This window comes from Cryptomeria japonica, chromosome 5, assembly GCF_030272615.1.
Source record: "Cryptomeria japonica chromosome 5, Sugi_1.0, whole genome shotgun sequence".
Lineage (NCBI taxonomy): Eukaryota > Viridiplantae > Streptophyta > Pinopsida > Cupressales > Cupressaceae > Cryptomeria > Cryptomeria japonica.
Window position 1 is genome coordinate 431,230,579 of NC_081409.1, and position 288,358 is coordinate 431,518,936.

General features: G+C 43.0%; 1 pseudogene; it reads right to left on the reverse strand.

Annotated features, from left to right (window-relative positions):
• Positions 1-161,260: 161,260 nt before the first annotated feature.
• On the reverse strand, positions 161,261-162,913 carry LOC131061029 (ATP synthase subunit alpha, mitochondrial-like; annotated as a pseudogene).
• Positions 162,914-288,358: the final 125,445 nt, after the last annotated feature.

Here is a 288,358-nt window from a genome sequence, read left to right on the forward strand (position 1 = left end):
TAGCGTATCAGGGAGTGCAGACTTTGAGCTGTGGAGTTACACTGCTACAGGTATGGGCATTTGAGCACATAGCCATATGTTGACCGATTATAGAGAGATAGGTAGTACCACATCGACCATATGTGTATTGCTATGGTGGAGCACTAAGACAAGGTCCTTTTGGATACATATTATATTGGCGACATGAGCTAGACAGACTGAGAGAGTTCACATGGAGGCCATATCGTGATTGCCCGGGATGGTTAGATGATAGTGAGGAGTTACCATATTGTAGATAGGAGAGGTACCTGATTGGGCAACCAGTGAATCACTAGAGAGTGATTGAGATGTACCTACTAGAGAGAGTCAGACAACAGTTTGGAGAGAGGCAGGATGTACCTAGGAGGACTGCACACTTTGCTCGATCTCACAGAGAGACGAGTCAGTGGGGGAGTATGCTTCAGCCACACATAGCATATACTAATTTCAAACAGCTATAGCAGAGATAGTGGGATTGGAGATCAGATGTAGCGGATGTCGGGACGACAGAGGAGTATGAGAGATGGTTTGCACGACGACGGCCAGTACCATTGACAGATCCGGATATTCCAGTACCTAGGCGACAGGAGGACTTCCCACTCGCTGGAGAGGAGGAGGGAGATGATGAGGATGAGGAGGATGAGGGTGGTGATGAGGATGAGGAGGATGATGAGGATGGAGATGAGGATGGGGATGACGAGGATGAGCCAGATTCAGGCGAGCAGGAGGCATTGCAGGATATACCCATAGAGCCAGAGATAGCTAGGACAGAGGAGATGGAGATGTGCAGGGCTACCATAGCGAGTTAGCAGGATCACATTGCGACTTTAGAGAGAGAGCATGAGCAGTTCAGAGCGGAGATAGCCAGACTCACAACAACTCGAGATACAGCAGTAGCTCAGGCACAACGAGAAGAACAGAGAGTCACTGAGTACATTGGGTCGATTCGGGATGCCAGTACACAGGAGATGGCACAGATGCTAGTAGAGACCAGAGAGGAGATACGCCATTGGAGGACACTATATGAGAGTGCAGTTCCACCAGAGTAGAGAGCAGCTTCATATCAGGCACGATCAAGGACAGAGAGCAGGGCATGCTCTCAGAGGTCATTGAGCAGCATGGGGGTGAGTGGACCTATGAGACCACCACAGCCAGGACCGGGAGGGACATCATCAGCGAGACATGGCAGGGATGAGGAGGACAGAGGGAGAACCCAGTGACAGAGGCATGTGCTCCTGATGATAGGGACAGATGCATATGTAGTTTGATATTATGTAGTCAGCCTGCGGGCCATACTTAGGACAGACAGTCCAATTTTGTACTCCGATATTATTGTGACATATGATATGATATGCATCGATATGATGGGATGCAATATGTTATGACTTATGTTATTTTCCATGTATGGATGACTTATGCACTGTTGATGTATGATTGTGGAACATGTATGGATGTATTTTTTTAATGTGTTTTTGATGCATTGATAATATGAAATGGATAAAATGCTTGACGTGATGCTCGATGTAATGCAAATGTACTAACCAAATGGATGCAGGATGCAGTATGTATGTTTTGTTGAGATCAGAGCACTAGACCAAACTGACTATCCGAACAAATGGAAGAAATGTTAGAAAGAATAAAATGAGACAGAGGACAGTTAGAGACGAAGAAAAACTTGCTTTCAGTAATGCACTTTGTAGGTGAGAACCTTTATTTTAATGTAGCAAAATGGATGCGTAGCATCATGGCATGGAAGGCCAGAGCTAAAATGCAACCCTTTTTGCAAAAGACAGACACATCATTGACAAACAACAAGCACAACCAAAAAGAAAAGGATCATGATCCATCCCGGTCACTCTAAATCACTCAGTGACATCATCAAGCAACATAGGAACATGATCGAAGCCAAAGATAAATCAATAAAAAGATAAGATGCACAAATTCCAACAAATCAAACAAACATCTTGATCTTCATTGTCATAAGTTGAAAGTGCTAATAGGATGATCATGTTGTCTAGTTTTAGGACATGTAGTACCCCGTCTAAGATAGGACACAGTCTGGTTTCGAGTATACCACACCCTGTATAAGACCCATGATAGTGTGCCAAGGACGAATGATTTTGAGGTTGATTGATATGACAATTCTGATCAGTTTGAATGTCTAGTTTGATTGAAAAAGTTCATCTGTTTATGCATGATTTCATTAAAGTGCAGCGTTGGATTGCGAGTCGTTGGATGTATACTTAGTGAGCTGTCTATGCGTAGAGGGATTATTTATGTTTTGTTTTGCTTTTCGAGATTTTACAATTTTTTTCTTCATTTTTTCAGGACTTTATTTGATTTTTTTTGGATTATTTCAGGACGTTATTTCAATATTTTTGGAATTATTTCAAGACATTTTTCAATTTTTTTTTGGAATTATTTCAGGACATTTTTCGATTTTTTTGGAATTATTTCAGGACATTTTTTAATTTTTTTGGAATTATTTCAGGACATTTTTTGATTTTTTTGGAATTATTTCAAGACATTTTTCAATTTTTTTTGAATTATTTCAAGACATTTCTCAATTTTTTTGGAATTATTTCAGGACATTTTTCAATTTTTTTGATTTATTTTCCCCCAATGTCTAGCAAGGCAAGGAATATGACAGGTGAATAAATAGGCTTTCTGAAATGTTGGTGGATAGAGGGAAGACAAAGGCCTTTTATTATGGAGACAATAAGGATGCAATTTTCAAGGGCTATTGCATGATGGGACAAGAGACTGGATATGACAATGTAAAGCAGGAACATGGCATGAGGGACATGTCAAGAGGTTTTTGAAACTATGTTTAAATTTTGCGTCCTTAAGTCAGATCAAGATCAAGGGACAGAAAAAGAGTGTATGGATAGTGATAAGATATGGATAGGATAAGCAAGACCAAGAATAGGCTAAGGGACATGGACTGAAGTTCGGGATAGGTTAAGGGATAGTGGCAGAATGTTGCACTAAGCTAGGGAATATGGATGAAAGGTTATAATAAGCAAATGGATAAAGACCAAAAGCTATGATAGACTAAAAGCTGCAAACAAGATGCATGATGCTCATGATGATCCTCAGCCTTGTCAAGATCAAAGGTGGAAAGAGGAAATGGACATGAGGGACAATAGGATATGAAGGGTAATGACAGGGGTAGGATAGGATAATGAAGGGCAATAGGATATGAAGGAGTATGATAGGGGTTTGATAGGATAGTGAAGGGCAATAAGTTATGAAGGAGGAAACCTGCCCCCAAGTGTGGTGTGCAAGAAGTTCATCGATTACGCATGACATCTGTTTGCCAGGTTTTCATCACGGTACTTTCCCAAGGCACCTGTTTGCTAGGTTTTCACCAGTGGACGAATTATTTTTGCTTTACTTTTTTTTTTTTCTTTTTTTTCTTTTTTTTTTTCACTTTTTTTTTTGTATTTTGACTTTTTCAATAGAAGGTGGACACATGATAGGGGATGGAAGAAGGACTCAAGCGTCTTTTTGTTGGATAGTATCCTTGAAAAGAAAATGGACCATGACCTTTAAAAGTATGCTCAAAGATGTTGGTAGGATAAGGACATGGAAAAAGAGATGAAACTAAGGCAAGGATTTATGTAAAGGATTGGACCAGAGGGATGGAAGGATGGAAAATATGCATTGGATAATGGATAGGGTATTGGAAGAATTGGGCTTCAGTGGATGGAAATGTTGGCAAGATTGACATTGGCACACACCTTGAGGGGTGATGGACTGATGGAGGAAAGATGTATTTTGGATATTGAGATTTTGACGAAGGAAAGGCTATGGATTTTGAGACATAAGGGCCCAAAATGGATGAAGAAGGTGATGGAGGAACAAATTTGAGAGGGTTGGATGGAGGAATAGCAATTTTGGATGCCAAGTTGGATGTTTCTTTAGGCTTTTGTGCTTCAAGGAGTTGCTTAGGGATCCACATAGTTTTTGACTTTTCATGCTTTTGTGGTTCCTTGGAGTGCATTGCTTGCACAAGGGATTTAGGAACCCATATATATTTTGACTTTGCTTTATTTTTCTTAGTGGGCCTTTGTGGCCTTTTGGATATTTCTTTTTCTTTATAGATCATATTGTTCTTTTTTTTGACATGTCAATTATATTCGACATGTTGATCCTTGAATACATGTGGATTTTTAGACTTATGACTTTGATACTTAGCATCCAAATTGCTTGGAGGGGGAAATGAATGCATGGATGGATATGAATGAAATGGACTTATTTTGGATTGATGAAAGGTTCTCAAAGATGTGTGCCTTTGTTGACCTTGCATAGAGGATGAAGGGATATAAGGACCTAAGATGGATGGAAGGTATTAAGGGGAAGGGATATGTTTTGATTTTGATGGAGGGATACCAACGTCTTGAGAGTGAGTTGTGTAGACATGACCCTGAAGATATTCTTTGATATGGAGAGATTCTTTCTCATGAAGTTCTACTCCTTTGCCTTTATGAATATCTTGACTTGTAGGATACTCTTTTCTTTGGGAAGAAGATGCGAGTCCATTATGAGGTGGATATGATATGAGAGAAATAATGAGATCTTGAAGCGGATTGGATTGCACCAAAGTGGAAGAACCCATTATGCATGTCAAGGGTTCATGAACATCTTGCACTAACACATTAGAATCATGAGGGGGATTAGGATCATGAGGGGGACTAGGATTGTGTTGTGGACATGGTTCAATGACAGGCTCTTCAAGAGATGGAATGGGAGAAATAATGGGATCATCACAATAAATATGATCTTGGAGTGTATATGGAGCATTAAGACAAGGAGATGGAGGAACAAGTGGATCTTGTGGAGGATTTAAAGGAATAATTTGATCTTGACAAGGAGGAAGATCATTGGAATCCTCTTTAAAGGTGCTTTGCTCTTGACTTTCAATGGGATCATCATAAAGGATGGAAAGGATATCTTGATCTTTCTCAGGAAGTGGAATGTCAATGGGATTTGAGAGGACATTGTGTTCATGAAATGGAAGGGGATCATTTGGGATTTGATGGATTGGGATATCTTGATCTTGCTCGGGGAATGGAGTTTCAATAGGACTTTGGATAGGATGGACAAGAATAGAGGAATCATTGTGAGTGTCTGGGAAGATGGGGTCTTGGTCAACAATTGGATGGGATGATAAGGTTTTAGGATCTTGATCTTGATCTTCTTTAGGACTCATTTCTTCATGCTCTAATTTATCCTCTTGACATGGGGTTAGACTTTGGATATGCATGGAGGATTTTGACAAGGAACCAATGTTTTGGCATGAAGGAAATGCACTATGAACATTTGTGATGGATTCTGGCAAGGAATCAATGCTTGAACATGAGGAAGAGGGACTTCGAATGGGCTCCTCTAAAATAGGTAATGGAAATAAAGTGCATGGTGGCATTGGGTCTTGTATTTCTGAAACATGACAAGGATGTGCATCATGAATTGGATTATCTTGGCAATCAATTATGGATAGCTCTGGGATAATTGCATCCTTGGGTGTATTATTTGATGAGGACAACATGGAAGGTTCTTGGGAAACTTCTAAAGGTATAGGGATAGATGCCACTGGAGAGTCAATTTGCTTGCAAGGGGATGAGGCATTGCTAGACATAGTTGTATTATCTTGATCTTCCTCAAAGAACTCACTTGGTAATTTCCTTAAGAGCCTTGCAATAAAGCCACCTTTCTTTCAAGGTTTTGACATAGTTGTATCTAGAATTTGAACTTGTTTTTGGTTTGATGTCATGTTTTGATATTGGACTTGGTTCAATTGTTCTGATATGTTTGAAACTTGGCTTGGTGTGTGCTGCAACCTTTGTTTTTGAATGTTTGGTTGTGGTTGTTGACATTGATATGTTGATTGAACCTGTTGATATTCCACCATTGGTTGAACCATTTGTTGACATTGTATAGTTGGTTGGACATATTGTTGAAATTGGACCATTGATTGTGTTGGTTGTATATGTTGAACAATTGGTTGAACCATTGGTTGTATTGGTTGAAAATCTGATTGATAGTAAACACCTTCTTGTTCTTGTTGTGGAGGCACATAATGTTGAAATTGATGTTGTCTCTTTTCTTTAAATTGTTTCATCATCTCTATTTGGGAGAGGAGAGCTGGTATGTCTGATCGTTCAAGAAGAGATCTTACATCAATTGGCTCAATATTTGGATTTCAACCTAGAAATTTTTGAAACACTTTGGACATTTGTGATCTATTCTTCTCAATGTTTTTCACTCTTTGTTCCAAAATCTCTTGTTCTTGAGCTAGTTTCTCCTCTAGTTTTTGTATTTGGACATTTACATCATCATGATAAGTTTGATCCAAGTTCTGAGACATGTAGAGATTGGATTGACATGATTGATTGCTCAATTGTGATGACATGGCTTTGTAAGAAGGTTGAGACCTCATTTCAACAAACATGTCACTATGCAAATGCAACTAATGGGATTGACAAATGCAACCTAAAGGACGAAAATGCAACTTAATGATTTTGTTGTTTTTCAAGATTTTGACAAACTCATGAATGCAATTCTAAAAATGCGACCCTTAGGAAATTAAAATGATGTCTAGACCTCAAAGGACAAAAGGACCAAGTGACAATAGGACAAAATGACAATGTCTCCCCTATATGCTTGGATACTAAGCTAGGTTTGACCAAATGACATTGATGACAAAAAGAGAAAAGGTTTGATAAGGTCAAGACTTCCTAACAATGACTTAGGGTTTTATCAAAGATTTGGATTACTCAAGTATGACAAAACCTAGTTTTGACGCTATATGCTAAGGGACAATTAGTATGCAAGTGACCCTAATATGATATGATAATGACTTAAGCTTAATGAAGAGACCTAAAGTATGCAAATATGAATGTATGACAATGGTATGACTTTAATGCAAGAGGACACATGCAAATGGATGACCCTTATGCAAAGGAGTATGACCTAGATGAAACTTAACCTTGGTAGTTGACAATGACTTTGCAAAATGGACAACTAGGATGAACCTAGATCTAAGTGACACGAATGTTGAGACAAGACTTTGAAAAATGTTTGACAACCATGCTTGAAGGTGTTTTGAACTTTGTTGGATGAAATGATCTTGTGTTTAATCTTGTTTTCAATCAATTTGTCTTGTTTTTGAAATGAGATACAATTCAACTTTTGACAAGCAAAGAATACAAGATATTTCAACTTAGACTCAAGACAATCATGCTCATTCCCACATTTCTTATGGTAGGCAAGGACATTAGGTACTTGAGAGGTAGACTTGTTATGGGATTCAAGGAGAATACATAGATGCTTGACCCCACGGGCTCCCCTCCACGACACTCACTTCTCAGGGCAGCCAAGCATCAGTCCCCATGGAAATCTCCCCATGGCGAACTTAGTATCTCTTCCAAGTATCTGAACTTGTCCTTCTCAAGCAACTAGAAGGGTTTTTGGCCTCTAAATACAAGGTGTTTAGTAAGGATTTTTATTAAGTGTTACTCCTTGATGTCATGCAAGCGTGATTGAGAAATTAAGCCCACCAAGATACCAAACAAATGTAGTCACACAAGCATGATTTAGACCATGAGGTCCTACTTAGATGTTGATATGAGAAAGAGTCCAAGGGTCATCACTTCCCAAGTAACTACAATTCCCACGTAACCCTTCCTTCAAAGCTTTCGCCCATCAGGTATTTGTTTATAGTGAGTTAGAATGCCAAGGTATTCTAGCCATACTCACTTTGGGTCATTCCCTTCTCACGATTATCACTTGCTTGCAAAAGCAAATGGTCGGGAAGGTAGGCCCTCTAAAGGTGACACAAAATCAAAGACATGAGCATGGTATCGAAGATCTGGATTTCTGATCACCCTAAGAAGGATGAGAGCATACTCTCCTACTCCAATGTCAAACTCAACAATCAAATCAAACATAGATTCATTCCATCCTATTTAGAAATCACTAGGTGCCTAAAAATTAATTGCAAACACAAAGTTTAGTTGTAGTCCAAGGCAACCTGCAAAAACCCAAGTCAGAAGTTTGATATGCTTAGTCTTTGACTATCGAACCTGCACAAAATGTGTTAGTAGTTTCATTTATTGTCTTTTTCATGCGTATGCCAAGGTTCTCCATAGAGAATCAGTACCAACAAAACCAAAAAAAGCAGAAACAGAATGCAAAAGAAAACAATTTTCAAGTAAAAACACTGTCTTTTACCTTTGTTTCTGAACTTTACACAGTCGCAGAATGCATGACACAGGCACAGAATGTCTGACACAGGCGCAGAATGCTTGACATAGGCGCAGAAGTTCCCAGAAAACACTGCACTACCCTGTTTCTTGAGTTTTCGACCTGCAAATCAACTCAAAAGCACTCAAAAACACAATTAAGGGGTTAGATGGTTAGTTTCACGTCCGGTTCACCAATTAATGTAGCTAGGAAATCGGAAATCATCAAAGCATATAAGAAAACACTAATCTAGCTCAATCACGAAAGCACAATTGCAATGATCAATCCTAACACACTCAATAAAGACATGAAAATGAAACATTCAAAACTAAAAGACTATGCAAACCAAATGTAGATCTGAAATGCTTCCTTCATGCGGCTCCATTGTCCTTCTTTCTTCTCCAAATAGCCTTTGTTTGTGGATCTCACCTTCAAGTGCACACACATGAGATGAAAGCAAGTAAATAAGATATTGGCACAAGAGTACTTGAAGCGTGATTGATTAGAAATTCGATAATCTGATTATTCTCATTGGTTAGGGATTTGATTGAAGAAATTCATCCAATTTATAAACAAATTGGAGAGATGGATCAAATTAGCATGATTCAATTCAAATAGAAATTGCAAATCAAAAATGTCAATTATGACAATTTATGACAAATTATGCAATTTCTATGCAAAATTTGATTGATTGATAATTCATGACAATTTATGACAAATTTCTATGTCAAGAATTGATTGATTGTCAATTATGACAAATTATGACAAATTGCTATGTCATTCCCATGAATTTGGGAGAGAAATAGGAGTAAATGAAATTAAGAATTTAGAAAATTAGAAAATTAGAAAAAGAGGAATTAAGAAATTAGGAATTAAGAAATTGATGAAAATTAGAAATCTAGTCAATTAATTAATAATTTTTCATTTATTAATTAACTCACAAAGAAGGAGTTTAGAAATTGATGAAAGATTAGGAAATTAGGTAAATCAATTAATAATTTTTCATTTATTAATTAATTCACAAAAAGAGGAATGATTAGCCAATTAAATGAACATTTAATTGCGATGAGAAGACTTAGGATAAATAAATAATTTATTAATCCTAAAGGGAGAAATGACAAACAAGGTTAAATGATTAAATCACGAAACCCTAGAAGATGAATTAGGTCTTGATGAAAGATAATTGACTCGATCATGATTCTGATTAACAAAGGACCAATGTGATAAATGATTTGATTGATAAATGCACCAATTGACGAGGAACAATGACAAATTGATCCAAATTGACATAATTGAGACAGACAACGTTCGATGGCAAATTAATCGCAAAATGACAAAATTGACAAAAGGACAAGGATCGATGACAAAATAGATTGCAAGACGACAACATTGATGATAAATTGATCAAAAGACAAGAATCGATGACAAAATATATTGCATGATGACAAGATTGAAAATGACCACGATCAATGACAAATCGATCGCAAAATGACAAGATTGAAAATGATAAGGATTGATGACAAATCGATCACTAGATGATAAGATTCATAAGAGGACAAAACCCTAATTAGGATTGACGATGTCCAAAATGATGACAAATGAGCACGCACATTGATGCAATAGGATAAGATCAATCAAAATCATGACTAGAGAGTGTTGTCGACAAGACCAAATTTGAGAGCGAGACAAATGAAGAATGTAGAAGAATGACTCGATGCTCACAAATGATAAAGACCAAGTGCGTGACATAGGAGAAATGTTAATGCAACGCAAAAACCCTAAAATAAGGCAATGCACAAATGTTAATGTATGAATCCGCAAGCGTTGACCATTTTTAGGTGTCTACACATACTACGGAGGATAACATACACTGAATATTTTAGCAGCATAGATATGCAAATCAATTTTGAGATTCTCTCTTTCCCTCTAAACTAGTGCTATTCACTAAATGGGAAAACGACATTACACATTCAAACTTTCAGAAGAGATCTCTTGCATTTGAAACATCTAAAAAATACCTGGAGATTTGTGGCTGTAAGACTTGTAGATCTGGAGATTTACTTCACACTTTAGCACTGTCTTTTACATCAGAGTCGCCACCTCTTGCACAGAGGATATTTTGAACAGTAGAATGCCACTCAACACTTATTCAATTCTCTGTTACTCCTTTGATCTCGCTGCAATCAATGCTCTTCCAGGCTTCTTAACACTGGTATGAACCATAGAGTCACCACCCAATAAGGAATTGGGAAAAATTCACATATAGCTGAAAGAACTTCTCACAACTTTCAACCATGCATTTACTATTACTCCTTCATAAAATATGATATGAAAGACATATCACTCTGCAGATCTAGAACAAGGAACACTTTCTAACTCATAAATTCACTTTCAACTGTGCATACACAATGGACAAACTGGCTGGATATGAAATTGATAGGACTAGGAATACATTCAACCTCTAACCATATCAATCAAACATTTATATCCATTTACTCCCCCGCAGAGTTGCCATTTTTGTTGTTCACCAAAAATGATAACCCAAGACACCTATAAATCTATCTATGAGATAGCCAATCTTAATCAATGAAACACCTCGGGGATTGGACAACATAACATAGGATCCTAATGATCCTCCTACACTTCAGGTTCTGCTAGACCTAGGGGGGGATACCCTTTTGATGCATTGAATACAATAATCACAAACATAAGACTGCATCAACAATGAGCAGACAAACCATTCCACAAGCTCACCAAATTAGGTAACAGGTATAAATGGGCTGGATCTTATACAAATAATAGGTGAAATAGAGCTTTGGAAGGATAGAACATTAACCCCTAAACATAAAGGGAAATAGATTTATCTTTTAAAATGTATATCTGAGACCATTCCCAAATCTGTCAAAGACTAGTGCCTTGTTCATTGGGCAGCAGAGTCACTCACAGAACTACAAATATGAATCATAGATGCAAGTTTGTTTTCCTTAAACAAGATATTCATGCATCAATACCTTATATTAATGCACTATTTGATTCATTCACAAATTCATCAGATCTGGATACATATTTCATTATTTATGACTGACTATAGAATTTAAACTCTTCATTGAAGAATGCCTACAAACAATCATACAATCTCCTTGAGATGACAAATTTCATCCTCCTTGAGGATTGAATTCATAATAATAAAAAAATAAATATCACAGAGACAATCTTGTGGGAAATTACTCATGCCTGACACCAGTAAGACCTGCAATTAAAACCATATTTACAACACTGCACTGCAATCTCTATACCCTGAAACCAAACAGAAGCATTTACAAACTTGGGTCAAGATCTTCAGAAAATGGAAGCCATCAAATCTGGAGCATTTTCCAAATTTCTGGAACCCTTACAACTGAGAAGAATTGGGAATAAAAGGGAGAGGGAACCAAATCAAATCTGCAACTGAATTGCCAAGTGTCTCCTCTCTAACTGAATTTTGTTCCCATGGAAACTACCTCCAAAATATCCCACATTTTTCAAAATTAACCTCATAATCAGATTCCTCACTTCGAGAGCTTTCCGGCGATATATAATACTTTATATTTTGGCCAAAATTTAGACCCTGGGCGAATTAATTCCCATTTGTGCTCAGTCATTTAAATATTTCGAATTTTAATATAGTCAGAACTATATCATTTATTCATTTTAATTTTGATTTTTGCCTCCATTTGTGCACTGACGCCTTGCCATGTGGCGGCCTCTGATTGGTCGATGGGGTTGACTGGATGCCACCTGGGATGACACCTCATCACTACCACGTCATCTACTTCGTCACTGCTACTTGGCCGCCACATCATCACCACTGGACTGCCACCTATGCGCCAATTGTGTGCCACATCACTGCCACCTCACCAGGACCCACCTGCTAGACATCTGACTATACCCGCCACCTGGCTTTCGCAACTTCACGGGGTGTAACTCGCGTGCATCTTCCTTTCGCGAAATAGCGCGCACCATTGATCCATCTCGAACCTGCTCACTAGTTAACCCGACCTTCCTCTGCAAAATTTCACCTATTTGCCTCTGGAAGTGTGCCTATGTGGGGTCCACCTGTCATCGCCCAGTCACCTCCTCCATCGCCTTGGGATCCGTGCTCATGTGTGGGCCCACCTTGGGTGCCCATGAGCACTATTTATCAAAAGCCTTTTATGGCTTGACATTATATTTGTGTGGAGCCTTGCTTTTAAACATTAAAATTTTCCATTCCCCAGCCAATGTGGGATATTGTACTTATGCCTGGGACTGTGCATTTTGAAGCTTTTTCTTGAGTTTTAATGGTGTTTTCTGTTCATTTGCTTTAAAATTTATTGCCTCCCAATAGCCACGCTATCTGCAATTTGATTTGAAGTTTCAATAACCTGTTGGATTAGCTTCTACATCTGTTGTTGCATTTGTCTATTTCATTTACCACACTGGAGAGAGGAGGACCCCTGCTACAACATTTGCTTGAAAGATTCTAAAAACCCTTCCACCAACCATCACGTGAGAGAGGGAAAGAGTTTTTTTGCAACGTTTTATGCATGCTCACGCAGAGGGAGAGGATGAGCCTTTGGGCTTGCAGAAATTTGTTTAAAACTTTATTCATATTCCCCTCACTCCCCACGCAGAAGCTACATCTACAATTTGCATTTGGTAATTGTTTTAAGCTGCCTCTCCTAACTCCATGTAAGGGCTGAAATTTTCCTTGCACAATTTCTGCACCTACATAAATCTGAAAACCTCCATGTGATCTTTATGCCAATGTGCATTTGCTTGTTCTGAAAACTCAAAAATGGCCACTCTAGTAGTAGAGAGGACTATGCAGAGGAGAGAAAACATCTGCAGATTTGTTTTTTAAATGCCTTGGTCAACCATGTGAGAGGCCAATTCTTCCATAGCACATAGGGATTTATTAATACATTGAAGGAACTGAGCTTGTGCAACGATTGTATCACTGTCCTTTGACAGATGAATAGCTCCATTTGTGTTTTGAAGGTCTATGATCTATACTATTCATTGACTATATATTGATTGTGTTCATCTTTGATTGTGCCTTAGACTCTTGTAGAGGCTCTCTCAAATGATCCTTGCTGCTCTATTATTGTCATATTGCTGCAACAATGCCCAATAATATCTTTACTCTGTCACATACTTGCTTGGGAGTATCCGCGGTTTCTTTTGTTAACTGCCAATTTGCAATTTGATTTAGTAAATGTGCCTCTTTATTGCGATTGCACGGGATATTAATTTTATCATCATCACTCTTCTAACATTCCTCATAATCAAAACCCACATTTAGATACTCTGAAAATCTTTTATTAAACAAAGTCGCCAACAAAATCAATCCGCGAGCATGAGCCAGGTCGGGCCCCACAGTGGGTCTGACTAAAAAAAATTTCAATTTCAAGAAACTGGCCTTTGAAATGCTTCACGGACCTCAAACATACCTCTAGAAATGATCGGCATCATTTTCGGATCATTAATCCGCATTTTACAACCTTCAGGCAATTACGCCACAATTTTCGCATTTAATCGCGAAGACGTAATTTTCAAACCTGTCAAAACACCTTTCTGGAGCTCGCCATCTGACAGGCGTGTACTCTGATATACAAGGATGACTTCTACCAAATGGTTTCTCAAGATGAGTTCCGAGCGAAGAGATATTAATTTCCAAAAACGGCCAACTGGCTTTGTCGACACTGCCGACCTGACGAAGTCAATGTCCTTGCAACACATGACGCCTTTCTCAAAAATATCAAATGACCTCCGTAGTCCCTCAAATTTGGAACACAAGTACTTTTAAGTACATATTAAATCTTTGAATTCTCAGTTCGATCACCAGACTGACAGGATACAAATGACGCGCTCACAAAAATGGCTACATTAACTAATATAACACTGGAGTGCGGATAACTGAATTTGATGGCAAAATTAGCTCTTTTGAAAACTGATCAGACGGATTGGTAGAGCCTTGAAATTTGAAACGTAGCTCATCATTTATACCAACATCAGCCTAGAACAAGCATTATGGCATGACGCTTACTGAGGCAACTTTTACACTTATGCGAAACAGGGCTCCGACTAGCTGTTGAAACAGGGACTTGCCAAAACATAGAAACTGCAAATGGATTTGGCTTCAAAAACTGAGCAAATGGATTCGTTAAGACTTGAAATTTTGTGATCTCACTCACATTTATTCATAGAATTGAATCCACTTTGAATTTCTCCATGACGATCAACAGGGTAAAAAATGTAATCCCTCAAAGTAGGCTACTCAATAAAATCTGCATTTGTGCGTAAAATGCACTTCCAGCTCACCCCTCAAAATGGGTACCTCATAAACTTATCCAAATTTAATTATGAAAGTTTCACATCACTGAAAAGGCCAAATGAAAGGTGTGGGACATGAATCCCGAGCCTTACCCCCTAAAAATCAACTGGCTCCATTTTACCCTCTCGCAAACTATACCATTCAAACTGACTCATTTGGGTACTTTTCTGACATGTAGAGAAAAGTTTTTGAACTGGGCCTCTCAACTTTGATTCAATTTTAAATAGTCCCAACAGGTGCTATCCAAACTTAAAGTAAAGGCTTTCATGCTCCGGGGGGCCTAGCCTACGAATGCAGGCGAGTCGAGGTCAGGGTATGGAAGTAAGGCACCCATTAGCAGGACACCTTGCTAGAAGATGACACTTCGATGGGACTTAACTATTGCCTCCTGAGTGGGGGGTGAATTATAGGCCCCGAGGGAGTTCCAGTTGGAAACTCATCAGATTGAGTTCCATAGCCCCTACTAGATCCAGAAGCAACAGTAGCCCTACTATTCTAAAGGGGTTTCAGTTGATCCAGTCGAAGAAACAGATTCACCAACACCTTGATAAGCTTCTATTCCTGTTTTAGAGCTAGTAGCATCAAGAATATTTGAGGGGCGCTGGCACGAGTGTCATAGCCCACCTCATATCTAGTGCGTCTCGCAGATCTAGTTGAAGCAGCACTAGAAGCATAGGCACTTTATCTAGTTTACTTAGAACCAATTGAGAAAGAACCCACTTACCCTATAGTAACCCTAACCCCCCTATGGAGGACCTCATCCTTCCTACGACGCAAGCACATCTTACGCCAGGACTAGTAACCCCCCCTCTGGACATAGTTCCTCTTGTGGTAGTCACTCCTCTTTAACTGCCCAAGTTTGAGCCCATATTACCCTTTTCCAAATCCTCCACAAGGACAGTACGTGCCACCAGGTCCTCCACAAGAACAATACGCACCACAAGGTCCTCCACAAGGATAGTTCGCTTCAACACCCACCTTTCCGCCATCCCAGGTCAATATGGTCCAACCCTCTCTTTCCCTGCAAGGTTAGGTCTTTGCTCAGCAAAATAAACCTAACCCACCCAACCCCAATCCTAAGCTTTCTCCGTTGCTTGTGCCCCAACCAAATAAATAATTATTTTTGCGAGTAAGCTTTCTATTAGTAAGGAATTACCTAGTAAGGAATTACCTTTCTGTGTCTTCGCTGCTTGGTTAGTGGTCTCCGCTACCTGGTAGCTTGGTTAGTAAGAAAAGTGTAGTTCTTTCCTTGCTTTCCTTTCTGTGTCTCCGCAATTATTGATTGAATAGGTTATCCCCAACCCCCTAAGCTTTCTCCGCTACTTGTATTTGTTGCTGGGAACTATAACTAGAACTCTTTGAATCTCTCTCTTCTATGAACCAGAGCCAATGGATTGCATTCCATTGATTATGTATTGGGCATGGTACGGCTAGTCTTGCTTGCTGGTATGGTTGGATGGGCAACACCACCATTGAATTAGTTCATTTCCCATATATCAGGGCGTGGTACGGCTGGTCTTCCTTGCTTTGGTGCTGGTCCTACTTAGTGGGCAAAAGGCTACCCACTCACTGAATAGGCAGGCTTGCATTAAAGGAAAGGAAGGCGAGAACAATGCGGCTTATCAAGGAATTTGCAGACGTTCTATGGCCACTTCCGCCCCCTTCATTAGGGATTGGTCATTTATCTTTATATCGCTTTTTTATCTACAAACGTAGTGGTTTTTGGGTATTCCCGAAGTGAAACAAAAGCCTTTTCTAGTTAATGGCATCAGCTTGCTTTCCCAACTGTTGGGCCCTACCATTCTATAGGTAGTCAGTATATAGTTGATGGGGCCAGAAACATTTGACCGAGTGGAGGCCTTAGCAGTGAAGATAGAAGTACCGACATTTGAACCAAAGCTAGTCGATTGGGCATTGGCATTGGGTAATTTACTCACCACTAGATCCTTCAGCTTGATTAATATCGACCGAGTGACGGGCTCCCTACCATTCTATAGGCTAGCAAGTTGATTAATTAACCCTACTATTCTAAAGGGCATCAGGAAGGTCCATATCACTAGAAAAAGATGATCCGGTCAATCGGGTGGAAGCTGCGGGGATGGCATATGAGGAGGTAGTAAGGCCGTAGTTTACCTTTCACCTTTTGATCGAGTCGATTACCTCTAGTGGTCAAGTTTTAAGCGGTAGATACATAGGCGGCTTCGATTGGGTCTCATTAGCAGAGGTAGGAGCTACGAGGGAAGCAGGAGCACTGGGAGCAGAGTTGGGGAAGGCAATAGAGCAAGCGGTAATTGATCCTGATTCGGTTGATCTTGTTGAAGCACCCGTTGATTCAGAACTTGTTGATCAAGTGAAAGAACAAGCACTTCGCCTAGCATCGGGGTGGGTTGGAGGACATTATGATAGCCAGAAGCATCAGAGTTTATTGTTCGGAAGGGAAAAAGGAAACTGAGTGATAAGGAATGGAATAGTCACGGTTCGTCTCGCTGTATTCCCCCTTGTTTGAGAGTAACCATCCCGCCCTAGGAGGGGAGGCGATCCAAATCCGGTTGATTATGTAGTAGCGGATTATCTAGGTGCACATTCAGTGGATCGAGATCGATACCTATCAACAGAGGAGAAGTAAGCACCTCACCCAACACCCCTTCCAGAGCCTGAACCCGTTAAACCGCCGAAACCATCATAAGTCTAGACAGTAGCCTTAGTGGCGGATCCAGCCATATATGAAGTTGGACCCGTTCCATGACTAGCTATAGAGCCATAGGTTCTAGTTTCTCGGGTTCACCCAGGGAACCTTCAACTAATATACCGACTACCATCAGAATTGTAGGAGCCCGGGTTGGGGGGATCTTAGTTCCACCCAACCCGGCAAATAGAATTGAACCCTCTTTATTACTATGGCCCCCACCCCCCCAAAAAAAGAAGTCGTTATCTACCGACTACCTATAGAATGGTAGGGGCCTGTCCATCCCATCTTTGGTTTGACCAGACTGAGAATGGAGAAGCCAAGTTGTTGTGCTTCGTCAGCTCGTGTCATGAGATCAACGAAAATGAGTTCATGGACCTTGACCGATATGTGCATGCGTCTTGCGCCCTATCCTATATATGGCTGGCTGGGAACTAATCGAAGCCCGGTTCCACATATGTAGCAATGAACTACCATCCCTATTATATAGAGAGAGATGAGGGATCCACCGAAAAGAAAGAGATGGGGAGCAGATGCTTGGCTTTGTCCCGTACACTCATTATCAAGAGGGTTGAGCCGTGTATGGAGCGGTTTCATTCAGATATGCCAAACACCAAAGTAAAGGTCCCTATCAGACAAAAGAGCTCCCTCCTTCGGACCCTCTCTATCTCGCTTAGGTCTACTGTCGCTCACTTTACTTGCCTATATAGACATAATATGACTCGCTGTACCATTCTATTATGTGTAGATAAAGAACTATACTCCCTATCTATTAATGAGGGAGAGAGCATTACGATGTAATGTCCTGGGGGGTGGGGACCATTCGAACATATAGATAAATTAGGTGGTAAGACCAGGCCCTGAAGGCCAGAAGCTCAAGCGGTAGGTAAGCCCCATTCTAATGATAGGATGACATAAATAAGAGAGAGTCTAGCATGTCATGTCCCTAGGATAAGGGGGGGGGGGCGGTAATATTAAGCCAAGGCCTTAATTCACCCATCCACTATGCTTAGGACCAACTGCAAGTGTCTATCCCTCCCTTTGAAGGAAAGGTTTACCTTTCACTTACTGCCATATCAGGTCAACATCATGATTTAAGTCTCCCCAGCCCTAGGTTTCATAGCAACCTAGCATTTCGTATACAGGCCCTGGTGACCGACTTATATAAAGTACTTTGGGCGGGGGATTCACTACTCCAACCAAGACACTAGACTATGTTCTCCCTCGACTGATGTCCTAGTAAGAACCCTCCCTAATATGAATATATTGGTCCAAGATCTCACATAAGATGACTTATTCAACTTGGCATTTCATGATCAGTGGCAGCGTTGAACTGTGCCCAATCAAGCCTCAGATTAGATCTACCCAATATATGATCCCGTATCTTAGTTCGCTCAAGTAGGGTCTATTCGCTGTCACTCACTGGGTTATAGATAGAGAGGTGGGGCCTGATTGATCAAGTGAGCTGGAGGAAGTAGCTACGTAGATCGAATGGAAATGCAGTTCAATGGGCCGGATCTTTGGGTAGCACAGTGCCAATCATTGATCTTAAATCAGATGAGTTGGGTCTAAAGATGCAGTTACTAAAGTGCCCCTCAAACCATTCAAAATAAAAACCAATTTAAGTCAAACCTTAAAGTTGAGAGAGAAAATTATCTACCGCATCATAAAGGTATAGGTGATTCCCCCCCAACTGAGCCAGATGCCCACCCAGATGCGCCTATATAATGCGTATGTGTTATTCTATAGTGAGTCTTCCACTATAGTCAGTCGGGAACTGAGGAGGTAGAGGCGTGTTGTAATTGTGGGCCCAAGGATAGAACCTCTGGGTCTTTGTATCGCACATCTAATGGGAGGGATAATTCAGAGCTTCAAGTTTGAAACAAGACTGACACACAGGAAGAACACTCAGAATGACAACCTCTTTCAATAAAAAGGGGTAGCGCTAATCTTTGGAAATAATAGAGAGGGTCAAAGGCTGATCACTGCTACCTTATACAAGATAGGTTTACCCAACGGAACATACAGTAGGTTCGAGCCCTAGCCTATCACTATAGAGTTTACCCCCCGATTCCTAGGCCCTTACTCTCCCACTTCCTGGAAAATGAATTCTGGCATCGATGAGCTTTATATAATACCGGGGCCCCTGAACCTCTTAAGATCATAGAGATACTTTCGCATGTCCCAGATCAAATGGCACTCACCATTCCTAGTGCGGGGTAACCTATAATAGAAATACATAATCTAAATACTTGGGGGTCATTCCTCTCTCTCTAGAATCCAGTGAGCACTTTAAAGACTAAAGGACTAACGGGAGATGAATGAATGGGAAAGGGTGACACATTAGATTAAACACGTAATATGACTGAAGCAGTTGGATGGGTTGTTAGGGTCTACTAGTTGTAACCTGGGTTCCTTTGATGGTCACCTGGTTTATGAGCTTTTCCACAAGGGTTAATGAGGCACGCTTGGTTTGTTTCATGAGGCAAGGGAAAATAGGAGGATAGGGGAATAGAGACAAAAAATAGATGTGATCGGATGTGTCTTTGCCCACCATCATAGACAGATAAAAAGGTAACTAGAGGTGAGAGCAGGAACATGAAAGGTATCTGACCAAGTTGACACCATTGATCTAGATACGGAGCCAGTAGGGGAGGCAAAAACAACAAGAACAGCTAAAGAAAAGGTAACATCAAATCCAAAGGCAGATTCAAATCCAGCCATTGGCGATTTAGTGGCCTGAGTTGATGAACCTTATCCCACGCCCCCACCCATGGTAGGAGAGAAGGAAGCACTAGTAAAAGAAGCAGTCCCAATTTGGCATGGATTTAGTTCCCATTCCAGAGCTAGTTGGATCAGAACCATCAATTGAAGAAGCACTAGTAGCGGAGGTAGAGGCAAAGAATACAGTAGCAAAATCACCTAGAGTAAAGGCAGAGCCTCTAGTTCCATTTCTAGTAGCATTTCAAGATCGAGATAAAAACCCAGCAACCAAGACAGAGACAAAAGAGGCAAAGGTAGTTTACCTTGCAGCATCTCTTCTAGAGAAATAACCACAGCCTGTTTACCAAGAGAACCCATCTTCAACCACAGATCCAGGGGCAGGTAGAACCCATGGCATACCTTAGCAAATGCTAGTGTCACTCCTGCCTTTCCCATTGCACCCGCCTCTGCAGCTAGGTAATCACCTAGCACAATTACTGATTCAAGGTCAATGGGCTTTCGAACTGGCTCTGCTAACATCTTACTCGTAACTGCCTCCGCTGGTGCTTTTGCTCGGTCCACTGAGTCAACAGGTACTTTCACTCGACCAACTGAATATGAATCAAGAACCACACCTAGATATGTGCCTGGAATTGGATCTACTGTAGTTTCCACCCCAACTGTATCCATGCATGAATCTGCACCTCGAACTAAGTCAACGTGTGAAAGTACTCCCCCTTTTTGCTTTGCTTTTTAATTTTCTAAATCTCAATCTGTTGCCTCTCCTCCTACTGATGGTGGTGAATCTACTTGCTTTGAAATTGATAGAGATGCACCTGAGCTAAAGCCATGGAAGTGAGAGAAAAAAGGAAATTGGAACTCCATAGCCCTAAGTCCAAGCAGCTATCCCCTTCATCCAAGTAAGTTCATATAGATAAGTACCATGGTGATTGGGATTTTTCTAAATCCTTTCATCATTCATATGTAGGATTACTGGCAACACACCTTCCTCAAAACCTGTAACATCCCAGTCATCTTGCTAAGCATTGGGGTTGAAGTCCCCATTGCATTTAAGCATGAATGCTACTATTCGAGATTGGTCTTCATCATGAAATGGGATGGGCATTGTCCTATAGGAGAACTCATCGTAGATCGAGTGGCTGCAACAATCTTATTTAGTGCCCTTCATCTCCATGCAGCAAAGATGCGAGCAGGAAGAAACCTACCATTACCCCACCTTCAAGCCCCTGTCTTCCCTATGGTAGTGTATCACAGCATGACCAGTTGCCTCTTTCCTTCACCATACCCCGAGTGCACCCTCTCTCTAGCTTCTCCCAGGAATTCAGATCATCGAGAGTACCCAATCAAACCGGGATCATTCCCAAGTAAGAGGAAGATGCCCATTCAGACAAACCTAGGATGACGAGCCATTAGAAACCATGGTCATGCAGTAGAACCCACGACCACTCATATCATCGCCCTCTCTGCCTCTGTAACCCCTTTAGAAAAGGAGAATAAGAGGAGGTTTTTATTACCTTTTAACGAGCAGCAAAGGTAGCCACTGGTGTACACTTTGTTACATAAGTCATAGCAAGGCCATTTTGACAGCCTGGAGAAAGGGAAACTAAGCCATGGACCTATTTGATATAGTTCTAGGTTGACTTCATGAGGTAAAAGTCAAAATAGCCACTAAGGAGATGGGGGGTTTACTTTATATCCCTATCCCTAGATATTCCTTTGAGCTTGCCAGGATAAGTGAATGGTCCTGCCAGAGATAGTGTCACTGGAAGGAGCGATACATAGCAGTAGTAGTACAGTAATAGCCAAGGTTGCAGTTGAAGTTGTGAGCCATGGCTTTTCTACTTGTCCCGGCAGGGGCTTGAGACGAAAGGTTTCCTACAGGTATTTGCATGAAATCACTAGGACTCCAGGCCGACCCGCAAGCCACTGATTCTTGTTGGGCACCCGATAAGAGAACCACTATGATTGGGGTGGGCTAGGACACTGAGGAGCATGAGAAAGCATCCTTTGAGGCCATCCCCAAAAGTGAAGTAAACCGTGATCACTGGAGCCGAGGGGCGCTACCACGACTGACCAAACCCGCTCGACTCTTCGTTGTGATAGCTATCCGTTGTTCTAGATGTCATATGACTATTTTGGATTTCACCTCTATCCATCTGTGTATGCCTATCCCAGGCATGTAACTCAAAGTGTTGTGCTCAAATTCTGTCCGGCTTCCCTCCCCTTCATGAATGAGCTGCCTTCAACTGGGGCTGGGGTGTGTCCCTGCTACTATTGGGATTATCTCTGCTACGGTTCTGTTCCTATAGTTATTGGGCCCCCTCACTTCAAGGGACTTCCAGTGTAGCTTATCTCTAGCTTCCATGTTCCTAACAGCCTCCTGGTATGCGGCACATATAGGGACATGTATTGACCAACACTCTACTATCACCAATCGGGATACCACCCTAGATCGGATATGCACATCCGGATGGCTGTTAGTATCTCGATCCCATGCGCTCATCTCTGTAGTAGATCGCTTTCTTGTACTTAAGGAGTAGCTCCATCTCGCTTCGATGTTATTAGCACACTCCTGGCAGTTGAATTGGTTGAGGTAGCCGTCCGTGTATCCTGTGCTTGGGGCAGTTGGGTGCTCTAATAGTGAGACCTTATGTATAGTTGCTATCGTGATGTATATCCATCTCTAAAAGATCTGTGCTGAGAAGGATCAAAGCCGAATAAGTAGGCTCTACTCCCATCCCATCCCAGGGGCTACAACCTGTGACCTATAGTTGCTGGGGCTAGAGCATGTGACCTTCCTTCTGCTGGCCGGGAACAAGGCCTTGGTTGGGCAATGAACCTTCAAGCTCGAGGTGGTTAGGTGTCAGCATGCAAATCTCTATATGTTTGTTCATTTTCCATCCCGACTTTACCAACTATGAAAGGAAAGCCCCTGACATGCACATAAATATATAATAGTAGTGGAATCATATTTAATTTCAGAATTTGAGACACAATCAATGACATCATATATGATGCTGATGCATTGCATTTCAATCATATCATATATGGTATAAACTTCCCCCTCCGGCTCGTTTCCTAAGAATTGATGGGTGAGCAACTAAGATTGAATGTTTTGTTAGGTGCTTGCCGTTTGGTCCAAGAAAATGTATGAATTGCAGAGTTGTTGTGCAAGATAGAATGCATCGCTGATTTCGTGCTTGCCTGGAAGAAGAGTGAGTTCCGTCTCTTAGCAACTGTGGATCAATGAGCAGGAACCCGTGTCCAAGCTACTCATGGCAATCAGCATTCTCACCTTGAAATGTTGAGCTGCTACATGGATTTCGATGGTGGCCCTCGACCATAGGACCTTTAGAACCAGTCCACCTTTAGGCTGACATAACATCAATCCGATAGGCTGCACTCAACTAACCAGAAAGGAGGGACACATAGCATGTCACGGGATCGAAGGACCGAGAGAGTGCAACAGAAAAAAATTGATTTCCGATCGATCTGATTTCTTTATTTGGGAATAATAGAAAAGGAAGTAATCTATGGAGGTCAGAGGTAGGTTCAAGCTAACATTAGTCATCTCGTGAGCATAATGGTATACCTTACCTTGACTGTACAATCGATATAGGATTCAGCCATTTAAGCAAGCAGACAGTTCGGGTTCCAAGTCGGGAATAGCCCAGATCGTAAGCTAAGGTCCCTAAGCAACGCTACGCAGTGATAAGGGTACTTAATGGAAGTCAAGTAATTGAGTGATGAGAACCCTATAATTCATCTTTAACCTTCATATATGTATGTGGGCTCCCACTAGGGAAGTGGTTAACCATATAATATAGGGGCCTAGCTTCGCTCTAGTCTATCTATTTGTTTGTTCATTCTCGCATAATCCATTCCATTTGTGGATGATGGGGGAATAGAACCAGAGCATATTTCCTTGTGCTTGCCTTGGGGATCTTGTATTCTTATGGCAACTGAAATAACCTGGCTCACAAACTCACTCGAAGGGGGATGAAGCATATAGCATTGTTTTGAGCATTGTTCCATTCTCTGGATCCTTTCCCATCCTAGTTGTCGAGCCTGACTTTACACTTTTACTTCTACCCTGTTCTATCTGGTTCCTTCTAGACGATCCCTTTTCCCCAACCCTTCATTCTTTTCTGCTCGCTATCCATCTTATCCACACTCAAACTACTAAGAGATGAACAACTAATTAAGAGGTGCACATTTTGATGAGCCAGAGCACTACTAAACCCGAATGCAGAGGGAGTAAGAGGAAGTAGGAATGCGGCTCATCATAGAGATCTATTCCCGGTTAAACCATTTCTTTAGATCAAAAGCTAAGCTACTGTTCTCAAACCATAGGTGTATAAGTGGTTTTGAGTCAAATAATCTGAAATCGGGCCCGCCATCGGATGTTGGGTTGTTGTTGAATAAGGTTTTCACATCCCCAACACACCCATACTCGCAGGGATTGGGTATTCTTGTTTACCAAAGGAAGATACTTACAGGTTACCTTGTTTAGCATTCTTGTCATCTTATTCTCCTACCCACCCCAATAAAATATATTAGGAGGGAAAAAGCACACTTCCCTTAGAAAAACCTTCTCCCTCCCCATTTAGTGGATGGGGCTCACCCGAATGAATGAATATATTAGTGGGGCTTCAACACAACACTTCACTTCCCATGGGGATGGATTCCCATGAACATCCCGTAGAACTTCATAAATAATGATCAGATGTGTGCAACCATATTCATCATAAGAATACTGATTGATTGGGATTATACACGCATTCCACCTCCAATCACCCCATTCAGTGCATGGCTATATATTTCCACCCCACCCCTTTATAGGCATATGGGCACGGGCGGCTCCACTTTTTTATCCTGTATCTCCCAGGCTTCTAGGGTGGGATCACCCGAAGTGGCCTTGCCCCCGGAACCTTCCCTCTCCGGTCCCGAAGGGGGTTGTTCGGATTGATTAATAGTTGGATTAACTTTAGGTGTTGGATCTGGATCCCAGGTCCAATTATTGAAGCCGCTGGCCGGCCAATAAGGCGGGGCAAAAAAAAGTATTAAGTGCCATTGTCGGACCCATACATCTGGCATAAACCACTATGAACACTTTTGCATAATTAGGTATGGAAGGAAAAGCTAATAACATCATGGAGTCAATATGCACAGCTAGGAACCGGGGGTGATTGGGGGTGCGTAATTGCATTGGGAATTCTTTTTCCAATTGTTTGGGATTGCTCCCTTCCTTGGTAATGCCTGACCAAATTAAAGGTGCCCTTTTATTGGAGCAGACTATGGGATAGAGTACACTACCAAAACCGCCAGCCACCCAACAAGACATTGTCTTCCAAGCCCTGGAGAGGCGGTGGCATGAACTATATGATGGACAAACCCTAGAATAAGTAAGGGTACTTTCCAATAATATAATAGTAGGGCAGGTAGATTAATTCCAACTTTCCTACTTTCCAATAATATAATAGTAGGGCTTCCTCCCACTTCTCTCTCCTCTTCCCACCCCAACTAGGGAAGGAAGTTTCTAAGTAGGGTGGGTAGGGGAAGGATGGAAGGGAGAGCTATCTAGGGGTAGGGGGTGGGCATGTGTAGTATAGAATCTTTTGCCCTACCTTGATAGGGGTGGGGCCCCCCCTCAGATTCAATTGTGGGTGGGAAATTTCCCGGGGTGCGTGGGAGGCCCCATCTATCTCCCCCCACCCCCTTGAGAATAGTAGGGGCCTATAGAATGGTAGGGCCAACTGCTCTATACTCTACCCTCTAGTTCCCACCCACCCTGCATGCCCCTTAGAATAGTAGGGCTAGCCCCTGCCCAATTTTATGGCCCCTACATAGGCCCCCCCTCAGATTCAATTGTGGGTGGGAACTTAGGAGGAGATGGCCTAGCGAGCTGATTCCTTGAGAAGAGTAGGGGACTCACCTGCCCAATTATATGGTACTAATTAAGTAAGTATTCTAGCAACTAGAATGCCTTGACTGGAGGGTCGATTCAATTGTGGGAGGAGGCTATGGGGGTCTATTAATTAACTGAAGCCCCTTAGGGGCCATAGAATAGTAGGGTCATTGATTCTATACGTAACATGCCCCCGCCCCCCCGCTAACTTAGACATGTTTCATAAAGAAGAGAGATGTGGTTCGGTTAGCTTTTCTTTGTCCCAACTTGAGTACCTTTCTCAAAGTGCGGGGGGCCAACTCTGCCCCAGAACCTTTCAATGCTCCAATCAATACTACAAGGGCGAGAAAGCTTTCAATGCTGCCTCTACTCGGTAACTATCCTTCATGCCGCTCTTTCATTACTTCCGAACTCTCCCACCCACTCATGTGACGTATCGACTCTTGACTGCCCTATGATTCTCTGATTTTGGGTGGTCTCTAGTTGAAAATGTGCCCTACTCTTCTTGTTGACCACATCTCGATTCTATATGTAACATGCCCACAATATTAATCTACCCCCCACCCCTTCTATTTTGCAACCCCCCTACCTTATCAACTAGAACTCCCACCCACCCTGGGCATGTTACATATAGAATTGAGCAATAATAGAATAATAGGGCGAATAGTAGGGGCCTACTGTCGAGCCATCTCTCCATTTCTCAAAAGTCTGGCTCCGTAGACTGTGAAAGCGACCAAATGATATTTCCCTCCCCTCCCAATGCATCAAATTGGCTGGATCATATGACTGACAAAGCGACCCAACTACGTTCGAATAGTAGGGGACCTCCCACCCTGCCTTCTATTCCCACCCTGCATGCCCCGGCTAATGTTGCCAGGGCCCTATAGTTGGATCGATTCCTTCCTCGCCACCACTTGCGGTTGGGCCTACCTTCTCCTTTTGTTCAATTAGAAACACTCAGGGCGGCCCCTCTCTATTCTATATAGGCCCTGCCTACCCTCTCTCTTCAAAAAGGCCCTACCTACCAACTCAAACAAACACTCTACACAGACAAACAAAGACAAAGACATAGAAAAACAACTAGACCCCACCTGGCACTATTACGTACAAGAGAGAAATGAGAACTAACAAAACAGAGCAAAGTAACAAGGGTAACACACAACCTTTCCTACCTAAATAAAATGAACAAAGCACTTCTTCAAGAACATCCTTCATCTGAAATACCTTCCTACCTCCAACCCCACCAGGGCTTCGCCCACTGCCCCGGCGCTATCGGGCACAACCTATAAGCCCTGGGGTGGGCGCGATAGCATAGGTCGGTGGGGTTTGCCCTAGAAGATGAAGCTTTCTAAATGAAAGGAAAGGCCCTTAAAATAGTAGGGCAGACTAGTGGGTAGGAGGGCCAACATCATAATACTTCGGCTCAGAGTTCCATAGTCTAGTAAATCGCCAACGAGGCGAGGCTAGAATTCTCCTTGATTCCCAAGGAGAAGAAAGAGAGCACACCTGTGCAGCCCACTCTCCTCCCTCTCAAGTCGAGAGAGGGGTGAGGTATGCCAATGTGTGCTCTCTCTCTTCTACTCAGGGATGAAAGAGAGACCTCCTGCTCCTGTGTACTCTGCTCCTCAACCCTATATCTCTATCTCTCGACAATTCTAGTTTAGTTTAGTTAGGCAACTACTCTTGTAGGAGAGCTCGACCTACCTATCCTATATATAGATGAGGGGAGGGTAGCAGTCGTTTGTTTAGTGCATGGGAGAGGTTGAGTCCAGTATTAGGTTGAGTTACTGTTACACTACTGTTAAGTGAGTATGGTTTCCTACCTAAAGTAAATAAAGTGTCGAGTCCACGGTGTCGAGTTACTATTCTTTTACACTCACACAACACGTGTTGTGTTGTTACCTTACCTTTAGGTGGGTGATGTCCCCTTTATGACACCCTCGTCCTTAACTTTAGCTTTAGTTTAGGTAGGTGATGGTGATCCCTCATCCGTCCGATCAACCTTTACTTTCCTTTCCCTCGCCAATATAAAGGTAGGGGGCCGATAGGTGATGGAATTGAATTCTATTCATTACTTATTGATGTGATGTGATGGGCCCTCGTCCTTTACTTTAGCTTTAGCAAAACTTTAGGTAGGCCTTGACTTTAGGTAGGTGATGGTGATCCCTCGTCCGTCCCCCTGTCATGTCATAAAAACACCCAACCCAAGGTGTGCCTTCGGCACCGACCATATTGGCCTTAGGTGGGGTCTTGGGCCCCACTATAGATAGGTTGTTTGTTTTTATTAAGGATACTTTAGCTTTACTTTCCTTTAGGTAGGCCTTTACTGATGGTAGGTGGGTGATGGTGATCCCTCATCCGTCCGATCAACCTTTACTTTAGGTTAGGTGGGTGATGGTGCCACCCCAACCCCACCGACTGGGGCTTTGCCCGCTACCCTAAAGGAATATATGGTCGGTAGCGAAGCTTGGTCCGTGGGGTTGGTGCCTTAGGTGGAGTAAGGGACAATTATTCTTCTTCATTGTGATGGTGACACAACCTAACCTTTAGGTACTTGGTTTTCCCTCGCACCGGAGGGAGTAAAAGAAGAATGAAATTCATGAATCTGACAACCGGAAGATAATTTGAGGACAACCTAACCTTTAGCCCGAATGAATAATGGCTAGTCATATTCGTGATCCCTTTAGAATAGTAGGGGTTGTGGGCATGTTACGTATAGAATCTGGTGCACTGGTCAACTATCGAAACTGAACCCCAGCTGAATTGTAGGGCCACCCGGAGAGGAGAAGGATGGATTCGTCTTTGAGAAGGATAGATTCATCTCTCGAGAAGGATAGATTCGTCTCTTGATTCATCTCTTGAGAAGGATGGATTCATCTCTCCGCCTCGACGATTCATCTCTTGAGAAGGATAAGAGAACTCTATTCCCCCCACCCATCCCTATATTATTCCACTCACCTTGGGATGGGTGGGGGTTATTTAGATAGAAAGGTGAGGCTCTTCTTTGAATGCCAGCCCTCCCAATAATCATTATTCTATATTAATAAATTCATAAAGAGAACCATAGAAAGTTGGGGGCCTGATAAGGCTTCAATGGTTTAGTAGTTGAAGTGATCAAATAGTGTCAACTGTGTTGTTCCGCCCCCTGTCAATAGTAGGGCGACTAATGGTGCTATTATATAGAACAGGTAAGCCGCCAATAAGGCTATTTAGATAGAATGGGCTCCCCATCTATTCCGCAGTGTCCGCAGACACAAGAGAGAAGCCCTTCTTCAGCATACCTTCTTTGCTTGGTTCATATCCAAGTGACCCCCCCTACTATTTGTAAGGGCCTTGAACTAGTAGTTGTTTTCCCAGTCTGTATAATAGTCTTTTCTCCTCCTGTTATAGCCCCATATCCAGTAGTATAGTAAAAATCATCAGAAGCCTAAAGGTATCTAGTTGCCCTTTCAAATTCTATGGCCACTTTCCATTCAAGAGCAAGACCCATATCGTGAAAGGTGCATATCCAGATGCAGGGACAAAGGTATAGGAAAGGGTAGAGGTAGTAGGAATAAAGGCGGCATCCCCTTCGGTTCTGGGACCATAGCCAGTTTCATATCCAATTCCAGAGCCAGAGAAAGCAATAGCAGGGGCACTCCCACACTATGCCCCCCACCCATCCCCTATGGACAACAGCCAAAGCGGTAGTAGTTTTGACTACTAAGGTAGCACATAACCAAGGTGTCCATGGAAGTGGCAGAAGCATAAGCTATAGTGATAGAGGGGGCAGATATATTGGATCGAGATAGGAACCCAGCATGGGCCCTACTATTCTAAAGGGGGGTGGGGGGGGAAGAGATTTGCTCAGCAGTGAAAGTGGAGGCAAGAGAAATAGGAAATAGGAAGAGGAGACAATAGTACAACCAATAGCTGTGGGGGCAGGGGCTCCTTAAGCAACAAAGCCATACAATTAATTTACCATGAACCATAGGAAGACGGGGATGGGCCCATGCCCCCCACAATTGAATCTACCTCCAACTAGAATGACGAGGAGGGAAATTACTACTATAATTGGCTAATTAATTAAGGGGGCCAACACACGAAGGATATAGGATAAGTCCAGGTTGGGTGGGGCTTGATAGTTCCCTGAGCAGAGGTCATAGCAGAATAAAGGATGGCATCAGAAGTAAAGGCTAAGGCATCAGAGGTAGAGGTGGAAGCATAGATAGTGGTTGCAGATTTAGTTACTGGTCTACTTTACTAAGTTCCAGTTCCCACTACGAAGATAGAAAAGGTATCAGTTCCATGGCCAACTGACCTACTTCATTTATCCAATTTATGAAGTGAACCTAGTGCCAGTTATAGTTCGAGACTCAGTATATTTAGACCTACCTATTAGCTGGAGATCGAGTTGACCTAGTCAAATAAAGATATGAATTTAGGCTGGCCTGGCCCCCTTAGAATAGTAGGGGCTCCTCCTAAGTTCCCACCCCAACTTCTATATCCTCCACCATAGCCCTCCTGGTGTAGAGGAAGATTAGTTTAGGGGCCCACCCTGGAGTATATAACAGATCTGTGTTTTCACCTCTTATAGTTTGATTACTTTCTTGCTTACTAGAATCTATCTAAACAATCCCTTTACTATAATCTATCTATCTAGGAAACGAAACTAGCGCAACTATATACGGATGGTCTATAAAGTGGCGTGAGCGATATAGAGTTCCGACCTAAGGAGGAAACTAGAGTTTCCCACCCACCCGATTGACTAGTAGGCAGTTGAAACAAGATGGTGGCGGGGCTATTACTTTCAAATAGAACCCAGGGCAATAACTATTCCCTCCTAAATTCTGCCTAATTAATAAGCTTGCTAGAATTGAGTCGAGTAGTCAAAATAAACCCCCTAGAATTGTAGGGGGACCTCCAATGGCATCAGCTTGCTAGAGTAACAATTATAGTTGCTAGCCCTACCCCTAGCCCCCTTCCTCAACCTTTTAAGCTGGATGGCCTACTATCACCCACTGGAATGCCCAACTTAGAATAGTAGGGGTACAGATTATTAATAGGTTGGGGTTGGGGGCCTATACATCCATATCCATCTACTCCTATCTCTACTCAATCTACTATGGGGTGGGGGGTGGGGGCGGAAGAGGATCATCCATCTATTATCTACGTAATATCTATCAGTCATCAGTCGTATCATGACTACTATAATGGATGATGTAGCCTAGCCCTTTATGTCTCATCTCAATGGGGTAGTTGAGCCCTCTCCTCTCCAAATGTAGACCATCTATCTGGGGTGACTCCCTATAGTCCTAGATCTAGTTTGCATTGGGACCCTGGCCGACGGGACTATCTATATGCCATGCTAGATTAGATAGGCCCCGCCAATTAATCTACCTCAACTAGAATCTCCCTCCCATAGAATAGTAGGGTGAGATACCCCGATAGAATTTTAGGGCTCGAATCAGTTCATTCAAGTTGCCTACTATTCTAAAGGAATTAGCTTGCTAGGAATGAATGTTAGAAGACAAATAGTAGGGGCTTCAAAATGGCATCAGTAAATAACTAGACCCCTGCACTTGATAGTTGCTAGAATCGCCCATAGAATTGGTAAATGGCATTAACCTGCTTCCCAACCGGCTCGAATGCCACTTTCTCTTAGGATTAATAAACTTGCCTTCCAATGGATTAATTCACTTGTGAGAGTAAGGATAGCAAGTGGCATTAATCCTAAGGGAACCCATTTGTGAATAGTAGGGGGCTAGAGTAACAATTATAGTTGCTATAGTAAGATAATAAAGTTGGGTGGGGGCCCCCTACCTTGCATGCTTATCCTAGCCCCCTACTATTCTAAAGGGCCCCCGTGGGAGGTTGGGGTGGGTGGGTGGGAGGAGATGGGGCTTATTAATTGACTGATTAATTGAGTGGGTGGAAAGTGACTTGATAGGAGCCCCTCCCCCCCAATTATAGTTGTTGTTCGCCCTCTATTCTATATAGAGAGTGAGATCACCAAGACCAGGCTTCATCGACAGATGGATTGTGTCCCCCCAGTAGAGTGGTGCCCCTGTGGTTGATAGAGAGAGGGCCAGATCCCATTTCCATTGCCATGGCCATAGGTTCAGGCTCAATGAGATTAGAACTCGCACTGTTGCTCCTCATTTCCCCATAGATCTATTCTATAGGCGGCCCCCCCTCTAGATATCTTCCATTGTAGTAGGGTTGCCATGCACATGTGAATCATCAAAGTACATGAGTAGATATGTATATAAAGTGAGCAGAGGGTTGAAAGTCCCTCGATCCTTAGGAGCCCAATCTGGGGAGCCCTATATATCTATCTGGGGACGTCGGTGAGAAAGGCCGGAACTGAACTCGACCCCCTCTATTATGAAATCTAAATAGGGCTCCTCCATTGGGCCCCCTTGTTATCTCTAGATTTGGATGCAGGGGCCCCAACTGCTATAGATGCCCATGAAGAGTATGTCCTACTATTATAAGGCGCAGAGAAGATAGGGAAAGAGCTAGATTCTGAATCCCCATTTTGATCCGAATAGCTAATGAGTGAATCGAACCATGAGCTAGAAAGGCCATTCTCTCATAATTCAAATCGAACTATTGGAAGAGTACATTGAGGATTGGTACTGGGTGGACCCCCAGGGAAGACGGAAGAGATTGAAGAGGATGATAGGATGTCGGGCCTTGGACGGCCCTATCTCCCTATCTTGCATTTGGATGTTCATCATTGTTCTGCAAAGGTTCCGCCCCATCGCAACTATGGATAGAGGGCTACTAATGTGATGGAGGGCAATATAGATAGATAGGGGAACTCTAATCCAATCCAATCTCACTATCTCCCCCCACCCACCCCTAGGCCATCTACGATCGCCTCAACTGACCCAACTCTCTATCTAGACTATTACGTAATACGAATGATTTGATCCGATAGAGGAACTTGGCGCCGCCTATACCTCTCCTCCCACCCACCAACTAAACAACTATAATGGAGGGGGGGGCACTCCATCTATCGATAGTTTAGAGGATAGGGGCACCCCCTACCCTATCTAGTTATGGGGGGGCATCCTTTGTATCTTAGTATAGTCTTGACCAATAATAGAACTGGGAGGGCTAGATCTGATCTCTATAGATGGGGATGGGGCTATCAATCTATGGGCGAGAGAGGTCTTCATGATCATCCATCATCCATCTATTCTCTATGTAATATGAAATCTGAGCTAGGAGAGCCTCTCTCTCTCTCTCTATATGGCCGTTGGCCCCTCCCTATCCATATGTAGAACAGCTGGGAGAGCAAGAGAGGGTAACCATCCATCTGTCCCCTGGAGAGTGGAGAGAGGTGGGCTCAACTCAACTGATTGATATCAGTCATCTCATCATGTTACGTATCTAGTAGAGAGTCTGGACTGCATCACTATAGCACCCTATATCTAATCTTCTTATCCATATAGAGTTGGGAGTCGGCACAATTGAGAGAAAAGAGGTGTGCCCACCTTGTTTCATCTCATCTATACATCTAGAGGGGGATGGGATGCTTGGGCATATAATAAATATAGATGGATGGGCCCTACTCGGGCTCCCACAGAACTATCTATGGTCAGGAGAAGTTGCATGCTCCGAAAAAGGCCTACCCTACATAGTGCCTATCGTATCCTGTCGAGGGGCACATTTATGCTCTCTCTCGACGGCCTACTATAAACCAGCTATGGTATGGATTGGAGAGATATAGGGATGGGGGAGTGCAGACAATCAATTCAATATATAGCTGCGCTCGCCCACCAACCCCATCTATAGAGATCTGGTCGCCATATGGATTATGAATGCTGCACCTATGATCGAGGGAGAGTGCGGGGAGTCAAGCCCATTCGTCATCTCTCTCATCCGAGCTTTGATGTGATGAATTGGGTGGGGGGGGCCCTACTATTCTATGGAGATAGATAAGCTAAAGCTCAGAACACAGAATGAGATAGCCTCTATCTATATAGTTGTTCCTGCTTGCTCGGGAGAGATGTATATAGCAATAAATATGGTTGGAGTTCTGGTCATGCCCCATATCCCATATCATATGATAGGGTCACCCTCCCCCCCGTAGAGATAGAGGGGGTTGAGCACAACATCACATCATCCATCAGTCGGTCTCCCTACCCTATAGTAGAGTAGATGCAGTGGATTGAAGTGAACCCGTTGATCGGCTGCGGGAAGATAAGAGAGGTTATCTATCGGTCACCATCTCTGGGGGAACTATACCCCCCACCTTGCTTTATCTTCCACATGAACACCCGAAACTATAGTTTCCCACCTTGAAGAGCCCCCGCCCAATTCTATGGGGCTAATTAATCAACCCTTCTATTCTAAGGATCCACTTGCGAGAAAGTGAACCCTAGTCAAGTAAATAGTAGGGGGGGCTAGAATCAAGTCGAGTCTTGACTGTAGTACCGGCCCCCTACAATTCTATGGGGGCATAACCGGGCGAGCCTATAGAATAATGGGTATTAATAAACCCCTAGTAAATTAATGTACGCCTGCTAGAAGAACCTCCTCCACCCACCCCAATGGCATCAGCTTGTGAGAGTACGGCCCCAGTTATGCCCCTAGCTGAATTGGGCGGGGAAGGGAATCGGTCAATCCCTACCCCTACTATTATAAGGGTAAGGGGTGCCCATTGAATTGGGCAGGGGCCCTTTAAAACCATAGAACTATAGCGGCTAGGGGGTAGGGGGGGATAGAAAGCAGTAAATAACTATACCCCTACACTCGATAGTTGCTAGAATCGAGCTAGAATAAGCTAGAATAACACTCGATAGTTGGTGGGAGTTCTAGTTGTTTCTGCCATTAATCAGTGCCCTACTGTTCACAAGGATATGGCTCCCAGCCTCCTCCCACCCACCCCTAGGGAATCAGCCTGCTATTTGAAGCTAGAATAAGCTAGAATAAGGAGGAAAGGAGGAGATAGATAGCTCCAGGATGATTTAGGTAGTTTCATAGTTCAATTTGGATCCCAACCCCTTTCCCTCTACTATAGCTATCCAAAACTAAAACTCTAGTATCTAACCTCTTCCTTATTCATACCACCACTTTATCGATCTACTCCCACCCTGTGACTGCTATAGATCCCACTCACCCAGTAGGCACAGGTGACTCATTTGATTCTTCCTTCACAAATATGAGTCCAATTCCAGTGAGCCCCTACTATTCTATGGGGCATTCCAGTGGGTACTGGCTGGATCCTTTAGAAAAAGAGAGGGAATAGAACCCCCCTGCAGGGGAACTATGATTCCTACCCCCACCCGACAATGATATATAACCCTCCCGGGGGGGGTGGGAGGGCTGCTCTCGATATTGGCTGGAGGATATAAGATAAGTCCACCCCCCCCCCACCCACCCAAATCAATAATTGTAGATTAGTAGTGGGGCTCGATAGTTCCCCGGGGTGGGCCCCTCTATCTATCTATTTGTAGTTACAACACTCGACCATCGGGCTCTTGGCGAGACTCGACTGCAACAATAGTAGTCGGGGCTCCCCCAACCTGGGTGGGTGGGAATAAGCCCATCCCCACACATGAGACTCAACTACTATAGTAGGGTGGGAGGGAGCCCTAAACCCCTCGCCCATCCCCACACATGCCCTAGTTTTCCCCCCCTACCCCCCCCCCCTAATAATAATAATAATTATTATTATTATTAACCTGCTAGAGTAAGCCATTATTTGGCAGGGTGAGAAAGCAACTATAGTTGGGGCAGCAGGGTGGGTGAACTTGAGTGGGTGTGCATGAGGTAACTTTATATATTCCCACCCACCCCCCTACCATTCTATAGGTAGTCGGTGTCTCCCCAACTATTTTAAAGGTGTTGAGGAGAGGATGAAGCAGTTGATCTCAATCCAAATGCAGTTGATCCAGCCCTACTATTCTAAAGCGATCCAACACTAGGTATAGATACATATCTAGTAGTACCAGTTATGAATCCATAGCAAGCACCACCAGTGGTAGCATATCTAGTACCAAATCCAATACCATAACACCTAGTTGACCTTGAACCTGTTGAAGCACCACTTGTAGAAGCACCGACCCGCACCAATAGCGAAGTAAGCATATCCATAAGCAGCAGTTGACTCTGAGGCAACTGTTTACATTGATACACCAGGCAAAGATCTAGCAGCATATATATATATATATATATTTATATCTAGTAGCATATATATATATATAAAATAATTTTTATATCCAGCAGCATATATATATATAAAATAATTTATATATAAATTATTTTATATATATATATGCTGCTGGATATAAATTATTATATATATATATATATGCTGCTGGATCTTTGCCTAGTGTATCAATGTAAACAGTTGCCTCAGAGTCAACTGCTGCTTATGGATATGCTTACTTCGCTATTGGTGCGGGTCGGTGCTTCTACAAGTGGTGCTTCAATAGGTTCAAGGTCAACTAGGTGTTATGGTATTGGATTTGGTACTGGATATATATATATATATATATAGACCTGTAGCATATATACCAGTAGCTACTAAGCCCCTACTATTCTAAGGCCGGGTCCAGATCCAATGGTGAAACCAGTAGAATAAGCACCAATAGCAAAGACATAGGCATAGGTTGCAGAGTAAGCCATACTAGTAGCAGCATCTTAGCTAGCATCTCATCTAGACACATATCCAGTAGCTATAGTTGCTTACCTTGATCCAGTTGCTTGGCTTGAACCAGGTGAACTAGTAGTAGTGCCAGCATAGGTTGAACTAGAGTGGGGACATAGACATATACAGATACAGATCGAGGTCCAGATCATGACCTTCATGATCTAGACCCATATCCATAAGCATCTTCTCGCATCTGAGCCATTACCAGTAGCTTTGATCGCAACTATAGCCAATAGCTACGTTGGCATAGGTAAGGGCAGTAGCAGTAGATTCAGCATAAGTAGATCCTGCCCCTACCATTCTATAGGCAATCCAATAGAGTCAATAGAGTTAGTAGATCTAGTTGAGGTTTTTTTCTATAGTCGGTTCAGTACCAGTAGAAGCACCAATAGAACCCTTTAGAAAACTATAGAAAGGGGGGGCACCCCCTTTAGAATAGTAGGGGCCTATAGAATGGTAGGGGTAGCTAAGATAGAAGCACCATCGGTAGTAGTGGAAGGGATGGCTAGAGAAGCATTGGTAGCCCTCGACATTATATGGGACTTGGTTGAACCAGCTGATCTGGCTTATCCACCATTGGTAGATCCAGCAACACCACCTATTGATTTGGTTGATCCAGTGCCAATAACACCTACACTAGTAACTAATCAAGATCAAGACCCATAGTGACTAATGGATCCACCAACAATAGCCATCTCTTCCAGGATGGATTAAGTAGCAGGAGTTTATCGTCGCAAGAGAAAAAGCAAAGCCAGTGTCTTAACCAAGTCTAGATCGATACCTAGCATCGGTCATGGAGACAAAGCCATCATACATAAGCAACACCCATAGCTTGATTTGATTTGGAAGCTCCGGATCGATACCCATAAGCAGAAGAAGCTTTGGTAGCACCAGCTGATTAAGTAGATTCTAGTGACTTGGTTTAACCAGGCGTTGATCCATAACTATATCCTGCAGAGGCATAGGTACCTAGAGCATAGTCATAGATAGCTTCAAAAGTAGTTACCTTTACATTGACTTAGTACTCACCCAAAGACGCCGATACGGTAGTTTAACTAGTTGATCCATCACTAGCTCTAGGTAAAGGTCCTCTCGTCATTGATGCTTGAATTCGTAATGCTCATGACTCAGATGCTCGTAGTTCCAGATGCTGGTATAGATACTAGTGGTCCAGATACAGATGCTAGTGATCCAGATACTAATACCCATGGTTCAGCTACTCATGATGCTGGTATAAATACTAGTGATCATGGTAGAGATGCATATAGAGATACTTATAGAGTGAATGATTTGGAATAATTGAGTGATAGAGATAGTTCTGGATAATAGAAAACTATCTCCCTTTTTATTAATCAGTTAATTAATGCGCCAAATTACTATACCCCCCCACCCACCCCATTATAGTTGTTGAATAGTTATCTACCTTTGCATTGGCAATAACCATAGAAGCCCTCTGAACCTTCAATATACATGCCCTCTGAACCGGCAATAGCCATGGGAACCCTCTGAACCGGCAATATAGTGGAAGCCCGGGGGGCATGTTACATATAGAATATAGATGGTCGGGTTCCCCGATAGTGATAGAGAAGTTTCGTTTCAATCGTCTGCTAGATTATATACGTAACATGCCAATGGCACATCCACCCACCCCAATAATGAATGGGACACTTTTGGGGGTGGGCTTTAGGGAGGATGGACTTCGACGTTGTCCATGATCCCCTTCAAATAGTAGGGGATCAATGGAAACTAGAGTTTAGTGGTGACGAACTCTTTTCGTAAACTCAACTAGACTGAACCAAACTAGACCAAACCGAACTAGACTAAACCAGACTTAACTGAACTAGACCCCTTAGAATAGTAGGGCAAACCAGACTAAACTAGACTAAACTAGCATATAGTTTAGTTGACCAAACCAGACTAAACTAAACTAAACTAACCGTGACCATGTCATATACTATGAAGGGATGGATTGAATTGTTCTAGTCCATGACTATAGTTTCCCACTGGTTCTCCCAAAAACTCAACTATAGTTGTTGCCCAACTAGAGTTCATGGTACCTACGACTCCGGATGTGAATGATGATCTTGTAGTGTGGGACTCTAGTTGAATGGAGGAATGCAACTATAGTCTCCATATCTGGGTCAGGGCCCAGAAATGATAGTTGGGGTAAGGCCCTATCAGGCTCGAGAAAGCCCTATTGAAGAAAGGGGAGAGGGTGGGAGAGGAATGGTCCAAAGGGAATCGATCTTAAGGACTCAGGAGAGGATTTCCCTTGATCGGAGCTTTCAAACTGGGAGATAGCCCCTACACTTGACCTAGTCAACCGATAGCATGCACTCGACCTGAACTCCTTTGAGGACTATAGTTCACTCAACCAGAGTTCAGTTGTCCTAATCAGCCTTTCCCCTATCCTTTATAGTGTCCCCTAGTTTCTAGTAGGGCCCTTTCTATTCTATAGGGCCCTATAGTATAGGAGGGCACAGAGAGTAAATATGGAACAACTCTAATAGTTGTGGGGGCTCTATAGTTATTATAGTAGGGCCCATGGGGAGCCTACCGCTACCGCTACCTCTATAGCCATGGCCATGGGCCAGATATCTAGGCCCACTTCTACCCCCCATGGCTATAAGGGTTGCGGTAGGGCAGATACAAGCTTGGTTCCCACCGAAGGAAGGATCCAAGCTTCCAGCCACATACCTACCTTTAGGACTATCCCCCGGCTACTAGTATAGTTGAGAGGATGGGGTAGACAGATACAAACTTTGGGCCCATCGAAGGAAGCAGCGAAGCAACTATGTAGGCAGGGTGCCATATATATATATATATATATATATATATATATATATATATATATATATATATATATATATATATATATATATATATATATATATATATATATATATATATATATATATATATATATATATATATATAGGGGGTCCCTGTTTCCTCCCAGGGTGGGTGGATTATAGTTGGGAGCTATTGTTGTTGGGGGGTCCCCATTTCCTCCCAGGGTCATTCTCTCAAGGGGCTCCTCCGGCCCACGCTAATCAACATTATTAAGTATTTTATTTGAAGGATGGGAAGGAATGGGGGGGAAACCCCAACTATCTACTAGCTATTGTGGTCTTGAATAGATTAGGTTCCCTGATGATATAGTGTTGCATCCGGCATGAGCTCGAAGAGCTATCTCCTCGAATAAATAGTCAGCTCGAACAGTCACACCTATAGCTAAAGAGCTAGCTCTCTCCCCATAGATGTTCCAGGTCGAACCCATCCACCCCTACTGCTTGCTCCAGTCACTTGAGTCACTACTCCCCGAATAGTCTACTTACTCAAACAACTGGAGAAGCAAAGCCAGTACCATCTCCACCCATCCACTATAGTACACCTCTAGATAGATGGAAACCTAGTAGTATGAGGGCAAGGTTGAACTCCCCCCCTCATACTACTACTGGACCAACCTGCTTCAATTGGAGAGGGGAAATACTGACACTATGAAATGGACTGTATCTTCCAAGCTCCCCAACCTACCACCCTCTCTCGACTTAACAACATCTTTCCTCTAATAACTGCTTGAATGCCGGTCTCTTGATTTGATCGTTGGTGATTGCAGATCGGTGTGGTAGGTCAGTAACTTGTTGAAGTCGGATCGTAGTTAAAGCTTCATACCACAAAACAGCTGAGCAGGGCATTTGTCCTCTCCCATCCCACCAATTCATTAGGGTGGGAAGGGTTGGCATTCACCTTTGACCATAACATGGGCCCATCTCTCTCTATTTCTTAGTAGGGCTCACGCGTATTTAGAGTATTGGATCTTGGCACCATAACGCTTTAAGGACGTAGGAATACTAGGACTCCAGCTAAACCCATGGCCCACACTACAAAGACCTTACGAGTGGTCAAGACTGGACATCAAAAGGATAGTTATGGGTTATCATCCTTCCAGTGTCCACTCTTGGGGTATCTTAGCCAATGCTTAGCTGTACCTTCCCTCCACAAGCACTCTAATTCATGGTGGAGTGGGCATTTCTAGTGGGAATGGGTAAACGCTTGCGCCCCGACAAGGGCAGTGGATTGTATTATCCTGTTCAAGTTCCCATCCCATATATGGATCTTGACTGCAGAGCCCCTATCTATATATGGGGTGGGGCACTTGCACCTCATGACTTGCAATCATAGCTCGGATTGGAGTGATTCAATCTAGATGTTACATATATAGATCTAGCCGCGATTAGATCTAGCTGCGAGTCTATAGCTGTATATAGTTGGGTCAGGTTGGATATATGCAATTAGCTCGGGCTCCCTTTTGAGCTCCCATTTCAACATGCACTCGCCTCTCCATCTTGGCATGATAACGATAATATATAGGCAAGCCTTGATAGTTGCTCCCCTAGCTATTTATGATCGGCAGGAGCAATAGCGATGAGGTTTGCCAACCAAAGAAAGGTGATAGGCGGCTAGGGAATAAATCAATGATAGATTGATCTGCCGCTTACTCCACCAAGTTGACAATAAGTAGAGTTTACCAACGGTTGACTGGAGTTTATCTTGGAGAATCTGATTTTACTATGGTATACCAGAGCTTCCACGAACCTCCCTATGCGATACGATAAGTGAATATCTAGGTGAGGGTTCCCACTAGACCAATGTAGGGTGTGGCTACTCACCCATACTTAGTAACATCTCTTTCCTCCCAGTCGAGACCGACCCATCCACCGCTTCAATACATGGAGTGGAGCCTATCGAAATAGTAGGGGCCGCTTTAACACATGGGAAATAAGATGCGTGAAAAAGGAGCATTAAGGGCATGTTATTTGAAGCACCTAATTGCTTGGAATATCTATATCCATCTAGCTCTAGAGAAGAAGCTGGAGTATGGAGCGAATCAGCTAGATATAGGGGAAAATAGGTGGGTCTTTATTATATCTCCATTCCCATATTTGCATGTCTCACCTAGCCCTGGATAGATATAGGAACAAGGTTTGCGCTCGGGGCCATATAGTTCCCAAGTGGGGGGGGGTGACCGATGGTTCTTTTCCCTCGACCGATAGATAGGTTCTTGCAGAGCCCCTGGGGGCTCCATCGCTAGGTTTGTTCATTTACCTCATCCCTCGACCAATAGCAGCTCCTTGTTAACCCAAGTGGGAGAGACCTATTGATCCCTCGATCGATAGGTTGTTTAGAAAGCGTAGCCTATCCGAACTATGGGGCTTGACCAATACGGGGATATCCCCTCGCCGATAGGAGCTCCACCGATAGAGAGATAGGTCCGATAGGAGCTCGACCGATAGGCAGATAGGTTATTTTCCCTCAACCGATAGGGAGATTGTGTCTTTTCCCTCTCCCTGACCGATAGGGAGATAGTCTCTTTTCCCTCTCCTTGACCAATAGTACCATTGATTGAGGGCTCGACCACCATGAGAGGACCTTTAGGGAGAGCCTAGCTACTATAGTTGGGTCATATCATGTATAGAATGGATGGATGGCTCAACCTACCTATCCTATCGGACCTGGCACGCTACTTGCTTGCACTAATAGATGCTGGTGCTTTCTATATGACCATTTCCTATGGATGAAGGAGTAGAAGAAAGCCCTACTATCTATAGGGGTGACGTTTGGAGTTGTAATGATCCTTGTTTTAACGAAGCATGGTTTCAAGCTCCGAAAACACATATCTTTCGAAATCATAAAGAAGCCTCCTTCCCTAGCCCTATCAAAATTGAGGCCCATTCCAAGCTACACTTATCCTCCCAACACCAATGGTAGATACTGAACTACCCCCCGAAGCCACCTGCATTCTAGATACAACTGGTACGCTGGCTAACTGCATTCCAATGTAGCATCGACCCTATTGACTGGGCCCTACCATCTAGAGGGGCGACCGGGGGAGCACCCATTATAGAGTAGGGCCCCCCTGTAGGGTGGGGGGGGACTCGATAGCTATAGTGATGGGTAGCCCTACCCCCCCACCCCATTATAGCTAGAGTAGGGGCCACTATAGAGGTAGGGGCGGTACTTGACCTGGAGAGGATTCTATCTCCATCTCCCTGTCGATCTCTTTAAATAGAAGCACCGACACATGCCACCCCCCCTACTATTTGTATCTATAGTATACGTTAGATTCGTGCATGGTTGAGATGGCCTTTGAGGTGAGTCTCATTATGACGTAATAAGATAGATAGATCCATGCGGGTGAGTCATATTCCCGGATCCATGCAGGCAGGTTAGTCAATTCGATTGTTGCTTAAAGGTGAGTCGTATTATGTATACAATTGAATTATGAATGCGAGTCTATTATGGATGGTCCATAGGTGTTGAATAGACTCGGTTCAGTAGGTGTCCCTTATTCACCCACTTTTCAGAGCTAGTGAATGAATGAACAGTGAACATAAGCGAACCTATGCGCTCGACCAAGAGAGCCCCCCCTACTATAGATAGGCTTTTATGGGGCAGTGAGCCCCTCTGAGCGAACACACCTAACCCGTCACCCTTAGAATAGTAGGGGCAACCACATTGATAGCAGCCCCCTCCTTTCTATGGCTATTATGACTATTACAAAGCCCCTACCCTCCTACTATCCCGGCTTGAGTCCCCCCCACCCCCCATTATAGTTCTAGTAGGGCTAGCAAGCTTATTAATGGCAGCCCCTTTAGATAGTAGGAGAAAGGGAAGTGGTAGCAACAACTGGCATGAATCTATCCATCTCATCGCCACCATTTAGACACTTCGATATGATCTCACGAAAGCCATCACCAAGTGCCTCAACCTCAGTGGGGGTGGATAAAATCCGACGATGACTAACCAACAAACACGATCCAATATGCCTGCAAAAAAGACTACCCAATGGTTCTGATGGAAGACACTGCACACGCCATGTTCAACTTACTAAACGATCTAGCTAGAACCAGAATAGAAGAACGAATCCATGACCCCCCTCCCTCGGCTAATAGTTAGGTATTTCTAAGAAACATGCATGGTTGCCGAACCAAACAAGTCTATATTTATGTTCCTTCTATTAGTGAGCACTCAATAAATAGTAAACACTCCGTTTCTTCATCCCGAACCTTGGCTAGATCTCCTATTAGTTCGCCCTATATAGAAAGGAGGGGCTCACTGCACCAAGTGAATCCGAACTGCATCAAAATCCCAGTGAACCCATGTTGGGATCCCAGCCGGGCCATATCATAGAGTTTATCGACGCACACATAGAAGAGCTTCAAGCAACAAGATCCATCACGATCTAGCTAGAGCCAGATCAGTCATATTATGTGCTCACCACAGAGATCAAGGGAGCACTCCACATGAGTCAGAAATGAAATGAATCATGCAGCCAGATCCATCGATTCGGTAGTCTAAATAAGAAAGAAGGGTCATCTCTTATCAGGAAGGGACTGGAGATAGTTCTTGGTTCCAGTAAGCCCCTCCTTTATATATAGGGGTGGAGTTGTTGTTTGTGGCCGGAGTTTCCGACTAGTAAATCTACGCACTAAATGAATTGGTTACCAAGCGGGTGGCCTACGACCTCTGTGTGGGGCCTGATGCCCTCCTAAATGGCACAATTGTTAGTTCAAGATCAAACAACACAAAACACACAAGATGTTAGAGTTAGTCAATCAAAAACCAAAACAAATGAAGGCATTCCAAGAGAGATACTAAAAACACATGCTAATGAATCTAACTAAAGAAGTAAAGACAAAGAGACATCTCCAACTATCTCTTAGCATGAGATTAGCTCCTTCTCCCTTGTTCCTCTCCTCTCCAAGTTCCAAAATAGTGTAGCTCTCAGCAGCTTTTTGCACTATGGATGCTTATGGAGGATTGAGATTGTAGAATAGCTCCCAAACATGAAATGAAAAGCTATTTTAATGCTAAAATGATGTGTTTTAACCAAAAGACAATATTTAGTTATGCTATGCTAAATGCTCTCTAAAATGGCTATATTCTAAATGCATACAAGTTTTCAGGATCTGGATTATGAAGGAATGGGCTCTATTTATAGGAAAAATGGAGCAATGAATGGCCAGGATTGAATGGTTTAATCAAGGGTCAAGCTTGAAAGTTGGGGATCCATGTGCACAATTGGCACCAATAAAATAATGACAAGTGTCAACACAGGATTGGGTTGAAAGAAGAGGTTGGAGGCATTAAAGGCCTGAGAAGACCTCATATTTATCTAAAGGCTAAGGGTCAAGCCTAAATTAGGATTACCCACTGGATTAGGAGTTAATCCAAGGATAAACCCTTGTGCAAATGATTAAGAGATAATCATGGTCAAAGTATTAAATGCTTGATGAGACCTTTGTGGTTGGGTAGAGGTTGAGTCAAACAAATGTTTTAACCATGTGGGAGGGTTGAATTAACCATTAATGGTTATTGGAGACTTTGGGGAATTAAGTGGTTGAAAGTTGGAAGCTTTTAATGGTTTTCAAAGACTTTGGGGTCTTTGAGAAGTGACTCCATTTTGCTTAGGAATGTGACAATAATTAGGGGATGGATTAGGCTAATTAGGAAGGGGTTAGAAGAATCTAGAAGGGGATTAGATTTTGTAAGTGGATTTGGTGGGTGAGGGAAAATAGGATTTTATTAAAATAAAAATTCATTTATTTCAATAATGTGTGCAAGTTGCATTTGTAGGAAAATGCAAGTGGGGGGGGTTTTAAAATGATTTAAATAAATGTTAATTTATTTAAAAGAGGAAAAGGGGGATTTAATTAAATAAATTGATTTTATTTATTTAATTGATTTGAATTGGATTTAATGAATTAATTAAAATAAATTGAATAATTTATTTAATTAATAGAAGAATGTTTGGGGATGAATTAATTAAATATTAATTTAATTAATTGATGGTTAGTGGATTTTTAATCAAATAAATACGAAATATTCATTTAATTAAAATGGACCGATTTATGTGACTACATTTGCCCCTCTTTGAGACGGTGCAGTTTATCGCATCGTTTCAAAGAAAGAAAAACTGGTGTGAAGAAATGCCCCATAAAATGTAAATTTAATGGGTGGTATGCCCCCTCGAGAGATGGGCCGAATTTTTTTTTTTTTTGAAAAATCGGGGGCGATCTCTCGAAAAAGAATGAAAAGTGGAGGGGATGTAGAATAGAAGAAATTAGAACTAATGATGAAAGAATAAGAGAAAATGGAGTGAATATGAAGAAACAACAAGCCAGTGAGTACCCTGAGGTCATGCAAGAGATACATAGCAGATGTAGTGTGGGGTTTGGATTGATGCTATACAATTGATCAAAATTGGTTGAACAATCTGGTGCAATCAGTTTAATTGCCCCGGTCAAGTCAAAGCGTGACAGTTGATGTCAGTTGGTCGCTTGGACATGATAAAGTCTGAGTAAGTGAATCAAAGTGACCTGATGTGACTTAGACAATTGATGTAATTGCCCGATGAAGTCAAGGTATATGAAGAAAAATACTCGTTGAGACGTAGACAATTGATGTAATTGTCCGTTGGATTGTGTTTGATTGGTTGATCAATTGATAGTGTGTGCGTGTGATGGATGGTTGTGGGGAATCATGGCAGCCCCGTTGAGACTAGGTCATTGTGATAAATGCCTGATGTAGTCTAGGATTACCATAATCGATTACCTGTTGAGACCCGAAGATACTTGATCAGAGTATCTGTTGATAGTCTAGGTGTGTGGGAGTCGATGTATCTGTGTAGACAGAGTAACTGGCTTAATTTTGTGGATGAGTGAGGATAGGAAACACAATCCCTCCTATTTAGAGATTGATGGTGATGAACGTGGCTTGATTGGGTTGATTGAGAAATGATGTAAGGTATGTGATGCTGATTATCGAGATGGGGAGGGTGAGGGGGGGTGGGTTCGATGTTAGATAGAAGAAAGGGAAAACCTATGACTCATTCCTATGGAAGAAGAGGAAAATAGAGTATGCATTATTATGACTATGTATGCATGATATGTAGCTATTATGAATGTATGGATGGGTGGAATGCAACGAAATGCAATATATACAGATGAGATGAGATGACGATCCATAGTGCTCTATTTTCATCATTGAGCTTTAAAATGTTGGAAGAGAATACAAGCATCTTGACATAATGATTCAAGATGACCTGAGTATTCCTTTCATGGATTTTATATAGCAAGTTAATACAAGCAACTTGATATAATGGATCAAGTTGACTGAGTATTGCTTGCGGAACAGACAAGGATTATCTCCGTTCATGCATGACTTGGATCGTCCTCCTTGATCTTAGGCTGATCATATCCTGAGACAAGTGCATACCGTACTAAGAGATAACACCTTTATCCAGTTTGGATGAGGTAGGAGGAACCAAAGGAAGAGCATTGTACCTGCAAACAAACAATATATACATAAAGAATAAAGAATAAGGATCCTTGGTAATGGTTCATGTCCATATGGTCGAGGTATACGCTGTAGTCAGCAAGCTGTAGTGATCTATGACTGCATTTGGCATAAGATCACGTAGCTTAGTGAACTTCCCACATAGACACCATTAGTACATGCCCCAGTACTTCATCGGAAATAATGTGCAAATGATACAAAACAATGCTGAAAAGATCCCGATACTGATAAACAAACGATTGTACTCACAAATCAACCAAGTATTTGATAGCTTAACATAATTTTCTTGTCAAAGAAAACGTCACTTTTGTCTTTGTTTTGGTAAGGAAGGATGCATCCTTGTTTGAAAGACAGGTTTGGATTGTTGATGTCGATTGTGTTGGTTTGATTGATAAGTGGTCAGTGTGTGAGTAGTTGTCAATGTTTATTTTGTATCTGATCGGATAAATATGTACAAGGTGTTGCCATGTTTTTGTGTGATTTTCGATGGGTTTTTCGATGTTTTTGGATTTTGTGTAATAGTTTTTGAATGTTTTTGGATTTTGTGAGTCATTTTTGAATGTTTTTGATATTTTGCGAGACATTTTTGAAAGTTTTTGTATTTTGTGAGACATTTTTGAATGTTTTTGTATTTTGCGAGACATTTTTGAATGTTTTTGTATTTTGCGAGACATTTTTGAATGTTTTTGCCAATGAATCACCAATAATGTAGAATCCACTTCCATCATCTATATTGTAAGGGCATTGCCCCCAAGTTGGACATGATTTATGAAAAAGCGGGATGCCAGACGCATGAAGTACTTTCTTGGATAACAGATCAAATAACAAGCCATGGTTAGATGGATGGATGTGTGTATGTATGAATGTGATCGCAACGAGCCTGAAAGATACTAGAGCCATTGCCTTTACGAGTGGCGCCTGTTTGCCAGGTTTTCGCCATCGTACTTACCCAAGGTGCCACTGGAGTGGTTGTTCACCGTTTGGATGCATGATTTTTCTTTACTTTTTTTTGAATGTTTTTGTATTTTCTTTAGGACATTTTCTGAATGTTTTTGATATTTTCTAATATGTAGGGGAGCCTGATGCTCTGTATACCTTAGGTATAAAACCTTTTGAGGTGCATGCTATTGATTGGATCTTCGAGCGGTTCTCCTTCTGGTGTAGCCAACTGATATGCCCCGGACCCGAATACAGTAGTGACAACATATGGGCCCAACCAGTTTGATTCAAACTTGCCTTGATGTTCTCTGTTTGGTTGGTTGCGAGGATTTTCTCGAAGAACAAGATCACCTACCTCAAATGTACGAGATCTAACTCGGTGATTGTAACTTCTACTCATGCGCTGCTGATAGGCTTTGAGGTGATTGTATGCAGCTTGTCTTTTCTCATCAAGTAACTCTAAGTCCTGAAGGCGTGAGACTCTGTATGCTTCATCATCGATGAGATTATGCAAGGAAACTCGTAATGATGGTATCTCAACCTCAATAGGTAAGATAGCTTCTGCACCATAGACCAATGAATAAGGAGTTGCACCTGTAGGGGTTCAAATGCTAGTTCGATATGCCCATAATGCTGGATTCAATTGAACATGCCAATCACGACCGGCATCATTGACTGTCTTCTTTAGGATTCTCAATATGTTTTTATTGGATGCTTCGGCCTGACCATTGCCTTGTGGGTAATAGGGAGTGGAAAAGCGGTGTTGGATATGAAATTTCTCACAAAGTTCACGGACATCCTGATTTTTGAAAGGGAGACCGTTATCTGTGACAATGGACATGGGCACACCATACCGGCAGATGATGTAATTGAGGATGAATGAGGCGATCTGCTTGCCGGTGACTTGGGTAAGTGGAACAGCTTCGATCCACTTGGTGAAATATTCGGTGGCGGTAATAATGAATTTATGGCCATTGGATGAAGATGGATGAATCTTACCCACAAGGTCAAGGCCCCATTGACAAAAAGGCCATGGTGTCGTGATTGGTTGCAGTTCCTGTGCTGGTGCATGTATCAGGTCACCGTGAACTTGACATTTCTTGCATTTCCTGACAAAGTAGTAGGAATCCTTTTCCATAGATGGCCAATAGTATCCAGCTCGCAGGATCTTCTTGGCTAGTGATGGACCACTTGAATGAGTCCCGCAAATCCCTTCATGTACCTCTTCCAAAGCCTTTGTTATCTCATCTTGTTCCAGACATCGAAGGAGAGTACCATCAAGACTACGTCGGTATAGGGTTTCGGCAATAATGGTATATCGAGCAGTTTGGCGAATGAAGGTTTTTCGTTGGTTATTTGATTGGTTGGGAGGAAGGGTGTGATCGTGAAGATAGGTGCAGAACTCACCGTACCATGGGGATTCGGAACCAACAAGGCGACATATTATTTCAGATTCGGGGATATCATAAGCGGGAATCCAAAGCTGTTCTACCAAGAACTCGTAGCGTGTTGAATTCTGTGGAAGATCTAAGAGAGATGCGATAGTAGCCATAGCATCAGCAGCTCGATTCTGATCTCTTGGTATCTGCTCAAAAGTGATAGTAGTAAATGATGTCTTTAGAGTGTCCACCATTTGCTTGTATGGCATGAGTTTATCATCCTTGGTCTGATACTCATCTGTTGCTTGTCGAATGACCAGTTGTGAATCGCCATATACTTGAAGTTCTTTTAATTTCCATTGTATGGCTAGCCTGAGTCCTGTGATCAAAGCCTCATATTCTGCTATGTTGTTTGTGCATGGAAATGTGAGCCTGTAAGACTTCGGGATGCTATCACCTTGAGGTGTGATAAACAGAATGCCTGCCGCCGAGCTGTGCCTAGTGTATGAACCATCAAAATATAGTTTCCATGACTGTGCTTCTGTAATCATGAATATCTCTTCATCTGGAAAATTGGAAATGAGGGGATGATCACCTATGAGAGGTGCATCGGCCAACTGATCTGCAATGACCTGCCCTTTGATAGCTTTACGGTCCACATACTCGATGTCGAATTCACTTAGAATCATTACCCATTTGGCCAAACGACCTGTCAATGCTGCTTTGCTGAGTAAGTACTTGAGTGGATCAATCTTTGCAATGAGTTGCACCTTGTGTGTCAATAGATAGTGCCTCAGTTTAGTGGCTGCCAGGATTACTGCTAGGCAAGCTCGCTCAATAGGTGTGTAATTGAGTTTATAGCCAACCAGTGTGCGAGAGATGTAGTAAATAGCACACTCTTTTCCTTCTGCATTATGTTGTGCCAGTAGTACACCCAATGCTGTACTTGTTGCTGAAATATAGAGTAATAATGGTCTACTTGGATCTGGTGGCATCAACAATGGTGGATTCATGAGATAGTCTTTAAGTGCCTGAAATGCTTGTTGGCATCTGTCATCCCATTGAAAGCGTATGTTCTTGTGTAGCAGGTGTGTGAAGGGGTGACACTTATCAGCCAATTGTGCAATGAATCTTCGGATGGATTGAAGCCGTCCTTGTAATGTCCTTAGCTGACTGATATTCCGTGGAGGTGGCATGTCCATGATTGCTTTAACCTTTGCTGGATCGACCTCAATGCCTTTGCTTGAGACAATGTATCCTAGAAGTTTCCCGGAGGTTACTCCAAAGACACATTTCTTTGGGTTGAGTCGAACATGATATTGTTCCAGTCTATCAAAGATTTGATCTAAGATATGGAGATGTCCTTCTCTTGTGAGTGATTTTGCTAGTAAGTCATCCACATAATCTTCCATCATAGTATGCATCATGTCATGGAAGATGGTGGTCATTGCTCTTTGATAGGTCGCTCCTGCATTCTTTAGACCAAAAGGCATTACATTCCAGCAGTATGTGCCCCATGGACATGTGAAGGCTGTCTTATGTTGATCTTCTGGTGCGATCTTTATTTGATTGTATCCTGAAAAGCCATCCATGAGTGAAAGCATGGCATGTCCTGCTGTCAAATCTACTATGATGTCAATATTTGGAAGGGGGAAGTCATCCTTAGGACATGCCTTATTCAGATCTCTGAAGTCTGTACAAATGCGGATGCCCCCTTTTGGTTTGCCGACTGGCACAATATTGGAGATCCATTCTGCATAATCAATTGGTCTAATGAAACCAACATCCAGGAGTTTCTTGAGTTCTGTTTTGACTAGCACTGCAATCTGGGGATGCATCTTACGAAGCTTCTGCTTGATAGGTTTGGCTCCTTTTGCTACTCTGAGATGATGCATGACTAAATCAGGATCAAGCCCAGGCATGTCTGCATATGACCATGCAAAGTTGATCTGACGTTGTTGGAAGAACTCTATAAATTGAGGCTGTTCCTCTGGAGTGAGAAGAGATGCCAGATGTATGATATGAGGGTTTTCAGGAGTCCCCACATTGTATTCTTTGGTCTCCTCAATGAGAATCGTCGATCGTTCCTGTTGTGTACTAGCAGGGAGAATGTCAAACCCTTCATCCTCAGGTGCCTCAGAGAGGTTTTCACCATTGGATACGCTCTTTTTTTTTACTTTTGTCGGATCAAACAGTGCCACAGTGTGGTTTTCACTGGAAGATCCATGTTTTATTGTTATATTTTTGCAGCTGAAGGGTTTGGCATCCGCCCCGAAGTATGCTGCGCTATTAAGTTGAATGGCGAATCCAGCTTTGTGATCCCCGCTTGGTAGATTATCCCTTAATTCCAAAAAGTCAATGATAGCCTCATCGTTTTGGAAGAGGTCAAGACATGGAGGATTTGATTGGTTCCATTCGATGAGTTCAGGGTGGATAATGGGCATTACTTCATCGATTAGATTAAGTTCGTTAGAGGTATCAGTGAGGGTTAAGACAGTGTGGTGAAGGTCGTTGATGGTACTCTCCCTGTCAGAATCAGGCGTAGGATGAGACGTAGGGTCTATGGAAGATGTTTCCAGCTCAGGTACCCAAGTGGTCTTTATCTGTGCTTCTCCGTAAACAGGAATGTCTTTGCGTGGCGGAGGTGGTGATGTGTCTTCCTCATCTGAAGTGTTAAGTTGTACAGAATCAAATTCCCACTCATGTGAGTCGGTCTCTGAATCACTTTCCAGCATCCAATTGCTATACCATACTGGGATGTCTTTGGAGTTGAACACGACAGGCGTGATTGGTTTATGTACTTTTGTGGTGATCGATGCTGCAGGAACTGTGATGGGGTTTAAAGGATTTGTTATTGGAAGTATTGGTAATGGTGACTCAGTGGCTTCTGCTAGAACTACTGGCGCCATAGATGTTGCTGCGGGTTCTGATACAGTTGTTGCTATAGATGGTGTTGCTGATGGGATTACTGGTTCGTTTGGTGGGATGTTTGGCACTGGTGATGGTTGCGGTGGGGTTGTGAGTCTCGATGGGGCAGTGGGGATAGTGTTTGATGGTGCTTTGAGTATGAAAGGTGTCCTCTTTGCAGTAGGTGGGCAATATGGTTTGCTAGGTTTTCCTTTAAATCTGAGTTTAGGAAGGACTTCTTTTTCAAAGCCTAGGCCTGTATTACCTTTGGGCTTGAACTCTGGCAACAGCGGTTCTTGTCGTCCTTGTTTGCAGGATCCCAAAGCACTTTGACCATCATACCCCATTCTTTGCATAATGAGGAGGCCTTTGCCATACTGTTCTGTAGGAAGCGTAACTCGCGGTTTATCAGTGGTAACGGGGTCTTTATAGATCCAGTCTGCTAGGTCCTCATCTTGTGTTTCTTCCTCTTGACTCTTTCCAAGGACGAAAGGCGTTAAAGCACATGCGGGCGTGACTATGGATTGTTGGAGCAACTGCTGGGGTTTACCATGCATTCTAGGAGAAGTGGGCATTTGTCCCACACAAAAGAGCTGACTCAAGTTATATTCCCCGGGACCTTCCTCTGTGACTTTCATCTTAAGCTTTTCTTGCTTGGGTATAGGAGTGTTTGAACTGGCAAGAGAGGCGGGATTTACATATGATGTGGAGGAAATGGCTTCCCTATTATTAGGAACTGTAATCTCTGGTTGATGGCTGATATTATGGCAAAATGCAAAGGGATTTGCATCGCCCAGGATTGTGATCTCTGCACCATTATGTGGGAACTTGATACATTGATGGTAGGTAGATGGAACGGCTTGCATGGCATGTATCCAAGGTCTCCCTAATAATAGATTATATGGCAGAGGAAGGTCCAGAACCTGACAAATTATGTGCTTTACCACGGGGCCCACTCGGATTGGTAGTACCACAGCTCCTTTGGATGAACGCTCTGCATCATCATAAGCCTTGATGGTGATCTTCTTGCGAGGATCCACTGATTCTACTCCATAGCCCAATGCTGTGACCAACTGTAGTGTGCAAATGTTTAGGCCTGCTCCATTATCAATCAAGACTCGCTTGATCCTGTGTTGGTTGACAAAGCCTTCAATGTGGAGTGAGGCATTATGAGGTTGCTGGAAGGAAGAGTTATCACTTTCAGAAAAAGTGAGACAAGGTGATGACTTTAGACTTCCAACCATGGCTTGAAATTGGTCCGTATTCAGGTTTGCAGGGACTGACGCCTCTTGGAGTGCTTGATCAAAGATTGTTTTATGAGAGGGTGACAGACGTAAAAGCTCCAAGATGGATATAAGCGCAGGGGTTTTGTCTAATTGTTCCACAAGATTGTACTGCTTTGGGATGGAGGTAGTGCCTTGTGGAGCTGCCTTTATGGTGACCTTGCCACGACGTGTAACAACATTGCAATTTGAGGTGGGATTTTTGAAGGTGATAGTTGCAATTTGTTCACTGGCATCATACAGGTGATTGACAGTGTAATTATACGCAGCTTGTGTATAATCAGTGGTATCAGGACCTCGTCTGGACGTGGAAGGACCCCTTTGATCTTGCGATGGAAGTGGATTCTTGAACATCTGATGATCATTATTGGTCATTTTTGGGTCATGCCCTTCAATTTCAATTTCTCCTCGATCAATAAGATCTTGAATGAGATCTTTCAATCGATGACAATTACTTGTCTTGTGTCCTCTTCCTTGATGGAATTCACAATGTTCAGTATCTCTCCACCATGCCGGTTTGACCTGAGGCTCATAGTTTGATAGCTTAGGTAGAGTGATCAAATTCTGAGAAATGAGTTGTCGCATCACTGTTTCAATGGGTTCCCCTAAGGGAGTGTATGTGCGTTTTTGTTTTTGTGGACGAGGTCTTGGTTCATCCTGAGATGTGATGCGACCTTGATTAGGAAGGACATTTGTGTTATTTTGAGGTGGAGGATTTTGTCCTGCAAACCGAACCACAGGTTGTGCATTTTGGACAGTCCGAGCATCCACAACCCCATCATTGACGATATTCTTATTCTTGTTCCAGAAGTTCGGTTTATCGCTATTGAAGCGCGGGCGAGGACCATCTTTGGGTTCATTAAAGATTTTGATGAGTCCTTTTTTGATGAGTGCCCTTTCACATTTTATACCTTTGGTGATCATATCGTTAAAAGAATCTGTGTCTTTGACATCCAGGTGAAATTCCATTTCTTCGTTTAAGTTGGAAATGAAAATTTCCACTAGTTCTCGTTCAGGTAACTGAAGAGAACGTCTGCTAGACATTTGGCACCATCATTGCAGGAATACTGAGAATAATTCACCTGGTTTTTGTTTGGTGTTGCATAGATCAGCCATGGTGATGTCGCGTTCAATATTATAAGAGTAATGAGATAGGAACTTCTGGATGAGTTCCTCAAATGTTCTAATGCCACCTGGTAGTCGAGAAAACCATGATGTGGTTGTTCCTCCCAAGCTTTGGGGAAAAAGGCGCATTAGGTATGTGTCCTCATAAGCCACTTCAAGACAAGCGGAATGAAATTCTCGGACATGATCGCGGGGATCTCCCTTTCCTCTATATTTTTCAAATTTTGGTGTTTCGAACCCGCGTGGAAAAGGTGGCATATAAAGATTCCTATCAAACGGATAGGGACAGATGTCGTTAAGTGAGAATTGATTGGTCTTAACACCACTATGAAGTTGCTGGGCGAGATTCTCAACTTGTTGCCGCAACATCTCTATTTCATTAGGAGGAGGAGGTGGTGGGTTACCTTGAGGGATGTTATATCTGATGTGATCTCTACGCCTTTCCTCCTCATGGTGACTTTGTCTTTCTGATGCTTGTCTTAATTGGGCAAGATCAAAGTCTGAGGGGAGTTTGGCTCCTTCTTGAGCCAGTCTTAAGAAGTGAGCATCCGCATTGCTCCTTAGTATTTCATCGAATAATCTGTTAAAATGAGGGTTATGCTGAACCCTTTCGATTGTTGAAGGAGTGGGTGTACTTGAGTTTTCATCATTCCCAGTTCCTCCAAGTGCTTCTTGAAATTCATTGAGGTTGTCCTCTTCTTCCTCAATTTCCATTTCTCGTTGCCTTGATCGTGATCGGGTTTGAGCCATTTTGTTTGCAAGTTTGTTTTGAAGTTGATTGAAGACGATGATGAGTGGTGATGAAATGCAAGATTGATTGGTTGGTGATTTGTGTTGTATGGGGATCTCTAGCACTTTCAAGGTAGATATAACCGAAATTCCTTTCTTTGAATTGCTTGTTTGTTTGATAAGTTTGGATGTGATAAGGTGTAGAGAAATCTGAGATGTGTTACAGATTTTGACTACCTAGCAATGAGAGGATTCACTCATGAACTAGTTTTAACCTGCGTAGATGTGTCTCTTAGGATGAGCTTATCCTAGATGTAGAAACAATCTAAAAGTGATGTGATGTGTTTTGATTTCAAGCAATATCTAAAAAGGGATCTTGGGACAAGAACCTCTGAATGTTTTGAGAGTTTTGGGATGAATTGATGATGAAGTGATGATGTATGAGTGGGATGATGGATGAAAATGTTTTCCACTTTCAATAAAAACTTTGTGTCACAAATGGGACAAACTCTTCTTCTTCCCTTTCAGGGGTTGGTGGCACTTCTCGAGCTGTGTTGTAGGTGATACAGATGTTTGGGAAGAAGTTGGGATTAATCTTTCCTCCTTGATTTTTGTGATAACTCAGAGCTCTATATTGCATAAAAGCTCTGTGGTTCAATGATTCTGAATCAAACTCGTTTGTTTTACCTTGAAGATAGAGACGCATGCGATGTAGAAAGACTCTATGTGAGACAAAGATTTGTCTATTGAGATAGAAGAATTTCCTCCTTTTGATTAAAGCCTTTGAGCTTAGTGGTCTCTTTTTCAAGGTGATACTCTGATGACACTTCTTCTTTCGCAAGATGTGAAGAATGGTCATAAATTTTTGACTCTTTGTTTGTTTGCACTTTGTTTTTGGTATTTTTGTTTGTTTTTGAGAAATGTTGGATGAATACTATGTTTTTGGGATTGATTTTTTGATTTTTCTTTGACAAGAAAACAAAGCAAGCACACAAACACAAGATTGTAGCCTCAAAGGCACAAATGAGTATGGGTCTAGATCAACCCAATTCTTGGATTTGTTTTTGACCCTTCCTTTAGATGTATTTTAAGGTGTATTTCCAAAGCCTGAAGTCGGCTCAATTCGTACTAGGTCTGTAAAATGAACACACTTCAAACACTCTTTATCCCTAAGGTCAAATGGCCAGTTGTGATAAATTTAGCCCACATCTTGATATTTCTTCGACTTTGGTACTACATACCTTATGAATCCCGCCGTGGCAGGTAAGGATGTGATATACTAAGTCTTGCACGAGCATAACAAATAGATGATCCCTATGATGGGGGAGTCACCACTTTTATCAAGCCACAAGTGACCTTTCAAAAAGCTATGTTTCTACTCAAGGAAATATGTATGGTGAGTATCTTGGGAGCAAAACCTTCTATGCTCTTGCACTAAATTATACCTCAAATATCCTCAATCAATAGAACAGGTGGGCTACTACTTAAAGGTGTTTAGTCATGTTCGATGGCTTTGGACATAAGTTCATTCTGCAGTGACTCACTTAAGAGCCTTGTAACTGGTGGTGGGGCCCATTTGTCCTTTCGGCCAGTTACACTGTAGGAACAGCTATACCCAAGGCTACAGCTTTCGCTCTCACCTAATTTCTATAGCGGCTCGAAGGATTTACCGCTCGAGGTCGTTCCCAAGAGTATTGATCCCTTGGCAGGCCTCTCTTAAAAAGATAAAATTTGAGCGTTACTAACACTTTTCTCTTGCACCTAGGACCACGAGAGCCAAGGGAGAGGATAGTGTGTGTTAGAAGTAGGTCCACTCGACTGACTTTTGTGCACAAGCGTGCCAAATACGTAAAACACTTGTTCCTTTTAATCCAGCATTTGCAAATGTGATCTAACTATTTGGAGATGTTGCTCCAACAGCCATGGTGTTCTTTTTTTTAACTTCAAAGCAATATGTTTTGTAATCTAGAAGTTGAAAGTCCTGGTCAACTTAATGAAAAACATGATTGCATGAAGGAAAATTTGTTTTTGCCAAAAATAAAGACAAGTGGATTGTTCTTTTTACTGCACCAAAAATTTGAAGTGTGGATTGTGATTTTTTTAAGTCCCAATTGATGCAAGAAAGAAAGTTTGTTTTGTTGATTTTAAGCACCAAAACAAAATGTATCCCTAACTAGAAAACAATGAAACTATTTTTTTGTGTTTTTAAGTTCTTTTTAAGCACTAAATGAATTTTTTTTTTGTGATTTTTGTTGTGTTGTTAACCTGCACAAAGAAAAGAAACAAGTTAATAAAATCAATGCTCAAAGGGGGGCTTCCACAAGCCTAATTTTTGATTTTTCGGTTACAAATTTTACAAATCCTGATCCTAAAATGCCCTGAAATTTGACTAAGTCTGAAATTTGGAGGATCTTCCAAAAACTAGATTTTGCATTTCAACTCCTAGAGGTCTGAAACCCCTCTCAAACATCCTGAAAGTATATATGGAATATAACTTAAAGTATAAGAAAGAGAAAAGATAAGAGGAAATGTCACTTATACTTAAATGTTATATTCCATTCCATATATATTCTACCTCCTACAAGCCTAAAAAAATTTTTTTATTGGTTACAAGGCCTTTTTTTATAACGTTCTGTTGCAATAGCGCTAGTCTGTGTTTTTGCAGAAGCGCTGATCCATGCAATAGCGCTAGTCTGCATGAGCAGAAGCGCTAATTTAAACGGTAGCGCTGAAAGAAGAGAAAAATCCGAGAAGACAAAAGCGCTAGAAGTGTGTCAATAGCGCTGAAACTGTAACAATAGCGCTGAAACATTTTCAATAACTTTAGTGTCAATAGCGCTAAAAGAAATTTTTCAATAGCGCTAAAACGCATTCAATAGCGCCGAAGCACGACCTGTGTGGCAGTTTCAACAAGAAAAATGTTAATTTCAAAAAAAATCGATCAGAAGGTTGCGTGTTCGATTCACGTCGGGTTCACCAAATGATGCCCTCCTAAATGGCACAAGATTAGTCCAAGATCAATCAACACAAAACACACAAAACATTAGTGTTAGTCAATCGAAAACTAATCTAAAAAGGCATACCAAAAGAGAGACTAAAAGCATGCAAGCATATTTAACTATCAAAGCAAACATGATGAGGCATCTCCAAATACCTCCTAACATACTCTTAGTTCCTTCTCCCTTGTTCCTCTCCTCTCCAAGTTCTAAAATAGTGTAGCTCTCAGCAGCTTTTTGCACTATGGATGCTTATGGAGGATTGAGATTGTAGAATAGCTCTAAACATGAAATGAAAAGCTATTTTAATGCTAAAATGATGTGTTTTAACCAAAAGACAATATTTAATTATGCTATGCTAAATGCTCTCTAAAATGGCTATATTCTAAATGCATACAAGTTTTCAGGATCTGGATTATGAAGGAATGGGCTCTATTTATAGGAAAAATGGAGCAATGAATGGCCAGGATTGAATGGTTTAATTAAGGGTCAAGCTTGAAAGTTGGGGATCCATGTGCACAATTGGCACCAATAAAATAATGACAAGTGTCAACACAGGATTGGGTTGAAAGAAGAGGTTGGAGGCATTAAAGGCCTGAGAAGACCTCATGGTTATCTAAAGGCTAAGGGTCAAGCCTAAATTAGGATTACCCACTGGATTAGGAGTTAATCCAAGGATAAACCCTTGTGCAAATGATTAAGAGATAATCATGGTCAAAGTATTAAATGCTTGATGAGACCTTTGTGGTTGGGTAGAGGTTGAGTCAAACAAATGTTTTAACCATGTGGGAGGGTTGAATTAACCATTAATGGTTATTGGAGACTTTGGGGAATTAAGTGGTTGAAAGTTGGAAGCTTTTAATGGTTTTCAAAGACTTTGGGGTCTTTGAGAAGTGACTCCATTTTGCTTAGGAATGTGACAATAATTAGGGGATGGATTAGGCTAATTAGGAAGGGGTTAGAAGAATCTAGAAGGGGATTAGATTTTGTAAGTGGATTTGGTGGGTGAGGGAAAATAGGATTTTATTAAAATAAAAATTCATTTATTTCAATAATGTGTGCAAGTTGCATTTGTAGGAAAATGCAAGTGGGGGGGGTTTTAAAATGATTTAAATAAATGTTAATTTATTTAAAAGAGGAAAAGGGGGATTTAATTAAATAAATTGATTTTATTTATTTAATTGATTTGAATTGGATTTAATGAATTAATTAAAATAAATTGAATAATTTATTTAATTAATAGAAGAATGTTTGGGGATGAATTAATTAAATATTAATTTTATTAATTGATGGTTAGTGGATTTTTAATCAAATAAATACGAAATATTCATTTAATTAAAATGGACCGATTTATGTGACTACAGGGCCTATAGAATTGTAGGGGGGTGGGGGGCTAATTACACACTTCACTTCTGTAACATGATAACAAAGTGTCCTGAGCATAGACACAGCTATGATCGACTAACCACCATTCTGGTTAGATCAATCAGAGACCAAGACAATGGGGAGGAAAGTATAGTCCCAGCCATTTCAAAGCTGTATGCGAGTTTAAGACAATGGGCAACATTGATCTAGTTTTATTACGTGGGTGGAGAAAGGGGCGTGTGCTTCGATCTAGAATGGTGGAGCCAGTGAATCCACCCAATCCAATACAGTCTAGTTAGCGAGCCCGCCCCATCTATAGCCCCTACTATAGAAAGTGGAAAGGGGTTTTTGGGGGGTGCCAGCTAAGAATGAAGTGCCTTATTGAAATAGTACAGAGTGAACCAAAATGAAATGGGGTATTTATCTCGCTGATCCTAGGAACCCTTTATACAGTAGGGGGGTGCAGTGAGCGGTTGCAAACTAATAGTGATCACATTTCATCTCTAGAACGAGCGAATCATAGTTGAGGGGTGCACCTCTATGATTCTTTGGTGGGATAGGTGAGAATGCCTTACCGGCGCTTCACAGCAGATACCTTTTCCTTGTTCCGGTTTAAACTGCCCCTATTGATTTGAGAGCCAAACGAATGAGTATCTAATTGGTTAATTTGCTATCATTGCTTGCCTTAGTGCGAGGGATGTGGTACGAATACTTGCTCACTGTACTCTGAAATGTCATCACTAGATAGGGTGGATAGGCCCAACCCAATACCAATCGGCCGATAATACCAATACCTTCGGGTGTTCATAGGGAATAGTTGCGATGGGTGGTGGACGCATCCGGCTAGATCACTTCATGCATATCATATGTACACCTGATATGAGGTCTTGTACGCATGCTCCGTGTCTAGATAGTCTAGATCTTCACTTGTAAGGGGTCCAAGATTTCTAAGCTCTATGCTATTGGGGGACTCAGCAAGGGTCTTACCACCATTGACTATGTGTAAGTCTCTCGAGTACTCCGGGATGATCTTACGCACCGAGGATTTGTGCTTGTGGGCAGGGGTGAATATAGCGGACTAGTGGATCTGGTAGTCGACAATCATTCGGACTTGATAGAAGTTGTCACGACACCTATAGTGGGATAGGGGACTTATCTCAACGCCCACGAACTGATTGATGATGTCTTCATCACCGACGTTCATCAAGCAAGCCACGTGGGTCGGCCAGGCTCTTCTCTGGCTAATGTTACCTTGATCTTGAAGCCTTTGGAGTATCTTTCTCACAAGTGCCTTGTTCTGGGTTTTGTTGGATTCCTGATGGGCTGATTTGCCCGTTGTTAGTTCACTGCCACTCATTGCACTTCGTGAATGAGATTGACCGATAGGGCCCCCCCTACTATCTATAGGCTAGCAAGAGAGCACTCGACCGGTAGGGCATTTATGCTCTCGATCGATAGGTCAAGGCACCCCTATTGAAAGAAAGCCCCCCTACTATCTATACACCATCGGGAGAGCACTCGTCCAATATAACTATCCAAACTATAACTAGAGTAGGGGGGTGGGGGGGTGCTCTTGATCGCCTCTAAGGTTGGGCCTCCCTCCTTTATATAGTAGGGCCCTTTCTATAGCTACCATAGAATAGTAGGGGGCCCCCCCACAACTATTAAGCCCTCCCACCCAACTATCTGAACTATCCATATCCAACTTGTCTATAGTGGGGGGCGACACCCCTTCTATAGATAGGGCGATAGGTCGAGGAGGGAGAGGGCTGACGACCGGGCCTGACATGGATCGATGCCTGACTCACTGTTAGTTGAACAGTCGAGTGAGCTGCTCACTGCGATGACAAAGTCATTGGATCGGGATACTCCTCCCTAGGTCCTCCAACTTGGAATGGATGGCAGAGCATAGGTGGGAAGCTATGAGATGGATACAGTGGTTCGCCCTCTGACACTTCTCTAGCTCTCGCCAAGAATTAGAATTGGGCCTTTGGGCGATCGAGTGCCGACTATAGAGAGTCGCCCCTTCCTGAATGACTGTACCAGGGAATTCTACCGTACTCTGTGCGGCTGTGGTTGTGAATCTTGATGAAGAGCTATTCAGACCAGATTACAGGAAGTGGGTGATACATCTCAGGAGCTCTACGGTACCCACGATTCCCAGTGAGAAGTCATCGGCATATCACGCGTAATGAATCCTAATTCCTTCAGGCCCCCCACTATCCATAGAATAGTAGCGGCCCCCCACACAACTATTAAGCCCTCCAACCCAACTATCCAAACTATCCATAGCCACCCTACCTCCATATTATGGAGGGGGGCCATCTATAGCCCGCGTGGGTTGGGGATATTGTGGGGGCTCTCGACCGCCCCCACCCCCAATGCAATATAGGGGTAGGGGGCCTCCGCCTCTACCTCTCAAGATAGGGGTAGGGGGGGTGGGTTGGGTTTAGCTGGGTCGAGGAGATCGAGGGCAACTATCTAAACTATCCAGATCTAACCTGCCTCTCCTCCTCCCACCCACCTCGGGGGGTGGCCCCCCAGGGCGATAGGGAGAGGGGTGAGCGATAGAGAACCACTCGATTGATTTCTCAATCGAGGGCCCCCTATGGGGCACTCGACCGAACAATAGGGGTGGGAATTAGGAAGAAGATAAAGGGCCTCTCAACTATAGTTCTTATTAATTAGCCTGCTAGAATAAGGAAGCAGGGTGGGAACTATAGGCGGATTATAGTGGGTGAACGGAGCATAATTAAAAAGTAGTGAATCACTCTTCTGCTGCAGAAATCAAGGGCCTTTAGGGACACTATCCACCCTATCCATAGTAGGGGGCACCCCCCACCTCTCTAAAATAGCTATAGATAGGGCGATAGATCGAGGGATCCCTATTGAAAGAAAGGCGCCCCCTCTGGGGCCCCTACTATCTTTAGGCCAGCGGGAGAGCACTCGATCGACAGGTCGAGGGCAACTATCCAAACTATCCACCCCCCCACTATAGAAAGGGCTATATAAGGGGGGGGTTGGGGGTGGCACCCCTTCTATAGATAGGGCGATAGGACAAGGAGGTTGAGGAGTGAGCGTAGAAAATTGCTCTCCCTGTTGGTCGAGGTCCTTCAGACCCTTGTCCTCCCAAGCCCCAAGATTAGGATAGGGGGGAGAGGGTCAGATGAGCGGTTTGCCATTGCTCACTCCCACTTGCAAAAATGCGAGTACCTCATGTCATCGGTTGAGTTCCCGGTCGAGGGCCTTACATCAATTGAGTGCATATCGGTCATCGGGATGGTCACTAGGAACTAATTTGGTGATTTGAACAATCAAAATTTCATGCTTCTGTTGGATCCTCTCTATCTCCTGATCGAGTTTGTGGAGGTAGATGTTGCCCACTAGGGCCGAGAGTAGGACGAAGGACGGGCGGTGACCTATCCCTCTCTCCCTATCGGTTGAGGGTCCTCGATCTCCTCTCCCTACCAGTTGAGAGCCCCCCCCACTATAGAAAGGGTGGATAGGGGCCCTCCCCCTCATCATCCTCGACCACAATATAGGGGTAGGGGGCCTCCACCTCTGCCTCTCAAGATAGGGGTAGGGGTGGGGGTGGGGGTGGGGGTGGGGGTAGGGGTGGGAAGGCGAGTGCTCTCCCGCTGGCCTATAGATAGTAGGGGCCCCACCCCCACTATAGATAGGTTGGATAGGGGTCCTCATTTATGGATTGGGTGAAAGAACAAACTATTCTTTCCTACCCCCCCATTGATCTCTTCCTTCAAGATTGGGATGAGTCGATGTCGGTTGATGGTGTGGAAACACTTGCTGATGCCGAATTCCAAGAACCAATTTGAATAGCCCCACTATTTTCTAATCTATATTAGGGCTGAGTGGTAGCTTCGACCCGGGCAAAAGTGTGATGTGTCCATAAACTCAGGATCGTAAATGGATTTGGGTACCACTCTCATCGCCCTTTTCATTATCTTCTCTATCAGTACTACTATTGTGAGTGGTCGAAACTTACCATTTGGAGTCGTCATGAGAGTGAGTGATTTGGAAAGGGGAGAGAGCAAGGCTCGTTTTTTGCTCCGACCTAACTATCTGCCCTACTATAGATAGTTTGGGCCATAGCCAGCCCCCATACTCTAGTGTCGAGGCCCGGGTGCGGGGGAAATAGTGGGGTACCAGCCGCCAGGGCCCTACGGGGAGAAGATGAAATGCCCTAGTGGGAATGGGGACTAATGAATGAAGAAAGGGGTGCGTGCTATGATCTCAGCCACTCTCCACTATCAGCTATGATCTCAACGTAACAATATTGAGCAGCCCGCCTAAGATCCCCATGAACACTACCATTCTTCTGCAGGGTGATAACTATGCCCCCCACCCTGCATGCCCCTTAGAATAGTAGGGATAGCCCCCTACTATACTATTCTAAAGGGCTCGTAAAGGGCTCCCTAAAATTCTATGGGGACGATGGGTGGGAATTCTAGCTAAGTGCCAGGCCCTATAGGTAGTAGGGGGGTCGAAGGATGAGGGAAACCCAATTCGGAGGCAGAGTAAGAGTGCCCTTTCTCGCAGGGATAGCTACACTACCAGTGCTCCCCTCTACTCAGGATGCCTCCTCTTCAGAACACTCCTAATGGACAAACCCCCAAGCACAAGCGAACCCCTTTCCAAGGATGCTTCGGCACCGAGGATACCCCGACCAAGACAGAGATAACCATTAATTCCCCCCCACCTAAACTATTCCCTCCCCCCCACCCCTTTCTGCTATGGGGGGGCCCCTAAAATTCTATGGTAGCGGGGTGGGTGGGGGGAGCAATAGAACCCCCCACCGTGCTGCTCCACACACACCCCCCACCCTAGGTGGGTGGAAAGTGATGTGGGGGCCTAGGTTGTATTACGTATATTGATGCTCTGCAAAAAGGATTAGAAAATATGTTTGATGGCAACACACACAAGAGCACAAGAAACAAACATTAGTGTTAGCAACAAAATATTATCCTAAACAGGCATATCAAGAGAGATATTAAGCATGAAATAGAAAACATATAAACATAGAATAAAATAGCTAATCAAGATGCTCATAGTTGCTCCTCCCTTGTTCCTCTCCTCTCCAAGTCCCAAATGAGTGTAGCTCTCAGCTTTTAACACTAGCCATGGATGCCATATGGAGATTCAAGATGGTTGAATATGATAAGCAAATGCTATGCAAGTGTAGATAGTGATGCTATGAGAAAGCCCTATGCTAATGCCAGTATAACAACAATACTCTAATGCTTCCTCTTTGCTTGAGGAGAAGGGTTCTATTTATAGAAGAAATGGGGAAATCAAGGGTTAAGATTGAGTAATCTTAACAAGGGTTAGGATTGAAAGATATTCAATCCATGTGAGACTTTCAACCCAATCCCATGTTGACAAGTGTCACCATGAGGAGGCTTGAGAGGAGAGATAAGGAGCATTAAATGCTTGAGGGGACATGATGGTTACCCTAGTCAAAGAAATAAATACTTTGAAGAGACACATGGGTTACATGAGGATTAAGTTAGGAGTCAAAGTCCTTAACCATGGGTGCAAGTGGAATTAACCATTAATGGTCATGTAAGAGCCATAAGTGGTTTGGAAGACTTTAGAGGTTAATTTGTTGAACACACAAAACATTAATTGCTTTTCAAAGACTTTGGAGTCTTTGAGAAGTGACTCCAATTTGCTTAGGAATGTGACAATATTTAGGGGATGGATTAGGTTAATTAGGAAAGGTTTAGAAGAATCTAGAAGGGGTTTAGGTATGCAAGTGGATTTTGTAGGAAAATGCAAGTGGGAGGAATTTTGGTATTTTCAATTAAAATAAAATCATTTATTTCAATTAAATGGTGTAATTTGCATTTGGGTAAATATTCAAATAAATATTAATTTATTTAAATGAGAAAAAGCTTCCATTAAAGGCTTGAAGACTTTAAGGAAAACCATTAAAGTCTTAAGAAGACTTTAGAAGGAAGCCATCAAGTTTGAAAACTTTAAAGCCATCAAGTTTTGAAGACTTTAAGGGAAACCATTAAAGGTTTCAAGTGGGTGAGGATAAATAGGATTTTAAATAAATAATTTATTTAAAATAGTTGTGCAACTTGCATTTGTAGGAAAATGCAAGTGGGTGGAGGATAAAGGTGATTTAAATAAATGATTTATTTAAAATAGTTGTGCAACTTGCATTTGTAGGAAAATGCAAGTGGGTAGAGGATAAAGGTGATTTAAATAAATGTTAATTTATTTAAATGTGAGAGGTGGGATTTTGGGGGATTTAAATAAATATTAATTTATTTAAATGTGAGAGAATATTTAATTAAATAAATATGATTTATTTATTTAATTAATGGTCTGAATTTGGTTAAGTGAATTAAATCAAATAAATTGAATAATTTATTTAATTAATAGGAGAAGAGGGTTAAGATGAATTAATTAAATATTAATTTAATTAATTATTAATTGATGGTTAAATAATCAAATAAATACTAAATATTCATTTTAATTAAGTGGACATATTTATGTGACTACATATATAATCCGACATCGATCGCCATAAGAGTTACTATAGGGCAGCATCCCATCCTGCATCATTATTAGTCGATCTCGGCCCTTCTATCTCGATTGGCAGGTTGCCCTTTTTAGCCATAGCATATAGGGTGGAGGATCGATTCCTTGCTAGCAGAATGAATGGAAACTGGTGGGGGCCACTCTCTCGATTCTATCTATATGTAACATGCCCACCCCCTAGGGTAGGGGGCGGGTGGGGCTATTCGGGCATGAGTTTCAGATGGCGGTTGGTTCGGCGGTACCCTCTAATCGGGTGGGAGAGCAACTAGAATTCCTCCTAGTAAAGCCCCTCAACCTCTTTTGTCCTCCCACCTGGGAACCTATGGTTGAGGGTGGGTGGGAATAGGGTCCCCAAGTTCCAGAGGAGACGTTGGGCCAAAAACCAGCCGGAAAGGGAATAGTTGGTTCCCGAGGGCCCCTACTATTCGACGCCGGGTAGTTGTGGGTGGGTGGCTCTCCTCCTCCCACCCACCCCAAGAGGGATACCTTTAGATAATGTGCCTTGTTGTCAGGAAACTGGTCAGTTCCTCTCGTATGTAATAACGATTGGTTCCAATGACCAAGCCCAAAGTCACTTGGACTCTAAAGCCTCGGGGACCGGTATATTAGGAGGGAGTAGGGCGGGGCCCCTACTATCTATAGCTTTAGGCATAGGAAGAGGGGACCCCCTACTATCTATAGGTGTAGTGGGAAAGGAGGCTTGGACATGATCATGAGCTGGTCTTTTCAGACCACACTGGGACTGAGACAGGCCCAGCTTTCTTCATCCAAGCTAACGAGTGTAGTTTAGCCCTCGCCCGATCAAGCTAATGAAGCCCATCTTTCTCGGCATTTCATTCTCATTATATAGATTACTATTCCCCTCCAATAAGAGAGGGACAAGGAGAATAAGTCACCGGAACCCCTGGCCTATTTTAAGGGCTCCCACCTTTTAACCCTATGATTCTATGGGCTGATGCATCGAGGTTGGAAAGAAGCCATATCGGAAAGAGCAGAACTGGCAATTAGCTCTCCAAATGGAGAAGTCGTCGAACCGGCCTTCTCCCATTCAAGTTCATGGTTGACCAGTAACTAGTAGTGAGAAAGGGAAAAGGTGATTGATAAAGAGCGATGGGTGAGAGCAAGAGATTGGAAGTTGAGGAGTCCCTCAAGTTCTTGAGGAGTCGAGCCATCGATATCAATATCGATATTGCCAGCCCCTGTATGGTATGCAGCTCCCTCTCGACCTGATGCATCTCGATCGATAGCGGCGGCCCCTCTTTTCTATTATTGATGGATAAGAAGTGGGACCAACCAGATCCTTCATCTTCATATACAGATTAACAACTCGATTTCACCGATTCAGAGTTCTATTTCCATTGGCTGCTGTTGCATCGATCTGATCTCAATTGCCACCTTAGCCAAAAAAAGGCATCAAATCTATAAGGAGCCTCTATCTATCTCTCCCACTAGTCATTAATACCTATATGATGATGTCTTTGAAGCCACAACATCACTAGTATCCATTCGGTAGTAGACAGTAGAGATATACGAATACACAACAGCTTCTTTCTAAGGTCGAGGCTTTCATTCGAGCGAGGGAATGTATCCGTTCACATATGAATAATCCAAATAGAAGAGTACTACTGATCTGCAATGATTCATTAGCTACTACATATACCAAATCGGTGGTACTCCTTCTATGTGCTAGGTGAGATGGCACTGAATAGACCCAGGCTAGAATGCATGCTATTTGAGACATGCTAATCCCTTTTCTGCATGTGTCTCATCGGTTGAAGAGAAGTACCTAAACCACCACCCTAGGGAACTCACATTCATGCCACTAGTACTATCGCTACTCCCACCTCTTATGATGCACTGGGATTCGATCCCCGAAGATAGGGGCGAGAAGGAAGGGATCAGATCAAAGCATAGGGACTTCCTATGGAACCTACTTATTCCCACCCTGCTGCTCGATTCGATTCACCAAGTGATAGCCTACCCGGTCCACTAGGAAGATGTTGATCGGTGAGATAGTAATCATGATTCCTTCTCTACTGCTATCTTAGTCGACCAAAAGGAGCATCGAAGAACCATGGACTCCTTCTTTGGAGAGATCCCGAACTACTACTTGAACCGCCCGCCCAACCCGAACTTGGAACTGTTCGTGCCGCTTCAATAGATGGGTCTTCTACCCCCACCATAGATGGTCCTGCTACCAGTGCTGGTGTTGATGTTATACCCCTGGCTCCTGCTACTGGGGCTGCCCCTTGCCCTGGAGGGGCAAGTGAGGACTTGCAGGCGGTGGTCTCCGGCCAAGGTAGCTATCGGGCTGGGTGGGGTTTGATATTGCCGGAACTATAGATTCCCAACTATCCTATAATTGGCCCAACCCTGGGCCCCTACTATTCTAAGGCCCTACTATTCTAAAGGGGTGGGAGGAGCCCCACTACTAACACTAAGTGGGAAAGGTAGGGAATGGGAGGCCCACCTATTCTATAGTTTGAGTTTTGGTAGGAAGTCGGGCCCCTACCTATTTTTGTTGGGGTGGGCAATATAACCCCCTGCCCATCCCCACACATGCCCCCCACCCCATACCATTCTATAGGTGGGGTGGGTGGGAGGAAGGCCCCTACTATTCTAAGGTAGAGGATAGATGGGAGACTCTGTTCTTTTTTAGGAGAGGGACTTGAGCCAAAGGATCATCGGTTGGTCCATCTGACCATTGCTCAATCATCCGGACCGCACACCGTGAATAAGTGGTATCGATGCTAATCCATATATAATACACTTCTCACCAAAAGGCGAAAGGCCATGGGGTGTCCATGATCCTAACCTAGAATTTACTTCACTATTTCGATCACTGGTCATCTAACCTTGATACCGATTGATCTCAACAATTAATATTGGTATCACCTTAAACCAGAGCCCATAAAATTGTAGGGCACATTCCACTACTTTCAGTGTCCGGAGTGGAGTCCTCATGTGATTCACTAAGTATCCACTATCTAGGTGCTTAGTTGACTTCTATTTTGGTCAACTTTACTTTATGGTCACCTACATCTGGAACACTGGTTCCAATGCAGTGTGGGCAAGTCATTTCTGACTTTGCAACCATAACTCCATTGTGGAGCTAGATTGCATCCATTAGGAGATGTAATTTCCTAAGGTAGGCTTGTATGAGCACTACATGTTGACCTTCACTAATAGGTAACATACTGGGGTTGTTTTAGTTTCAACCCATATTTGGGTATAACACCAGATCTGGAGTCGGGGCCAATAATGGTATGTAAACCTTAGACCCCATGTGCGGGACTCTAATTCCTGCCCGGGGAATCATTTAATTGATGAGCTCTGGGGTTGGGAGGAAGGGCCGAGAAGAAGGGTGGGTGGGCAAGCTAAAGGCACCACGTGACCAGAGAGTTATGAACACTCTCAGAATCATCGAGGAGCTTTCAACTAAATATTATTAATTGAAATGTTGCCATTCGCTCTAAGTCTCAGTTGGAAATGTTGGAACATTTCCGATCATGGCTGTCCTTTCTCATGAGAGTTCTGCTCGTGATCTCCCATGGTCTTGCCAAAGAATGGTGGGGGTATTTCTATTTCTAAGTGGCCCATAGAATAGTAGGGCACTGAGACGGGCAGTTGCATACTGGAAAGACTTTGAAGATGGTCGCTCTCGTGAAGTTTCTCAGTGGTGACCGTGTCCCAATGTCGGTGGTAAGAAAGCAATCTCTTTAACACACTCGAGAATACCTTGATGTATCCCAGCTGTTCATAGGAAGGTTCTTCGGCCGGTTCATCGAGAGGCGGTTACTAATAGCATGATAGTACTTTAGTATTTTATCAGTGTATAAGCTATTAGTCCTAACTGTCCGATCGATTCAGTTCCATTTTGGAGGGATCTTCCTAGCTATCCGAGAAGTTCCACTTAAATCGATAGAAAGGATTTCTTTAATGGTTGGAGAAAGCATTGTTCCTACCATGTTTATAATAGTTCATGTCTGTATGGACTCTGGATGATTTAATTCACCCAGTCGGGGCTTTGGCCAGTACTCCGGGCCCCCAGTCCATTAGAGGGAAGAGCTATGTCACTTGTTCATGTACAGTGACTTCATATCGTGAACCCCTTCTTTTCTCTCGATTGTTCCAATACTGAGGTTGATTATTGTTGTTTTTGGCTTGTTGACAACATGATTGCATGGGAAAATGAACTATGCTTGAAACCAAACAGTGAACCAGAGGCGGGGACCTCATGGTCGTATTGTTGGTCGAGAAACCCTGGTCTGGGTCATTGCCATTGAAAATGCATTCATGCAATCGGTCCTTCGGTTGAGATAGAGGTGGTCATGGGCTTGGATACCTCCCTCAGGATGGTGCCTATAATCAAATGCGGCCCATTGAACTTAAATTCAAAGCAGGGTGCACAGATATGGAGGCAGCAACTGATCGCTTTCCATTGATACTGTAGGAAAAGATGTTGGATTTGTTACTCACTCTATTAGTTGGAAAGATCTGGAGGGGTGTAGTTGAATTTAGGTACTTTTAATGGTTGGAGAAACCCCTTCTATTCTAGGGTCAACATATGGGAGCACATGGCTCTTGGGCTATCTTCTCTCTATGCCATCACCTGTTGGTCCAATGGTGTGCTTCTATGTTTTATCCAAGTCGCTATCCATTAGAAGGTGAATGGTTCTTTGGGAATTATGGATTACTTGGTGATGACATTATGATCGCTGACCCTCTGGTCTACAATCACTATGTTGAAACCAATCTATCTCCGGCCCCTACTATTTCTATAGGCTATAGTTGACCACCCTGCATCCCGAATCATAGTTCCCAACCTCTAGCAAGCTAATGCCATGTTGGCAACTTGGAGTTAAATTTGTTCGCTCCAAATTCCTTGTTTCATCACATGGGTGTGAGTTTACCAAATGGATAATTATCCATGGGCTCCACACTGATGTCTCACCTCCGCTTGGATCCTATACTCCAAGTTAAAACCTAATGAGGCCATTGCCTATGGGGTTCAATGGAGACTGAAAGGGTTGTCTTCCAATTGCTTGGAGCCGATTTCCATACTCTTGGAAAAATAGAGAGGGGTAAGCTTCGTAAGAATTGGCTTATGGTCAAATACAGAGTCCTCTGTCCTACTGGGAACAAACCCAACCCTATGGACCTATGGTTCCATATGGTTATGGGGGCCCACCCGGGGGTGGGTGGGGGTGAGATAGACTTGTAGCTTGTCTTCTAAAGATTCATGATTGCCAATAGATAGTAGGGGGATCTCCCAATAGAGAGTAGGGTGCCATTTGGAAGCAGCTATATTAGATCCCTCGAATAAGGAAGGTTGATGTTTGTGTGTTCGTGTAAAAGCATTCAACAACTATGGAAGGGGGGTGGGGGAATGATGTTTAGTGCCGGGCAATGAATCACGGTTTGAGACGCGACATGATACAAGGTAGCCGAGGAGTTGTTTTGGAATCAATCAATGGACGGCTATTCAGGTATTCTCATTTCCCACCATAGCATCAGTGCTTTGCTACCTATGCCATTGCTGCTTGCTTCGGTTGTGAGGGGCAGTGAGGCGAATAGGAATTAGAGCAGGGCATTCAATACAAATCTTATTGATCCATCCCTGGAAGGTTGAGCCTCTCATCTCCCATCCCTCTATCCCTAGTCGATCGAGCGCATTTGATAAACTCTGCAGACCCATCCATTTAGCATGACCTAGAAGACGACGATTGAATGATTTTGGCTTCTCATCCACCCACTGCTTCTGGACATATAGATTCTGATCCATATCTAGTTTCATCCATTCGACCATATCTAGTTCCATTCATCCGAGATTGGGACTCAAAACAAAAAAAGATAGGGCTGAATTGAATGTGCCGCTGTGGGAAGAGGTCACCTCACCAATCTTGTGGATTGAAGCCTAGGTTGTTCTCCTTGTGTATCGCCATCCAATCTCAACTCTGTGAAAAGCTGGGGAGATGGCTTAGCCCTCTACGGCACATTCAAAGCAAATGAAGGCTCTAGAATGATGGCATGCATTAAGGTTCATTCTCCTCTATCGATGGATGGCCAGGGTTGGGTGGGAATAGAAGGGGTAGCCGATCCAAGCTTTCAAATGATCTTTCTTGGGCAGCAGGGTGGGAAATAGAACTACCCGGCTTCTGGTTCTGGATCATAGCTAGTGGGATGGGTAAGAGGAGAAGTGGATCCTTGGATGCCTATCCCTATTGTTTGGGGCGGATGATCATGGAAAGCTAGCAATTGATTCCAAGGGTGGGTGGCAATAGGGTCCTTGGTGATCACCTCAGCTCTCATGGGCTAGCTGTAGCATCTGTGCTCACCCCTCAATCGATGCAGTATAGCTCATATTGTGATCCATTCCTTGGTACCGGCTAAGTTATAACTCCTCGGTTGGAAGGCTAAGGGCTAAGGCTAGAGGTGGGGGATAAGAAGGGAAGGTATGTAGGGCAAGAGTCGAGTATCAATTCTGATGCTCCTTTCTCTACCCACCATGAATGGGGTGGGGCTGCCATTATGGAAGCAAGGTGGCCCCTACTATTCTAAGGGCTGAAGGATAAAGGTCATCATGCTCATCATCACAGATTCAATGAGCCTAGGACTCAGGACAGAAGCTTGTAGGGTAGAAGGATGAGGAAGGATTTGGGGATGGAAGAATCATGTCGGAAATAGATTAAATGCCCCTGAACAACCGCTTGCCCTACTATTCTAAGGGCCCCTACTATTTTTAGGGTATCTGTATTATATATGTAATACAACATATGGAACTAGTTCCCACGGGGCACCTTCTATTCCCACCCAACCCCGATTCAGTGCGAATTGGTGAAGAGAGTGGACCGAGCACCCCGGGCAGTTGGCCCTACTATCTATAGTTCTCCAGGTCAAGTGCACCCTTAGTGCCAGTGGGGGCTATCTCCCAATCATTACTGATGGGCATCAATGCTATCTCTCCCAGTCGAGCCCCCTCTCTGTAATGGCAGTGACCAGCCCCCAGGGGTTGGTTGAGCCCGCTACTATGGATAGGGGTCACCCTATCTATAGCCCCTACTAGACTATATCAAGGGGGGCCCCCATGGGAAGGGGTGGGGGGGTGCTATCCATGGAGCAGCTTTCTTCCTTATGGGCACTTCCCCTACTATATAGAACTGGGGAAATCAAGGATTATTCCTCTTTGTAGCTTGTGCTTTTCTCTCCACGCTATCCAGCCCTATCTAAAAGAATGCCACCCGTGCGAGTAGTTGCATTCCCATTCCCTTGGGGCTTGCTCTCTGACTGTACTAGGCAATTTGAAGATCCCACATTAAACATCGGAAATAGTTGTTGGTTATCTTGCTCCTCTCATTTCTGACTTTGTAGTCAGCCCCATACCTATATAACTCAGAAGAACCACATAGATCTGGAGTGGAAAGATTCGACCCAAGTTATAATCTAGTAGGGGTGTACCACGCACAATCAATGCTCTGCCAATCAAGTATACTCCAGACGTAGTGCTATGGGCGGAGGGGGGGGGGGCTTGGGGTGGGTGGGAGGAGGAGAGGTATAGCGGGGTAGTAGGGAACAAATGTGATGACCACCTCAGGGCTAGGGAGCTCCTCTCCAGTCGAGTGCGATCAATTCATGCACTTTCTTTGGTTTGGTCGAGTGCTCTCCCTCTATCTAATTGGTAAGATGCTCTCCCCCTATCGTCGCCCTATCTATAGACCCTACTAATATAGAAAGGAGAGCCCCCCCCTTTCTATAGTTTGCTAGGAAGGGGTTGGGGGGTGCTCGTATCCATGCTTACATCGGTTGAGTGTTCCTCTTTCTCTCACCTAGCTGGGGGGGGGGATGGGGTACAAAAGAGCTTGACCCGGGCCTCTACCTTTTAATAAGTAAGGCGAGGTCATTTATGCATAGAGGAGATTGAGGACCGAGAATCGAATAGATGCATCCATGCGAGTCTCATTATGCATATGATATGCCCTACTATGACTATAGTAGTGGGGCCCCTACCTATATAACTTTGGCGATTCATTTGTTCAGTCCTGTCCATCCGGTTGATTTGGTGTTGATCGACTTTATAGCCGCCCCCCCCTAGTCGATGAATGCTGATTGACCCCTATCCAAACCATCCATTGGATGTTGATGCTAATGCTGATGCCGACACCGATACCAATGCTGATCGGGGCCCCTACCTTTGTGGGAGTATGCCCATGTAGATCTATGACATGCCCCCTCTACTCTCTTCTATTGGTTTGGAGATCGGCACCACTCCTAACCCAGCCCAGGGAATCTATATGGCACCACAGAAGCAGATCCATGAAGGCTGGTCTCCCGCACCCCGTAGGGCCTTTTGGTCATGGTCATTAAATATCCATGCTGTTAGTCATGCCGGTCAGGTATCTATGCTGTTTTATGCTATTGGTACCTATGGTTCTAGCTTCCCGACTCAATCATGAAGGCCTTCATCAGCACCACAGAATGGGATCTATCTATCTGGCACCGTACTCGCTTAGTCCTATCTATAGCCCCTACTATATCAAGGGGTGCCGAGGGTGGGGGGGGGGGGGGGTTGGCTGGTTCATCTCTAAGGGAACGGGCTTTGGGAAAGACCTCTCAATAAATGACATTAACAACAGTTTAAATCGCCTTTCCATCTATAGTTGGGTGAACCTCTAAGCTGGTTGACATAAATGACCAAAGCACCCAAGAACACTTCTTTCTTTCAGTCAGGTGACACCGCTAAGGTCATGGGGAAGAATGCTCCTTGTCAGTAGATTGTGAACATAATTATTCCTTGGCCCCTACCTATATAGCGGCTCCGATCATGACCAACAGCATAATAGCTTAGATACAGGAGTTGGTATTTTCCATCCAACAACATCAATATTTCCACTAGTACTGGTACAACAATAGTATCCTATCTGTATCACACAACATCAAATAAATGTATCCATGCATGCTCCATCATATCATTTATATGATGCATCCATGTTACTAATCACCTTCTTTTATGGTATCGATCACAACAACCTTTTAATTCCCATCCGACTTTAGTGCAATAGTAGGGACCCTATCCGGATGGTATTTCCTCTGCCCCCCAGCAGGCTCAACCACCCTGTATCGGCCAACAATCAATGTGGCTCGACCAACCCCCCACTATAGATAGGGCATCTATATTGGCCAATTTGAAGGCTTTCTAACACTCCATCTATGCCCTATGGATATTAGGGCTCCTCCCATTAGATAAATAGGGGTTCAAGGACCCCTCTCAAGGGAACTAGGAGTCGAGGTAGCTGCTCCCATTCAATAATTTGTGCCAGCTAGTCCGGCCCAATAAGAGAATCTGTTGAGGAAGGAGGGTATGGAGGGACCTCTGGTTTAAATGCCCAAAGGAAGGAATGGAACTATTCACTGATCCAAGGTGGGTGGGAATAAGAAGTTGGCGAGACTTGACTTACAGGTTAGGGCAAATCTTCTGAATTTATTTCAATTAAGAAATTCCTTTATTTTAGCAGATTTAAATGCCCTACAATTCTATGGTGGGGGTGGGAATGTCAGGAGGTAGAACCCTTCAAAGAGTAGGGGGGGTGGGAATTATAAGGCAGGCAGGCTGCCCCGAGGCTAAGATATTTGGAGGTGGATAGACCCCGGTCTGCAGGCCTTCCTACCTGATCTATGGCGGGCAGACGGAAAGGCACGAGAAGGATATGGGCGAGGTGACACTAATCTAATCAGTGGGATCTACAATTCCCAGGGTGGGGGGGAATTGTGGCTGTGCCAGCTTTCCATATGGTGGAATCATCGATTGGGTGGAACTAAAGTCTAACTACGCGGGAACAACTACATGGGGGGACAAGCCCAATCATGGGCCATTTCTCATCCTTCTAATCAACTGGTCTAGTAACATGGGCATCTCCTCACTCAATTAAGGTAGGAAAGCTTACTCACTGATATGAGACGGGATATCATTCATTCGTTAAACTATAGTGGGCTGGGCATGCAGGGACATACAGACCATTCTACTATAGACAGATAGACAGAAGGGAGATATGGATGGATGGATAGAGGGATACACAGATGGACAGATAGAGAATACTCCTTTGGAAAGAGAGGGATTTAAGAGAGGAGAGCTATATCTGGGTGGAGGGGGGGGGGAATTCTAGTTATTTCTAGGCATTTCTGTAATACAGATCCTTGATCCACCTTACGAGACCTGCTGCTAACTAATTTTCATCATCTGATTGCTCCACTGAGCCCACCCTAACCTTCATCCTCCCTCCCACCCTCGAGGTAGTGGTGGTGGTTTTACCCTATGGGTATGGTGAAAAAAGCCTCCCCACTAGATGAGTTATTGTAGTGAACCATACCGACAGGTAGTAATTTCAGTAGCATACACGGGAAAGGAAGGCCCCAATCCTTTTAAGTCCCCTACTATTCGAAGGCCCTACTATTCTAAGGTGCCCCCAAGACACACTTTTTTATTCCACTAACCCAGCGTGCATTTCTATAGGTGGTGGAGTCAAAATTTCTAAGTAGTTGAAAGCCAGTTCATTATATCCTCTCTGTGTATTCGTAGCATTTGGTTAAGGCAAAGAACTTCGAATTCAATCGAGGAAGAACCCTTCCCTCTCAATGCCTAGGCGAGTCCCAAGTATCATCAAGAACAATTTGAGTTATTATCAGGTGTCAATTGTAGGATTTCTGTTACTAGATTGATTTATCCCATTTCCACTACTTTCATCTTGCTTTTCCGCCTATTGGCCCTATAGTTCCCTTAGGGGGGGACTACTTTACCTCCCACCCATCCCCAAGTTGGGTGGGACGAGAAGGACCCGTAGGGGTTCTATAGTGGTAGCAGCTAGTCCCAAGCGTTATTCTAGCGGGCTAATTAATTACTAAGGGTGGGGGGGACTTGATAGCTTTCTATAGTGGTAGCTAGTTGGGGAAATGCAATAGAGAAATAGTTCTCTCGAGTAGGAGGGAATAAACCCAAAATGGAGCAAGCAGATCAGTTTCAATAGTAGGTAGCTAGCCCCTACCTCTATAGTGGGTAGGCGGTCGATCTTATTAGTTCTGGTTTGTTAAAGCCAAGGCATTTGGAACACTCCAGTCCAGCCCACCACTAGAAAGGGAGGGATTTCTCAGTCCGTCTAGAAAGATAAGGGAACGGTGAAGTGGGATTAGCTGGGTCAATTTTTTGGGAGATAAAGGTGGGTGTGGATGTTTCAATGTCTGTCCCCCAAGGGATGAAGGAGGGGTCGAGACCCATAGGAACTAGTGGGATTAGATGAAGGTAGGCGGAATGAATGAGTACCAGGTTGGCCATCGATTGAAGATGTTGAACCCATTGACTGGAATCGATGAAGAACCTAGGAGCTCTCATCTTTCAAAAACTTTTTAAATAGATCCTGCTTCTAATGAGAGGAAGGATTCAGCCAGCTGGTGGTAAGTAGTTCATCCGCTACTCATAAGGAAAGGACATATAGGGGTGTTACGTACTGCTTGGCCTTTTCCTTGGGAATATGGAGGGTAGGGCCCTGTTACAGGAATGAAGAAAGAGGGAAAGGGGTTCCACCCACCTACATAAGTGTTATTAATGGAGGTGCACCCACCCCTACTGACTATTTTCTATTTCCAACCATATTTGGAGCTTCCTCGCATTCTCAATCCGTTACATCTTCCATGCTTTCTCAAAATTGGAATAGATAGGAATTGTTTGACTCACCTTGTCTTGCTCGAATGAATGACCTTGGGGTTCAGAAATGGATTAGTGAGAAAGAACTATCTAGAGTAGGGGCTTTGCGATGCCTACTAGTCTAAAGGGGCGATGGAAGAATGAGTTTACTAGCCTCCTTGCACCAGTCACCCTTCAAATAATAGGGGCCGTTGCTCTTGCTCCAAGCCCTATAGGAGAAAGGGAGGTCAGACCTTTCTTGAATGAAATGAAAGGGTGGATGCGAGATGGTATATCCCAAGCCTTTCTCTCATTAGTATGGATCTAGCTGGGTCTCCATATTATTGGTACTACTCCTTCGAGGTGTTTAATTATTGGGGTAATTAATTAACCCCATAGAAGTAGGGCTCACCCGTGTTTATATTGTCCCACCATTATTTGTTAAGGGGGTAAGGGTTTCTAGATGCTTGTGAGATTACTGGCTAAGTACCCTTTGTCGATTTGGTTACCTGATCAACCAACTATAGAAAGAAGGGGGTTGCCGTGGTTGCCAACTCTAGTTAGGGGGTGGGTCCATCTCTAGAGGTTGGTTCTGGTGAGGAGTGAAACCTCGGGCTTGTAGCCCAGGTAGGTCCTTGGCTTTGAGCAACTATAGAACCCCTATGGGTCCTTCTCATCCCAACTACTCCTCCCAGGTGGGGGGGGTAGTTCACCTACCGAGAGTAGAGAGTAGTAGGTCAGAAACGTCGACTGATCAAGCCCTATAGATTGTAGGGGCCCCCCATAGAATAGTAGGGGAATTCCCTGGAGCTAGGTTATTCTAGTAGGCTAATTAATAAGGGTGGGGGGGGATGGATTATAGGGCCCGGTAACTATAGTGGGTGGCTTTGGGGACCCGGCCCACTAACTATATAAAGGATAGGGCTCGACTAGAAAGGATAGGGGCGGCGGACTATAGTTGTCATGGATAGGTCCATCTAGCTACCCGACCCCCTACCTCTATAGCGGAGATGGGGTGACCCAACCAATGTTACTTAGGTGGCCTCCGCGACTATAGATGGCCATCTATTATAGTAGTGATGCAAGCCCCCTATGGTAACCCCGTAGTCCCAAAAGACGAAGGGGTGGGGCAATAAAGTGCTAAAGTTGGGTCCTGAACTAACTAATTAGAACCGGCAGCCTACCTCCCTCTAGCCAATCTAGCCAAGGGAGGGGCCCTATGTTCGGGCCCAGCCCTATCCAGGATATAGAGGTAGGGGGGGCTGTGGGCCAAACCCAAACATAAGAGGTTCCTTGAGATAGAATGGATAGGGCAGTCCCTTTCTGGATGGACTTAACCTCAGAACATGATAAAGAAGATCCAGAGGGCCCCACTTTTGGCTTCTAAGGGGGATAGGGCCTCACAAGACAAGGTAGACCAGGAGGGGGCCCTACTATTATCTCTAGCTCGGCCCCTCCCAGTCTAAACTACTCTTACTACTCCGATCCACCATCTATTATAGACATGATACAATTGATGATTTATAGTCATCGTATCACTCTAGTTGAGAAAGGTGGGGTGACCCAACCAAGAATCACTCTATTCTAGACTTGTTGATCGATCCCCCATAGTGGCTAGGTCAATATATTGGATGAGAAAGGGCAAAGCAAAAGCGGCGGTTTGCCCAGAGGGGGTGGCCCGATGCTGTGCTTAATTAATGGATACAACTAGTACATCGTAGGTTGGTTGACCCGCCTCGATCCGTATGGGCTTCATTTTCAAGGGCAAAATCTGAGATGGGCCCCTATAGATCCATATGGCATGAGATCTATGTAGATAATGCACGCTGCAAACTATCTTGAGTAAGGGGGTTCGGGGCACCTTCATCTCTTTCTTCTCATTGGTTTGAGTCGAGAAGCGGATAAAAGTGGTTCTCATTTAATTAGATGAATTCAATAACTATAGAACCCTCGCAATAATGGGCGAAATCTTTGACGAGAAAGATGACTATAGTTCATTTTACTAATGACCTTTGCCGAAGATAGGACTCGGGGAAGGACCCCCGCCTATCCAGTAGGATCTAACCTATTATTGTGGGCATGGCACTCACTGGTCTAGCGTGATAGCACTGATGGTACTGCATTGGGGATTTAATAATTCATCAAAGTGATGAGACCGGCCAGGCCAGGCTGGAGCGGGACGTTCTGTGAATTAGAGAGTAACTAGAATATGAAGAATAAAAACATGACAAAGAAGCACTTGAATAGGCACTCTTAAGACTATATAATGGGAGAGAGCATGCACTCGACCAATCGAGCACTGAGCAAGAGTCGAGTCCCCTGTCCTCCCAAGCGGGGCATTCTTCCTATCTATCTTAAGAGCTTTTTGCCACTCCCGCCCCTTCAAACAGAGTTAGTTCGTATCGATATTAGCTTTAGTAATAACGATTCATAGACTGAATCCGCAATATGAATGATAGGGCTCTGGTCAAGTCGAGTGCGAGCGGAAGTGCCCAAACTAGGGGGCACTCGACCTTTCTTTAGGCACTTATTCAAGTAAGGAGGTGCAATGTCCAACTATTTAATCTCATTAAAGCACGTGCTTTTCATTATTACTAAATAATATGATTGACTCGGGTCAAATTACATATCTAATAGTAAAGGAATGAAGTGCTCTACCTTTTCAAAGCCATAAGCATGTGCGAGAAATGGATGGTCAAATCAAAAAGGGGATTTTGTCATGACTTTTCAGGTTGCAGGGACTTTAAAGTGGCTGGATCGAATCCAAATCAATAGGAAAGAAAAACCCGGGTTTTCAGTAAGCCGCACTCTAGGGTTTTGCTTGGGGGTTTTGGCCGGGTAGGCCCCTAGTTAGTTCACTGGAACTCATTGGTTCGAATAGAGACCATGGGATACTCGTAGGGGTCCCATATCTTTGTGCTCTGGTACTCGCAAGTGACCTCGTAATAGAATACTTTTCCAATTCAAACTGCTTCAAAAAGCCCTTTATTCCATTGTTCTCCAGACGGAGTCATGGCATAATCAGGTGCACTCCAGAAGAAACAACTCTTCAAACACTTTCTATTATAAAGCACCCAGTAGGGCACCAACACAATATCGCATTGCTGGATCGAGTATCGCATGTTCTATCGACGCCCGATCCTCCAAAACCAATTTTCTAGATGTGTGACCCCTTTCGGAATAGAATCAGAATTGTGTAAATGTTTTCATCATACCCAAAGTGCAGTGAATGATGGCTGCCAGTTCGGCATTTATCGCACTTTAGAGGGGAGCTAGCTCTGCTCTCTGACTCTTATCAACTAGCTCTTGCTGAGAACGAGTAGGTAGCTGCCCTATTCCTCTCGTTCATTTCTCGCTGCCTAATAATGAAACCCCCAAGGAGGCAAAAGTTTTGACCAATGAAGCACCTCTCTCTCCTTATGATAGCCCCGTATCATAAACAAGCAGGTACTTTAAAACAAAATGAGATCTAGATGGTTGAGCAAATTGAAGCTATTTCTAGGCCCAATATAGAGGCAGGGCTTCCACAGAATTAGTTAATCTCCCTTCATAGCAAAACATTGAATGGTAAAGCAGAGCTGAATGAACCTTCAAGTAGTAGATACCTTTTTCTCATTCATTCAGAAGCAGGCCCTACTATTCTATGGGGGATTCGCAGTGAGAGATCCTGAGCGAAGAGATCTGATAATAGGGGGGTTGCCTGTATCAGCGAGATTCGATGGCAACCCCCGATATCTCCACTCAAGAGTGGATTACCAGAGATAAAGAAGTGAATACCCTACTATCTTAGCTGGGGGTTAAGCATTTATTTCTTCAAGTTGTTTTTCATTGGTCGAGTGCTTATCGCCTTAGTGCCCGTGGGGGGGGGTATCTCCTGAAATTAAGGTCACTTGCCGGGAGATACGATCATGGGTCTTATTTGTTTTGTGGCTAGATCGACTCCGTTTCTTCGCATGTTGAGATGGAGCTTAGGCTCGATCATTTGGATTGGTTCTTGAATGCCCTATCATCTCTATCTAGATTGGTCAAGGGATGGGTCATACAGGGCGCCCACTATAGGAAGGTAGGGGGGCCCAAGTCAGTCCATTAATCTTTTCATGGGGTTTTTTATGAGGCACCAAAATGCATTCTCAACAGCTATGGGTCCCGTATGCTAGAACATGATCCCACAATCCTCATAATCTGGTACACCTAGAGGACTTAAATGATTCTTATAGAGGTGGTTCACTGAAATGATGGATGCTTCAGAATTATGAAGAGAATAACTAGGATAAATAGGGGAGAACTGAACTAACTCCATACTAGTTCATTTGGGCTCACTAACCGCCCTATAGATAGTAGGGGCAGACTTCAGAATACTCCATACTGCCATACAATAACTAGACCTACCATACAATAATTGGACTACTAAATCGTGCATACTGGTTACTCCATACTGCTTCCATACGATCATACAGTAACTAGACCCATAGGCTGGTTGACTGACCTAATTCGATTCTACCATGTCATCGGCCTAACCGGATATATTAGTCAGCCTGGTTTACTCTGATCACTAAGACTTCTCCCACTGTCCCTGAACGGAGAGCAATTGGAATGGATTCATTCAATTGCTAGATATAGAGGAGGTAGGGCTGGCCCAATTCCAACAAGAAGGGCTTTCTTATTAGGTAGGTGCCCCTATCGCCTATCTATAGTAGGGCTAAGGTTGGGCCGTATGAATGAGAAAGGCTCAATCAATAGGCCTATCTATACTAGGGGATCCGATGGGAAGGAAGAAGAATAAGTAAGTGCACCAGAGCTCCCCCATTCCAGCAACTCTTATTTATCCCATTCTAATTCGAATGCATACATTAGGTTGAGTACTCATCCAACTTTATTGATTGAATCCAGCCAGCCATAGTATCGATCACCCCATTTGGGGGCAAAGCCACCCACCTCCACCCCCACCCCCACCCCCACCACCATGGCCCCCCCTACCATTCCCCCCCACCTGAGGGTAGGGGTAGGGCATAATCCCAATGTGGAGCGGCTACCTGAACCTCGAGTTGTGCATTGGCTAAGCTACCCACCCCCACCACCATGACTATATAGGTAGGGGGTAGGGGGTAGGGGCTGGACATTTGCTTGGGTTAGCTCTTAATCAACGGGGGTGGGTGGCCTCTACTATTCTGACGGGTACAACTCTGCAATCTCAATTTCTTGCCTTCACCACCCTGTACATGAATAGTAGGCCCAGAATGAATGAATTCAATTTTGGATGCCCTTACCTAACCTACCTTACCTTCTCTACCTTCCCCACCCAACCTAACCAACTCCACCTAACCTACCCAACCGATGGGTAGGTGTACCTATGGGCCTCCCACCCTCTTATTGATTCTATACATAACATGGGATGCGGCTTACCCCTACTAGAACCCCTTTCAGGCCCTTAGTCTCCTCCTCCTGGTGGGGCTGGTTTTAGTTAGTGGTTTGTGGTTGAACAGGTATGATCTAGACAACCACATTCTTGTTAAATGGCAGTCAATTTATTGTTGTGCCGGTTGGAGATCCTGTTCCATTTCTGAGTGACTTTCTGGCCATTCGAGTTGGATGAATAGATAGGTCATCACATCTTGAGGCAATGTGGTGCACTTCCATCCCACCTAGGGCCATATAGGGCATAAGGGCCAAGTGTTTGAATCCCTCTCGGATCCCATCTATTCAATTGTTTCTCCATTCCTGGGTGATACTACCATTGCTATTCCCATTGATTCCACTTCTTGCCGCCCTTTTAGATATAGTTTGCCTGCAGGCAGGCAGGCAGGCACTTCACCCAAAACTGTTGAGTGGGATCAGTTCATGTCAAAAAGTACTAGATCACCGCCCCTATCCATAGTTATTGGGATGGCTTTATCACCCTGCTTCCATAATGGCAAGAGGGGAACCACCGCCACTACCATTTAGAGTTTTTTCTTTGCCTTTTTTCTTGGGAGAGTGGAAATGCAGGATGAGGTGCACCTAGGAAAGCAGAGAGAGTCAGAGTAATCTTCTTTTTTGCTAGTTGTTCAAATGAGAAGAGGCAAGAAGGTTGGACCCGAACAAGCCTCTTCTATACATCACATGCATGGGTGGTATCAAAAAAATAGAAGAGAGAAAGGTAGGAACTCCCAACCAACCATGTTACATATAGAATCGCCATCAAGAAAGGTAGGGCATGTGCCCCACTACAAGAACAAATAGACTCTCCATAGAATTGTAGGGGGCTCCTATAGTTGCTGATTCGATTGCCCTGTCCCTACTAGAAGAATGAGATCCTTCTTCCTAGTAGGCCTTCTGTAAGTTGAGTCAAGCCAATTACTCTATCCCACGTGGGTGAAAGGGGTAGAGGAGATGGATGAGAAGGTCTCGATGGGGAAAGCGAGAACTTGTCGAAAGGGGTGATACGAGATTCGATGCCAGCTCTTATCCGCCTTCCGAAAAGAGGGGTTGGGGTGAAGGAGCTATCCTGATTGAGTCCATACACTACTAATTATGCTTGATCGTAATGGTTGGCAGTATCAGACCCATCCAACAATCCTCTCCCACCCTATTCACAGGGATTCAATCAGCCGAAGGAAGACCTTGCTACTTTTTTAGATAGAGAAAGGCATGCATATTTTATTGCTTTGATGTTTCATTCTTGTTGTGGTTTGTTTCTCTACTACACATGCCATGATACCTAGTTGTGGCAACCCTTCCTTCATTTCATTTTCATCTGCCCACCCATCCCAATAACTATGGATAGGGATGGGCATGTGTAGTCTATAATCACTTCCTTCATTGTGGTGGGTGTGTTGTTTCCGGTGGGCCCTATCTTTGCTCATCTTCTTCGACTAGAACTTTTAATTCTAGATGATAGAACTAGTTCTAGGGTTGGTCCAGTGCCCTTTTATCTATAGGGGTACACCCCATTTAGAATAATAGGGATAGGTAGGTCCTGAGCTGAATAAGTTTCATAGCTAAGATATTATGCTCACCCACAGGCAAAGAGATAGATGTTACTCCGCCCAGCCTCCCAACCCACCTCTAAGCATATTCTCTTTTCCACCTTTCCCAACCCCTATTGGAAAGAAAGATATGCAATCATTCATTCTAAGCCAACCCTGAGGGTCCTAAGCACTCAACCTGGGGGAGGGAATTAAGAAACTCCATGGTTCCTCATCATTCTGGGGTGGCTGAAAGACTCACGATAGCAGGGGGGAAGTGGCCTAGCCTAGCGTAGGAATAAGGAAAAGCAGGAGAGGAGGTGGGGAGAACCCTGGAAAGGATAAAAAATAGGACCATAACCATGGACTATAAAAGGTTGGGCGGGCGAGTTGAATGAAATGTAGGTCTCCCCTCTCCCCTTTCTATAGCGGTAATCGAAATGATTTTCATTTTCCCACGTGGATGAAACAGAGATACCTACAATGATAGATCTGGATTGATGTGGATAGTGATAATGGATCTTACATAGAGATGGTCCCCGACATCACTAACACGAGCTACTGCGGATTGGGTTGTTGGCGTGCATGTGAGCATATGTCAATGATCACTTGATGATCATGCATAAAGGGAATAACAAGGGAAGGGTCATTATTGGTGACCAAACTCGGCAGGGAACAAGTTTCTATATTCTCATAGCTTGGCCCACTTTGATCACCCTTATCTCACCTGGTGCCAGTAAGGGAGGGGAAGCCCCATCGGATTCATGCACATAGAGCTACCCTCATTCTGGTCCAATCGGTTGGTTGGGAGACCTCTATGCTTCACCAAGAACTTCATTCTTGCAAGGCAAGAATAGAACCAAGCGAGAATGTGGTGGGAGCGATTGGTGTTAGTTACTCATTCAGGAGATATGAGGGAAGAAAGGAAGCACCGAATCATTTCCCATCATTTCCTTTGGTTCCATAGGGGCAATCCTTGGTCTAACCTGATTATTTAGGCCTAACAACTTTGAGAGTAGATGGTAATGATTCAGCCCATTCCTCTACATTAAGAAAAAGCTACTTTTTACCCATTTCTTCTCCGGACAAACAGAAAACCCGGGCAACCCCGATGGAGTTGAGCATATATCCCACCCAAATACTCCTTGAATAAGTAGGTGGTCCCACCCAAACTTAGATGGTGGGAATTTGATGCTTGATTTGTAGTCCTTTCTCTGATCCCTGATTCGTTGTCTTTTCTTTGAGACCATGTTCTCAGGAATCAGGAAACTATGTCCTAATGTCCCTGCCTGGGAACTATGATGGGCTTACGCCCCCTAACTCGCTATTAGGGTTGAGGGGGCTGAATAAAAAGCCTTTAGAATGGGCATTTTTGGTTTTCGAACCAATCTCTGGTTTGCGCCATATCCACGAATAGTAGGTCGCTTCCAAATAGGATTAAATAGTCCCACCGTCCACTCTTTCTGATTTGGATCTAACCAATCCATTTCTTAGCCCGGTCACCACATATCCAAACACACTATGGTAATCTGCAACTTCTATCCTGTGACTCACTTTATTCACCTCATTTGATTCTACCTCCATGGAATGAGTAGAGTATTTACGCCCTTATACTCCCACCCACGGGCTTTATAGGAGCTATCTTTTCTCTCTGACCGAACAAAGTCCATTGATGGGATTTGAATCATGATTATGTTGCAATTTGCAAAAGTGATCATGTAGCAACTCATCCTTGAGGGTCTTAATCACTCAACTCTAATAACCCATGAGTTTCGCAGGTGGCTAAATACCCTTCCCTGCGATAGTGTTGAAAGGCACTAGCCGACAAGTAAGGAAGCAGAAGAACCTGGAAGGGAGAAAGTGTGAGAACCTACCTGGAACTGGAGAAGGAGGAAAAGCATGGGATTTTGAAGGAGTTGAAGCAGAATAAGCCCTAGCCCCTATTTACTTATTTTGTTCTCACAGGGAAAAAGAGCTAGCCAAAATAGTTTAGTTCTGGGCACGGGGATAGGGCCCGAGGTGAGATATAGAGGGTCCACTTGTCGATACAAGGTATGTCTTCTTTAGCTATTAGAAGGGAGGGCCCTTGTATGAATAGGCTAGTGTGTTTCTAGAATCCCAGTGCGTGCAGCACTCAACCGAGTTTTCTCCAGTGAGTGCCTCCCCCACCTTCCCCTACCATTCCCCCCCACCCCGGGCTACCCGACACTATAGCTATTATAGAGGGGTGGGGGGGGGCCTACTCTATAATGGGGATCACTATCACTGGTTCGGATTCGGACACCCACCCCACTAGTTTGGACACCTGCATCACTGTACCTCGATCTAGCCATAGTAGAGTGGGGGGCATCACCTCGATCTAGTATTGAGTAGTACACCCTATCCACCACTATAATTCCCAACCACTCATCTTGGGGGGGGTAAAGTTTTGGTGAATATACCATTCTTTGACCATCCAGTTCCACTTTGATCCGCTTTCTCTTCTGAGCTTCCCTTTATTACCACTGAAAGATTTGTTTAATTTGGGTGGATACGACTTATTGCATTCTCGAATGGTGTCTAGAGCTGAGCCGGGGAGGAAGGAACTTGGATGGATGATGTCAGAATATCTGGAGCTCCCCACACTCCAATTCTATCAAGTGAAAGCAATGAGTTTAGTGAGCTACTTCCCACAGTGCCGAAAGATGGAGGAAACCGGGAGAGGATCGAGCATTCACATGAGTCGAGCTAAGGGGTTCGGTTAGAGCTATTTCAAAGAATCAATCCATCTCGCCTCTTATAAGATATAGCCTTCATAGGCCTTCCTCACCTTTATGGTCTATATGGTAGGCCAAACCCTGGAGATCGATGCCTTTGGAAGCAAGCAAGTAGCTTTGTACGTTCCACCCAGTACATGCAAACATTCGATCCAGAGGCCCAGAGAGGGACGTCGACTTTATCGATCAAGTGAAAGCCCACCCCAATCTATATCGTGATTTCATGATGTTTGTTTATTAATCATCCTTCCTTTGAGTGGGGTCTGATGGTGGCCTTCACCTTCCTTGATTGGATGCACTTGATTGGATTTGAATGCAGCTGGTTGATTGTTCATTCCAGCCTTAGGGATTGATGTTCCAGTTTCTTCGGTTTCACCGTTCCATCTAGAAATAAAGAAAGAAGGATAGAAAGATAGATAAATAGGTGTGGGAGAGGTGGTTGTGCTCTCATATATATATATATATGTATTGAGAGTTGGGGTTTCAAGTGATAGCTCGAGTTTATGTTTCTTGGAAAGAAAGCTGAGAGGGGATGCCTAAATAAACTAAGAGGCACTCAATTGTTTATAATAGTATTAATGAATGGAGGCACATGCAAACATCTAGTTCTGGTGGTTTAGTTTGACTCCTCAACTTGCTTTCTTTCTGTTTGTCCTTCTTTATCTTCCACCCACCCAGGTGGATGGTAATATGGGGATGGGTGGGTGGTAATAGCTTTCTTTGAGCACCTGGATCCTTTCTTTCGATCTTGGCTTGTGAGAACGGTGGAGGCCCCCTAAGGTCAACTCGATTCCTTCTCTTTGGTCTTTCTATCTTTCTTGATTTTGGTTAGGGATGGTGCTAACACCACCAGTTCCAGTTTTGGAGCTTAAACTCGATCAATGGAACTATGGGTGAGAGCTCAACTGAGAGGAGTACAATTTGGTTGGGAGAAAAGGATGGATGCAAAACCAGAACTCATAGGTATCTGCCCACATTCGAACAGAGTGAACCCGAGCTGATCCACTCTTAAGACTGCTTGTTATGGTGACTCGAGTTCTTAATACCATAATAAGATGCGGTGGCCTTCACCTTCCTTTCTTGGGTTTATTGGAAAGAATATTGTAAGTTCAGCAGGAACAAGCGGGACTTCTGAAAGAAAGACATTTGGAACAGAGGCAAGCGAAGAAAGCTCCAATGAAAACAAAGGTGATCACCTATCAGACCTAGCTCACTCTACCCCCCATAACGATAGTTGAGGATCAGGCCAGCATGTTATCTAATTATTCACAACTGAACCCCTTTGCTCCCCACCATTCATATGAGCTTCCCTCTCTTCTGGCTTCAGCTATCCCACCTCCACTCTACCGCCTGGTTGGGTCACAATTCCAAGATTCATTGTGAGAAAGGTTGACTTCTCTTTGTCTCCTCACCTCTCCTTCAAAATCTATTGGGCAGATGGGGGCAACCGGGCCCGTACACCCCTCAATACCAAGACTCAAGGCACATTCTGTAATTCTTCCCTTTGTTCTTCATTCTTCCCGAGAAGGGGTAGTGATATGATTGGTTTCAGTGGCTAAAGGGTTCAGTCATTCCTCCCTTTCCTTCATGGCTTTTCAGGCCTTAACAAGTAGATCAAAAATGAGAAAAGTGTGAAACCACTGATCGATACGAGCAAGTATTGATGGAACGCAGAAACTAGAGAAACTGGGAATCAATCGACGAATAAAACCCTCTCCACCTGTGGGTTCTGCCAGAAATCAAGAGAAAAGAGGGGCCTAACTATCTCCCCCTAGGTGGGGAGGCTATAGTTAGGTGGGAGGAGATAGGCTAGCCAAACAACCCTTTACCCGCATGCAGATAAAGATCCATTCTTTCTGATAAAGAAAGGAAGGCGATTCCCTCTGCTTTTGCCATTTTTCTATACACGTATTATCGCTCGACAATATATAAAGGGTGGAATCATAACTGGAATCAATAGCTTTTGAAGTAGTGTTCATTGATAGCTTTTCCTGGCACTTTGGTTGCTAACTCCACCTCTATGGCTTTAAGCATTGGATCAAGACCCTCATGGCCATCATGATCGGATCCACTCGACTCAAAGGAACTATGCCGAAAAGTAACTCTTAGTCAGTGAATTAATGAGCTGGGTATGATGCAACATCTTTCAACATGGACCCAGACCCGTAATCATGAAACCCAGCTAAGGGGGGGGCAATAGACTACTTTCTGAGATTGGGTCTTTCTTATTAATGGTATATGGTAAGAAAGCTCGTAGGATCGGGAACAACATTCTCTGTGGGGATGGGTGGGGGGTAAAGTTCAATGCACCACCTTTATCGGAAGGAAGGCCCTTCTCGACTCTTGAGACTGTAAGTTGAGGAGACAGAGGGAAGAATGAGAGTCCAACCCCTTGGGAAGAGGTGGATAGAGTCACTTGACCGAAACAAGTATTTGGTTCGAATCTTGCTCATCACAATGGAACATTCTAGTTCATCGATTCATTAAAGCAACCCCAAACGAATGAACATCGATTGAAAGCAGAGAATTTTGATCCCACACCAGCGAAGCAAACAAACAAATGACATCCCTAGCTAGCTTCAGTCTTGATCTTCCCACCTTCCCGCCTACTGAAAATGGTATGACATTCATAAGAGTTTGTGGCCAGAGCAGAGGGATGAGAAAACCAAAAGTGGGGATCGAACCAACCCTTAGCTTAGCTACTAAACTCGTCATATTAAATAGTATTAACAACTGAACTTGTCGATAAATCTGCATCTCCTTCAATATGAATACTAACCAACAGAGCCAACAGTGAAGGGACTCGACCTTGAAAGAGCCCATAGCCCAGTGGGAATGAGAATGAGTCATATTAGTACTGGTGTTGGTTGGTTCAGGTGGGAATATTCTATACATAACATGCATTCAAATATAACCCCCCATGCTTCATCGCCCTCTTATTCCCACCCACCCATGTTGGACATCTAGAATCCACCTTGCCATGACATGATGAATAAGAGATTGATCCTTGACACCCCTACTATTCTTAAGGGTGAGATCGATTGACAGATCATCGAATTGCCCTTAAGAATAGTTGAATTGTTGTTGGCATGTTACATATATAATCTAGCCCCGGAACTAAGATCGGGTGGGTGGGAACCAACTATAGCCCCCCCACCCTTTTGGCATGTGACATATAGAACTCGACGATCCATCTCAATGGCCCAGATAATGTTGAGGGCGATGGATAGATAGATACAGATTAGGATAGACGGATAAAGATTAGGATAGAAGGAACTCAACAATCCGTCTCTTCCGCGTTTCGACGATCCGTCGATCAAATGAAATTGTTATTCATGCACGAGTGTTCCTACTTCTAAGTGCCTTTGGGATGGTGCTTAATTGGGGCTGGTATTTTGACTTACTATGGGTGTGTTTTTGACAAGCTCTTTAGGTGGCTATAGATGCCTTTTTTATAGGCGAATTGGTGGGATATAGGCAGTCCAGCACCTCACTTTCTTTCTGATGATGAGGGGTCTAAGGGAGCAATATGAAGCTACTTACTATGTTTATGGCTTTGATGCTGGTGAGTCTACTCACTATGAATCCACAACTGACGAATCTAGAATAGGATATGCTGCTAGTGGGAATGCTGGTCAAAGTGATGGTAGGAATGCTGGAACTGGCACATAAAAGTCAACAACAAGATCAACGGGTTCTGGAATTAGCTAATATGGATATGCATCTTGATCTGTCTCTTCTGGTGGATCCATTTCTTGTGGTTCCCAGTAATCAATGAGCTTTCAAATTGGAAGGAATGCAACGGACTAGAAAACTGCTACTATCCAAAAATCTTTTTTTTATGTGCCTCTACCTTCATAGTAGGTTCTGCATCTGTATCTACATATGGTGGAACTAGAATAAGAACTGTAGGATATCAAACTGATAGCTCTGCATCTGAATCTATAACTACTATAGCCCCTACATCTAGGTCTAACACTGATGGTGGCTTTGTATATGGTTAAATGAGACCAACTTGCATATTGACTAGCTGTCCAAAGTAAAAAGCTGGTTCTTTGATTCGATCTGCATCTTTATATCAATCTGCTACAAGGTCCACTGGGTGGTCAATCGGCAATGTCTTTCGCTCTACCGCTTATGTTACTTAAATTCTTGGTGCTGCTACCTCCACCTATGCCTTTAGTGCTTAAACATCTGCTGCTAATAACTATGGTTTTATTGCTAATGGATAAACTAATTCCATACCAACTTAGCTTCCTACCACCCACCCTTTTATATTCTATATATTTTTAGTTTTTTTAACGTAGATAATAGACTCGATTTCGGCTTGACTTAGGGGAAAGCACGACCCTTTCTTGCTTATTCAGTAAGGCTTCTCGCCCTATTCTTATTGATGGCAAACATTATCTTGGCATAATGTTTTTGAATGATGATTGGCGTAAGAATAAGAGTAAGGTGGAGCAAGAGTAAGGCATGTGCAAAGTGCATGGTGAGAGAGTAAGTGCCTTACGATATGAGAAGGCTCTGGTTCTGAGTTGAGGGGAGTTGGCTCTCCTGACTGAATGATGACCAGTGATATCTCTTACTAACTCTCTCTACAATACAGGTACGGGAGACTACCTGACTCTACAACCTTACGAGACAATACCAGGTATCACTACCACGCTCCCACTATCACGCTCCATCCACTAGTGCCCGTATGAGAGGATATTTCTCCAAGTGCTTGTCTCGTTAGTTCCTTGTCTTCCTTTTCAGTGCTTGCCTCATCAACTGCCTATAATAAGTCTCTATACTTCGACTATAGTATAGCTATAGTACGGGGATCAATAGTAGGTATCAATTGTGGGTTCCATAGGTCAGAATTGCCTTATACATAGGTGAACGGGTTTGCCTCATCAACTGCCCTTACTCTCCAATAGCAGGAATGAAGACTGCACTATAGTAAGGACTTACCAACTATAGACATCATTCTTTAAGAGCCTTAGGCTCCACCGGACCCTACAAATGAATTGGAGACTTGCCTTCCTTTGATTGCCTTCTTACTTTCCATCTTTCACACTGCGGGAGGAGACTTGCCTTCCTTCTTTCTCGAGTCCTTCCCTTCTTACTTACCTTCTTTCACACTATGGGAGCAGGTTCACCTACTTTCTTCTACATAAACGAGACCTACATTCTTCCATCAAGCAAGGCATTCTTCCATGAAGCAAGGAACTATTCATGAGGGGAAAGGAACTATTCATGAGCATGAGCTAGTGGGGATCACTACCAGGGATCACTAGCGATCACTAGGGGGAGACTAACCTTACAATGGTTATTGTGGGTTCCATAGATCCTCCAATAGTAGGAAGGGGAATGAGAAGGAAAGAATTCATTCATTCTCTCCAATAGGGGGGGAACAAGAAGGAAAGCATTCATTTGTTAACTAAAAAGTAACACTCGCTGGGTTGGAAGCACTTCTTTCATTGGCAGTAACGTAGGGGTTCGCAGTAAGGAACGCAAACGAAAATGAAAGCTTTCATTGGTTCTCTCTGGGAACCAGTGGTTCTCTACAATAGGGGAATGACAAGGAAAGCTTTCCTACCTCGTTACCAAAGGAAGGAACAGACAACGTGAAGCGAGATACACTGTTAACATTGTACTAAGTTAGCCAAGTGATAGGTCTAGTGGGGATAGTAGGTATAATATACTACCATAGATACTACTAGGGGAATGACAAGGAAAGCATTCATTGGGGATTACTAGTTCCTTGGGTCTATAGACACCTAGATACGTCTCACCCCCCCCCAATGGTTTCGGAGACTGCCCATTAGGAAAACTGCCTCATTCCTTAGGCTCAACAAGGAACCAGATTCATCCAGCCCTTACGTAGGGTGAGCCAGAGACCAGGCCTGCCAGATTGCCTAATCTATGTGGCACAGTGCTAGGCTCGCCTACCTTCCATAATAGTATAGATAGTAGCAATAGTATAGATAGTAAGGTGACAGTTAGGAACGAGATTGATACAACGGTTCTACCTCGCCTACCTTGGGTTTACCCCCCTATACTAAGCAATAGCTTTCTTGATATTATATATGTAATTACCCCATTCTGAGCCTCGGGAGATCCCTAGTAGTGGGCCTCGATAATAGTATAGATTGTAAGGATGGCCTTGCCGCACCTACATCGCCCCCCAAAAGATAAAAAGAGATAAGGAAGTGTTAGCCTTTATACAATAGGGTCAATGAGAGCCCGAGACCGCGAGATCCTTCATCTTGGGGCTCAACTGGGAACCAGATTCATCCAATAGGGTCAGCGCCTTAAGTTACCAGGACTGCGTAAGTAAGCATAACTAGCCTAGAATATATAGAGTATAGTAGTCCCCTTAGTGTCCGTGCCTCCATGAGACCGTTATCCTTTATCCAATAGGGTCAGCCAGAGCCCAGGACCGTAGGAATAGACTGCCTTATTCACTGCCTTAACCACTTCAGGAACAAACTGCAGGAACAGACTCCCCTTCTTATACTATATATATACACACTTCTATACATGATCTTGGGGGAGATCCCCCAACCCCCCCGATACAGCCTTCTCATTCATTCGTCTGTTACCTATTAGATTATATAGGAGGGCCTAGTAGACTGCCCTTCATATGCCTATAGATATATTATAAGATATAATAGAGGCTTTAACAAGCCCATATTATGGATCGCACATGGTGAAACAAATGCAATATTCGACATTTATCTTCAGCAAAATGGGCCGTCATTGTTCTCTATTCTCGTCTTCATCAGACGAAAGGGCTCGACCTAACTAGAGAAAGGGGGGGCTGCATCTAAGGACCTAGACCTATCTATAGTACCAGGACTCTACACCTTCTGCATCTAGGTATGGACTCAACTGATAGATAGGGAGAGCCAATCAATGTGACCTTTTCATTAGTAGGTTGACTCGACTCTGCTTTCAATTGGGGAGAGGGGAGAGCCTATTAATGTGACCAATAGGGAGATTATACTTCTTTCACTTGGGAAACTAGCTTCTCCTATTGCTCTTGGATATCAATCTTGAACCACTATGAGGTCCACTCGGTCTCCAACTGGATTATTTTCTATTGGATCTCCACCAAGTATGTGCTTTTAATCTCCTTAAAAAGATCCCAATCAATAGTCCCGAGGGTCCTACCCACACCTACTGTACTGATGTGTGGTGTCATCTGACTAAATACATGATTCTGGTGTCTTCCATCTACACTCCTAGAAATGCGGAGCTGGGGTTGGAGAACCTAGGATGCCTAAAGCATAGTAGAAGCATGAAGAAGCCTGTAGCAAACCGAACAGAGCAACCAACTTGGGAACATAACACTACTCAAATTATTAGTGGTGCTCTGCCTTTTCCTCTACTTGTGATACCTAGGCCTTTGCCCTCTTCTATCCTATGTATTCTTTAGGCACCTCATTAGGGAATCTAGCTACTGTATAGAGATATTATGCGACACATTTTGGTAGGTAGGTGGGATGGATTCTCGACCTTTTTGCAGCCCACTTCGGGTCGTTTCAATCTAGATAGATTAGTAATTAGGATTGCCTGAGTGAGCTACCATGAGTGGTTAGGTGTGCCATTAGCAATGATTAGGTGTGTGGAAGGGGTGATTGTTGTGTATCTTGGGGGATTGGGATAGACAGGTGGATGGCGGGTCCGAGCCAGATTTCAACCTGTAGGATGTGCAGCGAGATGGGTTTACTTTTTGATTTACAATACTACCTTTTTATGCCCAGTCCACCACTCATAAAGTAGAAGTTTATGATGAGCCACAACTCTCAAAAATAGGGGTCTGGGGGCTACACAGGTTGTCACTCTAATACTGAGTTACTTTGAGGAGGGAATACTTTAAGTTGATTAGCACAACAAAAGAAAGGCACTGGGCTTGATTCCACTCTGGTCTTACTCATACATAGAGTTCCCTTGTAGTTTTGTTGTTCGCTATCCAACCGGGTCTCTGGGATCAATCCTTGACTACTAATATGGGTGCAAAGGTGTTATGTTATATGTACGGATTCTGTTATATGTATGGATTATGAACACAATTTCGTGTGCCAAATAAACGAGATGTCCAGCTTTAATCATTTCTATAACACCTCTATTGCCTCCCTATGAATCTAGAAAAAGAAACTTACATGAATCACTATCTACTGGTGTTTTCCCCATTGTCGATTCCAGGTCAACTTAAACCTATTATCCATATAGAGTTTAGCCAACTAGGGAAGGAAGTTTCTAAGTAGGGCGGGTAGGGGAAGGATGGAAGGGAGAGCTATCTGGGGGTAGGGGATGGGCATGTGTAGTATAGAATCAAGATGCTTTGGGAGGGAATGGGGAGGGCTGCACCGAGATGGCCCCCTAGAATTTATAGTTGGTTGCCCCCTCCTCCTACCCGCTTATGTATTGAATGTTCAATCCCCCTCTAGTTCAGAGGAGATAGCAACTCAGAAGATGTTGAATAGTAGGGCCTTTATCTCTATACATCACATGGGTGGGTGGGCCCCTACTATTCTATGGCCCCCGTATGGCAATTGGAACTCAATCTCAATCTCAAATTATGGAGTTGGAACCCGCAACAGGAATAGTTGAGGGATAGTTATTATGGAGTTCCCATCCTTGCAGAACCATGCCCTACTATTTGAAGGCAAGTAACTTTCCCTGCCCCAAGATGGAGGAACTAATCAACTACTCCTACCGAGTCGAGGGTGAAGGATGGAGCCCTACTATTCTAAGCGAGGCCCCTACAATTCTATGGTGGATAGTAGAATTCTCTGAGACTGATGTTAGCTCTCATGGGTCTTTCTAATAAACTAATTTCTTCCAGATGGATGGTCCCTTACCCCCAACAATGCTGAAGGATGGGCTATGATTCCCTGGGCTGAGAATAGATAGTTGGCACCCCCAGATGGAAATAGATTCTATACTGAACTCGATGTAAGTCATTGATTTTCTACTTCACTCCTTTCCGCCCCCCTGTTCTCCCTCCTCCCCCTCTAGTGCCGTCGAGAGGCGCTTTCCCCCTCCAGTTAACTCGAAGCACTAGCTCCATTGATGGAGCGACCCCTAGACCCCCCTGCATGGAGGTAGATTATTGTAGGTGTTTGCCTCGACCAACTATCTCTTCCTACCCACCCTTATTCTAGCAGGCTGATTAATTAACCCTATAGTTTCTTTGGCTGCTCGATATCGATGTGCCAAATTATATAGAGGGGGGGGGGGTAGGGTGGGCCCTTGGGTTGGGTTGGGGATTATAGTGGTGGGTGGGAGAACCTACTATTATATGCGGGGCCCCCTATCAATTCTATGGGGCAACCTCTAGCAGGCTAATGCCATTAAGGCTACCCCTACCCCCTACCCCTGATGCCTAAGTGGGCATGTTACATATAGAATCTTGCCCCAGCCTATGAATAGTAGGGGCTAAAAACAACTATGAGTTATCTATGATCCCCCTACCATTCTAGCTGGTGCAACAATAATAGAATAGTAGGGGCTTTCCAATCGTGCCTATAGATAGTAGGGGGCCCTATCCTCGGGGGTATGTTACGTCTAGAATCGATAATAATCTCAAAAGGGGGAATTCATAGTAGGGGCCCTGCCCCAATAGAATACCGACCCGATATCTCACCCTTTAATAGTAGGGGGCCATAGAAAACTAAACCATATTAGCAACCGGCAACCGGGGGTCACCCACTTTATTAATCAGTGCCCCCCACCCTCCCACTATAGTTGGAGGGAGATATAGTTTCTATAGTTTTCTATGGATAAGCTTGCTAGACCTTGGCGAATAGTAGGGGCCCTTACAATAGTAGGGATTGACTGATTCATTAAGCCCCTACCATTCTATAGTTAGTCAGTATATAGTAGTAAAGTAAACACCCGTTCCTATTGTCCTAAATTCCTGCCCTAAAACTGCCAGGTAGTTGAGATAGATTGGTTACGGATCCAGATATGGAACTGGAATGGGATATGCCTTCACCCATGCCACTGGTTTGAAAACTCAACAAGCATTTGTATTTGGGTCTGTGAATGGAAAAGGAATAGGCTCTGACTCTAGTCATGGACCTGAATTAGGAATAGGCTTTGGATCCATAGGCCTTGGATATTCTATCGGTTACTCTGGAATAAGCTCTTCAATGATTTATGGTTCGACCCAAGTAGGCAACCGGATCTAGATCCAGAGGCTATGGTTTTCCAATGAAGTCTTCCTCTACCTCTGATATCTCTATCACAACTTCCGTCCCATCTCTAGAGCTAGCATCCATTGCTTAAGTCAATCCAGTAACCTTTATGAGAAGCTGTAGCTTTATCAGTTGTACCTATTTATGATGATCTAGAAGTGACAGAGAGAGCAGTAGAGCAAGTGGATACCCAGTAATGGAGCCAGCGGACTGGCCATCATAGGACCCAACTCCACTTAGAACTTATTTAAGCTATGCCCACCCCATATATGGATCACTATTTAAAGGAAAACCCTCCTTTGCTAGAATTCTTGGGGGCCCCCAATTAATTGGGGGTGGGTGGGAGCCCCTACTATTCTATGGGGACTCTCCTTAAAGATAGTGAAGGTTATGGGCCCCTCGAGAGGGTTCTCCTTTAAATAGTTGCTAGGGGGGTCGCCCTTCATCCTTTGGTTTGGGGCCAGTTGAGATGTTGTTAATTAGATTATATACGTAACATGCCATAGTAAGGCCCCATAGAATAGTGGGGCCAACCTCGGTTACAACCTCCCAATCGACAACAAGAATCTACCTCCCCTTTAGAAGAGTAGGGCCCTCCCACAATTAATCTACAATTATTTATTTTTGAAGGGGTGGGGGGGGCCCACCCACCCCTATGCCCCCTCAAATTGATTATTTGGGGGGCATGCCCTACAATTCTATGGGCTCCCACCCTTCTCTTAGATGCCTATATTGGGGCATTTATCTTCTATTATATATATATAGAGGTTCAAAAGTTAGAGCCCTCTTGATTCTATAGGCCCCAGTGAATGCCGGAGACCAACCATTCCATCAATAGAACTTATTGATTGATTTCCCCCACCAATTCAATATATATTGCCTCCCACCCAACCCGCGGGATAGAAGAGATAGGGCGGGGGGAATAGATAGGGCTCCCAAAGACTTGCCTTTGGGATCTGGCCTCTACCAAGAAAGATCTATAGGGTAGGGCACCTCCTGCCTCACATAAGCACGAAGAAACTTTCTCGATTGTAGGGTGCAGAAATGGACTTTGATCTGGGGGCCGGTACTGTTTATCTTGAATAGAATAGTGCCGGGCAGAGACCTAGACATTCGGCAAGAACAACAATGCTAGGCCCCAGCTAGGAATAGATAGGGCCTACCAGAACTATAGAGTCGAGCCCAGGCTGCCTTCTCTAGTCTCTTTACCCGGGACCGGACCTCCAACCAGATAGAATAGTGTCAGGCCAACTACTATAATTGAAACCACCACAATGATAGTAGATGTGGCTTGATGCTAGACAACCAACATAAGGAGAAGATCCTTGATAGAATATAAATGGGCGGCACTGACAAGAAAGATCTATAGGGGATCTCAGGATATTCCATGTCTATAGTAATGAGCAACATCTGAACAAGCAGTGCACAAGTAAACAATGAGCAACATCCGGGCAGGTAGATCATTCACTTTGTTATAGCACCCTCCCTCGGCGCGGGCTTCAACAATAGATAGAGCCCCCCCTACTATAGATAGGCACAGGCTCCAAGAGATAGACTCCAAGGATCCAATAGATAGAGGGTGCCTTCTCCATTCAAGCAACAAACAGATGAATGGTTGAGGGGCTATCCAATCAAGGGGTCATCTCCGCAAGCAGTGGATTTATCTCTCTGGGAGATTGGCTTTTGTCTCTTCAGATGTCCTCCCAGCTATGCTATAATAGGACAGGGTCGCCTGGGGGATAACCTGGGAGATTAGGTTTTATCAACTATAGGGAGAGAGGGGCCCTCCTACCCAACTCTAATTGGAGGGTGGGGGACCACTTCCCGAAATGGCTATTGATTGGGAGAGGGGAATAGAATGCAGCTAGGAAGAACATCAACTGGGATGAGACTGGAAGGACATCAACTAGGTTTTGGTCGAATGCATTCCAGTGACAGAATGATGGCGAATCCGGTATGCTTTAGTCCACTCAAGGCCGAGTGAGGAGAAACAGCCAAGACTTCACTTCAGCTTAGATTAATCCATCTAGAGGTGTTCACTTCACCTTAGATCAATCTGGGAGCCTAAAGAAACAACAGGCACTTCAGCTTAGCTTACCTATCTAATCCTACTCTTTTCCCAATCCTCACATGACTCGATGACCCCCCATTATAGACTAGGGTCTCCCCCCCCTACTAAAGAAAGGATAGAAAGGAGCGGCTCAAAGAGATAGAGTGACCGGGTTGAGTTCTACGTAGGTTGAGGTCATTTATGCACCCCTACAATGGATGGGGGTCCTCTCCCTAATGGTCATTTATGCATTCTAGTTTGGGTAGGGCACCTCAATCAAATGCCCTACTATTCTATTCTTATCATACTCAAAATGGCCTGAGTTTGATTCGTAATATGTTCGTTCGGCTTCATGTTACGTATAGAATCTTGAGCTCTAAAACTCACGACTAGAGGGTGGTCTTTGAAGCAGAGTAGAGTAATTGGTCAACTCATCAGGCTCATGACCTGAAGACTGCAGGTTCGAATCCTGCCCCTGCAAAGAAAGTTACGGGGCCGGCAAGTTATGGATGGAGTTATGCCCACCCCCGTCTCCTCCCACCCACCCCAACCTCCTATGGGGCCTCCCTACTATTTCTAAGGGGATAGGGGGTAAGGGGTGCGGAACTAGAACTATTCTCAAGGGGGGGTTAGTTGTGGGGGGGAACTATTATTGTTCTCCCACCCACCACAACTGTAGGGGCCCCCCACCCTGCAGGGGTGGGAGAATCTAATTTGCTCTTGTCAAGCCCCGCTACAAAGTAGCTTTTGGGGTAGGCGAGTTAATGAGTTGGAGAGCACTCGGCCCCTGCACTCCTCTCTAAATTAAGGCGAGGAAAAGCCCCTACCCCAATAATCGTTAAGGGGTGGCATCAGATGAATAGGTGTGGATGATCACGTATCCATCCATGAGGCCAATCCTCATCTGAATGGAGTTGGGGTGAGGGGAGACCTCATCATCACGGCAATGAGGGTGAGGTTTGACTCCAACTAGAGAATAGAAGGGCATCCCTTAGGGCACTACGGCAAGATGTGACACACTCGATCCCATTTTGACCTCGATGCATCAGTGAAAGCATCTTGTGCCATATGTACTGTGGAAGCGGGAGACATGGTCAAAGCTCGGAAAAACTAACAAGCGAACTTCGCGGGCCCCCCACCCACCACCCCTTTAGAATAGTTGGCATTTCTCGATCGATGGGGCAGCCCCTACTATTCTATGGATTAACCTGCTAGAATAACCCTATAATTCTATGGGTAGGGCTTGATTAGAGCCCGCTAAATAGTTATAGAATCGAGCAGCATGGTGGGTGGCTCGAGAGTTGCAGGGGGTAATAGGATTGGGCCATAAGCCTTCTTTTCCGGTCGAACCAATTCCTCTTTTTTGGGTAGAGGGGAACTGGATGAAAGGACCTGTGGCCAGAGCACTTCTATGGTATAGCTCTCTATGCAGGGTGGGGAAGACCAGACTCCAACTAGCTAGAAGGTAGTACTTAACTCTAATTGATTCAGGTTGAGAAGTGGGTTGGGGCATGGCATAGGTGGGAGCTCCACATCAGTGCATCAGTGCATCGACAGAGTCAGGCTCTAGCAAGGTACTCCTACTCCCACTCTGCCACTAGGGGATCCTCTGTCTCCACCTCTCTTCCCGCTACACTGCTAGGAATAGTAAACATCTGGCTTTGGGTCTCTATACAGGGGGGATGCTACGTACTCTGGCTGCAATGGCCCCTGAATGAGCATGGGTCGATCATGGACATGGAATGGGATCTGGATCTACTACTCACGCCTCTATAGGTGGTTCTGGGTTTAGCCAACTCTTTCTTAGTCAAGGAAAACATGATAAACAACTGGATCGACTGCGTATCAATCTGTTACCGGCTTAGATGCTTTTGTGGAATGTGCAAGAAGAAAGTAGGAACAGCCTGGAATGTACCAAAACCCGGAACAAGGCCCCTACGACCCCCTTAATTAATGTATGCCAATTCTTTCCCCATAGAATTGTAGGGCCCTTCCCCACCCAATTCTATGGGGGCATAACCAGGGGGAGGGAGATTATTGTGGGAGGAGGTAAGATGCCCAGATAGACCCTACTATAGATATGTACAAAAAGCCAGAATAGCCTAATAAATTTGCTAAAGGAGGTAGAGTTGCCCGTAGGGGCATTTGAAGGAGAAGGGGATAAAAGTGGGTGGGCATAGTAGCGAGCGAGCCCTATCCCTTTAGAATAGTAGGGCTCCCCACTCTTAACATAATGAACTTGGGAATGGGAGTTGGGGAAAGGAAGCACTTGGTAGGAGCTAGATCACTTTGTCATTTCGATTGTGAAATCGTGCCCTTCAAATAGTAGGGGATCACTTGCCCTACTCCCTCTATATGGAAAAGAAAGGGGACTGTAGACACCTAAAAATGGTCAATGCTTGTGGAGTCATACTTTAACATTTGCGCATTGCCATATTTTAGGGTTTTTTGCATCGCATTAACATTTCTTCTATGTTGCATACTTGGTCTTTATCATTTGCAAGCATTGAGTCCTTCTTCTGCATTCCTCATTTTTATCACTTTTGAATTAGGGTTTTTTCCTCTTATCAATCTTGTTGTTTTGAGATTGATTTGTCATTGATCCTCATCCTTGTCAATCTCATCAATTTTGCGATCGATTTGTCATCGATCCTTGTCCTCTTCAATCATGTCAATTGGCACATATCAATTTGGTCTCTTTATCAATATTGGTCAATTTGTCAACCAATTTCAATTGTTTATCAATCAAATCATTTATCAAGTCAGAATCATGATTAAATCGACCCTACATCAATTATCTTTTGTCAAGACCTAATCTTCTAGGGTTTTATGATTTATTCATTTAATCTTGTTTGTCATTTTCCCTCTAGGTTAAATAATTTATTTATTTATCCTAAGTCTTCTTGTCACAATTAAATATTTATTTAATTGGCTAATTATTTCCCTCTCTTTTTGTGAATTAATTAATGAATGAAAAATTGTTAATTAATTCACTTATTTTCCTAATTTCCACCTCATTTTCTAATTTGCTAAATTCAATTTCCACCTAATCAATTTCTCTTTAGTCTCTCCCTATTTTTGTGCTTCAGTGGAAGCATGAATTTCTCATGTGTCATACTGTTGGCATAGCAAGATGTCATAAAGCTTTTAGTCCTCTACCCTTTGCATTGGTAATATGTCATAATTCATGACATAGGTGTCATAACCTTCTTCTTTCCACTCAATTGTGCCATTTTTGAAATCAATTGCCTCTAATATCAAAGTCATGCTAATATTGTCTTTTCTCCAATTTATCTATAAATTGGATGAATTTCTTCAATCAAAGATCCCCAATTGATCGCATTTTTAAGGCCCATGATCCCTGGTCGAATCAATCACGCTTCTAGTATTCTTGCGCTACTTGTCAATCTTGCTTTCACATTAGGTTTACGCACTTGAAGGTGAGATCCACAAACAAAAGCTATTTGAAGGAGAAAGAAGGACAATGGAGCCACATGAAGGAGACATTCAAGTTTGCAATGGTTTGCGTTTGAATTGATGTCTTGTTTTCATGTCTTTATTGAGTGTTTTTAGGATTGTTATCACTGCATTTTAGTTTTTGTGATTGAAATAATCTAATTTGCTACTTGCTTTAATGATTTCTAGATTCCTATCTACATTAATTGGTGAACCTGATGTGAAAATAACCCCCTAACCATTCTTTTGAGTTGATTTGTAGGTGAAAAACCCAAGAAACAGGGTATTGCAGGGCTTTCTGGGCACTTCTGTGCCTGTGTAGGAGAGTTCTACGCCTGTGTCAAGCAATCTGCGCCTGTGTCAAGGACTTCTGTGCCTGTGTCAAAGGGATATACACCTGTGTTATTGCATTCTGTGCCTGTGTTACTGAGTTTTGCGCCTGTGTGAGACATTCTGCACCTGTCTAAGGCCAGAAATAGAGGTAAATTGCTTTGTTTTGACTTGCAAATTGCTTTGTTTTGCATTCTGTTTCTGCTTTTTGGTTTTTGGTACCGATTCTCTATGCAGCACCTTGGCATTATGTGTGACAAAGACTAAGAATGAAACTACTAACAAATCTTATGTAGGACGCGGTCAAAGACTTCTATTAAAAACATCTTGCATGTGATTTTTAAAGTAGTTGCACATTATTTTCCTAAAGGTTAATGAACACCATGTATGCTTTGATTGCTTTTAGTTTGATTGCATGTTTTAACCCTTAGAATTTGGCTTGCCTCCTGATTTGCCTGGCACTTCACACAGGCATTGGTGAGAGGGAATGACCCTAAGTGGTGACGGGCTAAAGCCAAGCTCTTCCGAACCACTCTAAATAACTGTGGATGCAATGAAAGTTGTAGACAACGGGTGCTGGAACGGTATTGCAACGATTTATTCGCCAAATCAATACCCACCCAAATGGATGCCTTTACTAGAAGCTCTTGTTTAGATTCCAAAAACCTTCTATCTGTTGGCTCAGGCATTGTGATAAGCGCATGCCGAAGACACCTCTCATGTACTCCTTGGTTAGAGATAGCAAGTTCTTGGGAAGTGATGCCCCTTGAACTCGAAGCTTGGTATGCCTGAGAAGTGAGTGCACTATAAGGGGGAGCCAGTGCTACCAAGCGTCTAGCTATCCGGCTAAGTGTTGTATTTTATGGTTAGAGGATTCAACAGATATTTCCCTTGCCATCCGTAAGATTTGTTGTAAATGTGCTTAATTGTTTTGAGTCAAAGTCAAACAAACATTCTGTTTTCTGTGATTGTCAAAGGTTAAATTAAAAACAAGCCTTCAAAAAAAGTGCTCATAATCAACTTGGATTTTCAAAATCAACAACATTCAACTCAAACAAAGGTCCAAGTTTGGCTAAGTATTCATCCAACATTTGAACATGGTCATCAACACATTAAATGTCTTTGTTTCAACATTCATGTCACTTTAGGCTAGGTTTTGCATAGTCCCACTTAGGTCCTAAGGCATATTGTCATCTCCTTCCATTTTAGTACTTTTCATTGCAAGCGTCCTCATTTTGCACTTAGGTCCAAGATCATTTTCCCCTAAGTTTGCATTTCATTGTCATATCCAAGACTAGATTTCCATTTAGGTTGCATAGGTTGCATTTCGCATATTCCAAGTCATCGGTCTTTGCATTTTCTTATCATTACATTGTCATATCATATCCTTAGATCATTTTCATATCATATCCCAAGCCATTATCATAATCATTTCTTTCTTGCACGTAGTCTCAAAAACTAGGTTTTGTCATACTTGAGTAATCCAAATCTTTGAATAAACCCTAAGTCATTGTTAGGAAGTCTAGACCTTATCAAACCTTTTCTCTTTATGTCATTATTGTCATTTGGTCAAACCTAGCTTAGTATCCAAGCATATAGGGGAGACATTGTCATTTCGTCCTTTTGTCACTTGGTCCTTTTGTCCTTTGAGGTCTAGACATCATTTCAATTTCCTAAGGGTCTCTTTTTAGATTTGCATTTCAAAAGTTTGTCAAAATCTTGAAAAACAACCAAAAACATAGATTGCATTCTTGCCATAGATTGCATTTTCATCTATTTAGTTTGCATTTAGTTGCATATCATACATTATCCTTGAAAAATTCCAAAAATATTGCATTTGCATAAGTGACATGCCTGTTGAAACGAGGTCAAAATCTAAAAAGATGGGCGAACCAACGTATCAACCCATTGACAACATATCAAATTCACAGTTTCAAACTAGTCAAATAGTGCAAATTGAAGGTTCATCAAGCACATCTTTACCACCATATGGAATGGTTCAACTTGGACCACCTCCATTATATGAACCAGTGTTTGTACCCATGAAACTAGGACATGGGAGTGTTCCACCAACACCAAGAGGAAATGCACCTTTTGATTGGAATCAACCAAACCTGCAACATGAAATTCAAACATTATATGATGAACAAACTCTTTCCCAAGGATTTGGTTCAAATCAAGGCATTCAACAAGAAACAAATCCAAATATTTTACCAGATTCTTCATCAGATTCTGATGCTTTTGATGATTTTGATATGTTCCTTCAAGATCCAAAGTTGACAAAAAAGATGGATAAATTCTTGAACAAGGTCTTTAAGATGTTCCCACAAAAATATCTTGACATGATGAGTAATGTGACCTCCTCAAGTGAGCAAATCAATGTGCAAAAACAACAAGGCGGTGAGTTGTTAAGTTTCTCCCCGCATCCAAATGAAGAACATGTGCAATAAGAAACTCAACCTACCTTGATGAGTAAACGTGCTTCAAAGGCATTGACAGTGACTATTCCTCAAAAGTCACCATTTGAGACAATAAATAATCCATTATTTAACACAACACCTATAACACAAGATCAAACAAAGACCACACAAATATTGACAATTGTCCCTCAACAAGAAGTGGTTCCTCACATGCATAAAATTGGATCAAAATCTAAGATGCAAGAAAGCTTCAAGATTGGAATGCCTGATCTCACCAATGTCCAAAACAATTCCACAATGAAACAAAGTTCCTATGTCCCATTAAGCTCAATATATTTGCCAAACACTCAAGTACCTGTTATGCAGACTATTGTGACAAAATCGTCGATAATGGCGACACAAAGAGCTACAGATAGTGGTTTGCACCAACAACAAATGTTGCAACAACTGAGTAATACACAAAAGGTACAATCGAATGTGCAAACAAACAATGTACAAAAACAACAATATCACATTTGATAACAAGTTGTAGCGCCTTCTGCACCATTACAAGTTAATTCAAACTTGCAACCACCACAATGGATTGGACAAACAACACAGCAAGTTATTGCAAGTGCTATACCCCATCTAAAGGAGAGACAACAAAAACCTCCCAAACAAATTTTTTTGCAAATGATGGCATTTACATCAAGACAACAACAATTGGCACAAAGTCAGCAAATTTCAATTCGTCAGCATCAACAACAACATGTGCCTCAATATGTGCCAAGACAAACAAATTATCATACTTCACAACCGCAATTGACGCCTGTGCAATATCAACAACACCCTCAATTGCAATATCAACCTAGGCTACAAATGATGATTTCACCACAAGAAGCACAACAACAGGGTAAATATCAAGGCACGACACAACTACAACAACAAGAGCTGTATCAAGAACTTTATACAAATCCCTTGTACTATTTGGAAATGCAAGATTTAATGCCATCAAAGGCTTCTCTTTTAGAGAGTCCCATTCAAATTCCATCCCCTTCATGCCAAATCATTGATTCCTTGTCAGAATCCTCCATGCATATCCAAAGTCCAACCCCATGTCAAGAGGATAATTTAGAGCATGAAGAAACGTGTCTTGAAATAGATGAAGATCAAGATCTGGAAACCTTATCATCCCATCCAATTGTTGACCAAGATCCCATTTCCCCAGACACTCATGACAATTCCCCTATTCTTATCCATCCTATCCAAAGTCCTATTGACACTCCATTCCCTAAGCAAGATCAAGATATCCCAATCCATCCAATCCCAAATGATCCTCTTCCATTTCATGAACACAATGTCCTTTCAAATCCCATTGACATTCCACTTCCTGAGAAAGATCAAGATATCCTTTCAATCCTTTATGATGATCCCATTGAAAGTCAAGAGAAAAGCACCTTTAAAGAGGATTACAATGATCTTCCTCCTTGTCAAGATCAAATTATTCCTTTAAATCCTCCACAAGATCCTTTTGTTCCTCCATCTCCTTGTCTTAATGCTCCATATACACTCCAAGATCACATTTCTTTTGATGATCCCATTATTTCTCCCATTCCATCTCTTGAAGAGCCTATCATTGAACCATGTCCACTACATGATCCTAATTGCCCTCATGATCCTAATCCTCTTCATGATTCTAACATCATAGTGCAAGATGTTCATGACCCCTCGACATGCACAATCGGTTCTTCCACTTTGGTACAATCTGATCCACTTCAAGATCTCATTATTTCTCTCATATCATATCCATCTCCTAATGGACTCGCGTCTTCTTCTAAAAGAAAAGAGTATCCTACAAGTCAAGATATTCATAAAGGCAAAGGGGTAGACATTCATCAGAAAGAACTCCTCCATATCAAAGAAGATCTTAAGGGTCATGTCTACACAACTCACTCTCAAGACGTTGGTATCCCTTCAAAATCCAAGCATACACCTTCCCCATCATACTTTCCATCCATCTTAGGTCCTTATATCCCTTCATCCTCTATGCAAGGTTAGCAAAGGCACACATCTTTGAGAACCTTCCAGTCATCCAAAAGAACTCCACTTCATTCCTATCTGTAAAGCGAAAAATCACGATCGAACCCTAGTTGGTCTCCCCTCTTCCGACTCCGAGGAGAGAGAAGGGAGGTTCGCTAGGATTCGATGGTTTTTCACTTAGGGGAGAGACTTTACATTCAAAAGAGGGGTTGAAACTCATAAGATCCAATCCCACACAATGTAAGATTGGATGCTAAATGAATTTCAAGGGTTAGGAAAGCAAGGCTACCCTCTTTTGTAAAGAATGTTGTTAAGGAAATTAAGCTAGGAATGCATAGAAAGTCATAAAGATTCGCTTATAAACTAAGTTCGGGTTATAGGATGAAGCTGCGGACCTGGAATTAGTAGTAAAATGTCGATACGGCGCTGTCCTGCAAATTTGAGCAAAAGTTGTCAGGACGATGGCGCCCGGCGCCACGGTCCTCCGAAAAATCTGTGAAACGAAGGGGGATCTGTTCGTCTCTACACAAGGATTCCAGATCTTCAATTTCAGTCACGTACCTGCAACCTACACACAGAAAAGCAAAGATGATTGGGGGGTTAGGCATTAGGGGTTTGCCTTTAGGTCAAACCCCGGTTTTGGAATTAACCAAGAAATGAGCAAGAGCTGTAAATGTAAATGACTGTAAAACAAGTACTAATACCTTGTTCTAAGGATGTTTGTATCCTTATGTGCGAAGGTTTAGATGTCGTATGTTGTATGTTGTATGTAGCATGTAGTATGTGATCTCCTCTTCAATGGTTGAATCCTTGTCTTGAATGCAACACTTAGCCTTGAATGGAGACTTGAAATGATCAATTGCTTGAAGGAATGCTTGAATGCTTGAATGCTTGAGTATAATTTCCATGCTTTTGTACACATATCCTCTTCATGCCAAATGAGAGAGAAAAATGTAGTTTATATACTTGTCAATTAGGGCTGATAGACTGATTTTCCTGACCTTAGGCTGACCAGGAAAGTTAATTTCCAAATTGCAAACAAAAAGACCCGAGACCCCTTAGGAGACCGGGCCCAAAATAGGACCCAGGGACCAGGGCGCTGGGCGCCCTGGTCCTGAAGGACCAGGGCACTGGGCACTCTGGTCCCACCTCCCGGGACAGCAGGGTGCAAGGAGGTTCAGACCAGGGTGCTTGAAAAATGCAGTTTTTAGTGTCGTGAGCAAGTTTCAGGGTCTCCATTCAGGTTGCGTGTTGTGTCACCATCGTGAAGACCGAAATGCAGTCGAAATTGCAAGTGTCGCAATTTTAGGACGCTACATTTAGCCCCCACTTTAGCGGGAGTATGTATGCTCATACTTTCGGTAAAGTACAAGGAAACAACATTGAAAGACTTTCACCATGTCAAGGAGGCAAGATACACCAAGCCCCCAGTGGACTAAGGATCTTACGACTTCGATTGACAAAATAAAAGGGAAGATCATGAGGAAGAACCATGACTGTCAGTAGTAAGGCTCCCTCACTATGAGTCATGCAAGAAAGATATCAAAAATTTTCAAGGCAAGGCTAAATTTGCCAAGAAATTTTCAAGTATCTTGAAAAGATATGAACGGGATGTATGCCCCCCTACGTTAAAGCGATCGCACACGCCTCACCGGGGGTGATTGCTTTAAGGTAGTGATAAATATAAGAATGAGAAAGGAAAGGAGCACATTATCGCAAGGATTTAGCCCCCAAGTGTGAGATAAGCCCAAGGATAATAGACACAAAACACAAAGCACAAGGTGACTTCGCTTTCCTCGGGGTCAGTATGCTGTATGATAAGTCATGTATATATATCATATGTATGTATGCATAATTTTTCTTCATTCCCCAATCAAGGAAGGTCACCTAGAAGAAGGGAACACATGTGTCTTTTGAGTCAACATGAGAGAGATCGAGAGATCTCAATGCTTTGCATCGTCCTCAAGTAGACAACACCAAGGACAACAAATAGAAGAATGAGAATAACATATAGAAGAAGTAACAAAAGAGAGGAGGAGAAAATCTGCTATGCTAATGTAACTAGTCTAGCACGTCATCTACCCCCTGATCTTGCTGATCAATGTTTCGGGAAGGCAGGGAACACGCTAGAGGAGGAACATCCAACATAGCAGATGGAGCTATCACAAGATCCAAACAAGGGCTATGTTCATGTTCCGAGCCACATTGTTCTTGTCTAGGAGCTAGGATAAGTGCTTTAGAAAATTCATTAGATAAATGGTTATCAACATCAACAAGTTCATATTCACTATCAGAAGCAAGAGGAGTAACATTTTCATCATGAATAACATTTTCATCTATATCATCATCAAGATTTATAAAAATAGGATCTTTAACTCGCACCGGATCAAGACCATCATGCGTCTTATGTTTAGGAGATTTAGGCTCAATGTCCGGCTGAGGAGAAAATGGAATAATGCTTGTTGAAGGTGTTTTTGGAGATTGTAAAGTTTGAGCTCTAAGACGACGCTTTCACCGGCATTCACATGCAGAACGATTTCGTCTAGTCTTAGTAAGAAGTGGAGAAGACTGAGGAGGAGGAATGTTCTCATCCTTAGCACTTGGGTGTTTAGGTTGTGGTCTCTTAGGCTGGATAATAGGAGAAGAAGAAGGTCTCTTCTCTTTATAAAAAGAAGGAGGAGGAACTGCTCCATATAAAGGAGGAATTTTTGGTTTAGGGAGAAGACCAAGTCCATCATGATGAGGAGGTATAGGTCTACTCTTAGGAAGTTTATTAGGTATAGACATAGTCACATCCATAGGGATGGGTTGAGAATCTTCTTGAGGAAAGACATTAGTTTTATCTTTCAAAGGAAGAACTTCCTTCTCAAGAATGATAGGAATATCAAGTTTAGGTGCTCTAGGTTCACTTAGAGATAGGATCATATCTGTTTTCCACTTTTGATAAGATTTGAAAAGATGATCACTTCATGGAGGAAGAGATTGGAATTGTTTAGGCCAAAAGTAATCAATAGGAACACTAGAGGTTCTTTCAGTTGGTTTAAAGAGACTATGATTGATAGTAACAACTTCACCATTATGGGGAAATTTCAAACACTTATGAATAGGAGAAGCAATAGCTTTCATGGAAGATAGCCAAGGATAGCCGAGCTTCACACGAAATTGTTCGGAAGATGGAATAATAGCAAAGTTCACATCAAGAGATTTGTTATGGACCTCAATAGGCAATGTAATAGAACCAATTGCAGGAGAAGAAAATGCATCAAATAATTTCACAATCACATCTGTTTTGTCATATATCACTTGATTCAATTACAAAGTAAAAAGAAATTCTTCAGTAATAACATTAACCATGCATGAAGGATCAATAAGCACTCCACGGCAAGGTGTATTCTTAACTTTTGCAACTATGTATAAAAGACCATCAGGTGCCCTAATGGTTTCACTGGATTCAAATGTGATAGAAGGTTCTTTAGGGATTTCTTGCTGCTCTACAAAGTTAATCACATTCGGAGTCATAGACACAAGACCATCAGATGAGAGAGAGGAATCATTAGCCTCAATTGCATTAGAGGTATGAGAAGGCAATGGATCAGTGAAAATCTGAAGATTTTGGTTAGGAGGAGCTACAGATGTGTTGCCTTTATTATTCACTCCAGAAACAGAGATAGTATTGTTATCAATCAAATCTTGAATTTTACCCTTTAAAGAAAAACATTTTTCAGTATCATGCCCAGGCTGACGATGAAATTGACAAAAAGCTTTGTTATCAAAATAAGGTGAAGTAATCTTTGAAGGATCAATTTGTCTTATAGGAGGAAGAGTAAGCACATTTTGTTCCAATAACTTATTCATAATACTATGCAATGATTCATTCAAAGGAGTATAATTTCTTTCTTTCTTGAAAAATTTAGAAATAGGAGGCACACCTGATGCTGCATTCACATTGTTGTTGATGATGTTTTCATTGAATTTGATGGAATCTATGTTCGGTTTAAACTTCCCAAATGGTCATTGACTGCTATCACCCTTATCACTCAGAGCCATAGGATGTGATTGTTCCATTTGACTCACAGTCAGTTGATAATTGTGAAGAGTTGCACACAACTGTTGGAAAGAAGTAAACTCAGAAAACAGAAGTTTGTCTCGAATATCTTTTTGTAAATTAGAAATAAAGATTCTTTGAATATCATTGTCAGGCACTGGAAAAGAAATTTGAGCATACAAATGCTTATATCTACCAATGAAATCAGTCACTTTTTCTTTAACACCTTGTTTACAATGCATTAAATCAATCAAAGTAACTTTAGGACTTATATTGTTTTGAAATTGTTGAATGAAAGCATTTGCAAGTTGTTCGAAAGAAATAATAGAATAAGAAGGCAACGAGCAATACCATTGTAGGGCTTTGTCTCTTAATGTTCTAGTGAATAGTTTTGCAAGCAACCTTTGGTCATAAGCAAAATCAGTACAAATTGTTTGAAAAGTCCTAACATGTGTTAGAGGATCTCCTTTACCATTATAAAGTTCCAAATGCGGGATTTCAACATGTTTAGGAGGGATAGCTCGAACAATGTCAAGAGAAAGTGGGCTCGCAACGTCAAATGTGGGCACACTAAACTTAGATTGATTCATAGAGGCAATTTGTTGCTGTAAAGAAGAGACAGTTTGTGCAAGATTGTTAATGGTCGCTTCGGTCGAAGAGTTCATATTGGATGTGTTAGATTGAGATGGAGGTGTTATGTTATTGAAAGAAGGTAGAGAGTAAGGTGGTGGGACCCTATGATAATTAGTCATAGGAGATGATTGGATAGGAGGAACACTACAAGGAGGAATGGAATGATTAAATGAATTGCCCCCTTGCGTCATGTTCATTTGTGGAGATGTAATAGGAACACTCATTGAAGGGATGAATGAAGAAATTAGATTGAATGAAGGAAGAGGGTTAATTGAAGAAGAAGGGTTGCCCCCATGACTAGTAATTACAGGAGAAATGTCTTGTATAGAAGTAGCCATGATGTTTGATGTAAAGGTAGGTATACTAGCAATAGGAGTTGTCAAAGGAATAGAATGATTGACTTGTGTAGGAGGTTGTGTATAACCCAAATTTTCAGCACAACTCTTCATAGGCATCACATTCGAATTCACAATGTGTGAAATACCACGCAAAATATCAATTCCATTCTTATCACTTTGAAGCATACATTTTAGACCCTCAATTAAAGGAAGAGCTTGACTATCAGGGTATTCTTGAGACATCCATTGTCGAAAATCATCAAATTGGTTATCCAATTTCGAAAGTTGTTCTTTAGAAACCTCATGGAGAGCTTCTTCATCATTAGGAGGATTAGAGGAATTACCCATGTCCTCGTTAAAAAGGCTATTCAAATTAGGTTCCATCTCCTCAGTAGTTAAACCTTGGAAAGACTTAATTCTACGGCTTCGTCTAACGGGAATAGTGTAAGTAGGGCTTATTGTTGTAAAACTCATGCACTAGAAAGAGAGAGAAGATTTTGAATTTAGAGGTAGCAATTTTCAGTAAAATCAGCCAATCTTCTGGATTTAAGTTGTTAAATGCAATCACAACAGTCTCCCGAAATTTCGGAAAAAATGTCCGGGACCGTGGCGCTCGGAGTGCAACACGGTCCTTGCAACTTTTTTTGAAATTTGCAGGGATGAAAGGTATGATGATTTTAGAGCTAATCTGAAAAAATTGAGTGATTTTACAATCTGTAGATAGGCCAAATTAAAGTTGTAATCTCAAAATTGAACCCTACCAAGATTGTCAAAAAATGCAAAAATTTGAAAAGAGAGGGAAACTGAAATTTTGAATTTTGTGATTTTAGAGGGAATGTCAAGAGCAATGTAAATTTTGAAATTAAAAATTGACTCAATTTCACGCAAAATTCAATTTTGAAAGCGGAAATCAAAGTTGTTGTAATTAAGCACTTAATTTCAAAAGTCACAAAATGCAAGAATTTGAATAAAGCACTGAAATTTTTAATGAATGATAACACACTTTTCAGATTTAGGAGAGTAAGAAAACAATTTTGACACAAAATTTCAATTTCAATGATTTTTAAATGTTTAGAAGCCTTAATCCAAGCAATCACAAGACCAACTTTGACTGTTATTTTGAAGGTGTTAAAATTGATAAAATCAGCCAAAATTCTGGATTTTAGCAGGAAAATACAGTAAGACCTCGCTCCCGAAATTTCGGAAAAAATGTCGGGGACGATGGCCCTCGGCACCATGGTCCTCGCAACTTTTTTCCAAATTTTTAGGGATGAAAGATATTGTGATTTTATTGCGGAATCCAAAGTTACAGCTGATTTGGAGATGTTTTGATCAGTGAAATTGTCGGACAAAGGTTGAATCAAGAGGGTTTCAAAAATTAGGGTTTTGACACTTAACCACTTAATTTTCAGAATTAAAGCACAAATATGAATTAAAAATTTGTAATAGAAGGGCAGATCTGAAACAGGCATTAACATTTAGACATTTCGCAGGTTCAATTACAAAAAAGAAAATTTAGGGTTTTTATGCAATCACCTCTAAAATTTTGCAAAAGATCAAACATGGAAATGTAATCAAATTTTTTTTTTCAGATCTAAGCATGAAAAATTAGAAAGGATGTTCACGTCGGGTTCACCAAAATGTAAAGCGGAAAATCACAATCGAACCCTAGTTGGTCTCCCCTCTTTCGACTCCGAGGAGAGAGAAGGGAGGTTCGCTAGGATTGGATGGTTTTTCACTTCGGGGAGAGACTTTACATTCAAAAGAGGGGTTGAAACTCATAAGATCCAATCCCACACAATGTAAGATTGGATGCTAAATGAATTTCAAGGGTTAGGAAAGCAAGGCTACCCTCTTTTGTAAAGAATGTTGTTAAGGAAATTAAGCTAGGAATGCATAGAAAGTATAAAGATTCGCTTATAAACTGAGTTCGGGTTATAGGATGAAGCTACAGACCTGGAATTAGTAGTAAAATGTCGATACGGTGCTGTCCTGCAAATTTGAGCAAAAGTTGTCCGGACGATGGCGCCCGACGCCACGGTCCTCCGAAAAATCCGCGAAACGAAGGGGGATCTGTTCGTCTCTGCACAAGGATTCCAGATCTTCAATTTCAGCCGCGTACCTGCAACCTACACACAGAAAAGTGAAGACGATTGGGGGGTTAGGGATTAGGGGTTTGCCTTTAGGTCAAACCCCGGTTTTGGAATTAACCAAGAAATGAGCAAGAGCTGTAAATGTAAATGACTGTAAAACAAGTACTAATACCTTGTTCTAAGGATGTTTGTATCCTTATGTGCGAAGGTTTAGATGTTGTATGTTGTATGTTGTATGTAGCATGTAGTATGTGATCTCCTCTTCAATGGTTGAATCCTTGTCTTGAATGCAACACTTAGCCTTGAATGGAGATTTGAAATGATCAATTGCTTGAAGGAATGCTTGAATGCTTGAATGCTTGAGTATAATTTCCACGCTTTTGTACACATATCCTCTTCATGCCAAATGAGAGAGAAAAATGTAGTTTATATACTTGTCAATTAGGGCTGATAGACTGATTTTCCCGACCTTAGGCCGACCAGGAAAGTTAATTTCCAAATTGCAAACAAAAAGACCTGAGACCCCTTAGGAGACTGGGCCCAAAATAGGACTCAGGGACCAAGGCGCTGGGCGCCATGGTCCTGGGGACCAAGGTGCTAGGCACCCTGGTCCATAAGGACCAGGGCACTGGGTGCTCTGGTCTGACCTCCCGGGACAGTAGGGTACAAGGAGGTTCAGGCCAGGGTGCTTGAAAAATGCAGTTTTCAGTGTCGTGAGCAAGTTTCAGGGTCTCCATTCAGGTTGCATGTTGCATCGCCATCGTGAAGACCGAAATGCAGTTGAAATTGCAAGTGTCACAATTTTAGGACGCTACACTATCCATCCATGTATTCCTTTCCCCCTCCAAGCAATTTGGATGCCAAGTGTAAACGTCATAAGTCTAGAAATCCACATGTATTCAAGGATCAACATGTCCAATCTAATCAACATGTCAAAGCAAAGAAAAATATGAGCCAAAAAGAAAAGGAAAAATCCAAAAGGTCACAAAGGCCCACTGAGAAAAATAAACAAAAGTCAAAATATATATGGGTTCCTAAATCCCTTGTGCAAGCAATGCACTTCAAGGAACCACAAAAGCATGAAAAATCAAAAACCAGGTGGGTTCCTAAGCAACTTCTTGAAGCACAAAAAGAAAAATCCAACTTGGCATCCAAAATTGCTATTCCTCCATCCAAACCTCTCAAATCTATTCCTCCACCACCTTCTTCATCCATTTTGGGCACTTATGTCCCAAAATCCATAGCCATTCCTTCATCAAAATCTCAATATCCAAAATACATTTTTCCTCCATCAGTCCATCACCCCTCAAGGTGTGTGCCAATGTCAATCTTGCCAACATTTCTATCCACTCAAGCACAATTCTTCTAATACCCTATCCATTATCCACTGCATAGTTTCCATCCTTCGATCCCTTTGATCTCATCCTTTGCATAAATCCTTGCCTTAGTTTCATCTCATATTCCATATCCTTATCCTACCAACGTCTTTGAGCATACTTTTAAAGGTCATGGTCCATTTTTTTTTTCAAGGCTACTATCCAAACAAAAAGACGCTTGAGTCCTTCTTCCATCCCCTATCATGTGTCCATCTTCTATTGAAAAAGTAAAAAAAAAAAAATTGAAAAAAAAGAAAAAAAAAAGAAAGAAAAAGTAAAGCAAAAATAATTCGTCCACTGGTGAAAACCTGGCAAACAGGTGCCTTGGGCAAGTACCGTGATGAAAACTTGGCAAACAGGCGTCATGCGTAATTTATGAACTTCTTGCACACCACATTTGGGGGCAGGTTTCCTCCTTCATATCCTATCGAACCCTTGTCATTACCCTTCATATCCTATTGTCCCTCATGTCCAGTTTCCCTTTCCACCTTTTGATCTTGATAAGGCTGAAGATCATCATGACCATCATGCATCTTGTTTGTAGCTTTCCATCTATCATAGCTTTTGGTCTTTATCCATTTTCTTATTACAACCTTTCATCCATATTCCCTAGCTTATTGCAACTTTCTGCCACTATCCCTTAACCTATCCCAACCTTCAGTCCATGTCCCTTAGCCTATTCTTGGTCTTGCTTATCCTATCCATATCTTATCACTATCCATACACTCTTTTTCTGTCCCTTGATCTTGATCTGACATAAGGACACAAAATTTAAACATGGTTTCAAAAACCTCTTGACATGTCCCTCATGCCATGTCACTACTTTACATTGTCATATTTAGTCTCTTGTCCCATCATGCAATAGCCCTTGAAAATTGCATCTGTGTTGTCTCCATAATAAAAGGCCTTTGTCTTCCCTCTATCCACCATCATTTCGGCAAGCCTATTTATTCACCTGTCATATTCCTTGCCTTGCTAGACACTGGGGGCAAAATCATAAAAATTGAAAAATGTCTTTAAAAAAAAATCATAAAAATTGAAAAATGTCCTGCAAAAATCGTAAAAAATTGAATAATGTCTTGAAATAATGCAAAAAAATTGAATAATGTCCTGAAAAAAATCCAAAAAAAAAAAAAAAAACTGTCTTGACATAAGACCCTAAAAAATCAAATAAAGTCCTGAAAAAAAATGAACACAAAAAAATTGTAAAAACTCGACAAGCAAAACAAAATATATATATCCTCTTGGAACATAAGACAAATCATTGAGTATCCATCCAATGACACATAGTCACACATTGTGCTTTAATGAAATCATGCATAAATAGATGAACTTTTTCAATCAAACCAGACATTCAAACTGATCACAATTGTCATATCAATCAATCAACATCAATATGATTTGTCCTTCTCACTACTATCATGGGTCTTATACAAGGTGTGGTATACTCAAAACCAGACTGTGTCCTGTCTTAGACGGGGTACCACATGTCTTGAAACTAGACAACATGATCGTCCTATCAACACTTTCAACTTTTGATAATGAAGATCAAGATGTTTGTTTGACTTGTTGGAATTAGCAAGTCTTATTATTTATTTATTTATCTTCAATCATGTTCCTATGTTTCTTGATGATGTCACTGAGTGATTTAGAGTGACCGGTATGGTTCATGGTCCCTTTCATTTTTGTTGTTGTGATTGCTGTTTGTCTGCGATGTGTCTGTCTTTTGCAAAAAGGGTTGCATTTTAGCTCTGGCCTTCAATGCCATGATGCTACGCATCCATTTTGCTACATTAAAATAAAGGTTCTCACCTATAAAGTGCATTATTGAAAGCAAGTTTTTTTTCATCTCTAACTGTCCTTTGTTTCATTTCTTCTTACTAACATTTCTTCTGTCAGTTTGGATAGTCAATTCAATCTCATTTTCTGATCTCCACACACAAATGCTGCATCCTGCATCCATTAGGTTAGTACATTTGCATTATATCAAACATCACATCAAGCATTTTATCCATTTCATATTATAAATGCATCAAAAATACATAAAAATACATTCATACATCAACAGTGCATAAGTCATCCATACATGGAAAATAACATAAGTCATAACACATTGCATCCCATCATATCGATGCATATCATATCATATATCCAAATAATATCGGAGTACAAAATTGGAATGTCTGTCCTAAGTATAGCCCATAGGCTGACTACATAATGTCAAACTACATCTATCTCTATCCTAAGGAGCATGTGCCTCTGTCACTGGGTGCTCCCTCTATCCTCCTCATCCCTGCCATGTCTCATGGATGATGTCCCTCCTAGTCCTAGCTATGGTGGCCTCATAGGTCCACTCACCCCAATGCTGCTCACTGACCTCCGAGAGCGTGCCCTACTCTCTATCCTCGATCATGCCCGATATGATGCTTCTCTCTACTCTGGTGGAACAACACTCTCATATAGTGTCCTCTAATGGTGTATCTCCTCTTCGGTCTCTACCAACATCTATGCCATCTCCCATGCACTGGCATCCCTAATCAACCCAATATACTCAGTGACTCTTTGTTCTTCTTGTTGTGCCTGAGCTATTGCTATATCTCGAGCCGTTGTAAGTTTGGCTATCTCCACTCTGAACTGATCCTGCTCTGTCCTCAAGATGGCATTTTGTCTCTCTAATGTTGCAATGTGATCATGCTGACTCGCTATGGTAGCCCTGCACATCTCCATCTGCTCTATCCTAGCTATCTCTGGCTCTATGGGTATATCCTGCAATGACTCCTGCTCGGCTGAATCTGGCTCATAATCATCATCCCCCTCATCATCTCTGTCCTCATCATCCCCCTCACCCTCATCACTTCCCTCATCCCCCTCATCCTCATCTCCATCCTCATCATCCCCCTCATCCTCATCATCTCCCTCCTCCTCTCCTGCGAGTGGGAAGTCCGCCTGTCTCCTCGATACAAAAATATCAGGATCGATTAATGGCACTGGCCGTCATCATGCAAACCATCTCTCATACTCCTCTGTCATCCTAGCGTCCACCACATCTGATCTCCAATCCCACTGTCTCCACTGTAGTTGTGTGAAATTGGAATAGGCTATGTGTGGTTGAATCATCCTCCCCCACTGACTCATCTCTCTGTGAGATCGGGCAGAGTGTGCAGTCCCTCTAGGTACATCCTACCTCTCTCCAAACTATCATCTGACTCTCTCTAGCAGGTACATCTCAATCACTCTTTGGTGATTCACCGGTCGCCCAATCAGGTACCTCTCCTGCCTATAATACGATAGCTCATCACTATCATCTGACCATCTAGGGAAATCAAGATATGGCCTCCATGTGAACTCTCTCAATCTGTCTAGCTCATGTCGCCAATACAATATGTATCCAAAAGGACCCTGTCTCAGTGCTCCCCCATAGCAGTACACATATGGTCAGTGTGGTAATACCTGTCTCTCTGCAATCAGTCGACATATGGCTATGTGCTCAAATGCCCATACCTGTAACAGTGTGACTCCATAGCTCAATGTCTGAACTCCCTGATATGCTATCTGATGCAACTAAAAATATAGCATAGCAAGTACACATGGTCCCCATGCGTACACAGTCCCCTCTATCGCCATCCACTCTAGCACTCTTCCCCATCCAATAGCGAATCCATGTCCTCATCTGTCTCTTGCTAATAGACATGCTATAACCACTGCTATCACCACATATCACCGATCATACTCTGATGCCATTGTCTCCCAGCCAATCTCCCTCTCTACGATATCTAGATCATCTGCGTCACACTCAAATAATCTGCACAATGCGTCTCTCCCTGTCACTGGGTCATACTCTATCATCTCCCCATGAATCGAAATGTGGAGGATACACCATACGTCCTCTAGTGTCACAGTCACCTCTCCAGTCACCAGATGGAATGAGGAGGTCTCCGAATGCCATCGCTCTGCCAATGTAGTTAGTAGTCCTATGTTTGCCCTAATCTCGGGCATGAATGTGATATAGTATATTCTAGCTAGTGTGTCTCTATCTGTGCTCCTGAGTCTGTGTCGTAACATGAAGCAGTCAAGATGGTTCTCCCACGTAATCAGGGGATACTGTCGACTCTGCATCACAATCGGGGCACATTTTGTCAGTTTTAGGGTTTTCTCCTACGGGCTGCATTTCCCTGTTTCATGTCCAAATCAGGGGTTTTTTCATTTATTTTGACCTATCCTATTCTTCTCCCCCCTTTTCAAATCGTTTGCATGCTATTTTTGGCCAAATTAGGGTTCCCCATGCACAACTGCGCCTGTGTGCTAAGTCCTGCACCTGTGTAGCAACAACCTGCACCTGTGTACCCTACACAAGCGCAGGTTACCTTACACAAGCACAGGATGTGCTCACACAGGCGTAGAAGTCAGTTTCTGCATTCCCTGTGGGCCTCGCAATGTCCCGCAAGTGATCAAAATTCATAAAATTGACAATATGGGTTTTTGAGATACATACCACTGCTCCCGCGTCATCCAGTCATCTATAGGTGTGTACACGTTCTTCGAGGTGATCTGCCATTGGAATTTTCACCATCTCTCTGCAAGTGTCTATTTCCAAAGCAACAAATCCTCTTCTTGGGCTAGTGCAAATGAGCAATTTTCACTCTCTTTGTCTCATTTATAGATCTTTGTCAATGCATAGATGGATGTGCACTCTCTCCATCTCATGTCAGTCATGGTCTTTTGCACCTTCAATTACTTGTCATTCATATATCCAATCTCCAATTTTCAGTCTGTTTGCTCCTATCATGTTCTATCATTCTTATCGATCAATTGGCCTCTTTTCTGGATTTTTCCGGCCAATTCCTCGAGGGGGCATGCATATGTCATTATTATTGTTTGGGGAATTTTCATTATTGTTCTTTGAAACAATGCTTAAAATTTCATTGTCTCAAAGAGGGGCAAAATGTAGACACCTAAAAATGGTCAACGCTTGCGGAGTCATACTTTAACATTTGCACATTGCCTTATTTTAGTGTTTTTGCGTTGCATTAACATTTCTTCTATGTTGCGTACTTGGTCTTTATCATTTGTGAGCATCGAGTCCTTCTTCTGCATTCCTCATTTTTATCGCTTTTGAATTAAGGTTTTGTCCTCTTATCAATCTTGTCGTTTTGAGATCGATTTGTCATCGATCCTTGCCCTTGTCAATCTCGTCAATTTTGCGATCAATTTGTCATCAATCCTTGTCCTCTTCAATCATGTCAATTGGCGCATATCAATTTGGTCTCTTTATCAATATTGGTCAATTTGTCAACCAATTTCAATTATTTATCAATCAAATCATTTATCAAGTCAGAATCATGATTAAATCGACCCTACATCAATTATCTTTTGTCAAGACCCAATCTTCTAGGGTTTTATGATTTATTCATTTAATCTTGTTTGTCATTTTCCCTCTAGGTTAAATAATTTATTTATTTATCCTAAGTCTTCTTGTCACAATTAAATATCTATTTAATTGGCTAATTAATTCCCTCTCTTTTTGTGAATTAATTAATGAATGAAAAATTGTTAATTAATTCACTTATTTTCCTAATTTCCACCTCATTTTCTAATTTGCTAAATTCAATTTTCACCTAATCAATTTCTCTCTAGTCTCTCCCTATTTTTGTGCTTCGGTGGAAGCATGAATTTCTCATGCATCATACTATTGGCATAGCAAGATGTCATAAAGCTTTTAGTCCTCTAACCTTTTCATTGGCAATATGTCATAATTCATGACATAGAAGGTGTCATAACCTTCTTCTTTCCACTCAATTGTGCCATTTTTGAAATCAATTGCCTCTAATATCAAAGTCATGCTAATCTTGTCTTTTCTCCAATTTATCTATAAATTGGATGAATTTCTTCAATCAAAGATCCCCAATTGATCGCATTTTAAAGGCCCCTGATCCCTGGTCGAATCAATCATGCTTCTAGTATTCTTGTGCTACTTGTCAATCTTGCTTTCACATTAGGTTTACGCACTTGAAGGTGAGATCCACAAACAAAAGCTATTTGAAGGAGAAAGAAGGATAATGGACCCACATGAAGGAGACATTCAAGTTTGCAATGGTTTGTGTTTGAATTGATGTGTTGTTTTCATGTCTTTATTGAGTGTTTTTAGGATTGTTATCACTGCATTTTAGTTTTCATGATTGAACTAGTCTAATTTGCTACTTGCTTTGATGATTTCCAGATTCCTATCTACAGGGATAATATTGGAAACGATAGGCAGGGACTATGGAGACGTAAACTATGGGCTTTGACTAAAGCAATAAACTATGGACAAGCAGTAGAAGCGAGCAGAGAACTATCCCCCTCCCACCCCCTCGGGGGGAGGAACATCGTAGAGACACCAAAATTTTTATTGCCCTTCCTTCTATCATTGTCAATCAGACGGTTCATACAGTCGGATAGATAATATTAAAGCCATCCCAACCTTGCCCCAATACACATCACTCACCAATGCCAATCCCAAGCAAACATAGGGGAGGGACCCACATCAGTAAGGGTGGAGCACGCACCAATCAAAGATAATAAACACAATGAACACACACAAAAATTGATTGATGCCATTGTTATTGCGAACCCACAAATTATATCTGCCCACCCATAAGCATATCAGCAAGGATCGGCGGGGTATTAGTTCCATGCCCAGGTTACCTAGCAGTTAGGGTAGTAATAGACCCAACATCTCCACCAATTCTACTTATTAATCCTAGTGTATAAGCCACAGATAGAACAGGAGTGCAGGTGGCTCAGCGACAGAAGCAGTGACTTTGTTTATGGAGAAGCAAGAGTTCTTTCAGCATAGGCAGCAGATTGAGATTGAGATCTAGTTCAGGAAGAGCGCTAAGTTGTGGGTCTCCAACCAATGAGCTTAGCCACCACCATCATATGACCGAAAGATGAAGCTTAGCTGCCCATAGAATAGTAGGGAGATGCAATACATGTAGTTGGTTCATCGTCCCTATATGCTAGATGAGGAGGGGCTCTAGGTCCATCGCTAATGGCAACTGTAGCTTATTCTCTCTATGCCCATAGAATTTGAGGGGTGAGTCATAAGTGGGGATGGGTGGGAGGCCCTATCTACCTATCTGCCCATAGAATTTGAGGGCCTAAAAAACTCGGTGAAAGTCTATATATAACCTTCCCCCACCACTTGATCCCACTGCAGAAGTGGGGGTAGGGGCCTTTTCATTGGAGCTAAAGGCCAGAAGGCCCTACTATCTATACTGGCATCAGGATATCACAATGGGATCTTTACCAGAGCCAGTATAGATAGTAGGGCGGTCAGCAGTATATAATTGGTGAGATCATCTTTGACTCATCCTCCAAGAGCCAATATCCATCTATCTCTCTAGTTATGTTATGCCCCTTTAGAATAGTAGGGAAGCCTTGATGTGGAGAGAAGGTGGATGGGATAATAAACCAAAAGGATACATGAGGGATGAGTCATAACTGTTAGTAGGGGAGAAGGCAAGTGCCTAACACAATCGATCCATTGGGAAATCTGCTTATGTACAACATTAATGGCATGACTTTGTGATGGCCCTACTATTCTAAGGGCACTCCGCCCCTACTATTCAGCTAGGTGCATGCCCATGTATCGATCCCTATAGAATAGTAGGGGTCCCATGAACTTGAGAGCTCGCCCTTTTTAGGCCAAAGCTGGCAAACTGTAATGGGAAAACGCTGAAATCAGTCACCACCCTGGAGTCATGCCATCAGAGCATTTGCTCTCATAGCATCATAGCCTTTATACTATAGTAGGCAAACTAACCACCTTACCATACCAATCACAATCCCACCTATCCAGGAGAAATCCAAATGTTATTTTCTCCAACTAAGCAAATTTGTGTTGCGATTGATTACATCAACGAAGCAGCAGATCCTACCACCTACCCGAGCAAATCTCAGTCAATCAAACTGATCACATGCCACATCTCGTACACATGTCCAAGCCCAATAACCATGCTAGCCGTTTGTCACACTCCCATCGGGATGAATTGCACCTAACCATCCCAATCTCAATTCCACCTATCCAGTAGCACCTTCTTCACCTGGTAACGACCCACCCCTACTATTCTAAGGGAGCACCTGCCCTTATAATAATAGTTAGGGGGGCCCCTAACTATTTTTGTTGTAGTTTTATAGGTTTCCAACTTCAAGATGCATTGGGAGGGATTACATCCACTTGATCAAATCCCGTTCATATCGGCAAAGGATCAGAACATCATGGCGTAGACAAGACCCATTCTTTAGACAGGTTGGATCCCCGAGAACCAATACCCCCTGGCTTTGGCACGACCATTTCAAATTATGCCATATATTTTCTTTCCCTTACTATTTAATGGGGAGCCCTACTATTCTATGGGCAGGTGGGTGCCAGGAATTCGATAGGAGAAGCTAGCCATCAGCAGCTATCAGCACCACTGTTCATCGGCCCTCCCTCGAGAAGCAGATAGAGAAGGTTACGTCCCACCCATCATTTATTTCTATTCCCTGTCGGCCCCCTACATAGGTAGATAAAGCCTCCTCCTTGTTTGAAGGCCATCCTCTTTTATATTATTGTGTCTATCCAACCATAGAATAGTAGGGTCTTTCAATCGACCATAACAGCTGCCCTCTTGTTCTCTCAATTGTGGATTGAGTAGGGGACGAGGAGAGCTGGGTTCATCACCCAACAATAGAGAAGAAGGGCTTCATCTCAGTAGGGAGAGGTCATGATGAATGGATGGATGCTCAGCTTGATCCAGCCCCTTCTCTCTATCTCATAGGGATGGTCTGCTTGGGTAGGCGAGAACAGATTGAAATTGATTATGGTGGTATAGGTTGGGGATGAGGGGATTCCAGAGCAAGATGATCGGTTCTTTATATTTCCTCCCACCCCCCTACCATTCTATAGGCCCCATTAGAATAGTAGGGCAATTGGAGGGGGGGCCGGTTCTATTCTCTCTGAGGTGGGATCGGATGGGAGATCAAATCTTATAGTTGGCTAATCAATGGATGGACTGCCCGATGATCACTTATCGATGCCCCCTTACAAATAATAGGGCCCCTGCAGGCAGGAGGAGATGAAACATTTGTATCGAATGTCGAGGATTACTACTCTACCCAGGCGGGGAGACAAGGGGAGGATGGCATGGAAGAGTGGGTGGATGGCCTGCCCTACCAACTCTATATCTCGATCAATCGATAGTGAGAAGATAGCTATTTCATCAGCTCATGGCCCTACTCTCATGTCTTCCACTACTGAGATCGGGGATGGATTTCTTACTTGTTCCAGTTCTACTGCCCTACTATTATAAAGGGGGGGTGGGTGGGAGGAGTTCATCAGGGTGAGTGGGGGGCAATGGCTATATCCACCCACCCTGCAGCACAGTGGGGGCATCTGTCTTAAATTGGAGGCCGAATCGCCTATCTTCTATAGTAGGGGGGAGGTTGGGAATGATCAGCCCTTGATCCCTTGGTGAATAGTAGGGCCTTAGTGTGAATAGTAGGGCCCCATGAACCATAGGAGGATATCAAAGCGGTTTGGAGAGAACTATTCGGCCCTTTCTTTGCAGCATATTATCATGATGGGATGTCGGGTCTGCTGGGAATTACCATAGTCATGATGCGTGAAGTCCTTGCCATAGTGATGCCATGCCATAGCCCCCCTCTAGTGCGAATGGGCAATGATGGGATGTCGGGTCTGCTGGGCCGCCATCCTCTGCAATCATAGTTTTGTGATGGGATCAGGATGGATTGGTTAGGATAAGGGGGGATAGAGACAATATAGACAAATGCAGGCCCTGACCTGAACAACCGACCGAGCCCTGCCCTAACTCATACCTGACCCTTACTTATTTATTGAGCCCTGCCCTTGAAGGATATCTATCCCCTATGGGAATTGAACCCATGTCTTCGACATGAAAATACGATGTCCTAACCACTAGACGAAAGGGACCGGCATGATAATATATTTTAGGGTGGGCCCCTTCTACATGCACATAGAATTCGCCCTTTCAATAGTAGGCACTCATAAACTGGAGTGGCCCCGACCGAACTAATGGGTATAGATTCTATCACACCGAACCCCTATCCTTCCTATAGGGAATCAGGATCTATCATACTGATGCCCTATCCAAACCGCCAACCTTTGAATGCATCTTTAAGTAAGTTCACAGCACAGATCCTAACTGAGACGGCCCCACATATAATAGTAGGCATCTTCTCAGCTATCTCCTCCTAATGGTATCAGCCTACTAGAGTAACGGCCCACCCCCTTCGCTTCTAGTAGGGTGCACCAGATTATATACATCATATGCCTACCCACTATGAATGAAGATGGTGATTCTAGATCCTATACGTCACATGCCTACCCCCTACCCCCTACCCCTACAATAATATAGAAGGGGGCCAATAGAGCCCAGCCGAATTGCACTATCTCCTCCCACCTGGTTGGCATGTTACGTATAGAATCTTCCACCTTGTCTTTTCTCTTGGTACGCAACTAGAATTGCTAGAATAAACCACCCATAGATAGCAACTAATCTACTGAAGTGGGGGTTGAGGGTTCTAGGCAAACCCTCAGAAAGTGATGGGGGCCTTTTTAGCACCATGGCCTAGATCTCCAACTGATGAAATGAAAACTATGTTGGATCGATCGACAACTACTCTGATGGAACCCTATGTCGGATTGATCGATAACTACTCTAATTGGGATAGATGGGTATAGACTAATTCACCAGTATGTTCTCTCTGAGCATCCTTGTTTGGAATGGGGACGAGGTCCCATAAAAGGCCAATCGCCTCTATTTTGGTACTGATAACATATGCTACCTTCCTTTCACTGACTGCTCCCCCTAAGGGATGATGGGAGGAATGGATTGCGGTACCTCCCGAGAAGACCACCATATTGCTCGTGGGCCAATTGGATTTACATGCTCCCCTACTCCATAGGAGGCTAAAATGAGTGCTCCCTCCCTCTAACGCCATGAACTACTAGCATTGCTACCCCCTTTGGTGTTGCATCAGAAGTTGGAGTAGGTTTTTGAAGAGTCAGTTGCCCACATGATCGGAGAGTGGATCTTCGTAGGGTGGGGAGAAGGACTGGATGAGAGTGATTCAGCCATATTTTGTCAAAAAGCAAATTCTTGAGCTTCCTCATTGAAGAAATCACTAGACCAGAACTTTGGTTTGGGACAATGGGTACGTTTCAAAAAAAACCAAAGCCCTCAAATTCTATGGGCTGGGGAGAATTGGTAGGGTAATGGGAAGTTGACCTTGGATAGGAGGTTGATCCAGCTGCCCCAATTAGAGTGCTAGATTGCATCACCCTTATCTATGTGTGGGCCCCTATCTATCTATCTATCTGATAAGCTATATGGAATCATCAAACCCATCGAATAGGAGTTGTCGTCCGACGTAGATATTGGCGACACTAAATTTGAGGGGCCAAATGATGAAATAGGCTTTTCTCATACTCGCCACAAGCTGATTAATTACGACAATGACTTGAACGCATTTGAGGGTGTAAGCATTCCAAAATAATGTGCTTATTAGCGAAAGTCCCTCCCAGATGCCTCGACATGAGATATGAGTGTGATGAGAATGTATGGCCTTAGATGGGAAGGTCTTTTTCCTTTTCCTATTGTTCCCGTTGCCTCAGTTGCTCTCACCATTGCTGCCATCGTATCACCCATTGCTCCTATGGCATCATCATAAATTGTGTAATTGTACAAATTGGTTTCACCAACTGCCTGGTTTCCATTTGTATGCTGTGAGGCCTCCAAGTTGTTGTGATGCTATCGCTCCCCTCTCATGGAATCGGTAGGCATGTCAGGGGCCTATGTAGCACAATGCTAGAGATGACGCATAATGGAGATAAAGCAAGGTCAAGCTGGCTGAGAGAGTGCGTTCTTGATACAAGCATGTGTTGGAGCATGTGATGAGGCCCGGCTAGAATCATGAATGAAGAAATGGAGTTTTGAAGGAAGAAGAATCGATCATTTGATAGCCATGCAATAAGGTTGCCGACTATAATTATGAAGTAGTCTGAATTGAAGATTAGTCACTAGATTGAGTGGAGGTGGAGCTGGGACTCACTAGACTAAAGTGTGGACCTCAGTGTGCCTTATTTCCATCCCTTGTCCCTCCTTTGCCCAATCTCTATATCAATGCACCCCCCAAGCCCCTCTCTATATATGGTTCTGGCGGGGTGTGTTTTCTGCATGTCACTCCGACTACTGCCCAATGATGTTAGGCCCCCCACCCCTATTGAAGTTGGGGCCCTACTATTCACGAGGGGTTGGGTGGGAAGCGTGGGAATGGATTGCGTCTGCAGGGCTCCCTGGATTGGATTCCCATAGTAGAGGATTGTGGGAGGGAGTTCCTCGTGCCAACTATAGTTGAATAGTTTAACAGGGTAAGTGCAGCGAAGCAATAATCCCCCCACTGGGTATGTTTGATGGGGGGCAGGCGCTGATTCCTCCACATGCACCGCTTATTTCTCTTTTCTCGACCACATCATTTAAATGGAGATGAAGGATGTGGGTAGAGAAAGGATGTGGGAGTGGAATGGAGGATGTATTGTCGGTAGCTTGGGATCATTTGTGCAAAGATGTCTTCATCATCGTGGCTAGGATGGTATTCAAATTATGCACCGGATCGACTTGTGCTTTTTCCTGGCCTTTCTATCTATCGCTGGAGGGTGGTATTTTGGCAGATCATCTTCTCAATGTGCACGGAATCGTCTTGCATGGATTGAGCGTATAATCATCTTGCAAGTCTTGTGAAAGGACTAGCTGAGTAGGGTAAGTAGATGAATCCCCCCTCCCCATGCTCTCTCTGCGCTCCCCCTGCTCTATCTAGTTGCTTGAAAACAAGGAGTGGTTGGCTGTAACTAGTTCCTGTGGAACTAGCTAGTAGATGTAGTTGTGGGAGGGGGGGAGTTTTTTATATCTAATACGTAACACAATAATATATTTGACGGGGGGGGGAGATAAATGCATGATACAGTGGGGGTAGAAGTCACTATTGGTGTGGAGTGAGGTTTAGGTTTGGTGGGGCCCGCCAAATCGCCATCGAACGCACCCAGAGTTTTTTTTTCTGATCTCTAATAATGATGATGGATGGCCCTACTATCTATAGGCGATCAATCAATGTTGGATTATAGGATCATAGGGGATTCGAACCCCCAACCCAGGTTATATCTGGCGAGGAATTGATCCTCCACCCTATATGCTATGGCTAAAAAGGGCAACCTGCCAATCGAGATAGAAGGGCCACCAACAACTAGAATCATCGAACTCACCCAGCAGACTAGATCAGTGGCATAATGATGATGGATGGCCCTACTATCGCAGCTGGGGATCGATCGATGTCAGATTTCTTATAGACGTAATACGACCGATGACGAATTGCCTTAAATTGGAGCACCACTATAGATAGATCCCACCCACCCGTAATCAATGTGTGTGGGGCCCCGCCCAATTTTGATGGAAGAATAGTAGGGTCCCCACCCAATTTTGATGGCTTATTGCCATAGTAGGGAGCTTGCTACCCCTTCGACATAGTAGGGGGGGCATAGTTATGAAGTGGGAGGGAATTTGAGCGAACGTGCCCTGGTATCTCCTCCTCCCACCCACCCTGGGGGCCCGGGTGGAAGGAGATTATAGGGTGGGGGGGCCCCCCCGGGAGGTAGATAACATTGAGTTCCCCTGGGCACGAATGTTATGTATAGAATCTTCCAAGAATATGCAAGGAGGGTTTTTTCAGAACTATTCTTTATAACTATTCTAGAAGAGCTTGAGATTCTATACATCCCAGAGAATAGTAGGGGGCCCAATTCTATACGTAACATGCCCCACTATAATAGATGGATGATCTTATTGCTTGCTATAGTAGGGCTCAAATGGGTAAAGGGATTCATCACGGATACGGTCCAATCTAACGTTGCCTACTGCGGAATGCATCAGATGGATGCCCGATTAGGCCCCTCTATCTCCATCTAGCAAACAACTGATATGGATATATGTTCATTCGATATTAGATGTCATTTGGACATATGTTCGGTCATAGCCGTTTCTCGACTACATATAGTCGAGGGCCCTATAACTATAACTATAACTATAACTATAACTATAACTATAACTATAACTATAACTATAACTGGAATTAGGGAATTTCTAGAGTTATATAGTTAGGCTCTCGACCGATAGTTCTAAACCCCATATCTAATCATGGTGACCCAACCTGGACTAAACAATGCGGTGCGGCTTCTACCTCCCACCCCTGCTCAATTGACTAAAGAGTAATAGTAACCACACCCATTAGAATAGTAGGGCCCCACCCAACAACAACTATTAAGCACTGGGGTTATAGCTGACCCCAACTAGAGTTATGGCTAGAACCCCAGGGAATAGTTATTGTGGGGGGTTATGTTGACTCCCTCCCCCCTGAGGTCATGGTTGCTCCCCTAGTCTTCATGGCTAAGTTAGATTAGAATAGAATTTTGAGGGACTAGAGGGGTGAGTTTCACTATGTCCCCCCACTCTATTCCATGAGCATGAGAAGGATCCGATTCCCCGATGTCTCCATCGCACTCCCACCAGCATCACCGGGGTTGACCGAGTGCCAATTGCCCAGGGATATAGGTAGGGGGCTATAAACTGGGTGGGAGGGTGATGGTTTCCATTTCTAGGACCAGCGTCTATCTCTGTAGCCGATGCTCCATCCCATTCTAATGCCATTTCTCCAATCCAATTCTGACGGGAATGTTAATGATTGCCACTGCAAATGCCGAGCGGGGTTGGGGGGGGGGCTACAATTCTATGGTAGGGGATGGGTGGGCCCCTACTATTCTAAGGTAGCTGGTAAGTAAAGTCAACTGCCCCTTGATAGATTATTCGGTAGGGAGGGAAGTGTCTCTTACTCTAGTAGGCTGATTAATTGATGTGGGGAATTCTGGATAGTTCCTTACTCTAGCAGGCTAATTAATTGGGGTGGGTGGGAAGCAATAGTTTCGGGCAACTAGAATTCCTTATTATAGCTTAGGATTAATTAACTTGCCTTCCTTACTCTAGCAAGTTAATTAATCCTAAGGGAAGTGGGCTAATTAATTGACTAATTAATAAGGAATGGCTAGTTTCCCTCCCAGAACGGCTAGTTTCCCTCCTGGGTGTTCATGGGGGGCATAGTTATTGTTGGACCAAAGAATAGTAGGGCAATTCAACGACCCAACATCAGAATAGTAGGTGCCCACCCAAATGCACCAATCAACTACTCAAAAACTGGAGCCGGTCACTCATGTTACGTCTAGAATAGACAACTGATGTGAATAGATAGATAGATGATGAGAAAGAGCATTGGCCTATATCTATAGTTGGGCTCAAGATAGGGCATCCTCTCACCATCCATTATATACATGATATGACTTCCCCTGAAGACTATAGATATAGGGCAGTTCCTCGATAGACAAGGCCAAGCAGGGTGTAATATGTCTGCATGTGACCAACCACCTTTAGGCTATAGCGAGATGGAAACTCATTGTTTGATCACATCCAATAAGTATTGACTTACATAGCTCCCTATAACAATGAATCCTTTGTCGTCCTTACAGACAAGTTCACTGCACTTCCCATGTTTTGGAAGATGACAACACTAGACAAAAATACCAAAAGCCTAATTCAAGTGTGAATGGGAGGGAGGTAACTTAAGCTATTGAAAGGTGGGCCCCTACTATTCTATAGGGTTGGCACATTCCAGTGCCGAGATCATACCCATTGAAGATCAATAACATGTTCGAGTAGCACCTACATTATTGATCCCCTCTTTTCCAAACTATTATTGTTTATCGGAATGCCCTACTATTTTAAGGCATTCATTTGGTTCATATGACTGGTGAAGCAACCCAACGACATAGAATAGTAGGGGTCCAAACTAACCCTATCGGCATGCCCTACTATTATAAAGGGCATTCGTCTGGTTCATATGACTAGTGAAGCGACCCCCCTGAAGGCCAGGGAATAATAGAATGACTAGAGGCCGACACAATAATCTATTTGAGGGTACCATTTTGACACCAAACTTCATCTGGGCCAATTTCTAAACAATTATAGAAAGGGTGACAAATTATCCTACTATAATGACTATTCTATTCTTTCCAATTTCTAAACAATTATAGATGCGCTCCCCAAACCCTTGGTTTAGCAATTGAGCTTGTTATGGAGCATGGAAGATCTGGAGTTGGTGATTTCCATGCCTTTGCACCACAACTGGATACTAGAATAGTCGGAATCGATTGGAATGATAACATCATTAAAGCCACTATTTGCAGTCTTTGAGAAAATTCCGCTTTATCTGTAGGGGAATGGGCCCCTACTATTCTAAGGGGGTGGGAGGGATTCTAACTAGAATTCCCATAACCTGGTAGCCTGCCACTATAGTTAGCCATTCGATCAGTTCATGCGAGTTAATTAATTAGCTTGCTAGCATAACCCCCTAGCCTCCTCCTCCCACGCACCCCTTTGGTTGGGAATCAGCTTGCTGGAAGGGAGGGCCCCTACTATTCTAAGGTAGGGTGAATAGTAGGGGGGTGGGCATGTTACGTATAGAATCAAGGTAGGGGAGAGGGCCAAAACTAACAACTATCATAGCAGAGCCCTATTTAGAACTTTGGGTGGGACTACCAAATGAATTATCCCACCCTGTTGTTGGTGAATTAATGGCCATAAAGAAATATTTTGATTTTTGAGTCAGGCGGCAGTAGCATTTTGAGGATGAGAGATAGTGGGGATAGTAGGGAAGGGAATTCAACACTCAACAAGGCCCTACCCTGATTCTATATGTAACATGCCCAACTATAGATAGTAGGGCCTTCCCTTCTCAAATGCTTAGAAAGGTTGGCTCTACCCCAAGCAAGTCAACCATCAGCTGCTCACCTCAAATTCTAAGCCCCCCACCCTTCCCAATTGAAAATATCATCCAAACTAGGAACTATGATTCCCTCCCACCCCCTTTTCCGAAGTAGGCATTTTTTCGATTGAACCTACCCAGCCGGAGCTTAATTAATAAGCTTGCTAGCCCTTTAGAATGGTAGGGGTTTTCATAGGGAATCTATAGTTCTAGGAATAGTTGTGGGTGGGAGAACTGAGTGTGCATGAGGGCCCCTACTATTCTAAGGGGAGCAGAGAAAGATGCCGGAAGGTGTTAACTCAACCGGAAGAGGCTTGGGCTCCAACTGGTGCTATTGATGCATTGCCCTCATCCATTTTTGTTCCATCAGAGGGTGGAGAAATCAATGCCCTACTATTTGAAGGGCCATCCGAGAGTGGGTGCCTACGGGGGCTAGACTTGTTTTTGCCCATCCATAAGGCCCCTACTATTCTATGGGATTAGGACCTTAGAATAGTAGGAGTTTCTCCATCTAGGCAAGGAGAATAACAAATGTGAGAGGCAAGGCCACCCCATGCTATAACTGTTCACTCATCAGGCCTTGAGCAGTGAAGGATGGAGAGCAAGTTCCCGGTTGGATTGTTCATTCAAATGGTTGATATTAGTTTAACTGGATGTTTGGACCTTAGTAACTTCCCCAACCAACTGCTAACCTCAGTATTAGAGAGCTCACCTCAGTAAGTAGGAATAGAGCCTTAACCAACAATAATATAATAATAGGGGCCTCAACCAACTGCTAACCTCAGTATCAGAGTCAAGATAGAGCTATTGGAGAATTCAATGAAGGAAGGGTGTGAGATAGGAATGAAGGTCAAGTATCCTAAACAATCTCTTCTCGCCCATCTTGTCAAGTCAATCCATCCAGGGGGTGCTCCACCTCCATAGGCTCTTTCAAACTAGTATACTCGGCTAGAAGGATGTGCCACCGAGGGTGAGGGAAGGAAAGCACCCCTTGCAGGAGGGAGGGAACCCAGGTTATTGTCGGAAGGAAGGTAGGACAGACTAGAGAACAAAGAGTGGATGGACAATAGAAACAAGAAAGAAATGATGGTGAGGGCAAGGAGTCCCCAGGCTGGAGTTGTCGATTTGATAGAACTAATCTACCGCCCATACTTTAGTGGCTCCTATTCTACTCCTCCCACAGGGTGAAGTGAAGGATGGACTAGATATAGTAGTTCCCTTCCCCAGGGGTGAAGGATGGAGAGCTAGTTAGAGGTTGTGAGCCCCCTACTATTCTATGGGGCCGTTGGAAGCTATGGCACGATATAACGTATGCAATATCAACAAGGGTGGATACCTTAACTACTCCATGTGAAGGCCTGGGGTGTAGTCTCGATTGAACCAGTTGAGCATCTTCATCTTTACAATCAACTATAGTGACCTATCCTCACCCCCAATCCACTGATCTACCCTATAAATTCTATGGCCCTCCCCATCTCCCACCTATAGCTGTTACTTCCTTCCGAACTCCCTTAGAATAGTAGGTCCTGTCGACATCCATCGATTAGGTTTATTGGGGCCCGCCAATTAATCTACCTCCCTGAAGGGGGGGTCGATGGACCCTAACCAATGGACAGCATGCACCACCTCCTAATCAGAAGGAAGGCACGCGCTTTATAGAGAATGAAGCCCTATAGAATTTAAAGGCATTAGTTAAGAAAGTGAACAAATGGAAGCTCATCGATCTAGTCGTTGTTGAGCTATAGTGACCTTACCAGAAGCCCTGGTGAATAGTAGGCGTTAGGACCCTACTATTCTAAGGGGTTGAACAAGGCATGCTCCATAATAGCTAGTCAATGGTAATAGCCCCAGCTTCACCCCAACAATAGAATAGTAGGGCTTGATTCTATACGTAACATGAATAATATAATAATAGCCCCCCCCCCCACTATCTATCCTCCACCTGGCCCCCCCTGGGAGGTAGATTGTTGTAGGGGCCAACCCTTAATTAATCAGTGCCCTACTATTTTATGGATGCGACCCCCATAGCCTCCAGGTGGTTGCTTTAGAATCATAGTTCCCCTAGGGAATCTGCCTAAATGGCATTAACCTGCTAGCAAATATAGAAAGGGGGGTTAGATTAATTGCAAGGCAAGATGCTTGCTATCTCAAAGCTAGAATAAGCTAGAATAGGAGGGGCCCACACTCTAGAGAATTTGAGGGAATCAGCCCGCTAGAATAACCTGCTAATGAAATCAAGATATATAACCCTCCTCCTATGGGCGAATCAGCAACTATAATAGCTGGGGGGGCTTATTCTAGCAGGCAAATTAATTACGAGGGATTGCCCGTTGGGGTGGGTGGGAGGAGATGGGGCGGGAGATATATAGTTGGAGGTCCCCAAGGTGGGAATCGCCCTACTCTTATAAGGGGTCCGACCATTGTCATTTAGTATAGAAAGAATGGCATGAGAGTCTCCCAACAAGCAAGCATTTGTTTTATATAAAAAGGAAAATGAGGTGGAGCATTCAAACATCAGTAGTATTGGACAACTATAGTTTAGTTTCCAACTCTAACAGTTTCAATAAGAGCTATTGGGTGTCCATAGTATCTGAGGAAAGCTGGTGTTAGCCCGAATTTGGTGACCCCAAACCACCCATCATAATAAGATAAATGGGCAATCCAGTTTTTGAAAGAACATCTTCTCTTCTGGACCGATCCACCAAACATGATGTTCACGTTACCCAACTTGGCGGCTATTATGGCTTGTTGCGAGCCCTACACCCACTATTCAGAAGATGCGGCTACACCATTTTTTGGTGAGAATATAGAATTTCCTACTGGCTTATTGTTGCAAGGTAGTGGGCCCCAGCCCAATGGTATGTGGGTGCAATTAGCATGCTTCTCAGTTGAACCTTTCCCCCTCTTGGGGGGTAGAATGGGAACAACCAAGGACTCGAATAAACAAATAGTGATAAAGAGCGCAACAATAAGCAGCAACTATAGATCCTCCCCAACCCGGTAGTAGAAATAAATAGTTCATTTGGATCCTGCCCACCCCTCCTTCTCCTATCGATTCGATTATGGGTAGATAAGCCAGTATCACTTCGTGAAATTTCTCCTCCCCATGCACCACCCCGGCAACCCAAATTAATATCCGTCACATCCCTCATCAAGGGGGTCGTCTATTGTTTAGCCGGTTGTTGCCTTAGGTAGGGGCCCTCAGCTTCCAGGTTCAGTATCTCATTATTGGATGGATGGCACTGTAGACACCTAAAAATGGTCAACGCTTGTGGAATCATACTTTAACATTTGCGCATTGCCTCATTTTAGGTTTTTGCGTTGTATTAACATTTCTCCTATGTTATGCACTTGGTCTTTATCATTTGCGAGCATCAAGTCATTCTTCTACATTCTTCATTCATCTCGCTCTCAAATTTGGTCTTGTCGACAACAATCTCCAGTCATGATTTTGATCGATTTTATCCTATCGCATCAATGTGCATGCTCATTTGTCATCATTTTGGACATTGTCAATCCTAATTAGGGTTTTGTCATGTTGTCAATCTATCTTGTCATTTTGCGATCGATTTGTCATCGATCGTTATCATTTTCAATGTTGTCGTTTTGCGTTATCATTTTCAATCTTGTCATTTTGTGATCAATTTGTCATCGATTGTCATCCTTCTCAATCATGTTAATTTGGATCAATTTGTCATTATTCCTCATAAATTGACACATTTATCAATCAAATCATTTATCAATTCAAAATCATGATTGAATCAACATCAATTTTATATCAAGACCTAATTGTCATTCTTCCATTCCTAATTCATCTTTTAGGGTTTCGTGATTTAATCATTTAACCTTGTTTGTCATTTCTCTCTCTAGGATTAAATAATTTATTTTATTTATCCTAAGTCTTCTTGTCACAATTAAATGTTCATTTAATTGGCTAATTATTCCTCTTTGTGAATTAATTAATAAATGAAAAATTATTAATTAATTTACCTAATTTCTAATTTTCATCAATTTCTTAATTCCTAATTTTCTTAATTCCTCTTTTTCTAATTTTCTAATTTTCTAAATTCTTAATTTCAATTTCCTCCTATTTTTCTCCTAATTTCATGGGAATGACATAGCAATTTGTCATAATTTGTCATAATTGACAATCAATCAATTCTTGCATAGCAATTTGTCATAAATTGTCATAAATCCTTGCATAGCAATTTGTCATACATGTCATAATTTTGCTATTCTTGATTTGAATTTCCATTCGAATCATTATCATGCTAATTTGTTCATCTCTCCAATTTGTCTATAAATTGGATGAATTTCTTCAATCAAATCCCTAATCAGAATGAGAATAATCAGATTATCGAATTTCTAATCAATCACGCTTCGAGTACTCTTGAGCAATAATCTTATCTACTTGCTTTCAATCATGATCATGCACTAGTAGGTGAGATCCACAACAAAACTATTTGGAGAAGAAAGAAGGACAATGGAGCCGCATGAAGGAAGCATTCAGATCTGCATATGGTTTGCATAATCTTCATTTTTGAATGTTTTGTCTTTATGTCTTTATTGAGTGTTTTAGGATAAATCATTACATTTAAGCTTTCGTGATTGAGCTTGATTAGTATGTTTATACTTGCATGTGATGATTTCTGATTTCCTATCTACATTAATTGGTGAACCCGATGTGAACTAACCCTCTAATCATGTCTTGAGTGCCTTTTGAGATGATTTGCAGGCCAAAAACCCAAAAATAGGGTAGTGCAAGGTTTTCTGGGGACTTCTGCGCCTGTGTGAGACAATCTGCGCCTGTGTAAGGTACACAGGTGCATCTTTATGAGTTTTGCGCCTATGTCAATGCATTTTGCGCTTGTGTAAAAAAGAAAAAAAAGAAAAAACTACGCTTGTGTAAGGAATCTTATGCTTGTGTAATCCTGCGCCTGTGTCATGAGTTCTGCGCATGTGTCATGAGTTCTGCGCCTGTGTAAAGTCCAGAAATAGAGGTAAAAATGCAGTGTTTTGCTTAAAATTTGTTTTGTTTTGCATTTTGTTTTCTACTTTTTGGTTTTTGGTACTAATTCTCTGTGCATCACCTTGGTATACGCATGGCAAAGACAACAAATGAAACTACTAACACGTTTTATGCAGGTTCGATAGTCAAAGAGTAAACACCTCAAACTTCTAACGTGGGTTTTGCAGGTTGCCTTGGAGAAACAACTAAACTTGGTGTTTGTCATTAATGTTATAGGCACCTAGTATGATTTCTAAATAGGTTGGAATGAACATGTTTTTGCTTTGATTGTTGGGTGTGACATTGGAGTAGGAGAGTATGCTCTCATCCTTCTTAGGGTGATCAGAAATCCAGATCTTCGATACCATGCTCGTTGTGTTGATTGTGTGTCACCTTTAGAGGGCCTGCCTTCCCGACCATTTGCTTTTGCAAGCAAGTGATAATCGTGAGAAGGGAATGACCTAAAGTGAGTATGGCTAGAATACCTTGGCATTCTAACTCACTATAAAAAAATACTTGATGGGTGAAAGCTTTGAAGGAAGGGTTACATGGGAATTGCAGTTACTTGGGAAGTGATGACCCTTGAACTCTTTCTCATATCAACATCTAAGTAGGACCTCACGGTCTAAATCATGCTTGCGTGACTACATTTGTTTGGTATCTTGGTGGGTTTAATGTCTCAATCACGCTTGCATGACATCAAGGAGTAACGCTTAACAGAAATCCTTACTAAACACCTTGTTTTTAGAGGCCAAAAACCCTTCTAGTTGCTTGACAAGGACAAGTTCGGATACTTGGAAGAGATACTAAGTTCGCCATGGGGAGATTTCCATGGGGACTGATGCTTGGCTGCCCTGAGAAGTGAGTGTCGTGGAGGGGAGCCCGTGGGGTCAAGCATCTATGTATTCTCCTTGAATCCCATAATAAGTCTACCTCTCAAGTACCTAATGTCCTTGCCTACCATAAGAAATGTGTTCATGAGCATGATTGTCTTGAGTCTAAGTTGAAATATCTTGTCTTCTTTGTTTGTCAAAAGTTGAATTGTATCTCATTTCAAGAACAAGGCAAATTGATTCAAAACAAGGTTAAACATAAGAACATTTCATTCAAAAAGGTTCAAAACACATCTTCAAACATGGTTGTTCAAAATCTTGTCTCAACATTCATGTCACTTAGATCTAGGTTCATCCTAGGTGTCCATTGTGCAAAGTCATTGTTGACTATCAAGGTTAAGTTTCACCTAGGTCATACTCCTTTGCATATCAATAAGGGTCATCCATTTTGCATGTGTCCTCTTGCATTAGAGTCATACCATTGTCATACATTCATATTTGCATACCCTAGATCTCTTCATTAAGCTTGAATCATTATCATATCATATTAGGGTCACTTACATAGTAATTGTCCCTTTGCATATAGTGTCAAAAACTAGGTTTTGTCATACTTGAGTAATCCAAATCTTTGATAAATCCTAAGTCATTGTTAGGAAGTCTAGAACTTATCAAACCTTTTGTCTTTTTGTCATCAATGTCATTTCATCAAACCTAGCTTAGTATCCAAGCATATAGGGGAGACATTGTCATTTTGTCCTTTTGTCATTTGGTCCTTTTGTCCTTCAAGGTCTAGACATCATTTCAATTTCCTAAGGGTCTCTTTTTAGATTTGCATTCCAAAAAGTTTGTCAAAATCTTGAAATACAACCAAAAACATAGATTGCATTCTTTCCATAGGTTGCATTTTCATCTATTTAGTTGCATATCATACATTATCCTTGAAAAATTCAAAAAATATTGCAATGCATAGTGACATGTCTATTGAAACAAGGTTCCAAGCACCAATGATGCAACAAAGTTTGACATATCAACCGACAATGCAATCAAATTTTAATCCAAGGCAATCACAATTCTATCCAACCCAACAACAAAGTGACATTGATCAAACTTTTTATGATGAAACAAGTCTCCAAATACAAAAACTAGAGGAGAAGCTAGCTCAAGAAGAGGAGATATTGGAAAAAAGAGTGAAAAACATTGAGAATAATAGATCACAAATGTCCAAAATGTTTCGACAATTTCCAGGTCAAAATCTAAAGATTGAGCCAATTGATGTAAGATCTCTTCTTGAATGATCAGACATACCAGCTCTCCTCTCCCAAATAGAGATGATGAAACAATTTCAAGAAAAGAGCCAACAAAAATTTCAACATTATGTGCCTCCACAACAAGAACAAGAAGGTGTTTACTATCAATCAGATTTTCAACCAATACAACCAATGGTTCAACCAATTGTTCAACATATACAACCAACACAATCAATGGTCCAATTTCAACAATATGTCCAACCAACTATACAATGTCAACAAATAGTTCAACCAATGGTGGAATATCAACAAGTTCAATCAACATATCAATGTCAATAACCACAATCACAAATTCAAAAACAAAGGTTGCAGCACACACCAACCCAAGTTTCAAACATGTCAGAACAATTGAACCAAGTCCAATATCAAAACATGACATCAAACCAAGACCAAATTTTTGCCAAACAAGTTCAAATTCTAGATACAACTATGTCAAAACCTAAAAAGAAAGGTGGCTTTATTGCAATGCTCTTAACGAAGCTACCAAGTGAGTTCTTTGAGGAAGATCAAAATAATACACTTATGTCTAGCAATGCCTCATCCCTCCGCAAACAAATTGACTCCCCAGTGGCATCTATCCCTATACCTCTAGAAGTTTCACAAGAACCTTCCATATTGTCCTCATCAAACAATACACCCAAGGATGAAATTACCCAAGGGCTATCCATAATTGATTGCAATGATAATCCAATTCATGATGCACATCCTTGTCATGTTTCAGAAATACAAGACCCAATGCCACCATGCACTTTATTGCCATTACCTATTTTAGAGGAGCCCATTCAAAGTCCCTCTTCCTCATGTTCAAGCATTAATTCCTTGCCAGAATCCATCACAAATGTTCAAAGTGCATTTCCTTCATCCCAAAACATTGATCCCTTGTCAGAATCCTCCGTGCATATCCAAAGTCCAACCCCATGTCAAGAGGATAATTTAGAGCATGAAGAAACGTGTCTTAAAACAGATCAAGATCAAACCTTATCATCCCATCCAATTGTTGACCAAGACTCCATGTTCCCAGACACTCACGATGATTCCCCTATTCTTGTCCATCCTATCCAAAGTCCTATTGACACTCCATTCCTCGAGCAAGATCAAGATATCCCAGTTCATCCAATCCCAAACGATCCCCTTCCATTTCATGAAAAAAATGTCCTTTCAAATCCCATTGACATTCAAGATATCCCTTCCATCCTTTCCGATGATCCCATTGAAAGTCAAGAGAAAAACACCTTTAAAGAGGATTCCAATGATCTTCCTCCTTTTCAAGATCAAATTATTCCTTTAAATCCTCCACAAGATCCTTTTGTTCCTCCATCTCCTTGTCTTAATGCTCCATATACACTCCAAGATCGCATTTCTTTTGATGATCCCATTATTTTTCCCATTCCATCTCTTGAAGAGCCTGTCATTGAACCATGTCCACTACACAATCCTAGTCCCCCTCATGATCCTAATCCCCCTCTTTATTCTAACGTGTCAGTGCAAGATGTTCATGAACCCTCGACATGCATAATGGGTTCTTCCACTTTGGTGCAATCCGATCCACTTCAAGATCTCATTATTTCTCTCATATCATATCCACTTCATAATGGACTCGCGTCTTCTTCCCAAAGAAAAGAGTATCCTACAAGTCAAGATATTCATAAAGGCAAAGGAGTAGACCTTCATGAGAAAGAACCCCTCCATATCAAAGAAGATCTTCAGGGTCATGTCTACACAGCTCACTCTCAAGACATTGGTATCCCTCCTTCAAAATCAAAACATACACCTTCCCCATCATACCTTCCATCCATCTTAGGTCCTTATATCCCTTCATCCTTTATGAAAGGTCAGCAAAGGCACACATCCTTGAGTAAATTTCATCAATCCAAAATAACTCCATTTCATTCATATCCATCCATGCATTCCTTTCCCCCTCCAAGCAATTTGGATGCCAAGTATAAAAGTCATAAGTCTAGAAATCCACATGTATTCAAGGATCAACATGTCCAATATAATCGACATGTCAAAACAAAGCACAATATGATCTATAAAGAAAAAGAAATATCCAAAAGGCCACAAAGGCCCACTGAGAAAAATAAAGCAAAGTCAAAATTTATATGGGTTCCTAAATCCCTTGTGCAAGCAATGCACTCCAAGGAACCACAAAAACATGAAAAATCAAAAACCATGTGGATCCCTAAGCAACTCCTTGAAGCACAAAATCCTAAAGAAACATCCAACTTGGCATCCAAAATTGCTATTCCTCCATCCAAACCTCTCAAATTTGTTCCTCCATCACCTTCTTCATCCATTTTGGGCCCTTATGTCCCAAAATCCCAAGCTATTCCTCCATCCAAATCTCAATATCCAAAATACATTTTTCCTCCATTAGTCCATGACCCCTCATGGTGTGTGCCAATGTCGATCTTGCCTTCATTTCCATCCACTGAAGCCCAATTCTTCCAATACCCTATTTGTTATCCAATGCATATTTTCCATCCTTCGATCCCTCTGGTCCAATCCTTTGCATAAATCCTTGCCTTAGTTTCATCTCATTTTCCATGTCCTCATCCTACCAATGTCTTTGAGCATACTTTTAAAGGTCATGGTCCATTTATTTCAAGGCAACTATCCAAACAAAAAAGACGCTTGAGTCCTTCTTCCATCCCCTATCATGTGTCCATCTTCTATTGAAAAAGTCAAAATACCAAAAAAAAAAAAGTGAAAAAAAAAGACAAAAGATAAAAAAGTAAAGAAAAAATAATTTGTCCACTGGTGAAAACCTGGCAAACAGGCGCCTTGGGCAAGTACCATGATGAAAACCTGGCAAACAGGCATCATGTGTAATCTATCAACTTCTTGCAAACCACACTTGGGGGCAGGTTTCCTCCTATCATATCCTTTTGTCCTTCATTGTTCCATTATCCTATCGAACCCCTGTCATTACCCTCCATTATCCTATTGTCCCTCATGTCCATTTCCTCTTTCCACCTTTGATCTTGACAAGGCTGAGGATCATCATGAGCATCATGCATCTTGTTTGCAGCTTTTAGTCCATCATAGCTTTTGGTCTTTATCCATTTGCTTATTATAACCTTTCATCCATATTCCCTGTCTTATTGCAACTTTCTGCCACTATCCCTTAGCCAATCCCGACCTTCAGTCCATGTCCCTTATCCATTCTTGGTCTTGCTTATCCTATCCATATCTTATCACTATCCATACACTCTTTTTCATTCCTTGATCTTGATCTGACATAAGGACGCAAAATTTAAACATGGTTTCAACAACCTCTTGACATGTCCCTCATGCCATGTTCCTGATTTACATTGTCATATCCAGTTTGTTGTCCCATCATGTAATAGCCCTTGAAAATTACATCTACATTGTCTCCATAATAAAAGGCCTTTGTCTTCCCTCTATCCACCAACATTTTAGAAAGCCTATTTATTCACCTGTCATATTCCTTGCCTTGCTAGACACTGGGGGCAAAAATCATGAAAAAAAATTTCAAAAAAAATTGGAAAACATCCTGAAATAATTCAAAAAAATTGGAAAATGTCCTGAAAAAAATTTAAAAAAAAAAAATTGGAAAATGTCCTGAAATTTTTTTTAAAAAAATTGGAAAATGTCCTGAAAAAAATCTCTTAAAAAAATGAAAAATGTCTTGAAATAATCCCAAAAAAATCAAAAAATGTCCTTAAAAAAATCATAAAAAAATTGAAAAATGTCCTGAAATAATTCAAACAAATTGAAATAATGTCCTGAAATAATCCAAAAAAAATTGAATAAAGTCCTAAAAAAACAAAAAAAAAAAATAAAATTGTAAAATCTCGAAAAACAAGCATTTTTGCAATAAATGATCCCTTTGTGCATAGACAAATCGCTAAGCATACATCCAATGACTCGCAATCATACACTGTGCTTTACTGAAATCATGCGTTAACAGATGAACTCTTTCAATCAAACCAAACATTCAAACTGATCAAAAAGTGTCATATCAATCAACCTCAAAATCATTTGTCCTTGTCTCTAATATCATGGGTCTTATACAGGGTGTGGTATACTCGAAACCAGACCGTGTCCTATCTTAGACGAGGTACCGCATGTCCTGAAACCAGACAGCATGATCGTCCTATCAACGCTTTCAACTTTTGACAATGAAGATCAAGATGTTTTTTTGATTTGTTGGAATTTGTGCATCTTATCTTTTTATTGATTTATCTTTGTAGACACCTAAAAAGGGTCAACGCTTGCGGAGTCATACTTTAACATTTGCGCATTGCCTCATTTTAGGTTTTTGCGTCGCATTAACATTTCTCCTATGTCACGTACCTAGTCTTTATCATTTGTGAGCATCGAGTCCTTCTTCTACATTCTTCATCTGTCTCGCTTTCGAATTTGGTCTTGTTGACAAAAAGCTTCAATCATGATTTTGGTCGATCTTTGTCCTTGTCAATCTTGTCATATTGCGATCGATTTGTCATCGATCCTTGTCCTTTTCAAATCATGTCAATTTGGTCAATTTGTCATTGATTTTTGTCAGCCAATCTCAATCAAATCATTTATCAACACTGGTCATTTATCAATTCAAAATCATGATCGATGTCAATTATCTTTCATCAAGACCTAATTCATCTTCTAGGGTTTCGTGATTTCATCATTTAACCTGGTTTGTCATTTCTTCCTCTAGGATTAATAAATTATTTATTTATCCTAATTTTTCTTGTCACAATTAAATGTTAATTTAATTGGCTAATTATTCCTCTTTGTGAATTAATTAATAAATGACAAATTATTAATTAATTTACCTAATTTCCTAATTTCATCATTTCTTAATTTCCTAATTTCATCATTTCTTAATTTCTAAATTCCTAATTTCCACCTATTTTCTAATTTCCTAATTGCAATTTCCACCTAATTAACTTGTCTCTAGTTCTCCCTATTTTTGTGCTTCGTGCGTCATACTCTTGACATAGCAAGATGTCATAAGGTTCTAGTTCTCTAAGCTTTGCATTGGCAATATGTCATAATTCATGACATAGAAGGTGTCATAACCTTCTTCTTTCCACTCAATTTTCCCATTTTGAAATCAATTGCCTCTAATATCCATTTCATGCTAATTTGATCTTTTTCTCCAATTTATCTATAAATTGGATGAATTTCTTCAATCAAGCCCCTTGATTCTTAATCTTTAATCAGACTATCGAATTTCTAGTACTCTTGATCAAAAAAATCTTGTCTACTTGCTTTCAATCATGTATGTGCACTTGTAGGTGAGATCCACAATCAAACCATTTGAAGAGGAAAGAAAAACAATGGAGCCACATGAAGGAGCATTCAAATCACATCTTTGGTTTGCATAATCTTTGCTTTTGAATGTTTTTACTTTATGTCTCTATTGAGTGTTGTTTAGGATAGATTCATTACATTCTAGCTTTTTGTGATTGAACTAATGATTAATGAATATTTTCTCTTGTTTGTGATGATTTCCTATTTCCTATGCTACATTAATTGGTGAAACCGACGTGAACACTAACCATCTAACCCTTTAACTGTGTTTTTGAGTGCTTTCAAGTTGATTTTGCAGGCCAAAAACCCAAAAACAGGGTCGTGCAGGGTTTTATGGAGACTTCTGCGCCTGTGTGAAGCAACTTGCGCTTGTGTTAAGCATTCTACACTTGTGTTGAAGACATTCTACGCTTGTGTCATGACTTCTGTGCCTGTGTCATGACTTCTGCGCCTGTGTAAAGTCTAGAACAGGGGTAAAAATGCAGTGTTTTACTTGAAATTTGTTTAGTTTTTGCATTCTGTTTTCTGTGCTTTGGATTTTGGTACTAATTATCTATGTAGAATCTTGGCATATGCATGGCAAAGACAATAAATCAAACTACTAACATGTGTTATGCAGAATCGATAGTCAAAGACAACAAATCAAACCTCTAACTTGGGTTTTGCAGGTTGCCTTGGAGAAACAACCAAACTTTGTGTTTGTGATTTTTAATTAGGCACTTAGTGATTTCTAAATAGGTTGGAATGAACATGTTTGTGCTTTGATTGTTGAGTGTGAAATTGGAGTAGGAGAGTATGCTCTCATCCTTCTTAGGGTGATCAGAAATCCAGATCTTTGATACCATGCTCATGTCTTTGATTGAGTGTCTCCTTTAGAGGGCCTGCCTTCCCGACCACTTTTCTTTTGCAAGAAAGTGATAATCATGAGAAGGGAATGACCCAAATTGAGTACGGCTAGAATTCCTTGGCATTCTAACTCACTATAAAAAAATACCTGATGGGCGAAAGCTTTGAAGGAAGTGTTACGTGGGAATTGCAGTTACTTGGGAAGTGATGACCCTTGAACTCTTTCTCATATCAACATCTAAGTAGGGCCTCTTGGTCTAAATCGTGCTTGTGCAACTACATTTGTTTGGTATCTTGATGGGCTTAATGTCTCAATCACGCTTGCATGACATCAAGGAGTAACACTTAACAGAAATCCTGACTAAACACCTTGTTTTTAGAGGCCAAAAACCCTTCTAGTTGCTTGAGAAGGACAAGTTTGGATACTTGGAAGAGATACTAAGTTCACCATGGGGAGATTTCCATGGGGACTGATGCTTGGCTGCCCTGAGAAGTGACTACCGTGGAGGGGAGCCCGTGGGGTCAAGCATCTATGTATTCTCCTTGAATCCCATAATGAGTCTACCTCTCAAGTACCTAATGTCCTTGCCTACCATAAGAAACGTGGGAATGAGCATGATTGTCTTGAGTCTATGTTAAAATATCTTGTCTTCTTTACTTGTCAAAAGTTGAATTGCATCTCATTTCAAGAACAAGACAAATTGATTCAAAACAAGGCTAAACACAAGAGCATTTCATCCAACAAAGTTCAAAACATCTTCAAACATGGTTGTCAAACATTGTTCAAAATCTTGTCTCAACATTCATGTCACTTGCATTTAGGTTCATCCTAGGTTGCATTTTGCAAAAATTCATTGTCAAGTACCAAGGTTAGGTGTCACCTAAGTCATACTCCTTTGCATATCAATAAGAGTCATCCATTTGCATGTGTCCTTTTGCATTAAAGTCATACCATTGTCATACATTCATATTTGCATACCCTAGGTCTCTTCATTAAGTTTAGGTCATTATCATATCATATTAAGGTCATTTGCATAGTAATTGTCCCTTTGCATATAGTGTCAAAACTATGTTTTGTCATACTTGAGTAATGCAAATCTTTGGATAAACCCTAAGTTATTGTTAGGAAGTCTAGACCTTATCAAACCTTTTGTCCTTTTATCATCAATGTCATTTCGTCAAACCTAGCTTAGTATCCAAGCATATAGGGGAGACATTGTCATCTTGTCCTTTGTCACTTAAGTCCTTTTGTCCTTTGAGGTCTAGACATAATTTCAATTTCCTAAGGGTCTTTTTTAGATTTGCATTCCAAAAAGTTTGTCAAAATATTGAAAAACAACAAAAACATAGGTTGCATTCTTGCCATAGATTGCATTTTTGTCTATTTAGTTTGCATTTAGTTGCATACCATACATTGTCCTTGAAAAATTCCAAAAAATATATTGCATTTGCATAGTGACATGTCTATAGAAACAAGGTTCCAAGCACCAATGATGCAACAAAGTTTAACATATCAACCGACAATGCCATCGAATTTTAATCCAAGGCAATCACAATTCTATCCAACCCAACAACAAGGCAATATTGGTCTAACTTTTCATGATGATGTAAATGTCCAAATACAAAAACTAGAGGAGAAACTAGCTCAAGAAAATGAGATATTGGAACAAAAAGTGAAAAATATTGCGAAGAATAGATCACAAGTGTCCAAAATGTTTCAAAAATTTCCAGGTCGAAATCCAAATATTGAGCCAATTGATGTAAGATCTCTTCTTGAGCGATCAGACATACCAGCTCTCCTCTCCCAAATAGAGATGATGAAACAATTTCAAGAAAAGAGACAACAACAATTTCAACATTATGTGCCTCCACAACAAGAACAAGAAGGTGTTTACTATCAATCAGATTTTCAACCATCACAACCAATTGATCAACATTTCCAACAGACACAACCAATGGTCCAACATTTACAACCAACACAACCAATGGTCCAATTTCAACAATATGTCCAACCAACTATGCAATGTCAACAAATGGTTCAACCAATGGTGGAATATCAACAAGTTCAATCAACATATCAATGCCAACAACTACAATCACAAATTCAAAAACAAAACTTGCAACATGCACCAAGCCAAATTTTGAACATGTCAAACCAATTTGATCAACATCTAGTTCGAAATCAAGACATGACATCAGACCAGAACCAACTCCTTTCCAAACAAGTTCAAATTCCAGATACAACCATGTCAAAACCTCGAAAGAAAGGTGGCTTTATTGCAATGATCTTAAGGAAACTACCAAGTGAGTTCTATGAGGAAGATCAAGATAATATAATTATGTCTAGCAATGCCTCATCCCCCCGCAAACAAATTGACTCTCCAGTGGCATCTATCCCTACACCTTTAGAAGTTTCACAAGAACCTTCCATGTTGTCCTCATCAAACAATACACCCAAGGATGCAATTATCCAAGGGCTATCCATAATTGATTGCCACAATAATCCAGTTCATGATGCACATCCTTGTCATGTTTCAGAAATACAAGACCCAATGCCACCATGCACTTTATTGCCATTACCTGTTTTAGAGGACCCCATTCGAAGTCCCTCTTCCTCATGTTCAAGCATTGAGTCCTTGCCCGAATCCATCACAAATGTTCAAAGTGCATCCCCTTCATGCCAAATCAGTGATTCCTTGTCAGAATCCTCCATGCATATCAAAAGTCCAACCCCATGTCAAGAGGATAATTTAGAGCATGAAGAAACATGTCTTAAAACAGATCAAGATCAAGATCCTGAAACCTTATCATCCCATCCAATTGTTGACCAAGATCTCATCTTCCCAGACACTCATGATGATTCCCCTATTCTTGTCCATCCTATCCAAAGTCCTATTGACACTCCATTCCATGAGCAAGATCAAGATATCTTAGTCCATCCAATCCCAAATGATCCCCTTCCATTTCATGAAAAAAATGTCCTTTCAAATCCCATTGACATTCAAGATATCCCTTCCATCCTTTCTGATGATCCCATTAAAAGTCCAGAGCAAAGAAACATTAAAGAGGATTCCAATGATCTTCCTCCTTGTCAAGATCAAATTATTCCTTCAGATCCTCCACAAGATCCTTTTGTTCCTCCATCTCCTTGTCTTAATCCTCCATATACACTCCAAGATCACATTTCTTTTGATGATCCCATTATTTCTCCCATTCCATCTCTTGAAGAGCCTGTCATTGAACCATGTGCACTACACAATCCTAGTCCACTACATGATCCTAATCCCCCTCATGATTCTAACGTGTCAGTGCAAGATGTTCATGAACCCTCAACATGCACAATGGGTTCTTCCACTTTGGTGCAATCTAATCCACTTCAAGATCTCATTATTTCTCTCATATCATATCCACCTCATAATGGACTCGCGTCTTCTTCCCAAAGAAAAGAGTATCCTACAAGTCAAGATATTCATAAAGGTAAAGGAGTAGATCTCCATAAGCAAGAATCCCTTCATATCAAAGAAGATCTTAATGGTCATGTCTGCACAACTCACTCTCAAGACGTTGGTATCCCTCCATCAACATCAAAACATACACATTCCCCATCATACTTTCCATCCATCTTAGGTCCTTATATCCCTTCGTCCTCTATGCAAGGTCAGCAAAGGCACACATCCTTGAGTAAATTTCATCCATCCAAAATAAGTCCACTTCATTCCTATCCACACCGACATTCATTCCCTCTTCCAAGAAATTTGGATGCCAAGTATAAAAGTCATAAGTCTAAAACTCCACATGTATTCAAGGATCAACATGTCCAATATAATCGACATGTCAAAACAAAGAACAATATGATCTATAAAGAAAAAGAAATATCCAAAAGGCCGTAAGGCCCACTGGTCAAAATAAAGCAAAGTCAAAATTTATATGGGTTCCTAAATCCCTTGTGCAAGCAATGCACTCCAAGGAACCACAAAAACATGAAAAATCAAAAACCATGTGGATCCCTAAGCAACTCCTTGAAGCACAAAATCCTAAAGAAACATCCAACTTGGCATCCAAAATTGCTATTCCTCCATCCAAACCTCTCAAATTTGTTCCTCCATCACCTTCTTCATCCATTTTGGGCCCTTATGTCCCAAAATCCCAAGCTATTCCTCCATCCAAATCTCAATATCCAAAATAAATTTTTCCTCCATTAGTCCATGACCCCTCATGGTGTGTGCCAATGTCGATCTTGCCTTCATTTCCGTCCACTGAAGCCCAATTCTTCCAATACCCTATCTGTTATCCAATGCATATTTTCCATCCTTCGATCCCTCTGGTCCAATCCTTTGCATAAATCCTTGCCTTAGTTTCATCTCATTTTCCATGTCCTCATCCTACCAATGCCTTTGAGCATGCTTTTAAAGGTCATGGTCCATTTATTTCAAGGCAACTATCCAAACAAAAAAGACGCTTGAGTCCTTCTTCCATCCCCTATCATGTGTCCATCTTCTATTGAAAAAGTCAAAATACCCAAAAAAATAAAGTGAAAAAAAAAGACAAAAGATAAAAAAGTAAAGAAAAAATAATTCGTCCACTAGTGAAAACCTGGCAAACAGGCGCCTTGGGCAAGTACCATGATGCAAACCTGGCAAACAGGCATCATGTGTAATCTATCAACTTCTTGCACACCACACTTGGGGGTAGGTTTCCTCCTATCATATCCTTTTGTCCTTCATTGTTCCATTATCCTATCGAACCCCTGTCATTACCCTCCATTATATGGGTTCCTAAATCCCTTGTGCAAGCAATGCACTCCAAAGAACCACAAAAGCATGAAAAATCAAAAACCATGTGGATCCCCAAGAAGCTCCTTGAAGCACAAAAAGAACAACCCAAATTGGCATCTAAAATTGTAGTTCCTCCATCCAAACCTTCCAAGTCTATTCCTCCATCACCTTCTTCATCCATTTTGGGCCCTTATGTCCCAAAATCCCAAGTTATTCCTCCGTCAAAATCTCAATATATGAAATACGTCTTTCCTCCATCAGTCCATCACCCCTCAAGGTGTGTGCCAATGTCGATCTTGCCTTCATTTCCATCCACTAAAGCCCAATTCTTCCAATACCCTATCCATTATCCTATGCATATTTTCCATCTTTCGATCCCTCTGGTCCAATCCTTTGCATAAATCCTCGCCTTAGTTTCATCTCTTTTTCTATGTCCTTATCCTACCAACATCTTTGAGCATACTTTTAAAGGTCATGGTCCATTTTTTTTCAAGGCTACTATCCAAACAAAAAGACGCTTGAGTCCTTCTTCCATCCCCTATCATGTGTCCATCTTCTATTTAAAATTTCAAAATACAAAAAAAAAGTGAGAAAAAAGAAAAAAGAAAAAAGTAAAGAAAAATAATTCATCCACTGGTGAAAACCTGGCAAACAGGCGCCTTGGGCAATTACCATGATGAAAACTTGGCAAATAGGCGTCATGCGTAATCTATGAACTTCTTGCACACCACACTTGGGGGTAGGTTTTATCCTATCATATCCTATTACCCTTCGTTATCCTATCGAACCCATGTCATTATCCTTCATATCATATTGTCCGTCATGTCCATTTCCTCTTTCCACCTTTGATCTTGACAAGGCTGAGGATCTTCATGAGCATCACACATCTTGTTTGCAGCTTTCAGTCCATCATAGCTTTTGGTATTTATCCATTTGCTTATTACAACCTTTCATCCATATTCCCTATCTTATTGCAACCTTCAGTCCATGTCCCTTATCCATTCTTGGTCTTGCTTATCCTATCCATATCTTATCACTATCCATACATTCATTCCATCCTATTTCATTCCTTGATCTTGATCTAACATAAGGACACAAAATTTAAACATGGTTTCAAAAACCTCTTGACATGTCCCTCATGCCATGTTCCTGCTTTACATTGTCATATCCAGTCTCTTGTCCCATCACACAATAGCCCTTCAAAATTGCATCTGTATTGTCTCCATGATAAAAGGCCTTTGTCTTCCCTCTATCCACCATCATTTCAGAAAGCCTATTTATTCACTTGTCATATTCCTTGCCTTGCTAGACACTGGGGGCAAAATCCATAAAAATTGAAAAATGTCCTGAAAAAAATCATAAAAATTGAAAATGTCCTGAAATAATACAAACAAATTGAAAAATGTCCTGAAATAATTCAAAAAAAATTGAAAAATGTCCTGAGAAAAGATCATAAAAATCAAATAATGTCTTGAAAAAATTCAAAAAACTTGAAAAATGTCTTGAAATAAAATCCCTAAAAATTAAAAAAAAAAATAAAATTGTAAATCTCAAAAAAGAAAGACAAAAATATCTTCTTTGTGCACCGACAGATTGCTGAGCATACATCCAATGACAATCCATTTCACATTGTGCTTTAAATGAAATCATGCATTAACAGGTAAACTTTTTCGATCAAAATCAAACATTCAAACTGATCAAAACTGTCATATCAATCAAATATCGGCATCAAAATCATTTGTCCTTGTTCCTACTATCATGGGTCTTATACAGGGTGTGGTATACTCGAAACTAGACTATGTCCTGTCTTAGACAGGGTACCGCATTTCCTGAAACCAGACAACATGATCATCCTATCAGCACTTTCAACTTTTGACAATGAAGATCAAGATGTTTGTTTGATTTGTTTGAATTTGTGTATCTTATCTTTTTATTGATTTGTCTTCGATCATGTTCCTATGTTACTCGATGATGTCACTGAGTGATTTAGAGTGACCGGGATGGCTCATGGTCTTTGTCTTTTATGATTGTCATTTGTCTATGATGTGTCTGTCTTTTGCAAAAAGGGTTGCATTTCAGCTCTAGCCTTCAATGCCATGATGCTTCACATCCATTTTGCTACATAAAAATAAAGGTTCTCACCTACAAAGTGCATTACTGAAAGCAAGTTTTTCATCATCTCTAACTGTCCTCTGTCTCATTTCTTCTTACTAACACTTCTTCCGTCAGTTTGGATAGTCAGTTTGGTCTAGTGCTCTGATCTCCACACACATATGCTGCATCCTGCATTCATTGGTTAGTACATTTGCATTATCTCAAGCATTACATCGGGCATCACATCAAGCATTTTATCCATTTCATATGCACCAAAAATACATAAAAATACATCCATACATGTTCATAAATAGTGCATAAGTTATCCATACATGCAAATAACATAAGTCATAACATATTGCATCCAATCATATCGGAGTACAAAATTGGACTGTCTGTCCTAAGTATGGCCCGCAGGCTGACTATATAATGTCAAACTACATAATGTCCACTATCTATCATAAGGAGCACGTGCCTCTGTCACTGGGTTCTCCCTTTATCCTCCTCATCCTTACCATGTCTCAAGTCCTGCTAATGTATCTCTATCCGTGCTTCTGAGTCTATGTCGTAACATGAAGCAGTCAGGTCTGTTCTCCCGTGTGATCAACGGATACTGTCGACTCTGCATCACAATTGGGGCACATTTTGTCAGTTTTAGGGTTTGCTCCTACAGGTTGCATTTCCTCAATTTCATGTCCACCTTAGGGTGTTTTTCATCTATTCTGACCTATCCTACCCTTATCCCCCCTTTTCGGATCATTTGCATGTTGTTTTGGACCAAAATTGAGTTCCCAATGCACAACTGTGCTTGTGTCAAGGAACCTATGCTTGTGTCATGTAACCTGCACTTGTGTCATCTAACTTGCACTTGTGTACCCTTACACAAGCGTAGAAGACCTCACACAAGCACAGAAGACCTTACACAAGCGCAGAAGACCCTACACAAGCGCAGAAGTTAGTTTCTGCATCCCTTGTGGGCCCCGCAATGTCCCACAAGCAATCAAAATTCATGAAATTGAAAACATGGGTTTTTGAGATCCATACCGCTGCTCCCACATCGTTTGGTCATTTGTACATGCGTACACATTCTCTGAGGTGATCTGCCATTGGAATGTTCGCCATCTCTCTACAAGTGTCCTTTTCCAGAGCAACAAATCCTCTTCTTGGGCTAGTGCAAATGAGCAAATTTCACTCTCTTTGCTTCATTTATAGATCTTTGTCAGTACATAGATGGACGTGCACTCTCTCCATCTCATGTTGGTCATGGTCTTTTGTGTCTTTAATTGCTTGTTCTTCGTGCATCCGGTCTTTGATTGTCAGTCCGTTCGATCCTATCATTTTTATCGATCAATTGGCCTCTTTTTTTGGATATTTACGGCCAATTCCTTGAGGGGGCATGCATATGTCATTGTCATTGTCTGGGGCATTTTCATTATTGTTCTTTGAAACAATTCTTAAAATCGCATTGTCTCAAAGAGGGGCAAAATGTAGACACCTAAAAAGGGTCAACGCTTGCGGAGTCATACTTTAACATTTGCGCATTGCCTCATTTTAGGTTTTTGCATCGCATTAACATTTCTCCTATGTCACGCACTTGGTCTTTATCATTTGTGAGCATCGAGTCCTTCTTCTACATTCTTCATCTGTCTCGCTTTCGAATTTGGTCTTGTCGACAACAAGCTTCAATCATGATTTTGGTCGATCTTTGTCCTTGTCAATCTTGTCATATTGCGATCGATTCGTCATCGATCCTTGTCCTTTTCAAATCATGTCAATTTGGTCAATTTGTCATTGATTTTTGTCAGCCAATCTCAATCAAATCATTTATCAACACTGGTCATTTATCAATTCAAAATCATGATCGATGTCAATTATCTTTCATCAAGACCTAATTCATCTTCTAGGGTTTCGTGATTTCATCATTTAACCTGGTTTGTCATTTCTTCCTCTAGGATTAATAAATTATTTATTTATCCTAATTTTTCTTGTCACAATTAAATGTTAATTTAATTGGCTAATTATTCCTCTTTGAGAATTAATTAATAAATGACAAATTATTAATTAATTTACCTATTTTCCTAATTTCATCATTTCTTAATTTCTAAATTCCTAATTTCCACCTATTTTCTAATTTCCTAATTGCAATTTCCACCTAATTAACTTGTCTCTAGTTCTCCCTATTTTTGTGCTTCATGCATCATACTCTTGACATAGCAAGATGTCAAAAGGTTCTAGTTCTCTAAGCTTTGCATTAGCAATATGTCATAATTCATGACATAGAAGGTGTCATAACCTTCTTCTTTCCACTCAATTTTCCCATTTTGAAATCAATTGCCTCTAATATCCATTTCATGCTAATTTGATCTTTTTCTCCAATTTATCTATAAATTGGATGAATTTCTTCAATCAAGCCCCTTGATTCTTAATCCTTAATCAGACTATCGAATTTCTAGTACTCTTGATCAAAAAAATCTTGTCTACTTGCTTTCAATCATGTATGTGCACTTGTAGGTGAGATCCACAATCAATCCATTTGAAGAGGAAAGAAGAACAATGGAGCTGCATGAAGGAGCATTCAAATCACATCTTTGGTTTGCATAATCTTTGCTTTTGAATGTTTTTACTTTATGTCTCTATTGAGTGTTGTTTAGGATAGATTCATTACATTCTAGCTTTTTGTGATTGAACTAATGATTAATGAATATTTTCTCTTGTTTGTGATGATTTCCTATTTCCTATGCTACAATCTTCAATCATGTTCCTATGTTGCTCGATGATGTCACTGAGTGATTTAGAGTGACTGGGATGGTTCATGGTCCTTTTCTTTTGGTTGTGATTGTTGTTTGTCTGCGATGTGTCTGTCTTATGCAAAGGGATTGCATTATCGCTCTGGCCTTCATTGCCATGTAGCGCCGCATCCATTTTGCCATATCAAATAAAGGTTGTCACCTACTTCTGTGCATTGGTGAAAGCAATTATTTCTTCATCTCTACTTGTCCTCTATCTAATTTTTGCTTACTAACATTTCTTCGGTCAGTCTTGGCAGTACATTTGATCCTATCATTTTCTATCATTCTTATCGATCAATTGGCCTCTTTTCTGCATGTTTCCGGCCAATTCCTCGAGGGGGCATGCATATGTCATTGTTATTGTCTGGGGCATTTTCATATGTCATTGTCAGCGTTCGGGGCATTTTCATTATCGTTCTTTGAAACAACGCTTAAAATCGCATTGTCTCAAAGAGGGGCAAAATGTAGACACCTAAAAATGGTCAACGCTTGCGGAATCATACTTTAACATTTGTGCATTGCCTCATTTTAGAATTTTTGCGTCGCATTAACATTTCTCCTATGTTACGCACTTGGTCTTTATCATTTGCGAGCATCGAGTCATTCTTCTACATTCTTCATTCGTCTCACTCTTAAATTTGGTCTTGTCGACAACAATCTCCAGTCATGATTTTGATCGATTTTATCTTGTCGCATCAATGTGCGTGCTCATTTGTCATCATTTTGGACGTTGTCAATCCTAATTAGGGTTTTGTCCTCTTGTCAATCTATCTTGTCATTTTGCGATCGATTTGTCATCGATCATTATCATTTTCAATGTTGTCATTTTCAATCTTGTCATTTTGTGATCAATTTGTCATCGATCGTCATCCTTCTCAATCGTGTTAATTTGGATCAATTTATCATTATTCCTCATAAATTGACACATTTATCAATCAAATCATTTATCAATTCAAAATCATGATCGAATCGACATCAATTTTATATCAAGACCTAATTGTCGTTCTTCCATTCCTAATTCATCTTTTAGGGTTTCGTGATTTAATCATTTAACCTTGTTTGTCATTTCTCTCTCTAGGATTAAATAATTTATTTTATTTATCCTAAGTCTTCTTGTCACAATTAAATGTTCATTTAATTGGCTAATTATTCCTCTTTGTGAATTAATTAATAAATGAAAAATTATTAATTAATTTACCTAATTTCTAATTTTCATCAATTTCTTAATTCCTAATTTTCTTAATTCCTCTTTTTCTAATTTTCTAATTTTCTAAATTCTTAATTTCAATTTCCTCCTATTTTTCTCCTAATTTCATGGGAATGATATAGCAATTTGTCATAATTTGTCATAATTGACAATCAATCAATTCTTGCATAGCAATTTGTTATAAATTGTCATAAATTGTCATAAATCCTTGCATAGCAATTTGTCATACATGTCATAATTTTGCTATTCTTGATTTGAATTTCCATTCGAATCATTATCATGCTAATTTGTTCATCTCTCCAATTTGTCTATAAATTGGATGAATTTCTTCAATCAAATCCCTAATTAGAATGAGAATAATCAGATTATCGAATTTCTAATCAATCACGCTTCAAGTACTCTTGAGCAATAATCTTATCTACTTGCTTTCAATCATGATCATGCACTAGTAGGTGAGATCCACAACAAAACTATTTGGAGAAGAAAGAAGGACAATGGAGCCGCATGAAGGAAGCATTCAGATCTGCATATGGTTTGCATAATCTTCATTTTTGAATGTTTTGTCTTTATTTCTTTATTGAGTGTTTTAGGATAGATCATTACATTTAAGCTTTCGTGATTAAGCTTGATTAGTATGTTTATACTTGCATGTGATGATTTCCGATTTCCTAGCTATAGGCACAAAAAGGAGGAAGATCAGTATTGGATGGATGGCTGGATAGAAGGAAGGATAGAAGGAGAGTTCTGAAAGGAATAGATTTATTTCCTGGGTTGTGGATCGTAGTTGGGGGAGGAATTCAAGCATTCATGTCAATTCGAATGGGCGAGAGGGAGAAGTAGCAGTGGTATATGAACAAAAATCCATAGATTCGATGAACAGCAGATAGGATATTAAAGCTTTATAGGCTAGTGGGGACAGACAACCAACTCTTATTTATGAGGCAGGGGAGGGGAGTCATAGTCGGGTAAGGACGGACCCCTACCATATAATTTTAGGGCCCCCTACGGGCTAGCGATCTGATTAATTAACTGGCCCTACTATTCTAAAGGCTTCTCAATGGCTTGCTTTAAAATCTATAAATTGGTTTTGGGGTGGGTGGGATGCCCCTACTATTCTAAGGGAGGGCTCGATTCTATAACTATTTTAGCAGGAAGAGGGCCCTTACTCTAGCAGGTTAATGTTTACTGGGGGTTTATTAATGAACGCCCCAATGAACTCCTCCTACCCACCCACCCCAACCTTCGTAGGGCCCCTAGGAAACTATAGAAAGGGGGGGCCTGCCCAACTATAGTCCCTCCTAACTTGGGAGGAGTAAAGTTGGGATGGTTCATCAGACCCCTCAAATTATATGGTAGTCTTCTGGTAGATAACTATTCGCCCCTCGCTCTCCTCCCGGGTGGGTTATGGCCCCCTACTATTCTAGAGAAAGGCCCTTAGAAGAGTAGGGCCCACCCAACCTGCATAGTCGGGGGGGTTAATGGCATCAGCCTGCTAGCCTTAGAATAGTAGGGGGCGGGAGGGAATAGTTATTGGTGGGTGGCCCTACTATTCTATGTGTGGTAGCAGGGTGATAATTTATTTAGCAGGAGCTTGTTCCATCGGCCCCATGCCTATAGATTGGGATGATCGATTCGGATGGTGGTACAAGCCTTATGCCCATCCGGAAAGGTTGCCCAGATAGGAGAGATAGCCTCCACATGATGAAATGTTGTCAAGAAATAGATAGGTAGCTTCTAATTTGCCCCTATAATTTTATGGTAGTTCCAGGTTGGGTGGGCCCCTCTCCTATCTATCCAAGTTGACTCGATAAACTATAAACTTTTGAGAGCGATGCTCGACCGATAGGCAAGCTCTTAAGCCTTAGCAGCTAGAGAGAGCTTTGATGTGAATGACTCCACCATAGACGGGTTGGGGGGGAATGGTAGGGCGAAGGTGGGATGGGGCCCCCTCTGGCACTCTAGTTGGGAGACTCAACCGAACTTGATGAATAATATTTTTATTTAACTTCTAGCGCATGAGGGCTAGGCTCTCTAAATGGGTTAAGGGGTGAGTGGGCCGATTAGTCACTTTTCCAGCTATATCCAACAGGGAAAAGAGCCCCTACTATTCTATGGGCAAAAGAGCCCCCATTGTAATTCTAGCTTGGGAGTCGACTATATAAAAAAAGTAGCCCTATGGCTAAAGACTATAGGGAAATCGAACCCCAACCCCACTATTATAGGAAGGGGGGGCTTTCTCATCTACCTAAATGGGAAATCTAACTATCCTCCTCTGCCCCCTCCCTTGAGGGACTATGAGGGAAGGGGGGGTGCAGGCAATAAGACAAACCCAACTATTCTTTCATCCCAACCTTCAATTTTAATACGTAACATACCCCCCGCCCTTGAGTTAAGGTGTTATTCTCATATGCCTGGGGGCTTGCTCCCTAACTTAGCTTCCTTCCTAGAGTTCCAACTCCTTCGTGTTTCCCCCGACACCATCCGTCGAGAATAAATCCAATCGCCCCCAGTGCCCAAAAAAATATAGTAAAGGGCCTCAACAATTATCACCCTTTGCTTCATTAGAATAATCAACAATTATTACCCTGCTTCCCTTAGAATAGTAGGGGCCACCCAGAATAATGGTAGTGTGCATTCATGGGGCCCCTATAATAATAGACCTCCTGACCCTTCAAATAGTAGGGGCTATTGAACCCTCCCAGTAATAGCTGTGGGAGCCCTCCTGGCAATAGCCATTGAACCCTCTTCACCAAGGGGGCATGTTACATCTATAATTTGTTGGCACCCCCTGGTGTAGAGGAAGTTTAGTTGGGGTAGAATAGTTATTTATTTGGGGGGTGGGGGGTGTGGGCATGTGTAGTATAGAATCAAGACAAACTATCTATAGTTGGGGTGGGTGGGATGCTAATGTTGGTCTAAACCAATTCGACAGACTCTCTAGACAGAAGCTAACCTACAAGGAAGCAACGTTGACCTGCTTACCTATTGATTGAATGGTTGTCCATCCATTCAAAATCTAGTTCAATCGGTAGAACCCCTATTCCCATCCAATGGTTCTCCACCCTCCTCTGCGGATTGGAAAAAAAAATTCTTAGGTCACCTCCTCTCCCTATAATAGAGTTTTAATACGGAGAGGATTTCAATGAAAGACTCGTTCCATTGACTTTTGGCCAACTCCAAGCTTATCTCCAAGGAGGCAATTTTGGCCAAGCCAAACTGCATCCGCTCCTTACAGAGAGGATCGCTCTAGCTTATTGATTGGAACCGGGCCTGGTATTCCACTATTCTGCATTGGGAGTCCATAATACTTGAGACATTCTAGGATAGTTGGTGCCATACACCATCTCCGGTGAAGTCTATGTGTGCATCGAATAGATCCTCGTGAGAATGATCTACCCCCTCCGTCGGCACTTTCTACCTCCACTAGTCCCTTCATAGCCAAACTTCCCCCTCTACTGCTGGTGTTGGATTAACGAGATGATTTGATTGGGAAGATGAAGCTTGATTCTAACCAGTGGTGAAAAAATCAGCAATAGGATCATCTTCCCAACCGTCGTTCCCCTGGGCCTCCGCGTTAATTAAAGGGGAGCCAAAGCCAAGTTCTGTCACTACCCAAGACATAAATAAGGTTCCCCCTAGTCATGCTAGGGGGATAAACCATGATGGAACTTTACCGCACAACTTGCACTGAATGATTAGACCATGTAAAATTCTGGCGTAGATAAACGTATCGAGCAGAACTAGGATTTGTTTTTCAATAGGAGGTGGTGGATATTGTAGTTGTTTCGGAACTTCTGTGAGCCTAGCACCTTTATTTGATAGTGCTTGAGTCGCAGCATCAAGGTATGACCCGGATTGAGCAAAGGCGACCACTTCATGGTATTGCGCCGATTCAGGTTTTAAACTACCGCGTACTTGTTTCATACCTTTCAACTGAGCGGCACCCAATGTGACTGACAGGTAAGCCAACATTAATAGCTGGTCTAATTCCATGATGGAAGAGCTCTATTTCCAAACAAATCTATCCATCTATAATGGGGATCACATTGGTAGGGATATAGGCCGACACGTCTCTAGCTTGTGTTTCGATTACAGGTAACGCGGTCAAGCTACCCGCACCTATCTAGTCTGATCGTTTTGTAGCTCTTTCCAATAGATGAGAGTGCGAATAGAAAACATCCCCTGGGAAAGCCTCACGGCCTAGTGGGCGGCGAAGCGATAATGACATTTGTCAATACGCCATCTCTTGTTTACTCGGATCATCATAGATGATTAATGCGTGCATTCCATTATCACGAGAATATTCTCCCATGGCACTCCTAGAATATGGGGCCAAAAATTGCGGAGGAGTAGGATCCAAAGTGGTGGCTGCATTGATTATGGAATACTCCAATGCATCCACTTTTGAGAGAATGTGAACCAATTGGGCCACAGTCGAGCATTTTTGCCCAATCACTACATGGATGCGATACACACTATCAGAGGTGCCCGAACTACGGTGGGAGCGCTTCTGGTTTGATATGATATCAATAGCTATAGTAGTTTTCCCAATTTGCTGGTCTCTAAAGATCAGTTCTCGTTGACCACGGCCTATAGGAACCAGGCTATCCACCACTTTTAACCCTATTTGTAGGGGTTCGTGCATGGATTTATGTTTGATAATCCCTGGGGCTTTTGCTTCGACACGTCTTCGTTCGGCGGTGCCCTCATCGACCTGTAGTGCCCCTTTTCCATCAATAGGTACTCCCAACGCATCCACCACATGAGCTAGTAGGGCCTTTCCCATGGGGACATCCACAATAGATCCAGTCCGCTTGACCAAATCTCCTTCTTTTATGGCAACATCGTTACCAGATATGATGATACCTACATTCTCATTCTCAAGATTCAACGCTATTCCTTTCACACTGCTGGCAAATTCAACCATTTCCCCAGCTTGAATCTCATTCAATCCATAGACACATGCAATCCCATCTCCAACTAAGACCACTCGACCGATCTCATCAACCTTTAGATTGGTCCTATAGTTGGTAATTTTGTTTTCTGATGGAGTAGTGAGTTCCGTGTTCTGTTCTAATAGTTTCAAAAAAATACAAGGCAATAAAATCTAGCAAGGAAGGCCGACACCGAAAGTACTGTAACTGGCTAACTCCCTTCCCGCACAATAGATTGATGCTCAAGTGGATAGACCATCCACCCAGTGCCGCTACCCACTTCTACCAAGGCTAGGAATGGCGATGGTGAAGGCGGCGATGACCGGGAGGGAATGTTATGCAATTGTGGAAATGCCATGTTGGGTGCCCCTATAGGAATTGAAATGAACAAATTCCCAAGTCATCAATACAATTAATAAACATTTCAGGAATGGGGAACTAGGAGTTGGTTCTAAAAAGTTAGGGGCGGCGCCACGTTAGTTGAGAAGGAAGGCGAGCTTTTAACTAATGACTTCTTGTAGCTATGGTTCCAAAAGAAGAGTTGATACATATGCGTGAAGACCCCAGAGCTCGAGATTCTATGCATAACATGCCAACTATCATCCACCTGCCATAGAATAGTAGGGGCCCACCCCGACCTACCAGAATAGTAGGGGCTACATTATAGGCATGTTACGTATAGAATCGAGAAGGCCCATAGAATTGGGCAGGGCCCCATAGAATAGTAGGGCCTAGATTGAGCCTAAAGAAACCAAGAGGGATTGATTCAACTTTGAGGCAACCTCATTCCCCACCCTAACCGGTTCCCTCCTCGAACCCAGGTCATTTATGCATTAACGCCTTATGGGGGCTCCTAGACCCCCGTAGCCTAACGTAGCCTTGATAGCCCCTCAATTCCGGAGTGATAAATCCTCCATTGCTAATCACTTCTTATTCTCACCCCTTTCCCAAACCCTCCCTGCCCACCTTTCAATCGAATTGAGAGAGGCAGGCCCTAGCTAATACAAGTAGTGACTAGCTTCGCCCCTACCGGTGTAAAGGATAGATGATCTCATCTCGGGCCGGTGCTATCTTCACTTCATCCGGGAACGAAACAATAAGAATAAGAATGTGTTGTCTATGGATCAAATAATCCGATTGCCAGGGTGGGTTAGGGGAGATTGGCAATGTTTAATTTCTCAATAAACCCCAAAAAATTCCCCTTAGAATCATAGGGCCCACCCCATTGGTCCAACTGAACCCTGCATTCGACCTTCGCTTTAATCTTCTTAGATGTAAACTAGGTCTTGGGTGAAGAAACTGCCTCCTTTACTTATACTTAAACTATCGTGGGTTAGACTGCTCGCCTCGGATCCATATTCAGGACTGGAACAAGTTCTTGATTGGGAGGGGATGCTCCTGGTTCTGCCTTAGCTACTGTTGGTGAATATGCTGGGGTCATTCACAAGTTTTGGCATGGGCAAGGATGTTGGGTGATGAAACGGTAGCTTCTGCATTCACCCTTGCCCATACAGATACTGCCACCTTCGCTTCTGCAGGCACAGGATCTAGGACTGGAATAGGGGAAACTAGTGCTGATGACACCCTTGTCCTTGGTTCAGATGCTGCTGAATCCGCTGGTTCTGGAACTACACTACATATGGGTATGAAACTGGAGCTACAGGCTATGACTTTGCTACTGTTACTGATGGTGTTGGATCAACCGCTGGGTCAAATGCATCATTAACTGAATCTGCTCGGACTATTACTTACCCAGTGAGGAAGTAGCTCCATTATCTAGGGCGCTTTGAGATAAGTTTTATTCACCACACCCCACTCCCAAGTCACGCTTAGATAAACCCCGTAGGGGCTAGATCCAGCCAAAGAAGGTCCACTTCCTAAGTGCCTATTCCACCTGGCTTCAAAAATAGAATAGGTTTGGGGCCTCCAACCCAACAAATCTTTCTCGCCAATACCCCCCACCCAACTCGGGCCAGATTATATACATAACATGCCCACGGGCCTATTGTTTAGGGCTCTCTTAGTCAGGGAGAAAGCCTTCCAAAGTTCAACAATGCACCCCATAGGGCAATTCCTGGGTGGGAGGCCCCTACTATTCTATGGCTAGTTGATGGGTGGGGGGTTATGTTCTGCGCACCTCACACATAAAGATAACAATATCTCTCTCTGCGAGCTAGCCACTATAGATAGTAGGGCCTCTTTTTTCCACCTTGTTTAGTGTCGTGTTGTTGGTAATAGGCTATAATAAAAATATGTTTACTAAATAAAATGTGGGTATCCCTGCCTATCGATGTTTCCCTCCCCTACCCAATATGCAATGATTCCTGCCCATTATGTGTCTTTCGACTCCTACTACTATGTATGTTTCCCTTCTTATCCTGCCATGTGTATTGCTCTTGCTATGCTCTTGCTATGTGTCTTGTGCCATCATGTGTTTTCTCCCTACCATATGTAGTAGTTTCACCCCAGTCCCCTACCAATGTTGTACTTCCTGCCCATCGATGTGCTTCTTTCTATTCCTACCATGTATCCTCTTGATGGTGTAGAGTTGTGGCAATTGAGGTGCTTTACTCTAGTGGGTTGTTGGTTTTTGTGTGCTTTGCATCATTGATTGTTGTATTTGTATTCCTTTCCTTCCTTGATTTCAATGACTCCTTTTGTCTACTCTCACTTGACAAATTGGACAACAGGCTTTGGGCTATACTGCCTTATCAAACCAATGCCCTTATAAATAGTAGGGATGGCCTTCTCGAGTTGATGCCTATGGGCACTCCCACCTGACTGAGGTTGATGCTATAAACCTAGGGGTAGGGGGGCAGAGGCACGTAGGGGCCTATAGGGTGGGAGGCCCCTACTATTCTAAGGGCGGCCCCTGCCAAATAGGTGGCAGCCTAAGGGTGGGTGGGAAACTATAGGAAAGGGAATTGCTAGTTGGAAAGGGTGGGAGGAAGATAAAGTAGTAGGTGGGAGGAATAGTGCTATCGGGAGTAACCAGGAATTGCCTTACTCTAGTAGGCCCATATAATTTAAGGGGCCCTTAAAATAGTAGGGGGGGTGGGTGGGAGGAAGAAGCGCTAGGGGCGTTAATTACAGTTCTAGTGGCTTATTTTCCAGCATCAGTCGCTCCTGAGACAAAATGAAGGGGATCTCTAGATCAGATACATCTGGCCACTAGTTTTCTCATGGGAAAAAATGAAGGGGAGTATTGACCCTCTTGTGCCTGAGAACTGCCCCTACCAGCTATTAACTGGCATTGGCCGACTCAACTGTCGTATTCTCAGGCCTGGTCAGAGAAATAGAATAAGTACTACCTAGTACTTTTCTTCCCCTCCTTCTTCTCTGAATTGCCCCCCAAATATATCCGCCCCCCCCACCAACTAGATCCTCAACATGGGAGGGAGAATAATGGCTAGCATTTTGTTACCACTTGAAATGTCCAAAATAGCATTGATGCTTAACCCATAGTTTATGAATTCGACATAGATGTTAAGTTCCCAGCATTATGATTTCTCTATCCTAGTTAAGCCCCCACTTCTGAATGAGACTATGATGGTCTTGTCCCAGATTCTGAATTGGGCCATGATGTCCCACCCCAGCTTTCACCCTACTATTTGAAGGGAACTTTCCTAGACATTACTATTGAAGAAAAGGAGGATAGAACTGCCCCCTTTCCTATGCGCGAGGCTTTCTAAACGAGAAGGGAAGGGCGCAGCTCTGTGAGAAGGTGCCTCCCAATCCTCAAAGAATGCTTTTGTTCCCCTACAATATCCGTATCTGGGCTGGGGAGATAGATTACCACCAGAGCGAGGGGGGAAGTCGTGAACTCTCCCTATATACAACCTGGTCTGTCGTGCCATCGCCCCTCTTGGGCGAATCTCTCTATTCTCAAAGTTGGACCTACGCACTCATAAGTACCTATCCATCCACAGCGCACTCCATGGTTGTGGGTGGTGGCTGCTCCAGACCCATTAATCTGTGCCCTCCAGCTTCAGCGTATCAAGAAGCATGACGAAGTAGCCCTACTAACTAACTAATAGATGTGATCTTTATTCTTTTCCCGGTCCAACAAGGGGGATCATGAGAAGGTTCCTCTCTATTGATCAAGCTTCGGACCACCCAGCTCCACCTTTGGAAGAGTGCCCTACCCGACCATAAGCATGCATACTTTGAAGGGGGATCGACCTGGCATTATTCTGGGTTTATCAAGCAAAAAAAACCCCTTCCCCCTACCATTCTAAAGGGCTAGCAGGCTAATTAATTAACAATAACTTTTCCCTTTTCATGGCACTTAAGGTGTCCTTACCTTACCTTAGTGCCAATGGGGGTGGGGGTGGTTGCGCCGCTTGAATGAGCTATTTGAAAGGGCGGCGGCTTATAGTAGTGACTTACTCGACATTCCCTTCGAGCTGTACAAGGGCAAGGGATTACCACAAGGCTCACTAACCCCGGTCCATCGGGATACCTATTCTTCCCTGTCAGTTCAAAACCTGGCCTCTCCATCTAGAATCTACCAGTAGGTACCTACTGGAATGGTTTGGTATGGTAGTCCCTTCATGTGTTGGGCCTCGGGGCACAATCTTCAAGATGCAGATAGTGAGCAGGTGGAGCTGCCCCGCACATCCATGTGGTTCATTTTTGTATTATGAGCTCCATCCCCACAACCTTCATCCTCCCCCCCCCGAGTGGGCTAGCTATCCCTTCTCCATCCAGTCTGCTAGCCTGTTGCCCTTTAGATCCATAGATCATGGACGGGATGGTATCTACCCATGGTCATTCCCCCCCTTGTCCCCCCGTCATTAGTCTTCCCCTCCCTTTAAGACCAGACTATAGCCCTAATCAATCCTTGAGTCTTCTGCTTCTATCTCATCCCCCTTCTCGCTAGTTAGTCAGCTACTCCTCTTACATCCCCTTTTTTAATAGAGAGAGCAACCCAATTCACTGCCTTCCTCTATGCCTATTCATTATGAATGTCTATCCATTTTGGCAACAAACACGGGCACCAAATCCCAACATCAGACCTTGTCATTTAAAGCATCGCTCTCCTATCCCCTCCCCTCCCTATTGGTTTAGATAAGCATTCAACCGATCATATTACATATAGAATATCAGTCAAGTGTCCACCTATTGTTTCTAGACGGCATCCCCTTTAAAATGTTTTCAATTAAAGGTCGAGTGTCAAAATTAGGCGGCCATCCCTGGAAAAACCAGTCGAGACTCTCTCCTCTGGACCCTATCCTAATCTTTTTGAGGTCGAGCTCTCTCTCTCTCTCTCTCTCCTCGATGCCTCGGCCATAGTGATATTCCGTAGATAACCTCAAATGTCATATTATATACGGAATATCAAGATGCATCCATGTTACGTATAATAGATGAATAGAGATATAGTAGAGTGTAAATGCGCTCTCTTTTCTGGGGTGGGTGATTGAGAAAGCGGCAAGATTCAATGTCAATCAAGTGGCGGCTAATATATTGAAAAGGTCAGGCCATGCTCTCTCTCTCCTCTCCCTGGCTATTTGAAAGGCTAAAGGCCTTTAAAGGGTGGGAGCTTTTTGAGAGGGTTTTTCAATCTAGCTATAGCCACAAGGAAAATGCCTTAATCCGATCTATAGAGTGAAGAAGGGGTTCCTTTGGAGAGCTCCCATAGCTAGTGGCCGGCATGCGGGTTCAAGAAGATCTAAAGCTTCCTTCCCAGAGAGGCTCCTAAAGTTTCCACAGTGTTGTAGAGTTCAAAGATGGTGACAACGTCTTATACTATAAAGGTCGGTCCCTATGCCCGGAGTGGACCAAGAGACGAGCTCTAGAGTTGTTCAACATGATGCGCTTCAAAAAGTGGGGTGGGAATAGCTGGAGGAGCAATCATCCCATCCTCCAATGAACAGTAATTGATGGGTCCAATCAGTAATTCCTCTTACTGATGGAAGCCATTGGGATAGACATGCTCTTTCATCGTCCCTAGCAGAGGCATTGGAGATACTGGCAGGGAAGACATTGGAGGAGATATTTAGCATTATGTGGGAGAGGGAGATACTGGACATGTGGAGAGAGATACCGGACATGTGGAAGAGGGAGATGGAGATACTGGACATGTGGGAGGGGGAGCTGTCAGACATCATGTGGAAAGAGATACTGGAATGTGGGAGGAGGAGATACCAGACATCATCATGCAGGAGAGGGAGAAATGGGAGGAGATACTGGACATCATCATCACGTGGAAGAAAGGGAATGTAGGTGGCAGATAGAGAATGTGTGGTTGATCGGCTAACCCCGGGCGGGGCCCCATTACAACTCCTCCATGACTACCACCCTTTAGACTCGAGTGCCCTATATTACTCGGGACCACTGCCTATAAGCTTGAGTCCGAGAGGGTCTCACCTCAACCAGTTCAACAGCGAGATCCACTGGATGACTAACTGGTTCAACAATAGTATTCCTACCCTACTGGGGAAGCAGGGTGGGAATAATAGATGACATGGCGAGATCCCATCCATGCCTTTCCCACTACAAGTGGAGGAGGAGGGAGAGGAATGAATGCTCGACCAAGGGATGGGAGAAGACGGGGAGTCGGATATGAAGAGAAAGGCATATGGTCTGGGTATGGGATCAAAAGGGGGAATAGTTTAGGGTGAGAAAGGGTAGCTGTGACGGCAACAGATCTATCTCCTGTTCCTCCAGCCATGATGGCTTGAGATGTCCCGAAGCTTCCATTTCTTTTCGGGGAAATAGATCTCCTATCCCCTCATCGGCTGCTCATTCCCTTGATGACCACATGGTGGACCTGAATCCGTGGTTAGGACATCATCTCCGGTATCCATCAATAGATGATGAGAGGGGGGCGACAGGAAAGCTGGATCGAAAAGTATGTGTAGATCTTATCTCCATGCAAGAGTATAGGTGCAGGAGAGAATGCATCAACAGGTAGTTCCGGTCTATGTGCAAGAGGGAATGATGCATCAGCATTCCATCATCATCTTCTATGGTTTGTTGGGTAGACCATCACCATCTTCTATTGCCACCATCTTCCACTAGTATGGTTCTGGTGCAGTGATAGACTCAACGTTTGATGGGGAGGGAGACGTGGGCCACTCGACCAACTTTTATCCCTCAACCCACCCTTCAAGACAATCGACTAGTGGGAGAGGAGGAGGTTTACCTGCTTGACCAGTGGGAGAGGAGCGACAAGCCAGAGGGTTTGGAGCAGAAGCCACTTGACAAGACAAGCCACTCGACCAACTTTTATCCCTCAACCCACCCTTCGGAGCTTGGTCCCTACCTCTTCAATAATCGGAGTTTGGTAATCAAAGAGATCTCAGTAATCAGAGTGATTGATTCCAGTGATGGGGAGATCCATGTGGGAAGATGGGTGATTGGAGTGGTTGGGCATGCCAATAGGGAAGATCAGTAATCGGAGTGGTAGGGTGGGAGGGACAGGGGTGCATAGGCAGTAGTCGATTAAATTTAAGTAGCTGCACCCATCACGTTTATCAGACCCCATGGCAGTAGTCATCAATTTAATCTCACCCAACACCGCCGCATGTCGGGTTTATTAGAGTATTGACAGCTAGGAAGGAGGGGGGATTATTCCTAGATCTGACAAACTATGGAATGGGGGTTTGAACAAGCACCCGTAGGGACAGTTCAGATCAAACAACATTTGATGACTTTTAATAAAGGGCCTTTGAACTATAATAAGACGGGTCGTGGCTTGATCCATCATAAACAACTCCCGTCTTCGTTGACCAAACTGAGTATATATGGCACTTCAACCCCCCCTGCATTTATTATGTTGTTATTAATCTTTAAGCATGTCAATTTGATTTAATTCTAAATGCCCTACTATTATAATAAGCGGTGATTCGAAGCTATCATAATGAGGACTATAGTTGGAATCGGTTCTGTAAAGCAATGGCATTTAGCGGTGGTGAATAGCTCTGATTCCTTTATATAAATAGGTTGGGATTCCCTTGATATCATTTAAGGGGGCCTTACTTAAAAAAGAATAATAGGGGAACCTTTCTCCTCTGTTATTACAGGTTCTACTAGATTTTGCCCTACTCTTAATATGGTTCAAACACACATCACATGCTGACAAGGTTTATATAGACGGATTAAGAAGGGGTACGAAGATTGGTTGCCCTACCCCTACCCCTACAATTGGCAATTGGCAATTGGTAGCAAACTCAATAATAATATCCACCTGCCATTGATGGGCGGGCTTTTATATAGAATTCGGGGGCAGGCGAAACACCATTTCTTACTACGGTTCCTATTGAAGCATTTCGAGCCAACAATAATCGCCCTACTATTATTATTTGTGCCTGAAAGGGAAATACTCAATTTAGCATATACATGGGAGCAAATAAAAGAAGTTGCCCCTATTATTAGAAAGGCTTTCCCATTGTTAGTAAGCCTTACTATTCAATCTATCCCGAAGGGGAATCATCGAAATAGTTATTATATAGTGCCAGGTCGCCCTACTATTATTATTATTATTTGGTAGTTGAAACATCTGAAATTAGAGATAGCAGGCCCAATAGCGAGAGCAACCACCTTAGGAAGCTTGCAATCAATAGTTGAACCATTACCTTTTTCTATCAATCGTATCTATGGGGCCTAGCGAGTGTAGGCGGCATCAGATCAACATGTTATTCCTTAGCGTCCCACTAATAGAGCGAGCAACCTTTCTCATTGGAAATGATAGGCAGTTCTTATTACTATTTAAGGGAATCATAACCAAGTGGAGTCTACAAAATCCCATCGCCCTCTTTGTTATTATTTGCTGGTGAACCCAGAAGAAACGGAGATGCAAGTAAGTGAAGGTAGGCCCAGGCATTAGAATCTCAGTTTCGTTACTCCAATCCTCCCTCTAAACCAACTTAGTATATCAGTAAGCATTTTCAACCAATAGCTAGCCCTACTATTATGAATTTTAAATAAGCTAAAAGATAGAGGGGCATTGACCTTTCTGAATGGGTGGGGGATAGAGGCCCACCCAGTGAAATTCTTTTCCCCTTGCCAGCCTTCTCTCCTTCAGTAGTTAAGTAGAGCCCTATTTATGGACTCGAGTATTATTTATGCTTAGTTGGCAAGGAGGTTTAGTTCCATCTATCTTGCCTTAAATAATAAGAATAATAATAGTGCTTTCTATTATGGGGCGAGAGTCAATCTAGGATCTGAGGTTATGCCATCTAGCATGCGTTTTTATATAGAATAATTCGTTGGGCAAGAACGATTTGTAAATCATAGGTTGGGGTGTGGGTTATTATATTACACTTGAAAACCCCCTTGTTCATTTAGAATAGTGTTTGCCCGGCTTTTTATTGATGGGAGTGTAATATAATATGAGGCGAGATGGAGGAATTGTATTATCTCATTCTCTCGTGTTCACCCAAACTCCTACCCAACACCCCAACTGCCAAACAAAATACAGATCTTCTCTTCCCAACAGATTATGATTTGATTCAATAAATCGTATTAACTAGGGTTTGTCACTGCGCCGCATGATCCCATACGTAATATGGTAAGAAGAATAAATGTAATATGAATTGAGTTCTTTGATGCTGGCCACCCACCACCTTGCAGTTGGCCAGGAGATCGAGTGCCCCTACTATTCTATGGGCCGTGGTGGGTCAACACAAGCTGGGGATATGGTTGCATTTTGCCTCGAAAGTTGAAACGCCTCTGCCCCCTACTATTTTAAGGCTTTCCCTATCTTCATGAAGAAAATTTAAGAAATGTCTTAATAGCTTTAATCCTTGAAAGGGATCAAGACCCAACACTAGTAGCAGCCCTACTATTTTAAGGGTAACCAGTTGACTAAACAGTCGATTATGCAGATGTTTACCGAGTGAAAGGAGCACCCCTATCAGTTGACCAAGTGAAACATCGAGACCCTTTTTTTCCAGCAAGACTAGAGACAGTTAGAGATCGAGATGAATAGCTCATAGCATATCCATACGCAGGTCCAGATACAGATGATCCAACTATAGATTGATACCTAGACCCATATCCAGATCATATAGCGAGACCTGGGTTTTGACCCATCACTATTAGTATCAAGCACCCCCAAGTGGGATGATGACATGTTCCCCATCCATAGGTAGGTCCATGGGTAGATAAAGCCACTGCTATTCCATGCCATCCTTATAAAACGCACCCTAGGTCTTGGTAGCATACCCATGATAGGCGTACCCATACATTGAGATTCTTCCTCATCCCCGAGGGGCTTTCCTGGCCCGTGGTTAGTAGCCCTTCCCTTCACTTAGTTTCATATTCATATGACCTTTGTGATCATTATGCAGTCCTTAGTGATCATGCTCCAGTTTATGCTATTTGGGATCGAGACCCATAGCCTACAGTAGCAGGAGATCTGGTTGGCTCAGTAGTTAACACTATATTCAGTAGTTCCAGCTCCTTATGATGCTCGTAGTCCAGTTACGGCTAGGTAAAGATCCAGTAATAGGTGCATCAGTAGAGTATGTTAAGCCAGTTGATGAAGCACTAGTTTAAGCCATTGATATGGAACCACCCCCTATAGTAGAGTCAATAGCTTGCCTAGTTTCTCCAGACCCATGAGTAGTACCAAGTGCAGTAGATCCAGGTGTAGGAGTAGATGGAGCATACCTAGGAGAAGTTATAGGTATAGATGAAATAGTTGATAGAGCACTAGGAATAGATCGATATGTGCATGTTTAAGATTGATACCCAGGCACACCAGCTGGAGGAGAAAGACATAGAGCCATCTTCTTGTCAGACACTAGTTAATGATTTAGATGTTCGTGGTTGAGATAGGGGTTCTGACCCTCATGCACCAGATTAGGATAGGGAATGAGATTAAGAGACTGACCTTCTCTACTTAAGGTAAGAGTTCACCTACCTACAGAGATAGAAGAAAAGGTAGGAGTAGCAGAGGCTGGGGTAGTGCCATACCTAGTCCCATATCCATATCAGTATCAAGACCCAGCATCATCAGTAGCACCAATACCAATAGTTGAATCAGAGCTACCAGCACTAGTACTAGTTGCTTCAGTCAATTAAGCTGTTGATACCAGAGTATGAATAAGCACCTAATCATGTGTTTTTTGCTACTTTTGGATGATTGGTCAAAGAAGGAACGTAGAGAGAGTGTAGTGATCGAATCACTACATAAATTGATCACTAAAAATGATGATTTTGACTTACTCTAGCAGGCTAATTAATTAGGGGTGGAGATCAAATTGACACTTATATCCAACATGCTCGAGCAGATCTAGCATTTTGGTAGCAGCATAAGTAGATGTTGCAGTCGATTCAGTAGTTCTTGAGTTTGATTCTGTCGATTATGAGTTTGAGTTAGTTAGTTATGCAGTAGATTCTATTGAAGCAGCATCAGTAGATCCAGTTGTTTATGCAGTTGGTCCAGCCACCACATGGTACAAATGAACCACTGCATGGGGGACATGAACCACCACCTAGTGAACCATCACATGGGGAATGACCACCTTATGGTCAATAGTAGCCCCTCTATGGTGAACAGTAGCCACCTTATGGTTAACCGACTAGAGGAGAACCACCTAGTGATGGATAGCTGCCTAGTGATGGGGAACTACATAATAGATAGAGAACTTCCTAATGGTGAACTACTACATGAAGGAGAAATAGAGTTTCCACCACATATGGGAAACTACCACCTAGCCCCTACTATTATAAGGCACTAGCACTGGGCTTGGCCCCTACTATTTGAAGGGGTGGAGATCCCTCTCGATTTCTTTAGGCTCCACTTAGACCTTCCTTTCATGCATTGAATTTCTAGTTCTAGGACCACCTAAAGCAAAGATAGAGGCAAAGGCAATAGAGGTGGTAGAGACTGCAGCTAAGGCAGCTTCTAGACTAGGTGACCAACTATACCAACTACAATTGTGGCAGAGTCAGTAGCTTACCTTGTTGAACCACCTGAAGCACCTATAGTAGCAGAAGATTAAGTCATTGATTAAGTATATTCTGCTGCCTATAGATAAGTAGGGGGTAGTCATTGCCTAAATAAACTACAGGGTGTGATCGATATGAAGAAGATATACCCAGGAGAATTAGTGACTCAGAGAACAACCACCACATAGGGAACTTACTAGGGAGCCACCACATGGAGAACACCGCAACAACTATTCCCCCCCCCCTACAATTCTATGGGCCCTGCTAGATTAATAAAGAGGGCTGCTCTCGCCCTACCCCCAACCGAATTGTAGGGGGATGGGGGGCACCCCTACTATTTGAAGGGCCCCTACAATTTGGCTGGGGTGTACATTAATGGTAGAGGGATAGTAGATTGCGGGAGGGTAGATTAATTGGGGGTGGGTGGGTGGCCCCCCCGGGAGGTAGATTAGTTGGATAAGTCCTCCATGTGTGGGGTTGGGTGGGGGGCATGGGCCCACCTTCAGGAATTTGAGTAGGGTAGAAGCACCCTCTCAAGAATTAGATCTCCCATTTCTCGATGGAATAGATGGGTGAGTAGCGGGTGAACATCTTTTATTATCTGCCCATTCCCTCTATCTCTAATGATCCGGATTCAAAAGCAAGGTTGAAACGGTAGACCTCTTGATTGCAGATAAGACCTACTAATTGCAAAGGGGCCCTACTATATATTAACTTTCAAATTGATCATGTCATTCATTCTGATAAGTGTGCAACATCCATCATGGTCCATTCATGTTGATCTAGACTCCTTCTCCATCACCACAAATGGGATCGATAGGGTCAGACCCTGGGGGCACGTGAGGTCATTTATGCAAAAAAATAGGTCAACTATCTAATCCATAGTTTGCACCCCCCTCACCCCCCTTCCCCCTTATATAGTAGGGGCTATAGATAGGCCTCCTCCCCCTCCAACCCATTATAGAGAGGGGGGAGAGGGGTGGGGCCCTACTAGAGAATAGAAGGGCTCTCCCCCCTACTAGACTATATAAAGGGAGAGTGGGGGGGGGGCTTTATATAGTTGAGTTTCCCTACTATATAATGGCGGGGGGGCCAGGGTGATAAAGGAGACCCTCCCCCACTCCCGCCCCCACCTCTAATCCCACCCCCTCACCGGGCCTCAGGCCCATTGGGTTGGGTCTTGATTGGAGGGAGAGCCTTAGTGCCAGTGGGGGCCCTCGCCCTATCTATAGTAGGGTGTTCCAATCAATAGGTTGGGTGGATAGGGGCGCATAAATGACCCGCCCTCTCTTTAGCCTTTGCCAGATCTACTGGATACTACGAGCCCTCCGTCCCAGATTGATTCCCTCTCCGGTCGAGTCTCTCATGAGTCTAGTCAGTCAAGTAAGAAAGGTAGGGCCCGCCCCCCTCCTATATTATTGTGTAGGTCAAGCCCTAGCCCTAACGTTGACTGAGGGAAGTCTGTCCGCTATTGAAAGAAAGGTGGGGCTCTTGAACAACCACCTCACCTGGTTCACCGGTACTATCAGAAACTCTCATCTTATGTAAGATCTCAGACCAGTGCCCTACTATTCTTAACAGTGTCTGAGTGGAGACCCCAGTTGTGCTTCCTTCTGGCATGCATCCATTTTCATCCAGTACTCCTCTCCCTCCAAGCTATTCTATTGAGAGGGGCGGGAGAGCCCCAGCCCTACTCTATAATGGGGGAAGGGCCTCGCCCTAGAAATGACCTATCCAAACTATGGGGGGCTATGGCTTCGCAAAAATAACTACTATCAAGTGGTGAACATATTTCACCCCTCTCCCCCACCCCCACCCCCCCACCTTCCCCTACCATTCCCCTCCACCCCTGCAGGGCTACCAGGCACTACAGGTTCAATAAGGCTATAGCTAGGATAGGTGGATAGGGCTAAGGGAGAGCCCCAGCCCTACTCTATAATGGGGGGAGGGCCCCTCCCTCTAAGTTATTACGTTGGGACTGAGTTATTACTTTGGGAGACTCTAAGTTATGACGTCAGGAGAGGGGCGAGAGAGTACCTCCATCTACCCTCCTTCCTCTCTTTTTTTTCACCCTTTAGAATAGTAGGGTGAGTGGTTCCCCTACGGACGCCCCCCCCCACCCCCCTGTCATTATAGAGTAGGGGAACTCTAGTGCCCCCCCCCTTTATATAGTATAGTAGGGGTTCTATAGCTAGATAGGGGCCCTCGTTCTCAGCCATAGGAACTCAGAGTCCATATAATGGTGAGGAGGATTTCTTAGCCTTGATTGGAGGATTTCTTGCTATTGATTGCTTGAGGAACTAACGAGACAAAAAATTTCGGCAGCATTCATGAGTCACTTGTTCAACTATCCTTCGAAGAGCTCGGGCTGATCGGAGCTCTCTGCAATGGGCTATGTCAGTCACCCATTGTTTATGAGGTAGGTTGCACCCCCGTATTTGTGAGCACCTGCAATCCGCAGGCAGATGTCATGATCACATTTAGACCATTTTGTTCTTTGGCCATTTCTTTGGTAGTTCAACGGTCTCCCCTCCAATGATAAGAGGTAGAAAGATCGTAACTTCTCTTCCATTTGGATTGGAGAATTTATGGAGGAAATTGGGTTTTACATTTCCAAGAACCACATGATTATACAGCCAAAGGGAATATGCTTCACCTAGAATCATCCCAAGCGCAGCTAATGTGGCTACTAAGCTATTTATTTGGAAAGCTCCTATGAAGATGGGAAATTCCCCAACAGAGCTGCTAGTACCAGGTGAACTCATATTGGCTAAAGTGGAAGACAAGGAAATGGTAGGGGGATTCAGCATGGTGCTTACTGAACCTCCATAATATTTAGCAGGTTGAGTCTTATGCCTCTCATACAGAACACTGACACATGGAGAAGGAGTTGGAGGAACCAGTCCATGGCTCAACATTGGTAGAATGCTACCTCCAATTCCCTGTATGTTCGATGGAGTGAGATATTCCCCACTGATCAGATGGAGTGCACCCCAATTACCTACCCCCCGAATCATACGAGATAGTTACCACCTATCACACGACTTTCTAGCTTTAGCTTCTTTACTTCCTAGTAGATTAGATAGTGAGATGACTGAGATCAATCATCATCATCTCGTCGCTGGCCCCCTACCACTGCAACAAAACTGTGGGGCTAGAGCTCTTGAAGGAGAGAGCGTTCGACTCAAACATGCTAAGTTGAAACGTTTCGAAAAAAATGACGAGTCAAAAAAAACAATATCTCTGGGGTAATTCCCCCCCACCCGTCCTGGGTGGGAGGAATAGAAAGTCGGGGGGGAGGGCCCCTACAATTCTATGGTAGCGTTCCCAGCCCCCTATAATTATATGGTGGCCCCTTAGCTTCTTCCTCCTTATTCTAGCCCCCTACTATTCGTAAAGGGCCCCCTACAATTCTATGGGGTTTTATTAATTGACCCCTACTATTTGAAAGGGCTTGTCAAGGGCTCCCTACTATGGCAATAGGCCCTCAAATTATATGGAGTGTGGGGCCAATAGAATTATAGGGTGAGCCCCCTACAATAATATACCTCCCCGGGGGGGCGAAGGGCCCCTGCCCCCCCCATCATAGTTGTTATTGTAGGGTTCTTCTAGCAGGCATACATTAATTGACTGGGGCACATTAATTGACCTAGTCAATTAATGTACGCCTGCTAGCCCTTTACGAATAGTAGGGGCCTACCCAATTCTATGGGTAGGGCGATAAACCTCCACTAGATAGTTACTATAATCAAGCTAGAATAACCATTTTCTGCTAAGTGGCAACTAGAAGCTTGAAACCTCTACCCCGATTCTATACGTAACATGCAAACTTTGGCGACAGGGGAGGGCAAATAGGTCGGGGCTCCCCCTACCCTGAATAGCCTCACCCGCCCCCTACCCCTGCAGTAGGGTGAGCATGTGTAGTATAGAATCTTAACCCCCTACAATAATATACCTCCCAGGGGGCCGGTAAGGGGAATGTTACGTATAGAATCTGGCCCTACCCCCGCCGATAAGAGAAAGGCTTAGGCAAATTGACAACGCAACTTGCTTACTACCTTTCATCTAGGCTATCGGTATTCACCCAAGAACTCATCACATGGTTCATATCTATCCCATGATTGAGCGAGACTCACTGACCAGTGGGTATGACAACCCAGCACCAGTTTACATGATTAACAAGAGGAGGTAGCCACTCATCTACTATGGTTAGGAATCTTGGGGACCACAAACGGAAGCCCACTCCACATCGTTTGACAGACAATGCTGGTGGGTGTCGACTATGTTTCGACAACTACTCATCGATTCCTGAATGGAACACAAACCGCAAACACATTTGCCTACGGCTTTCCATTGCCATCATCAACCACGAAAGCCATTCCACTATGAACACATGTTGCCGGATGGAATCACTGGACTCGACAGGAACAAAATAGTAAGGAAGGGCTTTTCAGCTGAAGCGCCTATCCATTACTATATTTTATTATTCCCACTCTATCAGGTGGATATATTTGAGTCATGAAGCCCTGGATCATTGGCAAATATGAGCAGCTCAAGGGGGGAGAAGGAGGCTTCTTATATGTACATAAATATCTATATGCTCCCCTATCCCCCTTAGCCATTCCATCCACTAACTACCACTAATACCCAACTCTCATCCTAGTTTAGTTGGCTATGTTTAGTTTAGTTGGCAACCATAGATGTGGAAGGGGGTTGGCATTTAGTCTAGTTTATCCCTATTGAACCCCCAGTATAGAGGTTTTCCCTCATCTGAACAGAGTGCCATTACCACCCACCCATCCCCACATTGAGGAGAGGGCCCCCTCCTACCCAATAGCAAGCAGTAGAGGCTATCTATTTTTTGGGCCCTACCTTCCTACAGTGCTCTCTTTGAACTATAGGCAAGAAGTGGGCTATCCGAACAAGGCTATCATCAGACCCTATCTATCACTAGAATGGACTGGTTCAGGAAATGAGACCCAACCTCGCCTGCTTGAACTAACTCTTCTCTTCCGTAGATGCTTACTTAGTGTGTGACTCGAACCCTTCTCCCCATATTATTGACTAGCCTTGCCTCCCTATCTCTCGCCGCTCTATTATATTATTCCGAGATGGTTTCTTGATCATTATTCCCGAATAGATATTTGAGCGGGTGGGTTGGAATGACTAGTGGAATCAGGTTGGTCCTCTCCCTCACAAGCTGAGGAGCATCCATACCTCATCTTGCCAAGCATCCTCTCATCTCACCCCTAGCCCTACCTATATAGTTGGGTAGGGGGTCAGCCTCCAAATAGATTATTGTGGGGATGGACAAATATTCTATTCTATTCTTTCCCCTGGGCAAGGTTGCCTCTAATGCTATTTTGGCACGGGCATCCAGAAATGGCAATGGATCAAAGCCTATTGTTTCTTTAGGCACCATTCTATTTCCTCCATGTCCGGCCCTTCCAATCGCTCTACTCTATAATGGGGGCACGGAGAAGGCCTCTCTCTAGAATTCCGCCCCACCAACTAATCTACCTCATGCAGGGTGGGTGGGAGGATAAAGAAACTATAGGCCTACCTAAAGTTGGGTGGGCCCTATTATTCTAAGGGGAACCAATTGATTTGAGTAACAACCCCATGGTAGATAGAGATCTTGAGTTGACTAACCAATAATTCTATAGAGGGGGGAGTGGGGGGGATTATAGGGGCCTGAGAACCTGAATAAATCAATTGAATGGGTTGGTTGAATTCGATTCCCATCTGAAAAAGGAGGATGAGGGTTTTCCTCCTGGTGGGTCGAAATGGGGTTCCCCCACCCCTCCATTTCCAAAGCATACCCAAAGCAAGATTTGTAGTTCGACTGTTTATAATAATGCCCCTACCATATTACGTACAGATGTTGATGATGCAACATCTCTATTTTCAGGAGTTCAAAAGTTATCCTAGTATTGACTAGATGGACTCCTCCCTATACCAACCTTGGGCTGGAGGGGAGAGCATCCATTGCTCCCAAGTAAGAGGTTCTTGGGTGATAGTCTCAGCCTGAGCATTGGAAGGCCGTAAGTGCCTCCTCCTTAAGGCGGTGGAAATAATAGTATGGGACCCCCCACCCCACCTTTAGAATAGTAGGGGCCCTACAATAAATAACTATAGTGGGGGGTGGGTATGTGTAGTATAGAATCGATTCGATGATCCGAAGAATTGGCAACAACTATTTTGGGGGTAGGGGTCGCCTCTCGATTCGATGATCCACCTTGACGATCTGGAATAAATAAATAGGGCGATCGTCGAGATCCAAATAATATATTTGCTGTAGGGGCGATTCCCCTACTATTCTATGCTAGATCGATTGATTCGACAATCTGCCGATCGATGTGCCGATCCGTCTCTCTCTTTATCATCTGCCCTACTATTTTATAGGTGCCCATAGAATTGTAGTGGAGCCAATCGGATTTTTGTGCCTACGGGTAGCCGCCCCTATATTCAATATCAATTCTGGAACTATAGATTCCCAACTATGGGAATGCCCACCCTCAACTATCCCCATAGAATAGTAGGGGCCTCCCCCCACCACTACCAAGAACTCAGGGATCGATAGCCCACCCTGTTCTAAAGGTTTGTAACCTTTCCTATAAAATGGTAGGGGTTCAATTGGACTCCTTGTTCAGAAGTAGACGAGAATGTTAGGCCTTGACTGGGGGTGAGCCATCCTTTCACCCCCAGGTGGCCCCGCTAGGACAAAGAAAGACACTACCGGGAGGGGAGCAGTAATTGAATTCTACTAGTCCAAAAAGAGAAGGAGTAGGGAAATGTCATATCCTCCCATCCTACCTATTACATGATTGTTTGGCTGTCCCATCCTTAATAGAGTTTAGTTAGGCTGGGGAGAAGCATTTGAGTTAACAATTCCTTTCCTACTAACAAGGAGTTCAACCGGTCCTTCATCGATAACTTATGAACCCAGCCCTACAATTCTATGGGCAAGAAAGTAAAACAATAGAATGAAGGCGTGAACACCCCGTCTCTTTCTTACTGATAGCTAGAACTCTGCCTAACTCACTATAGTTAGGTTACCAGATAGAAGTTAACAAAATCATGAGAAAGCAGTTCCAGGATCTGTCCATCCTTCACCCTTGCATGCATGGTTGGATGAGTCACTTAATCCTCTGGATCCAGAACAACTCCCACCTCTAGTCAAGCATTCTGCTTGGGCCATCAGCTAGGCCTTTCATTTTCATTTGGTCCAACAAAATCGAAGTTGCTTCTTGTTGCTGGATGTTTGGATGACTAGTAGCGAGAGGTAGTGTAGGGTTAGTAGCGGGAGGTAAGCTCCTTCCTACCCATAGGGGGTGTAGGTGAGGGAAAGGAGAATGTCGATACCGATTGGCCCAACCCCACTGACCATATTTGCCTTAGGTAGGTTCCTCGACCAGATTATCTACGTGATAGCTAGGAGGAAGTTAACATTATCCAATTAACCCACCTGCCTACCTGCAGGGGAGGGAGTGGCCCCTTGACATTCTATGGCCCTGGGTGGGTGGGAGGAGATGGGGAGGTAGGTTAAACTATCTTCCCTAGGAGTTCGATGAAAGGAAGGGAAGATAAGGTGGATGGAGAGTAGGCCCTAAATAAAGAAATGGGCACCCCCAGTAGGATGGGAGGACAAGAGGGAGTGTGGGTAGGCCTTTGATTCCATCTCCTTCGGATTGTTCTTTCTTCCCTATCCCGATGGAGCCAAACAATCTAGTTAACTTTGCTAACTCTCCTCTCCTTTATCTCTGCTAACTGGAAGGAATTCAACAACTGATGGTAACACAGCTAGACCATCCATCCTATTGAGGAGTAATGCTTTTTCTCCATCCGTATAAATAGTTTTTGAGAAACATATTCTTGTTGGGTTTCCCACCCGGGTAATCCTTGGCCCCTGCCACTAGAATATGTTGGCTGATGGATTCAGTTTGGTGCTCTAGTCTTGGGCCCCTACAATTTTGATGGCCTATAAAATAGTAGGGAGCTTGCTAGAAGAATATGAAAAAGGGAAAATAGTAGGGGGCGGGAGTAGAATTAATAGGTGGGTGGGGGATTGGTTAGGAGGGGTAATTGGGGAGGGAGAGTTTGAAGTAAAAGCTTTATGGGGCAGACCCTATATCCTACCCCCCGGCTGAACTGTGTAAGATTGGAGGAAGTTCATGGCACCGACCGCCCTACTATTCTAAAGGGCCGAGGGCTACCAGTAGTGGTTCCTATTTTTTGTGAGCCATATAGATAGTAGGGGGGGTTGACTGGATGGTTGACTGGAGTACTTAGGGGAAGAACTAGTCAGGGTTCCTTCAGTTATCCTATATCCTCCCACCCACATGAATTGCAGAGAGAAAAGTGAAGCAGAGTGGGCTCTAGTCAAGCCTCGTTCTCCTCTCGAAGGCCCCTACTATTCTAAGGGGCTAGCATCAGAGTGGGTTGTGCAAGCTATCCAACTCTGGGGTTTGGGCAAGTGGGAGCATTGCTCTTGAGGTGGGGACTATGCAGCTATTGGTGGTGCACCTATTTATCTATGGGTGTTAGAGGGAGGGAGGTGGCTTTATGGTTGTTGGCGGGAAGGGCCTCGGCAATGGCTTTCCTTGAGGCTTTCCTGCTTTCCTAGAGTAGGCATCTTTGCTAGCGGGACTAGCTGCCTAACTGGATGAACTGATGAGCTTGCCTGGATTGGTTGATTGTAGTATGTATGGTAGATAATGGAATTCCTGGCTGGATTCTGGGATGGAAGCTCTAGAGTAAGGGTAGGAGGGTGAGTGGACTGAGGGGTAGCACCTGATTGTAGAGGGGGCTTCGTGGTAGGTAGCAGTAGGGGTGGGTGGGAGGCCCCAGCCTATTCATTGGGCAGTTATAGCCAGGGTAGATCCACCTGCCCACCTTAATGCCGACCACCGCCCAAAACAGCTAAAAAACTTTAGCCATCCACCTCCCCCTTGGTCAGATAGTGGTAGGAAGGTAGGGTAGGGTTAATTAATTAGCTTGCTAGCCCTACAATAATAGCTGAGTGGGGCCTCTTGTATACATAAAATTGATGGGGATAGGGGTAGGGAATATGGAAGGCCCCTACTACTATAGCTATAGTAGGGGTGGGGTTGCTCCTAGTAGGTAAGGGTTTGACCATTGATAGCGGACTCTGGGGAAAGCACCAACAGGAGGATAGCTTATTCTAGCAGGCTGATTAATAAAGGGTGGGTGAGGAATTTGAGTGCTATAATGAGAATTCCTAACCCCCTTAGAATAGTAGGGCCTAGGCAAATAGTAGGGGCCCTCCCAGAACGCATTGCTTTATCTGTAGGGGGTTCTAGCCATAACAGAAGGTTGGGGTCGTCTAGAATGGGAATGGCAGCTATATAGTTCAGCTTCGCTCACCAGGGGTGGGAGGTAGATGCTGTTGTTATTTATTGTGGGGGGTTCAATTCGCCGCTCGAAACGGCTAGATTCCCTCCCACCCCGCCCCAACCAACTATAGGGTAGGGGTCGTTGCCCCCCATCCCGATTGTTTCATTCTCAAGTGCCAGGGTTGGAAGGAATTGAGTAACAAAAGTAGTGGTCAAACTAGGCCCGCATGCACTAGAAACAGATTCATATCAACAGTGTGGTTGGAAGGATGGTAGTTTGATTGATCCGAGTAGACTTTCGATCGAATGCTTGTTTATGCTACGAAGCCATTGATCAGGGTGAGATGAGAATGGGTAGGCGGGCTATTCTCTTCTCCTCTCAATGCCCAGGTGATCTAGATGGATGTGGCTTGCATGCTTGGGATAAAAGGATGGATGAGGGTCGAAAGTGGAGATGTTAACCGGTAGGCACTTATTAGCCACTGTGGATTTTGGCCTAATCACAATAAGTATATAATGAATCATCATTTCATTCCTCTCCCAGTTAGTAAGGCCCATGGGTTCAAGGTACCATGAGTGGTTCAAGCAGGACAAGGGTCCCAATAAAGCTCAGACAATCCTTAATGGCTGGTGGAATTGAGAATGAGATGGCCCTACTATTCTATGGGGGTTGGAACCGGTCTTTCTTAATGATTTGGATGTTAAAATGCAACTTCTACAACATAACATTCCCCCCCCCCTTGATTCTTGCTCGTGGTTTTCATCAATGCCCCTACTATTCTATGGTGATCCGAGGCGATCTAGTTTTGATCATGGCTCCGATCATATTACGTATCTAATAGACTGTACTCTTTCTATTTGGGAGCGGAGATGCATCGATATCCACTCCACCTCTCCCTATCATTCTTATGTCAAGGAGATGGAGTGATGGCCATGATTCAGAAAGAAAGACATAAAGATTGCCTATAGAATAGTAGGGGGCGATGGCACGAATGATTGATCTAATTCTCTCAGGCAAGCTTGCATTGCTCTACTCAAAGTCCCTCTCCGGCCTAGTTGAGTGGGTGCGTTATTGAATCCCTCTCCTTCCTTCCTTGGCTCAGTGATCTCTTGAGGAGTTATTTCATTCCTCTCCTCTCCTATCTTTCAAAGAATACCAGAGTCTCCCCTCCCCTCCCAACACATGCCTGGACTAGGGGGCCTTTTAGTCAAGTGATTTCATCCCTCTCCTCTCCTCAAAATAATTGAGTCTTTAGGACTGTCTTTCTTTCTTGGGGCTTTTGAATCTCCCTGCCTTCTATCCATCCTTCCTTCCAGTCGATCAATTGTCCTGCTTTGCTTTGCTTCACTTCGTGTTTCATTCGAGAAATGGGAAGTACCCCTTATTCCATTGATGATCGATGTGTGTTTGCCATAGAATTTTAGGGGGGGCCTTCCCCATAGAATTTTAGGGAATCAGCCTGCTAGAGTAACGAGAACTGAATTGAGATATGAATTTCCTGTCCTTTCCTTCCTTTCTTAAAATATGTCCGTTGGGTTCTAGGTAGGGTCAGTTCTTTGAGTAAATCCTCCTATCTATTCCTATTCCATCCATATCTGTGTATCCATGTACTTGCTTGCTTTCTTGCTAGAGGTTCAACTATGGGGTGGGTGGGTGGCTATAGTTGTCCTCTTGATCCTATTAGTTACTTTTTCTCCAATCCCTACCTCAGCGTATCCCACCCCCCCATCCCCAGCAAGGTGAGAGGCCATCTCTTTGAAATCAAGGGGGTTGGGGGGGCAAATCATCCAACTTTCTTTAAAAGCTTTGGGTGATAAAAGGCACTTGTGTTCGCCCTACAATAATCTACTGATGACTACCATAACCCTACTATTCGATAGGGGTCGGGGTCCATTGCCCACCCGCCAGGGGTTGGGAGAGGGAATAGTAAACATTCAAATACATCCTATTGATAAATTTTGTTCATTTATTCAGGCCCCAACCAAGCTCCTAGTTCCCACTCTGCAGAGGCATTGGACTTCTTGATCCTCCATTGTTCCTTGAAACAAGCTTCGGATCCACTTGATTCTTTCTAGTAGGAATATGATTGATGAAAGCTCCAATGTTGGAATGAACAACAACGCGGCCCTTATAATACTAGGGCCCTGGTGTTGAAGCCTTAGGCTATCCTCCCACCCACCCTGGGTTCCCTCCTAATGACTATATATATAGCTCCCTCCCATTAACCCTCATTTTCAAATTCGGAAAAAGTTGATGCATGTAGAGGGCCAAACACCCCCATAGAATAGTACGGCTTGATTCTATACATAACACCCCTACCCTCCTATTTGCCCTTTTTCATATTATTTGTTCCTCCATCTCTGTGAATGGGGCAATTAATATCGAAACTAGTGATTCAAAAGTGAATGTTCATTGGTGTTACCCCCCGTGACCCCTATGGGAGCTTGGGTGGTGTGGTTGGCTAATAAAGAAAGCCCTACAAGGGGGGGAAAAGTTAATGAAAACCATGTGAGTTCGACCTGAGGGCCTGTGCTCAACAAACAAATAGAGAAAGTGAAAGCCAAGAAGGGAGACTCTGTCTAGGAATATGTATTTAGATATGGGTGGGAACAAAGGCTTTTTAGGAGATGCGGGTCTCTGCCCCTCTATATGCCTTGAGTTGAGGGAGATAGATGGCAAGAATGAGAAGTCTCAATGGTAGATGGCGATCAAGCTTTTGTGTTTAGTCAAATGGCTACTGAAGTCTCCTACCTTTCCCATTGATTTCCAACCAAGATTGAATGAACGATGGCTCGAGTGCCCACCCGATAAGTCTTTGACGTCGCCCTTTCCAATAATCTAAAAGGGGGCCCTTTCAATAGTAGGGGGTAGGGGTAGGGCTATTTATCCATGCTTTCAGAGCTCTCTGAATCTTCTGGTTCTATTAATTACGTATTAACGGATGACTCAACATAAGCATTCATAACACCCTCTCCTTGAAATGCACCATCTATTGGTCGGCTCTAGCGAGCAAACACACAGTTGGGTAGAGTAGTCGCTTCGAGCCTTTAAGTTGACAAGAAATGCTGGAACAAGACCCTATATGTAGAATGGTAGGGGATTTCAATTGTCACTTCACATCGACCCTTCCTTTGAGCCTTCCTTATAATATGTCCCTCTCAATGCCAGGAAACCATAGTTGGTGATACTATTGAAAGATCTAACCACGTGGGAATGAGGAGTCAACCCACCTATATCAATATTTGTTTCTTTTTTCCCCTCTGGCTATTAAGAGTCTTTCTCCCTGTTCCAGTTGGGGTTTGCTCCCATAGCTAAGGTACTTGGCAAATAGAGGGATCAACGACTAAAGCTTAAACATACCTCTAAGCAAGAGAGGTCCACCCCACCTCTCTTTCATTCTTAGCTGGTCTTAAGAGTCCCTATAGGGGCAGGGCATTGCCTTCCTCAAGAACATCCTTTTCAACATAATCAACATCATCACTCGGGCCAACCAACCAATTCAGCACTGCAGGTTCGGTATGCCTTTCATTCTTAGCTGGTTGGGTTAAATGCCCCCAAAATGAGCTTTCGCTTCTACTTTAAGTCGACCTAACAAGTGGCTAAGGTACATCGGTGCTGGGGATGCTGTTTCATCTGATCTTGGGGCCTATCTTCTTAATGGATTTACAACATCGTGGGGCATTCACTTCAAAAGCTTAAACTGGTGAGGGTGATACCAATGTTCTAGTGGTCAAGTGCCTTGTAAAGCTATCTTTTGGTTAGGTAAAGTGAAAGTCATCTTGTTGACCTCGCTAGCTCCAAGGCCGCCATCTATTCTATTTGGAATACCAACAACGAGTGATGTAGGAGTGAGAGCTGAGAGCTTGAGGGTCAAAACATCTGAATTGACAGGTCATTGAAGCAGGATGAGAGTAGTCTAAATAAAGCCATTGGTTTAGATCTCCCCTCCGGATCACCCAACCAGATAGGATGTATTTTATGAGAAAGGTGGAAACTTGGTTCATCAGAGGCACTATGAAGACTAATTGTTTTTTTGTTTGCTTCTCGATGGCCTACCCCCCGGCAAAGGGGAACTGAGCCTGTACACCCACTTGGCTCCCAGGGGTCAACCTACCTGACTTAAGGAGAGGACCGGAGGACTTACCGAAGGTGCGAGTGGGTCAAGTGCTCTTTAAGACTATTAAGGAGAGGGGCTCGACTGACCCAGGAGGGAAAGGAATTGAGAAGTGGAGGTCTTGGTCAGCTCTTTTCCTACTTCCGCATTGGGTGGGGATTAATAAGTGCCATGTTCCCGCTCCGGCAAAGTCTTAAGCTAAAGGGGGCTGCCCCCCATACCTGGATGAAGAGGTGAGCTATGAAGTTGGGTGATGGACATGAGGAGAAAGGTTTGTTCCAACATCCAGTCGAGTAGGGTTCATAAAGGCTTTAGCCTACTAGTTGAGTCACTACCCGCCTCAAGGAGAGGAGTCGACCTGTATGCAAGGTGGGGAGACAAATAGAAAGACAAAAGCGGAGATAGATGTTTGTTTGCTAAAATGAATTCTAGTAGGAAGGAAGCCGCAAGGCACTGGGGTCAGCCCTGGCATGATGACTCGATTCAAGAGACTTCATTGAGTCTCCCTCTCCACCTGTGGTGGGTTCTGCCGATGCTATTGATCCGAGGGGAAGAGATCCAATGCTCAAACTCATCTTGGGCTCAAGACAGAATGAAACAAATCAACTCTAAAGCTATCTTGGCTTCCGGATAGAAATGAAGGATCTTGCCTCTCACCTTCGGGGTAGGGGAGAAGGCCAATTCATCTTGTAGACACCTAAAAATGGTCAACGCTTGCGGAGTCATACTTTAACATTGGCGCATTGCCTTATTTTAGGGTTTTTGTGTCGCATTAACATTTCTTCTATGTTGTGTACTTGATCTTTATCATTTGTGAGCATCGAGTCCTTCTTCTGCATTCCTATCATGTTCTATCATGTTCTATCATTCTTATCGATCAATTGGCCTCTTTTCTGGATTTTTCCGACCAATTCCTCGAGGGGGCATGCATATGTCATTATTATTGTCTAGGGCATTTTCATTATTGTTCTTTGAAACAATGCTTAATATCGCATTGTCTCAAAAAGGGGCAAAATGTAGACACCTAAAAATGGTCAACGCTTGCGGAGTCATACTTTAACATTGGCACATTGCCTTATTTTAGGGTTTTTGCGTCGCATTAACATTTCTTCTATGTTGCGTACTTGGTCTTTATCATTTGCGAGCATCGAGTCCTTCTTCTGCATTCCTCATTTTTATCTTTTTTGAATTAGAGTTTTGTCCTCTTATCAATCTTGTTGTTTTGTGGTCGATTTGTCATCTATCCTCGTCCTTGTCAATCTCGTCAATTTTGTGATCGATTTGTCATTGATCCTTGTCCTCTTCAATCATGTCAATTGGCGCATATCAATTTGGTCTCTTTATCAATATTGGTCAATTTGTCAACCAATTTCAATTGTTTATCAATCAAATCATTTATCAAGTCAGAATCATGATTAAATTGACCCTACATCAATTATCTTTTGTCAGGATCTAATTGTCGTTCTTGCATTTCTAATTCATCTTCTAGGGTTTTATGATTTATTCATTTAATCTTGTTTGTCATTTTCCCTCTAGGTTAGATATCTCAGTCCACCCAATCCCAAACGATCCCCTTCCATTTCATGAAAAAAATGTCCTTTCAAATCCCATTGACATTCAAGATATCCCTTCCATCCTTTCTGATGATCCCATTAAAAGTCCAGAGCAAAGAAACATTAAAGAGGATTCCAATGATCTTCCTCCTTGTCAAGATCAAATTATTCCTTCAGATCCTCCACAAGATCCTTTTGTTCCTCCATCTCCTTGTCTTAATCCTCCATATACACTCCAAGATCACATTTCTTTTGATGATCCCATTATTTCTCCCATTCCATCTCTTGAAGAATCTGTCATTGAACCATGTCCACTACACAATCCTAGTCCCCCTCATGATCCTAATCCCCCTCATGATTCTAACGTGTCAGTGCAAGATGTTCATGAACCCTCGACATGCATAATGGGTTCTTCCACTTTGGTGCAATCTGATCCACTTCAAGATCTCATTATTTCTAACATATCATATCCACCTCATAATGGACTCATGTCTTCTTCCCAAAGAAAAGAGCATCCTACAAGTCAAGATATTCATAAAGGCAAAGGAGTAGACCTTCATGAGAAATAACTCCTCCATGTTAAAGAAGATCTTAAGGGTCATGTCTACACAACTCACTCTCAAGATGTTGGTATTCCTCCATCAAAATCAAAACGTACACCTTCCCCATCATACTTTCCATCCATCTTAGGTCCTTATATCCCTTCATCCTTTATGCAAGGTCAGAAAAAGCACACATCCTTGAGTAAATTTCATCAATCCAAAAGAACTCCATTTCATTCATATCCATCCATGCATTCCTTTCCCCCTCCAAGCAATTTGGATGCCAAGTATAAATGTCATAAGTCTAAAAATCCACATGTATTCAAGGATCAACATGTCTAATACAATCGACATGTCAAAACAAAGAACAATATGATCTATAAAGAAAAAGAAATATCCAAAAGGCCACAAAGGCCCACTAAGAAAAATAAAGAAAAGTCAAAATATATATGGGTTCCTAAATCCCTTGTGCAAGAAAAGCACTCCAAGGAACCACAAAAGCATGAATAATCAAAAACCATGTGGATCCCTAAGCGGCTCCTTGAAGCACAAAAGCCTAAAGAAACATCAAAATTGGCATCTAAAATTGCTATTCCTCCATCCAAACCTCTGAAATCTATTCCTCCATGACCTTCTTCATCCATTTTGGGCCCTTATGTCCCAAAATCCATAGCCTTTCCTTCCTCAAAATCTCAATATCCAAAATATATCTTTCCTCCATCAGTCCATCACCCCTCAAGGTGTGTGCCAATGTCAATCTTGCCTTCATTTCCCTCCGCTCAAGCCCAATTCTTCCATTACCCTATCCATTATCCAATGCATATTTTCCATCCTTCGATCCCTTTGATCCCATCCTTTGCATAAATCCTTGCCTTAGTTTCATCTTATTTTCCATGTCCTTATCCTACCAACATCTTTGAGCACACTTTTAAAGGTCATGGTCCATTTTTTTCAAGGCTACTATCCAAAAAAAAAAGGACGCTTGAGTCCTTCTTCCATCCCCTATCATGTGTCCATCTTCTCTTGAAAAAGTCAAAATACAAAAAAAAAAAAGTGAAAATTTGCAAAAAAAAAGAAGAAAAAAGACGAAAGAAAGAAAAAAAGTAAAGAAAAAATAATTCGTTCACTGGTGAAAACCTGGCAAATAGGTGCCTTGGGCAAGTATCGTGATGAAAACCTTGCAAACAGGCATCATGCATAATCTATGAACTTCTTGCATACCGTAATTGGGGATAGGTTTTATCCTATCATATCCTTTTGTCTTTCATTGTTCCATTATCCTATCAAACCCCTGTCATTACCCTTCATATCCTATCCTATTGTCCCTCATGTCTAGTTTCCCTTTCCACCTTTGATCTTGACAAGGCTAAGGATTGTCATGAGTAGCTTGAATCTTATTTGCAGCTTTTAGTCCATCATAGCTTTTGGTCTTTATCCATTTGCTTATTATAACCTTTCATCCATATTCCCTAGCTTATTGCAACTTTCTGCCACTATCCCTTAGCCTACCCTGACCTTCAGTCCATGTCCCTTATCCATTCTTGGTCTTGCTTATCCTATCCATATCTTATCACTATCCATACACTCTTTCTGTCCCTTGATCTTGATCTAACATAAGGACACAAAAGTTAAACATAGTTTCAAAAACCTCTTGACATGTCCCTCATGCCATTTCACTGCTTTACATTGTCATATCCAATCTTTTGTCCCATCACACAATAGCCCTTGAAAATTGCATCCATATTGTCTTCATGATAAAAGGCCTTTGTCTTCCCTCTATCCACCAACATTTCAGCAAGCCTATTTATTCACCTGTCATATTCCTTGCCTTGCTAGACACTGGGGGCAAAATCATAAAAATGGAAAAATGTCCTGAACAAATCATAAAAATGGAAAAATGTCTTGAAAAAATCTCTAAAAATTGAAAAATGTCCTGAAATAATCCAAAAAAAAAAAAAATTTGAAAAATGTCCTGAAAAAATCCAAAAAAATCAAATAATGTCTTGAAAAAATCATAAAAATCAAAAAAATGTCCTTAAAAAAACTCCCTAAAAAGTCAAATAAAGTCCTAAAAAAAAAAAATGAACACAAAAAAATTGTACACACTCGAAAAGAAAAACAAAAAAAAAAAATCCTCTTGGTGCATAAGACAGATCACTGAGTATACATCCAACGACACGCAATCAAACATTGTGCTTTAATGAAATCACGCATTCACAGATGAAATTTTTCAATCAAACAAGACATTCAAATTGATCACAATTGTCTTCTCAATCTAACGTCAGCATCAATAAGATTTGTCCTTGTCAAATTATCATGAGTCTTATACAGGGTGTGGTATACTCGAAACCAGACTGTGTCCTGTCTTAGACGGGGTACCGCATTCCCTAAAACCAGACAGCATGATTGTCCTATCAACACTTTCAACTTTTGATAATGAAGATCAAGATGTTTGTTTGACTTGATGAAATTAGCGAGTTATCATTTATTGATTTATCTGCGATCATGTTATGTTGCTCAATGATGCCACTAAGTGATTTAGAGTGACCGGGATGGTTCATGGTCCCTTTCTTTTTTTTCTGTTGTGATTGTTGTTTGTCTGCGATGTGTCTGTCTTTTGCAAAAAGGGTTGCATTTCAGCTCTGGCCTTCCATGCCATGATGCTTTGCCTCCGTTTTGCTACATTAAATAAAGGTTCTCACCTACAAAGTGCATTACTAAAAGCAAGTTTTTCTTCGTCTCTAACCGTCCTCTGTCTCATTTCTTCTTACTAACATTTCTTCTGTCAATTTGGATAGTCAGTTCAGTCTAGTGCTCCAATTTTCCCAAACACATATGCTGCATCCTGCATCCATTCGGTTAGTACATTTGCATTATATCAAACATCACATCAAGCATTTCATCCATTTCATATTATAAATGCATCAAAAACACATAAAAAATATATCCATAGATGTTCCACAATAATACCTCAATAGTGCATAAGTCATCCATACATGGAAAATAACATAAGTCATAACACATTGTATCCCATCATATCAGTGCATATCATATCATATATCCACATAATATCAGAGTACAAAATTGGACTCTCTATCCTAAGTATGGCCCGAAGGCTGACTACAAAATGTCAAACTACATCTATCTTTGTCCTAAGGAGCACGTGCCTCTGTCACTGGGTGCTCCCTTTGTCCTCCTCATCCCTGCCATGTCTCATGGATGATGTCCCTCCTGGTCATGGCTGTGGTGGTCTCATAGGTCCACTCACCCCCATGTTGTTCATTGACCTCTGAGAGCGTGCCCTGCTCTCTGTCCTTGATCGTGCCCAATATGATGCTACTCTCTACTCTGGTGGAACTGCACTTTCATATAGTGTCCTCCAATGGCATATCTCCTCTACGATCTCTACCAACATCTGTGCCATCTCACGTGCACTAGCATCCCTAATCGACCCAATATACTCAATGACTCTCTGTTCTTCTCGCTGTGCCTGAGCTATTGTTGTATCTCAAGCTGCTGTAAGTTTGGCTATCTTTGCTCTGAACTGATCCTGCTCTATCCTCAAGATGGAATTCTGTCTCTCTAATGTCGCAATATGATCATGTTGACTTGTTATGGTAGCCCTACACATCTCCATCTCCTTTATCCTAGCTGTCTCCGGCTCTATGGGTATATCCTGCAATGACTCCTGCTCGGCTGAATTTGGCTCATAATCGTCATCCCCCTCATCATCTCCATCCTCATCACCACCCTCATCCTCATCACTGCCCTCATCCTCCTCATCCTCATCTATGTCCTCCTCCTCTCTAGTGAGTGGGAAGTCCTCCTATCTCCTTGGTACTGGAATATCAGGATCTGTCAATGGCACTAGCCATCATCGTGCAAACCATCACTCATACTCCTTTGTCATCTCGGCATCCACTACATCTAATCTCCAATCCCACTGTCTCTATTGTAGCTATGTGAAGTTAGCATATGCAATGTGTGGCTGAATCATCCTCCCCCACTGACTCGTCTCTCTATGAGATTGGGCAAAGTGTGCAGTCCCTCTAGGTACATCCTACCTCTCTCCAAACCATCGTCTGACTCTCTCTGGCAGGTACATCTCAATCACTCTTTGGTGATTCACTGGTCACGCAATTAGGTAACTCTCCTGTCTGCAATACGATAGCTCATCACTATCATTTGACCATCCAGGGCAATCAAGATATGGCCTCCATGTGAACTCTCTCAATCTATCTAGCTCATGTCGCCAATACAATATGTATCCAAAAGGACCCTGTCTCAGTGCTCCTCCATAGCAATACACATATGGTCGGTGTGGTAATACCTGTCTCTTTGCAATTGGTCAACATATGGCTATGTGCTTAAATGCCCATACCTGTAACAGTGTGACTCCACAGCTCAAGGTCTGAACTCCCTGATATGCTATCTGATGCAACTGAAAATATAGCATAGCAAGTACACATGGTCCCCATGCGTACACCGTCCCCTCTATCGCCATCCTCTCTAGCACTCTTCCCCATCCAATAGGGAATCCATGTCCTCATCTGTCCCCTCCTAGTAGGCATGCTATCACCACATATCGCCGATCATACTCTGATGCCATTGTCTCCCAGCCAATCTCCCTCTCTATGATATCCAGATCATCTGCGTCGCACTCAAATAATCTACACAAAGCATCTCTCCCTGTCACTAGGTCATACTCTATCATCTCCCCATGAATCGGAATGTGGAGGATTCACCATACATCCTCTAGTGTCACAGTCACCTCTCCAGTTGCCAGATGGAATGAGGAGGTCTCTGAATGCCATCGCTCTGCTAGTGCAATGAGTAGTCCTATGTTTGCCCTAATCTCAGGCATGAATGTGATATAGTATATTCCAAGTCCTGCTAGTGTGTCTCTATCCGTGCTCCTGAGTCTGTGTCGTAACATGAAGCAGTCAGGTTGGTTCTCCCGCGTGATCAATGGATACTGTCGACTTTGCATCACAATTGGGGCACATTTTGTCAGTTTTAGGGTTTTCTCCTATGGCCTGAATTTCCTTGTTTCATGTCCAAATCAAGGTGTTTCTCATCTATTTTGACCTATCCTATTCTTATCCCCCCTTTTTGGATCATTCGCATGCTATTTTTGGCCAAATTAGGGTTCCCCATGCACTACTGTGCCTGTTTGCTAAGTCCTATGCCTGTGTAGCAACAACCTGCACCTGTGTACCCTACACAAGTGTAGGTTACCTTACACAAGTGCAAGATGCACTCACACAGGCGTAGAAGTCAATTTCTGCATTCCCTGTGGGCCCCACAATGTCCCGCAAGTGATCAAAATTCATAAAATTGACAATATGGGTTTTTGAGATACATACCGCTACTCCCGCATTGTCTGATCATCTGTAGGTGCATACACATTTTTCGAGGTGATCTGCCATTGGAATGTTCGCCATCTCTCTGCAAGTGTCTATTTCCAGAGCAACAAATCCTCTTCTTGGGCTAGTGCAAATGAGCAATTTTCACTCTCTTTGTCTCATTTATAGATCTTTGTCAGTGCATAGATGGACGTGCACTCTCTCCATCTCATGTCGGTCATGGTCTTTTGCACCTTCAATTGCTTGTCATTCGTATATACGATCTCTGATTTTCAGTCTGTTTGCTCCTATCATGTTCTATCATTCTTATCGATCAATTGGCCTCTTTTTTGGATTTTTCCGACCGATTCCTCGAGGGGGCATGCATATGTCATTATTATTGTCTAGGGCATTTTCATTATTGTTCTTTGAAACAATGCTTAATATCGCATTGTCTCAAAGAGGGGCAAAATGTAGACACCTAAAAATGGTCAACGCTTGCGGAGTCATACTTTAACATTGGCGCATTGCCTTATTTTAGGGTTTTTGCGTCGCATTAACATTTCTTCTATGTTGCGTACTTGGTCTTTATCATTTTCGAGCATCGAGTCCTTCTTCTGCATTCCTCATTTTTATCGCTTTTGAATTAGAGTTTTGTCCTCTTATCAATCTTGTCATTTTGTGATCGATTTGTCATCGATCCTTGTCCTTGTCAATCTCGTCAATTTTGCGATCGATTTGTCATCGATCCTTGTCCTCTTCAATCATGTCAATTGGCGCATATCAATTTGGTCTCTTTATCAATATTGGTCAATTTGTCAACCAATTTCAATTGTTTATCAATCAAATCATTTATCAAGTCAGAATCATGATTAAATCGACCCTACATCAATTATCTTTTGTCAGGACCTAATTGTCGTTCTTGCATTTCTAATTCATCTTCTAGGGTTTTATGATTTATTCATTTAATCTTGTTTGTCATTTTCCCTCTAGGTTAAATTATTTATTTATTTATCCTAAGTCTTCTTGTCACAATTAAATATTTATTTAATTGGCTAATTAATTCCCTCTCTTTTTGTGAATTAATTAATGAATGAAAAATTGTTAATTAATTCACTTATTTTCCTAATTTCCACATCATTTCTAATTTTCTAATTTCCTAATTTTCTAATTTTCCTAATTCCTAATTTCCACCTATTTTCTAATTTGTCAAATTCAATTTCCACCTAGTCATTTCCTCTCTAGTCTCTCCCTATTTTTGTGCTTCGGTGGAAGCATGAATTTCTCATGCGTCATACTGTTGGCATAGTAAGATGTCATAAGCTTTTAGTCCTCTAACCTTTGCATTGGCAATATGTCATAATTCATCACATAGAAGGTGTCATAACCTTCTTTCTTCAACTCAATTTTGCCATTTTTGAAATCAATTGCCTTTAATATCAATTTCATGCTAATCTAATCTTTTCTCCAATTTGTCTATAAATTGGATGAATTTCTTCAATCAAGGCCGTTGATCCCTGGTTGAATCAATCACACTTCTAGTATTCTTGCGCTACTTGTCAATCTTGCTTTCACATTAGGTTTACGCACTTGAAGGTGAGATCCACAAACAAAAGCTATTTGAAGGAGAAAGAAGGACAATGGAGCCACATGAAGGAGACATTCAAGTTTGCAATGGTTTGCATTTGAATTGATGTCTTGTTTTCATGTCTTTATTGAGTGTAATTAGGATTGTTATCAGTGCATTTTAGTTTTCGTGATTGAGCTAGACCAATTTCCTATTTGCTTTGATGATTTCTAGATTCCTATCTACACATCTACCTCCACTAGAATCTCTCCTCCCACCCCCTGCTAAAGTGACGCACTCGATTCTATATGTAACATGCCCAACGGATGGGGTGGGTGGGAGGCTATAGATTGCGATGGGCTTTCTCGCCATAGAATAGTAGGAGCCACCCCAACCAACCTGGTTGCGAGAAAGAAGCCTCCCCTCACCCACCCATGTTACGTATAGAATCAAGCCCTATTATTCTATTATTCAACTAGACTTATAACATGTCCTAATGCCTTCATAACAATTCTTGGAACAACATTAGGGCACAGGAGCGTGCTAATGTCGGAACAACAGGTAATGCATGCTGGAACTTAACTAGGGATGCCAGAACACAAATTATTGTTGGAACATAACCCCTCACCCTCCTTTAGTCGAATGAGGGTGCTCCTTTAGAATAGGGCGGGGTAACTATAGAAATTATTTTCAAAGCATCATTTATAAAAAAGATGGGGCCTAGGAACAATGGCAGATGTTGGAACATCACTGATAGGAACAGCTTGGTCTGCTAGGGCTTGCTCTGTTTATGAAACTGCCCTACTACTGGAGGTTCTATTATAGGATCTGGATATGCAATTGAAAGGTATGCCATAGGCGCTCAAACTGGAAGGGATGTGACTGGCCATATATTCCTGAGGGCTCTCAGCCTGCCTCTCTTCCTACTACCTTAGGTTCCTTTACCCTTGTTTATGTGGGCCTTGCTCCTATCTTTCTCACCTTGGTTGCTCTTGCCTCGGATTTCTTCCAACTTTTATCTCACATTATTTATTCTCACCCCAATCCCTTTGACTCTCCCTCTCTAGGATCAAATGATTCAAGGTCCCCATAGAATTGTAGGGTGGGTGCTGGTTAATAGCCAGCGAGGTAAACAACAGGAAGGGATGTTGGACGAAATGTTAGTGGATCAACTGTAACTTAGTATGGCTTTGCCGTAGGTTCATATGGTGCTTAATTAACTCCTGCCCTTCTCACTGCTAGCTTTGTTACTAGTCCGAGAAGATGCTGCTTCCATTAATGCTGGTGCTTCTTTTACTGAATAAAGAGAAACGGCCTATGCTACTGGGTCTTGATCTAGAAATGACAGGGATGCTAGGAAACGTGTTGGCTCTCTAACTAGAAGATATGTTGCTGGCCTAGGAACTGTCTATTCAATGCATGAAAGGGATGGAGAAAGAGGTGATGACTTTGGAAAAGCCCATACAATAGTAGGGGGCTAGAGTAACAATTCCCCCTACAATTATATGGGGCTAGCCCTTGATTAATCAGCCCCATAGAAAGCGAATAAGCTAGAATAAGCTAGAATAAGGCAACTACCATAGAATTGTAGGGGCCCCTCCCCACAATAATAGTCCCTCCCACCCTGCATTAGGCTAAGGGTCGTTACCCAACTGAGATTTCCTCTGGGAGACACTTCTCTTTGGTTGTCCGAGAAGGCCCCTCTTTTCTATTGTTGGGGCATGGGATCCCTTCTCCCTCTAGTTGCTTATCTACCCGGGGCGGTCCACTTCCCACTCCTCTTATTGCCTTCATATCTATCTATATTCCCCATCCTCTTCCTAGGGGTATAGGTATTCATATTAAGGACTCTATATATAGGGAAGGGCAGTCTTGAGGGATAGTAGTCGGTTCATCGGGATTGATTGGCCTTTCTCCCTTGCATCGATAGGAGAGATCGAGAAGAAGAGGTGGAGGATCCGAGTCTTATCTTCCTAAGGGATAAAGGGCAGGAGTGATCCAGTCTATTCATTTCCTTCAAGATAGCTAGTTGTCTTGGTCGGAGCGCCTTCTCAATCACGGGCCAGGAGAGGAGCGTCTTCTTAATTATGGCTTATTAATCATGGATAGTGGTTCGGCTTGACTGGGGCACCCATCTCAACTCCCCTCCCCACCATCATGATATGTTTGACTCATTCAAATAAGATGTCAGTGGTGCGGCTTCTGTCCACCATTCTCTTTGAGCTGGCCGGAATAACCCCTTTGTGTCTCCCTCCTCCCTAAGGGATAGAATACGGGCATCCATATCATCAAACCGGCTAGGATGGGAGACTATGGAAGAACCACATACCTGCCTTTAGCCCCTACTATCTTAGTTGTTTCTAGTCAAGAATGAGATAAAGGGTGGAGAAGGAAGGATTAGCTTTATCCTATTAGTCCTCTCCTATCGAGGGTATATCAGTATTCTATACGTTCAACAATTGGATTCGGAATGCCCCCCTATAGAAGGGCCTCCCACCCACCCCCGGGCAATTCGATACGGCTATCAAACAACTGTACCTACTTTCCATTCAGCTCTGATCTAGAGTAATCTCACCCTGATCCTAGAGGAACGTGGATGGCAATACCAAGCCAGTACTATCCTAACTAGCTATACTCTACAACATTGAGTGGTGCTGTGCATGGCTCACTCGACTCTCTCCAGCATTAGGTGGGTTCCCCTTTCCCAAACTGCACATCGACCGCCGGCTCTATCACTTGTTGCCAGCACCAAAGGGAGGGATAGCAAGCAATAGAGCGTTTCTTTCTCATAGTAGCATTTCATCCCGAAATGGCCACAGTCTTCTATTTGACTAAACAATGCTTTCTATCCTTTCACGCACAACCCTACAACTTATTATAAGGGGGTAAGGGGTTGAACCACCCACAAAAGTAGCCCTACTATTATAAAGCCCCCTACTATTCTGGGCCTATGTCCCCACACTGATTTCACAAAGTATGAGGGCCTATAGAATGGTAGAGGGCCTATAGAATGGTAGGGAGGTGGGTGGGAAACTAACTAGAGTTGTTCTAATAGCCTAATTATAGTAGTAATTGCAAGATTCTATACGACGTAATATGCCCACAATATTCATCTACCAGGCTAGCTGTTGTTATTGTAGGGCCCCGGGCAAACCTTCCAATTGAAAATAAGAATATCTTGTTTCCGCAATTCTATGATTATCGGTAATTTGCGATAGCGGTTAACCAATTCTATACATAACATGGGGGTTGGAGCCTAAACTTATATGGGAAGTGGGGAGGAATTAATTATTGAGTTAGTGTCGGGGTGCCACTACTCTACTATTCACCAGAAGACTAGGGTGGGGGGGTGGAATTATCGATAGGTAGTGTGGGGGGGTAGAATTCTCGATAGGTAGGCCTCTTTATCTACGTTACATGCTCAGCCTCACATCTGCCGAATATATAATAGGGCCACCTCACATCGATCTCTATCTCCCAACCTTCCTTTTAGATGGATTAGGTCAGAAAAACTAAGTTTTGGGGGGATAATTCTTAATGGATGGATGGAAGGATGGGGATGAATAATTATTAATGGATGAACAAGAATATGACGTAGGTAGATTAACGAGAATGGCCTCCTGGCGGTGGATATCTCGAATCCTATCCCTGGGAGTGTGGGTTCGATCCCCACCTAATCTCTAGCCATAGAACGAACATGACTCCAATGGAAACACCTAGAGGATAGTTCTATGGTGGCCTTTCTAAGTAGGATTCTTCCTACTCAGGATAGTAACGGGGAGTGGTTATCAGTTATCACTTATAACAACTCAGGTGAGTTAGTCATACCTAAAGGGGGTATACGATAGAAGGAACCACTGCCTTAAGATAGGAGGACAAGATATAGATTTAAGAAGGCTTTAAAGGCCTACTCTTTCTCTATACTGGCCCCTTCCCTAAGGCAGGGGGTACCAGAACCTACCAGGGGAGATTGATGAGCACATGGACATAGGCAAACCGGTGAGACATTTCAATGTGTGGGGCCCCCAAGTGCTGTGTCTTGAAGTTGGTTTCCCCACCAATGTGGATGAAAGCAGAGTGTGTTTCACTTGGGACTGTAGGTTAGTAGGCTATAGGAAAGTGGGATAGATTAATCAGTGGGAGGAAGATTAGTTGTGGTGGAGGAGAGTGTAGTTGGATTGGAGGGATATTCACACATCAAGGAGATGAAGGGTTGGTTTATAATTCTAGTGTGGGAGGATATAGAAATGGGGAGTGAAAGAATATTTTTTATGGGAGGAGCCCTACAATTCTATGGGAGTGGGAAGAAAGTTGGGAGGAAAGTGGGATTATCTTCTCTAGTATTTAGAGGGGAATGGAAAGTTAGGAAAGTGGGAAAGTATTGCGCCAGGGGGAAGGATAAGTGTAATTCTTCCTGTCCCGGAATGAACGATTCCATTTCATTCCACTCAAAAGGTAGGTAGTAAACCTATGGATCAATCCATCCATGAGAGGATCCGGGAGAGGCCTGGAGCGTGGAGGTGGTTGATCTGGTAATGTGACTAATTAGCAGTAGTGTTGAGCCATGGAAGGGGAGCTATCCATCGAAGTTGTAGTGGCTGGGCATGGTATTTGGATAATCAGAGTAGAGCCCAAGTACCCAAGTCAGCCCCAAATTTTTGATCTCCCTCCCTTAGATGGTGACTTAATCGAATGGCCCAGAGATAAGATAGCATCAGTGCTCCAACCCTTGTTCCTTGGATAGATAGGAGAGGCGGGTGGGAGGGAATAGAAGGATGTGACTCATATCGATCATTCCTTGTAAGCTTGTGGTGGTGATATCAGTTGAGTGGCATCATTGCAATCATTATGGATTCATCCCAGGGGCCTTTGAATGACATTCTAAATAGCTAGGACCGATTGATGCATAGAAGCAGTAGGGATGGGCAGGCATGAGACGTGGGCCCTATATATCTATCTGGGCTTCTTAGAATTGGGCAGGAGTAATAGGGAATAGTTAATCCATAGGCAGGGTTTGATCCGGAGCCCTTCCCTTAATCGAATAGGGCTTTGGGACGTCAATCACCATCCAAATCTAGCAAGTGAGACTGGCAAGTAAAGTAAAACAATATATATATATATATATATATATATATATATATATATGGATAGGGGACCTTGACATTCATTAATTCCTAAATGCATTTATGTAGATAGGGACCTCTTCATCCCCTTAGAATAGTAGGGCCCGACTCCCACCCACCTGGCTCGATCTAGCCAGTTATTGCTTTATCTTTCCATCGCATACCCCTTAGAATAGTAGGGCGAGTTACTCTAGCAGGCAACTAGAGGCTGAGGTAGCTTATGAACTATATTAGCAACTGGGCATGTTACGTATAGAATCTTGGCTGAAAGGCAACTATAGTTATAGTTAGTGGGGTAGGGGCCCTAACTAGCCATAATTCTATGGACCACCCCCAGAACGACAAGTGGAAGGGAATCTAGAGTTCTCCAGAATAATAGAAAATAGGGGCCGGCTAGAATGGTAGGGCATTCAATGACGAATAGTTCTATGGTTCGGCTATTTATCTTCTATACGTAACATGGGTGGGTGGGAACTATAGTGAAAATAGTAGGTCAGCCATCTACCAACTAGCCCATAGAATGGTAGGGGCCATCCCAAGAAGTTAGCAGGTTGATTAATTAACACCCACCCCTAGGAAGATATTAATTAGCGAATAGTAGGGGTAGAATAGAACTATTCAACTATAATGGGGGGTGGGGGGGGTGGGCATGTGTAGTATAGAATCAAGATGCTTCTAGGAGAGCACATTCCAAGCACCAACTAAACTCTATGTTGCTTTTGAGAAAGGAGAAAATCCTCAACTCATTAATTAGGCCATCTGGGGGTTAGGGTTAGGTACACTCTCCTACAGTCTATCTAGAGAGAAGGGCTATCCAGAGAGCACTCTCGAAACTAATCAACTACTGGGTAATGGAATTCCTTCCAAGCATCAGTTAGCAGAGAGAAAGCTCCTTGCCGCCCTCAATTAGCCTACCTAATCAACTAATTTGGATTGACCTTCCTTCCCAAACAGTAAATCTACTTCCGGTTGGTTGTGGGTGGGGGGGAATTATAGCTTATTTTAGTTGTTGAACTGCTTTCTCATTTCTATGTAGTGAAGTCCTTCTAGGGGTGGGTGGGTGGCCCCCCCGAGAGGTAGATTATGGTGTTGGGCCAAACTATGAAGGATGTTGGGCCAAACTAATCAACTACTGAGTTCCATCCGAGCATGCTTTCATGGCACGAGGGTAGGGATGGAAGGAAGGTCAAAATTGATGCCTAGGTTTGGAAGGTTTGTGCCTCCCTTCCTCCATGGCTTTCTTGCCTATAGAATAGTAGGGCCTTCCTTCCTTCATAAAGTAGGAGCCCCCTTAGATATAGTAGGCCAGGCCAAACAATCCAACCATTCCATCTTGTAATAAACCCAGGGAGGCTTCCTTCATTCCATCCTCTAATCAACCGAGGGTGAGGACAGGTTCATTCCTTCTCGTGTAGGTGGGTTATAGCTATTATGTATGCTCCCCTAACTACCTTACCCTAACTTCCTATCCCTGGGCCACCCTTTCTTCACACCCTCATCGGTTAGGCACTAGGCCAATCTAACAGGTATTAGGACAGGAGAGCTTTACTATCTGAATGACTTTTTGGCAAGAACTATAGCCAGAGGAAAGAAAGATGCTAATCCAATGAGGGCCTCCTACAAGATGATAATTTAAGGAACCTTCATTTTGGTAAAATCATTACCCCCGGAAATAAAATAAGAAATCTATCTCCATATCTCCCAAACTGTCTGGTGGATGGGAAAGACACGAGCAAAAGCAGAGACTCCAACCCAACTTCTCTTCCCATGCACCCATCCTCACCCGTGCAGGGGTGTAGCATCCTATCTATAGAACTTCTCTTGCCATGCGACCAATGAAGGTAGGCTTCGGAGGGTCCTCATTATTAGGTATGGGATTTTATTGGACTCGAACCATGTAGACACGAGTAGAGACTCCAGTAGAGACTCCTCATTTTCCATAGGGGCCCTAGAAAAGGAGGATTATTGGGATGTTACATATGGATGTGCTTAAAGGAAGGCCATCATTGTGCAGGAGCGATTCTATACGTAACATGCCAACAGTAATAGAAACCTCCTGGGGGGGTCACCCATCTGCCCCTACTATTCGACCAACCATTCTACCAAGCTATCGAGTTCGGGAAGTAGGGTGGAAAACTCTAGTTCCTAGGAAGCTCCTCAATTAGAATTGTTACTCTAGCCCCCTACTATTCCCTTTCAAATGGTAGGGGGGGTGAATAGTAGGGGCCTATTGCCATAGTAGGGGTTGAAGCACCATGCAGGGTGGGTGGGAGGACATGCCAGGGTCTTCCTCCGTAGAGCCAACTACCTGGTGAATGGTAGGGGCCCTCCCTCTACGCAGGGTGGTTATATTGATCACTCGGCACATCAAAACAATGGTAGTGTGCATTCATAGGGACTATAGCTAGGGGGAGTCTATCTCCAACCGTATCAACCCATTACATTGCATTATTAGAGGATGGGGTGATGGTTCATTCATCACCATCATCCGAGTACCGGTGCCTGTTATGCCTTAAATAAGTTGATCCATGCCATCTATATCCACCCACCCAAAATTTAATCTGGCCCTATCCAATCTATTGTTTGGCATTCTACTATCTCACATTGTTCCATGTGCTTCGATTGAGTTTGTTACTCCTAAACTAAGGGGAATGCATGCTACTCATATTAGTGTCAGTAGTTGGTAGAGGTAGGCTGGGCCACTACTCCCTGGGTAGATGTCCATTGGGTATTCATAAACGGTTGGTTTTACTTTTCCCGCCCCTCATAAATTGTCCACCTTAGCGGTTACGGCCTATTCTCCCACGCTGAAGTTATCCATGGTTTTCATTCTCAATCTTGTTGTGGGTTACCCAGGCCCATCTGCATTAGCCATCGCCTAGGGTTTGGCAGCTCTCGAATGGAGGTGGGTGGGAGGGAGTTATAGATGAGCTTCCAGACCTTTATGGCTAGCAGGATTGAGGGCTAACCACCTCACAGGGGTGGGTGGATATAGGAATAGTTCTGGGTTGTAGCAAATTCCTTCATGAGAGAGTTGTTACTTTATTGTGCTATGAAGAGTTCTTCATTCGACCAGCCAGCCTAATAAGTGGTTGTGGTTGAACCACCTCATCCCTCCTATCCTCAAGTTGGAAGTGTTTTACCGACCTCCCCCCTGCTATCGATGTAGGAAGTGGTTGAACCAGTTGGAATTTACCCGCTCCGCCTTACTCCAACCTAGTCCAACGGCACCTCTCAATTCTCTGACCACCTCAACTAGAATCCCCACCCAACCCATCGGGACTTATCTATGTCGAAAAGGGGTATATTCTAGTGTGGTACTGTTGGGTGTTGGTAGTGAAAGAATGAGATTGCCGATGAACCATGGACGTCACATTATCAATCTACATTTCAAGATTACTTGGTTAGTCAGTACCGACCAAGTGTCCCAATGCTTACTTAAATTCGGACATGCTTATGCCATCCTATTTGCCATTCGAACCCCCATACCTGCCCAGGTGACCTGGCGAGATAGAGCCCCGACACTCATTATCACCCCCGGGTGCAACTTAAGCCACCCAAGTGTCCTATATTGTGATAGCCCTATCTGAGTAGGATACCATATTTTAGGCCATTGCCAGGTGTCACTTACTCTCCCAACAAGTGATGCGATAAATCTCTATTCTTTGTTTGTGTATGGTCCAGCCCATCTCGTATGATATGTATTCTTAGCTTAGTTCTATATGTAACATGTTTCCTATGCATGCAGGAGTGAGTGGGAGGACTATGTCGGGGAGGTTGGTAGGTAGTAGGTAGGTAGGTATTTGGGTAGATAGAGAGGTAGGTAGGTAGGGGCCTTCCCACCCCACCCTGATTAACGATAAGCCCCCGATAGCCCATACTACATGGGTTGGTTCTCCCCACCCTACCATTCCCACCCCACCCTGCTGCATTGGAAGTCAACCCCCATAGCCCATACTACATGGGTTCTCCCCACCCCTACTAGGAGCAACCCCACCATCCTATCACATATAGATAGGTTTTGTTACGTAGAGATCCGTGATGTCATCTAGTTCTGTCTAGATGAAAAGTTTCCGGTGGCATATTGTGGGAGGCATAGATTGGGATGGGTGGGGATGGCTAGGCTGGGAGGTATCTTGAATATTGTGGGCATGTTACATATAGAATCTTGACTGAAGGTTGGATGGGGGACCTTATTCCCACCCAACCCTGGCGCCCCCTATTCTAAATAGGCTGATTAATGGCAGAGGAAGATTAGTTGCCGGGCCCCCCTACCAATAGAGCCCATAGACTCGGTCGGGTGGGTGGGAGATATAGTGGGAGGTAGATTAGAACCATACTAACAGCCGGGCATGTTACGTATAGAATCAAGAAATGCTACAACAACTATATTGGGGGGGTGGTGAGCCCCTCAGGGTGGGGGGGAGGACAAAAGGGGTGATTGTGGGAGGCCCCTATGATAATATACCTCCCAGGGGGCGGCTGGCCCCCCCTACTATGTCAAAAGGGTTCGCTTTACTAGGGGGTGGGAGGAGGAGACGTTCTGGGGCATCACCCCTACTATTCTTCAGGTTGGGGTTCAGTCAGTTCAATGCCTACTATATCGGAAAGAATCATAATGCCTACTATATCGGAAAGAATCATACTCAAAAAATGAGTTTGATCCTGGCTCAAAATGAACACTAGCTATATGCTCAACACATGCAAGTCGAACATTGCTCCCGTGCTCCCCAGGTGGGCTAGATAGATTGGGTGGCTCTAGAGATAGGCCAACCTCGGCACTCGGGGATCCCTCCTCATATCCATAGTTGGCTGTTACTCTAGCAGGCTACCATTAATTGGGGTGGGCAAAAGAGGGGGCCCTAGGCTTTCTTCTACCCTCTCCTACTATCTGGACCCCCCCAGGGAACTATAATTTCAGGGGAGCCCCTACTCTCTATGGGCAGTTGAGAAAAAAGTGGCGAATGGGTGCGTAACATGTGGGAATCTACCAAACAGTTCGGGCCAAATCCTGAATTCCATTCACCATTCCCATCCCCCGCACTGAGCTAGGGCTGGTTGGTAGGGCCCCACTAGGCCATAGTGGGGGCATCATAACCAAACTAACTAGCCCCCTCGCCGATAGAACCACCCCAATTAATGGTAGCCTACTAGAGGTTGCCTTGATAGGGGTGGGTGGGTAGGGGGGCCAGCCCCTATCCCCTATAGCCAGCCGAGCCAAAGGGTGGGTTGGGTGTTGTGCCAGTGGGGGGGTGTTGAATGAAATGTAATGAAAGCTGCCCGGGGGTTTCAATCAAGCTTATTCCATTGAGCTTATTCCAACCCTCGACACTGTCCAATGAGCCCGCGTAGTATTAGGTAGTTGGTTAGGTAAAGGCTAACCAAGCCGATGATGCTTAGCTGGTCTTTTCAGATGATCAGCCACACTGGGACTGAGACATGGCTCGGATTCCCACGGGGGGCAGCAGTGGGGAATCTTGGACAATGGGCAAAATCCCGATCCAGCAATATTGTGCAGGTGAAGAAGGGCAATTCTGCTTGTAAAGCTCTTTCATCGAGTGTGCGATCATGATAGGACTTGAGGAAGAAGCCCCGGCTAACTCCATGCCAGCAACTGTGGTAAGACGGGGGGGCATGTGTTATTCGGAATGACTAGGCGTAAAGGGAACGTAGGCAGTGAATCGGGTTGGAAGTGAAAGTTGCCAACAATTGGTGGGGTGCTTTCGGAACCAATTCACTTGAGTGAGATAGGGGAGAGTGGAATTTCATGTGTAGGGATCAAATTCAGAGATCTACAAAGGAATGCCAAAAGTGAAGGCAGCTCTCTGGGTCTACACTGATGCTAGGGTGTGAAAGCATGGGGAGCAAACAAGATCAAATACCCTGGTAGTCCATGCCGTAAACAATGAGTGTTCATCCTTGGTCCCCAACTACTATAGCTGGGGCCGGATCAGGGGCCCAGCTAACATGTGAAACACTCCACCTAGGGAGTACAGTCGCAAGACTGAAACTCAAAGGAATTGACGGGGGCTTGCACAAGCAGTGGAGCATGTGGTTTAATTCGATACAACACGCAAAACCTTACCAGCCCTTGACATATGAACAAGTGTGCCTATCCTTAATGGGATGGTGTGAAGTGTATGGTTCATATAGGTGCTACATGGCTATTGTCAGCTCATGTCATGAGCTATTTGGTTAAGTCCCATAATGAGTGAAACCCTCATCTTGTGTTGCTAGGGTGGTCGAGATAGGAAGGATAAGGGGGGCCCTCTCCCGGCCCCCACCGGGAGGTATCTCAAATTGTGGGAGGCCCCTACTATTCTAAGGGAGGTGGCTCACATCAGCCCCTCTCTAAAGCCCTACTCTATAATGGGGGGGTGCTGCCCCCTACTATTTATAGTTCATAGAAGGGGGCCCCGCTACTATAGTAGTTTAGGAAGGGGTCCCCGGGGAGGTTGCCCCCCCACCATTATAGAGTAGGGAGAGCAGGCCCCCCACCCCACTACTAGAGTAGGGTGTTTAGAGGATAGGCCTTTGCCTCCTCCTCCCACCCAACTATATCCACATGTAGGGTGGGGGGGGGCCTACTATTCTATGGTAGCGGGGTAGGGGCTATAGTAGTTGGGAGAGCAGTGAGCCCCTCTTTATATAGTAGTTCAAACCACCCGATCTGAGTTCAGCGAAATGTCACCAGCAGCTCGTCATAGGCCGCCATGCCACCCTAAAACTATAGTGTCAGGGGGGAGGGGGCCGAGGTTTTCACTCTCCCGATGCCCTATCCACTAACTAGAATTGGAGGGGGGCTAGAAGGCTTGGGTGGGGGAGAGGACCGGGTTAGCAATTGATGACACTCCAACTAGCCATACCACTCAGTGCTGCACTCACAAGGTCCTACCAATGATATGTTGGAGGAAGGTGGGGATGACGTCAAGTCCGCATGGCCCTTATGGGCTAGGTCACACACGTGCTACAATGGCAATGACAATGGGAAGGCCGTAAGGTGGAGCAAATCCAGAAAGGTTGCCTCAGTTCGAATTGTTCTCTGCAACTTGAGAACATGAAGTTGGAATCTCTAGTAATCATGGATCAGCATGCCACGGTGAATATGTACCCGAGCCCTATACACACCGCCCATCACACCCTAGGAATTGGTTTCGCCCAAAGCATCGGACCAAGAATCACCAATCCCAATCCCCCCACCACTATAGTAGCAATAGGGGTGGCCCTACCCCTACTAAGATAGTTGGATAGTTGGGTTTGGTCCTATTGGCGCATACCATGGTGGGGTCTTCGACTAGGGTGAAGTCGTAACAAGGTAGCCATAGGAGAACCTATGGCTGGATCGAATCCCACTCCCTAAATTGTAATCCTATGACCCTCAAAAATATATAGTTGGATGATAATGCTACAACAAAGCTAGGATGATAATAAAAAAGAGAAAAAAGATCAAGACTTTCCCTCACTAAGGTACATGCATGTGATCGTGCCACCTACCCAGTGGTGCTGGTACACATATCGACCCATCTGAGCATAAAGGCCAAGGAGAGGAGAGGCAGTTGGAAACATAGAGGATCGATCACATCTTCTTGACTGCTTGTACGCATGAGTCCCCCTTTAGAATAGTAGGGCTCACTCAAATCCTTGGCATTGGAGGAAGGGTTGGGTGGGCCCCTCTTCTCCCCCTTCTACTGGTGGTTACCATTATGAATAGCTTTTCTTCGGCTAGGCCTAAAGGGAATCCATGCATAACAAGTGGTGACATCAAGCATATTTCTTGGAAGCGATTACTATTGTTGGGGGAACAATCGTTCTTCATTCGGCTTTCATTTAACCCCTATTGTTGCCCTCACTTAGTTTCTCTTGTTGCTTGCGTTGGGTGCACTGCCCTTACCTTTCTTTGAACTGCCCTTAGTGTCATTCAGCGAGTGCATTTCTTACTGAGTATGTTGTTCCAATCTTACCTATCTTTGACAACCTCACCACCCCCTCCCTATCTAGTAACTGTCAATTGGGTGTTCAACAACCTGCCTGCCTATGGGGAATAATGCACAACCACCTTCATTAAGATAACCCCGGTTACTATTCTTCACAACCTCGTGATCTTACCTTTCCCTATTGTTAGAAGTTTCCTTCTTTCCCCTCCCTCTTCGAACTAATAATGGAAGCAACTGATGTTGCCCCATGTTACGTATAGAATCGTGGGTTCGAAACCAAAGATAGGTCCAATCATTCCTCGCATTTTCAGTTCATTATTACGGGGTGGGTTCTTTCTTGAGTGCGTTCATTGCAACCAACCTAGCTTAGTTGGAACCCTCCCACCTTATGGCAACCTCACTTTCTTGGTTTGAAGATTGTTCATTAGGGAATAATCACTGCCCTTCATTCTCCCTCCATTGATGGACAACGTTTTCAGATGGTTCATTTCTCCTTCATCCTACGTTTCGGCACTGCCCTTGTGAATGGTGTGCTTTCAAACCCCACCCATCTACTGTTTAGGATTGATTGAACAACTGGGAACAAATCTAACTATAACAGGATTGAACCCTTCCTTCATTGTGGTAATTTCCCTCGCTTTTGTTTCTCTTATTGCTGCCCTCGCTAAGATTGTTCATTGAAGTGCCCCTCCCTATTGTGATGGTGTGTTCATGGCACTATTCTGTCATCTACTACACATGATTCCTTGGGCCACATTGATTGTTTTCCCTTTTGTTCTATTCATTTATTCAAGAGCGCACATTGAACTTCTTCTGAAGCGGGTGGGAGAATCGATCCTCGCATTGTTGAAGTAGGCATGTAACGTCTAGAGCCTGCCTACATAGCGCTACCTCACATTTCAAGATTATGACGGGGTGGGTGGGAAGATATAGTTGGGGTGGGCTTCTCGCTTTCATTTTTAGATGCCGCACATTGGGAAGGGGTCCCTATTGAGTTGAGTTGAATGCTGAATGATGCTTACTTAGTTTGAAGATTGTTCATTAGGATTCCCCCTCTTGTGATTGTTGGTGCCCTCCCTATTGTTCTAAGTGCGCTTCTTTCCCCTCTTGTTCATGTTGGTGTAAAACTTAAGCACATTGTGATGCATTCCCCCTGTTCCCCACTCCTTTGATTGGATGAGTGCATTCATTGGTTGGGTAACCACATGTGATCTATGAACGTAATACCCCATCCACCCCAACTATAGAAGAGAGGGCTCCTCTTCCAACCTTACTTACCTACCATAGAATTTGAAGGGTGGCATTGCCCGATATTGGTGTTCGGGATTGAAGGTGCCCTCCCTCGTTGTTCCATCCCTAGTTTCGTAGAACCACCCATGTGACGTATAGAATGGGCATCTTCTACAACAACTATAGAGGTAGTTCCCATGGCAACCTCGCTTTCTATCCAAATGGGTTGGTTCTTCATTGGTGGTCATTGAACTTATTTTGAAGCAGGTGGGAGAACCTTAGGGTGGGAGGGAACTATAGTTGGGTGCGATTAGCTGTTTATAAAAGATTCTGGGGCTTATGGGCCCTTACTATTCTAAGGTCTCTATCTATGTACAAAATACCATCCATTAGTCAATGAGTAAACAATAGCAGGTCCAGTGACCGATCCTCAACTATGATTGAGAGGCATTGAACCTAGAGTGATCGATTCTTCCCCAATGTCGAGTTCGGATATAGTTGGGGTGGGCCTCCATCCTTGTCTTTCTTTCTTCTTGTCAATAAAATCCCAACTCTCTAAAGCCCAAGATCTGATCGAAGCAATCAGAGCAGAATGGGTCTGACCGCTGGAGTCGAAGGATCAAAAGGAAGAATCGGGGGGGCAATCACCCACACGCAGGCCTATGTCTTAACCGATTGACTCATGCCGCTATTGGTAGCTCCCACCCAACTAGTTGTTATGAATGGGAATGAACAGTTGAATGTAGAGGAATGGGGGGTACTGGACTTACGGGTAGAATTCATCGAGTCTCTTGAAGTGCTTGCCACTGAAGCAGGTAGGGGATACAACATACTCTATTGTCTGTCTTCCTTCGAGTGATGAGCCAAGTGCTGCATCTGAAGCAAGCCACCCCCCGCCACCCCCCCATATAGCTGGGCATGCATGGGGGCAATAGGAGCAAGAAAGGAATTAGCAGCCTTGATAGCCCAGATGTGAGCTCTTGTTTTGAAGCATCTTGAATGCATTAATCCCAATTCAGGTGGGATGGGTAGGGCCCCACCCTATTCTATGGTAGTCGGGCCCTACAATTCGACTAGGCCCTACTATTTGGCAAGGGTTGGGAGGCCCCTACTTTGTGCCTCTCCTGAGCGATAGTTCAGGTTACGGGTGGGGGGGGGCCCTACTATTCTATGGGCGGCCGAGTGTGATGATCATTGACCCGAGCCCCTATTCATAGTGGGCTTATTCTCTCAAATACACCGAGAAGGAGGGGAGGTGTGATCATTGAACCAGATTGGACACTATTTCTCACCTGATGTTTGCTAATCAGACGGACACTATGGATTCATATTCCTCTACAGCCACTAAAGCCACCCCCTACTATAGAAAGGGTTAGCTAGGCGGGCCTTTCTACCTTTCTATAATAAGGGGGGCAGATGGATAATACCATATTTGATAAGTCTTTATCGAATAATCATTCTTAAGGCGGAGAGTCCTATCTCTATAGTGGGGCACCAAGGTTTTGTGGAACAACATTCACATGCCCCTACTATTAAAGAAAGGGCCGAGTGGTTTACCACCTTCTGCATTGGGAATTCTTGGTTATCCGGGACATAGACAAAAATTCGTAGATGTAGCTCTATCTAAAACATGATATTCCGCATTCACAGTGGTTTGTAGATCATAGATCCTATAGTGTTTCTTAGCTCCTAACTTTCGCAATGAAGAATCACCATGATGTGAGGGCATAGCAGAAAACACGATCGATAGTAGGCTCAAAATGGGGATCAGGTCATAGCGGGATCCAGTCAAAGCGGGATCGGATCAACTTTACGAACCATGTAGTACTGTCACCCTATTTTCAAACCACAAAGCATGATTCAAAACTATAGATAGGGTAGGGGTGATTCTGGCTCACTTGCTCCCTGCGTTTCATCGGTTCTGAGAACTTTCCCATGAACTGAACTAATTTTTTGCTGTCGCTTTAGATTATTGAAAGATTATATACGTAACATGCTTTGCTTTACTAGAAGATAGTAAGAATTATTCATTTAGAAAGCGGGTAACCAGATAGAAACTTTGGATCTTGCCTACTCTCCCAACCTTACTATTCAGCATGGGCTCATCCTAGAGAATGGTGGGCTATTCCTTTCTTGTATTCACAGAATGAATTCATTCAATTTTGGATGCCCACCCATGTTACGTATGTAATCTAGGGGTACAGGGTAGGGGGTGAAATATTCTATACTACATATCCCCACCCCTGCTGGTACAATAGGCCTGCAGGGGGTAGGGGAACTTTGAGAAACCCTCTCACACCATTCTATACGTCACATGGGTGGGAGCCCATGCCCTACTATGGAACAGGGTAGGGGCCACTATTAGCTTCAAGGAAGAATTGCTCTACGCAATGGCTGGCCCTGACTCCTTTGCCATAGTTCAGGATAGTGCAGCTATAGATGCAGGTTGGGTGGGAAACTCTAGTGTAGGGGTTTCCCGAACTATCTATAACTGGTTGGGGTAGCAGGGTGGGAACGGCTGGAGGAGTTCATCAGGGTGGCAGAGTTTTATGGTGCGTGCAGAGGGAGGGCCACTTGCCGCACTATAGTGGAGAGGGCCCCCTACTATTATAAGGGTAGGGGCCCTACAATAATATACCTCCCAAGGGGCGGCTACACAGTACCCCGCCCAATTCTATGGGCGGATGGACCGATTATTGTAGGAATTAGATATTGCCATCTCTTGTAGGAATTGGATACTGCCATCAACTAGAAAGAATTGGCACTCCCCACTCTGCATGAAGAACAAAGGTGGTTTAGACACAGAGGAGGGTGGGTTAGTTAGGCATGGCGGTGGAGCTGCTATCGATAGTCTGCATGCATGCATGCAGAGATCTGATTATTGTTCATTAGCCATCTATACATAACATGCCTACAATTCTAGTAGTAATTCTAGAAAATTAACCCTACTATTCGGCTACATTCAATTATTTATAGTTCAGGCAGCCCTCCGTCCCCTTTTAGAACCCTACCTACATCACTACCCACCACCCTCCTCTTCCTACCTATCTATCCAGTTTGGGGGGGAGGGATGTGATGTAGATATGTGATGCCATCTACCTATAGTAGCTGCATCACCTATCCAACTAAGCTGAGGTGGATATTCCATTCGTATCAATCACAATCATTCCATTCGCCTTCACCCATCTATTTGTAGGTAGGAGAGAAAGATTATATACTACACATGCCCACCCCCAACCAACTATCCCCTCCCCAACCAACTATCATTTGAAGGGCCATAATCTGAATGCCTTGAACTTTTCAAATAGTCAGGGGTAGGGCAGCCTACCATTCGGCTAGGGTAGGGCTCATCTGAATAAATGCCCTACCATTCTATAGGGAGGATATCCTGCCCAAGGATTTCGGTTGGGCCATAATCTGCCCAGTAGGGAGGATTCTGGCCCCTACTATGGCAATGGGTTTGGCAGCTTTCGACATGCCATGTTGTTGGTTATCCTGTAATCTATTCAAACGTAAATTAAGAAGGATAAGGGCCCAACACTATTCATATTACGTAGAGAATAATGTGCCACTGGCCCTACAATTCTATGGGTAGCATAATGAGCACCGACACTACCAACTATGTCTTCTCGCCCCTATGGCAATCTTAGGAGAAAGAGAGAGACGGATCTTCCTAGTTCTATGGGCCTGTACGGGCGAAGCTAGAATTGCCTGCTGGCTCAATGACCTAACCCTCAACATTAATTAGGCAGGTAGGCCCCCCTTTTAGATTATTCTATGGTAGTTTAGACCCTCCTTACCTTATTCTAGTTGTTTCATCAACAATCCAAGAAGAAGAGAACCAGCAAAATAACAGCATGAGGTCTTTCTTTATTTCAACCATAGAAACTACGCAGTGATTATGTATGCCCATTGGGCAATGTTGGAAGATTGATCCGCACAAGGGCATGGTCCTAGTTGGGATATTATTGATGGTAATGGTTACAGAACACCAATAGCATTCCATACCCAGTTAGAGATCGAGCTGCTTCCGACTATGCCTTTGCATCATACCTAGAGGGAGATAATGGTCCTATCTTTCCTCCAGTGCTAGTTCGAATGCCATAGCCCATTGCCTCCAAATTGAGATGCAGAACCCGACCTTAGAGATACCTCATTGACCCAGTGCCCACAAATTATATATCGCAAAGGCACTCACAGCTAACTGAGTTGACTCATCAGCTTCAGAATAAGTGGCTAAGGTGGTAAATAATAACTATTTTGAAGGGGCGGCACCAGTTTTGGATCAATATTGAAATAGAGATCCAGATCCCATTGGAGATTCCATAGTTGCCTATAGATAGTAGGGCCCACCCATTGAAGCACTTGTTGAAGTACCAGAAGCATCTGTGCCCCCTACTCTTCTAAGGGCGATAGGGGGTGGATCCAATTCCAAAAGCAGATCGAGGAGCAGAACCAAGTCAATTGTGCAACCCACTTCAACATAATAATGTGTTTCTATTGAAGCAGCACTAACTACAATCAATCCATCCATCAACCTCATAAACTCAAATCCAAGCTTGCGAATGTGAATGTTCAACCCCACCCTTCATTAGGAACTCTATGGGCTACCGGAAGTAGAACCCTATCTCCATAGAGCCCTACTATTATAAGGGGCCAACCTATCCTATAATTGAGAAGGGCTAAAGGCATAAGTAACATACCCCCAGTAGGGCAGCATCTACTGGAAGACTACCATAGAATTGTAGGGGCCCTTTGCCAACCATTAATCAGTCCCATAGCCTCCCACCCCTAGGGCGAGCAGCCCCATTACCCGCCCATATATTCTCCATTAGGGATGGAGCATAGAAATAGGAGTGGAAGTTCCCATGGCACTAAAGGCAGAATGCGTTAGATCAGCAGTAGTTTCTTTCAGTATTCACCATCTAACCTACCCATCCTATCCAAGCCATCGAATTGTGTCACCTAGAAGCCAAGCTCTAGAGCTCCTCGATCGCGGGAGGGTGCTAGACTAATCTATCTTGTAGGAATATGAATGAGAGCAAAAGGAAGTGCTGGATCGTTGTAGTCTCGCTAAGGCTTGGGACTAAGTGTGGGTAGGTCTGTCCTGACCAGCCAAAATTGTATGAAGAGGTCTTGTGATTCCTTTCACGCTTGGTGCTAGGCATGGTACTCTTGGGTTATGAGTGGTAGGGACCTTCTTGGCTATGATTCCTCGATCAATAGAAGGCATCTTATAGAATTGCGATAGAATCTTTTAATACAGCCCTTTCTTTGGTCGATATCTATCCATTAATCAGTTAGGTAGAGTAAGAATAGTTTGTCCGATTTGATAGCAAGCAAAAGGGTGGGCTTATTGTGAGCTGATTGGTCTGATTTGTTTTTTGAAGTTAGATTGCTCAGTTAGGGGAGGTGTAGATCGATTCATTCCATGTGCCCAGTGAGGGAGCAAGTAGGATTCTCTATTTTGCTGGGTTGAGATGGATAAGAGAGTAGCCCCCCCTTCATATTATTGTGGATAGGGACTCCGCCTCAAACTAAGGCTTGTATATTATAAAGGGGGGAATAGTAGGGCACTGTCACCTTTGAATGTGAGCTATATCCTTTGAATACCAATATCCTTCCTAAAGTAACAAAACAAATATCCTTCTGGTTCTAAATGATGAAAAGAAATAATGTATGGCTTAGTTAGAGAGTTATGGCTTAGATGCCTCCCACAACTATGTCAACACCTATAGACTTTCCTTGCCTTACCTACCCTAAAAGATCGATAAATTTTGATCAATTGTCAATTCGAGTTTTGGCATGGGGGGCGAGATGAAAAGTGGGATAAAATGAATGGTCATTATGCGAGTTCTGTTGCCAGTGGCCCTAGGATTTAAGTTCATGTTTCTTGACCCATGATGTACGAAATCTTCGCCGTCATTTTCCAAAAGTCATCGTGTCTCTTGCCCAACAATTTCCCCAATGCTAGGGGCTCATCTCATCATCTCTCTCCCTCTGCAACTGGGAAACCACATGCATTAAGTTGGAATTGAATATTCAAGGCAAAAGCATGAAGTTGGAATTGCTATAATTAGGAGCTAGCTCACCCATCTACGGACCTATGACCAAGATCACCTTGCACTTTATGCCCACGTTCGATGTGCATCGACATGCTAGGTGGCGCATTGTTCACCATTTTCAAAGAGGCTTCATTCAGTTAATAACATTAGTCCGGGTGGGAATACTTCTCCCAGTTACTCCTGAGTTGGACTTATATGATAGGATAGTCATCCATCACAAGCGGTTGGCGAGCAAAGAAAGGGCCTATTTTTGAACTGAGTAAAGAGAGGCCCTTTATGCCCAATCTTCTTATTCCATTTGATAAGGGATGGAGGCAGAATGAAGGACCCCCAACCCCATTTTGGTTGTCATCGCTCACTGACCCTCTCTCTCTTAAGTTCCCAGAACCACGCCTTTCTCCTTTCCCCCCTATTTCCTTATTGAAGGGGAATCAGAGAAGGACATGACTCGATGAAATGAATCGATACGTCTCGAACCAGATATGCTTGCCTTTTCCGCATTACCACATTCAAATTTCAATATATGGCCTTTTAAGTTCCTTGTCCCAAGGGTTGTCTCAGCCCCGTGGAATTATCTCTGGAACAACTGTTGGGCCCTCATTTGGAACTGTGTCTGTTGATACCCTGATCGATGATTGGTTGCTGCACCCACACTCTCTTTGCTAGGGTGCTCTCCATTCATCCAGGTTTATTCATCTGGCTTAAAGAAAAGTGGGTGTCGTTGGGGCTGATTCATTTAGTGATTGATAAAGGGATCACAAGAAAAGGTATTCAGTGAGGTCCGTAATCTGAATGGCATTCAAATGAGTCCAGAGAAACTATATAGTTAGGCCCATCATCTTCTCCTAGCTAAGAATTTTAGGGCATGAACTGCTAGAGAAACAACTATATGGTTAGGCCCTCATCTCACTTCGTTCAATGAGTGTATCCTGTAATTTGAATGCCCTACTATTCGTAATAGGGAAGGTGAGTGTATCCCATAATCTCACTTCATTCAATGAGTGGGGGCCGGCCTAGCCTATAATGGTTGTTCACCTGCTTGGCAGATTATCTATGTAACATGGGTTTTCAATATAATGATAGGCTACAGATGAAGAGTTTTGATCTATCTCCTAATGAACACCCCCAACAACTGCAAAATAGTTTATAGCCAAGTTAGATTCCCCCTTACCCCCCCTAAAAATATGCCCTACTAGTGCTGGGGGGGCAACTTATTAGGGGAGCATTTAGAGTTAATGAATCAGCTCATAACTTTGAACTATAGGGAGGGTGGGCCCTACAATTCTATGGCTACTATGGCCCTACCCCTACCCCTACTATGGTTCCCCCCCAAACAGATTCCCCAAAACATATTATTGGTCGGGAACTCTAGTTGGGTTGGGTGGGCCCTACGATAATATACCTCCCACCTGCCATAGAACTATTGTAGGGGCCAACTAGAGCCAGGGCCCTACTATTATAAAGGTTATCCCATAATCTGCCTTTTTTTATATAGTTCGTTCAGGCAGAAACTGAAGCCCAACCAATAATCTTCATAGGCTGGCCCCCCCTATCAGTATATTATTGTTGGGGGTGTGCATTCTGGCATGTTACGTATATAATCTGGTGCACTCTACTATTCTGCCCTATCCTCTATAGCCCCCTACGATGGCCTATACCATCATTCTATTATGGGCATGTTACGTAGAGAATAGAGTGCCCCCAACCTATGAATAGTAGGGCACAACCTCTACAATCATAGTAGATGTACATGCCAGTGGGCAACAACTCTCAATAATTGGGCAGGTGTGCTTAAGCCCGTAGGGGGGTTGGGAGGGACACTATAGCACTATAGTGGAGAGGGCCCCCCCAGCCGAATAGAGTTGGTGGGAGGGAGGGCTTCCTTCCGAGAGGTATATTATCATAGGGCCCCTACCCTACCCCCTACTATTGTGCCAGTAGGGGTGTGCATTCTGGGAAGCATGTTACGTATAGAATCGAGCCTTTAGAATCATAGGGGCAAGAATAGAATGGGGAGGGGTCCCCTAGCCCCGGGCGGGGCCCCACCTGCCCCGATAGAAGAGTAGGGGCTGGGCATGTGACATCTAGAATTGAATTACTACCCCCCCTCAGATTATTCAATTGTGGGTGGGAACGGTTGGAGGAGATGGGGGGGTTTGCTGGAACTCTATCCACATGAACCGCATGGAACCTTATTCTAGCGTATTATAGCAACTCTAATTGGAGAAGGGCACTGCCCCCTACTATTCTAAAGAGCTAGCGAGGAGAGTAGAGATGGAGACGAACCAACCAGGGACCAAGTATCCTGAAGTGGAGTACCCGGCGGGCACAACTACTATAGGTCAGGCAGGCAATCTTGGGTTTTTTGAATAGGTGGGTATCTATGGATCAAAGCGAGAAACCATGCTGCATATAGTGACACCAATAAATCCACTGTACCTTTAGCTATGGTGGTTGGCATAACGGAATGGATACTAGGATTCTTATTATGATGCGATAGCTTATCACCTCCTTTAGATTGAGATCTTTGGTTGGCTTTTTCTTTCATCATTAGCAGCTTCTATGTATGCTTAGCTACTTTACTCTAGTGGTTAAGCCTAGAAATACTCATAGTATCAAAGCAAAGGTTGAATTGGTTTGCCTTTGAGTCAAAACTCAGTGACACCTATCTTCTCTGCATGGAGCGACCATTTATGATAAAGAACGCGTTCCGGGACCGAGCGGATTCCCGTGTGTATCTAATCGATGATCGATCAACCCACGATAGGTAGCTCGGGTGTGGTGTGTATCTCGAGGGGTTGCATAATCCATCCCATCCACTCCAAAAGACCAGGCACATATGATCACTCGGGTGGGGACCAACTTCAATACCCATGCTCAGTCACAAATGGAGGCGGCGCTGGGGAATAGTTCCATCTAAATAGGTTACATATTTCTTATTATAGAACAAGTAGCTCTGTTCCTATTTGTCATTAGCTGCTTTAGCCCAGCTGGGTGGATGGAAGTGGAAATGCAAGAGTGGCATAGGAAGCATGCGAATGGAAAACTGCTAGGGAACGATCAATATCAAAATGTCAAACAACTCAAATTCTTATCCCGCACCACAGGTGGTGGGAGACATCAACATGGGAACGATATCCGCTACTCAACAATGGGGTTCTGGCTGGCTGCTGCTATGGACAATCACAAGGTGTGCTTTATTGGTCCATTCTCAAACAAGACGATGCTCTCGCTAATCGAAAGGTGAGTATAATGACCCAGGGACACCGGGTGGAAATAGACGAAATAACATTCCTTCAACAATGGATGGGAAGGGGGGTGTGCAATGAGAGCGTTTATGAACTACACTTCTGGATGTGCTGCATGCAGGGTGGGCAAAAGATGGATTGGATAATCATTTTCTGGTTCGCGTGATTCTCTATCCATGCCATGATGCCTGACAGCCTCTCTATAATCGAATTGAACCCCGTATCTAAGTTACTTTTTTATTTCCTTCCGAAAGTGTGCTAATCCTTAATAGAATAAGAAGGGTTGCGTGAGTCACAACATCTTTGGAGCCTTGGGCTATTCTAATAAAGGGTAGGAGCTTTGAAAAGAAATGTAGTGAGCTACTATTTTCAAATTAATAAGTGGCCAATTAGATGACTTGAATTTGAACCCTTTTGGTTATCTATTTGACATTGGGGGAAGAACTAGAAGAAAGAGGAGAGTCATTTTGGTTACATTTAATAAGCCTTTGTCTCATTGATTTATTGCCTTATCTGAGCCACTACGATCTTCAATATTATAGAAAATAGAAAACAAAACAAAATCATTCGTACGGTGGCGGAAACGTTTTATTCTTTTGCTCATCACTAGTAGAAAAGTGAGAAGTAGAAAAGTGAGAAGTGAACGTAGTGGACATACCCAACGAATGACACTGTCTCTCCAATCCAAGCACAAGAAAGAATGACAAAATGAATGAGTGAATACATTTATTTTTCTTAGGCCGAAATGCATTGGCAACAGTTTTTTCCAAGTTATCAAGCTCTTGCTCCTTGATTTATAGCTTCTTCTGGGCGATCAATCTAGGCCCATAATCAGGTTTTCTATGTGAAGATTCAATGGCAATATTTACTTAAACTAGATTATTTCAGAGTTCAGCAATTATGGCATCCTTACTAGCTATCTCCTGATCATGGCCAGCATATTGATTCTTTAACTCAGCAAGCTTAGCTATTTTATCCCTTATTCCACCGAACTTATGGGACTTATCATGTGCAAGATGTGTCGGAGAGTGTAGTGGCCTGAGAGGCATCTTGCTAATAGAGAGAATGGCCTGAGAAAGATAATCTTTGCATGTTACATATAGAATCAAGCCTGGAGAGAGGGCCAGCACTCCAGTCTCTACCATATAGGATCAAGAGGGCCTTAACAACTGTCCGAACCTTCTTTTCATCCATCCACCAACCCCCATAGAATAGTAGGGGCCCTGCTGGCCTACTTACTCTTCAGATTCTATAACTAACATGCCCCCAATATTCATTGCCCTTCCTTCCCTACCTCGCCGATTAAGAGTATATACGTCACATGGGAACTCTAGTTCCAACCCCACACACGGAGGCCCCTACTATTCTATGGGCCTTCGTTTCTATCCAGTTACCCGACTATCCTATAGTTGGATTGTTTGGAAGGAAGGCGAGAGCCCTTAGAATAGTAGAGAAGATGGAAGTGAAGGATGGACAGTGGCCCTATCAATTCTATGGCCCCTTTTCTAATAGTAGGGCAGGTGGAGCTACTCCCCCACCCCCATATGGAGGGAGCACCCCCGGGTGGAAGCCACCCCCCCTTCTTTCTATAGTTTTATATGGCCTCAACCAAGTCTATGGGCCAGAGGAGAGGTATAGTGGCTAGAAAGCATGAGCTCATTCATAATAGGTTGTACTTCAATATGCCTATGCCTACTGATCGCCCTACCAATTCCAAGGGCATCGACCAACCCAAATGTAGGGAAACTAGCTAACCTGATTCAATAATAATGGAGCGCCAATGAATGATAAGCATGGAGAGCTATTTGCAGGGAAACTTGCAAGTACAGTTTGGGGGGAGGAGTACCCGCCTTTCTATGACAATAGTGGGAGGGGCATCGACCCAACCTTATGAGTATTCGAACTATAACAGTTCTGATGAACAGTCAATAACTTTTGACAGTTATATGATTCCAGAAGAGGATCTAGAACTGGGTCAATCGCATTTATTGGAAGTGGACAATTGAGTGGTTGTACCAGCCAAGACTCATCCACATCCGATTATAACATCTACTGATGCACTTCATAGTTGGGTGGTCCCTTCTCTCGAAATCAAATGCAATGCTGTACCCGATTGTTTGAATCAGACTTCCATTTTGCTGCTACGAGAAGGAGTTTATTACGGTCAGTGCAATGAGATCCACGGGACCAATCATGCCTTTATGCCTATTGCCGTAGAAGCTTGTTCCCTCTGGGGGACAAGGTAATTTAAGAATACTATCGTGGAAGTACTGACTTCCACCTGTGCTCAAGAAAGCCACGACCGACACTCTAAGTTAAGCTTTAACTAAAGCAAAGCCACCAAAGGACCAGTAGTAATAGCCCAATAGGAGAGGTGCGAGCTGACAAGTCTCATCCAAAGAGAGCCAGCCTCTCTTCATAGAACTGATAAGAATCTGATTATCTAAACCCTGTTCTATGGGGCACAGTGAAGGTTGTGAAGTTTCTACCTTTCTCACGGGGACGGGATTACATATCGAGCAAGATTGGCTTCTTCCAGCTTCTTTCCTTGATTAGCGTAGCGCAAAGAATGATAGATTGCTTTATTCTTTTTATCAGCTTAGCTTGGTGATTGGAAGACTTATCATGTGGATTTCGGTAATTGTCCCACTCACTCTTGGAATACAACCCATTCTTTTCTTGGAGGTGGCAAGGCAGGCTTCGATCTAACATTATCAGTCTTATGTAATGTATGGCACTATGATGGATGTTCATCCATCCCTAGACCAGGTATCATTACGACATGAACCCTGAAGATGAAGACTATGGTGGCTTTGTTCTCAAAATAATATAGAATCAAAAAGTAGGCCTCTATCAGTCTACCTTTTAGCATAGCGAAGGTTATGCCTTGGGTGAAGGTCTTAGGCAAGGTACCCAAAAGGTAGAACCTTCAGACCTTGGGTTCTACCTGAACCAAATAAAGCGGGGGCATGCGAATTGACTATAGAGATATAGAAATGGTGGCCAATGCATTGCTTTTTAGTACAAAAAGATAGATGAAAGCATATCACATAACCATTTCGAGTATTAGAAACTCTCAACCTAGATTCCGATCAGATCAATAGTGGCTCCAATTCTTCCTTTCCAAACATCGACCCTATCTCAATTTGCCCCGTCCCTATTTTTCCAATGGCAGAATAGAGGTTGTTGGGGCAAAGGCATGGTCTGATACATAGGCAGAGTAGTAGCAGAGCCAAGTCCATCAAGTCTAGCGGATTCAAGAGCGCGAATAGCGGAGCCCCCCCCTTTTTGAATTGTTGCACTAATTGAAATCGATCCATAGCCAATTGATCTCCTGTGCCAGCATATCATATGCAAAGAGGAGTTTCAGTTGATGGACCAACCAAATAAGGCATGCATCATCGGTAGTATCTATCTCTTTAACCGTTTCAACCAAGAAGGCATACTTAGACCTGAGGTTCCTCCTTCTTTATCCTGTATGCCATGAACTTATTGGGTTAATCCTGCTGGGAATACAGTGGGACAGTATAGATATGGGTGTAGTGCCCAACCCAATGAACCCCATCTCTATATGGACATGGACCATCCCTATGTATCCATCTATTACATCTGTGATATGATATAGGTATGTCCCTATATATTAATGAACAAAGTAACATAGTAACAGTGAGGAGCAATGGCATGCTATCATTGAAGATGATCTCCCCTAAACCTCTATAGGAAGGAGCAAGAGATGATTGGACCCAATCAAGATCAAGGTTGTGTCTTTCAACCTGAGCTAAAGGTTCTACCGGAGCATATAGAATTATAATAGATAGCGCAAAGAGCACACGGGGCAGTAAAGGTTCTATTATCCTTTTACGTCTTAGCGCCTAAACACCAAGCAGCATCGTATGAGCCGAGCTAAGGCATCTTAAGGACCACAGGTAAAAGAAAAAAAAGTAGCTATCTCATGCTAGATATTGTAGAGTCCAGAGGCAACTAGAGTAGTTACCTATACAGTACATCATGAACTATCATTTTGAAATGAGAATTGTGATAGACAACAAGACTATCCATCCGGAAAGAGAAAGCATGCATTTGCAAAGCTTACTGAATTCTTCATAAAGGACTCCTTCTTTAGGTAAGTTTAGGTAGGGTGGTGCTATTCTCCTTTCATTCATTATGAAGTCCCAACCCCTGGCTAACTGACCCAAGAGAATGGACAACCCTTTTGAGTGCCTATGTGTAGAAATCCCCCAGACTCTAACGATACCAAATCCAAGAGATACTATTCTTTTCCGATAATGTAGACATTTAGTAACCCACTCCCTCCTCCCATGGCTTATATGTCGTATAGCAGAGAGTGGAAACTAGAGGAGATGCAGTGCCTGATCTGTTGAAAAAGGATAGGTGCTAAGCTATCGAAGCGGACTTGGCCCCTGCCGCCAATGAGTCAGTGTCTGATCTGCATGGCTATGAGTATCGATAATCAGGGTGGGCATCGACACTCAGTGCGAATTGAAAAAACTTATCCCACGGCCAGAACTCAATGATACGGGTACGATGCTACTACGCGCTATCACCCACCCTATATGTATTTATATGAGCGGAGCTGATCTGGGAGCCTGTCTAAATCTGAGTGGAGCTGATCTGGGGGCCAGATGGCACTATCTATTTTATGTATGGTAATGACTGAGTTGAAAGATTATCTTGAGTTAACATTTCTACCTTTTCTCTATTCTATGATAATATCGGTGATAGCATCATAGATAAAGGTATAGGGTGATTTGGATTATGGGAACCATAAATGGGAGAAACCGCATCCTATATAATTAGGATCTATTTCTACGGTGGCATCCTAATTCATATATAATGTAATAAGGTTATATCGTGATCTATCGAGTGAGCACTGGTATGGACTAGGCTGAGAGCTATGAGAGATGCGATACTCCTCCTTGGGAACCGACCAGAGTTCTGATGTGTCGATCAGATGCAGACTCAGTGGCCGGGGCTTGCCTATCATACCCACCAGCAATAGGGGTAAGAGAAGCCAAGCCGCCGCCTTATTGATGCATAAGGGATGATCCTTGGTGACCCTATTCATGTTCCTATGATGGCCCAAGAACATGCTTATTCTTTAGCTATAGATAAACTTTGGAATCATGAGGTACCAGTTCCAGGTCATCATCTTGTCAAGTTTTGCACATCCCAGGCAATAATTTAATTGCCAGATCAAGACCCCAGACCACCAATACCAATAATAGTATAGGTAAAAGCAAAGTAAGTCACTTAAATTGATCGAGTGGAAATAGCAGAAATCAACAGCCTAATCACTTGCTAAATCTAGCTATTGAGAAAAGGGTGGGAGAGATGCGACAATACAACTCATGAGTGGAACAAACCTAGAAAGAGACTTTCACACTCATGGTACTTTGGGTAAGGGTGATGGTAATAATGAATAGGCACCGCACAATAAAGAATAGGTGAGGTGCTCATATCATAAACATCTTTGATTATATGGAATGGTTGGTGTCGTGTGTTCCTTCTTCGAACCTTTTGGTATGTATCACCCCGGATGGATATCCACCGAATGAGAAACTCCATTCCACACTGTTGAGTTGTCAGACTTATCCACCCAAGGATGGGACACGAGATTCTAGTTTGATGTGGATTGCATTGGGGAAGATCTGCCAGAGCTCCAGCAGATAGATAGACTCCTTTTTCCACTGCTTTGAGAGCAAGTAAAAAAATTCTTGTTTGTTCTAACCAGCGCCTTCTACCCCCTCATGGGTATCCTTCTGGGTACTAAGAGTCCTCTACCAACCAGCAGACGATTGATATAATCTTAATATGGCTGGGTCATCTTGCCGGTATCAACAACTAGAAAACAACCTATGGAATGAAATAGCAACTAACTATGGCTCTTGGCCCAGACAACGTCCTATCGGTAAATTAAAACAAAAATACAGGAATGCCTAGATGACATACTGGGCTACAGTAAGTCGATCAAGAGGTCATTCCATCCCTTGTCCCCAATCAACCATCAAATAGGTCAAATAAATAATATGGGTAATATGTTCCCATACCATGTTGCTCCGATCTTACTACCGAGAATGAGCAATCCCAGTCTGCGGCAGAGAACAGGACCGCAAGCATACCCTTGTTCGCTCCCACTGAGCACGAGAGTTTTAGGATAACTGTAGGTCAGTGGTGGCTACCTCAGGAAACTCTGATTCAATCCTAGGCTGGCACCTACTCCCGATCACAAAGATAGATTCACCATGATGAGGGGTGTTTCTAGTTACTTATGCTCCCTCTGGAAATAACCCCTATTATTCAACTTTTGTGGCATGCTTTTCATATTTACAATTTGCATATACTCCTTTCCAACGTCTCTATCAGGATCGAGGGTGCAAAGATAAACATAGATTTATTATGACTCTCTTATTGTTTCCCAGAGAAGTGAATGGTTGGGCCGGCCCTATTGAATAAGTAAAGCGCTGTGACCAGGTTTCGTTAATATGAGTCTCCTTGATGTATATATAGAAGACAAAGAGGGCAAGAAAGAAAGAATAAGCTGACATAACTAGAATTAATGTAATTCTAATGAATGAGGGTTATGGTTAGGGGATTAACATGGACCATGTTGCAGGTAAGGAATCTTACTCTTTAATCGATGGGTTTTTAGGATACCACCAGGCCCACATAGCTGAAGAAGATAAGAGGAAGACTACCTTTGCTATATAGTGGGGTTCATTTGCTTATAATATCACACCCATTGGTCTTAATAATGCTCCTGATGTGCTCAAGAATCAAACGTGCTATAGTATTTAGTAGAACAATCTTTAGTGGGTGCATCCTCCACCCATCTAGTGAGGTAATCTGTTGTAGTGATAATGTTTCGAGCCTTGGAATGCTTAGCAGGTGGGCTGATAGGTCCAACAAAAGAAACTGCCCACTTTGAAAATGGTTGAAGTGCTCTTACTGGATGTAGTGGCAATTCATCTCTCCCAGATGGCTTTCCCACCCGTTGACACACATTGCAACTCTTTGCATAGTCCTTAGTATCCTTAAATAATATAGTAGGCCACCAAAGGCCAACCTGTAAAACTTTGTGGGATGTTGCTTTACCTCCATAATGTCCTCCCGCAACTCCGTGATGGCATTCCCAAAGGATATCCTTACATTCATGGTCCAAAATACATTGCTTAAGGATTCCATCGCTACCCAGCTTATACAGCTGTCCAGATATCAACTGATAATCTGCAGCCTAGAATACCAAATGGCATTTCTGAGTTGTAGAGTAATCTGCAGGGGCGAAACCTTTAGTTATAAATAATGCAATCTCCTCCAAATAGTCAGGTATGGAGTCAACTTGAAAGAGGTCAGCATCTAGGAGCAAATCATCGATTGCACCCCCTGATTCACCTAACTATATCGGGGACAAATGATCGGGGCCCACATTATGTCTTTCTAGCTTAATGAGAACTTAAAAAGAGAATTCTTTTAAGAAAAATAACCACCTATAGATTCTTCCTTATAGCACTTATCTACCAGATACTTGAGGGTTGAATGACCTATGTAGAACTTAAACTATCCTCCCATGTCAAAACTTATGTCAATAATATACCATAGTTAGCCCTTCCCTTTATGTGGTAGTATAGTTGTGCTTGACTTGGGATTGCTTCCTACTTGCAAAGTAAAAAGGGTGATCGATATCCTATTCCCTCGTGCTACTACTGACTGGGACTGAGACTATCACTGGGAAGAAACCTACCTCCAAGCAAGCAACCTCACAAGCCTACAGAAACTGATTGACCGAACCAAGCAATCGAACCTTCTACTAATGCTTCTATCATCTCGTCCCACCGATAGCTATTATCATTAGCTAACTCACCCACTAACCTTCTACCCAAAGGGCATTAAGGTCTTAAGGGAGGGTTATTGAAAGCCCCCATCGCCTTCTCGCCAAGGGGGGTCGGCCAAGAAAAGGAAGAGGTTTTCCTCTTGAGCCCTTACCTCGTTCTACTAGGGAATACATTGCTTCCAGGCTAGGTGTGAGCCCAACACCAAGAGCTCCTAAAGATGCATGCTCACATAGATAAAGAAAGGAACTAGAGAAACTGGGTTAGCCGAACACCTGGAGCTGCATTTGATGTGCATGCAGAGACAAGCACAACTGCCAATGAATAAGGGCAGCCAAACAAGAAATAGCTCCTAACACATGAGAAACCAAACACAGTCGCAAAGGAACAAGCAACCGGTACCCAAACAAGATAGAGGGAAAGATATACTTTTTTATATATATATATATATATAGATTTCCAGGAAAATGGATGAGATAGAAGGTACCTTCAAGGACCTTCTCAGGCATTTTATTCTCTAAAATATGGCCTTTACGATGATGAATATGGGTCTTTTGAGAATATAAGCCAAGCCTAGCAAGTAGCAAGCTACCAGCCACTACCCTCTTTCTCATAGCATAAACAAAGAAAGCAAAGGAAAAGGTAACAACATAGGTATCATGAGATGTATCAGCACCAAGAGCAACGGGAGAGGCACAGACAGCAATAGAGATAGCAGAGCTAGCACCACCACCACCTACCACCATATGCCATATATAAGCAACAGATCCAATTCCAATCCCAGATTAGACAGATCCAGAGCGAGATAGGCCAAGTGGTTGAAGCACCGTTCTTTGCACCAGAGTTTGAAACATTCCTTTCACGGTGCTTTGGAATTCTTTCACTAGGCTTTGCACTAGGCCATGGTATCTCATTCCTTGCACCATTTGGCTTTGGTATTTAAGAGATAGAAGACCATTCAGAGTTTTGTGATCCAGACCTTAGTGATTGTGATCCATATATCTATATAGAGAGAGATCCGTCATATATAGAATGAAATCCAAATTATGGTGTTTGTGCTCGTGAGCAAGATCCAGATGGAGCATACCTAACTCAAGACCTAGCACCAGCAATAACATTTTAACTAGTTGAACCACCACCAACACCACCCACGTAGGCATAGGCTATGGAAGCAAAGGCAACTTACCTAGCAAAGGAAGCAACTAAGGGGTAGACATAGAGCAAGATCCAGATCGAGATCCATATTTAGATTCTATTGATGAAGCAGCTACTGAAGTCGATTATGATCTTGAAGAAGCACTTAAGGCAAAGGAAGCTCAGGTGGCACTAGTTTTTATTTGTCCAGTCGATCCAGTTGAACTAGTTGGTTATGCAGTAGATCCATAAGTAGATCCGGTAGCAGCAGAACTAATAGTAGCTCTCGCATCTTAACCAGATCGTTCTCGAGGCAGAGCCAAAAGTAGAGCTAGAAGCACTAAAGTAAGCACCAAGAGCACCAAGAGAAAAGTTTGACCCGGTTCCATCAAAGGCAAAGGGCACACAAGTGTGGGTGCTAGAGGTAGAGGAGATAGCATAGAAAATTGAATTTATAGTACTATACGTAGAGCCATACCCAGAGCGGGACCCAGTCCCAGCCATAGAACCAAGATCCTCCATCTTGGGGGCAAAAGGCAGGAGTTTAAGTTGTAGCTCCAATTCTAGTTGCTGATTTATTTGATCCAGGACCAGGTGCAGATGAATACCCAGAACCTATTGATCCACCAATGTAAGAACCGGTCCCAGCGAATTCCCCACCACCTCGCGAAGCATTCCTACCAATTCCATTTAGAGAGCCATAAGTAGCATCCCAGGTGTCAGCAATTTGTTGCATAGGAGTAAGCAAAGGCTGGAGCCATACCGGCCACCCCTCCTATAGTCCCAGTTTTAGTTGATCCGCAAATAGACCTGATACCAATTTCTTCACTAGATAAAGATCCAAAAGCTACTGTTTGACTCATCGATCTAGTTGTTTACCTTATTGCCAGGGAAAAAGTATCACCCGTATAAAATTGAGATCATGGTCAACACCCGGTAGTAGAGTCCTAAGTCCAGGATCATCTTGCGGCATAAAAGCTAGAAGCATAGGTCAAGATGGTAGCGTGACCCTAGAATTTGAACCAATTGATTCAGTTAACCCAGTCTCTATCATAGAGGCACCACCTGAGCAAAGGTATAGGCACAGCCAAAGGAAAGACACCAATATCAATGTTTATTGCAATTAGAAACATGTGATATGCCCCGGTCATGTGTCATCAGTCATTCCACTTCGATAAAGGACAGAACATGAGATGGCGATGAGAAAGCTAGGACAGCAAGGTATACTGACTCTTCTCCAACTTCTCTTGCTTCTACCTCTATCTTTGTCCCCGATGCTTCCTCTGTCGTGGGATCAACTTCAATTAGTTTAATTGGGTAAACAATTGCTCCTTAAATGGCTGCCCCTGCTATTGATGCTTTTGTTTGGTAAAATGTTTCTTTAGACACTGCTTCTTCAATTGGATAAACTTAACCCGATCTTGAAGCTACTTTTACTAATACTATGGGTGCCCCAGTAGTTTACACCTTGGCTGCTTGATTTGCTTACGTTGGTGGATCAACTTCAATTGCTGGGGGTGACCGACTAGCTCATTGGGCCAACTAGGGATAGTATACCTTAGGTCGACATCATTCTATTGAGCTGGTCGATTGATGGTTCGCTTCGGATACGGATGGCTATGGGGGGAAATGGCTTAGACTGAGAAACGTTGACCAGGAATGAACACCAGCACCCGCATGGCTACAGTGGTAGGGGGAGAGATGGACCAAAGATGTGCTTCTCCCCCTGCCTGTCGGGGATCTATGGCCGCACCTGACTAGAAGATCAAACCCTCCTGAGTGAGGTGAGGTTGCACACATTCCCATGCTCTAGAATTTTCTTTTCTTATTAAGGAAGCTGCTTCCAGACACTCATGTCGAGACATTCGATCGGGCTTAGGTGCAGGCAGATATTATTCCCGTTCCCCCGCAGCCAGAGTAGTTTTCCATATCCAGTCAGCATGGACAGTTATAGTTAGTGGGAAGAGAGTAGAATGATCCTGTTACTCTACTAACCACTGTCAGGGTCTACCCACCACTACTCTACCCACCACTCTACTATTCCTCCTAAACTATCTAACTACACTAATCGATAGGCAAGCCTTCCCCTTCCATCACACTGAACTACTCTACATATCCACTTTCACTATCTCAACAACTACTCTACCATTCAATGCTACTACTCCGCTACTATCTATAGGGCAGTGAGCATTGCATGCTCTACTAAACCACTTTTTCATGGGGGCCCATCCAATTTGATTACAACTAACCACCCCCACTCCCGAGAAAGCCCCACATGCCATTTACTAGTGTCCACTTGCTCCTACACCCTCCCTTGGTGAATGTCGGTCCCCCCTATCAAGCTTGATAGAGGAGGGCAATTGTGAGCTAGAGTGGCCCTTTGGGGGGTCCCTCAATGCGTACACTATTGCTTCTCCCTATCACTATGCTATCAAGTGTTGGGTCCCTTCAACTTAATATTCCCTTTAGGTATGGTTGTATGTCACAGAGTTTAAAATAGTGACAAATGATAGCCCACCCATCATTACGGAAATGAGTAATGGGTTACTACTAAAAGTGGTCGTCATAGAATGGGTGGGTGTTTCCACTTTATTCGGATTTGTGCCCTATGGCTAAAGAAAGAAGGGGAATCAAACCCCAACCCAAAGCCAAGGAATCCAACTTCCTCTTACTACAGGGCAACCAGCCAATCTATCTTATTATCTTTCTCCTCTTGTTATGAGCATATACCGGGGGGCAAGGAGAGAGAGAGAGTAGTTCTAGTCTGGCTATAGATTGGGGGGGAGTTGCCCTACTATTCTAAGGGGAGTTGTGGGAGGCAATAGATGTAGGGAATTCTAGTTCTGGGAATTTGAGTTGTGGGTGGGAGGAGGAGGGGTCGGCCCCCGACTATAGTTTAGTTGGTGTTTATAAAGGGGCCCTATCTATAGTTGATGGCAAGTCCATACTATATACGTCATATGAGTGGTTTATTCAACAAAATTATACTCCATTATTTCGTTCGACACCATCGGCCAAATCCGTAAAGATAAAATGATGGAGAGGGGAACTATAGTTGACGGAGAGGGGTCCACCCCCCACCACTATGCTAGACTCTAGTTGACCCTTTCTGGGCATTCCCGATTGTGACCCAGTTATGGACAACCCTGATTGTGACCCGCTGATGGACAACAAGGGTTACCAATTTACTCCATTAAGTCAACTTTCTTTACCCCTACACTAACAAAATATTCTTTAATATTGGAAGGTTTTCCCCTACCCCTACTATTTTATCCCCAGTGGGTTTGATCCATATCCCATATCTGGTGGGGGTAGCTCATGTGGTTACTCCGGTGGGGTGAGGAAAGGTTGGTCCGGCCCCTGTGGCCTGTGGCCCTATATATATATATGTTAAGTCGAGTGGGGGCCTTATAAAGTGGGGCCCTGTGGTTACTCTGGTCAGACCCTCTCTATCCTATCCTATCCTATCTGTATAGCTCTATCCTAGCCATATAGAGAGAAGATACAGAGGTTGGGGATGTTGCTATGCCCACCTATCCTTGATCAAACCCACCTATCAGTCTGTGAGCCCCACTATCCCCCTTGGAAAGATATATATAGGGGGGCTTCACTCCCTCAGACAAGCATTCACGACCAACTAAAAGACTACCGACCGACTACCCCTATCTAATCTATATATGGAGGTGGAGGTGGGATCGCTCATAGACTAATAAGTGGGATCAACATCAACATATAGGGTGGGTGGGGGTGGGTTCAACATATAGGGTGGGTTTTCTCATTGATAGGTGGGATCCCCAGAGGTGGGATCACTCATAGACTAGATAGGTCATACAACATCCCCCTGCAGGGGTGGGTGGGAGGCAGAAGGGTAGTGACATCCCAATCCGAATAGCCACATCCCCGGCACAAGATAGATGGGCATAGCCACATCAACATCAACTAGATGGGTCATACGACATCAATATCTGAATAGCCACATCAACATCTATATAGGTAATATGACATTGATGTAAACATTTACATCTACTATGCTAGGCCTGTAGTTTATTTAGGCAACATTTACATCTGAATAGTAAGTTGTGTACTAGGTGGTAGGTGGGGTCACAACCTAACCTATTAGGTGGGATCGCTCATTGATAGGTGGGTTCACCATATCTACCATCTATATTTATATAGACGGGGAGGGGATAGGTGGGTTTCTTATAGGTGGGATCCCCGGAGGTGGGATCTCTCATAGACTGATAGGTGGGTTCAATCCTTGACTCGATAGGTGGGTATGCTCATTGACTATATAGGTAATAAAACATTTACATCCTCATAGAAATATATATGGCAATGGGAGAGGGCCCCCTATATATAGATCACTCATGGAGTCGTGTCACACTCAAAACGGAGTCGTTACATAAGTTATCCCTAGTTATAGTTATAGTGGCTAAGCACTATACTATATAGAGGAACTATATATATAGGGCTCCTGCATCTGCATGGAACAGTGTCCCCTGCCCCCTCTCCTCTATGAAATAAACTAAACTGCTAGATGCTCAGGTGGGTATGGTTTGTGCACTGAGATAGGGTAGATAGGGCCTCCCTACCATGACAAATAGATATCCCAATCAAGCTGATCCATTATGTGATGGTGATATCTTCAATCAAATATGAACAAGCTGCATGATCCATCAAATGAATAGATCCTTATTTATTCATACTAGGTACGGTCTATGCGCTATGCCTCCAATGGGTACGGTCTCCAAAAATGCAAAGACAGATCATAACTATAAAAGCAGTCGGGGCCCGCCCCAAATATCTATATACAGAAAGCCCATATATATATAGGGCACCACCCTATCTTCCCTATCTCCCCTATCTAATGGGAAATCTCGAGTGAATGCCCCCCTCGGGAGGTAGATTAGTTGATCAGATCCAGATCCAAATCTATAGGGGGTGGGGGGCCCCTTTTTTATATTATTCCTCCCACCAAGGTAGGGGGTAGGTTGTTCCTCCCACCTGGGTGGGGGGGGCCCATCACTTTCCACCCACCTATCACCAACTACCCTTAGAATGGTGGGGTCCTCGCCCCTTCAAAGTCTATATTGCCCACCCACCCCTGAAGTTCAAATAGAAGTTGCAGATTATTCTTCCCACCAACAAACAATAATATGAAGGAAGGGCGAGTTGGGTGGGTGCATTATAGTTGATGGAAGAAAGGATTTCACTACCTCAAAAACTGGAATGACTGGACACCCGAGCCTATTGTTGAAAGCTCCTACTAACGGACGGACCAGCATCATAGGGAGTAGACACCACTATTTTGATCTCCTATTGCTACCCACGGTTCTCTAGAGATGGGCCTCATCGGAACCTCCCTATAACCTTTTCTCTATACTGCTTAGCTACACAGTTGCTTATGCCTACTTGGGATTATACTAGCTAGTGATTGGTCCGATTATCAATGGAACTGGCAACACGGCTACATTCCTGCTACCACCAGAAAGGAGAAGAGATAGCTACTAACGCAAGACCGATGCTGCCATCAACACTATCACTAACTGGAGAGATCGATGATGAGATACAACCATTATAGCCCGGGCACCTTCTATTAAAACCGGGAACTATGGAACCTTAGGCTATCTTCCCACCCACCCTTCAAAACAAAAGGGAACTTCCTCTGGACTTAGAACCCCAGACAAACCCACCTGGCCTCTCTTACCTTTATAGGGCGACATGTTACGTATATAATCTCGAGATCTGCCCATTGAAGTGTCATGCTGGGGGTAGGGCGATAGTTTAAATCCCTTTCTTGATTATATACATAACATTAGGAACTAGAATCCTGAGGTAGGAGGAGGGGCTCAAAGTTGGTGGATGGGAGGCTATAGTTGCCCCCAAGAACCATATATGTTTGTTTAAATAGAGGTTCAACTATCTCCTTCCAATCTCGAGATCGATCTTGGACAACCAAAATATATAGGCGTGTCAAGGATCGATCTCACAATAATATGAAAGAAGGGGGGATTAATGACCTTACCTTCATAAAAGTATGTGGACTCTATACACTTCTACTTTGAGATGAACCAACTCTTGAAGAAACCCAGATTTGGGGCAACATTATGCTGCCAATCAAGCTCAACCGGACAGGCAGCAGAGCTGAATGTGCTACCATTGGCAAGATAGCCAATGCTCCTCCAAGTAGTACTAAAGCACTATTGCAGTTCTACCAATAGCAGTATCAAGCACTGAAGGAGGCCTATGAAAATAAGGTACACCAGATAGTTCCTCCTTTCCAAACGTTTCCTAAAGAAACAACTATATAGAGGGGGGGGTGTTGTTCCTATTTCGATGGCGCTATTGGCATTCAACTATCTGATGAATAATTAGAAAAGAGGGGGCACTGCCTAAATAAACTAAAGGGTGCTGTTATGTGCTGCCTAAATAAACTACAGGCTTATGGCATAATCTAAACTATAGTTGCCCTCTTTTCTATCCCCCGGGTTTTCCTAGAGAAAGTGCAGTGTTCCATAGGGAGTTACCAGGAAGAAATAGATGTGCCCTGATGTTTCAAATCCCCATGCTTTTGGGCCATCCACATGCGAGAGAAGTGACCTGAATCCCTCCCATCCTAGTTCTCTCTGTGTTGAGCCCCCGTGCCCATCTGGTAGGAGGAGGGAGTAAGAAGGCAAAACTGAATGTCGGCGATGAGTTAGGATCTTATCTCCCCTTGCCCTTCGGTATATCTTACCTATTGATCATCATACCAAAGGACAAGATTGTCATTTCCACCCACCAACATAAACCAAACATTTGAAGTATGACTGGGCTTCCATCCAATGCATTGCTTCCCCCTAAACAACTCCGATAAGCTCAATCCCATTTTCTCGTTGGTAGTATCCCATGCACCTCTGTTACCGGCTCGGGGATAGGTAGAAGGGGCCTCCCAGACCGACCTCGTCCCAAGTGACTAATTCTCCTCAACCAAATGCTGGCGTAGTCTATTCACTACCTATAAATAGAAGGGTCGGTCGAATCAAAGCCCTTCCTCCGGGGTGAGGGGGGGGAATGGTAGGGTGGGACTGGTGGGTTATCAATTATCAGATTGATGGATCAACCACTACACCTACTGGCTATTACTCTTGAGAGGTTGTGGGTGGGAGCCCGTGTGTGGGGATGGGTGGGGGGCATAGGCCGGGTGGGGGGGAACTATAGGGTGGGAGGCTAAAGGCCCTATCCCGTATTCCCACTTTACTGTCATGAAAAATTACTAGATCTGGGCTCGGTGACAATAATAGAAAAGAGGGGCTCTCAATCCCGGGGGTCTGAAGTGGAATCATAGGGGATTGGACCATAGAAAATATATATGATGCATTCGTGTGCTCCCACTGGTAGAGAAAAATCAAGGTGGGGCAAGGGGATGGGAAGCACCACCAACAGAAGTCATTGATCCAGCAGCTCCAGTAGCTGGACCAGCAGCAGTCACAGTAGCAGCACCTATACTAGCAGCTGTTGATTCTGTAGTTGAATCATTTTTTAATAAGCTACCCATGGGCCACCCTAGGGAATGACCTAGTACAGCTCCATGCCCAATAAAAGTGCAGTTTCCTTTCCTAAACTCTTGTCTCGATCGGGTGCCTTCGCACTTCTAGAGTTCCCAAAAGTATGGTTTTCTCGCCTCCTGGCAATGGAATCGGATTTGGAACCAAATGAAGGAGAGCTAGGACTTTGCTGTGAATCCGTCCGATCGGACCGAGTCAAGTGCAACATGTGCTGGGTGATCAACTCCCTCTGTGGATCAGAAAGTGGTGGGTACAAAATTAAGTAAGGCCTTGGCTATCCCAAAAGCAGGAAGAAGGGCTCAAGCTCCTGTGAAAACTCCTACTATGCACAATTCTGAGATACAAGATCCTGATGATTTGTAGGTCTAGTGAGGCTCCCCCGCCTATGTGGAGATGGAGACATTAAGTCATCCCAGACCTCTGTCTGCCTCGACCCGTAAACCCCCGATTGTGAATTACGTGGGGGGGGAAGATGCCCATATCTTTGGTGCCACAAGTCTGTGACTCAGTAGCATTACATGCATGATTTGGAAGGATATTGAACTGCCCACCTATAATTGTAGACGTGAAAAAAGTAGTACCCTTCTAGGGAAGGTCCTGGGTACGAATTTGATCGATCAATAGCAGCCTAAAAGATCTGAGTTTATGCATATCCCCTACTTGATTTGGAACATATGGGATAGGTTTTGTTTCTACCCCGACCCATATAGATAGTAGGGCTTTGCTCATGCTTTCTCTGCGGGGTCCGCTGGTTCACCTGAACCTAGTCCTGCTGCTTTCACTCGATCAAATGCAATTGCGTATGGAGCTACTCACTATGAATCTACGCTTGGAGGTTGGTTGTAAGAAAATCTTGCTCTATCCACCAATGCCTTTGCTTGCTGTGGTGCCCATGGATAGTAAGGGCCAGCCACTTATGTTGGCTGTGATACTCTTGATTTGAAGACTGACTTGGATGCTGGTGCTATTTAAATAGGGGGTGCTTATTAAGACTTGGTCAATTTGTGCTAAAATAGGGGGGCAGCCTTTGCCTCTACTAGTGATGATGAGGGTACTTCCTTTGGTGCTGCTTGCTCAGATGCTTATCTTATTGTAGAATGAACAAATATCGGAACACTACTGATAGGAATTGTTGTATTTGGAACACTACTGGATAGGAGCTATAGCCTTTGTTGGAATAGATAGGGGTGCCCCTTGGTTGGTTACACATTTGGATTTGTATCTACGTCTAATGGAACTAGGCAAATGGAAGCTAGAGCTGAGATGCTTTGTGCCTCTTAGTGCCTATACTTATGGTGTCTATGCCTTAGCTAAAAGCCCTTGTTGCCAATAATATAAAAGAGGGGGTGTTGGAGATACTGAAACTGCTTCCATTGAAATATTTGCATCCATTACATGAACCATCAACCCACTTATGGCCCAATTTATTTGCAAAGTCAATCAACTATCCTCCGACCCTATAATCCCCTCCCACTCGGCCCCCAAGAAGATATAGTTGCCGGGAGGTGGATAATTGGGGATCTTAGGCAGGCTCCAGTGGAAATATTATGGAATTAGGTGTTCTCAATGGCTGAGGACTGGGTGCCGGTAACCGCTTACTACCCCGGCTCTTATATGGCTATGGCTGCTCTAGCTGCCTCTGCTCTCTCACCATAGACTATAAAGAAAGCTACTAGGGTGGATCTACTGAATAAAGGTCCACTTGATTTGCTCCTATCACTGAACTTGGATCACTAAATAACAACTAGGATCTACCTATGCTTCTTCCTTTACTGAGCCCTGTAGTTTCTTTAGGTGACTAGCAGTGTTGCGGTAGGAAGGAAGGGCGTTGCGGGGTTAACCAAGTCCATTGGAGATGGATATGGAAGCTTTTCTATAGGAGGAATATAAATAGGAATAGGCCAGAATCGGTTCTTTACGGGAGTCTTTGATACACCCTAGGTCATACTGGTGGTCTCATGTCTATCTATCAGCCCTCTATGTTCTACCCATACCACCCTTTAGATGGCCATCATGGCATTCTGAGTGGGAGGGAGCCTAAACTAGCAACCGAGGTTGATGTTGGCACTACCTCTGGTTTTCCTATACTCAGCCTAGTTGCTACCATCCCATAGAATACGTGGACCTCGGCTTAGTCCATCCAACCTTGCTTGCTACCTTCCTCCTATCCTTTAGAACCAATGCTTATTAGAAGTGGGTATCTGTCGGTCGCTACTAGTAGTGGTTAAGGCTCATCAACTGGTTCTTTGATTGGATCAACAAGAACAAGTTAAGATGCTAGAAGGAATGGTAGAATGGTAAGTGAGATGCTAGTGAATCAATGGTTTCTCCTGAATAAACTAGGTCTTTAGCCGCTGCTGAAGCCTCTGTTCTATCTGCCTTTGCAGGTGTTCATCTTGATCTGCACTTGGGTCTGCTTCCATTGCTTCCTGTGCTCCTACTCTTGCTCTTGCTATTGGTGATTCTGAGTAACCCTAAGTAGATTAAGGGTAAACTAATTCTTAACCCTTAATCTCCCGGACCCTCGATAACCATTATAGCAATCATCCACCTACCCACCCCTACTATCCATAATAATCCACCCTACCCTGCCCCAATATAATAGCCCATAGAATTGTAGGGGGGGGGGGTTGGCGACTATGCCCCTTGCATATATAATTGAGCACTATTATTCTATTATTCAATGGCTAGTTGCCAGATTATATACTACCCATGCCCACCCCCCAATTCTTGACTGGAGCTTGCTAGAGTAACAATTATAGTTGCTAGAAGAATCTAATAATTCCACTTGATAGTTGCTAGCCCTTTAGAATAGTAGGGGGCTAGAGTAAGCTACCTTGTTTTCACCATGTCTCCCATCCTGCTTTAGCAATACATATGGCCCAACCTCTAGCATAGCACAAAAAACACTAATGGCCCCCGACCCCCTACCTTTGGTCTGGTCGAGAGTGCCCTACTATGGATGGGATGGGGTCCTCGAGAGAAAAAAGGTCCTAATGGTCAACCATTGGTTATCCCATTCACCCAACCCTGGCTGACCCACCGCCTTTCCCTACCATTCCCACCCACCCCGAGCTATAGCTAGGATAGGGTAGCTAGTTAGTGGTTCTAGCTATTCTAGAGGGGTAGGAGGGGCCGATTCGCCAGATTATATATGTAACATGCCTCCCAAGCAACTATTATTCCCTATGCACCACTGTAAATTAAGAAACCTACTAGAATAATTAATCAACCCCATAGAATTGATAGGGGGCCCTTTAGATAGTAGGGCGGAATCGTCAGTTCGTTGGCATGTTACATCTATAATATGCAACTATCTTTCCAAGCTTTCCAAACTATTGACAACTAACCCAGACTAAAGAGAAAGAAAGAGATGGTTTCTTAGGGGCCCCTATGGCTTCGGCTAGCCCCTACTATTCTAATGGGGTGGGAATATCTTAATAAGATTTGAAATGAATAGTATAATAATAGGGCCCGAACTCTCGGAAGAGCAAATCGACATCACTTTTTTCCGAGGGTGGAGGACAGTAGCTCTTTGAACCCCAGGATAATGCTTTGTTACTTTCATCTAACCTTCCTTCTAGATAGAGATTAGCCTAATCTAGTGGGAGGATGGCTTCTGAACTCAACAAGGACGGTTGGGAGGATATAGAAGTTAGTAGAGCCCAGGGAGGATATAGAAGGAGAAAGAGGAGAAAATTACTTCCTTCCGGTTGATGGAGATCTCGCTAATCTACCTCCCGGGGGGGCCGGGTGGGGTGGGGAAGTGGGCGGTGAGTTTGACCTCCTTAGCTTTCTTCCATGGCCTAGCTTTCTTCCATCCTTTCTAGAGCCCCCTCTAAAACGTCGCTAAACTATCTAGATTCTTTCTGAGTAGACTAGTTTCAAACAGGAGGGTCGAAGTGGGGAGCTACTTCTACTTCCTGAACCCTCGGGGATGGCCTCAGAGAGATCCATTGGAGGAGTTGGACCGAGCCAAACTTATGGATGGGGGTTCAGCGCCCACAGAAAGAATGTTAGGTTCTCAAGCAGGAAAGAAATAAACTTGATGCAGGATGGCCCGATGGCGGTCCTGAAGTAGTTCAGTGAGAAGGCCCTACTATGCCCCCCACCCAACGGGTGGGTGGGGGAGATAGAAGTTGAGTATATAATCGAGCCCTATTATTCTATTATTCAATGGCTAGTTGCCAAATTATATACTACACATGCCCACCCCCCAATTCTTGACTGGAGCCTGCTAGAGTAACAATTATAGTTGCTAGAAAAATCTAATAATTCCACTTGATAGTTGCTAGCCCTTTAGAATAGTAGGGGGCTAGAGTAAGCTACCTTGTTTTCACCATGTCTCCCATCCTGCTTGATTTAGCAGTACATATGGCCCAACCTCTAGCATAGCATGAAAAACACTAATGGCCCCCGACCCCCTACCTTTGGTCTAGTCGAGAGCGCCCTACTATGGATGGGATGGGGTCTTAAAGAGCATAAAGGTCCTAATGGTCGACCATTGGTTATCCCATTTGCCCAACCTCGACCGCCCCACCGCCTTCCCCTACCATTCCCACCCACCCTGAGCTATAGCTAGGATAGGGTAGCTAGTTAGTGGTTCTAGCTATTCTAGAGGGGTGGGGGGGGGCGATTCTCCAGATTATATACATAACATGCCTCCCAAGCAACTATTATTCCCTATGCACCACTGTAAATTAAGAAACCTGCTAGAATAATTAATCAGCCCCATAGAATTGATAGGGGGCCCTTTAGATAGTAGGACAGAATCGTCAGTTTGTTGGCATGTTACGTCTATAATAGTCAACTATCTTTCCAAGCTTTCCAAACTATTGACAACTAACCCAGACTAAAGAGAAAGAAAGAGATGGTTTCTTAGGGGCCCCTACAGCTTCAGCTGGCCCCTACTATTCTAATGGGGTGGGAATATCTTAAAAGGATTCAAAATGAATAGTATAATAATAGGGCCTAAACTCTTAGAAGAGCAAATCGGCATCACTTTCTTCCGGGGGTGGAGGACAGTAGCTCTTTGAACCCCAGGATAATGCTTTGTTACTTTCATTTGACCTTCCTTCTGGATAGAGATTAGCCTAATCTAGTGGGAGGATGGCTTCTGAACTCAAAAAGGACGGTTGGGAGGATATAGAAGTTAGTAGAGCCTAGGGAGGATATAGAAGGAGAAAGAGGAGAAAATTACTTCCTTCCGGTTGATGGAGATCTCGCTAATCTACCTCTCGGGAGGCTCGGGTGGGGTGGGGAAGTGGGCAGTGAGTCTGACCTCCTTAGCTTTCTTCCATGGCCTAGCTTTCTTCCATCCTTTCTGGAGCCCCCTCTAAAATGTCGCTAAACTATCTAGATTCTTTCCGAGTAGACTAGTTTCAAATAGGAGGGTCGAAGTGGGGAGCTACTCCTACTTCTTGAACCCTCGTGGATGGCCTAAGAGAGATCTATTGGAGGAGTTGGACTAAGCCGAACTTATGGATGGGGGTTCAGCACCCACAGAAAGAATGTTAGGTTCTCAAGCAGGAAAGAAATAAACTTGATGCAGGATGGCCGGATGGTGGTCTTGAAGTAGTTCAATGAGAAGGCCCTACTATTCTGGCAGTTCGACGTTGTTAACCATTATTATTTGGAGCCTAACTCAACCACTCTCTGGTTCCCAAATAGTAAGTAGTTTCTCTATGAAGTCCATACCGTGGGAGGCAAGATAGTGACTAGAATATTTTCTCTATCCAGGGAGGGTTGGCGCCTGACAAAGGTTCTTTGGGACTTCTCATCTGATCTATTCATCAACTGAGGGTTAAGGAAATCAGGTAGGTTCCTCTTTCTCGATTATCTACGTAACATCAGGGGTGTGGTAGGAGGGGTATTACGTATATGAGTGATCACAAACAGGGTTTGTATTAGTATATGAGCTAGAACTGGGTGGGGGGGGTGAATTATAGCAGATTAGTTATCAGATTGGTTGAGTATAACTGCTCCTCCTAATTTTTGAGCATCCTCTAAATAGTTTTTAATCTTGATCTCGCCCATCAAGAGCTGCATCATATAGTTGTTAATCTCGATCTCACCCACTGAACTGAAGGAAGCTCTCAGCCTGAACTGAACCCGGTGGTGGGCACTTAACTTTTTTTGCTTGCAAGCATGGGCCAACTAGTATAAAGTTCTAGCTACTTCCTTCTGGCTAGAATTAAACACTCATAGAAAATCTATTTTGTTGGGATGGTCCTTCTGGAGCTAGACATCCTGAAGAGGAGGATGCATACATGGTGATCAGTTCTACGGTTGAGGGCTAGAACTCCCTAGAGGTGCCATCCTTTACACCCCCAAGATGAAACTCAACGACATCTTCCAGCTTGTTCAATTTAACCTTATCCATACTGGGGTAACCTTATCCATACCTCAATCTGTATTCCACTCCGACTAGCTATTATCCTACCTCCCAACCACTATAAAATTAGGAGACTAATCCATTACCAGGTCCTCTAAGAGTTCTGCCATCCATTCACCCATCAGGTAGGAAAATGAAGAGGGTAGGATGTGGGGTCGGGGCTATAGCACTACCTTTATCTTCCTAGGCCATCGGGGCTATAGCATTTGTTTAGCTTCTAGATGGATGGGCTTGCCTCCCACCCACGGTCAGATGAAAGTAACAATCCATCCCTCATAGAAAGCATAGTTTACCGAGGGTCGATAGTTTAACCCAACAGCTAGAGAAAGGATGGAGAAGAATGTCGGGTAACCAGTTGAGCGGATAAAAGTAGATTATGGAAGGGCGAGCCTATCCTTCTCATCTGATTAGAAATTAGTTGTTGAAGGAGTGAATGAAGGATTGGGGGTGAGGGAGGATGCAAAATACATCCATCTTGAGCCTCCCCACCCCCGATGGAGACTGGATGACCTGCTTCCTAACCTCATTCATTATTTTTATTGGGCTATAACTTCCTATCAGGCGGGGGTCCTCAGAGAATGATAGTTGAAGCTTGTCTAGTTTAGGATGGAGAAACTAATAACTAATATAGGACTCTTGCCTCCCACCCTTTTTAGTCTAGCTGCTGAGGATTAGAAAAAATCCTTTTCGGGTTTAACTCCTATCTAGTTATCAGAGCTGAACACTAAATATTCTATCTGGGCGATGGAGCTTGCTTTCCTATCCTAGAGCTAAACTATCTAGCCATTCCTTGCCATCACCCATCTCCCTTCCTTCCGGAGCTAGATTAGTTGAACACTATCCATCCCACTGGTGTAGAAAGGATAGGCACCCCTGATTAACTACTTTCTTTCTCATTGAACTCTTCCTCTACCGTCCTCCACCCTCGGTTCAGGCATGGACCTTTCGAACAATCACTCAAGCTACCAAAAAGAATAGGACAAATGAATGTATGGTTGGATAGTTAGCTGGGAAAGAGGGGGTGAGGACACTACTCCAGATTCTATACTCTCATGTGCAGATGGAAGAAGGCTAGGGCAGCTAATCAAAGAGATTGGGCAGTTCCGCGAGATGCTTAGAAAAGAAAGCATGGGCAATTACTGTATTGAGGTAGGCTCCAATGAAAGCTCAGGTAGGCAGGACTGACTCCCAGTATGGGCTATCGGTGTTGCTAAATGAACTGCCCTATCTAGATGTTAGGCAGGCCAGGAGAACAGTTAGGGAGGTATCGCCCTAATAGAGAGAACATCCTTCACCCTCGGTTAGCTCAAGGGAAACAATCAATGAGGGGGTGAAGGAAGGTTGGTTTACTACACATCAATTCTAGTTGAGGCATCAGGAATGGGGACCTAAGAAATAATAGCAAGAAAGGAGTGGAAGATTGATGATCCATACATGAGAGGAGCCCATGGTTAGGTCTTAGTAGGAGCCCAACTCCTGGGGGTGGGATGGCCTAACTCAACTAATCTATCGTAACCGGCAACTGGCCTCAAAATGATATGGCCCTTTAGTAGTTCATTTCATTGGATCTTTCCTGGGGAACTATATAGAAGGGGCTAGCCCACGGTGAAGGATGGAACCCCCGGGTAACTAACAGGCCTCAATGCCGAACGCTTTTAGCCAGTTTCCTTCCAATTCTCGTACACTTTGATGAGGCGCTATGTTAACACCTGCCTTCCACCTTGAATGAAACCCACCTTTCAATCTAGCTATCCCTATCCAACCAAACTAGAGACCACCTCATTTTATCAGGACCCGATTAGAGCTGGACAACCATGCCTACCCGTTAACTCATCCATAGAATTGTAGGGCCTGACTTCCAAACAATCAAATGAGGGGGTGTGGGTAGGGGGTAACCAACCGGATAGAAACTTTATTGCCATTGATGGATTTTCTCATACACCCTCTGCCCTATATATTCTATGGGTAGCTACTCTCTATCATTTTAGTTGTTTCATTCCTTCCTATAGTCGTTCATTCCCTCGGGGGTGTAGATTGAACCTTCCTTCCATGGGGCCCAGATAGAAATAATTTGTTAACTTTTGGGAGGGCAGGCTTCTCGATTGTTCTCGATAGATCCTTGGAACAGTATAATATTAGCAGCCTTGGGTAACACCTTCCTTTTGGTTGAACGAACAATCCAACATCGCCAGTTGAACTCCCTTCCTCAAGCTTCTCCTTAGGCTAGTCTACTCCAATTAGCCTCCCTCATTAATTCTCTTCCTTTCCTAGCTACTTTCCTCATTGAGTTCCATGCCTCAACTAGTATCCTTGGGAGGGAATCTATAGTAGTCCATCCTTCACTTCCGGGGATCCGTTCACCTGAAAAAACTAATCTAGCTCGAGAGGAAACAACTAATCTAGCTCGAGCATGCTAGCTCCGTCAACTAGTTGATTGAGTTAAACTAATCTAGCTCTGTACCTTCCCCACCCATCCCTATCTCTTTCTCCTGGGGGTTACGGTTGTCATTACTTCCTTCTTTTCCTTTCCTTCCTCCACCTTAGGTAGGGGATGGAGCCTACCCATTAACTCGTTACTTCAGGAAGTAACAACAACCGGAAGGCCTATTGTTTATTTAGGCAGGTGGGAGGGAACTATAGCATGTTATGTCTAAAATATGCCCCTCCCTACCAAACCTTCGCGCACTTTCAGAACGCAACATAGGACAATAGATAGAAAGGGAAAGGAAGATAGTTGATTCCATACATAACATGGGTGGGAGGTACTTCCTTCCTACTGATTGAACTGGTTGAACAACCTTCCTATTATTTTATCCTGCTTGAACCCACCCGCCCTCGTATTCTGTCTTTAATTAGACTCCCTGGGGGTGAGGCCCAACATGAGCTCTCTATCCATCTGGGGTCAAACAAATTCTGCCTCCTGTTTAGATAAAGGATTGATGCTTGGACCGTGGGTGCCATCCTTGATAACTACTCAACCGGAGGTGGGATGGGAGTCAAACCCGCTCTAGAATTCCCTCCCTCCCTAGAACTACTCCTCCTCCCACTCTTCAATTAGTTGAGAAAGCCGACCGCTCCATCACCATCCATGCCACCCTCCTTGGGGCCTGAACTAAACACCCCCAGTGGTGGGTACTTCTTGTTGAGAAACAGATAAAATGAAAGCTCAAGTAGGCTCCTCCCTCATTGAGGTAATGAACTAGTCTCCCTAAATAGGCTGAGGTAATGCAACTAGAATAAGGAACTCCCTCCCTAACTAAAGGAAGTCAGGTTCTATCCAGTCGCTATCTAGCCATCATTAATAGGAAGGACCATCCAAAGTTTCTATCTGGAAGAAAGGTGAATAGAACCCCCCACCCAGCAATGTTAGGCTATCACAATCTGGCCCCTACTCTTTTTGTTGGCGGTTGAGTCTTCCCTGTTGGCAGTTGTTGACTGGATAGCCATATTCCATGGGGTGGTTGCCCTCCTTATTATAGTGACTAGTTATGTTAGCAGGAATTTAAGAGCCTATGGAGGTGGAGGATGGAGCACCCCCTAGATGGATTTACTTGACGAGATGGGTGAGAACTTGGAGATGGGCTAGCGAACTGCCCTGCTGTAACAACCTTAACTAAACACCTTCTATTTGCAATCTTCCTTCCTCCATCAACTACTTTATCTAAACTAGCTACTCCATCCCTCACCTCCGGTTAAGGCTTTGAACCCAGGGGCAAGACTTCATCACCCGGGGACATCCCCCACCTCTGGGCAAGAGGAGTTATAGGGTGTGGTAAGGGCACCCCCAACAATCCAATGAAGAAGCCGGGTAACCTGAGTTGTCTACTACCTTCCTTCTGGATAGAAAAAAAACTAGAATTCTTGGGGGTGTAGGAATCCAGTCCAGCTAAAGAAAGGATGGTCAGATGAAAGTAACATCTCTCTTGCCTCTCGGCTCTAACTTAATCTCTCTTGCCTCTTGGCCCACCATAGAATAGTAGGGGCATCTCTCTTGCCTGGATTAGGAAGCTTGCCCTCACCTTAGGTAGATTCATTGGGCTGCCAGTTTATCACTCTCATGTGACGTATAGAATTTAGCCCTACAATTAATGGTTAACCCATCCCCCCTTGATTCTAGCCCTTATTATAGTGGGCTTCTCGAATTTACTAATTAATTAACCCTACCCCTACTATTTGAAAGGGCTATGGTAGGAGGAGATAGATTATATGCTAGGTGGGCCCCCGGGAACCTATCAAGTCCCCCCCACTGCCATCACTATGCTAGGGTGGGTGGGAAACTCTAGTTCCTACAGGGTTGGGTGGGCCCCTACTATTCTAAGGGCCCTACGGGGTGTTCATTAAGAAACCTAGTATAATAAGGGCTAGAATCAAGCATCCATAAGCTATAGTTCCCTCCCTTCATTAATGTACGCCTACTTTCGATAGTTAGGGGGGGAGGGGGGGTGAGCAGTTCATTAATTAGTTCATTCGAGATGGCCCCCAGGGAACTCCTCCCACCCACCCCCATAGAATAGTAGGGAAAGCAACTTGTGAGAGTCAATTAATTAACCTGCTAGCCCTTGCCAAATAGTAGGGGGGAATCAGCCCACTATTTTGACGCTATCTCAAAGCTAGAATATGCTAGCCCTTTAGAATGGTAGGGGGCTCGCCCCTTGGTTATGCCCCCATAGAATTGGGTGGGGGTTGGTACTACAGTCAAGCCCTACAATTCAATTGGAGCCCCTACTATTCAATAATCTACTGACTACCTAGCTGAATGATAGGGGCCCGATGTGTTCGGTGTGGAGCCTGATTAGTCTCCAAGTGGGAGATTGTTGAAATGTGGCGACTGATCAGCAAAGTACTGTACACTCAGCACGTATCCTCACCGAGGTCCGGGGCCAGGCCGGGCCTCGGGCAGGGGTTCAGAGGCGGCAGCCCCCGAGAAAAGCGGGGGTTCAGGGGCGGCAGCCCCGGAGAAATTTTTTTTTTTTTTTTTTTGCCCTTTTTTTGTTGATGAAAACCGACATTGTAATAAAACCCTAAAAAGGCCGACTTTATTCATTTCCCTAAAAACGCATGTTATAAGCGGCTAGGATGCTTAAGGCATTGGAAGGTTGATGTACTGTTTTTGCTGGATAATAAGAAAGATTAGATGACTGTGTATGGTCGACGTAACCCATTCTGGGTGAACCATGTTAAATCTCTGTGTTATCTATGTCCTGTTTTATTTCTTTATCTTTTGTATTTAAATTTGCATATAATTGTTAGTTCATATTTGCTTCGGATCTGCTTGAAACCCTAACACGATGAACCGAGTAGGCATGCTATGTATAGAATCTGGCTTATTTGCCCTACTATTCTATGGTAGACAAACTTTTCACTCCCATAGAATAGTAGGGGCGCCCTACTGATCCGCCCCCCAGCCGAATTGTAGGGTGAGTAGTAAATAACTATACCCCCCCCAGTAAATTCAAGGAACCTGCTAGAGTAAGGGGCCCCCCAGTCAACACTCGAGTCATTGCAAGACTAGATTCGAGTAATGGCATCAGCCCTTTACAAGCCCTTTCCCTACAATTCTATGGGGGCATAACCAGGGTGCCCTACTATTCTATGGATAAACCTATGAGAAGGCGAATAGTAGGGGGCTAGAATATGCTAGAATATGCTAGCCCTTCCCCTATAATTCTATGGGGGCATAACTGGGGGAGGTAGATTAATTGTATGCTACTGGGTCTAGATCTAGATATGAGTATGGAACTAGGTGAAGGGAAGCTAATGGAACTAGATATGCTTCTACTAGGTATAGGTATGCTGCAGAAGAGTGCACCTGGTCGACGCTACTGGATTCAGTGTAAATGGATAAGCTGGTGCTGCTATTGCTACTTGTGACTATAGATATGTCGTCGGTGGATATGCTACTACTGCTTATGGTTCATTGACTAGATCATTACCTGGGTATCAATCTGGATTTGCACGGTCACCAGAATCACTTGAAGCCACTGTTGCCTATGTCTCTATATACAGAATAAACTACTACTGATGTGACTGGTTCAACGGGATCATTGGCTTAAGCAACTGTTGGTGGGTCTATATATGTCTCTGTAACTGATGGTGGATCTGGTACTGGGTGTCTATCTGGAACTAGATATGCTTCACCGACTACTTAACCTAGACCAAGTTTGGAACAGGATGAGGGTCTATAAGCTATGGGTTTGTCTCTGCTACTTACTTTGATGCTACTGTCAGCTCTACAGGATCTACTGCTGCTACTACTGATACTGGTACTGGATCAATGACTGGATATACTGATATTGGAGAAGCTACAGTTGATACCTCTACGGGTTCTGCTACTAGCTTCACTTCTACGCATGCTTCTCCCAGTGAAGACCTATGGATCTATTATTACTCATGGGTCTCGATCTGGAACATTCGGATATGCTGCCTTCGCTACCGGATCAACTGCATAATCTACTTTTAACAAGTCTCGCCCTCAGCCTTTAGAATAGTAGGGCAGCATCTACCTCTGCATGCAAGTTAATTAATGATGCTTGCTAGCCCTTCAAATAGTAGGGGGCTAGAATAAGGATTCTTTCTCTTTTTTTGCGGGGTACCTTGCTACTTTTTGAGGGTGGAAAAGAACCCCATAGAATAGTAGGGGTTAGCTAAAAAGTTGGTTGCTTATTCACTGGGGAGAGTAATGGGATGCCAAAACTCGAGAAAGAGAAGTCATGGTTGATCCTTCTTCCCATCCGTACTAATATCCCACTTCAGTGGCTGTCGAGTCGCCTTCTGGGCCCATAGATTTGTAGGGAATCAGTCAATTAATACGCCTGCTAGCCCTACAATTCTAATGGGGCTAGAAATAAAAAAGAATCCTCTTTATTAATCAGTGCATTAATCAGCTTGCTAGCAACTATAATTAGAAGGGGTCGCCACTCATTTAGTTGTTGCTAGCGTCGTACTCTAGTAGACGTACATTAATTGGGGTGGGTGGGAGGATATAGTGGGGGTAGTTGCAATATTAATAACCTCTTTATTAATCTATCATGGAATAACAATATAAAGAACCTTCCTACTATAGTAGCTCCCTCCCACCCTGCCCCCTACAATTCTACGGGCCCTGCGCTGATTAATCGACGAGGGTATTATATATCTACTTATTCTAGTAGGCGTACATTAATAAGAGGGTTATTATTATTATTTATAGCAAGTGTACATTAATGGCAGGGGACACCGTAGGCTGATGCCATAAAGAGGTAGATTAATTGCAATGGCTATTAACCTTCCTACTAGAATCCCTCCCACCCTGGGAGCTACTATAGTAGGAAGGTTATCTATATTGCGGGAGGTTTATTATATTGCTTATTCCCGTATTCTAGCTTACTCTAGCAGGTTTATTAATTCATAATTAATTGACTACTGATTAATTAAGAGGTAGATTAGTTGTTGAGGGATAACCTGGAGGAGTGATTAGAAAAACACAGCTTAATCTCCCTCCCACCCAAAGGAGCCCCCTACTATCTATAGGGTGCCCTTTCTATAGTAGGGGGACCAATTAGATGAAATAGGAATCTAGATTTAGGCCCATAGACTAATCACGAGAAGAGGCTTGATAGTCCAATAGGGGCAGCAGACCCCCATTCATTATAGAGTAGGGCCTTTCCTAGGAACTGGAAGATACGAGTCATAAATGTGGAACTAGCAACTATGTTGTATTCTCGAGTGCAGATCCCATGGTAGAATTAGCACTAGCTCCTTTTGGGCTCTATTCATAGCTAGTGGGGTGGGCTCATCAATGAACTCTTCGGAATATTCATTTGCCCCAGGAACCAGGATGATGCCAGTTCCATACAGAGGCCGAGCCCCACTATTGGCTTCCGACCGGGACATTTGGGTAAAGAACTCAGAAAGACCACTATCTAGAGTAGGGGTAGAGAAAGGAAGTAGTCCAATCCACCCTAGCTACTAATGGGTCTCTAGGTCGATTGCCTCTACAGTGATGGTCGGCCCTCTATTCTATTGTTGTAGGCATTCCACAAGAGAAAGATTCTCCCTAACCTAGATTAACAATGACAATAATTCACCACTATACTTCCTCCTCCCACCCACCCTTACTCTAGCAGGCTGATTAATTAAGCTCGCCCGTAGAGGTACATCAAATTTCTCTCTAGAACCCCTCCGGTTCGCCTATCTATAGTAGGGGGTCCATTGGCCTGCTCATTCCGGCCATCAATCCGATGTGGCATTTCCCCTTTTTCCCGGTGCAGTAGATCGGTTCTAGCTAGCTCACTATCTCTACAGTGAAAACTTCCTGAAGTGTCCCTAGGCGATCGCCACAAATAAATGATAGGGGCTAAGAGAAAAAAGGGTAGCTTACTCTGCTTCCCTCGTTGCATGCATTAGCTAGGTCCCTGATCCAAGCAAAGAAAAGCGTGCCTATACCTCTCCTCCTCCCACCCACAACTCGGCATTCCCCCCCCATCTCGGAACCCCCTACTATTTGAAGGGCTTCCCACCCACCCGAATTATGACTAGTTTCATGATCTATGTGTCTAATCGATCGTAATGGAGTGAATCGGAGAGGATGGAAACACTGGACACTTTCTCATAATAGCTATGCTATGAATCATGAGGGGGTTGGTTAGGAAGACCTTCCCCTAACTTCCCAACCCGGGCCCCACCATAGTAGAGAGGGGGTCAAGAGATAGGGAGAGGGGGGAACTAAGTACCTAAAGGTTGTTTGTCAACCTTTCTTTTCATGCCATCTCCGGAAGTGGATCTGGTGCCCGTGGGGCCGGACATAGGAAATGAAGATTCCATACCTGCATGCACGAAGCCCTACCTCTATATCAGCTGGGGATCAGGGCTACCATAGAATGGAAAAATCGTAGGAAGCACCAAATTGATTGGTCATCACGCACTACACTATAAAGGTAGGGTGATTCCGAAGTTCCAGGCAGCCCCTACCTAACTATAGAAAGGGGGGGCATCTTTCATCTCATGATTGATAATGAGGCGGGCCAGCAACAAAAAAACCCGGGGTGGGAGGGAGGATTAAGTAATCACTTGAGAGAACAATATAGAGTAGAAGGGCAACCCTCAAATGGAAAACCTGTTCCTAGTGCTACAATTATGCCCCCCACCCCCCTACCATTCTATAGGCTAGCAAGCTGATTCCATCAAAATTGTAGGGGCCCCACAGCTTGATCAATTGGATCTGCAACTGGAGGATATGAAACAACTGGCTCTGGGTCGTATCAAGCTATCGATCTTTAACATCATAATCTAGATGCACAATATTGAAACTCATAATCTAGATCACTAAGGTCTGGATCTGAACCATGAGCATCATAACTAGACTCTCGATCAGGAACATCATAATCTAGTCCTTCTCCTGCCATAGATAGGGGAGATAGGGCTTCTGCTGCTTCTCAGTAAGTAACTTGCTTTGTTGCTGGTGGTGGATCGGCTATAATAGGATGCTGCTGATGAAACTACTGCTCCTGAAAGGTGGTGCTACTAGATCTGCTTCCCTTGCTTATACACCTGGGATGATCAGGTGGTTTCCCTGAGCCGGTCAAGTGAAGGGCTAGAAAATTGAGTACCTCTAGAGACTATAGGGATGCATTCTCTACTGAAACAGATTTCATTCTCACAACGTTAGCATAGTACGTCTTAAGGGTCATATGCTCTATTCAATTTAGCCTGCATCCCCGGTCCCTGGAGAAAGATCTCGTATATCATCGGCACGTAAATGACACTTTCAAAGTCCATTCCCAACAGCATCTTCTCATTCAAGAGCCATCAATAGGGGAAAAGACATAGGGAGAGACAGTGAACTGGATAAAAGCCTGTTCGATGGGCCATGATAGATGATCAGATGATAGACCCTCATTACACATTGGTATAAGGGCTATGAGTCATGCGATAAGGCATGCACTTGAAAGGGTGGTGGGCCCCCCATAGAATATATATAAGCAGCAGTGGGAAAGGTAGTTCGAAGGTGAGATCGAGATCCCATGCCAATAGGCAAAGATTAAGTTCTTTACCTTATTGTCCAAGGTCCTCCTGTTTGAGATTCTGAACAGATTCACCAGCAAAGGCAATTGACCAAGTGATAGATTCTTCAGTCCCCAATCCAACGATCGTCCAGTGGCAAGCAAATCTAGATATAATTGACCTTGTTTCCCTATATCTAGATTCAGAACTAGAGCCAGTTTAAGCACTCGTTTCAAAACCAATTGATCCAGTTGGAGAAGCGCTAGAAGCATAGGCAATGAAGAGAGGCATGGGCAGCAATTATAGTAGCCACCCCCCTACTATTCTAAAGGGCTTGCAAAAGCAATTGATAATGCCAATTACTTAGTTGACACCTTGAAGAATCAAATTAAGTTGATCCATCCATATCCAGTAGCATAGCTATCAGTTTACCTCTTTGCCCGAGTAAAAGTACCAGTTTTAGTGCCCGCCAAGCGTCCTTGTTAGTTCGATATCCATGGCCCATCAACCTAGAGAACCTAGCTTTGCTGAATAGAACCCCTTGGCACTACTATTATTCCCAACCCAACCCTATAATTTACTGGGCTTCGGCACCATTTATCTTCTAGGGGTTGGCTATAACCCCAAGGAAGCAATAGTTATTATTTTAGCTTATTCAAGCATTCTAGCCCCCTACTATTTGAAGGGCTAGCAGGCGTATTAATCTACTAATTAATTCACTGATTAATTGACTGATCCCCGCCCAATTCTATGGGCTTCTACTCTAGCAGGTTAATTAATTGCTATTCTAACCCCCTACCATTCTAAAGGCCCCCCGCCCAATTCTATGGGGGTAGGGCAAGTCCATATAATTTTAGGGAATAAGCCCGCTAGAATAAGCCATTGTAGGGTGAGCCGCTAAATTCAAGCCTGCTAGATAGTTATAGAATCGCCTAGCCAAATTGTAGGGGGGCCTTTAAATAGTAGGGGGCTAGCCCTTTAGAATGGTATGGGGCTAGGCCTACTATTCTAAAGGGGCCAGCCCTTCAAATAGTAGGGGGCGAATAAGCAAGATATATTACCCTTGCCATTAATTAGTCAATTAATCAGCCCGCACTAGAATCGAGCAAATACAACTTACCCTCTTATAGTTATGAAGGGGGGGGGGGGAATTATTCTACATAGGCTTGGTATTCGAGTGAGATGGTTGAAGAGGGGAAGTGACGAACATACACATGGGCCAGTCCTTACCTTGGCTCTACTAGTAGGTCTGCCTACGGCCCATAGAATTGTAGGGGGCCTCTTCAAAGTCATAAAGCTCTGTACTAGGGCCCCCGTACATGTTTATTGTCTGTCCCTCCCATGTTTTTAGGAATGAGGCTAGATTTGGCATGAGAAGAAGCATATCCAGTTAGCGGCATTTCCCTGACTATATGAAATTATTTGCTGCCCACCGCTCCGTTCAGAGTATGCTCCCATTTCTGGCATGGAAGGAGTTTTGCCCTACTATCTATAGGGAGTTGGCTGGTTCTGCTCAAGAATCTGCCGATCCTGGCCGATCATGAAACATCTTCCTACTATGGCCATATGTGATAGTAGGCTAGCGGCATTAACCAAGAGAGAATGGAACCAGGAAGATATCTAGTACGAGAGAGAAGCCCAGCCCTTTAGAATAGTAGGGTCTAGCTAAGAATAGTAGGGGCCAATATAACCCCCCACCCATCCCCACACACATCACCCTATTGCCATAATGGCAGTGTGCATGCTATGAGCCCCTACTATTATAAGAGGAATTGAGTGGCAACCTCTGAACGTGGTAGCAACAGCAGCTTTGCCATCATTTGCGCCAGCCCCAGGACCAGATAGGCAGGGGGGTGGGTTTCGCAAGCAAGCAATTGATCTATTCTAGTGCACTAACTGGGTCAATCATATTACTCAACTAATATTATTAATGTGGGGTGGGGCACCATAGTAAGCACTGGCGAATGGAACTCCCATCATATTACTGACCTCTGTACCCAGTGGATGGAGAATCCTGGCTATCAGAGAGAGAGAGTGGACTCCCTTCACATTCTCATTCTGATCCCACTACCTATCTTTGCTTATAGATAGTAAGGGTGGTAGGGCCCCTACTATAACTATTCTAAAGGGGTGGGGCCTCTCGAAGAGCTGTGCTACCTCGCCCCTACCCATATGAGTTTCTAGCCAAAGGAGGTGGTTGCCAACATGAATCACACTACTAATCCCACTTCCTAGGAATCAATAATTTTGCTGCGCTTGAGTTGATTCAATTGGTTCCTTGATCAACCTTGTGTTTCCAAGCAAGGGCCCGTCTACAGAAAGGCCTACCTACCTATCACTACTCTTAAGCTTGTAAGCTTTGCCTTGCCGGTTCCTGGCACTATAGTAGGGGATCCTCGTAGCTCTGTTCTACTCTTGAGATCTGCTTATGGTTCCTTTATTGTGAGTGACTCAGCAGTTTCAGAGAAGGTAGTTGGCTACACCATTTATAGAGTGGGAATTCCCCTACTACCATTAGTGCTGGTGGAGATGTGAAAGGTGAAACAACGACACAATGCAATAGAATTTTGATGAAAGGGTGGGACATTTAGGAAACTATAGTTCCTATTAATCTATTTAATCAGCCCACTATAATGATGCTAGAATAACCCCTGGAAGGCTGGCTCAGGGGAACTAAAGATTCCCCGGGGCACTCCATAGAATTTTAGGGCTTGACTGCCCTCGGGCCCCCTACAATTCTATGGGGCGCATTCCCTTGGCATTCTATGGTACTTAATTAATCAGCTCACTAGAATAATCTAAAAAAGGGCAAATATTAGGGGGGCGAGCCTATAGAATAATGGGCATTCTAGTAAAAGCTTGCGCTAAAATAGATCTAGAATCGTGCTAGCCCTACTATTCTAAGGGGCTAGATTATATATGTAACATACCTCCTTCTTCTCTATCCACTCTATCTCCGCAATTTTCGCATCTATAGTTGGGATAGGTTTTCCTATCCTATCTCCTGGAGGCAGCAACCTGCCTTACTCTAGCAGGCTAATTAATAAGTGTGCATTCATAGGAAGACCCAAACTATAGTCCCTATGAATGCACACTTAATTATGAAGTAGGGTGCCCTTAATTAATTAATTAATTAGCCTAAAGTAGGGGAAGGAGCTATTAATTGGGGAATGGTAGGACCGCAGGGGGTGGGAGGAGGAGAGGCCCCCAGGTGGGGGGGAATTATATCTCTAGGTCTCCCCCTATCAAGCCTCTTTTTTACCCCCCACACCACTCATGTGACGTAAATAGTATGAACCTGCCATCAACTATTAAATATCTATCAAAATAAAGGCCCTACCAGATGAAATGTCCGATGAATTGATCGATTCAGAAAGCTTATTTTGGAGCGTAGGACCGGGAGTGAGTGGATTTATAGTAGGGGCCCTTTGCCAAGTGGGCCAAAGCATTCACCTTGCATTGGGAGATAGAATTCCCCATGAACACCCCGCTACTATAATAGCTAATAGCAGTCCCTCTCCCTATAAATAAAACCGACGAATATGTTCGTTCGACCCCTACCCCTTCTTTATAATAGCAGTGCTTCTTTCTCATTTATTGCCATATTCGGGTTCCGGGAATCTCCTAGTTATTTCTGGTTGCAATAGAACCCCCCACCCCCACCTCTATAGTAATTCCCCACACATGCCTCGACCGATCTAGTCATGAGCAGCCCTACTATCTAGCTGGGGCGTCAGATGGACTATGATATGAATCACAGGCTGGGTTCGCTCCAATCTCTCTTGCCCCCAGAGGGCCTGGGACCGATCATGATGGCGAGTCGTCCAGCTGCTATGAATTTATGAATCTCTGACTGCCCCATACTCGCAAACACTTCCATGGGAACAGCAATAGCAACTCCAGTGCCATGCCTATATTGTAGCGAGCAGAGGATATGAATAGGGCCCAGTCATATAGGTAGGGGCTTGGCGCAGAAGTACCGGATCAAGATTGGTGGTTGATGCCCATCCAAACTATCGGGGTACTACATTGGGCCCTGACTAGATAGTAGGCCTCTAGTCAAGCTCTTCATCGAGCCAGCACTATTCTATATTAGGGGCCGGCCGGGAAGGCTCTCTAAAGGTAGGGGAAGGTCCCTTATATCTATATGGCGGATGAGATAGAAGAGCCTCAGATTTATACCGCTCGCTGATTGACAAGACATCCTCCACTTGACAAGAGAGCCCTCAATGAGACCCCGATCGGGATGAACAACCCACCCATTAATTATGGCAGGAGGGTCTGATTAATGGCAACTATCAAGTGGAGCCCCTACTATTCACTCGATTCTAGCAACTATCGAGGGCAACTAGAATTTGTAGACATCAAAAAATGGTCAACGCTTGCGGAGTCATACTTTAACATTTGTGCATTGCCTTATTTTAGGGTTTTTGCATCACATTAACATTTCTTCTATGTTGCGCACTTGGTCTTTATCATTTGCGAGCATCGAGTCCTTCTTCTGCATTCCTCATTCTTATCGCTTTCGAATGTGGTCTTGTTGACAACAATCTTTAGTCATGATTTTGGTCAATCTTATCCTATCGCATCTATGTGCGTATTCATTTGTCATCATTTTGGACATCGTCAATCCTAATTAGGGTTTTGTCCTCTTATCAATCTTGTCATCATGTGATTGATTTGTCATCGATTCTTGTCTTTTGATCATTTTGTCATCAATCTTGTCGTCTTGTGATCTATTTTGTCATCGATTCTTGTCCTCTTGTCAATCTTGTCATTTTGCGATCGATTTGTCATCGATCGTCGTCTTTCTCAATCATGTCAATTTGGATCAATTAGTCATTGTTCCTCATCAATTGGTGCATTTATCAATCAAATCATTTGTCAGCATTGGTCTTTTATCAATTTCTAATTTTCCTAATTCCTAATTTCCTCATTTTCATCAATTCTTAATTCCTAATTTTCCTCTTCTTCTAATTTTCTAATTTTCTAATTCCTAATTTCAATTCTCTCCTATTTTTCTCCTAATTTCATGGGAATGACATTTCAATTTGTCATAATTTGTCATAATTGACAATCAATCAATTTTGACATAGAAATTTGTCATAATTTTGTCATAATTGACAATCAATCAATTTTGCATAGAAAGTGCATAATTTTTCATAATTTGTCATAATTGACATTTTTGATTTACTATTTCCATTTGAATTGAATCATGCTAATTTGATCATTTCTCCAATTTGTCTATAAATTGGATGAATTTCTTCAATCTCGGCTAATAATCACTTGTTTGAATTACTTTGTCAAATCAATCACGCTTTGAGTATTCTTGTGCCAATGTCAATCTTGCTTTCACATTAGGTTTATGCACTTGAAGGTGAGATCCACAAACAAAGGCTATTTAGAGAAGAAAGAAGGACAATGGAGCCGCATGAAGGAGACATTCAGATCTGCATCTGGTTTGCTTAGTTTTTAGTTTTGAATGTTTTGTTTTTCATGTCTTTATTGAGTGTGTTAGGATTGATCATTGCATTTGTGCTTTCGTGATTGAGCTATGACTAATATTGAATTTCTTGTGATTATTTCCAATTTCCTAGCTACATTAATTGGTGAACCCGATGTGAACTAACCCCCTAATCATGCTTTTGAGTGCCTTTGAGTTGATTTGCAGGTTTAAAACCCAGGAAACAGGGTAATGTAGGGCTTTCTGGGAACTTCTGCGCCTGTGTCAAGCATTTTGTGCCTGTGTTATGCATTATGCACCTATGTCAAAGACAATTTGTGCCTGTGTCAAGACTTCTGTGCCTGTGTCAAACATTTTGTGCCTGTGTAGGGCCAGAAATAGAGGTAAAAGATAGTGTTTTTCACTTGCAAATTGTTTTCTTTTGCATTCTGTTTCTGCTTTTTTTGGTTTTTTGGTACTGATTCTCTGTGCAAAACCTTGGCATATGCATGACAAAGAAAAAAAATGAAACTACTAACACATTTTATGCAGGTTCGATAGCCAAAGACTAAATATATCAAACTTCTGACTTGGGTTTTTGCAGGTTGCCTTGGACTACAACTAAACTTTGTGTTTGCAATTAATATTTAGGCACCTAGTGATTTCTAAATAGGATGGAATGAATGTATTTTTGCCTTTATTGTTGAGTTTGACATTGGAGTAGGAGAGTATGCTCTCATCCTTCTTAGGGTGATCAGAAATCCAGATCTTCGATACCATGCTCATGTTTTTGATTGTGTGTCACCTTTAGAGGGCCTGCCTTCCCGACCATTTGCTTTTCCAAGCAAGTGATAATCGTGAGAAGGGAATGACCCAAAGTGAGTATGGCTAGAATACCTTGGCATTCTAACTCACTATAAACAAATACCTGATGGGCGAAAGCTTTGAAGGAAGGGTTACGTGGGAATTGCAGCTACTTGGGAAGTGATGACCCTTGAACTCTTTCTCATATCAACATCTAAGTAGGACCTCATGGTCTAAATCATGCTTGCGTGACTACATTTTTTTGGTATCTTGATGGGATTAATGTCTCAATCATGCTTGTGTGACATCAAGGAGTAACGCTTAACAAAAATCCTTACTAAACACCTTGTATTTAGAGGCCAAAAATCCTTCTAGTTTCTTGAGAAGGACAAGTTCGGATACTTGGAAGAGATACTAAGATTTCCATGGGGATATTTCCATGGGGACTGATACTTGGCTACCCTGAGAAGTGAGTGCCATGGAGGGGAGCCCGTGGGGTCAAGCATCTATGTATTCTCCTTGAATCCCATAATGAGTCTACCTCTCAAGTACCTAATGTCCTTGCCTCCCATAAGAAATGTGTCAATGAGCGTGATTGTCTTGAGTCTAAGTTGAAATATCTTGCCTTCTTTGCTTGTCAAAAGTTGAATTGTATCTCATTTCAAGAAACAAGACAAATTGATTCAAAACAAGGTTAAACACAAGAATATTTCATTCAACAAAGTTCAAACATCTTCAAACATGGTTGTCAAACATTTTTCAAAATCTTGTCTCAACATTCATGTCACTTAGATTTAGGTTCATCCTAGGTTGCATTTTGCAAATTCATTGTCAATTACCAAGGTTAAGTTTCACCTAGGTCATACTCCTTTGCATATCAATAAGGGTCATCCATTTGCATGTGTCCTCTTGCATTAGAGTAATACCATTGTCATACATTCATATTTGCATACCCTAGGTCTCTTCATTAAGTTTAGGTCATTATCATATCATATTAGGGTTATTTGCATAGTAATTGTCCCTTTGCATATAGTGTCAAAACTAGGTTTTGTTATACTTGAGTAATCCAAATCTTTGAATAAACCCTAAGTCATTGTTAGGAAGTCTAGACCTTATCAAACTGTTGTCTTTTTGTCATCAATATAATTTTCGTCAATCCTAGCTTAGTATCCAAGCATATAGGGGAGACATTGTCATTTTGTCCTTTTGTCACTTGGTCCTTTTGTCCTTTGAGGTCTAGACGTCATTTCAATTTCCTAAGGGTCTCATTTTTAGATTTGCATTCATAAGTTTGTCCAAAATCTTCAAAAACAACAAAAACATAGGTTGCATTCTTGCCATAGATTGCATTTTCATCTATTTAGTTTGCATTTAGTTGCATATCATACATTATCCTTGAAAAATTCCAAAAATATTGCATTTGCATAGTGACATGTTTGTTGAAATGAGGTCTCAACCTTCTTACGAAGCCATGTCATCACAATTGAGCAATCAATCATGTCAATCCAATCTCTACATGTCTCAGAACTTGGATCAAACTTATCATGATGATTTAAATGTCCAAATACAAAAACTAGAGGAGAAACTAGCTCAAGAAGAGGAGATATTGGAACAAAGAGTGAAAAACATTGAGAAGAATAGAACACAAATGTCCAAAATGTTTCAAAAATTTCCAGGTCGAAATCCAAAGATTGAGCCAATTGATGTAAGATCTCTTCTTGAACGATTAGACATACCAGCTCTCCTCTCCCAAATAGAGATGATGAAACAATTTCAAGAAAAGAGACAACATCAATTTCAACATTATGTGCCTCCACAACAAGAACAAGAATGTGTTTACTATCAATCAGATTTTCAACCATCACAACCAATTGTTCAACAGTTCAAACATTTCCAATAGACACAACCAATGATCCAATTTCAACAATATGTCCAACCAACTATACAATGTCAACAAATAGTACAACCAATGGTGGAATATCAACAAGTTCAATCAACATATCAATGTCAACAACCACAACCAAACATTCAAAAACAAACGTTGCAGCCCACACCAACCCAAGTTTCAAACATGTCAGAACAATTGAACCAAGTCCAATATCAAAACATGACATCAGATCAGAACCAACTCCTTGCCAAACAAGTTCAAATTCCAGATACAACTATGTCAAAACCTCGAAAGAAAGGTGGCTTTATTGCAATGCTCTTAAGGAAACTACCAAGTGAGTTCTTTGAAGAAGATCAAGATAATACACTTATGTCTAGCAATGCCTCATCCCCCCACAAACAAATTGACTCTCCAGTGGCATCTATCCCTACACCTTTAAAGGTTTCACAAGAACCTTCTATATTGTCCTCATCAAACAGTGTACCCAAGGATGCAATTATCCAAGGGCTATCCATAATTGATTGCCATGATAATCCAATTCATGATGCACATCCTTGTCATGTTTCAGAAATACAAGACCCAATGCCACCATGCACTTTATTGCCATTACCTGTTTTAGAGGACCCCATTCGAAGTCCCTCTTCCTCATGTTCAAGCATTGATTCCTTGCCAGAATCCATCACAAATGTTCAAATTGCATTTCCTTCAGGCCAAAGCATTAATCCCTTGTCAGAATCCCCCATGCATATCCAAAGTCCAACCCCATGTCAAGAGGATAATTTAGAGCATGAAGAAATGAGTCCTAAAGAAAATCAAGATCAAGATCTTGAAACCTTATCATCCCATCCAATTGTTGACTAGGACCCCATGTTCCCAGATGCTCACGATGATTCCCCTATTCTTGTCCATCCTATCCAAATTCCTATTGACACTCCATTCCTCGAGCAAGATCAAGATATCCCAGTCCATCCAATCCCAAACGATCCCCTTCCATTTCATGAAAAAAATGTCCTTTCAAATCCCATTGGCATTCCACTTCCTAAGAAAGATCAAGATATCTTTTCCATCCTTTCCGATAATCCCATTAAAAGTCAAGAGCAAAGCACCTTTAAAGAGGATTCTAATGATCTTCCTCCTTGTCAAGATCAAATTATTCCTTTAAATCCCCCACAAGATCCTTTTGTTCCTCCATCTCCCTGTCTTAATCCTCCATATACACTCCAAGATTGCATTTCTTTTGATGATCTCATTATTTCTCCCATTCCATCTCTTGAAGAGCCTATCATTGGAACATGTCCACTACACAATCCTAGTCCTTCTCATGATCCTAATTCCCCTCATGATTCTAACATGTCAGTGCAAGATGCTCATGAACCCTCGACATGCATAATGGATTCTTCCACTTTGGTACAATCCAATCCACTTCAAGATCTCATTATTTCTCTCATATCATATCCACCTCATAATGGACTCGCGTCTTCTTTCCAAAGAAAAGAGTATCCTACAAGTCAAGATATTCATAAAGGCAAAGGAGTAGATCTCCATAAGCAAGAATCCCTTCATGTTAAAGAAGATCTTAAGGGTCATGTCTACACAACTCACTCTCAAGATGTTGGTATCCCTCCATCAAAATCCAAACATATCCCTTCCCCTTCATACCTTCCATCCATCTTACGTCCTTATATCCCTTCATCCTCTATGCAAGGTCAGCAAAGGCACAAATCCTTGAGTAAATTTCATCAATCCAAAAGAAAAAAATTTCATTCATATCCATCCATGCATTCCTTTCCCCCTCCAAGAAATTTGGATGCCAAGTATAAAGGTCATAAGTCTAAAAATCCCCATGTATTCAAGGATCAACATGTCTAATATAATCGACATGTCAAAACAAAGAACAAATTGATCTATAAAGAAAAAGAAATATCCAAAAGGCCACAAAGGCCCACTAAGAAAAATAAAGGAAAGTCAAAATATGTATGGGTTCCTAAATCCCTCGTGCAAGCAATGCACTCCAAGGAACCACAAAAGCATGAAAAATCAAAAACCATGTGGATTCCTAAGCGGCTCCTTGAAGCAAAAAAGCCTAAATAAACATCCAACTTGGCATCCAAAGTTTCTATTTCTCCATCCAACCCTCTTAAATTTGTTCCTCCATCACCTTCTTCATCCATTTTGGGCCCTTATGTCCCAAAATCCCAAGCCTTTCCTCCGTCAAAATCTCAATATCCAAAGTACATCTTTCCTCCATCAGTCCATCACCCCTCAAGGTGTGTGCCAATGTTGATCTTGCCAAAATTTCCATCCACTCAAGCCCAATTCTTCCATCCCCTATCATGTGTCTATCTTCTATTGAAAAAGTCAAAAAAATCAAAAAAAAAAAAAAAAAAAAAACAAAGAAAAAAAGTAAAGAAAAATAATTCGTCCACTGGTGAAAACCTGGCAAACAGGCGCCTTGGGCAAGTACCATGATGAAAACCTGGCAAATAGGCATCATGTGTAATTTATGAACTTCTTGCATATCATACTTGGGGACAGGTTTTATCCTATCATATCCTTTTGTCCTTCATTGTTCCATTATCCTATCGAACCCCTGTCATTACCCTTCATATCCTATTGTCCCTCATGTCCAGTTTCCCTTTCCACCTTTTGATCTTGACAAGGCTGAGGATCATCATGAGCATCATGCATCTTGTTTGTAGCTTTTAGTCCATCATAGCTTTTGGTCTTTATCCATTTGCTTATTATAACCTTTCATCCATATTCCCTAGCTTATTGCAACTTTCTGCCACTATCCCTTAGCCAATCCCGACCTTTAGTCCATGTCCCTTATCCATTCTTGGTCTTGCTTATCCTATCCATACACTCTTTTTCATTCCTCTATCTTAATCTGACATAAGGACGCAAAATTTAAACATGGTTTCAAAAACCTCTTGACATGTCCCTCATGCCATGTTCTTGCTTTACATTGTCATATCCAGTCTCTTGTCCCATCACGCAATAGCCCTTGAAAATTGCATCCATATTGTCTCCATGATAAAAGGCCTTTGTCTTCCCTCTATCCACCATCATTTTAGCAAGCCTATTTATTTACCTGTCATATTCCTTTCCTTGCTAGACACTGGGGGCAAAATCCTAAAAAATTGAAAAATGTCCTGAAATAATCCAAAAAAAAAAAATTGAAAAATGTTCTGAAAAAAATCCTAAAAAATTGAAAAATGTCTTGAAATAATCCAAAAAAATTGAAAAATGTCCTGAAAAAGATCATAAAAATCGAAAAATGTCCTGAAATAATTCAAAAAAATTGAAAAGTGTCCTGAAAAAGATCATAAAAATTGAAAAATGTCCTGAAATAATCCAAAAAAATCAAATAATGTCCTGAAAAAATCTCTCAAAAAAATCCAAAAATGTCCTAAAAAAAATCCCTAAAAAAATCAAATAATGTCCTAAAAAAAATGAACACAAAAAAAATTGTAAAAAATCGAAAAGCAAAACAAAAACATAAATAACCCCTTTGTGCATAGACAGATCGCTGAACATACCTCCAACGACATACAATCACACATTGTGCTTTAACTGAAATCATGCGTAAACAGATGAACTCTTTCAATCAAACCAGACATTCAAACTGATCAGAATTGTCATATCAATCAACCTCAATATTATTTGTCTTCGTCACTACTATCATGGGTCTTATATAGGGTGTGGTATACTCGAAACCAGACTGTGTCCTATCTTAGACGGGGTACTGCATGTCCTGAAACCAGACAACATGATCGTCCTATCAACACTTTCAACTTTTGACAATGAAGATCAAGGTGTTTGTTTGATTTGTTGGAATTTGTGCATCTTATCTTTTTACTGATTTATCTTTGGCTTCGATCATGTTCCTATGTTGCTCAATGATGTCACTGAGTGATTTAGAGTGACCGGGATGGATCATGGTCTTTTTCTTTTTGGTTGTGATTGTTGTTTGTTTGTGATGTGTCTGTCTTTCGCAAAAAGGGTTGCATTCAGCTCTGGCCTTCAATGCCATGATGCTACGCATCCATTTTGCTACATTAAAATAAAGGTTCTCACCTACAAAGTGCATTACTGAAAGCAAGTTTTTCTTCATCTCTAACTGTCCTCTGTTTCATTTTCTTCTTACTAACATTTCTTCCGTCCATTTGGATAGTTAGTCCGGTCTAGTGCTCCGATTTCCCCAAAAACATATGCTGCATCCTGCATTCATTGGTTAGTGCATTTGCATCATATCAAGTATTTTATCCATTTCATATTATAAATGCATTAAAAACACATAAACAAATACATCCATACATGTTCCACAATGGTACATAAAACAGTGCATAAGTCATCCATACATGGTAAATAACATCAGTCATAACATATTGCATCCCATCATATCGATGCATATCATATCATATGTCACAATAATATTGGAGTACAAAATTGGACTATCTGTCCTAAGTATGGCCTGCAGGCTGACTATATAATATCAAACTACATCTATCCGTCATAAGGAGCACGTGCCTCTATCACTGGGTGCTTCCTCTGTCCTCCTCATCCCTGCCATGTCTCATGGATGATGTCCCTCCTGGTCCTGGCTGTGGTGGTCTCATAGGTCCACTCACCCCCATGCTGCTCAATGACCTCCGAGAGCGTGCCGTACTCTCTATCCTCGATCATGCCCGATATGATACTGCTTTCTACTCTGGTGGAACTACACTCTCATATAGTGTCCTCCAATGGTGTATCTCCTCTCCAGTCTCTACCAGCATCTGTGCCATCTCCCATGCACTGGCATCCCTAATCGACCCAATATACTCAGTGACTCTCTGTTCTTCTCGCTATGCCTGCACTATTGCTGTATCTTGAGCCACTGTGAGTTTGGCTATCTTTTCTCTGAACTAATCTTGCTCTGTCCTCAAGATGACATTCTATCTCTCTAATGTTGTAATATGATCATGCTAACTCGCTATGGTAGCCCTACACATCTCCATCTCCTCTATCCTAGCTGTCTTCGGCTCTATGGGTATATCCTGCAATGCCTCATGCTCGCCTGAATCTGGCTCATCCTCGTCATCCCCCTCCTCATCTCCATCCTTGTCATCCCCCTCATCCTCATCCCCACCCTCATCCTCCTTTTCCTCATCATCTCCCTCCTCCTCTCCCATGAGTGGGAAGTCCTCCTATCGCCTAGGTACTGGAATATCCGGATCTGTCAATGGCACTTGTCATCATCGTGCAAACCATCTCTCATACTCCTCTGTCATCCCGACGTCTACCACATCTGATCTCCAATCCCACTGTCTCTGTTGTAGCTGTGTGAAGTCAGTATATGCTATGTGTGGCTGAATCATGCTCCCCCACTGACTCATCTCTTTGTGAGATTGGGCAAAGTGTGTAGTTCTCCTAGGTACATCCTGCCTCTCTCCAACTTGTTGTCTAACTCTCTCTGGCAGGTACATCTCAATCAGTCTCTGGCAATTCACTGGTCACCCAATCATGTACCTCTCCTATCTACAATATGGTAGCTCATCACTATCATCTGACCATCCAGGGCAATCATGATATGGCCTCCATGTGAACTCTCTCAGTCTATCTAGCTCATGTTGCCAATACAATATGTATCCAAACGGACCCTGTCTCAGTGCTCCCCCATAGCAGTACACATATGGTCGATGTGGTAATACCTATCTCTCTACAATCGGTTGACATATGGCTATGTGCTCAAATGCCCATACCTATAGCAATGTGACTCCACAGCTCAAAGGCTACACTCCCTGATATGCTATCTGATGTAACTGAAAATACAACATAGCCAGTACACATGGTCCCCATGTGTACATAGACCCCTCTGTCGCCATCCGCTCTAGCACTCTTCCCCATCCAATAGGGAATCCATGTCCTTGTCTATCTCCTGCTAGTAGGCATGCTATCACCACTGCTATCACCACATATTGTTGATCATACTCTAATTCCATGGTCTCCCAGCCAATCTCCCTCTCTACAATATCTAGATCATCTACGTCACACTCAAATAATCTATACAATGCATCTCTCCCTATCACTGGGTCATACTCTATCATCTCCCCATGTATCAGAATGCAAAGGATGCGCCATACATCCTCTAGTGTCACCATTGCAAAGGAGGTCTCTGAATGCCATCGCTCTACCAATGTGGTAAGCAGTCCTGTGTTTGCCCTAATCTCGGGCATGAATGTGACATAGTATATCCCAAGTCCTTCTAATGTATCTCTGTCCATGCTTCTAAGTCTATGTCATAACATGAAGTAGTTAGGTCGGTTCTCCCGTGTGATCAATGGATACTGTCGACTCTGCATCACAATTGGGGCACATTTTGTTAGTTTTAGGGTTTGCTCCTATGGGTTGCATTTCCTCATTTCATGTCCAAATCAGGGTGTTCTTTATCTATTTTGACCTATCCTACCCTTATCCCCCCTTTTCGGATCATTCGCATACCATTTTGGACCAAAATTGAGTTGCTAATGTACAACTACGCCTGTGTGATGAGTCTTGCACCTGTGTCACATAACCTGCGCCTGTGTACCCTTACACAAGCATAGAAGACATTACACAAGCACAAAATTCACCCTACACAAGCGCAGAAGTCAGTTTCGGCATCCCCTGTGGGCCTCGCAATGTCCCACCAACAAGTTAAATTCATGAAATTGAAAATATGGGTTTTTGAGATACATACCGCTGCTCCTACATCGTTCGGTCATCTATACGTGCGTACATGTTCTCCAAGGTGATCTGCCCTTGGAATGTTTGCCATCTCTTTGCAAGTGTCCTTTTCCAGAGCAACAAATTCTCCTTTTTGGCTAGTGCAAATGAGCAATTTTCACTCTCTTGGTCTCATTTATAGATCTTTGTCAGTGCATAGATCGACGTGCACCCTCTCCATCTCATGCTGGTCATGGTCTTTTGCACCATCAATTTCTTTTCCTTCATGCATCCGATCTCTGATTGTCAATCCGTTCGATCCTATCATTTTTATCAATCAATTGGCCTCTTTTTTGCATGTTTCTAGCCAATTCCTTGAGGGGGCATGCATATGTCATTGTCAGTTGTCTAGGGCATTTTCATTTAAGTTCTTTGAAACAATGCTTAGAATCACATTGTCTCAAAGAGGGGCAAAATGTAGATGTCTAAAAATGGTCAACGCTTGCGGAGTCATACTTTAACATTTGCGCATTGCCTTATTTTAGGGTTTTTGCATCGCATTAACATTTCTTCTATGTTGCGCACTTGGTCTTTATCATTTGCGAGCATCGAGTCCTTCTTCTGCATTCCTCATTCTTATCGCTTTCAAATTTGGTCTTGTCGACAACAATCTTCAGTCATGATTTTGGTCAATCTTATCCTGTCGCATCTATGTGCGTATTCATTTGTCATCATTTTGGACATCGTCAATCCTAATTAGGGTTTTGTCCTCTTAACAATTTTGTCATCATGCGATCGATTTGTCATTGATTCTTGTCTTTTGATCAATTTGTCATCAATCTTGTCATCTTGTGATCTATTTTGTCATCGATTCTTGTCCTCTTGTCAATCTTGTCATTTTGCGATCGATTTGTCATCGATCGTCGTCTTTCTCAATCATGTCAATTTGGATCAATTAGTCATTGTTCCTCATCAATTGGTGCATTTATCAATCAAATCATTCGTCAGCATTGGTCTTTTATCAATTTCTAATTTTCCTAATTCCTAATTTCCTCATTTTCATCAATTTCTTAATTCCTAATTTTCCTCTTTTTCTAATTTTCTAATTTTCTAATTCCTAATTTCAATTCTCTCCTAATTTCATGGGAATGACATTTCAATTAGTCATAATTTTTCATAATTGACAATCAATCAATTTTGACATAGAAATTTGTCATAATTTTGTCATAATTGGCAATCAATCAATTTTGCATAGAAAGTGCATAATTTGTCATAATTGACATTTTTGATTTACAATTTCCATTTGAATTGAATCATGCTAATTTGATCATTTCTCCAATTTGTTTATAAATTGGATGAATTTCTTCAATCTCGGCTAATAATCACTTGTTTGAATTACTTTGTCGAATCATTCACGCTTTGAGTATTCTTGTGCCAATGTCAATCTTGCTTTCACATTAGGTTTATGCACTTGAAGGTGAGATCTACAAACAAAGGCTATTTGGAGAAGAAAGAAGGACAATGGAGCCGCATGAAGGAGACATTCAGATCTGCATCTGGTTTGCTTAGTTTTTAGTTTTGAATGTTTTGCTTTTCATGTCTTTATTGAGTGTGTTAGGATTGATCAGTGCATTTGTGCTTTCGTGATTGAGCTATGACTAATATTGAATTGCTTGTGATGATTTCTGATTTCCTAGCTACAGAATTATTACTCTAGCAAGCTACTTGAATTGGAGGGGGGCCCCTTACTCTAGTAGGTTCCAATCAAGCCCTTGACATTTTCTGGATTGGGGGTTTATTAATGCCCATTATTCTATAGGCTCACCCTAGAATTCGGCTAGGACTAATTAATGGCAACTATCGAGTGCCCCTATTATTCTATGGGGAGCTAGCAGGTTAATTAATTAATTAATTCTAGGGGGGAATCAAAGGGCCTCTTCGGGCCTCCCTCCCACCCAATTTCATGATCAAGGTGAAGAGTCAGATGCTCGAGAGTGAGATCCTAATGCTTATGATCGTGATCCAGATCCAGAGTCAGATGCAATTCTAGTTGTTAGGATGAAGAGTCTGAGTCCTTAGATGTTGAGCTAGATGCTCCAGATCGATGGATTAGCAGAAGAAGATGTGATACCAGAACCTAAAGAAGAGATAATGGACTCCCCACAATGAGGCAGCAAAGGTTGATTTGCCTCCAAAAGATGGAGCTGGAAGAGAGGGGAACGTACTTAACAAACAAGAACTGGAGGAGGCTGCGAGGAGAAGCTCTTGGATTGGGGAGTTGAGGGAAAAGGGGAAGTCTCCACCATGAACACCTCAGCCCACATATGAAATTGAAGCGGGTCCTTTCTCATAGTGATGAGCATGGGGGGGAGGCAGTCAAGGACAAAGTGCCCCAGAATTGAGAGAAAGCAGCCCACTCCTCCTCACTCCTCCATGCCACCACTGGTCCACTCTGGTGGCTAAATTAGAAAGAAGAACCTACCAACACCCCTTACTCTCCTCCTCCCACCCCCCAGCGCAATTTGCTGGGAACCTTAGCCCCCCACCCCCCCTCTATATTAATTTAGGGTTGGGTGGGAATCATCAGTTCGTCGATGAACCCCTCGAGGATAAATGGAGAACTAATGATTCCCTCCCTCCCAATGGAACTATAGTTTCCCACCCACCTGCTAATGTTCTCAAGGAATTGCCGCTACCTTAGAATAGTAGGGGCCCTCTTAATTCGAGCAATTAATCAACCCCCAGTCAACACTCGATAGTTGCTAGAATAACTGCCTAATTAATAAACCTGCTAGAATCCCCCCCCCACCCCCCTATTCTAGTTATTTTAGGGGAGTAGTGAATTAATAAGTGAATTAATAAACCCGCCCTCCCCCTACAATTTTGATGGAATCAGCTTGCTAGAGTAATAACTCAAATAGTTCTAGAATCGAGCTAGAGTAAGGAGGAGAGCGAGGGGCAAAAGAAATCATGTTTTCTGGTGGATCAGGTCTCAATGGGTTGATATCTGGGATTGACATCCAAAGGTGGGAAGCAATAGACTCGACTTCATTTGTTTCTATTGGTAGCATAATCCGATAGAAGATAAAGAAAGTAGCTCGACTTAAGGCCCCCGTCAGCTCTTGGTTGATCTAATACCACTAGGAGTGAGGCCAGCTCTCGAATCCACGGTGAGATGGGCACCATTCATTACATACATATTAACAATCAATTGATCGATAGTGGGGAATAAAAGTGAAGTCATTCATCCCAGTGGGGTGGGGAACGATGCAGTTATGGGCCCCAGTCAAGCATTCTCTCGATTGTAAGCGTGATATTCAAAGTTGTGGTTTCGCCCGCTTGGAAATAGTAGTTCATCGCTCAACCTCTCCATAGATTGACTCATCACTACAACAAAGCAACCAATTTACTCCATATCCAGCCACCCCTTTGCATATATTATTATCCCTCTCGACCTCGACTGCAAAATCTATATATAATAGAGGGGTTGTCTATTTTTGGAAGCATAACCATGAGCATCAGCAGTTGTGTCAGGGTTTGCTCAATCCTGATTGGTTTCACCTCCTATTCGATCGACTCCTTACTCCCCTCCAAACCCACCAATAGCAGTGAGAGAGGCACCACCCCCGGCTATGGATGAATCACCCAAACCTACTTTCATTAGCAGGCTAAGTAATGGCAGTGGGAGGGACTATAGTTGAGAGAAGATTCAACGGCTGGAAACTACCTTAGAATAGTAGGGGCCCCCATGCACACCCGAATCTAAGGACAGAATAGAGATAAAAGCTGTGTGCGGTCACCGTGACTTCAAATCAGAATGTCATCACCCTGCAGAATAATGAAAACTATAGTTTTGAATTTATCAGTGCCTTTAGAATAGTAGGGCTATAGAATTGTAGGGTATATTAATATGCCTACTAGATTAAGGAAGAATACGCAACCCCTACTATTTCAAGGGCCTCCCACCCACCTAGATTCCTGTTGGACTAGCACTTGGGATGGATGGTTTGGAGGCAGTGATGGATAGAAGCACGAATCCCCCTTCAAATAGTAGGACATCCGATCTATAGTCATCTCCAGGGATTTCTGTCCATCTGAAAAATCAGCTAGGTCACATGGGCCAGGCAAGGGATCTCAATTTGGAAAAGGTGAGGGACTATCAATGGCAATGGATAAAAGGTAGGGTGGGCATTCCTTTCTTACCGTGCAGCAGTAGAGCATTCAATCAGAACCTTGATTCCAAGGATAGGGAAGCCGATCCCTCAATTCGATCTTTTCATTCCATCCGACCACCAATCAATCTTCTTTTTATAGAAGGCCATTCCCTCCCACTGCCATTAATTAGCCTACTAGAATAACTGGCCAACTCGATCAGCGGCGGATAGGGAATCATGTCCACCCACTGAACCGGGGTGGGTGGGGTGGGAACCCTATGATTCAAAACTTGTCGGGATTGGAAGAAGATAGGAGCCCACCCACCCAACTATAGTTCCAGGATGGCCCTACTATTCTAAAGGCAGGAGCCCGAGGCAAAGGAGGTAGATTAGTTGTTGGAGAAGTCTCAAAACCTCAGTCTTTTCTTTGCCATCTCCTTCTATCAGTAGGGCCCGGGAACACTTCCTTCTCACCGAGTCATCATGAGAAAGAGAGGAGTACTAGATCGGCATGAAAGGTCAGGTGGGATCGCCCTCAATCTGAATTGGGTATGGCAGTTGCAGATAAAGATGAGTAGGTCAGGCTGCTTGGAATTGAATGCTGGCATGCATCGATCTTGCAGATAGTAGAATAAGCACTTCATGCTTGATCAGCGTTGTCTCGCCCCTACTATTCTAAGGGGTGGGTGGGAATCATAGGCCGTTCCATAGTATAGTTCCTAGGGAATGGCCCATAGAATAGTAGGGGCCCACCCAACAACATGGCATCAGCCTACCACCACTTCGGCTATCCACCCACCGTTCAGGGGGGAGGGAATGTTACGCAGCTAGCCTCCCACCCTACAGGGGTGGGTGGGGGGCAATAGTTTTTCCAGGGATTTTAGTGCTGACCCATAACCTGAACGATAATGAAGTTACGGACAACACCAGAGGGGGGGATGGGTGGATTAATTGGAAAGGGTGGGTGGCTCTATCACTCCCACCCAACCCGGAATACCTCGGCTATCCGAAACTTTCCCAACAATTAATATACCAACTACCATAGAATTTTCTTCCATCTTTCTTGTTACAGCTTACCTTAACTTAACACCGTGAAGGGGTGTAGGGTAGGCAACAGAGCAGCCTTCATTCCCACCTCAACAACTATAGGTACCTCACTCACCCATTGCCTCATGGATGGATTATTCAAAGCATGGATGCCCCCAACAATGTTGAAGGATGGGCTATGATTCCCTGGGCCTTCTTCACCCCTTCTAGCCATTTATTAACTAAGCTTCAATCCTTCTTCCCCCCCCGTAACTCTGATATTGGGATGGAGCATAACTCTGATGGAGCCAGTTGAATGCCCTCCTCCCTCCTATAGTTGTTACTGATGGAGAGTCACGAAGGGGAATAGCCCTACAACTTATCATAGAGGGGGTAAAGGGGGCCATAGAATTTTGAGGGCATAACCAGCCAAACAAGAAATCTACCTACTTCTGAATGAACAATCCTTCTTTTGATGCAGAAGTAACCGAATTGTTAACTCGTTAGGAGGTAGGACTATCTATTAGTAGGAGCCCAAGCCTCTTCCACCCTACTATTCTATTGTTGGGGTGAAGGATGGAAAACTAGCTGGATAGTGGGGATCGCTGGTCCAAGTGGGGAGATCTCGCTAGTAACCCATTCCAACCTTGTATTCTTTGCTCTCCTCACTAGTCTAGACATATCTATCATAGCTTCCACCCGATCCAGAATACTTTATTGGGCTAGACCATTCGGAATACTTTATTGAAAGCTCAAGTAGGCTCCTCAACTAATTTGGACTTCCGGTTGAACCCCTGTGGGAGGAAACAACGACATCTAGCTCAGGAGGAAACAACGACATCTAGCTCCGTGAGGATGGAGAAGCTACCTACCATCCATTTTCGATGAACTAGGGGGGCAGGTAACTAAGCTGTTGGAGGGATCTTAAGCTGCCTACCATCCATTTTTCAACCTGAACTGAACACGATTGAACCTTTCCCTGAACTGAACACGATTGAATCGGAGTTAACTACCGATAAAGTTATCACTCTTTCTCCTACCACACCCTTGGTGGCAGGAAATAGTTGTTCATGAGCCATAGAATTATAGGGGGCCCTCATTCAGATGGCATTATAGAATATGGGCTCACTCATATGGCATGCATTATAGAATACATTCAAGCAGCGAGAACCAAAGAGATCGCCCACCCTTTACACACCTGGAACACTGCTGCTTTATCATTGAACTCTTCCTTGGCCTCTACCTCCCATCCTATCTACACAAGGAAGGAGATTGAGAAACAACCTTGTATTCATTATCAAGTTTTCTCTCTAGGAGCTAGATTAACTATGATGGCAGCCCCGCCAGGGTATAGGTATCAATGGCAGTCCCGCCCGAGTATAGGTATCAGATGCCATTGAGGCCTCCAGCCACCCACCTAATTTCCTCTAAATAGTTTGGAGTTGAGGGATAGTTGTCCTCTAATCTTAGGCTAGATTGAATCCCCCCACCCTTCACCTCCTCTATCATAGCTTCTTCAGGACCTAACTACTTCTATTTTATCAGGGTTAGAATATGGCACTTGAACGGAGTGCCCATAGGGGGCTTTCTTTTCTCTCCCATGTAGGTGGGGAGAGCTCTATTCTCTTCCTTCCTCCACTGGTGAAACCCCCTACAATTCTATGGCAAGTTGAAAGTAGATAATTTAGTCCCTTTAGAATAGTAGGGGCCATAGCCCTTAGAATAGTAGGGGAGTAGGGGCCCTCTTATTAATCAGCGTGTTAGACCAATAGTTGATAGCATCTTGATTCTATATGTAACATGCCTTAGGCACATCCACCCATGTTACGTATAGAATCTCCTACCCTATGAAAGGCCCTACTATTTGAAAGGCACCCCCTACTATTCGGCTGGGGTTTCCGGATGGGAAGCCCGAACCATTCGGCTGGGCCCTACCCCTGCAGGCCTATTATAAGGGTAAGGGGCCGTATGGAAAGACCTAATGCCGCTAAACTAGCTATAAACCTTTGCACCAAGGGGGAATAATCTAGGGAGGGTAGGGGGGCTATGGTGCAGAGGACGAAAAGTTAGCTGAGCTAGAATAATCTATTTTAGGGGCTAACATGTTACATCTAGAATCTGGCTTCCCCTATAATAGCTCTATGGGGCCAACAATTGCCTATCACCTATCATTTTTGTTACATAGGTCACCCATAAAAAAGTAGGGGGGCCAAATTTTAGGGAACCTCTGTACTCATGTGAATGAAGTGAGGATGAGGGTGATCCTCCAATGCAAATCATTCAGTCGTAAGTTTTTTTCTTAAAGCATTCCATATTAGCTCCAACAATTTAGGATGGAGAACCAGCAATAGAGTTTGCGGAGCTCAGAAAGCCCTACTCTTCTATAGGAACAAAATGTTATGGAATGGGAGCTAGATGCCATTGGAATCGGGGGTGTAAAGGGTGGACTACCTGATTAGAGTGATAGCCTAATGTTCTATTTAGTTCTTGCCTCCCTTTCATTATCCAACCGGGTGAGATTCGATTAGGGGGTGGGTGAAGCCTCGATTGAACCAACCAGTTGAGCTTCTCCCATCTTCATCTTAGAGTGAGCCCCCTATCTCTCTCCCTATGGGATGGGGCGAGATGAGAAATAAATCGAATCGAGTGCCCCCGGGGGGGCCGGGATCTTCGCTGAACCTGCACCTGCACCTGCTGAACCCCGCTCCACACTCTGCTTGCTCTATGGCACTCGACTGACCAACATCTTATTACCCTACTGCCATAATGAAGTGTGCATTCATGGGGAATTATAGGGGCCCTGTGGGTCTGCTCGACACTCTAAAGCTACTCCCCCACCCCACCCCTACGGGCGGTCAGTTGGTCATTCGATCAATAGAGGGGAAGCTCCATTCGACCTGATGAGATTGGATCAAGGATTGATTGGACCGATAGGTATAGGTAGGAGCATCTGCCTCTGGCAATGGGATGGGTAGGAGCACCAGGGTGGGTGGGAATTGAACATAACCCCCTGCCCTGGGCACCTTTTATTCCCACCCTGCACACCCGGCAAATATATCGAGACCCTCTTTATTCGAGCCCCCTACAATAATATACCTCCCCCCAATTCTATGCTAAAGGGAGAGACTAGCGGGCGTCATTAATTGACTCCTTGAATTAACCCCCCCTATTCTAGCAAGTTGATTAATAAAGATGGTTATTCTTGTTGTTCACCAAAAGTGATAACCCAAGAGCACCTACAAATCTTTCTATGAAATGGTCAATTTCAGTCTACAAAACACATCAGGGCTTGGACAACATAACATAGGACCCTAATTGATCCTCCTGCACTTCAGGTTCTACTAGACCTAGGGGGGGACACCCTTTTGATGCACTAAATACAACAATTACAGACACATAACTGCATCAACATTAAGCAGATAGATCATTTCACAAGCTCAATATATTAGGAAACATTACAGATTGGCTAGATCTATACAAATAATAGTATGAAACAGAGCTTGGAAAGAATGGAACACAAACACCCCTAAACATGAAGGGAAAATAGATTTATCTTTTAAAATGTTGTTCTGAAAGACATCCCCAAACTTGTAAGATCGGTGCCTTATCCAAGGGCAACAGAGTCACACATCAAACTATAAATGAAACCTTATACTGCAAATCCATCTTCATGATTAAATATTCATGCATTTAATACCTTGCATAAATGCATTATTCAGCTCACTCACAGAAAATATCAAATCCAGACACTCTATTCCATTATTCATGATTCATTACAGAATTTAAATTCTCCTTGAAGAATCCCTGCAGACAATCACAATTACCTCCTTGAGATAACAAATCTCATCCTCCTTGAGGATCTGATCTGAATATAATGAAATACAAATCCAGAGACAACTTCTATGTGAATTTGTGCATGCCTTACATACACAAGAACCTGCAGCTAAGAACACCTATAACAAAGAATCGAACTCCATTACCGAAACGATAACCCTTCTCTGTACAATTTGGAAGAATACTCAGAATTGGAAGCCATGAAAAAATGGAGCCATCCTCCAAATTTCTGGAACCCCTACCACTGAGAAGAATGGGGAATAAAAAGATGAGGGAAGAAAAACAAATCTGCAACTGAATTGCCAAGTGTCCCTTCTCTAACTGAATTTTGTTCCCGTGAAAACTGCATCCAAAATATCCCACATTTTCCAAAATTAACCTCATAGTCAGATTCCTCACTCCGAGAGATTTCCGAAAACATATAACACTTTATACTTTGGCCAAAAATTGAGCCCTGGGCGAATTAATCCTCAACATGGACCCATCATTTAAATTTTTCGAATTTCTATATAGTTTAACTATATCATTTATTCATTTAAAATTTGATTTTTGCCTCCATATGTGCTCTGACACCTTGCCACGTGGTGGGGTCTGATTGGCTGATGGGGTCTACTGGGCGCCACCTGGGATGACACCTCATCTTTTGCCACTTGTATGCCACGTCATCGCCACTGGCAGGACCCGCCTGCTGGACCGCTGATTGTGCCCGCCACCTGTGCGCCACATGGACGGCTCTCGTTCACTTTCTCTATTTCGCGGGGTTTAACCTACATGCATCTCCCTTCGCGAAATAGCATGAGCCATTGATCTCTCTCGAACTTGCTCGCTTGTTAACCCGGCCTTCGTCTGCAAAATTTTGCCTGTTTGCCTCGGGAAGCATGCCTGCGTGGGGTCCACTTTGTCTTCATCCAGTCAACTCCTCCATCACCTCAGGAAGCATGCTCGTGCATGGGCCCACCTCAGGCGCCCATAGGCACCTTGTGTCAAAAGCCTTTATGGCTTAGACATTACATTACTGTGGAGATTTGCATATAAACATCAAAAATGTCCCTTTCCCAGTCAATGTGGGATTAACAACATGCCCAGAAACTGCACCTTCTGAAGGTCTTTAAATCTTAATGGTGCCAGTGGTGGAGGTTCTCCTATTTCCTTGATGATATGAGCACCCGTGTTGCCATGGTCTATCTCCTCCATTAAGCCATCGAAGCAATTAGAATGGAAAACAAAACAAAGTATGTGTCAAACATTTTGCATCTTACCGTGCGCACCATATCTTAACGCTGCAATCATCACTGCCTGAGACAAGCATCGTAGGATGGGGAAATTCTATGTTATTCGGCTCTGTTGAATGGTCCAGGGAGTCCCAACAACCCCACACCTATCTCCCCATCATATGAAGATCGATGGCACACGACTCAAAATTTATTTTAAAACACTCCACACTCCCCAGCAAAGGCATCGCCTAGGAACTTTCTGCAACCTCATGAAGAATTTGCCCCTTGTGAATCATTTCCAACGCCCTCTCCAGATGCCAGTCAAGTACCACATGAAGGAGGGGAGACTTGACAATTTATCTGCTTGAAACGTTTTGAATGCCTCCTCCAAACGCAGGGACTAATTGGTGTTGGCTCTGGCATTAACTCGAAGAGTACTCATCCATGAACTTTACAACGGTATGAACTCCCTCTTCCTTAGGCAATGTCCGCAGAGATTTAGTTAGTTTCAACATGGAAGCTAGTAAGTAATCCATCCGTAGAGCTTCTTTGGTTGGCTCACTGATACGTGATGCAAAAACATGAATATGTACACCCTCCAAATCTTTCAATTTTTTGATTGCAGTGATCATAGGGGATAATACTCCTGTTGAAAGCATCTTTATTTCATTTGCCATGCTGGAGAGGGGAATTTGGCACCATACCCATTGCAATCACTTGAAAGCTTACTCATTTGTTGTTCCTGCAGCTAGAGACTCCACGTGGGAGAGGAGGTTTCGCATTTACTTGAATGTGTTTCATTTGAACATAGCTTCCAAAAAAAACCACGCAGCTCACCATACCACGTTGCATGCAAGGGAGTCTTTGGTTGATGACATCTGTTAATATGAACTGCTAATGTCTCCAAACGCTTCCCCCTTAACTCCATGCAGGGGCAATACATAAGATTCGGCTACACTCCATAGCCACGCACACGGATGTGTTTTGCATTGTCCTCTCCCACCATGCTCCACGCAGGGGATTCAACACCGAGCACCTTGCTGAGTTTTGAAAACTTTGATCTTCCACCATGCTACGATAGAGAGGGAGGTCATTGAAATTTCAATGTCTTGCTATCTTCCACGTCCCTCCTAGTCTCCTACGCTACTCCAGAAGCTTCTACGCAGGGGCATTACTCAGCATTTTAATACACTCCAAAACCATGCTACAGGGAAGTCTTTGGCATCTCCTTCTCCCACCACGCTCCTTCACCAAACGCCTTTACCTTTTGCAACTCACGGCATGGGAGACGTTAGAAGCCCATAGCATTTGGAGGAGATAACAAGTTTGTTATGTTTGGGGTTACATCGACTAAAGGAATCCCACGCTGCCTTGGCCTTCATTTGTAAAACACTTTTCAATGCCCTCTCCTTTAACCATGCAAGGCATTACTCAAGGTCCAGCTATACTCCATAGCCACGTTGCAGGGAGGTCTTTGGCTAGCAAGAATGTCTCTGCAACCCTTTCCTCATCTCCATGCCCAGCTGGGTCCTTTGCAAATGCCAAAGATTGTAAAATCATAGGAATGGCTCCATGATTGAATACATGGAATTCAAAGCTTCAATTGTTGAATCACCTAAATCAGGTGAGCTTACTTCAATAGAACATGCAGAGTGAGCCTACTGAGAATTTGAACACAAGACTTAAACCCAAAGTGCCTCTTATTCATCACGCCCGGACTCAGTACGATATGTCTTGCAATAAGCTTCAGTTGCTCCACAAAACTTGATAGATTATTCCACGATTCCTTGAATGAATCACGATGCCTATAATCATAATATAATCAGAACCTAAAATAGGTAAGATATACCCTGCACTTGTGTGTATCTCTATGGCACCTACATCGCTTCTCATGAGAAGCTTTGTAATAGCAACATTGGTTCTAACATATGTATTTTCTCTGATTTTGCCATATGAGCAAACTGGGAGGCAACGACCACAACCATAACAACGTTCATTAATTACTCCTGCCTTGGGAAAAACTGGATACTTGGAAATGGATCTAGCATTAAGAGGCACATCATTGTAATGAATTGAGCTTTCAAATGTACTTGCACCAGTAGGGCAAACTCTTTCACATGGTCTTGAACAATCAATTGGACAATCTCCTGGATCAAATTGAGCCTTGCGGAAGTGAAAATATGTGCCATTATTAACACTGATCATTACCCAAGGCTTTCCCAAGGGTATCCTATCAACTACATATCTTGACATACATATCAATTTGCACTTGGTTTTGAACTTTTCTCGGCTCTCTCGCTGTCTAACTGGCGAATTGTAGTTGAGCCAGGTCGAGCCCCAAAGCGGATCCAACTAAAATTTTTTTTGTTTTCATGCGACTGACAACTGGAATGCCTCAAAGACCTCAAACACACCTCTGGAAGCGATTGACATCATTGTCGGATCATCAGACTGAATTTTGCACCCTTCAGGCGATTACGCCATAATTTTTGCATTTAATCGCGAAGACGTAATTTTCAAACCTGTCAAAACACGTTTCTGGAGCTTGCCATCTGACAAGCGTGTACTCTAATATACAAGGATGACTTCTACCAAACGGTTTCTCAAGATGAGTCTTGAGCGAAGAGATATTAATTTCTAAAAACAGCTAACTGGCTTTGTCGACACTGCGGACCTGACGAAGTCAATGTCCTGGCAACACATGATGCCTTTCTCAAAAATATCAAACGACCTCCGTAGGCTCTCAAATTCGGAACATAGGTACCTTTATGTACATATTAAATCTTTGAATTCTTAGTTTGATCACTTGACTGACAAGATGCGAATGGCGCGCACACAAAAATGGCTACATTAACTGATATAACACTGGAAGTGCGGATAACTGAAATTGATGGCAAAATGAGCTCTTTTGAAAACCGATCAAAAGGATTGGTAGAGGCTTGAAATTTGAAACGTAGCTCACCATTTATACCAACATTATCCCAGAACAAACATTCTGACATGACGCTTACTGAGGCAACTTTTACACTTATGCAAAACAGGGCTTCGACTAGCTATCGAAACAGGGACTTGCCAAACCACACAAATTGCAAACAGATTTGGCTTTAAAAACTGAGCAAATGGATTCGTTAGGACTTGAAATTTTGCAGAATGACTCATGTTTATGCATAGAATTGAATCCACTTTGAATTTATCCATGATAATCAACAGGGCAAAAGATGTAATCGCTCAAAGTAGGCTACTCAATAAAATCTGCATTTGTGCCTAAAATGCACTTCTAGCTCACCCTTCAAACTGGGTACCTCATAAACTTATCAAAAATGAATTCTGAAAGTTGCACATCACTGAATAGGCCAAATGAAAGGTGTAGGACATGAATCCTGAGCCTTACCCTCTGAAAATCAACTGCTCCCATTTTACCCTCTCACAAACTAGGCCCTTCAAACTGACTCGTTTAGATACGCAGAGCAAATTTTTGGATTGGGCCTCTAAACTTGACTCAATTTTAATCAGTCCCAATAGTGGCTCTGACTGGGGATGGTTGATTGCAAGATCAACACAAGAATCCAGATATCTTTGGTTAAGCAGACCACCCAAAAACATATCATTCTTCTCTTCTCGTCTTATTTCAAGAACAGGGATTCCTTATTCTACCAGAACAACAGGGCACCTTATTGAAAACCACACAATTGAAAGCAAAGCAACTGTACAAAATATAAAACTAACTCATAACTGATCACAACTGCTCCACTTACAAACATTTACCTCTATCAAAAATCTGATTCTCATCACCTGACATATTGATCAAAACAAAGGCACCTTCTAGTAACAACTGAGCATGATCATTATAATCAACCTCTTTTGTCTCATTACTGAAATAGCTAGTGTGCATACCTTTGGTCTGATTTTGAATTTTGTGATCACACACTATTTCAACACAAGTAAAATCATGAGACAAATCACCATGGAGGCATTCCCACAAGCTGACATACCTTTCACTATCCCACTCAACTCTATCATTTGCAAGGACATCATCATGCTGAACTTGAAAAATAAAACACTCATTTTCAACATTGCAATTCCTATCAGCATTCACCTTGTTATCATTTAAATCAATAGAATGAGGGACACTACTATCTGAATGATGCAAACAAGGAACATGAACATTACCATCTGGATGTGATACTTCACTACGCTGATCACACCTCATACTATCCTTGCTTATCAAACTGAAAACCTTTGCATTCTCAACATCCCCTTCATGGAAAAGAATGCATACCTCTGGCTAAAGCAAATCCTCAGCTAAATCTTTCTCATTCAGGCTTACATCTACCTGAAACACTTCCATTTGTGGTTTTAAATGATCATCACATAATCCATGCCTCTTGTCTTCCTCATGAAGTAAATTCTTACAACCCATGCTACTGCTGTTCGGAACTACATTAGCATTACAAATTTGTTCCGCACAAGGGGAAACTTCATCATTCTCATCAATGAAATCAGCACCATGGATATTTGTATCAAAAGCAAAGAACTCCGAATCCGGTTCGAGCATACTATCAACATTCACATCCTCATCATGGTACTTGAAATTCTGAAAGCATTCAAGTGTGGGTTCATTTAAATCTGAAAATAGAACATTACCAGCACTGTCACATACATTCTTATCTTCAAAAACACTTTCATTTTCAGATTCATAACTAAGGTACATAACTTGATCTTCTATTATATCATCTTCACAAAATGAATAATAAGAATTTTCATAACCACTTTCAGCTGCATAACTGGCATTCATTTGCTGATCAAAAGAAAGTGAAACAATTGTGCCAAGATCATTCTCATTCTGAAATTGATCTTTATTGTTCATTTGCATACCTTCAAGGTGCTGGAAATAGAACTCATTGTCCTCATAATCAGCAACACCACTCCATTCTGAAACACATTCATCACTGGGTATACTTGCACTGAACACATTATCAACATCATTCACAATTTCATTTTCAGATTTATCAAACTTAACCAAAATCTGATTTTCATCATATTGCACAACTTCACTTACATAATCAACAACATTTGGTGATCCTTCAGTATTTGGCATTTGAACATCAAATACATCAGCAACATTTAAAGATAGATGGTCATCATTACCATAATTTTCATTATTGTTAACCTTAGGAGATGCATGATTAACTTGATAATTTGCAGTCACATAGTCAGCATAACCGGCATATAGATCAAATGGTACATATCCCTTGTATATATCAATCTTTGCATCAGCATTATCACAACATTGCACACTAATCATTCCATCATCACTGTGAGAGGAGACTGGCATTAACAGTGGAGGATCTTGACTCTCATTCAAATTTGAAGCACATGCATCAACAAAACCATTCAGAACTGCTGAGCTGGATGCACCTAGACAAGGAATGATTTGTTGAGCTTCACATGGTATTTCACCATTGAAGGCATTTTGATAAGAAACTACAGCAGACACAGATCTCTTGGCTATCTCGAATTTCAAATTATTTTCAATGTCCCTAGCTGTGTTAAAGGCTTCATACAAAGTCTTAGGTTCTTTGTTCCTCAATAGGAAACCCATCTTCTTACCAAAAGCACTCATATAAATATCCAGACATACCATATCATCAAACTTATACTTTCTGGAAATTTTAGTCAATGCTTGTGAAAATCTGATGTTAAATGTTGGTACCAATTCATCTTCCCTGATTTGTATATAAGTGAATTCTTTCAACAAGTCGGAATCACTCACCTTCTCATCGAATTGATCCATGAAATTTGAAACCAATCCTTCCCATGAGGTAATAGAACTCACTGGCAAAAAAGAGAACCAAACCCTTGCATCCTCTTTTAATGACTGAACAAACAATTTCATGCATATATCTTCCTGACAAATTTCAAATTCTCCTATCAAATCTGAAACTCTTTTCACATGCTGGCATGCTGATTCTGATTTCTTCCCACTGAATATAGGCAAATACTTTCTGATTTCTATGGGTATGGGATTTGGGTAACCCAGAATACCTTCAAATTTTAGAGCAGCATAGTGTTTCATACTAAAACTTTTCCTATTACATGGTTGTTCTGGTTTACTAGGCATGGCTCTATGTGGAAATACACAATGCTGAAAAACTTCACTGCTCATTTTTTCCCACTTCCACAAATGATTATACAATCTGGAATAAAAAACTTCAAGCACCTATCCTTATTTAACTCTATTCCTTAACATTGCTTGACATAAAGTTCTCCCACATTTGCATACTACGGAAGATAACATACACTGAATATTTTAGGCAGCATAGATATGCAAACCAATTTTGAGATTCTCTCTTTCCCTCTAGACTAGTGATGTTCACTAAATGGGAAAACAACATTACACATTCTAATTTTCAGAAGAGATCTCTTGCACTTGAAACCTCTAAAAAATACCTGGAGATTTGCAGCTGTAAACTCTTGTAGATCTGGAGATTTACTTCACACTTTAGCACGGTCTTTTACATCAGAGTCGCCACCTCTTGCACAGAGGATATTTTGAATAGTAGAACCATTCAATCACAAATTTAATTTTCTCTACTCCTTCGATCTCACTGCAACAAACACTCTTCCAGGTTATTCAATACTGGTATGAACCACAGAGTTATGTGTGACTGAAATATTTTACTGCATCTTCTTTATAACACTTTTATGATGAAAGCACCATGTTTGAGCATCTTCTACTTAGATCCATCTGCATCTTAATATGATTCATAAGATTATCAACCAATCTTGTAAAAGTCTTGGAATACAAACTTTCTTCAAGCACTGGTACAGAGACTAGAGTCGCCACCCAATAAGGAATTGGGGAAAAATTTGTATACAGCTGCAAGGACTTGCTCACAACTAAGCAATATAACTTTTATTTGTTACTCCTTCATACAATATATGACATGTAAAACATATCATGTTACAGATCTAGAACAAGAACTATTATCTTCATCATAAAACCACTTTCAACTCTGTGCATATGCAATGGACTGACTAACTGGATGAAATTAAGCAATTTATATTCAGCTTCCCCAGCAAAGTCACCATTTTTATTGTTCACCAAAAGTGATAACCCAAGAGCACCTGCAAATCTTTCTATGAAATGGCCAATTTCAGTCTACAAAACACATCAGGGCTTGGACAACATAATATAGGACCCTAATTAATCCTCCTGCACTTCAGGTTCTACTAGACCTAGGGGGGGACACCCTTTTGATGCACTAAATACAACAATTACAGACACATAACTGCATCAACATTAAGCAGATAGATCATTTCACCAGCTCAACATATAAGGAAACATTACAGATTGGCTAGATCTATACAAACAATAGGATGAAATAGAGCTTGGAAAGAATGGAACACAAACACCCCTAAACATGAAGGGAAAATAGATTTATCTTTTAAAATGTTGTTCTGAAAGACATCCCCAAACTTGTAAGATCAATGCCTTATCCAAGGGCAACAGAGTCACACATCAAACTATAAATGAAACCTTATACTGCAAATCCATCTTCATGATTAAATATTCATGCATTTAATACCTTGCATAAATGCATTACTCAGCTCACTCACAGAAAATATCAAATCTAGACACTGTATTCCATTATTCATGATTCATTACAGAATTTAAATTCTTCCTTGAAGAATCCCTGCAGACAATTACAATTACCTCCTTGAGATAAAAAATCTCATCCTCCTTGAGGATCTGATCTGAATATAATGAAAATACAAATCCAGACACAACTTCTGTGTGAATTTGTGCATGCCTTACATACACAAGAACCTGCAGCTAAGAACACCTATAGCAAAGAATCGAACTCCATTACTGAAAGGATAACCCTTCTTTGTACAATTTGGAAGAATACTCAGAATTGGAAGCCATGAAAAAATGGAGCCATCCTCCAAATTTCTAGAACCCCTACCACTGAGAAGAATGGGGAATAAAAAGATGAGGCAAGAAAAACAAATCTGCAACTGAATTGCCAAGTGTCCCTTCTCTAACTGAATTTCGTTCCCATGAAAACTGCATCCAAAATATCCCACATTTGCCAAAATTAACCTCATAGACGGATTCCTCACTCCGAGAGCTTTCCGAAAACATATAACACTTTATACTTTGGCCAAAAATTGAGCCCTGGGCGAATTAATCCTCAACATGGACCCATCATTTAAATTTTTCGAATTTCTATATAGTTTAAACTATATCATTTATTCATTTAAAATTTGATTTTTTCCTCCATATGTGGTCTGACGCCTTGCCACATGGCGGGGTCTGATTGGCTGATGGGGTCTACTGGGTGCCACCTGGGATGACACCTCATCTTTTGCCACTTGTATGCCACATCATCGCCACTAGGTGCCACCTCACCGGGACTCGCCTGCTGGACCGTGCCTGCCACCTGTGTGCCACATGGACGTCTCTCGTTCACTTTCGCTATTTCATGGGGTTTAAACTACGTACATCTCCCTTCATGAAATAGCGTGAGCCGTTGATCTCTCTCGAACTTGCTCGCTTGTTAACCCGGCCTTCGTTTGCAAAAATTCGCTTGTTTGCCTCGGGAAGCGTGCCTACGTGGGGTCCACTTTGTCTTCATCCAGTCAACTCCTCCATCGCCTTGGGAAGCAGGCTCATGCATGGGCCCGCCTCGGGCACCCATAGGCACCTTGTGTCAAAAGCCTTTATGGCTTAGACATTACATTACTATGGAGCTTTGCATATAAACATCAAAAATGTCCCTTTCCCAGTCAATGTGGGATTAACAACATGCCCAGAAACTGCACCTTCTGAAGGTCTTTAAATCTTAATGGTGCCAGTGCTGGAGGTTCTCCTATTTCCTTGATGATATGAGCACCCGTGTTGCCATTTTTTATCTCCTCCATTAAGCCATCGAAGCAATTAGAATGGAAAACAAAACAAAGTATGTGTCAAACATTTTGCATCTTACCGTGCGCACCATATCTTAATGCTGCAATCATCACTGCCTGAGACAAGCATCGTAGGATGGGGAAATTCTATGTTATTCAACTCTGTTGAATGGTCTAGGGAGTCCCAGCAACCCCACACCTATCTCCCCATCATATGAAGATCGATGGCACACGGCTCAAAATTTATTTTAAAACACTCCACACTCCCTAGCAAAGGCATCGCCTGGGAACTTTCTGCAACCTCATGAAGCACTTGCCCCTTGTGAATCATTTCCAATGCCCTCTCCAGACGCTAGTCAAGTGCCACATGAAGGAGGGGAGACTTGACAATTTATCTGCTTGAAACGTTTTGAATGCCTCCTCCAAACGCAGGGACTAATTGGTGTTGGCTCTGGCATTAACTCGAAGAGTACTCATCCATGAACTTTACAACGGTTTGAACTCCCTCTTCCTTAGGCAATGTCCACAAAGATTTAGTTAGTTTCAACATGGAAGCAGGTAAGTAATCCATCCGTAGAGCTTCTTTGGTTGGCTCACTGATACATGATGCAAGAACATGAATATGTACACGCTCCAAATCTTTCAATTTTTTGATTGCAGCGATCATAGGGGATAATATTCCTGTTGAAAGCATCTTTATTTCATTTGCCATGTTGGGGAGGAGAATTTGGCACCATACCCATTGCAATCACTTGAAAGCTTACTCATTTGTTGTTCCTGCAGCCAAAGACTCCACATGGCAGAGGAGGTTTTGCATTTACTTGAATGTGTTTCGTTTGAACATAGCTTCCAAAAAAAACCACGCAGCTCACCATACCACGTTGCACGCAAGGGAGTCTTTGGTTGATGACATCTGTTAATATCAACTGCTAAGGTCTTCAAACACTTCCCCCTT